Source organism: Myxocyprinus asiaticus, chromosome 31 (genome assembly GCF_019703515.2).
Source record: "Myxocyprinus asiaticus isolate MX2 ecotype Aquarium Trade chromosome 31, UBuf_Myxa_2, whole genome shotgun sequence".
In the NCBI taxonomy this organism is placed as follows: domain Eukaryota; kingdom Metazoa; phylum Chordata; class Actinopteri; order Cypriniformes; family Catostomidae; genus Myxocyprinus; species Myxocyprinus asiaticus.
The window spans coordinates 19,756,196-20,003,003 of record NC_059374.1 but is presented as its reverse complement, the minus strand read 5'-3'; the positions used below and the strand labels follow the sequence as shown (position 1 = coordinate 20,003,003).

The 246,808-nt window shown below is 38.1% G+C and overlaps 5 protein-coding genes across 7 annotated transcripts; 3 read left to right on the top strand and 2 right to left on the bottom strand.

Annotated features, from left to right (window-relative positions):
- The first annotated feature begins 2,084 nt into the window (after nt 1-2,084).
- LOC127422407 (coatomer subunit delta-like) lies at nt 2,085-12,294 on the top strand. Its single transcript, XM_051665898.1, has 10 exons — nt 2,085-2,280; nt 3,293-3,556; nt 3,689-3,868; nt 7,256-7,455; nt 7,527-7,691; nt 8,236-8,401; nt 8,860-9,007; nt 9,867-9,975; nt 10,073-10,277; nt 11,170-12,294. Exons 1-10 carry the CDS (start codon nt 2,278-2,280, stop codon nt 11,257-11,259), a joined length of 1,530 nt encoding a protein of 509 aa, XP_051521858.1. The 5' UTR covers nt 2,085-2,277; the 3' UTR covers nt 11,260-12,294.
- Nucleotides 12,295-18,797: 6,503 nt separating this feature from the next.
- LOC127422203 (pleckstrin homology-like domain family B member 1) lies at nt 18,798-141,209 on the top strand. Of its 3 annotated transcripts, none has more exons than XM_051665535.1 (23): nt 18,798-19,046; nt 37,550-37,648; nt 39,054-39,177; nt 40,796-40,966; nt 57,908-58,033; nt 64,504-65,972; nt 90,662-90,946; nt 92,384-92,530; nt 92,756-92,893; nt 94,124-94,183; nt 96,335-96,463; nt 99,156-99,311; nt 99,435-99,545; nt 103,790-103,879; nt 118,682-118,798; nt 118,986-119,088; nt 120,431-120,716; nt 124,059-124,149; nt 124,296-124,442; nt 133,944-134,163; nt 134,654-134,739; nt 134,950-134,979; nt 137,995-141,209. In XM_051665535.1, exons 2-23 carry the CDS (start codon nt 37,592-37,594, stop codon nt 138,133-138,135), a joined length of 4,284 nt encoding a protein of 1,427 aa, XP_051521495.1. In that variant the 5' UTR covers nt 18,798-19,046; nt 37,550-37,591; the 3' UTR covers nt 138,136-141,209. The 3 variants fall into 3 exon arrangements, with proteins under 3 accessions (XP_051521495.1, XP_051521494.1, XP_051521496.1); XM_051665534.1 differs by lacking the exon at nt 18,798-19,046 and adding an exon at nt 35,585-35,640; XM_051665536.1 differs by lacking the exons at nt 18,798-19,046; nt 37,550-37,648; nt 39,054-39,177; nt 40,796-40,966 and adding an exon at nt 41,937-42,194.
- A 6,355-nt stretch (nt 141,210-147,564) lies between these two features.
- Nucleotides 147,565-173,762, bottom strand: LOC127422639 (alpha-2-macroglobulin-like). The gene is made up of 36 exons (XM_051666389.1): nt 173,659-173,762; nt 171,562-171,745; nt 171,021-171,177; nt 170,789-170,841; nt 169,657-169,677; nt 169,352-169,520; nt 169,118-169,202; nt 168,880-169,006; nt 168,336-168,441; nt 168,144-168,253; nt 166,819-166,986; nt 166,435-166,650; nt 165,725-165,788; nt 165,455-165,600; nt 165,194-165,343; nt 163,096-163,272; nt 162,678-162,756; nt 162,459-162,597; nt 162,143-162,368; nt 161,866-161,992; nt 161,028-161,149; nt 160,706-160,757; nt 159,529-159,612; nt 159,242-159,418; nt 158,770-158,851; nt 157,712-157,868; nt 156,366-156,440; nt 156,077-156,239; nt 154,817-155,010; nt 152,894-153,109; nt 152,680-152,801; nt 151,150-151,240; nt 150,986-151,054; nt 148,330-148,435; nt 147,830-147,873; nt 147,565-147,687 (listed from the first exon to the last, which is right to left on the bottom strand). The coding sequence occupies exons 1-35, from the start codon at nt 173,727-173,729 to the stop codon at nt 147,833-147,835; spliced, it is 4,326 nt and encodes a 1,441-aa protein (XP_051522349.1). The 5' UTR covers nt 173,730-173,762; the 3' UTR covers nt 147,565-147,687; nt 147,830-147,832.
- Nucleotides 173,763-190,818: 17,056 nt separating this feature from the next.
- LOC127422645 (uncharacterized) lies at nt 190,819-195,284 on the top strand. The gene is made up of 4 exons (XM_051666395.1): nt 190,819-191,291; nt 192,141-192,369; nt 192,658-193,789; nt 193,960-195,284. Exons 3-4 carry the CDS (start codon nt 192,663-192,665, stop codon nt 194,144-194,146), a joined length of 1,314 nt encoding a protein of 437 aa, XP_051522355.1. The 5' UTR covers nt 190,819-191,291; nt 192,141-192,369; nt 192,658-192,662; the 3' UTR covers nt 194,147-195,284.
- An 8,803-nt stretch (nt 195,285-204,087) lies between these two features.
- On the bottom strand, nt 204,088-227,701 carry LOC127422643 (uncharacterized). Its single transcript, XM_051666393.1, has 11 exons — nt 227,391-227,701; nt 218,843-218,964; nt 218,732-218,753; nt 218,603-218,649; nt 217,890-218,506; nt 216,101-216,206; nt 215,870-216,016; nt 215,404-215,464; nt 206,036-206,199; nt 205,860-205,935; nt 204,088-205,707 (listed from the first exon to the last, which is right to left on the bottom strand). Exons 1-10 carry the CDS (start codon nt 227,620-227,622, stop codon nt 205,894-205,896), a joined length of 1,560 nt encoding a protein of 519 aa, XP_051522353.1. The 5' UTR covers nt 227,623-227,701; the 3' UTR covers nt 204,088-205,707; nt 205,860-205,893.
- Between the last annotated feature and the right edge of the window lie 19,107 nt (nt 227,702-246,808).

Genomic DNA, 246,808 nt, shown 5'->3' with positions numbered 1-246,808 from the left:
TTTAATACAATTTAATTAAAAAACTAAATATTTTAAGTTTCTTTAATTTAATTTCATTAATCATCACGCAATTCAGTTGTATGGAATTTTGTTATGAAATTGAAATGCTTAAATCTTAACAATAGGCAAAAATTGGGGGGGTGTTTGTTTTGATTATTGGGGGTTAGATTCCACTTGCAATCTACGCCCCTGACCAGAGGACTTATTGAGAGCTGATTGAAAGCGGATTACCAATCCTGCTGATTACTGCAGTCCCATCCATTTTAGGCCATAATACTGTCTTTCTGCCTGAGTCCCGTCCAGGGCACGAGGAGTGGAATCCATCCTGGCATGAGGGGATGTGGCCAGTTGACATGAAGGCTTCATTCAAAACCATTCAAACTTAGCCAGGCAAATCTTTTTCCAGGCTTGTGAGCAGAGGGGCATTAACACTATTCAGATACCAGTGTTGTATGATCTCAGAGAGAGTGAAGGGTGATTAATTAGTGTTTTGTTTGAATGAGCCAGTGGGGAACAGGGCAGCATAAAACACTTTACCTCATAACAGGAGAAGGATCAGTGGGAGACTGGGTAGGTAGCTGACACACGGTTTCAGGTTGGACATGTTGCAGATCCACTGTCAACTCCAACCACTCTGCTGTGATACAATGGACATTCCTATTTGACACACCATCCTATTGCCGGCACTTTTTCAGTATTTTGGAGAACACCTACCTGACAGTGAACTTTTTTCACCCTTCTACATCATGTTTTACTATCATCTTTATTTTTGGCACTTTCCATATTTGTGGGACAGTGGAATGTCAGAGGTAAGTAAACCTCCTTGCAAACTGTTCCCTCTATTTATATAGATCTATAGCATTTGCTTTAGCAACAAATTCCATAGTCTATAAAGTAAATAATTCAATAATATAGCCATAATGGATTTCGAAGAGGACTGTGTATGTGTTTAGTGTTTTTGCTAAATTTTCATTGCAAGACATTTTTCTGATCCACAGGTGTGAACAGATAGAGATCAACCTGGATGTGAAGCATTTCTCTCCAGAGGAACTGACAGTTATGGTCAATGATGATTATGTTGAGATTCGTGGAAAACATGATGTAAGACAGGTTACAAAACACATTTTATAAACATTTTCTCTTTTTTTGGGGGGGGGGGGGGGGGTTGCTTTTATGTTATTAATTAATCTGGGTATTTGTTAATAGCAGTTTTTTACAACAATATCAGATGTTTCAATATTAACTATTTATGTTTTATAAGGAGACCTAATTTATAGGTATTATTATGTACTTTGGTTGTTATCTACCTTTAAAGGGATATTTCACCTAAAAATTTAAATTCTCTCATCATTTACTCACCTTCATGCCATCCCTGATGTGTATGACTTTCTTTCTTCTGCTGAACACAAACGAAGATTTTTAGAAGAATATCTCAGCTCTGTAGGTCCATACAATGCAAGTGAATGGTGACCAGAACAGCAGATAAAGTCAGTTTAAAAGTAATCCAAATGACTCCAGTGGTTAAATCCATATCTTCTGAAGCGATATGATAGGTGTGGGTGTGAAACAGATCAAAATTTAAGTCATTTTTACTATATTTCTCTACTTTCACTTTCACATTCTTCTTCTTTTGTTTTTGGCAATTTGCATTCTTTGTGCATCGCCACCTGCTGGACAGGTAGGAGAATTTGTTGTAAAAAAAAAAAGGGACTTAAATATTGATAATCTGAACCACGTTTCTCACCCACACCTATCCTATTACTTCAGAAGGCATGGATTAAAGGACTGGAGTTTTATAGATTACTTTTATGCTGCCTGTTTGTGCTTTTTGGACCTTCAAAGTTCTGGTCACCATTCACTTGCATTGTATGGACCTACAGAGCTGAGATATTCTTCAAAAATATTTGTTTGTATTTACCAGAAGAAAGAAATATCATACACATCAGGGATTGCATGAGGGTGAGTAAATGATGAGAGAATTTTCATTTTGTTTGAACTATCCCTTTAAGGTTGTGCGGTTTGCAGGTTGTTCTCCACCGCTAGATGTCGTCATCTTCCCCCGCATCAGCTCTCATCTACCCCTGACACACCGCTACTTTTTCCGGTTGGACTCTGGAGACGTGGCTCTGTTTTTTCCAATATTACGAGTCAAGCTACATGCCACCGTTTGAACAGAACACAAGTCCCCATTCAGACATTTTTTGTTTTTGAAACAGCTGGACAGACAGTGTCCGTTACTGAGTCCACGGACAGATCATCTCGTGAAAAGGAACAGAAATGGTATGACTGTTTGTTTACTGTATTTAGCAGGACGGAGCTAGCAGCTAGCATTGCAGCTCACCAGTCATACAGTCTTAAACTATCAAAACTCTTTCTCTTTCAAGTGTCACTTTCAGAAAAGTGTCTCTTTCGTCTGCCATTGGTTTTAAGGAGTCATCGAAGTATAATAACATTGTAGCTAGATAGTTTTTGGTATCTGATACAGCTAGCCAGCTAATTAAAGTATCATCAGGAATAATTATAGTTAAATTAAATGTACTGTCGGTATTTGCATATCGAAAAAATTAACAAATTAATTTATTATTTTCCTTTTTAAATGTAGATAGTTTATATATTGACTGTATATACAGCTAGCAGGATTTGACAGTATAAATGTTAAATGTACTGTATAATGCATTGTAGTGGTATATTAGAGAAATTACACTAATTATGACTGTTACAAAGTGGTTGACAGCTTCATGTATTATTAAAGGCATACACTATAACGTGAACTGGGGGGGTTTGGTGTCAGTTTTACAGGTTACCAAGATTCTTTGAAGAATTACCATTACTTTTCCAGTCATTCCCAATTACTGGATAGGGATTTTTTTTTATTACATATTTTATTAAGATTGCATTAAAAAGGGCAATTTTCCTGTGTAAAAGAAAACAAAGTCAGGAAAGCACTTGAATATACATACTTTTTAGATGTTAGTGTTTTATTGAAACAGTGAATGGAATAATGCTTTACTATTTTGGAATGTTTTTCTCACATTTAAATGCATTTCTTAGTCAGCTTTAGATGATCAAGCAGCTGTTTGACAGACCCTTACTAATGCAAACAAAACATTTGTGATGTCTCCTTCACTCACTGTATTTTAATTGATTGTCATTTTTGTTGCCATGTCATTTTTGGGTTGTTGTCAACTATTCAGCAATTCTGATGCAAATTTAGTAAGATTACATATTTAAATGTGCATTGTTTGTATAGTTTTTAGTATCAGTAATACTCATATCAATCTAACTTTTGCAGGTGCTCTTGGCAGCAGCGGTGTGCACTAAGGCAGGCAAAGCCCTAGTGTCACGACAGTTCATAGAGATGACGCGAACCCGCGTTGAGGGCCTGCTGGCTGCTTTTCCCAAACTGATGAGCACAGGAAAAGAACACACTTTTGTGGAAACAGACAGTGTACGCTATGTCTACCAGCCCCTGGAAAAACTCTATATGGTTCTCATTACTACAAAAAACAGCAACATTCTGGAAGACTTGGAGACGTTACGGCTTTTCTCCCGAGTGGTAAAGCTTCTTTTTTTCTGTATAGTAAACTTTACATTACTTTTTAATTCCAGAATGTGTTGTAGCTCTCCAAACGTAATGCTGATGTATTCTGAATAAATGATGCGTCTCCGTCTGTCCTTGAATATTCAGATCCCTGAGTATTGCCGCGTGCTGGAGGAGGGGGAGATCTCAGAGCACTGTTTTGATCTCATATTTGCATTTGATGAGATCGTAGCGCTGGGCTACAGGGAGAACGTCAACCTGGCGCAGATTCGCACTTTTACTGAGATGGACTCTCATGAAGAGAAAGTCTTCAGGGCAGTCAGAGAGGTGAGATATTCCCTTTAGTTTGATGAAACATTTGATGCAATATTGCTCTATGCTTTAAAGGAATCATTCTCCCAAAAAAAATTATTATGTCATTATTTACTCCCCCTCATGTCATTCCAAACCTGTATGCTGTTCTGTTGAACACAAAAGAATTTTAAAGCAGCTCTTTTCCATACAATGACACCCCAAAAAGGTCTAAACTATAAAATTAGTCCATATCAGGGGTTTTCAAACTTTTTGATGACAAGGACTAGGGCTGGGCAAAAAATAGATTTTTCGATTATTTGATTGATTTATTTTTTATTTGGTCGATTCGATATAGATTCTCAAAAGCCATGGATCGATCATTTAATGTATGCAAGTCTCCACGACAAAGAGTGGAAATCATTCACATTTGAAACCAAATTTTGTGCTATGCAACTGAAAATGTATATATTTGGCAACTGACTGGTAAATGTTTAGATGTCACTCACCAGTGATTGTGTAGATTAGTGGTGGAGTATTCAGCAGTGAAATCCTTTTACTGTGTGTTGAGAGTAAAAGTTGTTCCGTGTAATGTGTGTCCAAAGATGAGAATCACGCAAAACAGTCAAAATAGTCTATACAAATCTGCATTGGGGGCCCAGAGATAGCCAAAGCAGTGGTGTCTGAGGGATCTTCTACCAAAATATTTTATAGAGTTTATCAATCAATTGCAGTTGGATATGAATGTTAAAAGATCATCTGTTCGTTTAGAAGCATAATGACAGCATATCATTTTTACATTCAAATTATTTTTAGATAGCAAGTATGGAGGCATAGAAGCCCTTGTGACTGAGGAATGATACTGTATGGGGGTTCAGGGGTATCCCTTGAGAGAGAGATGTTAAAGTCTGAATAGACCATTTTTATATTTTCATTAAAGGGAGAAAGACTAGGCTACAAACTAGTAATTTTATTGCCTTTTCATCCATGCCAGAGATGATCACATCTGATTCATTTCACAAAATTAGAACAGAAATCTATTTGTTTATTATTAAAGGCTCGTAACATGCTGATTAATAATGCTAAATTTAGAAAGACAAAACATTATGGTTTAAAAGCGCTCTGGAACCACATTAACTTATGCGGCGCCTCATTTCTACTCCCATGCGGGGAAAAGAGGCAACGTGTGCAGAGCGGGACAGGGCACAAATGAGGCGTGTTCGGTGCTAGAGAAAAATATTCAAGAATACAGTGCAGAATGATCAGATCTGGTGTACACAGCACCGTTGTTTTGTCACACTGCTCACTAGAGACGATGAGAGGGCGCAACTGTAATCATGATGTCTTGCGGTGTAGAATACTGGCATAGCCTAATCGTTAGCAAGGCAGCTGACGTTAGCAACTTCATACAGTCTGAGAAAGCAGAACTGCTTGCGTTTGTAGCGACACGCACCTAATCGTCTAGATGTAGAACACAGGCTATCAAAAATTACTCAAAAGTTTATCATCGATATCGTGGATTTTTTTAAACGAGATAAATATAGAGGTAATTTTATCGCCCAGCCCTATAATCAGGCATAGCACAGATGAGATAAAGCCGTTTGATTCTCTCTCATTAACATGCGCTAACTTAAAGACGCTGTGTACAAAAATGCAGAATTTCCATAAAGAGACAGTTCCGGTTTTTAGCACGTGTTCTACAAATCAGTATAAATACTTGTAAATTATGCTGTACAAATATGCAAATTAAACAATAAAAATGTAACAAAATATAATATATGCAATATAATATCATATTTATTGATTAAATACCTTTTTATATGTTGTACTTCTAAAATGTGTCCAAAATGATGAAAACTACTAAAATATAATTAGTAAAATTAATATTTTCTTAATGCACCTAGTTAAATGTTCCCGTTTATAATTAACAAATTTAACTGAAAGAGAATTTATTTAATATGTATGCAAAAGGGACATTATAACTGAAATATACCCATATGAATCGATATCAAATCGGAATCGAATTGAGAGCTTGTGAATCGGAATCGAATTGAGAGCTTGTGAATCGGAATCGAATTGAGAGCTTGTGAATCGGAATCGAATTGAGAGCTTGTGAATCGGAATCGAATTGAGAGCTGGAATTGAGAGCTTGTGAATCGGAATCGAATTGAGAGCTTGTGAATCGGAATCGAATTGAGAGCTTGTGAATCGGAATCGAATTGAGAGCTGGAATTGAGAGCTTGTGAATCGGAATCGAATTGAGAGCTTGTGAATCGGAATCGAATTGAGAGCTTGTGAATCGGAATCGAATTGAGAGCTTGTGAATCGGAATCGAATTGAGAGCTTGTGAATCGGAATCGAATTGAGAGCTGGAATTGAGAGCTTGTGAATCGGAATGAAATTGAGAGCTTGTGAATCGGAATCGAATTGAGAGCTTGTGAATCGGAATCGAATTGAGAGCTTGTGAATCGGAATCGAATTGAGAGCTTGTGAATCGGAATCGAATCGGGAAATCTTTATTGATACCCAGCCCTACCAAGGACCCACAGATATGATGATACCCTTGCAAAGGACCTCCTGTTTGAGAAAAATAGTAAACATGATATTATAAAGACATGTTGTTTGCAAAATTAAATAACTGGCTTTTTTTAGTGCCATTGTACTAAAGAAAAATTAATCATTAAAATTGTATATGCAAAACATTTACTTTTTATTAAGTTGACAGTGTGTCTATTATAGTAATGTAAGATGTTTTAACCTGAAGAGAAAATTTTTGAATATAATTCAAATGTATTTGTGTAGTTCTTTTCACAATAAATATTGTTTCAAAGCTGCTTTATAGAGAATAGTGAAGTACATTTCTTCCAATTAAGACATTTTTGTTCATTATATATGAATAATGTTTTGATCCCTTACTGTTTAAATAATGACTGTCAATAGAATAAAATAATTGCTATTAATCTCATGCTCTCAGAATGAAATGGTCATAATTTCAAATAATGTAGAAATGTTTGCTCTCCCCCTAACACACCTTTGCGGACCCCTGGGGGTTCCCGGACACAAGTTTGAAAACCCCTGGTCCAGATTACTCAAACTATATTCCAAGTCATCTGAAGCTGTACGATAGCTTCGTGTGAAAAACTGACTGAAATTTAAGTCATTATTCACTGATGCATTGGTGCTTTTATAATGCTTTTTTTGTCCTTTTTGGAGCTTGACAGATGTGTTCACTTTAAACTCTCATTGTATTTAAATTAGCTGTGTGACAGTTCTTTAACTTTCTCCTTTTGGGTTCCACGGGGAAAAAAATAACAGTATGCAGGTTTGGAATGACATGAGGGTGAGTAAATAAGGGCAGAATTTTCATTTTTAAAGTCTGAATCAAGCAAGTGCAGATTTTTTCTAAATCTTCCACTTCTTCAGACCCAAGAAAGAGAGGCAAAGGCTGAGATGAAACGGAAGGCCAAAGAGTTGCAGCGAGCAAGACAAGATGCCGAACGTTCAGGAAAGAAAGCACCAGGCTTTGGAGGTTTTGGAAACTCAGGAATGAGCAGTGTCACATCTTCCATCATCACAGATACAATTGAACAAGAGAAGCCTAAAATGGCACCTGCTCCAGTCAGGTATGAGCTTTAACTGCATCAAATCATCTGAACACATTAGCAGAAGTTAATCACTCTTGTGTTTCCTGTAGGCCCAGTGGTCCAAGTAAAGCACTTAAGCTGGGTGTTAAAGGAAAAGAGGTGGATAACTTTGTGGACAAACTGAAGTCTGAGGGAGAGCACATTGTCACATCCAGTGTAGGAAGGAAAGCAGCAGAGGCATCTAAAGTCCTTCAGCCTCCAGTGAATATAGAGAGGTATCACATGCTGTTTTTTTTAAGCATCTTTCACATCTTGCCCCCTTTATTTTATGTTACATGTTGGATTGCACAGCCTGTGGGGCTCTTAACATGTAATCAACTGTAATAGTTTATTTACATACTCCATAAATAATTATGAAATGTAATATTTCTAATAAAATATATAAGATAACCATGTGCAAAACTTAATTTGTCTTCACATTGTAATTGTATTATAGACTCAGTATTAAAGATAGTAAAAAAAAATATTACAGTATAGTATTAAAAAAAATAAATAAAAAAAAAAATGTATTTTTTGGTTTTGTTACAAAGATATTTATTTTACATGTTTTGTTGGACTGTGATCACTTTATTTAAAAATGGGCATATATATCCAAATCCCTTCCTAAAGGAAAAAAATATGTTGGAAAATTAGAAATATAAGAACTTTATTGCAATTTATCGTCTAATATCACTTGTCATGTAATAAACAGTTATGTGTATTTTCAGCTCATCCCTATTATTAATGGTAATTGTGACCTTTATTCCCTGTCTTCATCAGTGTACATCTGAGGGTGGAGGAGAAGATCTCTCTTACCTGTGGTCGGGATGGTGGGCTGCAGAACATTGAGGTTCTGGGTATGATCACTCTGACGGTTACAGATGAAAAATGTGGCCGCATTTTCATATTCGTCAACAACAATGACAAGAAAGAAGCCCAATTACAGGTGTGTGACACACTTAGGATCTGTATCATTATCAAAGGACAGTGCCTCAAAAATAATGTGCTGTTCAATAATCGATATATCGATATTTTATGACATGCCTAATTACAACATGAAACGGCAAGGTTTCAAGGCAAGGCAAGGTGACTGGTAGTTTTCACAACCCATGTTTACTGGGTTTTAATCAACTAGAAATTTGTGGAAAGATGTATTGTCAATGTCAGCTGAGCGATCAACTTGAATTGACCGTAATTCTATCCCTCAAAACCTTATTTTTGTTTGTCAAATTAAAAATTGCATTTACACCATCTAAGGTCTACATTACCAGAAATTCAAAAAAGCATTATTTTTATTATTTTATTTTTTTAGAAGAACAGTAATCTTGAATCATTTGTCTTGACCTTGTGTTCTTTTTTTAGAAGATCAGAAAATGCTGATATGTTGTTTTTTCTGTCCTTCAGACTCACCCTCATGTCGATAAGAAGTTGTTTACCACAGAATCCCTGATCGGTCTGAAAAATCAGGAGAAGTTCTTCCCTCTCAACACTGATCTGGGAGTTCTCAAGTGGAGATTACAGAGCACAGATGAGTCCCTTATTCCTTTAACCAGTGAGTCTTCTCTTACATCAACACTTTATATAGAACTAAATAAGATATTTAACACAAGGATTATGTGTAGCAACTAGGGATGCACCGATGTATCGGCTGCAGATATTTATTGGCCAATTATTGACCAAATTAAAACCATCGATATATCAGTAATAAGCATGAAAACACCAATATGAAAAACCGATAGTTTATTTATAATTTGTAACACTTTGTAAAAACTCCTTGGCACTTCTAAGAACATGTAATATTTAGTGCTGTCAGTCGTTTCCAATTTTTTTATTGCGATTAATCGCATTTTTTGTAGTTAAATCGCGATTAATCGCGGATTTTAAAAATGCTGAAATTTGACTCTAAATGTACTTCTTTTTCTGTTAAAATGCATGTATTTCCTTCTTAGGTAAGAAAATTACAAATTTGTAACAGTTTTATCTTTTTATCTTGTATGTACCTTTCACTATGGCTTTCTTTAAAATTCAGGCCTGTCATGTGTTCAGCAGATTCAGTGTTCAATGGAAATTATTTATTGTTAGAACAGCGAAAAAGCTTTTATACCTCTTTGTATTCCTAAGTAAAACAGTGATCTGATGACAAAATATTGGTATCTGTATCATTATCAGCCTATATTATTTTATATATATATATATATATATATATATATATATATATATATATATATATATATATATATATATATACTATTTTTTTTTTTTTTTTAAACCAGTATAGTATCTGCCAAAAATTTTCATATCGGTGCATCCCTGGTAGAAACACTTTCACGAAATATTAGTCTTATTTTTAGCTTAAATTCCACTCTGGACTTCAATTCCATTAATAGAAGTGTTGACTGTTGTTTCCTCAGTTAACTGCTGGCCATCAGAAAGTGGAAGTGGCTGTGACGTCAATATTGAGTATGAGCTTCAGGATGAGGCACTTGAGCTCAATGATGTTGTCATTACTATTCCTGTGCCGTAAGTGCCTATTCATATTCCGTGCAATCATTGTGTAAACAAGTTGTTTTTTACTATTTAATTTGAAAAATTGTTATATATACTTTGGATTATGCAGGTCAGGTGTAGGTGCTCCTGTGATTGGTGATCTGGACGGGCAGTATAACCATGATAGCAGGAAAAACATCCTTGAATGGTCGCTGCCTGTTATTGATGAGAAGAACAGGAGTGGCAGTCTGGAATTCAGTATAGCTGGCAAACCCAATGATTTCTTCCCAATCAATGTTTCTTTTGTCTCCAAACGCAACTTTTGTGACATTCAGGTAAGCTGGGCAATATTGTCAATGTTTCTTAATACAAACCAGCAATAATTTCATTATTATACAATAGACAGTGTTCCCACAGTCATGGAAAACGTGGAAATGTTACGGAAGTTGAAGATTGTGTTTTTAAGGCCTGGAAAAGTCATGGAAATCAGGAATATCTCAAGTCAAATCAATTTCTATAGTGATTATACATATTGGCTTGCAAGCCGAAATGATATCTGATTGGTGAGTGAATCGTGTTTTTAAAGGAATAGTTTACCCAGAAATGAAAATTCTCACATCATTTACTCATTCTCATGCCATCCCAAAACGAAGATTTTAGAAGAATATCTCAGCTCTGTAGGTCCTCACAATACAGGTGAATGGTGACCAAAATTTTGAAGGTCCAAAAGCACATAAAGGCAGCGTAAAAGTTATCCAAACGACTCCAGTGGTTAAATCCATATATTCAGAAGAGATATGATAGATGTGGGTGAGAAACAGATCAATATTTAAGACCTTTTTATAATCAATCTCCACTTTCAATTTCACTTCTTTAGTTTTTGCCGATTCGCATTCTTTGTGCATATCGCCACCTACTGGGCAGAGAGGAGAATGTATTGTAAAAAAGGACTTCTATTGGACTGTTTCTCACCCACACCTATCATATCGCTTTGCATGAGGGGGAGTAAATGATGAGAGAATTTTCATTTCACAAATCGGTCTAAATGATTCACTATCAAATCAGTCTGGTTAAAAAAATAAGATTTTAAAAAGATCTCTATTCAGTGATCACAAATGCCTGGAAAAGTCATGGAAATTCATTGTTCAAAAAGGATGGGAACCCTAAATAGAAACTAGTAAAAGTGAGAAAGAGCATGGCTTTATATCTGTTGTTCTGTTTCTGCAGGTAGGAAAGGTGACGCATGTAGAAGGAGGCAGTCCAGTCAAATTCTCCACTGAGACTTCATTTGTTGTGGACAAGTATGAGATCCTGTAAATGTTTCCAGGAGGAAGACCTGCCAGCAAGCTTAACAGTTCAAAGACTGTGCTGTACATTTAACAGAACTTTCAAAAACATCTTCTAAAGTAGGCTGCTGTATTTCTGTTTGTCTGGAAAAGGAAAATAGTCTGCCTTTGTATATACTGGTCTCTCAGCTGCCAGTACAGACACAGGAGAGTGAAATACAGCCCTGCACCTGAAGACATCAAGGGAAGATCAGTATCCAGCATACAGCAGATGTATAATAAGACCGAACCAATAAGAACCCTCATAACCCTTGAAAAATAAATAAATAAAAGAATTAGATGATTGCACACTTTGCTGCATGGATAAACCTTTTTATTTGTGACCTAATTGAGATTTGCACACACCAACGGATCAAAAAGTAAATGCTGGTTCTTTATGGAAACTTAAACAGACCTAACATTGTAGTACCAAATGAATGTGTGTGTCTTTGATGATTAAATCAGTTGTGTTCGTGCAATGCTCTTGTGCTGTACTACCTAAGAACTGACACTGCATTAAATGTGCAGCCCAAATTCAGATACCAAGATACCGAAATACCGATTACTAAAGTGCTCTGCTCTTCAGCTTTTATTTCATCATAAGTATCAATGTCAACTTTGAGCACAGACCTCCACAACAGCTATTTGCCTTTTAGTATTTTTTCCCTTTTGTTTTCTCTTCAGTTATGTTTATGTAATCATTTGTTTAAAGATATATAAATGGATCATTTTTCAGTTTTGTATGTAATGTTACAAATTTGTGTAAACATTTCATTGCAGTCTGTTCCTTTCCTCACATGTCTTGTTTGGATAAAATGGAAATTATATTCTCTCTGGCTTTCAGGATGTTGTTAAAAACTGATTTATTTTTAGTATTTCCATAAAGTAAAATACATTTATCAATGTCAACGCACACTAAAAGATTATTATATTAATAAAGATGGAATGCCAAGGCGAGGTTTACAACATTCCATTCTGCTGTAAGATACTTATAAATACCCTTTAATCAATAAAATAATAGATTTAAAAATAATTGCATTTTCTGAGCTCTTCCTGTCTTTTTAATATGAAGGGTTTCTGCAGCCTAGGACTTTGGGTTGCTGCATGGTGAGTATTTGGCCAGGTCTGTTTATACAGTTAGTGGTGCTTGTTAATCAAGCTTCATGATGAGAGATGTGCCATTGCTTTTCCAAGTGATAGGCATACAAGTGATGGAATGGTAAGAAAAATATAGCATACACTTAGTTGAAGGAGTATGTTTGCCAACTATGAACAGTGTTAGGTGAAATCTGATTGCGAAGTAATTAGTTACTGTAATCTAATTACTGTTTAAGTCAAAATGTAGTGTAATGCATCATATTTTAAATGCTTGTAATCAGATTACAGTTACTGACTTTTAATTAAGCGCATTACTTTTGAGTGCATTACTTTTACACATATTTCTAAAATTATTTTGTATACTTAAAAAGAATATTTGTTCGCATTATTGTGACAGGCGAAGGATGTGTACCCCCTAATGAGTCATGTAAGGAGGAAACTGAGTGTAGTGCTGTGTATGATTTGCATGCCAGTCGTGACAATGAAACACTGACATTATTTTTAATTACGTATAAAAACAAAAATCAGTAAAGCAATCTGATTACAGTTGTTAGAGAAGTAGTTAGTAATTTGTCGTGGATTACTTTTGGAGTAACTTACCCAACACTGCACGTGAATACGGGCCGCTTGAGCATATAGCTGCTTTAATATGGGACGCTTCGGCGATCAACCGGGGCGTCCCCTCTAGCATTTCGATGCTTAAAGTGGTCATGACACGAGGAATCAAATTTTCCTTGATCTTTTGGCATTTAAGAGGTCATTGTACTGTAAAAAACATACTGTAAGTTTCAGAACTCAAAACTTCTCACTGCAAAAAGAGCATTTGTTGAAACCAAGCTGCCAAAACGACTCGTTCTCTACTTCCTCTACTTTGTGATGTCACACTGTGAGATGTCAGCCTCCACAACAACATATCAATTTTTTTATTTTTTATTTTTTTATTGCTTTAACCAATATAACATGACCGTCAAACCAACTGAAAGCATAAGAAATAAACTAAAAGAAAAAAGAAAAAAAAAAAAACACAACATATAAATGCCTACTTCACTTTTATTCACTTCCGTAGCCTGCCCCGTAGTGGTGAGCAGTGAGATGGCAAGAAGAGAGCAGGTCAGTCAAGAGAAGAGAGCCAATCATAACAGTGGGCGTTTACTGTCAAGTCTTAAAGGAGAAGCAGCACCAAACCTGAGCGTTTCTGACAGAGAGTCAGAATAAGGGTGGAAAATGATCGTGTTTTACAAATATATGACTTATGCAAAAAACTTTCCTAATATTATAAATGAATCTCAAGGAGCATATTAAAATAATAATAATAATAAAAAAAAAAGCCTGTCATGACCCATTTAAATACAGGACAAAAGTATTGTGAATATCTCGTTGTTAACATAGTGTTGTTGCAAGATGATAAATTCAAGGCCTGCCCTTGATCAGTGGACTGGTAGTTTGTTTTGAGTTGATACAAGCATGTGAGGAATCCCAGCTAGGCAATGCAATGGCATTCAGAGTTGAAAATGCATTAGGAATGATTTAATAGAGGACATTCCTATCAATGAATCACTCCCCATAGGAAATAATGGGAAACTTATGAAGAGACCCTCTTTTCTGTCTCTGTCTGTCTTTCTTATTTTCTAGCAAAATTACATATTTAACTGGAGTGATTTCCTCACAGTTCTCTGTTCCTCAACAATACAATGCTCTGTCCTATTCTCCTCCTATCACGTCTCAAAGCACAAAGTAAATGTAGTTATACAGGCTTTATTTCAAATTGCATCAAAATGCTTGGTAAATGCTCAGTGGAAATCTGCAATTATTAAATATTTCTTTCCCCACACTCTATGGATTTAAAGGTACACTCATTCATTTTTTTTGTTAATGTCGTCTTGAACATACGGTGACATCTAGGGGCCTGGATGCAGCATAATTCAAACGCAACAGTTTTCAGTTACAAATGCCACTGTAGAAATTCACAATCAGTCACGGTCAGCCATGATTAATTTAATCTATGAGTGAAATTTTTCAATAATAGGGCAGTTACTAAGATTAAGCGAGTAGTATTTGGCTGGTTATGTGATCCTAAAATGGCCGCCCCCATGAGGCATCCCTGCCCCATGTAGAATAAAAGAGCTTTTATGAGGTTACTGATCTGACGAGAGCCTTTATCTCATGTGAGTGCTCATGATGTTATACATGTCTCAAAATTACTATTCATTTCTTTAGGACTAATTAAAAATTACAGAGTGCACGTTTAATGTGACAAATGCAACAGATATCTTATAATAAAAGATATAGGTACATATAAATAAAAAAATGTTGGGAGACACTGTTTTACTGAATGTGACATCAAACTCCATGCCACTGACCACTGCTAAGGGCAATATAATATGTGACCTACATCTATGAGGGATGATCTGTTTGTGAAACACAGTCTATCTGGTTGAATCTGACAGCTCTGTTTTATGTTTTCTCTAATCCACAGGGAAAGTTTTAGAGCAGGGCTGAGAAAGCAGATTTAACAGCTGATTTGTGAACTTGAAAGGACTGAAGGGTGTAGGCCGTACAAATGGGGACCATATCTCTGCTGACCCATTGTCCTCTATGATCATTAGCAATTGAGAAATAAGGAGGTGAAGTCTGGGGGGAGTTTTCAGAGGAGTGATGTGTGGCCAGCTATTGTGGTGGAGGGAGGAAGTTAGGTTGCTTATACACATGCCATGATTTGAATGGACAGTAGTTTTCACACTGTCACTGCAGTAAGTAACCAGTTGGCTCTCTCTAGAGAAGGGGTGTATCCTTATTTGGAGTTGAGGGAAAAGAGGAGGGGGTGTTAATGACCAGTCTCCTGGTCATAAAAGTGGATGGGTCTTTCATACGGATGAATGAACAAACTGATAAGTACTGAGCCAGGCTTTGTAAAAGGGTCACATGAAAGAGTGAGAAAGGGCAGGGAGTGTAGCATAGGCTACGAACTTACATGGTCACAAGGGATTTTGGTGTCTGTGACTGTCTAAGGTTCTTCTAAAACATCATTTTAATTATTTACAAAGGATTAAGAGTTTTTGGAGTCAATGATTTGTGAGTTTACTGGAAGTCAGTGATGTATAAGGCCTGGCGTCTCAGTGTATGAAGTAGACCGTTCATCCAGGTTGGCTTATGAGGAATACGACATGTGCTGAACGTTCTGGATCACTGTAAACAGAAAGCATCCACCAGTCTACACTCTGATATGATGCTTAAGAAGGTCCGATTTCAGGTAGGTTCCATCACAAAATCTGAAATCTAGACTACAACAGGGGTGTCAATAACTGAACATATACTTTATTATTTATGTATGATGTGATTTATGTGACGTATGGTGTGTTTTTCAGATTTTTTTGTACATACACTTGCTTCTAAATACTGAATTCATGGTTGATTCTAGATATAGTAGCCTTTTAAAATATTTGTTTTTATTAATTGCCATGTTTCAGTACTGTAGGTTCTATCTATCTATCTATCTATCTATCTATCTATCTATCTATCTATCTATCTATGTCTGTCTGTCTGTCTATCTATCTGTCTATCTGTTTTAACAGAGCACAACATATACCAGACAGATGGAAACTGGTTGGCAGGTTTTTAGGTCCTTAATAACTAAATAGCCACATTCCCTGAGAGGGCATCTGAGGGAAGTTTTCTCGCAGTAAATGTGAGAGTGAGAGTTAAATTCTTGCACACCTGTTATATCCCCCCAGCTGCCCTGCATTGTCCCCCCACCGCCAACAGGCATTTAACATTGCCTGAGAGACACACAAGAGGAAATTAGATGCATTCTGAGTGACCATGAGGAATTTCCTTAGGAGGACCCATCTAACAGAACAAACAGCACACTAGTGTTGTAGGAGCTAAGGGTCTTAGTAACAGCTCTATTTGACACTCATATGTAATATTAGGAACAGAAAAGAGAAATTGGCTGGCAAGGTCACAGGTCATTTTGGCCCAAATTCGATATTATTATGTTTATTTTCATAGGATTGCATAATTAATACCCAATGTCTGTCAAAGAAAATAAGTGGTGCTTACCAGATTCATGTAATGAGTTTTCTATTCTCTGGAAATAGGCCACGAGAGGGCACTGTTGTCATATCAATCACGGGGTTGTGGTTGTTGATACCCTTTGCATCGCTTTTGTTGAAATGTGTTAAATATTACACTCCCCCGAGGCAACGTGTATCATATGATTTCGGTTAGTCTTGTCAAATAAAAAACAAACTACAGTCTCAAATGGCAAGTGCCTGAGTAACAGAAATTTGCTTATTAGGCCTATTCAGTTCCACAAGCGCTTTGAGCTATTTCATAACAGTGAAGCTTAGTGCAGTTTTGTTTATCAAAGAGAACTTGCTTTTTGAATTGTACATTTGCTCTTATATTGTAAGATTTTCTTTTAAATGTCTACATTATGGCCATGTCTCTGGGTTACCTGATTCCTGACAGGCTGTCAAATTAAAAATGTGGCATGTGTAAACAGGGTTTAATTGGTCGTTTAATGTACATCAGTCTTTCTTGTGTCTATCAAGGGTGTTATTGAGCTCTAGGGAATAGCCTATATATTTCCTAACAACAACGGTGTTTCCCCAGGGACACACGGACTCTGGACAGACTGAGAGATCTGCTTTTGACCTCTCTTTCTAATTTTTCACCCGTGAAAATTATATGTCATTATTACTATGTTGTACTTATTATTAAGATTATCTAAGTAAAATTGCAGATGTTAAAATGTTCTTTCAGAGAATATCTTCAATTATTTTTCTTACCACATTTGCTTTTTTCCTTGATTTATTCATAAATGTAAGAAATTTTATAGGTGTTTACGCATATATATATATATATATATGCCAATGAGGGAAGAAAATGTATTTTTTAATTCATGGTATATTCTCTGAAAACAAGTCTTTTCTTAAGAAATATTTTGTTTTAAGTATGTTCCTTAAAGGTGTACTCAGTAATTTTTTTCTCATTAAAAAAAGTTTTACTAGTAATTTTGATACACATGTATAAAATCATGAACACACATGAGATGAAGACTCATATCAGTGACCTTATAAAAGCTGTTTTATTCTACATAGAGAGGGTCCCCTCATGGGGGCTGCCATGTTAGGATCACATGACCAGCCGAATACTACTTGAATAATCTCAGTAACCATCCTGTTATTCAACAGTTCTACTCATGGATTACATTTATCATGGCTGACTGTGAATAGTGAATTTCTACAATGGCATTGGTAAACGAAAACTATTGCTTTTGAATGATGCTGCATCCACGCCACTAGGTGTCAGTGTAAGACCAAGACGACATAAACACAAAAATTACCGAATGCACCTGTACTGAATGTTGTAAGCGATTTTAGGCATTCTCAAATTTCCACAAGCTGAGCCATTGGATTAGAAATGCCACCTCTTTCCAAAACCCCTCACTCCAAAGATACCAAACGAGCTTTATTGAGACCAACAACGTGCAGAAATGGATGTCAAAAACAACAGCAGCAAAATAGCACCCTCAGTTGACAACTGTTATGAACAACATGGCATTTAAATTAAATAAACCTCAATAATTCACTGCAACTACAGTACAATGAGAACGCGAAAAATTATTGGCAGGCAGAAAGCATCAGAGGCCATGGCCTGCGGACACATTTTTGTTTGCTGTTCACAGAGTCTAGAGCTGTCACAGAGACCGGTGAGATATCTCACGACACTTATTTCATTAATATCGTTCAGGAAGTATTTTTTGCATACCTTTCAATAAAAATCACTTACAGCACCTTGAATTGTCACTTAAAGTAACAAACAAATAAGACAGATAAGTAATTAATTCCCATTAATTCTGAGGCTTCAAGAGCCAGAAGACCACTCTATAACACTCAGCCTGCCCCTCCTATCAGAGAGGGCATGAATTATGCCTAGACTCAAATCAGAAAACCAAATAGTGAAGGAGAAAATATCAGACACAAATAGAGTTGTGACTTTTACAGTCTGTTTATATTAAAGACTTCAGCTGGATAAGTGTGGATATTTCTGCTGAAAAGAAGCACCTGATCCAACAAGGCAGCTTTTCCTGGTGTAGTGCCAGCAAGAGTCAGGACTGACACAGGACTATACAAACAGTGACAATAGCTGGGCTGACCTGAGGTCTCCACTGCTCTGGCAGCTTCCCAAGAAACCCTCAACAAGAGGAACCTCTCTGAGGTGGCAAGTGCCTTCTGCCCATCTGCAGAAAAGTGAGTTTTTGCTTTTCCTCATCCTCTGAACAGCCTTGAAATAGACTTACTTCTGCAGCAGGGGTCTCTGCAAGGTTACTGAACAAGTAAGGAATTCTCTGACTGAAAGAATGAGTGCCTTGTGTCAGGCTAGGAGTGGTTGACTGCACAGGAAAGCAGAAATAGTGAGAGAGGGGAAGAGACAAGGAGGCGATTTCTGTCCCTGTGCTTGGTATAGGAGAATCTGCTTTGAGACTGTGATGGTTGGGTGTGTGAACGTGTGCGAGGGAGAACCTCATAATTACTGGACTGTCTGCACCACACATAGCATCTCTGTACCATCCTCGCATTGGACTACATCCAACTTTTTAATGTTTTCTCTGTAAGGACAGGAGCCATGTGTTTGCCTACAGAGAGTCTTCTTTAGGTTGCCAGAAAGCTCTAACAGGTAAGGTCTCCTGTTGCTTGGTTTAGAATATTTTGGAGAAGGCTGACATGACTATAAAAGACTAACTCTCTGATTCATCATTGCATTCATGTGCACAACAGACATCTCTAATTGGTTACAATGCCAAATGTAGCAAAAAACAAACAAACATAGTAAATACAAAATTTAGAGATAGCTGGAGTTTACCCTAAAGGGAACTCTGTAATTGATTAACTAATTGCGGCAGCCATAACTGTAATCTTGATTCTTTTTTCAATTTATTGTGAAACCCTAATGTGCAAACTATTTTAATGCAGGGAATGGAATATGGGTTTTAGTGGGTTTCTGACTTTTGTCAGAATTTTTGTCTGTACTTTTAAAGAACATGTCCAGGTCACATTTCACCACAACCCATTTTCCACCTAAATTCTCATTATCCGTGTCTGAACATTTTAATTTGTAGTTTTTTTATTTAGTTTTTCCCATTATTATCATATATATATATATATATATATATATATATATATATATATATATATATATATATATATATATATCCTCATTACTGTAATAAAGCATTTTTTACTGTATTGCAGTTAAAAAAAATACTCCTCACAATGTTTTTTATTTTTTAAATAAAAATAAATCAAAGGCAGTACAAGAAATACTAAAATTATGTATAAATATTTATTTATACTTATACCTTATATACTGTATATCTCCCTGTATAGCACGCATTGTTCATTGATGGAATATCATTTGATTTTCTGACAAAATTGCTCTAACAACAAAAATAAAAACATTTTTGAAGAAAAAATGAGTGCATTTTTTATTTTTTTTGGGAAACATTGCCATATGGCAACTCTGTACCACAATGGAAAATCATCCAAAAACTAGTTTTTCTTAAAAATTGTCAATTTCTACTTGAATTAAATTAATATTTCTTTAATTACTGTACATATTTATAGACTTAGAACTCATACAAACTAAAACTGAGTGAATCATTGTCATGCATTCTTCAATAATGCAACAATTTTTACTGTCACTAAAGCCAGCTCATCCTCACTGTTGTCAATCTTTCCATAAAACATTGCCGTGTTTATTTTTGTCTGAAAAGGAGAAATTCAAATCATGATTGTGTTATTTATGATTAAATGCAATTATATTATAGTACACATTTCCAAATAAATGAATACATGCAATAATATAATTGATGCCACTATCTTTGAACATTTCCAGTGAGAAAATGCATTAGTGCAATTCCATTGTAGTACAGAGCTGCCATAAGACAACTGAGCAATTTTTCCAATCTGGTATAGCGTTGCCATATGGCAAGGTTCATATTTTCTCAATTTTCTGTAAAACTATGTTGGATAAAGTTGATCAGTTACCAACATTTAATTAACTAATCAAAGATGCAGCAAAATGATGTAGAAGAAACATACCAATAAGTGTTTAATAGAGCAGTTTGTGGAGCACTTCAGCAGGTGTTTTCTCCATAAGGGTGAACCCAGGAAAACAGTCTTGGATAAAAAATAAAAAAAATCTAATGTAATGTGGCTTAAAAACAGCATATTGTTGTTTATTTTAAAGACTGCCCTTTTATTTCCAACAATGCATTATGCTTAAGATTTTTCTGAAAGACGAGAAAGTGAATGAAAATAAATTGTTGCCATATGGCTACATATTAACGATAATAACAAAATAATACCACAATGAATATATATATATATATATTAATTATATTAATTTATTTTCTTTATTATTTTTGGGCGGAAAAATATCCTGGACCATGACAGGTTCATGTCATCCATGTTCTTGACAGATTTCGTGAGATTCTGGTCCAAATATCTGGTCCAGTCAAATCAGCTATCAAAACATATGTATTTAAAGAACATTGCCTTGTGTATTTCAAATATGAGATGATTAATCCGTGTGGAATGAAGCTGGAGAGAGTTCCTAAAAGTCTCACATTTCTTTGCCTTCCAGTTGTTTTGGCCAAATGCAAGCAAGTGAAATGAGCCGTGTCCTTGTTTTTATCAGAGCTGAAGACACAACAAGAACCAAGTGAGAATCTCAGAATAAAGTCCTATAGGCCTGTTACAAAGAGTGGTGTGAATTTCAATATGATCCAGGCAGGTTTCTGCTGATTTGATGCTGGTCTAGCTGGTGGACTAGCATGTCGATAGGAAAGAACCTTGAGGCGGATGGGCTACAACAGCAGAAGACCACATCAGGCACTTTGTTAGGACCGTAGTCCACAATTGTATAATTTGTTTTTATTTCTCCAAAGGAATTTTAAGAGAAAAATCTGAGACTAGGTTACTTTGGTATAACTGAGATCACAATTAAGCATCCCGACCTTTAAAAGAGCAACCTCTTCAACTCTGCGGACCTGCCGGCAGGTCCAAAAGGAGGCGCTATGTCACGAAAAAAGTTTACGCTTAAAATGTTTAAGTCTCTGGATACATAAGTCAGGCATATGTGGTATCATTTGAAAGCTAAGAATCTGAAATTTTCATACATAACCAACACTTTTGTTACATTAATGTTACATGAAATAACAAAATAAGGCCTGAAAACATCTGTGTCGCATATCAGTGCCACCAAGAGGTAAGGTGGTAGAAATATGAATATGAATATAAATGTCTTTCAAATAGCTCTTAAATAGACAAATCATATCAAAGAAGACAAAATCAAATGAAAGCTCTCATTCTTAGGAATGCAACTCTATAGTTTATTTTGTTGGGCTAATGATTTTCAAAAGAATCACAACATGAAATATGATTCCTGTAAGACATCAAATACAAATGTCTCTTTTATGCACAGATCACTGCTGCTGTAAGTTCCAAATAGTTACAAACTTTATATCTGCTCTTACCATAGGCAGTCTTCTAAAAAATTTGCCATTTTTTTACTTGTCTGTGAGCTTAGTTTTGTGAATAATCTAATGTTATATCATAGAGATAAAAAATATGTGGCCCAGCAGGAAAAGCATGCTAAACAAATCATCGGCAATATACTGTATGTTATCGGCTATTGATGATAAAATGTTATAACCCAACGCAAAGGGGAGGATCTCAGCTTTCCAATGACATCCAGACTGAGATTCTAGTCCACTCAGAGGCCGAGATATTAGATGAAACAATGAGGGTGATGCATGAACTGAAAATTATACTGAATGTCTATGGACGAGCACATCTGTGAGGGCTAAAATGCATTAGAGTGCCACCTACATTTCAGTGAAAGAAGATGATAGAGGAAAATTTCTTTTTTCTAGTACTTGCTGCCATCTAGTGGAATAAAATTAAGACATTTTGGAGGGAGATGGAGTAAACAGAGCCAGAATTACATGCTTACGAATTTAGGACAACATTTTTTTATTATTATTTATATTCATCATAAGATTGTCAAAATATATTATTTATGAATAATTGGAGTCTGAAAAATTAGATACATTTTTGGCAATTAGTCCAAAATATGTGTAAATGGTTTTAAATTTTAGTGTGAAAAATTGCAGGCAGCAGCCCACAAATGCCACAGAGTTGAAGAGGTGTTAAGCAGGTAATGTTTCCTCTGGATAGCTTTGCTGTGTACCAGTAAAACTTAGTTGGTAAAGCTGGTTGACCAAGGAAGTCTTGCTGGTTTAGCCAATTTAGAAGCCTGCTGGGGAAACCAGAATCCAATGCAGCACCCATAACACAACATGTGCTGGTGAGCTATGTTGGTTTTTCAGTAGAAACAGCCTTTCAGAGGCACCACACTGAAAGTGCCACGTTTGTAGCTCTTTCTCTCTCCTGTTTCCCCCACCCCAAACAGAGCAGCTCATTGACCAAGCAGAGCAGCTCACTGACCAAGCAGAGAAATGGAGGGAGGGTAAAGGGAGAGAATGGAGGCCTTTCTATGATCACTTTTGGGAACTTTGGAAGGTCAGGTGGTGAGTAAAAAATTCTCCACTGGTTTTGGTTATGATAATCAAGCCACTGTTTTCCAGGTCATTTGTGTTCCCAAAGAAATTAGAATGGGCTAAAATAAAATAATAAGGTCTGCCAATGACAAGTTTTCTATATGAACCTTTCAGAACACTGTGATATTGATGGAATTCATTGCTTGGAAGTTAAATACAGACATTCTTCTTTGTAATATTTATGCTAATGCAGGCATTACTATTACTATTGCTCATACATACTTAAGGTTTAAAAAATCTCTAACCCCAAGTATTAAACTTTGGTGTGTAACTCGCCCATTAACATTTATGACACGAAAAATACATAATGAATGTGCAGCTTATTGAAGAAAGAAGTGATTATTACTTTTCTAAGTGATCAGATTTATGATTTTCACCTAATGGATGATAAAACGAGCGAAACAATCACATAAATTTACATTGAAGAAGAGACCAGAGGAACATCTAGGAACCAGAATAATGTGACTTCAGGTTGGGCTCTTTTGATTTCGGCCAAGCAACCACAGAGCAACCACCCAGAACATCCTAGCAGCACTCTAACAACCACCTAACAACGTCCTAGCATTATTGCAGCAAATTTTGCACAGGGAAGGACCACTCACATTTTCTTCTGAAAATGTGAAAATCTAGTTTTGTCTGTAACTGTTATTGCGTTCGTGAGTGTGTGTGTCTGGCCTCACAGCAGCTGCAACATGCACTTCACACTGCCAACTGGCTCTGTTTTCCAAGTGGATCTCTCTGCCTCCTGCTTTCTCTTTCCTCTCTCTCTCTCTCTCTCTCTCTCTCTCTCTCTCTCTCTCTCTCTCTCTCTCTCTCTCTGTCTGAGATATCCTCCAGATACTTTAACACATTTTATTGAGCATCATTACTCACTGTTAACACTCCAGCGCTGTTCAGCATTGTCTGGAATGTAATTTGGGTCCAGTGCTTTGGGAATTGAAAGAGCTTTCTTGGTAATCATACAGGGGTCATCTTGCAAATTGTTGCTGGACAAATGCATTTGTTATCAGATCTGCATGATGTCAGGTCAGACATAGTCAGGATGGCTCCAGCTATGGTCAATAGCGGAGGCTGGAGGAGTTGTGTAGTGTGGGTAAGCAATGATGTCATCCATTTTGGTATCTCCTACACAACATCTACCTCATGTTTTTATACAAACAAGAGCAAAAAGGTGACTAATCATTAAGGGAATTTAGAAGACATACTAAGAAAAGTGTAAATTATTATTCAATAATTTTAACTCTGCTGAAAGACACTTTAAAACAGCCAAAGGTGGTTGGCTTTTGAAGGTGGTGTTACTTTTTAAAGAAATTTCTAACAGTAATTTTTGGTCTGACAGTAATTTTATGGTTGAGTTTTGTCTTGCACAATTCAAATGTTTTGCTTTGGCTAATCTTAAATACATTTTAAACAAGCACTAAAGGTTTTTGTAATGTATTCGATATATGTAAATACATTGGCATAGATTTTTGGGGGGTGATTTTTATCAACGCTGAAAATAATACCTTGCAGTTGCGTGACTGTGAGTCTGACATAATCAGACAAAAAACTGAAGTTCCCCCTCCGCTGTACGAGCTCATATCACCCAATTAGTGTCATGCAATCACCCTCTAGCGCCGAAGGCGGTGTCACATGTTACCTGTTAATTTTCTCAGCGCTGGCCAGGATGGGCCAATCACAGTCATTAATTATTACTGGATGAGGATTTTTAAAAATGCTTTTATAGATAATGCTGAGGCAGATTTCCATTCACATGTTTGAATCCTTGCAATTATCAGTTTTTATTAAACATAACTATCCAGTGTACAATGTCTCCAAAGGGATATAAAACGTTCTTAGATTTAAATGCGGATTAAATTCGGTTTTCAGAGCGTCAAGCGCCCCCTGCAGGAATAAAACTTTGTGTCTCACAAGACACAGTCAGTGGCTGACAACATTTGCAATTTTGGTCTGTAGGTTGAACTATGAAAACCCATTATAAATAGGGATGTCCCGATACTTATACTGGTATCGGTATCGGGTCCAATACAGCGCTCATGTACTGGTGCTCGTACTTGTAATAATGCTTCGATACCAAAAACCAATACCATCTGATGTACGAATGGCATTACATATACATTCAGCGCACAACTTAAAATCACGTTATGTCCTAGTGAGATTATTTAACCGCAAAAGCTGGGATTTAATGATAGAAATATACAGTTTTCATGAGCAGCGCTCTGCAAATGTGAGCACTTGTGAATGTGTGGAGACAGTGTTGTGCGACGCCATCTGCATGTTCCTTTTAAAGCTCCTCCTTGGCTCATACACGGAAACACCGTCATGAGCATCAAGCGCTCTGTTTGAAGCAGATGACAGCGAACAGAGCGGAAATTCACTTTGTAGCGCGAGGCACAAACAGAGGACAAACTTATTTAATTAAAAAGCAGCCTTTGCGGTTTAATAATCACTTTGAGTCACGTAGCGACCGGTTTCTTCTTCGGTGGCGCGACCAGTGCTTTTCTGGAGTGGGAAGCTCGTCATAACGTCAAAGCAGAGATCTTCTATACTTATATAAAACTCCAACTTGTTTTTACCATAGAAGAGAGCGTAATGGTCAACTAGCGTGTTACAACAGTAAGTCACAGTTTGTGGATACCATACAAATGAATGGGGAGAGCAGTAAACTGACACCTACCTGTCGCAAAATCGTCTGTCTTCTCTTACAAAACAGCAATTTTATCTTAGTAAACTCCACACATAGTTCACAATAAAATAATTTTGTGCAATACGTGTTGAAGATTTGCGGACAGGTGGTCAATTAATTAAATGATGAATTGTTTCCTCACAAAAGCAGTTTATTCAGCGTAATAAAGCATCTCCACCATAGACATCCGTTCAAAAAGAATGGCCTCTTGTCTCCTCACCAGTGTACCACCCATAGAATGTCTATGGGACTGCAGCGTTATGCTATTTCAGGCTAAGCTTGAAGGCACCGCTATATAAAAGGGTTCTGGTCAGAGCTAATTAGGCTGCTTTCCATTTCAAATGTGTATCCCCTTCCCTCGCAAACTTCACTCCGTCTCATGGACTCAGATATGGGGGGGGGCAGTGGTGGCTCAGCAGTTAAGGCTCTGGGTTACTGATCAGAAGGTCAGGGGTTCAAGCCCCAGCACCACCAAGATGCCACTGTTGGGCCCTTGAGCAAGGCCCCTGACCCTATCTGCTCCAGGGGCACCATATCATGGCTGACCCTGCACTCTGACCCCAGCCTAGCTGGGATATGTGAAAAAACAAGAATTTCACTGTATATGTATAACATGTGATAAATAAAGAAAATTATAATTAAATTATTATAATTATACTTGTGTGGAGGTGGGGTTTATGAAGTGTAATCTGCTGTCATGTCACTATCGAGTTGCACTGTGGGATATGGAGCTCCCTGAAGCGTATATCAGAATAGTCTCACTCCCTCTGTCAAAATCGAGGAGTTGAGGGTCTATCAACAGAAACTTACCTCGCTCACTGAACGGACTTCCAAAATGGTGATGGGGATACCCCCAAGGGGAAGTGCTTATGGGAGATAGCAAGAGGATGTTAAAAGTAAAGTGGAATTCTGCCTTAGTCATAACAACACAGAAACACTTCAAAATAAAAGCTCAATTTAATTTAAATAATAAAAAAAGGATGACAGAAATGTAACATTTACTGTTTTACTATTACTACTAATACAACTAATACAACAACCAATAATAATAATAATAATAATAATAAATCAATAGTAATTGTATTATATTTAAGCAATATTTTACATTTTACTTTATTTGACAAAATATAACTCCAATGCTGTATTTTAGATTGTGCTGTGAGGTTCTGAATAAAAGCACTTCATATGATAAAAATGATACAATATCATGTTGAAAATGAATTGTTCTTTCATTTGATTCAAGTTTTAATGAATTTATTTATTTAAACACCATTTTGATGATAAAATTGAAATAAAAAGTTGATATGCATTTCAGAAAAAACAAAACAGGTATCAGACCAAAAGAAAAGTATCGGTACTCGTACTCTGTACATGTATAAAACTATGAAAATCTTAACAAAGAGTGAAATACTGTAAACATAAACCATTTCAATATTTATTGTGTGAAAAATATTTCTATAAATTTTTCAAAAATGACAGCTGTTCCACGGATAACTTGTGGTGTAATTTCCTGCACACCAAACAATTTTGCCCCTAAAATTTTTTTTCTTTTTTTTTCTTCAAAAGTTAGTGTACTTGTTAACCAAGTTGACAAAAGTGTCAGGGAAGAGCATGCTTGAGATGAAATATGAGACAAGAGATGTTTGAAGAAAACAAAGAAAAAAATAAGGTAAATATCATTTGTGGGTAGATTATTTTAGGGAATTATAAGGTATATACTGTATGTGTGTGTGTGTGTGTGTGTGTGTGTGTGTGTGTGTGTGTGTGTGTGTGTGTGTGTATATATATATATACTGTACATCATAACTCCGACCACCCAGTCTGAGACAAAAAAAAGAGAAAGAAATGATCCGCCAATAGGGGTGGAGGAAGGAGGTAACTGCCGATATTTCCATTAGCCATAGATATTTCCAAAGCTGTTTCCTTTACTCCATGTCCACCTCCTCCCATTAACTAGCTCACAGCCCTCCTTCACAACTGAGAATATCTCTACCTCTCTTCTTTCATTAATCACCTTATACCGGCTTTGCTAGATATCAAGACTTCTATCCAGACACAAGTTTTTTTTTATTTTTTATGGTGCAGCTCATATGATGTCTGTTGATGAAGTGTGACGGGACAAGAAACTGAGTTAGGAGGAGGAGGGGGGTGAGTCTGAGACACTTGTTTCTGTTCACTTGTTTTTAATAGCACAGTGAAAGAGGGTGTGTTGATGTTTTGTAGTTTTCTGCCTTTGGAGGGCTTTGAGGCCGTGTGTGCAAGCCGCTTTCTGCCACTTTCCAGCTGAGGTGAAATTCCTAGCTTTAAGCTTCTCTTTTGTCTGTCATTTTTGGATAGAGATTAAAGAGGCGATTCAAGAAATTTTGGCAAAGTGTTGAGGGTCACACACTGAGGACATTGGCAAGGCCTCACACACCTGAGCGGGATGGCATGACACTGACTTGAACCTGGCATCATATTTTAGTCATGTGACTTTCTATTATCTCTGTCTCAAGAGGTACATATGATTTCTCATGCATATAAGATAAGAGGTGAAAACCAAGCGTTGTACTGGACTATATTGCATCAACATATTATATTACATACTAAGTTAGGATTGAGAAATTATTTTAACATTCAAAAAATTACACATATGATCATCCTTTTTTTATTGTTTGGCTCACATTACCAGGTGATCCACTTGCCTACATCAGCAGCATCATATAATGCCAAAATCATCAGGAGCTGCTGTGATAACATGAGCCTCACAGATATACTCTGGTTTTATAATTTCTCAATGCATTCTCTGAGATCCATCAGAAGAACACAGCTTAAATTCATTAAACTATTTGAACAGTTAGGCTCAAATCCTAACACTATACACTGAACAGGTCTCAGGGTAATGGTAGGCATGGTCTGCATGGGTGCTTGTGTGTCTATGAATTTGAAGTTTAGGTCCTGTGGTCCTTAGTAGAGGAGAGCCAGGCCCCTTCACCACTCCTGTGCAGGGATTAAACGCACTGAAAAGAGCTCTTTGTGTTGGCTGCGTTGGAATGCCTGTTGAGCTCAGTGTCTTTAGGAAACAAACAGCCAAAGTCAACGGAACGTTTGAGCAAGTGCCTGTTGGAATATTGTGTTTACTGTGAGCTCCTGCCCTGCTTAGACCCCTCAACATGGAGGGCCGGAGAAAAAGTGACTCACTCTCAATAGTATCCTTCAAGCCAGGAAATTATTAGTCAGGCTTGCTCTGCTCTGCACCAGTGATGCGTTATTTATGCCTGAAAAATTAACGTGCCCCCAAAAACCCACTACAAGCTAATAGTAAATGACTTTGAAGACTGTGTGCCTTTTGTGTGTTAGGTTGTGAAGCAAATCCTTACACATCAGTGAGTTCAACTGATCCTCATGTAAACTCTTTGAACTAATTTTGGTCATACCAAATTACTTCCCAAATGACTCAACTATAAGTACCATTCATAGGTTGATTTCCCTAAAAAATAGTAAGGCAGATGATATTTGCACCCTGTGTGTGTGTGTGTGAGTGTGTGTGTGTGTGTGTGTGTGTGTGTGTGTGTATGTGTGTGTGTGTGTGTGTGTGTGTGTGTGTGTGTTTTATTTAGTCCCACAGAAACCCTAAACCAACCCCTACCCCTAAACCTAAACCTAACCTACGAAAATTAAACATGATTTGTGGTAAAACCATAGAAACCACAAAATTAACCATTGTTACTACAGTCATGGTTATTACAATATTACTACAATAAAATTACTAAATACTAATTAAAACAATGGTTTATTGTATCAAAATCATGGTTTCCACAAATACAAAACAAAAAACATGCTTACTACTGTCATGGTTACTACAACATAACTATTGTAAAACAATGGTTTATTTCCGTTAGGGCTTAACCCTACCCATAATCAAAAGAACGATACAATCTAGAAATGACCAACAGCAATTTTGGCTCAACCAGTGGCATGAGTTTGAGGTGGAACTATCTGTTTAATGGACCAATGTCAGACAAAGGGTGTATTCGGAAAGCGTATGGTGCGTTCAAGTCTTCCTGGGAAGTTCGGACTTACAAGGTCAGAAATCGTAAATACTGTGTGATCCAAGTGATTTTACTCGGAAAGAACAGGTCGTTTTGCAATTTCATATTTCTCTCTTTTTCACTTACTAGCAAAGGCAGGAAGCTTTTTTAGCAACAATGCAACAAAATGAAGAGCAAAGCCATGCATTAGGTGTGTAATTAATGCTTTATCTACATATATTATCATTCTTGTGCAGCCCCATATAATGATGGGAAATGGAGTTTTGTTGCAAATGTTTGTCGCTGAATTAAACAGCTAAATTAGTCTCTTTTTTTCTGGCACGTTTTATCGTTATTCATCATTAACATTACAAAAAATGCATAAAAACAGAACTGCACAGTCAAAATTCTCAAATAAAACTGAATTATTACCAATAACAATTTGCTTCCTCCATGATTCTTAAATTGGCGTCCCCAACCGGTAAGTCGGGGCTCAAAGAAAATCCAGAGTTTCCCACTCGTAATTACAACTTTGTGGTGCAACCTTCATATGCGTTCAAATCCTACATACGTCATGACTTGAACGCACCATTATTTTTGCAATTCCATTTGGTGGCATTAATGGTGCAGAAATTACACACTTCAGCATTCAATTCCCTTGTAGTAAGAAGACATTGAAATTGTCATTTGGTGGCATGAAGGCATGTTTCTGCCTCTGTTTGAGAGTAGAAATGGAGAATGGCATGGCATTCTCTGGTTGCCACACTCTGGGCCTCATCCTTCAGGAAACAGTCTGTCCAATAGGAAGTCTACATATAGACTCAACAATCATCAGAGGCATCCTCTCCTGGTATCCTGTTTGTTTGTCATGTTTCCTCTCTACTGTTTAGAGTGAATTGATCTCCCTAATGCCCACTCATATGGTTGATGAAGGTGAATTATCAATAATGTTGATAAATATGTAAAGATTTATTAGATTCATTTTACAGTTTTTACAGAAATTGCTTGGAATCTGTGCTCACTTGTACTGAAACAAACAAAAAATAAATAAATAAATTTTAACCACTGCCCCCAGTGGCCGAAACTGGAAGTGTTTTTGAATGTATGCACACTTGTAAGCGGTTCTTTGTTTAGAGTATCGCCAGAAGCAAGTTTTTTGGTAGTAAATGATCGAATACAGTCAACAGGAATGCATATTTTATTAACCATATGCCAAAACCAAAACCCCAAACCTAACCATAAGTGCAGTAAAAAATATAATTTTATAAGGAAAATGCAACCTCCGATTCCGATTGTTTATGTGAAGCTGTGTCTCAGAGATTATCAGTAGCACCACAGGAAAAGGTGATCACTACTGAATTGATGATAAATGTCTAATGGGGGATTGCATTTGTCAATTATTTGGCAGACTGGGGTTAATTACAGCCTAGGGTACATTGAGAAACAACATGGTGATTTCCCGTATGATCATGTTGCTTTAATATAGCTGATCAAAAATCAGCACTTATAGCTTTATAGAAATCTTTCTACATTTTGTCTTGGGTATCTGAAATATTTAGGCCTCCAGAACCCTTTAAAAAAATCAGGCCCCATCTCCTCTGACCAGCTGTCAACTCTCTTTTGTCTCGCTTTCTCTTATTCATGTAGTAGAGGGTTATATATTTCACTGACGCTGACATGAGCGTGCATTTCTCAACACAATGGAGAGAGCAGCATACCAGAGATTCTACTCAGCACTATAAAACATCACACAATTCTAAATATGCATTGCAAAGGCACACGGCTCTAGATTCAGTAACAGATAAAACACTGGGGCTTGAAAGAAAGAAAAGACATGTTTGCTCTGTTTTCTGATTAAAAAAATATTATAGGCAGTCAATAGCCTATAGAAATATGGGCAAAGTATCATTAAGAGAAAAACTGTTTGCTTTTAAAATTAAATTAAATTAAATTAGTATGTTTTGACCTCTGGAAATTAAATGTTACATAATTTTAAAGTCTTAATTACAATGAGTGGGAGAATTGCTGCCCAGTGCCCACATGATTATATTTTAAGTCATATTCTTGAGCCTTGCCAATTTTCACATTCCTCTGTTGTAACATTTTTGTGGCAAGTTCTAAAAATGGAAGATGCTATTTAGTCGGCCACATCCATCACTGTGTTTGACCGTGGCCATAATCATACACTCACAGAAATGGCAGGATTTCTCATCTGTCCCTCAATTTCCTGTCTAGATATGTGTCTGTATGCTGCAGCGCACATGCTGACTGCTGCAGGGACTCATCTTGCACATGTGTGTTGTTTTCTTCAGTATCATTCTCTGAAGTTGGGCATCTCTGGAAATTAAACAAAGGCCTTAGGGATTGTGATCCCAGATGTCGTGCAAACTGTATGAGTTCAGCGACAGTGAACAGCTGATAAGAACAGAGCGAAGCCTGTGGTTATTGCTCAATGGTCCACATTATTCTATATGAAACTGGCAGCTGGTTATATAGCCACTTTTATAAAACATTTCCGGGTGAAGTATTATTGTAGAAAATAAATGTATCTAAATTTAAATGTAAATGTAAAAAATGTTTAATGTGGGGCCAAATAATGTATATACTGTATCTACTTTATTAGGCAATATAAATTGATGAAGCATGCTTGAGCTGTCAAACAAAGGCTTTTTAAGTCATAATGGCAGGTTTATTAATTATTTGGGAGTTTAATGTTACAAACTAAGTGATAATGGCTTAACTATTCCGATTACATTGCTAGTCATAATTAGTCAATATGACTGTATAACTACATATGTGGATGACACTTATGTAGTTATACAAGAATCAGACTGATCGCACTGTGAATCCGGCAAAAGGAGGTCGAAAGTTCCGCTGCTGAAATCGGACTATGCTTACCAAAATTAGAACCACTGCCCCCCAGTGGCAGACACTGGAAGTCCAGTTGAGGTGAAATGTCCAAAAGGTGGCTCCAAAAGCAGATTGTATTTTTAGTTGTACATGACATAATACAGTCAACAGGAATGCACATTTTATTAACCCTACCCCGTGCCCTGAACAAACCCTGACCCTAAACCTAACCATCAGTGGAGTAAAAATGTAATCTTAGAGCAAAAAATACCTCTGAATCATGCTCACCATTGTTAACGTGAATGCAGTTATTCGTCAGTATTGGATTGGTTTCAGGGTACTTCAATATTCGGAAGCAGCATGTCGATTTTTTTGTGTGATCATGTTGAAAGAATATACAGTAGTTGAACTTCTTCCTGTAGTTTGCTCCCAGCATCAGATACATTACTGTCCTTTCAAAACAGTCATTGATAACAGTGGGCAGAGTGAAGAATAGAACACAAAGGAAACTGTAATGAGCAGGTTTGTATGTATGTGGGTTTTGGAAAGAGGATCAGAGTAGGGTGCTCACCACCAGGTGGAAGTCTCTGAACAGGCAGCTGGCAGAAGAAGCTATAGTGGAAAAAAGTCTCCCTCTCTCCCTGTACATCCAGACTGAAACTGAATAATCCGCTGTTCCTCAAGGCAGGAAAATGAAAGCTGTTATTAGCCTACAACAGCAAGGACTCGCTCAGAGTGTCTTTGCCACATTTTTTTACTCTGTTATAAATGAATTACAATTTTCTTCTCCTTTAGCATTTCTTGAGTATACAGAAGATAATCTCAAGAGGAAATTCTTTCAATAAGCTCTAGCAAAATATGCATGACTAGATCACATGAGGAATTCTGTGTGGTGAAACATTTACATTTCAAACAGTACTATCATGTCTTTCCGTTCAGAGATTTACAGTAACTGTCGTGTCCTCTTTTCAGCTTACAGTACTTGTGTTGAAGAGCTGAATTTTGTGTCATCCACCTTTCAAGCTGATCCAATATCTCCTCTCTACACTCTATACTTAAAGGGACAGAACCCAAAAAAGTCATTATTTACTCACCTTCATGTCATTCCAAACCTGTATTAACATAAAAAGAGGAATTTTAGCAGAATGTTAAAGCTGCTTTTTTCCATTTAATGCAAGTTTATGGGGACCAGAGGCTGTCAGGCTCCAAAAAAAAAAAAAAAAGCCCCATAAAAATGGACCAGGGTCATATGCAATATTCCCATCTTCTGAAGTCATAAAATAGCTTTGGTTGAGTAACAGACTGAAACTGTTATTCACTAAGAATCTTGTTTTGAAAATCTTGCCTGCCAGCCATGAGCACCATTCACTATCTAACATGATCACATGGGAAATCCACACGTTGCTTCTGAATGTTCATGTATCCTGAAATCAGCCCCATTCTTTCGAATTATTGACAAGCACTATCTCCCATCAGACATTTTTTCATCAATTCAAATGTATTCAACTTTTCCTGCGGCACTACTTATTACGCGTATCAGCAACCTCAGAGACTTGGGTTCTGATCCCATGGACACCAAGAAGTAGTTGTGTTCATAAAAACAATTGTGAGCGTGATTTGGAGGTTGCATTTTCCCTCTAAGATTACATTGTTACACCACTGACAGATAAGGGTTGGGGTTTGGGTTAGGGCATAGAGTTCATAAAATATGGATTCCTGTTGACTTTATTACATTATTTACAACTAACAATAAGACTCGCTTTTGGTGCCACTCTGTGGTCATTTTACCTGGAAACTGTAGCTCACATGTTCCGATACGTTCAACAACAACTTCGGCCACTGGGGACAGATTTTGGGTGAACTATGGGCGTTTCTCAATGCATTCTCGTTCTTGCGTTCTTGTGAAAATCAGTCTTGCCTAACAACCTTGAAGGAGCCAACTAGGAAAACATGAGGACGTAAAACACATCTATGCGAGTTTTTAGATGTGCTGCGATATGTAGATTCAACAACCTCTTAACTATTTTCTTTTTTTGGAGGTGGGTGATGACGTCAAACAAGTCCACAAGAATAGAAGAATGCAAAAAGAATGGGCATTAAGAAACCGCCTATCCCTTTAAGCTTTAAGAAGACAAGTCAACCTAGCAATGTTGTTGAAAGAGTTCTCACTTTGCCATAAACACTTAAGATCTCCATGGATCTGAACATATGATTTGATTGTTTACTCAGTTTGATGTGGGCTACAGTTTGGAAAGAGTGAGCAGCTCTCATTCCCAGACCTACATACCTTCAACCAACCACATCTCACCGTCTTTTTCCATTGCACTCTTCAAGGATGGTGCAGGGCTCCGCATCCACATGAGAGTCTCCCACATGTGTGAGGGGAAGTCCATGCATGCTGAAGAGCAAACAATACAAGCCATTGTGCTTCTAATGAAAAAATATGCTGTTCTTCATGTTTTTGGGTCTGACAAAATGCAAGTTTGTGTTTGTATGTGTGCAATATCAAGCTGAATCCAACTGTGGAATCAAGCTCAGTACTGTATAAAGATATGAGTCATTGCCTCTTACAGTATATCATACAAACTGGGCTTTGATGAGTTAAAAAGCATGTGGCAATAACAGAGTTTTGGAGTCTGATCAAAACAATATTCACTCTGTCAGATCTTCTGTCTGTCTGCATCTCATAGTCTTTTCTTTGTAGGCATCCCAGATGACCCAAATACAGTTCCATAATTACTCAATAGTATTGGAGTTGTCTTTGCTTTATCTTGTTAAACTCTTTCACTGTAATTCCTTGTCTTTCTGTTTCTTTTATAGAGCTCTATCCTTTATTGACCAGTGCACCAACATCTGTTATCAGGTCTGTAGCTAACAAGCAGGAATGTAGGGTTTAGCTCAAAGCAGCATGTACAGACAGGTCTATGCTTTTCTGAATAGGAACAAGTAACATCTTTGCTCTAAAGATGTAGAGGGGCTATTGAGGCAGAAAATAACACATTTCCTCAGACATCAGGTACTTTGATGCAGTAGAACTTAGATATCACAACTATTCAGTCCTCAGAAATGGAGGCGTTGTGTTTGTTGGACAACTGGCAAAAGGTACATTTAAGCTATCTTTCAAATCTTAAACACTGCATTTGAGATATTTCTATTTTCATTTTTCTTGGTTGATACATGCTCTCTCTGCTTATTGTTAAAAAAATACATATATATTAATATTAAATAAAACCTCATTAGGATTTAATGTACAGGCAGTTTACTTTGTAGATCAGTCTTTTTGCTTTTTTTTTTTTTTTATTATGTGAGGGCATTTTTGTTCAGCTGAAGAGATGTAAAGTATAGCAAGAAAATTACCAGTGAGATTTGTTTGACTGATTTGATCGCCTGATTACCGCAAAGCAATTTAAATTCTTCAAACTCCAAAAATGGAACCAAAGTGTTTTTGCATCTAGGTGCTATCATTGGATCTCAAAGTGTAATTACAGTAATTACATCTGATTATGCAGTTATGGGTTTTGATTTCATTGAATTCATTTCATCATAAGCCAGTTATAGTCAAATGTGTAAAAGTTACATCACAAAATTCTGCTTGTGACTACATAGCCTACAGGTAATTGTACATATATAGCCATTTGGAGTGAATATATACACTCTGCTCTGGTTAAAGTCAAAGACAGGACATGTGAGTAAGAACAGAGGAATGTCAGGACAGGACGGTCTGTGTGCGTGTATGTGTCAGGTCTCAGAAGAGAGAGCAGCTTACAGTCGGTCAGAGTCAGCTTGAGTTAGGGCGTCGGGCCAGCAGGGTAAATCCATGTCATCTGTTTGCAAATGCCATTTCTGTGAGTACAAACTCTATTCATCAGGGCAGTGAGTCAGCTGAGGATGCAGACGGGGAATGCTGGAGGCCGAATGTCTCCCACTCGTGCTATTGTGTGTAGATATTTGACTGGCTTAGTTGTTATCTGCATTAAACGGGACACTAGTCATAGAAATTTACATTTTCAAGTCACACTTAAAAAATGTATGTCATTGCATTAGATAACAGTATTGAAACAAGTGGCATTTATACTAAAGAAAGATAGCATAAACACACTTCAAGCAAAACACTTTTTAAATTATAGACAAGAAACAATAGACACACTGTTCAAAGTTACAACAAAAATTAGCTATTTTTACACTTTCTGGTTGTCAAAATTAGTGGAACATGGTCATTGTACATGTGACGGAATACATGCGTGGTTTCTCTGAATTCGGCGACAGTAGGTCGAATTCAGTTCTTCGGCTGAAATCGGTCGGTCCTTACCTAAATTTGAACCACTGCCTAGTGGCGGAAGCCGGAAGTGTTGTTGAACGCATGGAGATGTGTGAGCTCCAGTTTCTGATTGAAATGTCCCACATAGTGGTGCCAAAAGTGAGTTGTTTTTAGTTGTAAATGATGTAATACAGTCAATAGGAATGCATATTTTATTAACCATACATCCTAACCCAAACCAAGGCCCTAAACCTAACCGTCAGTGGAGTATAAATGTAATGTTACATTGAAAATGCAACCTCAGAATCGCACTTACCATTGTTTATGTGAATGCAGTTACTTCCTGGTTTCCATGAGACCAATCAGTGTCTCTGAGGCTACTCGCACAACACGCTATCAGTAGTGCCACAGGAAAAGGTGAACACACTGGAACTGATACACGAAATTGTCTGATGGGATATGGTAACTTGGCAAAATGTCAAGTTGATGCCAAGGTATCGGAACATTTGGTTTCAAGCAACATGTCTATTTCCTGTTCCCATTGGAACAGTTGCATAAAAGAAATGGCAAAAATGGTTAAAAAAATAATCCATATGTTCTGAGAAATGTATCTCTAGCATCATTTGTTTGCAAATGCCTCAGTTTAATATTTTGTAAAATATCATATTACTTCCATACATTTTTGGGACGATTGTATATTTTTGAAGCTTTGTCATTTTATAAGATTTTCTCAAAACTTTTTTGTCTTCTAAGGACCCTTGTGTGTCAGATCGAGTAAGTGACAACGCGCTGGTCATGGATAGTTTGAACCGAAATCTTCCCGTTGGGCATCAGTCTCATCAAGTGCTGCAGGTGAGATCAAACAAACTTTATATACAGTAAAACCATGTGAAATACATTGTGGTTTTATTGACTTTGTACCTCTAAAAGTGACATACCATTTACTGGTATCATCCCCTCTGCAGTTTCATTTGATTTAATGTATGTTTTTTCTTTTACATGAAATGTGATACAATAAAAAAAAAAAAAACAATGCTCTCAAAGCAGCAATGCAATGCAAACTTTATGAAAAAGATACATGTTGAAAAAAAATCTCATATAGTTGTTTCATTATACAGATTTGTTACAATAAAGCTCTGACATATTTTTCTACAACTATTTTTTATTCTTTGATGGGTTTTGAAATCTTACCGAGTAACATTTAGAGCCTTTACTGTCCCAAGAATGAAGTTTGTGTTGTGAAATAGATATACATGTAAACAAAACTCAAACATGCAGCTCAAAGAGTCAGAAATGATCTTTTGTCTTAATTAATGTGCTCTACAGTTTGTATGACAGTGAGAGGGTAAAATCCCATATAATGGCAGCACCTTATATTCAGCAAGTGAGCTTTTGTCTGGCAGACTTTCTTCATGATAGGAGGTGACATGCAAAGTGTGAAACAAACCCTTGGGGCATAATTTCCATCATCACCTCCAGCTCCAAAAGGGCTGCAACATCTATGTGGATTTCTCCCTGTTGTAATGGTGTAATCTATGGCAGACATGTTGATGTTCTTTATACAAGACAATGATCATCTCTCACTCAGATCTGCCTCAACCGATTAGACTAATTACATCCTGCTAATCTTGTTTAAGCTGTCAGGAGTATCCTAAACCCAACCATATACCACAACCCTGAGGAGATAATATGATGTTCAGAAAGGTGAAGTGCTTGGCACTTACCTGGAAAGCAGCTGTAATTGTAAAAAAAAAAAAAAAAATTTTAAATAAATTAAGACCTATTCAAAATGATATTCAGTGCAAATTTACAATATCATCATGATCATGCCTTGAGCAGAATTTGCTTTCAAAATAAGTTGATGGATTTGGCTAATTTCAGTTTGAGAAGATGACGTCATTGCATTATAGCAGAATTAGAGGGTACATTCTTTCCCTCCTAGTCATTACCAGTTCACACTGTTACCATGACAACCTCCCCCTTGCTGAGCTTTCAAGTTTCCACTGAGGTCTACTCTCAAGATGTAACTGGGGGAAGACTACTCTTACTAGGGTAGAATAAGATAAACACACAACCACTTGCCTGGTGTTCAGAAAGTTCAATAATTTGGAACTTCTTATTAGAATGCAATACTAAATTATTGTAGCCAATTTTATCTGAAGTATGAGCTCACTATACATTCACAATGCATTTAAAAAGCAATTGTTTTGTATCAAAAAAGCAATGGTTCTCAGAACAGACAATGAAATTTACACAGAGCACTCCATTGGACTTGATTGAGACTGGGAAAGGGCTGAAGGTCCAAGCAGAACGTCCCCATTTGGTCAGTCTAGGAAGTGGCCGCCTCAGCACGGCCATCACCCTCTTGGCCCTGTCTGAAGGTAAGATACTGATACTCAATACAGTCGGCAATCCCACAACGTATGCAATGGCCTTTGAGGATTTACCATCAATAGATTGTGCAATCTCAGATAAATCTCCAGTGCTATCTTTAAAAACTGTGGAAATAATCTAATAATGCTATAGAGCACAACAGTCTGGATCCAGAAGTAAAAATCCTATTCATTTCCTTCATAGGGAGGTAGATTTTTAACAATAACTTTTGAGCTCACAGGTTGTTAATCGATGGTATATGCTTCTGTTGAAGCCATCAGTTCACGTTATTTCATCTTCAATTAAAAAATGGGATCACTACCCATGATCCTGAAGGGAAAAAAAATCCACCTTATCAGAGAATCACGGCAAACAAAGAGCGCCAAAAGAGCCCAGCAGCAAACGCCCACTTCCATGATGCACTGAGAATGATGCAATCAATTCGGTCTCCCTACACTCTCAAACTGCTAATAAATTTTTATATATCTGTATATTTTGCAGTTAAATCAAAATAGATCATTTCTATACTATAATCAACAACTTTAAATCAATACTTTTTGAAGTTCATTCCATCATTAAAGAAGGACATAGTCTTCTACCTTTATCTTTTTGTCCAATTTTTTTTTTTTTTTTTGCTTCAAATTAAAGTTTGTAATGACACGATTTTCATCAGAACTGGTTGGTTTGGTTCATGGCTTGAAACTATTTTATGAAGGATTTTATGTAATCCCTATGGAAGAAATGAATGGGGAAACAACTGCCAGAACAAAGATGGCTGAACAAGTGGACACGCACTGTTGTGCTCTATTGTGTGAGAAGAAACAAACCTTTATAATACAAATACTGTATACACACATGCTCCGACCCTCTGCATCATCCCTGTCTTTTGATTGAAAAGCTAATCATTCAACCCTGAGCCAGCATGGGGTCTTTAAAAACACCCTGTCTTAATTAGAAAAGCCCCCTCCTCCACAAACCTCCCACCACCTATCTCCACCAACCTACTTTCCCTGATACTCACCAGCCATTCATACCATCTGCCTGGTATTCTTTATAGACATACGGAATTCTCTTGCAGGCTTTGAGAAGTTTCCTTATGACAACTGGGGCACTGGAAAATAATTTTCCAGTACTTATTTATCAATTTACATTAGTTACTGTGTGCTGTATTGGTGTTATACATGTACTTATACTTACTTATATACTTGCTCATGAGCCTCAAGCTTTTATCTCATGCCTGATAAAAGATGAGGGTGGATGGGGCCAAAAGAGAAGGTGGCTCAGGAATGTGGTTCTCACTAGACAAAGAGTAGACAAACATCAGTGATTTAGTTTTAGTGTAAAATCTATATTTTAACATTAATAGGTATCCCATTTCAGTGGAAAATGAAAGATTATACCTGCTAATGTTCTTGGAAAATTATCTAAAACTATACTGAATATGTGAAAAAACTATATAAACTCTCCCTTCTACAAGTTTGCAATATGCCTTGTGAGAAAACAATTATTGGTGTTAATGGATTCTCTTCAAAAAATGAGTACTTTTTCAACCAGAATCTTAGCTGGGATGTGTTGTGTTAGCAAATAATCTTTGAGATCTGCATCCTGTGTGGGTTGTTTGTCTAGGCAAGACTACTCTGGGTCATGGAGCCATGGACATCAACATTCAGGGCCCAGGGATTGCAGCTCAACATTGCTTTATCGAGAACAAGGCTGGAGTCATCACTCTGCACCCCTGTGGAAACCAGTGTAGCATGGATGGACTTCCAATCACCAAGCCTGTTCGCTTGTCTCAAGGTACAGAACCTCATACCAAATGTATCAACTGAGCAACATTCTAATAGTTATTTTTACTCTAGTTTTTATTCATTTACAATTTTAGAATGCATGACCCAAAAAACATACACGAATGCATAAAGAAGGTCAAAATGACCATTTTTGGTTTTAAATGGATTTCTATGTATATGACAAAGCTTACCAACTTGCTAAAATGTGCTAGCTACCGAACTATTAGCTCTAGTAGTTTGCTAGCTAGCTGATTTAAAATATGAATATTAAGAAATATGAAAATGACCTTGGTGAGGGTCACAAACAAGATTTTTGAGACTTTCATGGAAGATCAAGGATATAAACATTTTTATTGATAAAATCTTCCATACATCAGATCCTTTGGGTCAACTGACCCCCTTTTTTGCACACTAGGGTAAAATCATTTTGGTTCACAGTGGACTGAACGATTTGAATCAAATAGTGCCAAGAATTTTAGTCCTTTTATGATTTCAGCATTCATAATCAGTATCAACTCCACCAAAATTCAAGCATGATTTTTAAGTGTAAAATCTATTTGCCATTTTTATGAAAAAGAATCAATGCCCCCATGCCAATAAATGAGCCCCTCCTCTGTCTTTTGTCTGAGGGTACAATTTGACTAAACAGGTTGGGGGGAGGGGTGTGTTTGGAGTAATCTTCATTGTAGGAGCTTCTTGTGTTTCACTATTGTCAAATACATTTTCTCAAACGTATTCAGTATAATGATCAAAATAATTGCTTATATTTATGTTAACAAGCATAACATAGCAATAAAATGCGGAAGGAATCTTAAACGTAATAGTTAAAACAAAAAACCCACTTGGCCCCATGACATGCAGAGACTGGAATCTCTGACTCGGGGTTGAGCAATTACACCTCCTCCTCCCCATCCTTTATCTGAGAGGGAAATTAGTTGCACCTCTGACGGGGAGACAGCTGTTCAACTTTGCCACCCTTCGCTAAGAAAGCGTGCAGGGGTTCACTAGTGGACACCTATAGCACTTTTTAAAGTTTCTGATTAATAAATTCGAGAAAGCATGTGGAATAATTGACGGATGCTTAATGGACAAAGGATTTACCGGGACAAAGCAAGCCGGTCTCCGTTCGCCTCAGATGTTATAATATCCCAATATAAAAACACGTGCTTTCCCATTTAAAGGGACAGTTACAATGTTGCCTACGGATGTGACGGGGAAGTTGACCTTTTGGATTTAAAGTAAGTGTGAGAGGATTGTATCAAAATCGAATTTGCAGACTTTTTGTTGGTTTTCGAAGAAATTATGTTGCATTATTAAAACTTGAGACGTGCAATTCAATTTAAGTCCCAGTCTCAGGGGTCGTTCACACTGAATGAATGCGTTCTTGCGCTAAAAATAAGCTAATGAAAGTGACTCGAGAAGCGTTTTTAACGTGATACAGTGTCTAAAAACACGGTGCAACGGTCAAATACGTCCGTCTAATCAAATGCTTGTTTATGACCATTTAAAAACAGCGCAAACGTAAGCAAAAAAGAGTTCGGTGTGAACGGCCCCTAATGTCTTTCAAATGGACAGAAACGTTAAAACGTCATGCGATATTCAAATTCCAATGTCAAAAGTTCAAATTCTAAATTTGTTTGAAATAGCTTCCTGGCGCGAATATTCAAAACAGATCTTTAAAGGCAACGCTGTTTTCAAACGAGCTCATACCATTTTTAATATTAGAACTAATGTTTATGTCATGGTTATAAAATAACCTAAATCATTATATTTTGTTGGTATATTGGACTGCAATTCTAACGACAAACAGTAGTCAAAACTCAGCGTTACACAAAGTGGCGGGAAGAAGTTAAGGTGCACAAATGAAAAACCCTATTGTTGAGACAAGATAAGCTTCATTAGATACAGATAAAATATAATCGTATCACAAAATGTTTATACAGAGGGAGCATAACTCATAAACCTTGGTCCAAATCTCACAGAGTGGTTTCACTTCCATGTTGGCAGGGGCATGAGTGTGTGTATAGTGTTACACTTCTATTCCTGGTCAATGTGACCCAATAGTGCTGCTAATCCTGTTTCTATGCAGCCCTTCCTCATTCTCCACACAGTGTTTGCTCAGTCTATCCGCACAGTGCTTTTATTTGACCAGAATGTATACTGACAGCTGTTGCTGGAATAGGCGAAGTAGAGATAAGGGGATTTTTCTTTATTCTACTTTAAATAGGCCTGTAACCATGTGCATACTTAACTTGGTTTACACAGTTTGTGTAGGGTAGGGTCATATCCAAACTGAATTTAGAACCACAAGAAGTTGGTGCTCTTGGAGTTAGAACTTTGAATTACTTTTTTGTTTCTTTGGATGGAAGTTACATTCTTACTCTGTGTATAACAGAATCATTATTTGCATGCACTTGTACTTGATTTTCTACTACACTCATAAGATATTGTGATCATTAAGAGTGACAGACTATTTTGCCTATCAGATTTCATATTTGTTTGTTTTTTAGAAATCTAAACATTTACATTTATGCATTTGGCAGACACTTTTATCCAAAGCGACTTACAGTGCCCTTATTACAGGGACAATCCCCTGGAGCAACCTGGAGTTAAGTGCCTTGCTCAAGGACACAGTGGTGGTGGCTGTGGGGATTGAACCAACAACTTCCTGCCTACCAGTTCAGTGCTTTAGTCCACTACACCACCACCACTCCTAAACAACATTTTAGCTGAAATATTGGCAAACTACGCTGCATCACTTGTGACTGAGAGTGACATGCTCTCTGGTATGTGTGGAATTGGGTAAAGGTTAGAATGAATTACTAGTTTGCTTTAGTCTTTAACCTTTCCAGGAGCAGTAAAACCTGATACCATGGCAACCGCTGTGTGTTCTTTTTGGCATCCATTTGTCTTGAAATTTTCTGTCTCCTCTCCACATCACTCTGTTTTCAGTTGGAATGCTTTGGGACTTATGACTCCATACTCCATGTTTGCCAACTTTACTGAGATCTAAATAAGTAATGTAATAATTATTGCAATGGGTTTGACACTGGTCCAGCGTTCTTCTTTTTGCTAATATTATATGAGGCAGATCTGTACGGCTTTATTTTCTGCGTTTTGGATGATTGATAAATGAAGTTAATAATTCTGTTGAAAATGGCCAAGCTTTATAACCCTCATTTCCAGCCCTTTTCATCCATTTGATATAACACATGTCACAATACAGAATTGCCTGTACACTTTGCTGTATTCTTAGAAGAAATGTTAACATTTGCCTTTGAACAGCTAATATTGAACACATTTGGACTATTTGTGTGTATTTGTGTATATGTGTATGTCTGTCAGAGTGAAACCCCATTCACAACCAATTTTGCTTCTTTAATGTTAAACATGACAGAGTGAAACAGGATATTAAATGAAAAAAATATTTTATCCATCGGGAATTAATTGAAATAAAGGAAAATTGAAGGTTCAATACAAGCTAAGCTCAGTCGACAGCATTTGTGGCATAATATTGATTACCACAAAAAATAATTTTGACTTGTCCCTCCTTTTTTTTTTTTTTTTTTTTTAAGAAAAGCAAAAATCTGTGTTCCAGTGTGGCACTTACAATGGAAGTGAATGGGGGCCAATCCGTAAATGTTAAAATACTCACTGTTTCAAAAGTATAGCCACAAGATGTGAACAATATGTTTGTTAACATGATCACTTACTAACCTTTTCTGTGTAAAGTTGTAGCCAATTTTACAACATTGTTGCCATGACGATGTAATGTCAACAAACACTAAAACGACTGTAAAAATTATGATTTAAACAACTTTGCAGCTCAAATAATACATGAGTTTTAACAGAAGATTTAATGTAAGTGCTTTTATAAATTTATAAGCTTCACATTTCTGCCTTTTAAACCCTCCAATAATTGGCCCCATTCACTTCTATTGTAAGTGCCCCACTGTAACTTAAATTTTGTTTTTGTTTTTTATAGAAAAGTAGGGATGAGTCTAAATAATTTTTTGTGGTAATCAACATTATGACACAACTGCTGTCAAATGATCTTAACTTGTATTGAACCCGGAATATTCCTTCAAGAAAAGTAGGCGTTCCATACCAGTATACGCAAGACCTGAAAGCAAATTTGCTAAAACAATGCCAAAATTGCTCTTTGGCTATTGGTTGACTTTATTCAGTAGCCGGCACAGCCTAAGTGACATTTCAGAGGAAGAGCAAGTTATTACATTTTATATAAAATATTACGAAGACAAAGACTAACAAATTATTTGGAACAACGTGCACAATAAGACCAGGAACATGCAAAAACAAAACAATAATAGGCTCAATTTTGAATTGCATTATGTTATGTCCTCAATTTGTTAGTTGCAAGGTGATTTTGAACTGAAGTATATTAGCACGGGTACACATGAACTTTCTTTAATGAATTTGATTTCTCAAAGTGCTGCTATGGCTGTTTTAGGGAAACAGTTTATCTGAGAGTGGTGGGGGAATCAATCTCTCTGATTAATGTCGGGGAGACGGACTGTGCATGGGGAACAGACACTTTCCTGCTGTGCTCTCCAGATTCACACGCCACTTTGTCATGTACCAGTGAGTTGTATCTTCTTGCAAATTACCTCATAAATGTGATTACAAAATGGCTCTTAGTCATGGTTTGCTGGGGATGTTGTCTATGACATGGAGAGGTTATTTAGGGTTGTTGCTTGTCAGAGCTAGCATGCAACACAGTTGTGTAAATGTGTCTGACTAATTTCAACAGAAATTAAAAAATTAGTCATCATTATTTTGTATACCTTTTGTAATATTTGTAAGGCATTCTTCTCTAAAATGCTCCAGATGTACAGCAGTGGTGTTGAAATTAGGGCTGAAATGGTTAGTTGACGTTATCGACAGCGTCGACAATAAAAAATTGTCAACAACAATTTTCGTTGTCGAATAGTTGTTTGATCTCATTTAAGGTAACATGAGATCATATTAAACTCTAATGGTGATGTGCGAGAGCAGCACTGCAGTTCGCGCCTGACTGAGGAGAGGAAGAAAACACAGCTCACAGTCCAGATGCACTCTGTAATATATGTCACTGTGCATTTCTTATCGTGAAGAAAATTGGCAATACGCAACTTTATTAATAAGAGACAGTTTTTCTTTTTTTTTTTTTTGTGAGTTAAAGATGGATTGAAGTGAACAGAAAGGTGAGAGAGGGTAGTCTTCGCCGCATTATCCACTGCAACATTAAGTTTTTGATTTGTTTTTGTTTTGGCTTGTTTTCTAATATAAATATCTAAAACTTCTTTAAAACAACATACATTTTCTTTAGCAGCTATACTGCAGAAGAAAAAATTGTTATCTGAGAATGTTGAATATAATATTAAAAATACAAATATTTTAAAATACCTAAAAATCCTTAAAAAAACATGCATTAACCTGAGAAGCAGCATATAAGATATTTAGACTTGTTTTTAGAGAATAGATCTTGAATAAAAGTATATTTAGTCTTTATTGCACTTGCAGAAGTATAACACTTGTATACAAAATACACATATTTAAGATTTAACATTCTCTTAAAGCAAGTCTAAATATCTTATATGTTGCTTCTCAAGTAAATGTATCTTGTTTTAAGGATTTTTAGACCATTTTAAATGGAAAACAAGACAAAAACACTTGATAACAATAGGATTTCTTTACTGAATTAGACTTAATAAAAATTATTTTTTCCCTCTTTAATTCAGTGAATGTCATTTAGAGGTATTTTTAAAAGATGATTTTGTCCTCTTTATTGTTAATAAGCATGTTTAATACAACCTATTAAGTCAGGGCACAAGCTGAATAATCAGTTTAGAGCTAATGATTAATCGTTGCAATAATCGCCAAATAATCGAATAATCATTCAATTAATCGATTATTAAAATAATTGTTAGTTGCAGCCCTAGTTGAAATAGCGAAATTGACGGTTATTGCTAAAATTTAAGTAAACAAAAAGGTACATGATCTGGTCATGATTCCTTAAAGGGATAGTTCACCCTTCACTCTTGTTGTTTCAAACCTGTTTGACTTTCTCTCTTCCCTGGAACAGAATGCAGGCAGAATGTTAGCGACTGACAGCCACAGTCACCATTCACTTTTTTTATTGTATGTAAAAAAGATGCAATGAAAGTGAATGTTGACTGAGACTAAAGGCCAAAGTATACTTTGGTTGTCCGCATTGCTGATCTCTCCGCGCACAGTGTGTGCTACCTGACAGCGCACTGCCCATATTTTCTCGAACCGTGGACACGGTCTATGTCTGTACACATCATAGGAGCATGCACCGGCCATTGACTGTTCTAAAAGAGTATCACAAAGCAGTTGTAGTGGGCATCGAATGTATTTGTATTAGTTCGTGGTCAGAAAAATATGCTTTGTAAGGCAACGTGGTTGGCCAGGCACGATCCGATCCGCAACGCATACCTGGGCCTTAATACTCTGCCTAACTTAAGAAAGTCATACAGGTATGAAAAACCTGAGGGTCAGTAAAAAATGAAGGAATTTTTCTATCCCTTTAACAATTCAGTACACTAAAAATTTAATGATAATGAAATTCGTTTAAATTTTATTCAATTAGAATCAATGAAATTCTTAGGGCTCTGCTCCTTTGAAAGATTTGGCATTGCAGGAGACTCCATTAAAATGAACCAATAAGGTGGTTTGTGAAATATAAATCTTCAGGAGGTAGTTTTAGACAGAATATTAAGTGTGCTCTTATGGGGTAGGAGAACCTCAGTGAAAGCAACATGATCACACATCCATACTGGCTGCGCTGGGCAGTGTCACATGGGGCTGAAATATATATATATATATATATAACTCATAACATCTCCTTGACTCCCACCAAAAATATCTGTGTTAGACGTATCCATCATGACTGGTAGAGTGTGGCTGTCTATAAACAGATACCAGGGAAAACAGTCCATGTTTAACTTTAGATTTTACCCTTATCACAAGATGGTTTAAACTCAGTACCCCCTTTAGAACAGAATTCATCTGTGTTCCTCAACAAAAATTTATCACACCAAAATAGATCAAATCTTTTTATTTCCAAGTGGAACATCTATGAATAACTGTGTAAATTGTTCAAATGAATATACAGACATCAAACCTTCTTTCAGCCTAAAACACCTTTAAAGATAAGTATAGGTTTCATGGAATATTGTAAAGTGGCGGCATTCATAAAAAGCAGACAGGACATCTAAAATGCATGACTGCAGGAGTGTAGATAGATACCCATCTCAGTAGGTGTGAATCATGGCTCATATATTTTTCTTCATGTCCCATCGTGTTGTCTGTGGTATACATTAGCGTCCATTGCTTCACCCCATTAATCTACTTCAGACTCTTTACTGAACATTGTGGCTAAATCTATCAACATTTGTGGCACTGTAGTGGCCAAAGTGAGGAATTCAGATGGGTTTAGACTGATTTTATGTGATATAGCGCAGATATGTCATTTCCTGCAAGCTACATCTCAATGTGTATGCATGTATCACATTAACTACGCTAATAATAATGTCCTTAGCAGCACATCATCACTTCATAGGAATGTTTAACTTCTTGTGGCACAGTTGGTATTAGTCTATCAATCTTTCCTGCATGCCAGGCACTGGCTGAGGCCTTTCCACTTCATGCCATGCATAAACAACAATATTAAATTTAATCTCACACCATTCCCTGCATAAGAAGTGTGTGTTTCTGTTAAATGATCCACTGAAGATTGCTCACTATATAACCCAACCACTTTCAGAGTTTTGCTCTGAATAATAGGTAAAATGCAACTGCACAACTCCTATATATGATATATATATATATATATATATATATATATATATATATATATATATATATATATATATATTTCACAATTCCTGACATTTAATTGTAGAAAACATTCCCTGTCTTAGGTCAGTTAGGATCACTACTTTATTTTAAGAATGTGAAATGTCAGAATAATAGTAGAGAGAATGATTTATTTCACATTTCTGTCTTTCATCACATTCCCAATGGGTCAGAAGTTTACATACACTTTGTTAGTATTTGGTAGCATTGCCTTTAAATTGTTTATCTTGGGTCAAACGTTTTGGGTAGCCTTCCACAAGCTTCTCACAATAAGTTGCTGGAATTTTGGCCCATTCCTCCAGATAGAACTAGTGTAACTGAGTCAGGTTTGAAGGCCTCCTTGCTCACACATGCTTTTTCAGTTCTGCCCACACATTTTCTAGTGGATTGAGGTCAGGGCTTTGTGATGGCCACTCCAATACCTTGACTTTGTTGTCCTTAAGCCATTTTGCCACAACTTTGGAGGTATGCTTGGGGTCATTGTGCATTTGGAAGACCCATTTGCGACCAAGCTTTAAATTCCTGGCTGATGTCTTGAGATGTTGCTTCAATATAACCACATAATATTCCTTCCTCATGATGCCATCTATTTTGTCAAGTACACCAGTCCCTCCTGCAGCAAAGCACCCCCACAACATGATGCTGCCACCCCCATGCTTCACGGTTTGGATGGTGTTCTTCGGCTTGCAAGCCTCACCCTTTTTCCTCCAAACATAACAATGGTCATTATGGTCAAACAGTTCAATTTTTGTTTCATCAGACCAGAGGACATTTCTCCAGAAAGTAAGATCTTTTTCCCCATGTGCACTTGCAAACTGTAGTCTGGCTTTTTTATGGTGGTTTTGGAGCAGCAGCTTCTTCCTTGCTGAGCAGCCTTTCAGGTTATGTCGATAAAGGACTGGTTTTACTGTGGATATAGATACTTGTCTACCTGTTTCTTCCAGCATCTTCACAAGGCCCTTTGCTGTTGTTCTGGGATTGATTTACACTTTTCACACCAAACTACGTTCATCTCTAGGAGACAGAATGTGTCTCCTTCCTGAGTGGTATGATGGCTGCGTGGTCCCATGGTATTTATACTTGCGTACTATTGTTTGTACAGATGAATGTGGTACCTTCAGGCATTTGGAAATTGCTCCCAAGGATGAACCAGACTTGTGGAGGTCCACAATTTTTATTCTGAGGTCTTGGCTGATTTCTTTTGATTTTTCCCATGATGTCAAGCAAAGAGGCACTGAGTTTGAAGGTAGGCCTTAAAATACATCCACAGGTACACCTCCAATTCAGTACACCTCCTATCAGAAGCTAATTGGCTAATTTCCTAAATGCTTGACATCATTTTCTGGAATTTTCGAAGCTGCTTAAAGGCACAGTTAACTTGGTGTATTTAAACTTCTGACCCACTGGAATTGTGATATAGTCAATTAAAAGTGAAAAATGACTTGCCAAAACTACAGGTGCATCTCAATAAATTAGAATGTCATGGAAAAGTTCATTTATTTCAGTAATTCAACTCAAATTGTGAAACTCATGTATTAAATAAATTCAATGCACACAGACTGAAGTAGTTTAAGTCTTTGGTTCTTTTAATTGCGATGATTTTGGCTCACATTTAACAAAAACCCACCAATTCACTATCTCAAAAAATTAGAATACATCATAAGACCAATAAAAAAAAAACATTTTTAGTGAATTGTTGGCCTTCTGGAAAGTATGTTCATTTACTGTATATGTACTCAATACTTGGTAGGGGCTCCTTTTGCTTTAATTACTGCCTCAATTCGGCGTGGCATGGAGGTGATCAGTTTGTGGCACTGCTGAGGTGGTATGGAAGCCCAGGTTTCTTTGAAAGTGGCCTTCAACTCATCTGCATTTTTTGGTCTCTTGTTTCTCATTTTCCTCTTGACAATACCCCATAGATTCTCTATGGAGTTCAGGTCTGGTGAGTTTGCTGGCCAGTCAAGCACACCAACACCATGGTCATTTAACCAACTTTTGGTGCTTTTGGCAGTGTGGGCAGGTGCCAAATCCTGCTGGAAAATGAAATCAGCATCTTTAAAAAGCTGGTCAGCAGAAGGAAGCATGAAGTGCTCCAAAATTTCTTGGTAAACGGGTGCAGTGACTTTGGTTTTCAAAAAACACAATGGACCAACACCAGCAGATGACATTGCACCCCAAATCATCACAGACTGTGGAAACTTAACACTGGACTTCAAGCAACTTGGGCTATGAGCTTCTCCACCCTTCCTCCAGACTCTAGGACCTTGGTTTCCAAATGAAATACAAATCTTGCTCTCATCTGAAAAGAGGACTTTGGACCACTGGGCAACAGTCCAGTTCTTCTTCTCCTTAGCCCAGGTAAGACGCCTCTGACGTTGTCTGTGGTTTAGGAGTGGCTTAACAAGAGGAATAAGACAACTGTAGCCAAATTCCTTGACACGTCTGTGTGTGGTGGCTCTTGATGCATTGACCCCAGCCTCAGTCCATTCCTTGTGAAGTTCACCCAAATTCTTGAATCGATTTTGCTTGACAATCCTCATAAGGCTGCGGTTCTCTCGGTTGGTTGTGCATCTGTTAACATGCTTGGATACAGCACTCTGTGAACAGCCAGCTTCTTTGGCAATGAATGTTTGTGGCTTACCCTCCTTGTGAAGGGTGTCAATGATTGTCTTCTGGACAACTGTCAGATCAGCAGTCTTCCCCATGATTGTGTAGCCTAGTGAACCAAACTGAGAGACCATTTTGAAGGCTCAGGAAACCTTTGCAGGTGTTTAGAGTTGATTAGCTGATTGGCATGTCACCATATTCTAATTTTTTGAGATAGTGAATTGGTGGGTTTTTGTTAAATGTGAGCCAAAATCATCACAATTAAAAGAACCAAAGACTTAAACTACTTCAGTCTGTGTGCATTGAATTTATTTAATACACGAGTTTCACAATTTGAGTTGAATTACTGAAATAAATGAACTTTTCCACGACATTCTAATTTATTGAGATGCACCTGTATAGTTTGTAAATATGAAATCTGTGGAGTGGTTAAAAAATTAGTTTTAATGACTTCAACCTAAGTGTATGTAAACTTCTGACTTCAACTGTGTGTGTGTGTGTGTGTGTGTGTGTGTGTGTGTGTGTGTGTGTGTGTGTGTGTATATATATATATATATATATATATATATATATATACACACACACTGGTGGCCAAACGTTTGGAATAATGTACAGCTTTTGTTGTTTTGGAAGGAAATTGGTATTTTATTTCACCATAGTGGCATTCATCTGATCACAAAGTATAGTCAGGACATTACTGATGTAAAAAAACAGCACCATCACTATTTGAAAAAAGTCATTTTTGATCAAATCTAGACAGGCCCCATTTCCAGCAGCCATCACTCCAACTCCTTATCCTTGAGTAATCATGCTAAATTGCTAATTTGGTTATAGAAAATCACTTGCCATAATATCAAACACAGTTGAAAGCTATTTGGTTCGTTAAATGAAGCTTAACATTGTCTTTGTGTTTGTTTCCCACAATATGCAATAGACTGGCATGTCTTAAGGTCAATATTAGGTCAAAAATGGCAAAAGAGAAACAGCTTTCTCTAGAAACTCGTCTGTCAATCATTGTATTGAGGAATGAAGGCTATACAATGCTTGAAATTGCCAAAAAACTGAATATTTCATACAAAGGTGTACACTAAAGTCTTCAAAGACAAAGGACAACTGACTCTAACAAGGACAGAAAGAGATGTGGAAGGCCAGATGTACAACTAAACAAGAGGATAAGTACATCAGAGATTCTAGTTTGAGAAATAGACGCCTCACATGTCCTCAGCTGACAGCTTCATTGAATTCTACCCACTCAACACCAATTTCATGTACAACAGTAAAGAGAAGACTCAGGGGTGCAGGCCTTATGGGAAGAATTGCAAAGAAAAAGCAACTTTTGAAACAGAAAAACAAAAAGTAAAGGTTAGAATGGGTGAAGGAACACAGACATTGGACAACAGATAATTGGAAAAGAGTGTTATGGATCTTAACCCCATTGAGCTTTTGTGGGATCAGCTAGACTGTAAGGTGCGAGAGAAGTGCCCGACAAGACAGCTACATCTATGGCAAGTGCTACAGGAAGTGTGGGGTGAAATGTCACCTGAGTATCCTCCACGTGTCATTGCTGCACGTGGAGGATTTTTTTATGAGAACTCTTTGAAGTAGTTTAAGTTGTAATAGTAATTTTTCACGTTAATAATGTCACATAATAGAATCACAATGTATTATGTGATTCTAACGTGGCAGCCCCCATGTGCGGACCCTCTCCATGTAGAATAAAAGAGCTTTTATAAGGTTACTGATATGACTGGAGTCTTCATTTTAATGTGAGTGGTCATTATTTCCTACATATATTGAAAACATACAAATCATGTCTTTAGGAGTTAAATTTTTTTATTGAGGAAAAAATTACTGAGTGCACCTTCAAGATTTTAAGTGTTAATAACTCAATCTATTGAGTACAAAATTGAGGCTATGATGAATACCCATAATGCCTTGCGCTTGGATTATTTAATTATGTTTTCTTGGTCAAAGGGAACATATAGGGGCATTTAAATAGTTGTTATTTGGATTCATAGAGGTTTTAGCTCTTTTGTAGTATTATTTATTATGTAGTATTTGTTTTGTTGCAAGTAGTTGTTTTGTGTGATGTCATCATTAGGATGATCTGTGTCCACTTTGCTCAAGTTGGACCCTGTTAACTCTATCTCAGTTCTCTTTGTTCATGTGCATCTGAAGTACAGGTGTCTATGCATTTCTGTGGTGAAAAGTTTATTTAATGATTGACCTAGAATCATTTATAATATTTAAGCGGTGTTATTGTATGACCTACATTTGAGTTCATTCAATTAAAATTATTAAGTAGAAACAACCACATACAAAAAACAAATCGGAGTTAAATCTACTTGCATCTAGTTGCCTTAAATAGTTAAGTTTGTTCTATATGATAACCAAGTTAATTGAACTTAATTACACAAGTTGTTACTCAATTCAAATGAGGAAATGAGTTTACTCAATCAATTGATTAAAGTCAACTTACAGTTGAAGTCAGAAGTTTACATACACATAGGTTGAAGTCATTAAAACTAATTTTTTAACCACTCCACAGATTTAATATTAGCAAACTATAGTGTTGGCACCTACAATCTACTTTGTGCATGACACGAGTAATTTTTCCAAAAATTGTTTACAGACAGATTGTTTCACCTTTAATTGACTTTATCACAATTCCAGTGGGTCAGAAGTTTGCATACACTAAATTAACTGTGCCTTTAAGCAGCTTGGGAAATTCCAGAAAATGATGTCAAGCCTTTAGACAATTAGCCAATTAGCTTCTGAGAGGAGGTGTACTGCATTGGAGGTGTACATGTTTATGTATTTTAAGGCCTACTTTTAAACTCAGTGCCTTTTTGCTTGACATCATGGGAAAATCAAAAGAAATCAGCCAGGACCTCAGAAAAAAAAATAAAAAAATAGTGCACCTCCACAAGTCTGGTTCATCCTTGGGAGCAATTTCCAAATGTCTGAAGGTACCACATTCATCTGTACAAACAATAGTACGCAAGTATAAACACCATGGGACCATGCAGCCATCATATCGCTCAGGAAGGAGACACATTCTGTCGCCTAGAGATGAATGTAGTTTAGTGCGAAAAGTGCAAATCAATCCCAAAACAACAGCAAAGGACCTTGAGAAGATGCTGGAGGAAACAGACATGTATCTTTATCCACAGTAAAATGAGTCATATATCAACATAACCCGAAAGGCTGCTCAGCAAGGAAGAGGCCAATGCTCCATAACCGACATAAAAAAGCCAGACTACAGTTTACAAGTGCACATGGGGACAAAGATCTTACTTTTTGGAGAAATTTCCTCTATGATGAAACAAAAATGGAACTTATTGGTTATAATGACCATCGTTATGTTTGGAGGAAAAAGGATGAGGCTTGCAAGCTGAACACCATCCCAACCATGAAGCATGGGGGTGGCAGCATCGTGTTGTGGGAGTGCTTTGCTGCTGGAGGGGCTGGTGCACTTCACAAAATAGATTGCATCATGAGGAAGGAAAATTATGTGGATATATTGAAGCAACATCTCAAGACATCAGCCAGGCAGTTGAAGATTAGTCACAAATGGGTCTTCCAAATGGACAATGACCCAAAGCATACCTCCAAAGTTGTGATAAAATGGCTTAAGGACAACAAAGTCAAGGTATTGGAGTAGCCATCGCAAAGCCCTGACCTCAATCTGATTTGTGGTCAGAGCTGAAAAAACATGTGTGAGCAAGGAGGCCAACAAACCTGACTTGGTTACACCAGTTCTGTCTGGAGGAATGGGCCAAAATACCAGCAACTTATTGTGAGAAGCTTGTGGAAGGCTACCCAAAACATTTGACCCAAGATAAACAATTTAAAGGCAATGCTACCAAATACTAACAAAGTGTATGTAAACCTCTGACCCAATGGAAATGTGATGAAAGCAATAAAAGCTGAAATAATTCATTCTCTCTACTATTATTGTGACATTTCACATTCTTAAAATAAAGTAGTGATCCTAACTGGCCTAAGACAGGCAATGTTTTCTACGATTAAATGTCAGGAATTGTGGAAAAACTGAGTTTGAATATATTTGGCTACGGTGTATGTAAACTTCTGACTTCAACTGTATTAGGGTTTTCAGTGTGGGTTTGTTATTTGGAGGTCTTGCCTGTTGTTAAATCATGATCAAGCTGGTCAGCAGCTCATGCTAATGCAGATAATTCAATTATTCTCTGTAAAATCTGGAACTAAAATATGATTTCAACAAGGCACAATAGACATCCATGTATAGGAAATAAAGTCTGGCTGTTGTGGTATACAGTACACCACAAACCTCAATATATACTGTTATTTAAAATGAAAGCAGTTTTTATGAGCAAGCATGTAAACACGGCTCAGTTTAGAATTACTTATAATCAGAATGCTATTACGTATGTTCATTGTGTATCTGTTCATTGTTTTGATGTCTTTGTGTCTTTGTCTAGCTGAATGTGCAAGCAACACATGTCAAGACTTGAGCAAATCTTTAGAGTCTTTTTAAGAATAACAACCACTACACTACAATCCCAATCCTTTTATTCAGTGACAAAATTAAAGAAAACATGTTTGATGCTTTAATAACGGTTTAATATACAATTTAGTTTACACAGTTGTTCAGAGAGTTCTCTGTGCTGGCTTTGTGTGCCCTAATCGTACTTTGTCCTGTCAGAACCTGAGAGGTAATCAAATGTTCTGCCTCCTTCTGCCTGGAACAAAAGGGCATCTGGCACTCTGCATTCATCACACATCTGCTCGGGCTGGAAAGGTTTCTGCGAGACCTTTACCTACCTTGAATAAATACTGTGTGATATGCTAGATTAGTTCAGGCCTCTGTGTATAGTGGGAGTATTTTTTTTTCAGTATAGATTTAGTGTTAAATTGATAGGAATTACCAGCAATGACATTACACACATGCACAGCACACAAGTGCCATTTCCTTTACGTCAACGTGAAACAGCATTTGAAATCCATTTTACCTCCATATCATGACATGTTTCCGATTAAAACAGGATGTTCAATGGGAAAAAAATGTTGGGCAGGACTTGATTTTGTCCATTGAGAAATTATTGGATAGTGAAAAGAGGTCTCTTTATGGCAGATGATTGGAGGGGAGAGGCTAAAAACCAAGATGACTTGTGCTGCGTTCGAGATTCGGAATAACAGAGTTGAAATTTCCCTCTTCAATACGTTCCAGTCAGTCACACGTCACGGTCACATGTCAAATACAGTATAATGATTTATTAAATTATTAATTAAATTAATCATTAAATCACAAAATAGATCAATAAGCATGCCCTGTATATTATTTTAGCACTAGTTTGCGTCCATTTTCATTTATTTATTTAAGCACAAGCTTTTTGTCTTTTCACTTTCAGGGTTATAATTATCGGCAAGTAACTCAATGTCAGTGATGGGGTGAATTCAAATAGGGTGGACTTTGATTCCATGTTGACTATATCAGGCACACAACAGGCCCTTTACACAACCAGTGTTTGGCTTGTTGTCTATTTTTCCCCTCACTCAGCAGGCCAGGAGTCTGAACCGACACCACAGTGTGAGATGTTCCTGCTTATTCATGAAAAACCCGGGCAAACATTCCTTTCCCCTCTCTGTACCTCTCACACTGCACGAAACCATTCTGAAACAGCCAGAATCCTGGTCATGAAAATTTGAAATGCTTTCTTTAAAGGGATAGTTGACCCAAAAATACAAATTCTCTCATCATTTACTCACCTTCATGCCATCACAGATGTGAATGACTTTCTTTCTTCTGCTGAACACAAACAAAGATTTTTAGATGAATATTTCAGCTCTCTAGGTCCATACAATGGAAATGAATAGTGTCCAGAACTTTAAAGGTGAAAAAAGCATATCAAGGCAGCATAAAAGTAATCCATACGACTCCACTGGTTTAATCCATGTTTTCAGAAGTTATATGATAGGTGTGGGTGAGAAATAGATCAATATTTAAGTCCTTTTTTACTTTAAATTCTTCTTTCTGCCCAGTAGGTGGCAAAATGCACGAAGCATGCGAATTGCCAAAAACAAAAGAAGACAGTGAATGTGGAGATTTATAGTAAAAAAGGACTTAAATATTGATCTGTTTCTTACCCACACCTATCATATTGCTTATGAAGATATGGATTTAACCACTGGAGTCATATGGATTACTTTTAAGCTGCCTTTAAATGCTTTTTGGCCTTCAAAGTTCTGGCCACCATTCACTTGCATTGTACAGAGCTACAGAGCTGAGATATTCGTTTAAAAATCTTTATTTGTGTTCAGCAGAAGAAAGAAAATCAATCACATCTAGGATGGCACAAGGGTGAGTAATTGATGCAAGAATTTTCATTTTTGGGTGAACTATCCCTTTTATGCTTATGTCAAGTATCATACATTTAATCAAGCATTCTCAGCCACATTAACAGTTTTGGTTTGTATGCAGGCTGTATGCTGTGTTTCGGCCAGTCCGCCTTCTTCCGCTTCAACCACCCTGAGGAAGCTTTCCGAATGAAAAGCATGTTGCCTGAGGGAGGACAGACAGCCAGTTTGAAAAACTGGACCCACACAGGTAATGCAATATCCCACAGGAGAACACACAGTGATTGTGGCATGAATTATCTAACGCTTACCTCAGTGCACCAAAGTGGCAGCGTCCTCAAAGGCTCTGTTGTATTGAAATAGTCTCTCATGTGGAAAATACATTAATGTAAATCCTCAATACCTATTTGTATTGTGATTTGAGAGCCAGCACACAGAGTACTTGACACCTCTGAACTGTCACTCACTCTATTGAATGAAAATGTTTTTCATGGATTATTTATAGTTATTAAAAGAACATTTAAAAAAAATTAAAAGAACCTTCAAATAGATCTTTTCCATACAGTGGCAGACCAAAGTGACCAGATCAAAGTGAGTGGGCTGGATATCAATAACATAATTTGTTTTCAAGTGTCTTGTAACCCAGCCTGATCTCATGAAAATTATGTGACTGTGGTGACATTTTCACAAAATGACATTACGTGGTTCAGTACATGTATGGTGGCAGTTCCAAGTTGAAATGTCTTCTGTGTGGTGCTAAAAGTGAATGAAATGTTCTTCCAAACTCTTAAGTTTTAAATCAACAAAACTGACCTTCCTACCCTAAACCTTAAACCAAAACCTAACTGATAGTGTCATAAAAAGCAAATGTGAGATTGCTGAAGCAACCACATAATTTTGTGGGGCTTTTATGACACTTTCATCTGATGTGTCAACTCGCATGCTCTTCTGGACTCGTACCCCGGTCCCTCGTGTTGCAAGTGCAATGCTTAGTTAATCAGTTGAGCTACCCTGCAGTTCGATCGTGCTTGAATAAGTTTGTAAATGTTGTTGGATATGTAATGCAAACGTTAAAATGTATTGCCTATAGTAAAAGTGTTTTGATGTCATAATATAGCATTGTGTGAGTAACAGGGCAAAATAAAAGTGTTTATATGAACTGATAATCTGCCCTTTTACTCTTTATTTGTGTGGAAGGAAATAAAAGTAATTGTTGCTGTGGCGCCTCTAGTGTTTATTTCAACATGAAACTGCTGTGATGCGTACAACGAGCAACATAAAAGTAATTTTGCAGAAATGTAAGTATAGTAATGTGAGTCTATGAGTCCAGACTGCCTAACCAAATGTCATGTCATAAAGCTTACACCATATATGACTTGAGAGCTGCAAATTGCAGCCGAGGTGGAGATTATCAGTGAATAATGACTTAAATTCCGGTCTGTTCATCTCACAAATCTAATGGTTTTAGAAGACTTGGTGTATGAATATGGTGTATGAGTCATATGGACTATCTTCTGGTGATTCATAGTGCTTTATTTGTCCATTTTGGAGCTTCACCGCTCGTGGTCACTATCGAGGACTGTCGAGTTTGAAACAGCATAAAGGTAAATAATGACAGAATTTTTGGGTAAACTCTTCATTTAAAACATCACCTATGTATCATGTTTTAAACACAAAAAACAATGTATGTTCTGCAAGCACTTCGTGAAATGAGCTCTGTGTCTCTTTTAAAATAAGTTATTGTGACAGAGCTGGTCCTAGAGGTTGTTGCCACATGGCTGAATGGTGCAGTCTGTTTCAGTGGCACATGTGCCGGCCTTCAGCTGGGCCTAACTGTGTTTCTGTTTCTAACTGTTGGCAACACAAGCTTGCCTGGATCCTGAATTGCACCATGCAACTTTTATGAGCAGCTTATTCCTATGGGTCTCTTGACAGAGTGCTCTACATCTTCCACTCCCACTCTCAGCACTAAACAGCAGCAAATGTTTAAACAGAGCATTTACAATATGTATTGGGCTGTTTTCCTGACTTTGCCTGCAATGTGGCAGAAAAGGACAAGTATAGTACATAAACACAGCTGGTGGAATGCGTTTCCCAAGTTTGTAATTAATTCTCTCTGCCTAAAAGAGGTTCTTATGGCAACAAGCATGCTTTCCCTCACTGCATATATTTGCATTTTTCTCCCTGTGTGTAAATTTTGTGTAAATTTCTGTGCATTTGTGTCTAAAATTATTGAGCTAAAATTTAGGAATTAAATAAATATATATTATGCATATAGGATTAGTCCCTTTGTTTCTTAATATATAAAAGCATTTGGGTCTGATTAGGCTGTCTATGTGCTTTTGGCATCTGATATTTGTTTACAGACTGTGGATTTAAAGAGGAAAAGACACATATATACACACACACACAGACTTTTTCTGTGCCTGAGATATTTCCTCATCCATCTTATTTCCAGTCCAGACAGCTTTGTTGGCCACAGTTTGCTTATTTAACGTTGAGGGATATATTTTACCAAATCTATGTTTATCTCACCACTAGGGCTGCAACTAACGATTATTTTGATAATCGATTACTCTACCGATTATTAGAACGATTATTCGACTGTTCAGTGTTTATTGCAACGATTAATCATTAGCTCTTAACCGATTATTCAGCTTGTGCCCTGACTTAAAAGGTTATATTAAATGTGCTTACTAACAATAAAGAGGACAAAATCATCTTTTAAAAATACCTCTAAATTACATTCACTGAATTAAAGGGAAAAATACTTTTTATTATGTTTAATTCAGTAAAAAAAATCCTATTGTTATCAAGTGTTTTTGTCTTGTTTTCCATTTTAAAATTGTCTAAAAATCCTTAAAACAAGATACATTTACTTGAGAAGCAACATATAAGATATTTTGTATATAAGTGTATTTTATTTCTCTTGGTTATACTTCTGCGAGTGCACTAAAGACAAAATATACTTGTATTCAAGATCTATTCTTTAAAAGCAAGTCTAAATATCTTATATGCTGCTTCTCAGGTTAATGCATCTTTTTTTTTAAAAGGATTTTTAGATATTTTAAAATATTTGTATTTTTAATATTATATTCAACATTCTCAGATAAAAAATTTTTCCTCTGCAGTATAGCTGCTAAAGAAAACATACGTTGTTTTAAAGGAGTTTTAGATAATTATATTGGAAAATAAGCCAAAACAAAAACAAATCAAAAATGTATTTTGTTGCAGTGGATAATGGGGCGAAGACTACCCTCTCTCACCTTTCTGTTCACTTCAATCCATCTTTAACTCACAAAAAAAAAAAAAAAAAAAAAAAAAACTGTCTCTTATTAATAAAGCTGTGTATTGCCAATTTTCTTCAGGACACGAAATGCACAGTGACACATATATTATGATTCAATAAGTCACGAGCCATCACGTTATAATCTAGCTGCATTAAGCGTGCGCGCTCGAGGGATGAGCATCCCCGCGACAGAGTGTGCATCAGCCGGGTGCAGTTACAATCTCTCCCCCTTAGATTGGGATATTCGCGCAACTCATAGAAGAGGCACTGACTGCACAGAGAAATGCCAGTTTCGGAGTTTGTAGTTATTTACATGATCTGCTTCCATATTATTTGAACTTTAATAAACACATTAAATATAACTGTATTTAAGATGTAACACCAGGGTGTTTCCTTTAAAGAGCTCCGGCTTCGCTCATTCCACAACGAGAGTGCTTCTGTATTTATTTATTTTGTATTTTTGTATAATTCCCTCATACTTTGCGATGTTTTCTTCCTCTCCTCAGTCAGGCACGAACTGCAGTGCCACTCTCGCGTGTCATCATTAGAGTTCAATGTTATCACGTTACATTAAATGAGATCAAACGACTATTCGACAACGAAAATTTTTGCCGACAATTTTTTATTGTTGATAATGTCGACTAATCGTTTCAGCCCTACTCACCATCCACCCTGGTCTCCTATCCCTCTCACTCTTACCCTCATATTCTCAAAATATCTGGCTGCGTAGTTCCCACACCAGACTGACAGTCTGCTGGATATTCTTGATAATATTACAATATTGCTCATAGCAGAGTTTCATATATAAACATGTAGTCTTTTATTGTTGCGTCATTGTGATGTAATGCAAAAAGATGTGCATTTTATGTTTTCACAGCTATATTAAATTATATTATATTATATTTTTTGAGTCACTTTTAGCCTTTTGAGATGTCTGTCAAAAAGTGGCCCAATTTATCTGAATTCATCCTGTTATATTATATTCTCTTAATTATCTTTTTATTATGTATAATTACCTAGTGAAAAATAACATCTAATAATTAGTCACCCTATTTTTTAATTAGCAGAAATATTTTGAGAACAAAAGTAGCATCGCTAAGGTCAAACCCACAGCTACCTCAAAGTAAATGATGAAAATGTGCACTATCGCTTTAAGAAAGCAGACCCCGCCCCGTGCAGCCAGCAGTCACATCAGCACCGTGGACAGGGGAGGGCGGGGGACTCAGCGGTGCTGTAGCGGCGCCAGGCGCACCGAGCCCGGCTGGAATTTCTCAACGGCGTTTTTCACTCTTGTCTGGGAACCGTGTGGCCGGTACTGCTGGCCTAGCTCAAGAACCGGAATGCAGGAGCCTTACATTTTAATCTGAGCTTTGTTATGGGTTATAAGACAAACAAAACGGCTTAGCGTTTTCACAAACGTGTCCTCAAATGTAAGTACTCATTATATATGTCAGATCGGTTTACGGACGAATTAAGCACATGCATCGTTTTTATAGTCCTTTTGTACGCGGCTTGTTATATTGACATGTATTATCTTGTCACATTTAAGCTTTAATGTACTGTCATTATCATCAATATAACACCATGTGAGTGATTTCTTTAAAAACAGTTTCTTTTTTCCGTCATCAACAGGATTTAAAGGGGTAATTGTGCCAGATGCATCGACAGCTGCTGTGACATATTTCTAAACCACGATGCCTATAAAATAATAATAAATAAAAACGCAAGGGAATGTAATGCATTATTTGTGAGGAGTTTGAGCAGAGAGCATGTCGCAATCAGGACAGAGAGATGTGGATTGACAAAAGGAAGAATGATCAAATTTGAATGTTGGGAAATCAATTCAGTGACTGACTGAAAGAGATTCAATGAGCCTTATACACATAACTTTACATGTGAACATTAAAATCAGTTGAATTGTTTATACATATAACCTATCCAAATAGTCTGGGATAGTGTTAACAACATTACATTTACATTTTATTCATTTGGAAGATGAACCTCTTCAGTATTACTCCATTTTAATCGAACCAGTTAATTTAGATTTTACACATGAAGCACATTTTTAGATGAACTTTTTTCAGTGTACAGTGCATTTGATCAGTTTGTGTATTCCCTGTGAATCAATCACATTGCTTTGGTGTTGCTACCACTATGATTCACCAGAATTATAATCTCATTTTATATCACACATTTATGTGTGAGGTACTGAAATGTACTTTGGTCAGATTGGAAGTCTGCTCAGCATGCAACAATAGATGTAGTTACAGTAAATACAATTAGACCTGTACTCATCACAATACTCACAGTTCACTATATCACAATAAAACATTGTATTGCAATATGTATAATGGGTATAATTGTGAGTATTCTGTAAATACACATTGTAGTAAACAATATATAGGCTACACATCACAATACAATCTACACATTACAATATTTAATCTATATTGTATTCAATAGAGTTATCACAAGGTGGGTACTATGTTAAATAAGATATCGGTGGTTTAGATAATGAACATCTTTGCCTACTCATTTTCAGCTGATGAACCAGTTAGGCCTACATTAGAGATGGTCAGTTGCCTGTGATTTAGCTGCATGGGTATATTTTCATTTGACATTTATCCTGTCAAACTGGCCGACTTTCACTCTGAGTTTCCATTTGGTAAACCACTATTTCTACTTGAGCATTCATCTTATATGGGTTTGGCAGCAGTGAAGTTGAGGTAGTTGAATGGGACTAATTGATTAAATTCATCTCTGCAGTGCCAAAAGAGCTGCAGGTACATGGTGTTATACTGAAGATAATCATTAGGGTTAGATGAGGTGAGGAAGCCAAATGCATCGACCTACTCTTAAGTGCCTTTCTTGTTATATCCATTCAAGTTGTAATCGCTAATCCGATATCTTTGACTGTTGCACATTTTTAAGATGCTGTGTCAAGTTTAAAAGAGCTTAAACTTTTGAAAACACGTTTTGAGACACCTGCATTCTGTTCCACTCATTGTGCTGCATCTAGCTTTTTTTTAACACAAGAACACAATAAGTCTGAACAGCCCCTAAAATGTCAATAAACTTTTTTTTTTTATAATCAACATCAAGATTTTAAGTTGAAGTGTGTATTTTACGTGTTGTGACTGGTCACAGTTTCTCTTAAGGTTTTCACCATTTAATGCTGCGTTCACTTGTTAATATTAAATGGTCTTGCAGTGTGACATGTGTTTTAAAAGTAAAAATATTACATGTAGGCTTTCAGGTAATATTGCCATAAAAGCTGCATGAATAATAATTATAAAAGAATTCGCAAAATGTTGTTTAGAAATAGTTTTAGAGTATAGCATGTCACACTGTAGGACATAGGAACTTCCCAAAAGTATTTCATGTCAACTACTTGTATGACACAGGCTTATGGTTGTTATTTGGTCCTTCAGATTCTGAGAACCTGGTCAATGAGAATCACTTGTCTGGAGCGCCAGAATCCCACCCAGTTTCCAACGAGAGAGTGCGTCCAGAGCACCGTGCCATTGTCAGTTCCATTGAGAAGGACCTTCAGGACATTATGGACTCGCTAGTCATGGATGATCCTCAACCATCTTCCTCTGAATCAAAGAAGCCCCCTGGTCAGCCCATCTCCAAGTCCCCTCTATCCCCCATGTTAAATGGAGGTGGCCGCTTCCTTCTCTCTCCTCCAACGAGCCCTGGTGCTATGTCTGTGGGCTCCAGTTACGAGAACACCTCCCCTCCTTTCTCACCTCTTTCATCCCCATCGGCTGCCAGCAGCGGCAGCTACACAAGTCTCTCGCCGAGTGGTTGTCAGGACCAGATTCACACGCTTCCTCCTGTTCCAGTGAGGTCCTCCAGCTACAATTACACCAGCCAGCCACCCATACCTCAGCCACGGACCATACTGCCCAATTATTCCAGTAGCAACAGTGGGTCAAAGGTGCCTGAGAGTCCCAGACTTCAGAGAAAGGCTCTTTTAGAAGCACCGCCAAGCCCAAAGCCAGCCCGTAGAGGATTGAACCATGACAACTCAGTGGCTAGAACCCCAGACAGCCCCATACAGACTCACATTCTGCCCTCTGTCTCCATCTCTACCACTCCAACTGATGCTCCATCTGTCAGTCGGGTGCAAGTTCCAGGTAGCCCCAGACTGACCCCCAAATTCTCCACTGCATCCCCAACTTCTTCACCCTCTAGTCCCAGAACTAAAGCTGCCATTGTCCTCCAGAAACGGCCCTCAAGTCCTTTCCGGGAGCAGCCTCAGCAAGACCATTCCTTGACGTCCAGCCCACTCTCACCACCCTCACGATCTTTTCAGCCCCCCTTGGACCCCATTGTACACATCATACAGGGTGGACCTCCACACCCGCGTGCTTTACAACCTCCAGAAAGCCCGCGGCTGGCCCGCAGGAACCTTGAAGGGAGCAGCATGAGGGAACTTCCTCCTCTCAGCCCCTCCATAGCTCGTAGGGGGGTTCCTGTGCTCCCTGGAGCTCTACCGGGAACCCTGCGTACCCCAGAGAGCCCATCACCAAGACTGGTCCCAGAGAGCCCCAGACTCAGACGGAAAGCGGGATCTCCTACAGAAGAACAGTTCAGTCCTCGTGTAATGCGCGCTCGCAGCCCATCGCCCACCTTGGATGGGCGGAAGGGCAGTTTTGGGAACTCGCTGTCTTCGGCCTTCAGTCTAGGCTCTCTGCCTGGATCATCACCTCGATCCAGTCCCAGGAGCCACAGGAAGATGTCAGCGGGTCACAAGGACATTCGAATTCCTCACCCGGGCATGAGGGACCGCAAAAACAGCATCACAGAGATTAGCGACAATGAGGATGACCTGCTGGAGTACCATCGGCGCCAGAGAGAAGAGCGACTTAGAGAACAGGAAATGGAGAGACTGGTGAGTAATGCGTCTCTTTTCCATACTGCGGGTGCCACATCATAGTACAAAGAATCATTCCATGGGATACTCCCTGTCTCTGTTTGTACATGTCATGTATGGTCCCGTCTCTACATGCCTTCTGATGATATGTAAATTGCATGTTTCTGCTGTTAATCATTTTACATTCTTCAGTGTTCGGTTGAAAGCTGAATATAATCATAAACTCACCTTAAAGAGGTAGTTCACCCAAAAATGAATATGCTGTCATCATTTACTCACCATTTGCTCCAAAACCATATGACTTTCTTTCTTAAGTCAAGTATACTTCGGTTTTCCGCATGCTGGTACATCTCATGCACAGTGCGTGTGATGCAAATTTCAGCATCACCACAGTACACGTAGTTTTTTTACATGCAGACAGTCCGTGTCTTTGTGCACCATGACCGCATAGCCTACAGCAGTAGTAGTGCGCAACTGCGCATTCGCTTGCGTTGAAAACATGTGCGTTCCCATTGTTCAGAAGAGTATACTTTGAAAGGCTGAGCACTTGACCATGTGCACAGTCACATTCACTTTCATTGTATCTTTTTCCCTACAATGAAAGTGATTGGTGACTAAGACTTCAATATTCTCCCTAACATCTCTTTTTGGATTGCTTGGAACACAGAAAGTCATACTGGTTTGGAACAGTATTAATTATATGCCACAGTCACACTTACTGTATATACTTGTGTTAAGTGCGTAATGCACACTTTTATTACGACCGTTCAAACAAATGTTTAAAACAAACATTTGACTGTATCGTATTGCCATGTACATATACTTGTGTTATATTTGCTGAAAATCCTGCATGTTACTAATTTAACATGATGGTATTTAAACGCTCCAAGAGTGCAAGCAATACTTCAAGTCATTTTTATTTGTATAGCGCTTTTCACAAGACACATCATTTCAAAGCAGCTTTACAGAAAATTATGCTTTAACTGAAAAAGCTGAAATATCTGTAATGTCTGAGAGTCATAATTGTGCGGTTTGATTATTGTAAATTATGCCTTTAACAAAAAAGTTGTTAATATTTGTATTTAGACCCCCATTGAGCAAGCTGGTGATCTCACCCAACAAAACCCATCTTCAGTCTGACTCATTATTAGATACTTTAATCCTGCTACCGACAGACGAGGCTGTTGTTTTTGGTATTCAGAGGCACAAGAAGAAAAACACTTAAGATCCCCAAAGTTGTTTATTAAAAAAGTGATACAAAGGCAAATATGCCACGATATATATTATATTAAAGATATAAGAACTCACGTAAGATCAAATACAAAGGCCAAACAATGCAGCAATATGTAAAAAATGATAAAGACAATCCACAACATGAGATAAGATAATTTTTTTAAAGGGGATGTAAGGCAGTGATGCAGCAATATCATTTACATGTTAAGAGAACCGATATGAGAATCTTTTTTTTTTTTTTTTTTTTTCAGTTTTTTAGGCATTTGATGCAAATGAAATAAACATCCTCACTGCTGGTTCAGGATTTCTTTCTCAAGTAACCTCACAGTTTAATATTGATGGTCAAAACAACTTTCTGTGCTTTAGTGGCACCTGTTGCTCTGGTTCTGGTAACTGCAACGGCTTCTGACATGTGATATAAAGCTTATATATTATTGGTCAGGGCATTTGTTCGCCGGGCGAAGAAAAAAAATCAACACACTCACCGTAAAAAAAAATGTTCGCTTTGTCGCCATGCGATTCGGCATGAATGTTCGCTCCAGGCGAGAATGGCTCATTAAGAATCTATTGTTTTGATTCAAAATGTTGATCGCGGCGAGAAATCACGCCAAACATTGGCGTTTGGTGTGCAAAGGCCTCAAGCACAAGTAGTTATGGTTTTGGTGAAAATGCAGAACATTTGAAGCATAGGGCATAGCTGACACACTGACTAATCCGCTGTCGTGCTGAGGCAGAGGGCTTTGATTTTGCCATGGCAACTCTATTGTTTGTTGTCTCTTTTACTGAGAGGTGGGAGGGAACAGTAGACATCTTGGTCCCAATTGCTGCCCAGAATGAAGCCACTGAGACAAAGGACTCTGTGAAGTTTTATGTGTTTGTCTGCTTCCCTTTTAATTACCCATTGTGGCTGTTTATTGGTCTTAGAAAAGGAGGTGATCTAATTGAACATACACAACGTAAACATTATGCTTCAATACTCCCAACAGAGAGTATGTGCAAGGTTGGTTATTCACGTAGCCATGTGCAGTTCGAGAGGTTTATACTTTAACTCTATGACTCCATAGTATACACATAATGTATGATATTTTTGTTTCAATTGGCTTTTTGTCAAAGACATGATCTGAAATAAAAGCCAAAAGAATGAGCTAAAATAAAGGCCAAATATATGAGCTCAACATGCCAATGACCTCATCTTGGCAAATGTTCTTTTTCCAAATGGCTTGTTCTGTACAAAATAAGACAAACAAGAAATGACCTTTGATTCATACCTTGTTCTGAAAGATGGAAATATTTGCAAAATGTTGAAGATATTAAAGAGAATTTTTCCCAAAACAATTATGTCATCATTTACTCACTCCCATGTTTTTACAGACCTGTATGACTTACTTTCTTCCTTGGAACACAAAATAAGATGTTAGGTGAGTGACAACCTTTGTAATCGTTAACTCTCATTGTTTTGAAAAAGATGCAATCAAAGTGAATGGTGACTAAGGCTAACGTTCTGCCTAACATGTTTCATTGAAGAAAGAAAGTCATGCAAGCTTGTTAAAACATGAGGGTAAATGGTGACAGAATTTTTTGGGTGAACTATTCCTTTAACTTATTTACAAGTGTGATGAGAGCTCAATGGAGAAAGTTCAAATGGTCTGTTGAATTTTGTTTGTAACTCTATGACTGTCAGTCGCTACATCAATTTTTATCAGAACATTATGCCTTTTGAATTTGCTTTTATGCAGTTATTTTGTCTGGTGTGTTCTCTGGTCCATCAACAAACAACCCTCATGTCTTCAAGCAGTTCTGCAGCATTCATCAAGCCAGTATGCATTTTAACACATCAGGTTTTGATGCATCTGATGTGCGCCTCAGCCACGTTTGGCTCATTTAACTGCCCTGTGGTTCCTGTGGAGTGGGAGCTGGAAGCTGTCTAGCATGACAAGCAGAAATGTGCTCCAGTATCTGAGTGGCAGGTTTTCATTTTTCCCTGGCAGCTGACTGTCACATGCAGGACAGGTCAGGACAGAGGGTCAGCACTGTGGTACAACATCACGTAACATGGCACAGCATTGAACACATGGCGGCTGTGGTAATTGGGGAGTGATGTTGTGGCTGACTGCAGTCTTGGGGCAAAATGTCCCTCTAAAGCATGGGTTGGGAACCTATGGCACACGAGCCACAAGTGGCTCTTTGTTAAAAATCAAGTAGCTCGCCAGGTGTCTCACCATTCACCAACACATGATCGTTTAAAACTTTCTGGAGATAATTTTCCTGCAGAAAGTGTGGGTACGATTGCAAAGCCACTGCAAAGTCAATGACACTGTTTTGATTTCCTTTCTCCCGAATTTGTCTTACAGCCTACTCCTGGTGAACAAGGTTTGAAATTAGCTGGGTTTCCATCCAAAATTTTTCACATTTTTTAAGCGCATTTCTAAAAATTAGACTTAAGAAAATATGAATTGTTGCACATTTCCATCCACTACGTTATCATGATGGAGCAGCTGAATGACCTTTCCCTGCTTTGGGGACAGTTTTATTTGCAAGATTGGAGTAAGTATCTCATATTATTAAATGCATTTACGAGACACCACAGAATAAGTGTAATATCTGATATAATGTAGGCTGAAATTGCTGCGATGCCCACACTCCGCCAGTCTCCGCATACCTGGGAGCGCCTGGTCTCAAAACTGTCCTGGCAGATTGTGAGGACCCACTTTATTGACCAGCTGTGGGTTAAACACTCCTGAATGACAAGCGCTATGCTCAAAGAATTGTGTGCTAAGGTTGGACCTTTTGGTGGGCTAGTCATATCAAGCTATTGCACACTCATAACGCATGCACGAATGTTCAAAACACGTCATCATTTTGCGAATAAACCATTTCCATCACCTTAATGCACAATTTAACTAATGCAAAACTCTAGAAAATCCACCTCCTCCTAGTGCATAAAATTTTAAGCGAATTTAGAAAGTTTATTCACATATCAAGTGTTTCCAATCAGGATTTCTTATGTGCAATTTAAAAATGTGCATAAAATAATTAGATGGAAACTCACCTATTAACAACCACCAAATGCAGATTTTTCATGCGCAGTGGCGGGTAATTTTGCTGATGTACCAGCCACTGTGGAGGGCAACCTGTAAGACTTCTCGGAGTGATATATGACAAGAAATTAGACACAAAGACACACGTTTGACAAAACGTGATTATATTTTGAAGAACAGATGAAAGAGAGGGTGCCGATGCGCATCTGATTTGATATGTGTGCGCAGTGAGCTCTGCTGTTCACGAGTGCAATGAAAGCGCTTCTCCAAGACACGCACATGCATAGAGTTCTGGGTCTCGTTTCCCAGTTACTATTGATCTTAGCGGTTAAGAGCATTTTCTACGTGCGATTTTACAAACGTTCGTTATTTTTTTATGTGCGCCCAGGGTGTGAAATAGCACCCGCCATCCTTCAAATGCAACGAGGCTGAATCCAGTTCGCAAGCTCCTCGTCCAAATGGAGGTATTTCATGTGCGAGTAATTTTGCTCATCTACCCGCAACAGGCGGGCGACCTGTAAGACGTCTCAGAGTGACGCATGAAATAAATACTTTGTGTCACAAAGACACACGCTTGAAGAAACTTTATTATATTTTATTATATAAGAACAGTCAAAAGAAAAGCCGTCATTGCTTGTGTCGTATTCATTTGTCTGAAAACTGTTTGCAAGAATAATGTTGTCTATGAGAATGCTGCAAATGATCTTCGATCATCTAAGTAGGTGCTGTGAGTTTTGCTTTATTTCCACGGAGCAGTTCACTCTGACGCATTGTGAACACAACTCTCCAGGTTTAGTAACATATATATATATATATATATATATATATATATATATACATATGTATTAAACAAAGATGAAAGTGATTAAATCATAAAATATTATGACACCTTGAACATAAATTGAGTTCTATTTTACTTTCTTTAGGCAGAATAATCTCTATTATCAAACAGCAATACAAACACATTCGATAAGAACACATATTTGGCAGCATTTTTTTGGGAACACATGGGAATTTATTGGGCTTATTTATTATGATTATTATTATCTTTACATTTATAATTGACTTTAGTTCTTAATTTGTAGGCTATTAGTAATTTGTCACCTGTTGCCGTTGACAGATACTTGCCTGATGGCAAATGGGGCCGTTGGAGACGGTAAATGTTTGGATTTGGGGAGGTGGTTATATATAAGATTTTTTGATCGCTTCATTATTTTAATTGCTTTTTAGTTTCGTTTAAAGTGCAATTTGAATTTAGAAATGTCTTTTGTTTGTTTTTCGTGTTTCTATAAATTACTAAAAATGTTAAAGCAAAATCAATAAAGCAAAAATATTCACTGACCCTCGGCAGGGAGGTTGACGATATAATCGGATATCGCAATGTTTTTTAAGGCGATTATCGTTAAAAAGTGAAGTGAACTTTTTCATAAACAATTGTAAAATGAAGTAATTTTATGGAGACCTGCACAAACATGTGTACTCAATTCCATATTACAACATGTTACATTGCAAAATATGTTTGTTTTTGAGTAGTCTATGTGCATAATAAACATTTTATTTTATTGAAAAATTTTGAAAATAGTACATTATTAGTTTGTGCTATGGCTCTTTCGAAAAAAATACGTAGCTCCTTGGTGAAAAAAGGTTCCCGACCCCTGCTCTGAAGCATCCCACACTCAGCAGTACACCTCTGCCAGGGGTTTAGTATGTGCCATTCAGCCTTAGAATCATATTACTATACCTTTAGTATAACCTACTATACATTTTGCAAAATTATTTTTCCATGGCTCATAGGTATCCTGGCAGTTTCCTGGTGATATGAGCACTAAAGGCCTTTAAACTATGACTTTTATTCCCTTTTATTCCCACAAATCATGAGTAAAAGGGCAGATAGTCAGTTCATAAACCCTTTCTTTTTGCCCTGTTCCTCACACAATGCTATCCTATGACCAGTGTTGGGTGTATCCGATTACAAAGTAATTAGTTACTGTAATCTAATAACTTGTAAGTCAACAAAGTAATGTAACTTATTTTTAAATTCTTATCAGATTGTAATCAGATTACAGTTACTGACTTTCAATTAAAATAATTACTTTTAAGTACATTATATGCGCTAAAGTAAGATGTACTGTATACATTTAAAATATAAATTCATATGTACGTCTGTTATAGTTTCTGTGACAGCTAAAGGGTGTCCGACAATGAACGATGAGTAAAAAATATCGATATTTTGAATTTGAGCTGAAATATTTTCTAGGAATAGTGATTTAGAAAGTAACTTAAAAGTAAAATTATTAGTAATTTGATTACTTTTTATGTTATGTAATCAGTAAAGTAGTCTGATAAAATGTTAGAGAAGTAATTTGTAGTGGATTACTTTTTTTGAGTAGCTTACCCAACATTGCCTATGACATGCAAGGTGATACATTTTAACAATTTCTTCAGCAATTGTTTTTTCATATCACGTTTGCTTTTATGACACTATTGGTTAGGTTTAGGTTTAGGGTAGGGAGGGAGGTTTTGTTCAATTAAAACTCGATAGAGCAGTAAACTTAGAATCCTCATCTTTTTGGGAGGACATTTACCTCGCTTTTAAGGCCAGTGAGGAAGAGCCAGTCTGGCCCTGTGGTGCATAATTTATCATCTCTAAACTGCCACAAGGCTCCAGAGGTACACATGGTTTCCTTAGATACAGCCTTGGCACACACACTTGGCATATGGCATCAGTCACTAGAAAACCGCTCTATCAGTCAGCTCGAGTGCCATACTGAAGCTAGCTCAGCTAAAGATGTCCTCATTTTTTTTTGAGTGAGAGCTTCCGTGATGACATCACATTTCCATTACTCTATAAAACGGACATTTGCTACATAGTGAAAGCAGAAATGGGTGAATACGTTCTGTTGTAGTGAGAAGTTTATTTACTGAGGAACAAATTGAAATGAAAATGCTATTATTCCAATAGGCATATCTAATAATAATAATAAAAATAAAAAAAAGATATGGGGAATATCTTGTGCTGTTTCAAGCTTTTTCCTGATTATTTCTGTCCAACCTTAATAGTTTTTGTGGCATATTTTTTCAGGGATTGTTTAGTGAATTTGTCACAATGAAATGCAGACTTTGCAAAGAGACCGGACATCACAAAATATATTGGACCTGATAGCAAACCTACAACCTGTGAATAAGTGTTGTTTCTCATTTCTCATTTTACAAGGACAAATATATAGAAGTCTGCAAGGCACACAAGCAAAAATAAATAAAATAATATAAAATTAATTAAATAAATAAATAAAGTTTATTTATTTAATTGTAAAGGTCAGAGAGATGGTGCAAATTGGACACACAAAAGTTTTTCTGCCAGAAACCTTGAATAACATTATCAATGAACCTCACCTGAAAATGGGATGTTCCATTTTAAAGGTCTGATATGGACTCATCCATCTTTATTGTGAGTTTGAAACAGCTTAGCCCAGTGGAAGCCATGGGTTGAGGTTTTTTGGTTCATCTGGGACCTGAGGGAGGAAGAGAGGACACAGTGTGGTACACAACCAAGTGTTTAGTCTAGGAACAGAACGCTGCTTATGGTTTATTAACAGCTACTTGTGTCATACCTGAGAACCAAGTCCACATTTGTGTTTACGTTCTTTGGGGCCATTTGACATTTCCTCACAACCTTATTAGGATTCGCAAATACTGTGCATTGTTTTAAGGAGTTATTGATGAACCAAGGTATAATTTAAATGCATTTTTGGACTCTGTATGTGTGATTTCCAGGATGCAGCAAGGTTGCTATGTTTCACATCTGCAAGTCCGTCTAGACATATATATATTTGTTTTTGTTTTTTGTTCCAAAAATGTAAGCTGTTTCTCCTCAAACTTCATGTGAAATTCTAGGTTCCCATCATGTTGGAGCTCAGCATGAACAGATGCATCTGGTACCATTGACTGGGTTTGTGGTGGTTTGCTGGATTTCATACAATTCCAATATGCAAGCAGATGTTTACACAGTTTTAAATGTCACTTCAACAACAGAAGTGTCAGCCTAGGAAGTTTACTGGAGAGCTTAATGCTACTGTGCTTGGTTTAGTCTGTATACCGTGTTTGAAAATGTTGGGATGTTGCTGCTTTTCACCCAGTGGGATTTTTGCAAACATGCTTTGAAATATGGAACTGGGAAGTCCTTTGTTTTATTTGTTATTCAGAATATGGAGGAAGATAACTGTAATATTTCATAGAATGCTTTTATTTTGTCATGTATGTGTGGATTTGCATATTGCACATTTTTACTAGGGTTGGGAATAGGGATGGCAATCGTAAGGAATTTTACAAGTCCGGTTCTGATTCTTTAATGGTTCCATTAATGATTCTTTCTTTTGAGGAAGAAATATTTGGAAAATAAATGCTATTTTTATTGCATTTACTGCCCTCAGCAGTCTGTTGCCAAATTATGAGATTATTTCAGATTTCAAGAGAGCAGATATAACAAATCAGAGATACATTTAATACAATTTTCTTGCGAAAGGCATATTTACACAGACTTTTAAATGACTTTTATAGGAGGTCATATTTAGGCCACATCTGCAATAATATAATTGAATTTGAAAATGCTCTTCATAACCGCATACTTTGGAAAAAGATGACTTTAGAAAACCGAAAAGGAAGTTTGAAAAATATGTCAAACGAAAGAGGATTATTGTGGATATTGTCTTAGCCAAAGATGTTTTCTGCGATTGTGATCACCGTGTAAATACGTGGCACATTTAAATGTCTATCTTTTTTACATTTATATGCCACTTTAGTTGGGGTTTCTGTTTAAAATGTCGAAGAGACAGAGCAGAACTTATTGAAGACAGTCTGGTTTTAGGCATTTAAACAATCTGGGCATGTGACAGTATTAAGAGTGGCTCCATGACCCCGTAACACATTTAGAGACAAAAAGGTCAAGAAGAGCAGGGGAGAGCCTCCGACACAGCAGGAGGTTCGAGAGGCTCCGAGAGAAGATGAGAGGAGCTGTATGTTTGTGTGTGTGTATGTGTGTCTTTTCAGACTAAGGAAAGACAGTGGAATGCAAAAGGCAAAGCTCATGTCTCCTGAACTATGATTGGTTGAAGTGTATTGGGAATGAATGGAAATGAGTAAGAGAACTAGATTGCAGCTCTTTCCCCTATTCCACTGCAATTGTGTTGTTGCTTAGAGTTGCTAACGTTTCACCACTCAAGTCTGCGTCCTCTTCCTACAACCCTTGTGCTGCTAAAGCTGGTACATGTACAGGAGATCTACAAACCTCTCTCAGAACCGGTCCACATTTCCACTTATTTGAAAACCTAACCATGATGGGGAATTCCAGCATTACAGATGTGACATTTGCAGTGAAAACTTCAAATGAAGCAGTGAAAACTTCAAATGTATCTTCTCAAATAAAGTAGTGATGTGCAAAACTACCAGTTTTCATAATCGGCGTGTTGGTCGGTTGTTTGAACTACTTGTCATCTAGACGGTGTTATGGATAATAATAATGCGTTATCAGATGCGTTTCAGAGGGATAAATGGACGCTTAGCGCAGCACTTCAACATGGTAACAAACGGATATTCAACAAATAAAAAGGCTAAATAACCATAACATCTTATTGCACAAAACTATCACAGTAAGAAAAGTACGAAGTAAGAAAGGCTACAATAAAGAACGGCACAAAACCGCTTATGCGCATCCTGAATGCAGAATAACGCGCTTCAATGTAAACGGAGAGCTTGGGAGTCTCAGGATGATCCTCGCTGTGCATTCAAATGTGCAGAACTACAAGATAATGATGCGGGTACACATCTAGTTCACGACATTGAGCAGTTTAAACCTTTTTTACTGCAACTACAGTACTGTGCAAAAGTCTTAGGCACATAAGATGCTTCACAAAAGCATTTGTCTTAAGATGGTTATTTATATTTTCAGCTTTAGTGTGTCTACAGGAAATATAAATGTTAGACTCCCAACCATTACTTTTGCAAATAGAAAAGATTAGAATAGAAGAACAGGGAGCCCTGCAACAGATGGCATGGCCCCCACAGAGCCCCCCACTGAACATCGTGTCAGTCTGAGATTGCATAAAGAGACAGAAGCAATTGAGACAGCCTAAATAGATAGAAGAACTGTGGTGAATTCTCCCAGAAGCTTGGAACATCCTATCTGCTAACAACCAAGAAAAACTGTGTCCAGGTGTACCTTGGAGAATTGGTGCTGTTTTTAAGGCAAAGGTGGTCACACCGAATATTGATTTAGCTTTGTTACGTTTACTGGACTTTGTATGACATTAAGTGATAAATGAAAACTATTCATGTCATTATTTTTGAAGATATCCTCACTATGCAACATTTTTCACAAGTGCCTAAAACTTTTGCACAGTACTGTATTTATTTAAGTAGTGTCAAACAGAATCAGCAAAATACTTTAATCTCTCCTTATCACCTCACAAATACAGGAACATTACTCATAGCAGAGGATTTAACATCCGAAATTGATCCATCTAGAAATGGATTGTTGATGCAGCGCTTTGATGGCTGTAACAGTAGCGGTACATAAATGGACTAAACCTAAAGCATTAAAGAGACAAAACGTCTTGCAGAGGTTTTTTTTTTTTGTTGTTGTTGTGCTGACTATTAATCATTTTTAAGCACAGAAAGTTATTATCATGCAAAAACACTCTCCAAGAAGTTGTGTCTCTCGATTAATTTGAGAATTGCATCTCCAATTAAAACCACCACCACTAAAAATATTAATATTAGTAGTCGACTCTAGTTGATTAGTTGTCCACCGTAGCACATCCCTAATATAAAGTATTAATTGCCATAATCATAAACTCCTTCAGATAGAGTCCAGTATAGGCAAGCTTTTTTAAATTATTATTATTTGTTTTACAGTTTAGATCAGGAAATTAACTTGCTTTATGAATGTGACACTGACGCAGGAGTTGGACATGAGTTTTTGGGAAACCACTCATTTTGTAAAATCTCTAATGTACAATCCAAAGAATGCTGACACTCCTAAGAATATGTAACGTTTAATTTTTATAAATCATTATTTTCACATTATTGAGGAAAAACTGTGTCAATGGAAAAGGGGTATCTGAGTGCTGTCTCTCAGTTGTTGCTCCATTTCACAGTCTAGAGAGCTTCCTGTTCTGCTGCTAATCTAATATTCAATTTGGACTTTTTCCCCTAATGGACACATTTGAGTGAGAAGTGTGCTTTGTCAAGATTCAAGACTCATACTCAGCAAAATACACTAGTAGCACAGCAGGGAGATTTGTAAACAGAGCGCTACTTCTGTTCAACGCTGTCATCTGGAAATTATGAAGTGCTTAACGGTTATTCTGCATTCCTATTGATTCAGTGGAAACCATCTATATTTTTCCATCTGGGTTTCAGCATGAATATCGTTTTTGGCTAAATTGTATTTTTCACATTTGCAGTGTTTCTCCATGTCAGATTGAAGTTTTCTCACACTCTGTTTAAGTTGAGTATGTTAACACACACCCACCCGAGCTATGTTGTTTAGTGAGCAGTGACCCTTGTTTGAGTGGGTTGCAATGTGTACTGTTTAGTCTTGTGACTGGGCCTCCCCTGTGTGTTTTAAAGACTTAAGAGACAAAACAACCAGCAACCAGCTGCCCACATCAATGAATTGCTGTGAAAATGAATTTGTATCTCATTTAGCAGAAACCAGCAGAGAAATTAACAGTGACAAATATGTAATGTGATCGTTTTATGTACCTACATCTGTTTACCCACCGGCACACACGCAATGAAAGAGAGAGAAAAGGTGTGTGTGTGTGTGTATTTGGAGGCGGAGTGACTGGGGGCTCTATTTGTTCATCTGTCTCAGCATGTGCATGTGTGTGTGAGTTCTGGAGAACTGCTCAGTGAGGAAATATCCTGAGAGAATCACAGGACACTGGTTTGAAAAATAGAGCTTCTTTTAACATGTCAAGATGAGGGTGAGTGATATTGGTTGGTTTTCATCTAAATTAAAACATTTTGTGCATATAAAAGCACATCATTACCATAGAGTTTGGTCACAAGCTGTGTTTGTTACACTTTTCAATATATCAACTACAGTGTGATGTTATATGTAAAAAATGTAGCTATGATTAAAGCAGTAGTTCATCCAAAATGCAAATTCAGCCATCATATCTTTCAAAACCTGCATAACATTCTTTCTGAGTTACTGTATTTAAAGCAAAATGTTCAAGTTGCTTTTTTCCATGCAGTTAAAGTACATGGTGACCACACATGTCAAGCAAGTTTTTCAGTGAATAATGACTTCATTTCAGTCTGTTCCTCACACAAATATATCATATGACTTCAGAAGACTTGGAATATAGCGCATGAGACATATAGACTACTTGCTTGATGCTTTTTTGTCCTTTTTGGAGCTTGAATGCCCTTGGTCCCCATCGACTTTCATTGTAGTGAAGAGAGCAGTGTGAACATTCTTCAAAACACCTTCTTTTGTGTTCTGCGAAAGAAAGGAAGTCACAAAGGTTTGGAGCAACTTGGGGGTTAGTAAATTATGACATAAATTTATTTTTTTGGGTGAACTGTCTCTAAGTCAAATGTGGGCTTGGAAGTACTGTGTATGTTGATGTTCTTATGGAAACTGAGCTTCAGGGATTATTACAGGTTCAGTACAAGTTAAAGGTGCTGTAATCAATTTTTTTCATGGAAAGGTATGCAAATAATTTTTCTACTCTCTGAAAGATATTAATGAAAAAATTGTCCTGAGTTATCTCACCGGTCTCTGTGGCAGCACAAGACTCTGTGAACAGCAAACAAAAATGTGTCCGCGGTCAATGACGCTTTCTGTCTGTCAATCATTTTGCGCGTTTTCATAGTATTGTAGTTGCAGCGAATTATTGAGGCAAAATGCATTTTTATGCCATGGTGTTCATAACATTTGTCAGTTGAGGGCACTATTTTGCAGCTGTTGTTTTTAACCATAATTTCTGCTCTCAATAAAACTCATTTTGGTATCTTTGGAGTTTGGGATTTTGGAAAGTGGGGGCGTGGCTAATCCAACGGCTCAGTCTCGTGAAATCGCTTAAATCACCTTTAAACTCAGTTGACGGCATTTGTGGCATAATGTTGATTACCACCAAAATTAATTTTGACTTGTTCCTTCTTTTCTTTAAAAAAGGAAAAATTAGGGAATTACAATGGAAAGTGAAGCTTATAATTTTATAAAAGCACTAGCATTAATAATTCTGTTAAATCTCATGTGTTATTTTAGCTGTAAAGTTTTTTGAAGACAGGTAAAGTCATTTTAGGGTTTTAGTGTTTACGGCATTAAGTTGTCATGGCAACAATGTTGTCAAATTGGATAAAACTTCACACAGAAAAAGTTAGCACAATTTTATCACAATCATGTTGTTCACTTTTTTTTTTTTTTATACTTTTGAAATGGTGGGTATTTTATTGTTTACGAATTGGCCCCATTCACTTCCATTGTAAGTGTCTCACTGGAACCCAGATTTTAGCTTTTTTTAAAGAAAACGAGGAACGAGTCAAAATATTGTGGTAATCAACATTATGGCACAAATGCTGTCGATTGTTCTTAACTTGTATTGAACCCGGAATATTCCTTCAAGTGAGCCCTTTTTAGTGCACAATTAAGCAACATAGTGCTTTAGAAGTGTTCAGGTAGCCCCAATTTTGATTGGAAACACTCATCAACTCTCAGCTATAAACTACAGGATCAGAGGCTCAGTAGAGCCCAGATGGAGCCAGATCAAATAATTACCGCTCTCTTTTGTGGTTCCTTGCATCCTCCATGGGTTTCAGACGCTGTTAAAACTCAGGGTGTGCCAGCATGTTTTTCAACTGTTTCCTTCCCTTGGGGGGACTGACTAATGACAACTACAGAAGACCCTTTAAACTTTTAAATGAGTGTTTTGCACATTGGGTCTGCTCTAGTCCCAGTCTAAACTGAGATTAAAAGTCTCCTTTAGAACTGAGCACTTCCCCCATTTTCCTAGTTAAGTTCTGAAAGGGAAAGTTCACCCAAAAATGAAAATTCTGTTATTATTTCTTTACCCTCATTTTGTTCCAGACCTATACGAAGGAGATGTTTGGCAGAATGACAGCCTCGGACACCATTCACTTTCATTGTATAGAAAATTGTAACCCTTTAAATGATGCTTAAGTATAAAACTTGGTACAGTTTTGCTGCTTGACAGCTTTTGATGACAAAAATGTCTCAACTGGGTGATATTGCCATTGGCTCTTAAAGGTGCACTCAGCGATTCCTAAGAAACACTTTTTTTTTTTTTTTTTTTTAATAAATTCTTTTTATTGATTCGTAGTCATATAACAAAGAAAAAACACAACATATATACACTGAATCAACATTTAACATTTAACCCCCACTATTACCCCTCCCCAATCACCAACCCCACCCTGACCCCCAACGAACCCCCCAGTGGTCACAAATAAGAATACACACACACACACACACACACAAAAAGAAAACAAAAAAAGAAAATATAATATATATATATATATATATATATATATATATATATATATATATATATATATATATATATATATATATATATATATATATATTAACTAAACTTCTCTCTCCACAGCCCCTTCCCGAGAGTCCCCCAAAAATGCTAAATAACTGCCCCATTTACTATCAAACAAATCCCAAAACCCCAGCCTTCTGCTTGACAACTCCTCGAAAGCTGCCACCCTCCCCATCTCCACACACCACTCCGGAAATGAGGGCACTCCATCTGACTTCCATCCCCTTAAAATAATCTGCCTGCCAATGATAATACTGGTCAGAACCAAATTTTGTATGTGTTTATCCCCCAAAATACTGAGTCTGGGGCAAAATAAATTTGGGTGCCCAAAACATCACATATCTCTGAATCTTCAACCAAAATTCTTGGATCTTAACACCCCCCCCAAAAAACATGGGTTGTGTCTCCATCTTCTGATTGGCATCGTCAGCAGGTGAGTGTGTCTTTAAGACCAAGCCTATACAATCTAGAGGGGGTCCAACAGAATTTATGTAAAATCTTGAATTGCATAAGGCGTACCTTTGCATCTCTAGATGCAGACTTGATGTTTTTTAGAATCCTAGCCCACACTCCCCCCTCCAATACCAAGTTTAAATCTTACTCCCATAATCTCTTGAGAAGTTAAAGCTCCATCCCCCTGACTCTGAATTAGCAGGGAGTAATAAACTGATGCCTCATGACCTTTTCCAAAAGCAGTAATCACCTCTTTAGGGGTGTGTGTGCTACTCCCAAAAACGGTACAGAGCAGATGGCGCAGCTGTAAATACCTATAGAACTAAGATCTGGGAATCCCAAAATGTTGAACCAAATTTTCAAAAGATCTCAACACTCCACTCTCATATAGGTCACCAAGTGTAGTAACTCCCCCCTCACAATCCACTCTGACCAGCAGAAAGGGGACTTATTAATACATAATTTAGGGGTCAGCCATATGCTTGAGGCAACATTTAAATAAATGTCTGAATTAAAGACTCTGGACACTTTTGTCTATACCGAGTGCAAATGCGAGGTAACGGGGTGTAACTTAACTTCTTCGATTAGTTTGATAGAAAGGCTTTGCAATGGCGAAATAGGGGCAAGAACTTCCTGTTCAATACAAAACCAGGGAGGGGCTCTCTCAGGTGGAAGCGACCAATGAGCCAAATGTCTGAGACCGAATGCATAATAATGAAACAAAATCTTGGGTAGGCCTAGCCCACCTTTGTCAATCGGCCTATGTAACTTATTAAAATGTAATCTAGGATGCTTACCATTGCAAATGAAGGACTTCACTATGCTATCAATTTGCTTGAAATAAGAGAGGGGGACATCTACAGGGAGAGATTGTAGCAGGTATTTACATTTTGGAATATAATTCACTTTATTAACATTAACCTTCACAATCATAAATAAATGTAATGAAGCCTACCTGCCCACATTTCTCGAAAACCTTTTTATTAAGGGGTCAAAATTAACTCTACTAAATCAGACAAATTTTCTGGGAATAAAATGCCCAAATACTTGCCCCTGGTTGGGCCACTGGAAGGTGCCCGGCTGAAAAGCCGTTACTGGGCAATACGCTGTCAGAGCCAAAGCTTCGGATTTAGACCAATTGACTCTGTATCCTCAGAACTTAGAAAAGGAATTAATAATTCTGTGGAGGCAAGGCATAGATCTAGTTGGGTCAGAGACAAATAATAAAATGTCATCTGCATAAAGAAAAAGCTTATGCACCATTCCTCCCATCACCACCCCTGGAAAATCATCTTCCCTTCTTATCGTGGCTGCTAATGGTTCCAGGGAAGAACAATAATGGGGAAAGAGGGCAACCCTGCCGAGTGCCCCTATTCGGAGTAAAATAATCTGAAATTAATCCATTTGTTTGTACCGCTGCTACCGAGTGTCTATAAAGTAACTTAATCCATCCAATAAAAGTATTCCTGAACCCATTTATTTCCAAAATCTTAAAAAGATAATCCCATTCTACCATATCAAACGCCTTTTCGGCATCAAGTGAGATGGCAGCGACCGGAGTCTGATCATTCGCCACTGACCACATGATATTGATGAAATGTCTAATGTTATCAGAAGAGCTGCGGTCCCGAATAAACCCCACATGATCTATATGTATAAGTGATGTCATAACTTTACTTAATCGGTTAGCCAGAATTTGTGACAATATTTTTACCTCTAGCTGGATCAGGGAAATTGTACAGTAACTTATACACTCGCTTGGATCTTTGTCCTTTTTAAGAATCAGACTGATCCAGATTTGTTTCATGGTTGGCGGAAGCTTTCCATTCTTTAATGATTCCATATAAACTTCTAACAAATTTTTAATCGTCAGTTTAGGGAGTTCTAATGGTTCCACAAAGTTTCTAATATCTTCATCAGTAGACGAAGACGTGGAGATATAGAGATCAAGATTCTTTAAAAGCAATATTAATATTAATGGCACCACCAGCAGATTTCACTGAGGGAATGGTAGAAAAAGACTCTCTCTGCTTTATATATCTAGCCAAAAGCTTCCCTGCTTTGTCCCCCGACTCAAAGTATGACTGACTGAGTTTCTTGCATTCCTTGAATCGATCACGTTTCTCTCTTGTTGAATTCGAGAAGTCTGGGAACAAGAAAATGTTGTGGTTCTTCCAAGAAAGCCTTCCTTTACTCTTTGCCTCGCGAGGTGGAACACTGTGAGCTCGCTCGATTTCCAGCTTATGGCCTGTTATGTCGAGCAGACTCGGAAAGAGCCCGTCCAGGAATTCCACCATATTCTGACCCTCTGCTCACTCAGGAATTCCAACAATTTGGATGTTATTCTGCCAGTTACAATTCTCCATATCTTCCAACTTTTCCCAGATGCGCTACAAGTCTGCCTTGGTTGCTAGAGGATTAGCAGCTAATTCCCTCTCCAATGACTCCAGATAATCGATCAGTTTCTCAACATCTGCCACTCTTGTAACCATCTCAGTGAATTTCGTCTCCATGGCAGTGATCGATCGACATATTACAGATAAGCTCCTCCAAGTCAGCAACGACCTTAGTCAGCATTGCCGACACGTTCATCAACTGTCACCGAATTTCCTTAACCTAACTGGCCAAATCGACTCCGGGGCTTGTGGCCTGCTGCTCGGGGGCATCAGCTTGAGCACATAAGTGCCTTTTAATGTCTCCAGAGCCTGAGGATTTTGAATTCTTTGACACATTGTCTTCCTAGAACAGTTAAGAATCAAGGTGTATCGAATCTCACCGGTTTATGACACAAAAAGTATTAAAACTAACAAAGTGCGCAGAGCTCGCTATTCACACGTCCGAACCTCGCATGGCGGCACGCGACTCCGAGAAACACTGTTGATATTCGAACTCAGCTGCCAAAACAAACACACCCCTCCTTTCAGTGCTCCTTTGGAAGCTCTGTCCCCCAAATTCATCCAGCTCCAGACACTCACAACTCTCCTGCTACTAAATCTAACATCACAACAACAGCATATATGGGTTCTGTGAAAAAATTTAGGTTACCCACCTATTGAGAAGAAAAAGAGCAACTTCTGCATCCGTCTTAAAGCCTTTTACCTCTCGGAGGTCTCTCCACTGCTGAAAACCCTCGCCGATGTTGACGCGGCTCCTAGCCCTCAATTTATCATAATCTTTCTCTTTTTTAGTTTGTATTCGTCTGACCTTTTTCTCTTGGTCTGTTTCTCAGCCATTTGTCCTCCTTGGAGTTTAGAAAGTTCACATCAGCCAGATTTGCCATCGCTCTTCTAGTGAATTTCCCTCTTGCTCTGCCCCCACCCCCCATCCTGTGCACGCGCTAGAACCACCCCCTGTTGCTGATTGGCTGGAGTAGTGTTGTGTGGATCGGTCCGATCCGCTTTGTTTTTGTCCCATTTACAGAACCAGGGCTGTGTATAAATACTAGATTTTTTTTCAGCCCACCCACAGAACGGACAGCTAGCAGACTGTGAGGAGATATTTGCAGAATTTGACAAAAAGTGTATTGGATTAGAATTACTGAGTGCACATTTAAGTGGAAATAATCAGATGTTACAGTATACAGCAATTACTGGGGCAAATTGTTGTAGACGAGAAACAATCTGTGAAATCACCTCTCAGTATTAGAAGGGTCTAGTGTTGTTTTGGTAGTTCAAGCCTGAGGAATGAAAGCATGGAGGCGTTTCGCAATTCAGACATGTAATTTTCTCAATGAGACATCCCTGTCAGGTGAAGACATGTTGCTGTGATTGAAAGTTGTCCAGAGTTTTTTTTTTTTTTTTTTTTTTTTTTTACTTTATTATAACTTTTGATACAGAAGCACCTCTCTGGCTGAAGTCATTTTTTGTTTGATGATTTTGTTTGACTTGTTTGAAAGGGCCATGGGAACAGTTAGAATGGAGTCTCCTTAGTCGTGTTTCTCCTGTCAGTTGGAATGCTATGATGCTGAATCAAGTAGGCTGCTGATTACAAGTTCAGTTAATTGAGGGTTTGGAGAATACTCATCACAGCACTCCATAGATCACTCTAAAGTTCAAACTCATTAAGTCTCCAGAGCACATCAAAGAGAGCAAATTAAACACGCTCGGATACCAGTGTGGCACTTTTTGTTTATCTTGCTTTTCTGGTGTGGATTTTATATCCCATGTTGGAACTGAATCATGTGTAATTATTTTACATCCTAGAGTAGAACAACCGGTGGTTTGTGGTGGAACTATATGGGGATTTGTAATACCATATTAAATGAATAAATCAATAAAACATTATATGGATCTGTGAAATTAATATTACCAAAACTGAACACTTACAAATTATTCAATTAGTTGTTTTAATTGGATAGATAGATAGATAGATAGATAGATAGAGTGCATTCAGAAAGTATGCAGACCCCTTAATTTTTTTTCACATTTTGTTATGTTGCAGCCTTATGCTAAAATGCTTTAAAAAAAAAAAAAAAAAATTCCACATCAGTCTACACTCCATACCCCATAATGACAAAGCAAAACCAGTTTTGATAACTTTCCAAATTTATTAAAAAGAAAAAACTGAAATATCACATTGACGTAAGTATTCAGAACCTTTGCTATGACACTTGAAATTTAGCTCAGGTGCATCCCGTTTCTCTGGATCATCTTTTAGATGTTTCTACACTTTAACTGGAGTCCACATGTGGCAAATTCAATTGATTGGACATAATTTGGAGAGGCACACACCTGTCTATATAAGGTCTCGCAGCTGAAAATATATATCAGAGCAAAAACCAAGCCATGAAGTCAAAGGAACTGCCTGCAGAGCTCAGAGACAGGATTGTGTCGAAGCACAGATCTGGGGAAGGCTACAAATAATTTCGGCTGCATTGAAGGTTCCCAAGAGCACAGTGGCCTCCATAATTCTTAAATGGAAGAAGTTTGGAACAACCAGGACTCTTCCTAGAGCTGGCCGCCTGGCCAAACTGAGCAATCAGGGGAGAAGGGCCTTGATAAGAGAGGTGACCAATAACCTGATGGTCACTCTGGTTGAGCTCCAGAGATCATGTGTGGAGATGGGAGAAACTTGCAGAAGGACAACCATCACTGCAACACTCCACCAATCTGGGCTTTATGGCAGAGCAGCCAGACAGAAGCCTCTCCTCAGTGCAAGACAGATGAAAAACCACCTAAAGGACTCTCAGACTGTGAGAAACAAGATTCTCTGGTCTGATGAAACAAAGATTGAACTGTCTGGCCTCAATTCCAAGCATCATGTCTGGAGAAAACAAGGCACCGCTCATCACCTGCGCAATATCATCCCAACGGTGAAGCATGGTGGTGGTATGCTGTTGGGGTGTTTTTCAGCAGCAGGGTCTGGGGGACTGGTCAGGGTTGAAGGAAAGCTGAACGCAGCAAAATACAGATATATCATTAATGAAAACCTGGTCCAGAGTGCTAAGAACCTCAGACTGAGCCGAAGGTTCACCTTCCAACAGGACAATGACCCTAAGCACACAGCCAAGACAACACAAGAGTGGCTTAGGGACAACTTTGTGAATGTCCTTAAGTGACCCAGCCAGAGCCCGGACTTGAACCCAATCGAACATCTCTGGAGAGACCTGAAAATGGTTGTCCACCGACGGTCCCCATCCAACCTGACAGAGCTTGAGAGGATCTGCAGAGGTTGAATGGCAGAAAATCCCCAAATCCAGGTGTGCAAAGCTTGTCACATCATACCCAAAAAGATTTGAGGCTGTAATCACTGCCAAAGGTGCTTCAACTAAGTAATGAGTTAAGGGTCTGAATATTATGTCAATGTGATATTTCAGTTTTGTTTTTTTTTAATACATTTGCAAAGTTATTAAAAATCTGGGTTTTGCTTTGTTGTTATGGGGTAAGGAGTGTAGATTGATGTGAAAAATAATAATTTAAAGCAATTTAGAAAAAGGCTGCAATGTAACAAAATGTGAAAAAATTAAGGGGTCTGAATACTTTCTGAATGCACTATAGATAGATAGACAGACAGACAGACAGACAGATAGACTGACAGACAGACATATTAGCTATTTTAATAGACTACCAGTATAACAAATGTTTTTCAGGTAATGCCTGTAACGATTTGTGGAATAGCTGCAAAATTTGCTAAGAGACAGTGGTTGAATTGATAAATAAGAGCTCATTGATAGCACACCAGCAACCCAGGCTGGATTTTTACATGCATTGCAACAGCAAAAGACAATACAATCCATTGTCACACATTTTTAAAGATTAACATATGATTTAAAAATTATGAAAGCTGTTTATTTCCATTTTGAGTTGCATACACGCTTTATTACTTATCGTAAAAGATCCTGCCAATCAGCAATGTCGGTGCCCCAGTCTGTAGCGAATGCCATGAAATGGTCAGAGGTCACACTGAGAATGTGTCTTTGAGGTGGGTTGACTGGTCTGTGGGGCCAGCTGTTAACCCATTCATACCCCCCAGGCAGACAAGGCAACCAGGCAACATGAGTCGTGTGTAGTTAGATAAATCTTTCAAAAACCTGTCAAGAACATGTCCAGGTCCTATTGCATTGTGGCATTATTTTTATTACAGTTAAACACATTTCCCAAAAGCAAAAAATTTAATTAATGTGAAATAATAAAAATAGATATGTTGTTTAAATTTTAAAGTATATGTACATCATAGTTGTATTTCTTGTACTGCCTTTAAATGCTTAATTAAATACAAAATTATATAATAGTGTGTATAACAGTAACTTTTTGGTAACACTTTATTTTACAGTGTCCATATTATACATATTACATGTATTGACTATAGTAAAAACAGTAAATGAAGCATAATTACAAGTAACTAACCCTAAACCTATAGTACACGTTGTTAATTAATATTACTCAGTACTTACTTATGTAATAACACAGTAACAAGGACAAAATAAAGTGTTACCAACTTTTTTATTGTAATACAGTAATGCAAAATTGTATAACAGTAATGAGAATCTAATGAGAATCAAGGGAAATGAGTAAAACGCCTGGACACATTACAGTAATGAAACTTTGGTGGGAAAAGTTGCTTTATTCTAATGAAAATAATGTCAGAATGCAAACATAATGGTCCTGAAGGTTTCATTTTCTTTGGGCATAACTTTTTTTCTTTTGAATTTGGGGACCCACTTTATATTAGATGTCTTTAACTACTCTGTACTTAAGTATTTGATACTAGGGCTGCAACTAATGATTATTTTGATAATTGACTAATCTAAAGATTATTAGAACGATTATACGACTATTCAGTGTTTATTGCAACGATTAATCATTTGCGCTTAATCAATTATTCAGCTTGTGCTTCAACTTAAAAGGTTATATTAAATGTGCTTACTAACAATAAAGAGGACAAAATCATCTTTTAAAAATACCTCTAAATGACATTCACTGAATTAAAGGGGGGAAAAAAAGATATTTTTTATTAAGTTTAATTCAGTAAAACAAATCACTGCAAAAAATCCTATTGTTATTATCAAGTGTTTTTATCTTGTTTTCCATTTAAAATAGTCTAAAAATCCTTAAAACAAGATACATTTACTTGAGAAGCGACATATAAGATATTTAGACTTGCTTTAAGAGAATGTATCTTAAATATAAGTATATTTTGTATATAAGTGTATTTTTTCACTTGGTTATACTTCTGCGAGTGCAGTAAAGACAAAATATACTTATATTTAAGATCTATTCTCTAAAAGCAAGTCTAAATATCTTATATGCTGCTTCTCAGGTTAATGCATCTTTTTTTTAAAGGATTTTTAGATATTTTAAAATATTTGAATTTATATTATATTATATTAAACATTCTCCGATAAAAAGGTTTTCTTCTGCAGTATAGCTGCTAAAGAAAACGTATGTTGTTTTAAAGGAGTTTTAGATATTTATATTGGAAAACAAGCCAAAACAAAAACAAATCAAAAACATATTATGTTGCAGTGGATAATGCGGTGAAGACTACCCTCTCTCACCTTTCTGTTCACTTCAATCCATCTTTAACTCTCAAAAAAATAAAACCTCTCTCTTATTAATAAAGCTGCGTATTGCCAATTTTCTTCACGATACGAAATGCACAGTGACACATATATTATGATTCAATAAGTCGCGAGTCATCACGTTATAACCTAGCTGCATTAAGCATGCGCGCTCGAGGGATGAGCATCCCCGCGACAGAGTGTGCATCAGCCGGGTGCAGTTACAATCTCTCCCCCTTAGATCGGGACATTCACGCAACTCTTAGAAGAGGTGCTGACCGCACAGAGAAATGACAGTTTCGGAGTTTGTAGTTATTTACATGATCTGCTTCCATATTATTTGAACTTTAATAAAGCTATAACGCATTAAATATAACTGTATTTAAGATGTAATGCCGAGGTGTTTCCTTTAAACACCCCGGCTTATTCCACAACAAGAGTGCTTCTGTATTTATTTATTTTGTATTTTTGTATAATTCCCTCATACTTTGCGATCTACATCACCTGAATCTGATTGGAAAGTTTAGAGTGCATCTGGACTGTGAGCTGTTTTCAACCTCTCCTCAGTCAGGCGCGAACTGCAGTGCTGCTCTCGCACGTTATCATTAGAGTTCAATGTGATCTCATGTTACGTTAAATGAGATCAAATGACTATTCGATGACGAAAATGTTTGTCAATTTTTTATTGTCGATGTTGTCGATAACGTCGACTGATCATTTCAGCCCTATTTGATACAAGGTACTTAATATGTACATGTGTGTTGTTGCATTGTACTCAAATTTAAAGTACCTGCATTTAAATACATTTGTAGTTACACTGTTAACTTTACCCCTAATCTTAAACCTAATCTTACCCCAACCCTTACCCTAAACCCTAACCCTAATCTAAACCCTAAACCTACCTGTACCTCAACCTCAGTAGCAGCAATTGTGAATCTTGTAAGAATTTTGCAGAACAACATAAAATTACAAAATAAGTACATTTGTATTGTATGTATTTTAATGTTAGTACATAGTAGTTAAAGACACCTAATATAAAGTGGGACAGAGTTTGGATTAAAATGTGACCCAGACATATTTCCATGACATTCATCCAATTGTTTCAGTGGTTAATGAGTAGCCTCCACGTCGGCTGTCAGGTAGGGCCTGCTCTGACAGGTGCTCTGTGCAGGGGTTGTGTTGCTTGAGTGTGCTGAATGCAAGGACCAAGATCTCTCACTTGAGGACAGCGACCTGATAAGAGTTGCTCCAGACAGCGGTGCTTCTGTTTATATCCTCTCCTTTCTCATCAGATTGGCATCAGCAGTGTGGTTTGTGCCGGAGGCTGGCGCAGAGGAGATTAGATAACATGAGGGCAGTTTTTACCACCCCTGACTTATCTAATGGTTCATCTCTATTTCATTTTAGGAACGACAGCGGCTGGAGACAATCTTGAACCTCTGTGCGGAGTATAACAAGGGTGACGGGCCGGCGGGTGATCTGGCCAGGATGGGCATCTCTGGGCTTGACTCAGGGGAGGGGCTTAATGTCAGACAACCTTCCATGGACAGTGTGAGCAGCACTTCCTTGAGGGTGGCACAGAGACATCGTGAGAGCCAAGAGGAGAACCTGAAGCAGGACTGCAATAGCACTGAGAGTGCACAGCAGGATAGACAGGCCCCAACAGTTCTGCTGAACGGACAGAATGGACAGGTGTGACTTCTTCTCCTTCTAGCTTGAGCAACATAGTGTTTGTCAAAAGTGTAGTTTTACGGTGTCTGTATCTGTGTTTTCAAATGCAAACAGTTTTCAACTTGTTCAACAACATTAATATGTTTTTCCTATCACATATTTGCATGTTTAGTAGTACGTAGTTAGTGTTCAGATGACAATGGGAATGCATTCCAGCATGTCAGTGGACTCCAATTTTAAACGCTTTTCTAAACTGTCGCCGAATAGCGTTCTTGAAGGGGCGAACAGCATCCAAGTCAGATGTCCCAATATACAAAGTTGACAATCAGGATGTATTCCATCAGGTCATCAACTCCAACTTGGAGTGCTTTTCTTAACTGTCATCGAATCATATTCTTAAAGGAGCCAATAGCATCCAGGTCAACATAACACTAGTATTTTGGTTCAATTTGAAGGCCACATTGTATAAATTGCAGGTTACCGTAGCATCTGTGCCATCTTTATCAGAGTAGCCTATGGAGTTGATACTATGCTATGCACATGTGCAATACAAATACATAGAATGCGTAAGATTGTTGTTAATACGTTGATTCGTTGCCTTGTTGAGCAGAGCAGCACAGTAAACAAACACCAGTTCTGGGGGCCTGGGTAGTGCAGCGAATAAAGACACTGACTACCACCCCTGGAGTCGCGATCGAATCCAGTGTGTGCTGAGTGACTCCAGCCAGGTCTCCTAAGCAACCAAATTGGCCCGGTTGCCTGGGAGGGTAGAGTCACATGGGGTAACCTCCTCGTGGTCGCTATAATGTGGTTCTCGCTCTCGGTGGGGTGCGTGGTGAGTTGTGCGTGGATGCCGCGGAGAATAGCGTGAAGCCTCCATACGCGCTATGTTTCTGCGGTAACACGCTAAACAAGCCACGTGATAAGATGCGCGGATTGACAGTCTCAGATGCAGAGGCAACTGAGATTCGTCCTCCGCCACCCGTATTGTGGCGAGTCACTACGCCACCACGAGGACTTAGAGCGCATTGGAAATTGAGCATTCCAAATTGGGGAGAAAAATTCTGAAGTGAATTCTTAAATGTGAGTCTGACAGAACATCACAGACTATATTTGAGCCACTGCGCCTTTTCAGTGCAGAGCCACCATGCTTCATACCCGTTGTTTATCCTACAGATATGTATAAATCACGCAGCGGTCGACTAGTCTTTCTATGCAACCCCTAGAACCTGAGACATATTTAGTGACCAGAATATCATCGAAATTTGGGGGTGAGGGTAAAGACTGACCTTTTGACCTGGGCCAGTAAGCAACCCCCCCAAAACAACCAACTATGCCGATGACATAACAATTTGCAATGCACTCAGAACACCATAGCAACGTTAAACAGTACCAAATCAGTGCTTGTTTCATAAGTTTCAAAGGGCCTTAAATTAACTGTATGTGAAATGTGTTTAGTCTGAGGACTCTCCAGGATCTGGCAGCATCAGCCGTCTGGAACTGGGCTACCTGGAAGAGGAGAGGGTTCAAGTGCTGGCAAAGGTAGATGAGCTTAAAGCTCGAATTACAGAACTGGAGCAGCAACTTCAGGAGTCCAAACAGGAGGTGAGCTGCTCACATAAACACACAACTGCACACAGACACACATAAGCATATATAATGTTCTGGAATAGAAAAGTAATTTCTCTGAAGGATATACAGGACGTCGTCTCCTAATTACATTGGCGGATAAGAGTTGGAAGAGACAGGAAGTGATGTGTAATGGAGCTCTTGGGCGTGTTTGCGTGGTCTGTGTGAGAACTGTTCTATCTGACGTGTTGATCTGGGCAGGTGGAGATGGAGAGAGCTCTGCTGCAAGGAGAGAGAGAGGCTGAGCTGGAGCAAATCGAGGCCGAGACGGAGATTATCAATCAGCTGCAGCACAAACTCAGTGAACTGGAGAGCACTTTCCAGAGAGAGAAAGACAAGGTAGGACACACACACATTTATATATTCATTCAAGTGTATACTGATCAGATGGTCCATTATACATGAAAACTGATCTTATATTATGCATGGCATGGTAAAGTTATAGTAATATTGTACATAATGGGCGACCAATATTGGTTCTTCTGTAACCGGTACTTATGCGTTATCTAGAGAGCAGGCCTGCCAGATATACGGTATATGCACAAATATACTGTATGTGTGCATAATGTAATACTTAAAACTTATTGCTAGCAAATGATATTCATTTAAGGAAATTTGCCAATGGCAGAATATAGGCAGATTAATCATTAGTAATAGACAGGGTTCCCACGGCCATGGAAAACCTGGAAATATCAGAATATATACAATATTAAAATATAAAATATAAAAAGTCATAAAGTTTCTATAGTGAACATACATTTTTCTAGTTATGCCCAGCTCTGAAATATTTTAGTGGTGTTCATTTACACTTTACAGTTTAATTTCTTCCATTTTGTGTATTTGCTATTGCAAAAAACAGCAGAACTATATGTAGATTATATTAATGACATACAGTATATAATTTTTTTATTATACAATTAAATGTGTATTATATTTACTGTATATTTTTTGTATATTTTTATCAGCTATCGGGCCTCCCTGATATCTTAATATCAGTATTGACATTGGCCTTTGAAAAAACCTTAATCGGTCGATCACTAATCAGTCTAGCTGACATATTGACCTTATTCACAGTAGCACCATCTTTAATTTTTGATGGGAATGACAACGAGGCTGTGAGTGATAGACTTACAGTTTCTTCAATGGGTTGTACCGTTATTTGAAGTATTTTGGATCGTTCCACTGATGAAACATTGAAAAAAACATCTTTTCAAGAAATTTCAGTAGAGAAAAAAATCCAGAATTATTGAGACTGTACTTCTATCCCTCACAGCCTTGTTTTCATTCATATCAAATATCAAATATTGCAATACTGTGAATAAGTATCATTTTTTAAATGATAAGCACAGATCATTGATCGCGCAGAATGCTATTGGCCCATATTCATACAAAATGAATGCTTATTCCCAAAATAGCACATTCATACATTCATTTTGCATTAAGATGTAAAAATGTTTCCATAATTGCGCACTGAAGAGTTTCCAGTCCCCTTCCGGAGTGTTGTGTGTTTAATACTGTTGAGCCACTTTGGACTGAACAGCCTTTTCTGGTCTCTGACATTCCTTAAAGGCATGCCATTCTGCACGATGGCCACTCAAGACCCATTCTGGTCTCTATTGCCATCCCCAGGTAAAAGAACAAACATACAAAAAAAAAGAGCAACAATGCTCATCCAAACTAGACATATCGCTTCCCATCACATCTGATCATTCTACACTCTAGAGGATCTGAAGATGATAGTCCAGTTTAAAGGCAATTCACTGGTTTAATTTTGGTAAGAAATAAAGAGTGAAAGGTTCTGTCTGTAATCAATTATTCATTCAAAAGAGGTGTTTTTTTTTCCTCACATTTTGTGGTGGTTCTCGTCAGGTCCTCTAAAAAGCTTGGCAACACTAACAAGCCTACATTAACCTCTAATATCCTCACTGCTTCACTCTGCACTCACAATCTCTCAGTTTCTCCTGCTCTCCCTTTTGGGTTCAAAACTGTTTAGCTTAGCACAAACTCAGGCTTGGGGATTAGTTTACTGACATTGAGGAACAATGTCTCCAGTGGTGCAAAACTCAGTAACTTTACAGTGGTTCTCTTTTTCCTGCACACTGAATTTCAACACATTCATATCCATCAGGTTCTGGGTTTCTCTGGGTGTTTTAGTCTTTTCTTACTATGTTGCTTAGTATTAGGCTATTGGACAGACATTTAAAGGAATTGTTCACCCAAAAATATAAATGATGTCATCTTTCCATTTACTTGTGAAACACAAAATGGAAATGTTAAAGAATGTGCTGTACGCCATTTTGATATTACAATGAATGGGGACTTGAACTTTTAAACTTCAAAAAAGGATGCAAAAGCACCATAAAAGTGTAATAGAAATGGTGTATATGACTTGTTTACTATTTTAAAAGTTTTCGGAATTCATATGATAGCTTTGTGTGAGGAACAGACCCAAATTTAAGTCATTGTTCACTGATAATCTACTTTTGTGATCTGTTCAACTTGAGAACTGCTACAACCGGATCATTGAGTCAGTGAGTTGAACGAATCATTCCGATTTTGTAACCCTATGCATCCAATTCATTGAAAGATCCTAGTCAAAATAATTGTTCGTTCACAGATTGGAAATCGCTACTTCTCTCATGAATTCTCACGAATGCACAAAGTGAAAAAATGCTTATTTCAGTGTGATTCTCACACAAATTACTTCAGAAGACTTGGAATATTGCGCACAAGTCTTATGGAATACTTTTTTGTTACTTTATGGTGCGTTTGCATGCTTTTGGAAGCTTAAAAGCTCCAGTCCCCATTCATTGTAATTGTAGAAGAAGGAAAGTCTGTTTCTGTTTCGCAGAAGAAATTCATATGGGTTTAAAGCAACACTGGTAAGTAAATAATGACAAGATGTTAATTTAAAATTCTTAAAATTATTAAAAGTATAAAGACAAAGGTTTATTTTAGATCGGTAAAGGGTAAAGCGATTTCTCTTTCTAGACCGGTTTGCAAGTTGTGTTTGGATGTAGCAGGGTTGTCCATTTGGATTTGATCTTTATTGATCAATTTGCATGCATCCAACCCATTTGCCCCATGGGGCTGGTTACCACCACGTTCATGTTACCAGTCAACAACTGCAGTAATTTAAACTAGATTGATTTTGACCACAAACACTGTGCAAACAAGAGAATTCCCCTATACATTTTTGATTTTTTACAGAATCTAGTTCCCTCTGCTGTGCTTTCATATACAGTATTGTAGCTGTTTTGTTGTTGTTGAAAGCACCTTATTTGTAGATGCTCTGAAAGTGCCCATAGATGACTTGAAAAGAACACAATGAATGATTGGAGAGCACTTTTATGCATTATGCATACAAAGTCTTAGAATCATCTGAAGACTAACTTTTGATTTTTGATGCATTAAGTATGATGCCACTGCAAATCTTTCATTTCACGATAAAAGAATCAAAACCTGCCAGCTTTAAACCAGCCAGCTATGCCAAAACAAACAAATTCCTCCATCCGATGTGGCATTATCTAACCTAAAATTAGCACATATTGGCAATAAATAATTACAGCTGAAGTCTTTGACCAAGAAATGCCTGAGAACAGCCCTGTCAAAGGCCTACAGTCCAGTTCCATTTAGTTTTTAGTGTTTTAGAGGGACAAGTCTTCATCCTTTTTGGCTCCACCCACTCTGTGGTGACCTCTAACCTTGGATGCTTCTGCATGGCATGGTTTTGAGCTGTGTGTTCTCTTTCTCTTCCCGGATGGTTTGTTTTCTTTCTAGGAGAGGGCTAATGTTGACAACGAGCGGGAAGCCCTGGAGAGGCTTCAGGATGGGTACAATGAGTTGACGAGCCAGCTTCATAACTGCCCTGAGTCTCTGAGGGAGCAGTTACAGGAACAACTCAAGAGGGTCAGTCACCATCAGGAATACAGCACTGGCCTCATACATGCCTGATCCAGAGTCACGTTCCCAATTAAGCTTTTTTGGGTTCTCTATGCACCAAACCCACAAGTCACCATGATGATCCCAGCAGAAATGTTATTCTCTGTTTATTATAAAACAGAATTTCTCCATGGAAATGTCTGGACAATCAGAAAAATAACAGATACCTTCTTTATATACATCTGACAAGTGTGCAAGGGTTTACTTCTGCTGGGAACTCCATGTTTCTTGTTCTCCAACACTTGTCTGTCTTAGTTTAGAGCACAGCAGAATATGGCAAAGGGCTATTTTGGGGGTATGGTGTTGGTCTGTGATTAAATGTTTGCATGTATTTATTTATTTTTTGTTTATGTTTTTCATATTTCTTATACATTGTTGAGATCTCTGGTGTGCTACTATCTAGTGCCAAGATGACAATAACATATAACATTGTACTAATCTATTAATGCAGACACTAACTTAGTACTAGTCTATCTTGTATTGTTTCTATATTCATCACTTCTCTCTCAACTTATCACAGATTTCTCTTTCCCAAAAGTTGTATTTCTATAAAAGTTGTATTTGTATTTTTAAGTGCAGTCTCTATAAGATTCTTATAGATTCTTAGAAAATTCTTATCCAGCAATCATAAACCCTGTATGTGGTGCAGAAAGGCTTTATTGCAATACAAACCATACCAAGAGGTAAGCAAAGCATACCTATAGTATGCACAGCATCTTTAAAGCGGTGTTTACAAAGTACTTTAAAGAAAACATATGAATACATATAAATGTCACATACGTAGAATAAAATAAATAGTAAAAATAAATTAAAATGCATAAAACACATAGAATAAATTTAAAAAAAAATAAGGAGAGAAGGCAATTAAAGTCCTTGTTAAAAATAATAATAAAATATCATCTTGATTTCTTTATTTTGATATGCATAGATAATGGAATGTCATGATGCAGTGATCTTTTTTCAGACAGAAATATCCCGATGGCTGCACAGAGAGGGAAGTGATGACGTGTGCTCTGAGCCTTCAAGCTCCTCAGTGTCACAAATGCTTTAATGAACACAGCAAGGGTTAGCTAGTGTCCTTGAGATCTGTATAGAAAGGATGACAAGGCTTCCCTGCATTATAAACAAATATTATGCTGGTTTTCATGAGAACAATGTATGATCTGAAAGTCTTTATCAGTCCTTTCCAGTTTTTCTATTCCAACTGGCTGTTTCAATCATATTTATATACATTGCTCTGGTCGCAGTTGGATATAATATGATAGATCTAGGAAAAGTCTTAAAGGGTTAGTTCATCCAAAAATGAAAATCCTCTCATGATTTACTCACCATTAAGCCATCCCAGATGTGTAAGACTTTCCTTCTTCAGCAGAACCGAAGTGAAGATTTTTATAAGCACATTTCAGTGCTTTTTGTCCATACAATGTAAGTAAATGGGTGCCATCAGGCATATTTAGGCAGCATAAAAGTAATCCACATGACTCCAGTCGATCAATTAATGTCTTCTGAAGCAAATCGATACATTTGTGTAAAAAAATTATTTGATAATTAAAACTTTATTAACTTTAAAAAAATAGCTTCCTTTCAGCAGTTGACGCATCTGTGACATAAGCGCAATGGCGTGTTTACACAAGAAGTCAGAAGCTCGTGCTTTGTATACAACAGAGGAATGAATGGCACGTGAGAGTTAGGTTATTTCAAACAGCAACCGGAGGCAATGATTTAAAATTAAAAACATTTTAATGATCAATTTGTTTCTTACACCAACCTATCGATTGCTTCAGAAGACATTAATTGATTGACTGGAGTTGTGTGGATTACTTTTATGCTGCCTAAATATGCCTTTTGGACCGTCAAACATCAGCAGACTGATGGCACCTGTATACTTGCATTGTATGGACAAAAAGCGCTGAAATGTGCTTATAGAAATCTTCACTTCAGTACTGCTGAAGAAGGAAAGTCATACACATCTGGGATGGCTTAAAGGTTAGTAAATCATGAGAAGATTTTCATTTTTGGGTGAATTAACCCTTTACGAGTGTTCGATTTCCATGCAGATCAATGTGCAGTGTTTTGGGTTCCTTTTTGTCCTTCTCTTTGCCCTCTTAAAGAGATAGTTCACCCCAACATGAATATAATGTCATCATTTATTCACCCTCATGTCGTCCAAATCTGTAAAGGAGAAGTTTAGTAGATTGTCTAAGCTGTTCTCTTCCACATAGGGTTGTCAAGCTCTAAAAAAAAAAACATCAAAAAGCACCATAAAAGTATCATAATAGTAGTCTATATGACTTGTTAGCCATATTTAAAATCCTCTGAAACCATTTGATAGGGTTGTGTGATGAACAGATGGAAATTTAAGTCGTTATTCACTGAAAATCTTGCTTGACAACTGTGGTCAACATTCATTTTCACTGTATTCAAAGAGGCAGCTTGGACATTTTGCTATTAGTAACTCACTTTCTGTTCTGCACAAGAAAGTCATATGGGTTTGGAAAGACATGATGGTGAGAAAATAATGACTGAATTTTCATTTTTGGGTGAACCTTCCCTTTAAGCTGTCTCAGCTTGGCTGCTGCAAAGCATGCTCAGTGCTGCTGTTTAAGTGATGCTTTGGCTGCTTGTTGACCCAAGGCTTGGTGTGTGTGTGTGTGTATAGGAAGCAGAGACTCTTGAGGCTGCAACTAAGCAGTTTGAGGACCTTGAGTTCCAGCAGTTAGAGAAGGAGAGCAGTCTAGAAGAAGAACGAGAGACAATCAGCCAGCAGCTGCTTCAGGACAGAGCACAGTACCAAGGCAGTGTGGCCAAAAGAAAGGTACATGAACACAATAGACAGCTGAATGTGATGTAACAAAGCATGAAACCACCAGTAGCTTTGTTTTAGTTTTGTTACAGATTTTTAAAGTGTTGATTCAATGTCTGAACTGTTCCTTTCCAGGAAAAGGTTGCAGCCCTGGAAAGCCAGGCCAGTCAGTATGGTATGCAAGCCGCTCAGGAGTGTGAGAGGCTAGCCAAAGACAGAAGTATCACCTTTCAGCTGCTACAGAAGGTACAGTCCAAGAACTTCCTCTATTAACTAATATTATTCTTTTTTACAAACTCCTCGTAGTAAAGGCAGATTTATACTTTTTCGTTGAACCTACACCTGTAGCCTCTATGTGGTGGCTTTCTGCCAGCACAGTAAAAAAAAGTTCATCTAAGATTGATATGGAGATTAGTAACATATTATTTATGATACATGTTTCCTGCCATGAAGAGAGAAATTAAATTAGGCATATACTGTATTATATACACAGTGCAGTGTATATTTTGCATACACAGCGAGCTGAAAGAAAAGCATCAAATTAATTAACAAGTACTCACTTGACACACTTGTGTCATTTTAAAGGTTAGAAGCTGGACTTTACAATGCATATGTAAGGAATAATTGACGACGGACCGTTGAATTATTGAAATATAATGTACTCATCAAGGCGGTAATGCTGTTACACCTCGGGTGTGCATTATTTTTGAATAATTCAACGAGCCGGAGTCAACTATTCCGCTTATATGACGCTTACCAAACCTCAAGACATTTTCAAGTTTTCGTCCCTAAAACATTCTTTAACAGTTAAGCTTGGGATCAATGGCATTTTCACGTATCGATAATAATAAGATTTTCCAGATGATTTTGGATATATATCGGGTTTGTTTCCGGAAAAAATAGGGCTGCGCGTTGCACAATAGTCTGTCTTTTCAAACATATTTCTCAACACAACTCTGGTAAAGTGTGAGAAGCAGGGTAAATTATAATGGGTTGCGCACCAGATGCATCTGGCAGACGAAATGGCACGTTCTTAAATTCGAAACAGTTATTTTCTATGATGGTACGAATGTGCACACAATGCGGGCTTGTCTACAGAGGCTGTTAAAAATTCTGCAGCGCCACGAAGCTCATCTCGCCTGGTTTTGGCATTTTTTTTGCCATTTTAATGCTTTAATGCTAATTAAATTGCATAATAAATGTTTTCATTTCTAATTTCTTCATTCAGTTTGCACAGTTACACCAGGTTCATACACTTAACCTGCAAACTCATCAACATAATTTTGTTAATTCTTGAAGTAAAAAAATCGCAATGTGTGTGTGATACCTGAGCCTGGTCAATGCCACGACCGGCTTCAGTAAATGTTGCTCCCTTGTGGTCTCCCAAAGCAATTATTTCAGACAACATTGAATGGAATGTTACTGGCAGTGAATTGAAAGCACTCAAATTAGGCTTTTCATTTAAATGTCTGCAGATGTTAATATATCAATGCCTCAAAAATGTATCAGTAAAATAATGTGCCGATCAATAATTGATATATCAATATTTTATGACATCCCTATTAACAATAGCCGCTTTTCCACCAACGGACAGAACAGTTCTCATCACTAAACCGAACTATTCCTTGCCGAAGCTGGTGCAGTTAAGGTTTCTTTTTCCACTGTTGTGCGGTGAAATCAGGAGAATGTACGGCACAGATTTGTCTGTTGGCGATGGCATGAGAGGTTAACATTGAAGCGAGTGCGCTATGGAGGATGATCGCAAATTCCAGTTCCCTATCTGTCACTTACTTGACGTTGTGTCGATGTAGTGACACTAGGGGTCACTCTTGGGAGCCCGAGACACCTCTGGTCTTTGATAAAAGGCCAATGAAAATTGGCAAGTGGTATTTGCATGCCACTCCCCCGGACATACGGGTATAAAAGGAGCTGGTATGTTACCACTCATTCAGATTTTCTCTTCGGAGCCGAACGGTCATGCTCATTGAGCTGAATTTCTACTGTTCATTCACCTCTGCTGGATCTGACGGCGCATTTCAGCGGTTTCTCCCTCCTCTGCACTGGTACACTGCAGATAACGCCCCTGGGCACTTCGGCAGAAAAAAGAGAGTATATTTTCTATATATTTGAGTTTATTTCTCTAAAAGAGTATATTTCTCTGAAAGAGCGGCACACACGGAACGTCTTTTTAAAGATGCGTCTTTTTAAAGATGCTTTTCCGATTGTGTGTTATTCCTGGTTGCGGTCATTATCTCTCAACTTCGGATGGTCATGATCGCTGTCTTTCATGTCTGGGCGCGACCCACACGGAGGCAGCGTTCGTGGATGGTTCATGTTCTCACTGCGAGAACATGACCATGGCAACGTTGCGGTCGCGGCTTGCTTTCGTAAGAAAGCAAGCCACCCCAGCAGCTCGCCGCCTCGGTCCTTCTACCTACGGGTATGAGGCCAGCGCGGCTAGCACTGGGGGCGATTTGGGGACTCCAATGGGATCGCAAGCACATGTTAGTTTGGACAGACAACACAGCAACGGTAGCATATGTCAACCGCCAAGGCGGTCTGCGCTCTCGTTGTATGTCACAACTCGCCCGCCATCTCCTCCTCTGGAGCCAGCAGCACTTCAAGTCGCTGCGAGCCACTCACATCACGGGCAACCTCAACACTACAGCGGACGTGCTGTCACAAAAGGTTACCCTCAGGGAAGAGTGGAGACTCCACCCTCAGGTGGTCCAGCTGATTTGGAGTCGATTCGGACAGGCACAGGTGCACCTGTTCTCCTCCCAAGAATCCTCCCACTGCCCACTCTGTTACGCCCTGACCGAGGCCCCCCTCGGCATAGACGTGCTGGCACACAGCTGGCCCCTTGGCCTGCGCAAATATGCGTTTCCCCCAGTGAGCCTACTTGCACAGACTCTGTGCAAGTTCAAGGAGGACGAGGAGCAGGTCGTCCTGGTAGCACCCTACTGGCCAACCCAGACATGGTTCTCGGACCTCACGATCCTCGCGACAGCCCCCCCGGCGAATTCACACACCATTGCACTTGTGTATATGGCTGTGTGACAATAAATGTGATTTGATTTGATTTGAATGGTTTATAATCGTGCCGTGCCGAACCCTGCTCAAGTGGAAATGCTACTGTATCCATTCCTTACCATCCTTACCATGAACCGTTCGGCCCGATGGTGGAAAAGTGGCTCTTATTTAAAAAAAATCTTGTCTGCCTCTTTCTTCTACGCTAGCTTTTATACTAGTTACACCACATTGAGAACTTGGCAGTGTGATACTGCAGAAATTGTTGACTTTTGTATGAAAAATGGCTTGCTATGCCCCTCATTTGTAAGTCGCTTTGAATAACAGTGTCTGTTAAATGACTAAATGTAAATGAAATGTTGTGAGTAGAATTACTTTCTTAATCCACGGATTTAGCATCTTGCTTTGATACAGCCCAAGTCTTCATTGGTAGTTCAAAAGCATCATTTGAGAACGGAGGCTTGGGCTGCTTTTAAAGGGGCCATGTCATAAGGAATACAATTTTTCTTGATATTTTGACATATAATAGGTCATTGTACTTTTAAAAACATGCTGTAAATTTCAGAACTCAAAACTTAATCTCCAGTCCGAAAAGATAATTTATTGTTTCTAATCTGCAAAAATGACCAGTTTTTAAATTGGCTACATTGTGACATCACAGTGCAGTGTCATTTGAATAGCCCCACCTCCACAACATATTTAATCATTGCGGTGAAATGATAGAGCGGCTGAGGTACTTCAACTCTGAATGTTGTACTATTGTTACTGTAGGACGCGTTTAACCAACGAAAAGATTAAGATGTCTGTCAAGGTCCCCAGATGTTCCTGGTTGTGGAAAAACTGCATCTCTAGCCTTCTGAAGGATCCCAGTGTTAGGAATGAGTGGCTTATTTAAATGTTCCTGAACGCGTCAAACATACAGTCAAAACATCAAACAAATCGGAAAGGTCTTGAGTAGAATACAACAAGCATATTGTTTCACTCACAGACCAAATAGGTAGAGAGTAAAAGCTGTGAAAGCACAGAGTTTATAAGTTGTAAAAAGTGGCTTTTTGTCACATTTTTGCTTATAACTTCATGAAACATAAGATGAACAATAATAATAAATGCTCCCGTTTAAAACCAGCCCAAAAACAATGTGATATGATACGTAGATCTGAAAATAATATTGGAGAAAATGCAACTCTACCTCAGATATTTTTTCTATCACTCTGGAGCAGGGTCTCTGGTTACAAAGCGGAACAGTCACAGCTGTTAGTTGAATTTATTAGTTACAATCACACGTAGTTACATTTTTGGAGAGGTGTGCTACAGGCTACGCAGTAACCACCGTACCTACGCAGAGCCTATGGCTTAGGTTCGATGCAGAAGTATAAACTGGCCTATCTCACTGGCTATGTTATTGCTTTGGCATAAGTTCATCTTTATGGTACCTGACTGATTTTGTATCTCTGTTTCAGGAAAAGGAGAGGTTGGCCAATCTGGAGAGGAGATACCAGAGCTTAACAGGTGGAAAGACTTTTCCAAAGAGCTCCATCACTATAAAGGAGGTAAGCTAAATTGTAATCACGTCCTTAATTGAATACGTTTTATATTATTTTACGATAAATAACTGCTAAATATCTGTTCCTCTGCTTAGAATAAGGATAAATGCTGTGTTTGCTAACATAGCACACCGTGTGGCTTCAATATGTTCTTGAGGTATTTCCATTTAGCCTAAACATTAAAATGAACTAATTTACTCTTAAATGATTGATATGCCTGGACCTCCATTATGTTTGTTTGTGCTCCCTAAGACATATTATCACTTGATTTGTTCAATCCAACTCCAACTCTGGAGTGGGGTTTTCTCGGACTAAGAAGGTTAATCCTAAGAGCTAGCTTTTTAGCCAGATGTTCCTGGCAGCATATGCTTATCGCGTGCCATCCCATAATAATTGGGTTAGCACAACAGGAAAAGAAATATTTTAGTCTCAGGATATTGTTTGACTTATAAACCTCCGCCCAGGATGTGCTTCACATCAGTGAGTCTGACCTATTCAATGATGACCACTCCCAGTCCTCCCCTTATCATGCTTCCTTATTCCACTTACATCCCACCATGCCTCAGGAGGTAACTGTACTAACCATTGATGCATGCAGCCTGACGCATCTAAAACTGCCAATGACTTTGCCTCAAAAGCCTCAAAAATCAGATTTGTGTTACATTATGTGAATGTGTCATACTTCCTGAGAATTTAGGGTTTAGGGTTAGTGTGGTGAGTCATAGTGATTAAAGATCAGAGCTCGCAACCAAAAGGTTGCTGGTTCGATCCCCACAAGGAACAATCAATGTACCATCATCGTGGTGCAAGGCACTTAAAGGGATAGTTCACCCAAAAATGAAAATGCTATCATTGACCATTGCTGTCTTTTTTCCATACAATGAAAATAAAGGTGACGGGATCATTCTGTCTTGTGTATGGAAGAAAATCAGCCAAACAGGTTTGGAACAACATGAAAGTTAGTAAATTATGACAGAATTCTCATTTTTGCTGAACTATCCCTTTAACCCAGATTCCAGTGTGATTCTCCCTTTAATATGTTGCTTTGGAAAAAGCTGTCTGCTAAATGACTACATACTTGTTAAGTTGTGTCTGTTGTGACCAGTGCATTTAGAAATAATTTTAACTGTGTTCTAATTCTTGCAAAAAAATAAAATAAAATAAAGAATTACATGGAGGCATTTTGTTGTTAGTTGAGCTGGGCAAACCATGCCTGTACGTACGAATTAGAATGAAAGATCTTTCAGGCTTGCACGTGAGTGAACTGACAGCTGAACTTTTGTCTTGCGTGAATGGGTTGACTCAGGAGTACTTGAAGCTGTCGGATGTTTATAAGATGTATGGGAGTGATTGCCATGACATCCAGCTCGCCAGCGCTTCCTCACTCTGCCTCTCGCTTGCCCTTGACCCGGGTGTAACTGCCCCTCGTGAGGTATCATAGCTGCTTATTTCTTTCAAACTCTTCTCCTTTCCTCATTCCTTTATTGCTGCTTGCTTTTGTGCTATAGTTGTAGTTATCTTATGCATTAGAGTCACTATGCATTATAGTCATACCAGTCAATATATACAGTAGATGCAGTACAGGATGATGTTAATGTATAGGGAAATTACTAAATTAGCAGCTGAATAGCTTTGTTGGATGAAGATATGTTGAAGTTAATACAGGGCTCAACTATATCTTTATTTCTGCTGGCCCAGCTTTCCCACCAAGATTTTCACTGGTTGCACCACAAAATTTATAAATTTTATTTTTAGCAACGTATTTTTATAAGAAAAATGTCTATATATATATATATATATATATATATATATATATATATATATATATATATACAGGTGCATCTCAATAAATTAGAATGTCGTGGAAAAGTTCATTTATTTCAGTAATTCAACTCAAATTGTGAAACTCGTGTATTAAATAAATTCAATGCACACAGACTGAAGTAGTTTAAGTCTTTGGTTCTTTTAATTGTGATGATTTTGGCTCACATTTAACAAAAACCCACCAATTCACTATCTCAAAAAATTAGAATACATCATAAGACCAATAAAAAAAACATTTTTAGTGAATTGTTGGCCTTCTGGAAAGTATGTTCATTTACTGTATATGTACTCAATACTTGGTAGGGGCTCCTTTTGCTTTAATTACTGCCTCAATTCGGCGTGGCATGGAGGTGATCAGTTTGTGGCACTGCTGAGGTGGTATGGAAGCCCAGGTTTCTTTGACAGTGGCCTTCAGCTCATCTGCATTTTTTGGTCTCTTGTTTCTCATTTTCCTCTTGACAATACCCCATAGATTCCTCTATGGGGTTCAGGTCTGGTGAGTTTGCTGGCCAGTCAAGCACACCAACACCATGGTCATTTAACCAACTTTTGGTGCTTTTGGCAGTGTGGGCAGGTGCCAAATCCTGCTGGAAAATGAAATCAGCATCTTTAAAAAGCTGGTCAGCAGAAGGAAGCCTGAAGTGCTCCAAAATTTCTTGGTAAACGGGTGCAGTGACTTTGGTTTTCAAAAAACACAATGGACCAACACCAGCAGATGACATTGCACCTCAAATCATCACAGACTGTGGAAACTTAACACTGGACTTCAAGCAACTTGGGCTATGAGCTTCTCCACCCTTCCTCCAGACTCTAGGACCTTGGTTTCCAAATGAAATACAAAACTTGCTCTCATCTGAAAAGAGGACTTTGGAACACTGGGCAACAGTCCAGTTCTTCTCCTTAGCCCAGGTAAGACGCCTCTGACGTTGTCTGTGGTTCAGGAGTGGCTTAACAAGAGGAATACAACAACTGTAGCCAAATTCCTTGACATGTCTGTGTGTGGTGGCTCTTGATGCCTTGACCCCAGCCTCAGTCCATTCCTTGTGAAGTTCACCCAAATTCTTGAATCGATTTTGCTTGACAATCATAAGGTTGAGGTTCTCTTGGTTGGTTGTGCATCTTTTTCTTCCACATTTTTTCCTTCCACTCAACTTTCTGTTAACATGCTTGGATACAGCACTCTGTGAACAGCCAGCTTCTTTGGCAATGAATGTTTGAGGCTTACCCTCCTTGTGAAGGGTGTCAATGATTGTCTTCTGGACAACTGTCAGATCAGCAGTCTTCCCCATGATTGTGTAGCCTAGTGAACCAAACTGAGAGACCATTTTGAAGGCTCAGGAAACCTTTGCAGGTGTTTTGAGTTGATTAGCTGATTGGCATGTCACCATATTCAAATTTTTTGAGATAGTGAATTGGTGGGTTTTTGTTAAATGTGAGCCAAAATCATCACAATTAAAAGAACCAAAGACTTAAACTACTTCAGTCTGTGTGCATTGAATTTATTTAATACACGAGTTTCACAATTTGAGTTGAATTACTGAAATAAATGAACTTTTCCACGACATTCTAATTTATTGAGATGCACCTGTATATTTGTATTTTTAAATAAACATTGTTTTCTTTCCTTTAAAAAATATTACAAATTTACACAAAAAAATAAATAAAAAAAAATACATTCTATAACTAAATATAAAAATAGCTGGAACAATATTAATAAATGTAATATTAGCTGGAAATTTTACAGCTATAATGTAACTATTGTGAGAGTATTGCAAGTCACACATTAAAATTGTAATTAAACCTCATCTGTGTTAGCTAGCTAAATAACATTATCATAGTGACATATTTACATAAGCAGAATTCACAAACACTGACCACGTTTACATGCACTTAAGAAAAGAGTTTATTCCAGGGTTTTTGTAGTAAGCAGCATCCTGATTTCTGATGGCGGTTTAACACACCCATTATTGTTCCTCAGAGACCTATACTTGGAAAATGTGGCTTATGTGGTCATGTAATCACATAAGTGCCATTCTTACAGGTTTTTTAAAAGTGCGCATGTGCGTGAACAGACCGAATAACAAACGTCATAGGATGGAGCCCAACAACAAGTCAATAAAGTGGAAAGAAAACAACATTTCTGGGAGTACAGTGGGAGAAGCACATACACTATAAACTATACCCATTTATACACACTAATGTAAAATATCGATGGTCCCTCACATTCGCGAATATACACTCATACATTAGGGTTCTGCTGCAGGTCGCGAAAGAAAGTTAAGGAAACAAACACAGCAATAACTCGGGAATATCTGGAAATAAAGCGAAGCAACGGGGAATAAAAGTAGTGAAATCTTCCTCAGATACCATGTTTGTTATTTACACAAGCATTGCCTGGAAATTACGTTGCTGTGGAGAAAGCTGCTTACAGACCGAGCCGCATGTATTAGGGAGTACGCCGCTTATACAGTGCATGTGAACAGTAACACTACTTTCTCACAATCAGCCTCTTTCTCGCAATAAGCCGCTTTCTGGTGTCCATGTAAACGTAGTCAGTAATGTTTTAAAACATCCAAATCTCACTCACATTGGCCATCCTTATTGTTGAGCCCTGTACTAAATTTGAAACCTCTGTGTATTGAAAATGTAAAGAAGATACCTTTCTTTACAGATGCTCAACCCTCCATAACCGTTTGTCTTCTCTTTCCTGCTCTGCTATTTCCCATTCTTTCCTTCCTGTCTGTGATTGCGTGTCACTCTGGCTGTAAAGGAGTATGTGACTGTGGGTCAGTTAAACCAGATCTATGGGATGCCGAAGGTGGAGTCTTCCCCTACCTCTCCTGCCCAATTACTACAGTCTTCTCTTGCAGACTCTGCCTTCTCCTGCCTCTCCTCCCCTCATGGCTCCTCCCACTCTCTTTCCTTTGAGGTGTGTCTCTTCTCCATGTTTTCCTCCACCTGTTCTTCCATAATGATGACCCCTTGTATGCCATTCTCATTCTCTATCATTAGCTGCGTTTACACTCTCGGGCCACTGCGAGCCAGGGCTATCAACTGGTCAGCTGGGGCCAATAGACTCGGTAGGACTTAGAGCAGCCCTGGTGCCCACATCACACACCCTGCCCATTTCACAAGCAAGAGAGAAGCTCAAGCTGAGGTATCAGACTCTGGAGACTAGCTAGCCCTCAAAATGAACATGGTGGAGACAGAAGCTGCCGTTTGTTTGCTTATTTTGGTCTTTGCTTGGTGGAAAGTGAGATCTGACTCACCGAAACTCCGCCTTTGACATTGACCCTGCCTCAATCCCTAGTTGGCCTTCTTTGGCCCAAGGGTAATGGGCAGGCCATCGGCACTGAGGAGGCAAGATGAAGCCCCAGTTGTGACAGTGGGAATGCAACTGGTCCTGGAACTCACTAGCATGCTCTCATTTGGCCCGATAGTGGAAACGCAGCTTTTGTATGGCAGATCTCATTTTAAACCTGTTTGCACTGTGACGACATCAGCTTTCCACTCAGTTTGAACGTAGTTTGCATATATCTAGACATTTAATAAACTTTAGTCAGAAAATGCCAAATTTATTTAGATGGAAATGATGGTATGAGGGATAGAAGTACTGTGCATCTGGTTGTCGATGATTGTCAAACATTGATCATTTCAGATGGACAAAGAAACGCCAACAAATGTGTTGTAAAAATAAGCTGTTGCCTAGAACATTAAATGGACAGTTTACCTAAAAATTTAAATTCTCATTTACTTTCTCATCATTCTTATCATTTACTCACCCTTGTGTTGTTCCAAAGGAACACAAATGGAAAAGTTTAGTGGAATGGTGCTATTTTAAATACAAAGACAGTGAATTTTAAAAAATGCACATAAAAAGTAACAATGTATTCACTCAACATGTTCCTCTCTAACAGAGCACTCATATCTCATTCACATGTCTGCACATTCAAACTTGGCACTTCAAGATTTTCTGCAAATAACGACATATATAATTTATATACGTAATCTAATTTAAAACATTAGTAGAGGAAAAGCTTGATTAGGTTCAGGGGGTTTCCATGCCATGAATATCTCTTCTGAGAGATTGATTCCCAAAAAGCATTTTTGGGAATTAACAAATCTTTCTATTGCTCATTAACTCTCTCTTTTCTTTCTCTCTCCTGCATCTCTCCTCCTCTCTGGCATTCCACTGCTCCTCCTCCTCTTTCCTGCTCGTGCTCTCTGTGCTGTGTGTTCGAAGCGTCAGTGGGAGTGGGGCAGGCCTCAGGCGGCCGCTCTAGATTTAGAGCGCTGGTATCAGGAGGTCATGTCAGCTGGAGATGCAAACCAGCTCTGCCCTCCTCCCCTTCCGGCTAAAGCTTTCTCAGCATGCAAGCCTATGCAGGTAACAGCCAGAGACCCGGCTTTCTCTCTCACCTTCTTGTACCCCTCCACACTTTCACATGTTCATCTTCATAGTCCTCTTTTATCTTGTTGCATCTAAACAAGGTTGTTTTTGTTGGTGTTTTGATGCCAGTACCAATTAATGTGTTTGTTTTGACTAGTCTCAAAGTTTTCTTTCCAACAGTCTGTCACTGAACTATTTCTCTGGAGAAAGAGCTGTAAAGGGCCTTTTGTTAAATGAAATACTGGCCATGCATGTACCAAGTGTTTCTTGTTAATGAATATACAAGGTGTTAAACTGTTAATATTTAAGACAAAAGGTGCTTTCATTTTCACAAATAAAGCTATGAATGCTGTTTAACCTTGGACTTTAAACTATGCAAACACAGTTTAAAGGAATAGTTGAATATTGTAATTTTCAAAAAGGACAGATTTTTTTTTTTTTTTTTTTTTTTTTTTTCGTCATAATTTACTCACCTCATATCACTGCAAACCCATATGATTTATTTTCTTTCATGGAACACAAAATATATATTTTATAGAATTTCTGAGCTGCTCTTTTCCATTGAAATGAAATGGAAAGAAATTGAAATTAAAAGATTTTCAAGCTCCCAACAGGACAAAAAAGTAGAGGTCGACCAATCTTTTTTTTTTTTTAATAGCTGATTCCGATATCCAGTGAGCAGGGTGGCCAATAGACGATATAATACCGATATATCTAACAATTTAATATAATAGTAAATTGCATGTACAAAAATTGTGTAATATCAGGGTTTACATATGATACATTCCTGATATTAAATAGGCTATTTTGAACAATCATCTAATCTAAAGCATTGCCATCACAACTGCATTATGTTCCACATATTTGTCCAGCAACTTTTAACGACCAACTGAACTTGATCTAAAATAAATTTTAGCGTCATAATGCAATTTACATTTTCTGAAGCTCAGCAAATGTGATCCGAGGTAAAGAGGGTTAGATTTAAAATATTTAAAAGTTTTAAAATGTTCAAAAGCTAGTTTTATGAAAGTGAACTCAGCATTGGACAAATAGTTCTGATAGTTTATAGTCTTGAAAAAAGTAGAAAATTCTGAGAATGTCATTCAGCTGACTTTTTTCATCTACAGAACAGGGTAAGGTTAATTTAAGTTTGTGTAAAGAAAAGGCAATTATATAGGCCTAACAATATTAGTTTTTCATTTGGTAATTTATTTTTGTAATTTAATGCTTTATTTGTTTGTTAATTTATTTTATTTAATACAGGGAATTTTGGGCATGCTGAGTGACTCCAGCCAGTTCTCCTAAGCAAACAAATTGGCCCAGTTGCTAGAGAGGGTAGAGTCACGTGGGGTAACCTCCTTGTGGTCGTGATTAGTGGTTCTCGCTCTCAATGGGGTGTGTGGTAAGTTGTGTGTGGATCGCGGAGAGTAGCATGAGCCTCCACATGCTGTGAGTCTCCGCGGTGTCATGCACAGCGAACCACGTGATAAGATGCACGGGTTGACTGTCTCAGAAGCGGAGGCAACTGAGACTTGTCCTCCCCCACTCCAGATTGAGGTGAGTAACCGCGCCACCACATGGACCTACTAAGTAGTGGGAATTGGGCATTCCAAATTGGGGAGAAAAAGGGGATCAAATTAAAAAAATAAAATAAATAAACAATAATTTTATAGAATTGAGTGTTCCAAAAAAGCACACTGATGCTTTTCTCCTAGTATTGTGTATTTATTGTTAATTTAAAACATCTTTGTGCACAGAAATTATGTTTTTTGTATTGTGGGCTAATTCCATGACTGCCGTCTATTATTTTGAATGGTGTGGAAAAGCAACTTTAATAAATAAACGGATGGCTACAGCGATTAAATTAATCACAAAGAGTGGCCATTCTTTTGTTCTCCTTGCACTTGTCGTTGACAGGTGCATGATACAAGATATTTGTGTTGGCACTCCTGGAAGTGTCATAAGGCAGATGTGTTTGCAGCATTGGATCTGTGCAGGTATGCTGTTAAGACCAATCCATAACAGTGCGAGTAATGCTTCACATACAATAAATTGGCTTTCAAGGATGTATTCCTTGTCGTCATGATTAACACAGGCTAACAATTGGGTTAAATTGTGTCATGTGACACTACAGTTATGCGTTAATGCCAATTTTCTTGACAAAAAGTGTTTCCAAACCAGTTTTTCGCGACATTTGAAGTGTCGACATAGAGTTTATGTGCTAGAGTTAAATGGAAAAATATTATGTCAACACTTGTGAAATTTTTGCAAAATGTTGGTTTCCATCAGCTATATTGGTAAACTTTTTGATGCGTTACACCTTTTGTTGCAAAAAAACCCTTGGATGGAAACGTTACTGAGTGCAGCAAGTCGCCTGGCAAGCCAACAGGCATGGTGGATATGAAGGATCAGCTTCTGTAAAAGAGGAAATCTCTGCTCTACTCATGTTAGAGTTAAAGACTGTCCTTGCTGACGAATTTGAGTTAAAAACGAGCTACAATCCGTTAAGATGGAGGTTGTTAACAGTATAGCGCTACTTCGCTTTGACCTGAACACGATGAAACGGACAGTGACAGATGTCTCAGCCTGACCGTATGTTCAGACGAGGTAATCAACATACAGTGTACTGTACGCAGGCTGGAGGCAGAGGTGGCTGGACTACGGGATAAATGCCTTGACATGGAGGGTCGAATGAGGAGGTCAAATATCATAATGTACCGGAGTGGGCTGGTTCAAGCTCTCCAGTCTCGAAGTTGCTCAGAGAAGCGTTCTGCATGGACAAAGACGTGATTGTTGACAGAACGCATCATGGTCTTCAACCAAAGAAACCCAATGGAAAACCCTGTGTTATTGTCGTGAAGTTACATTATTATCAGTACTGTGTCGAAATTCTCCATAAGGCCAGGCAGGTGGGTGGCACTTTGAAATATGGACAAACTACAATCTCTGTTTTTCCTGACTATCCCCTAAGTGTAGCCCGCACCAGATCCACATTCAACGAGGTGAAGAGATCGCCAAGGCATCTGCTACGGTGTTTTCCATCCTGCCAAGTTCCATATTACCTATAATGGTACTGAAAAAGACTTTCAGGACCCGGTGGAAGCGATGAACTATGTAAAGTCAAACATTATCCAAAATGACGGTACCCCATTCTAATGACGGTTAGTCGAACTGATGCTAGACAGGTAACGAATGGACTTTTGTATTATGGGTCTATTCCATTCTTAGGTGAGTGAATAACAATAAGATCTAGACCCATTTATAGATTGAAACCTAACGTGGACTCTCTCTCATTATAGTTTTATTATTTGCACAGTATATGTAATACTTTCGTTTTTCGTATGTATACCTGTTAAATCATTAGGTCAGTGTTATAAAAGAGTGCAGTTTTAAATTGGTTGTATGGTTACAGTAGAGCAGCCTGTCCTCCACTACAAGCACATATGTGTGGATGCTCATGTAAGGAGTTTGGGGGTCACCATGTTCTGATAGGTGACAAGGGGTGGGATGAAACTGCACTACAGTTTTCTTTAAGTTTTCTTTTTTTGGTTTATTTTATGAGTCTATTGAATGTATCTTAACACACAACCAGGAATATGGTTAAGAGACAAGTTTTGAATGGTTCTGCAAGTTGCCAGGTCAGTTTTGTCAGCTGGAAAGTAAAATCTCTAAATCATCCTGTTAGATGCAAAAATGTTCTCTCCCATTTCAACTAATTTAATGTAGGTATTGCTTTCCTTCAGGAAACCCATCTATGTACATTGGATCATTTCAGATTAAGAGGAGGGTGGGAAGGCAAATTATACCATTCCAATTTTCATAGCAAATCCAGAGGGATGGTAATCCTTATTAATAAGAACATCCCATTCATAATGTCAAAAGTTGAAACAGATTCATGAGGCAGGTATATTATAGTAGTTGGGAAGCTATATGATACACCAGTCATTCTGGCTAATGTGTATGCGCCTAACTGGGACGACCATGCATTTTTTTTTTTTACAAATTTTTCTCTCGTATACCAGATCTGAACACACATTACCTTGTTTTGGCAGGAGATTAATTGTACACTTGCACACTTAGATCGCAGCTCAACCAAATCTATTCTGTTATGTAATGCGGCTCGTACAATTGATTTATTTCTCACTACATATGGGATACTGGATTTTTGCCATTTCCGAAACCCTACATCCAGATGTTATTCTTTTTTTAAATTTTTTTTTTTAAATGTTCATAGGACTTATTCTCGCATAGATTACTTCTTTATTGGCAAAAACTTTATTCCACTAGTTAGCCAATGTGAATATCATGTGATAGTGATCTCAGATCATGCTCCCTTATCAATGTTATTACAAATACCAGTCTCACAAGCTAGTTATAGACCGTGGTGTTTAAACACTCTCTTGCTTGCAGATGAGTTTTCAGATGATTTTGTTAATTTTATTTCATTTGAAATAGCCATGTTTTTGCAGCACAATATGTCTCCAGGAATGTCCTCATCAACTGTATGGGAAGCCATGAAAGCATATCTGAGGGGACAGATTATATCATACTGTGCCAAAAAGAAAAAAGCTCAAGTTGCATGCCTTGAGAATTTACTAGTGATATAATACATTTAGATGCAGTACTGACTAGAGCTCCATCACCTGATTTATAAAAAACAAAACAACTGATGCTTTAAACTGAATTTAACCTTTTACAAACTAAGCAGGCTGAAAATCGAGTTAACAAAACACTTCACCGGATATACAAACATGGTGAAAATATTGGCTGGATTCTTGCACACCAATTACGACATAAATCCGCTGCATGCCCAGAACCTGACGGATTCCCAAGTGATTTTTTACAAAACTTGACAATGAGCTAGCTCCACTTTACTCTCCGTCTACAAAGAATCATTTACGTCTGGCTCATTACCTCCAAGTGACAGACAGTTTTATCTCTTATGCTCAGAAAAGATAAAAATCCTTCAGAATGTGGTTCGTTTCATCTCATTTCTCTCCTCAGTGTTGATAGCAAGTTGCTTGCTTATATGCTTGCTCTGAGGTTAGAAACGGCCCTTCCTTCTCTGGTATCGGATGATCAGACGGGATTCATTAAAAACAGGCAGTTATTTTTTAACATATGTCGGCTTTTTAATATTCTTTATAGTCGCACTTCATCCGATTCTCCAGAGATATTATCATCTTTAGATGCTGAAAAAGCTTTCGATCAGGTGGAGTAGGATTACCTTTTTTATACCCTGAAACAATTTGTCTTTGGTCAAAAATGTGTGTGTTGGATTGAGGTCCTGTACTCTTCACCTGTGGAGGCAGTCGCACTCAAATAGTAATCTGTCCTCCTTTTTTCCTCTGCAACTTGGTACTAGGCAAAGCTGCCCCTTGTCACCCCTTCTCTTTGCCTTGATAATAGAACCACTAGCAATAGCACTGCACAGTGAGATTGCTATTAAGGGCATATGGAAAGTTTCACTTTATGCTGACGATATTCTTGTATACCTGACTGATCCTTTAACAAGCTTACCAAGATTCCTTGACCTGCTGGATTCTTTAGTAGAATATCAGGATATAAAATTAATGTACAGAAAGTGAGCTTATGCCTATAAATTTAACAACCAAATTAGCAGTACTCCAATCTTGGATTTTGGATTTATTAGAGTTTGGATTACCAATAAATTTAAAGACCTCTACAATGCCAATTTTCTGCCACTCATAACCAGTTTAAAGGAAGATTTGGAACGCTGGGATCTATTGCCTTTATCATTGGGGGGAGAATAAATGTTATTAAAATGAATGTTATGCCTAGGTTTTTGTTTTATTTCAACGCATCCCAATTTTCTTAACTAAAACATTCTTTTTACAGATAGACAAACTTGTATCCAGCTTAATTTGGAATAAAAAAAATCCTAGGATAGGAAAGAAATACTACAGCGGCACCATCTCCATGGTGGGCTAGCTTTACCCAATTTTCAATATTATTATTGGGGCGCTAATATAAGGAACGTGTTGTATTGGGTGCATTGCTTCAATGATGAAATAACCCTAAGTGGCTGAAACTTGAAAATGCATCCTGTAGTCAAACCTCTTTACATGCGTTAGTCCTCTCTCTGAGCCCATCTCAAGGTATTCTGTAAATCCAGTTGTGAGACACTCTTTAAAAATTTGGATAGTTTAGATGAGCTTTCTCCATTAATGATTTATCAAAATATGCCCCTATAGTCGGAAATAACATGTTAATACCTTCTATTGCGGATGGTGCTTTTAAAATTTGGATTGAAAATGGGCTTAGTGCATATAAAGACCTTTATGTGGATGGTAAATTTGCATCTTTTAAATTTCTAATAACAAATTTTAATATCCCTCAATCACATTTTTTTTTTTTTTTTTTTTTAGATATCTACATCTTCTGAGTTTGTTAATCTTATTTTGCCTGCTTGCCATCATTACCACCTGACTCTCTCTTAGATAATTTATTAAAAATTCGACCCTGTTTTAAGGAGACAATTGGTATAGTGTACTCTCTTGTTAGTTCAGATAACCTGAAACCTCTGACCTCATTAAGACAACAGGGAGGAGAAACTTAACATTCAACTATCAGACGAGCTGTGGCAGGACATACTCAACAGAATACACTCATCTTCAGTGTGTCTGAGACATACAATTATTCAGTTCAAAATTGTTCATCGTCTGTATTGGTCTAAAGTAAAGTTGTCTAGAATTAAACCAGATGTAGAACAGAACCAGGCACTCTCTCGCATATGTTCTGGTCGTGTTCAAAATTATATGTTTTCTGGCAATCAATTTTTTCCTTTTTCTCAGAGGTTTTGGAATTGTGTGTTGAGCCTTCTCCCATTGTAGTGGTGTTCGGGGTTGTTCCTCAAGAAGTACACATAAGTAGCCCAGGTAAATAAATGACAGCTTTTGCAACTGCTGGCTAGATGTCTTGTTCTAATTAAATGGAAGGATAAATCCCCCACCTAACTTTAAACACTGGATCAATGGTCAAATTGCATCACCTGGCATTGGAACAAATTCGCTGCTCTACACAAGATAAGAGTACTCTTAAATTTCACACTATCTGGCAACCTGTACTTTAATTTATGGAAAGGATGGACTCTGATTCTTTGAATCTGTGAATTTTAGTGTTGCCCTCCTGTTTTTGTTTTGTTTGTGGTGTTTATTATTATTATTATTATTATTATTATTATTATTATTATTATTTTGTAGCTTATAATTTTTACGTGTTAAGTACACTTGTGTATTTGTATGTATATATCATGGGTGCAGTACTGGGGTTTGTCGAAGTGGGTTGTTTTTTCTGTATGTTTGTGTTATCTAAAAAGGCATGCATAAAAATATACTTTGAACAAAATGAGATATCCACATATTTGCAGATAATATATGATAGAATTTGTATTGCACACCGGCCTATTATTGTGGTGACACGGTGACACAGCTATTATTGTGGTAACAACAAAACGAACTGTAATTGGTCATTTACATCTCAGATGGCTCATTCACGTGAAAGCAGGTGATTCTTGGCACCGTTGCGGCTTGAGAAACTAATCGGCTGAAAGGGAACATTTATTGGCTAGTGCCGATAATTACAAAATTCAGATTATAGGCTGATTATTGGCTTCTGCGATATATCGGTCGACCGCAACAAAACAGCACCATAAAAGCACCAATAAAGTAGTCCATATGACTCATTTGCTGTATTTCAAGTCTTCTGAAGTTATATGATAACTTTGTGTGAGGAACAGACCAAAATTTAAGTTGATATTCATGCTGAATTATAACAGAATTGTCATTTTGTGGGGCAATATTCCTTGAAATTTTACAGTTAGCATTTATATTGATGTAAGCCATTAAGCTCAAGTTCACATTAGTAACATAAATTAAAGGGATAGTTCACCCAAAAATACAAAAAATATTCTCATTATTTACTCACCCTCATGCCATCCCAGATGTTTATGACTTTCTATCTTCTGCTGAACACAAACAAAGATTTTTAGAAGAATATTTCAGCTCTGTAGGTCCATACAATGCAAGTAAATTGTGACCAGACTTTTCTAGCTCCAAGGCTCACATTAAGGCAGCATAAAAGTAATCCATATGACTCCAGTGGTTAAATCTAAATCTTCAGAGGCGATATGATAGGTGTGGGTGAGAAACAGCTCAATATTCTTTACAATAAATCTCCACTTTCACTTTCATATTCTGAAATATCGATCTGTTTCTCACCCAAAGTGATTGCATATGTACATTAAACCACTGGAGTTGTATGGATTACTTTTATGTTGCCATATGTGATTTTTGGAGCTTCAAAGGTCTGATTACCATTCACTTGCATTGTATGGACCTACAAAGCTGAGAAATTCTTCTAAAAATCTTCATTTGTGTTCAGCAGAAGAAAGTCATACACATTTGGGATGACATGAAAGTGAGTAAACTGTCTTTTGATGAGAGAATTTTAATTTTTGGGTGAACTGTCCTTTAAAGAGCAGTACCAAATATAAAATAATCCCAGGTTCTTTAAAGAGCAACTTAATTTTATTCACGGTTTGGTGTGTTAATGTTCACATATCTGACCTGCAGGTGTACCGCTCCCGTCTAGACAGTGATACAAGCCAATCTTCATTGAGACCTAAAGTCACCGCTGGCCTGTCCCCCACATACACCACAGCTACACTCGGACGCAACACTTCTGCCAGGGTAAACACTGCATCCACTATCTGTTATGTTCCTGCCAGGGTAAATACTCTGTTACACCCCTGTCAGGATAAATAGTGCATTCATTCCACAGTTATCAGGATCTTTTGCATAAGTTAATTGAGTAATTTGGTCCCCTCCCTACTGTTAAATATGCTAGTGAAAATAATTGGTTGTTTTGTTTACCCAGAGTCCTCTGATGGTAGCCAACAGCACGGGGAGTCTCCCACGCAACCTGACAGCCACCCTGCAGGACATTGAGACCAAAAGGCAGCTGGCCCTTCAACAGAAAGGTAATGTGAAACACAGCACATTGACAGTTTGGAAAAGGCGACTGAGCTCTGTCCAGCTCTATTTAGTTGTCTTTTAGTGCTACTAGTCAACATAAAAAACTGATGTGACTACACCATCAAATTTCAGTGACACTGATGACATCATAAGTCTTCCTCCTGTGGTCCTTTCATTGTCATCTTGTGTTGCATTTTGTTTTGTGTCCCTTTGTACATCTTCCTCTATTGTTCCATGTCCTCAAACAGAATTCTTGCCCTCTGTGTTTGAGTTCTCCTCCAGCACGGACAGTCCCACAGGTATAACTTCATCATCCTCACCCCTCTCAGTTCTAATGCAACACTGGAGCTGACATGCCATGTTCAAGCTTTTCTATCTTCACTGAGAGGCATTCTTAAAACATTTGTTGAATGGGAGAAATGTGGATCATGATTACAATAACAGGGTTCCCACATTCATTGAAAACCTGGAAATATCAGGGAATTTTAAAATTGTGTTTTCCAGGCCTGGAAAATTCTAGGTCATGGAAATGAATAAAATCTTAGAAGTCATAAATATACTGTATGAATATACATTTTTCTAGTCATGGAAAAGTCATGGAAATTAAATGGTCAAAAAGGGTGGGAACCCTGGAATAATCATATCAGTGATCTTTTAGTTTCATATGGTTAATACACTTTAGCTACACTACCAGTAAAAAGTTTGGACACATTTGATGTCATAAAATTTTGTAAACATATTCTGCCTATGTAAGTATATCTTGCAAAAAAAAAATGTGGGAAAAGGATCTGCTGGACTGTATAGTGAAGGAAAAGCAGCCAACAATTGCCCAACATACATGGAAACTCCTTCAATACTGTTTAAAAAGGTGCAATCTAAGGGTAGCTGCTTTGAAGAACCTAAAACATAATTCCCATTCTTCCATTTGTTATTTCATAGTTCTTATGTATATTATCATAAGTTGTGTAAAATAGTAGTAATAAATAATAGTAGTTTTGTATATTAACTGGGATCTTGAATCAGGGGTATTGCTTGGGCTGTTTATTCAGCGCACATATGCATATTTTTATGTTTGTGTGAGGTATGAAAGAGCAAATTGTGAGTATATTGCGCCATCCTAAATGGATGTGCAGTCATTTTGGTTTCATGTACTGGAGCTCTATGAGGGTGGCATGTACTTGATGGTGGTAGTTCCTAATCCAGAAAGTCTTTTTGACTATTGTGAGAATGCGAATACAGTGTCATAGAGGGATACAGTTGAAATTGATAGTTAGCTTTTGGGACACTTTTTTATTCTCTGCATGTCTCATTTGTGTATTTGTCTGCCATGTGTTTTGTTTACATCAGGCCAGCAAGTTATCGAGGAGCAGCGGAGGCGTTTGGCCGAGCTGAAGCAGAAAGCTGCAGTGGAGGCGCAGTGCCAGTGGGAGGCGCTCCATGGCTCCCAGACGCAGCTCAACCATCCCTTCTCCTCCAATGCCGCCCCGGCTGTGCACCACTCCATTCTCCATCACACAGCACCCTCTGCTGGAGAACCAGCATATGACACCCTCAGTCTGGAGAGCTCGGACAGTATGGACACTAGCATCTCAACGGGAAACAACTCGGCCTGCTCCCCTGACAACATGTCCAGGTTCGACATTTCCATGTGCTTGTGTGAATCACTTTTCTCTGATCATTTAGCCAACAACTCTACTCCACATGCCCGTTTCAAGCAAAATGATCAACCATCTGTTTATTCACACTTACTGTGCCGTTTATTGCTTTATCACACCCACCTTCCTGTGAAAATAAAAAGAACGCATAAATGACATTTAGGCTTGAGGCTATAGCTTTGGTTGTTTCTGGATTAAACGGGTTGTCTTCAACGCTTCCACTGAACAGCGACAGGCAGTGCACAAATATGACTAATTAGGCTTGCAAAAATGTCAACATTTGAAAAGGTGTCTTCCATAAACACATGCCTGAGGTTTCACTGTTTGCTTATCCGCCCTTCCTTTACTAAGTTTACTTCCATATTTTTTATATTTCTGCACTGCATTCCATTATACTTACAATGGGGACCACATCGAAAATGTGGGATTCAAAATCTAATTTAAACCTGGAAATAAACAAGGGATTTTGAAAAATATAAAGCAAAGAATCATAATTACTTAAAATAAATGAGAAATATTTTAATTCTGCACTTTCTAGGTTTCTAGGTCACTAATTAAATTAGCAATATTTGTGACTTTAACATTGTTAATATTTTAATGAAAGGTTAGTTTTATTTTCTTCCATTGAAGCACACTCAAATCATGCTGAATAATAGGATCATCAGGTTTTGCATAAAACTTTTGAAATCCATTCCATCTTGAGTGCATGCTGTCAATTAAGCAAAAGAAGGACATTCCAAATTCTAAGAAATTCTTGAACATTTTTCACTCAAATTGTTTTGCTGATCTATATATATATATATATATATATATATATATATATATATATATATATATATATATATAATATATATATATATATATACATTAATCAGCCACAACATTAAAACCACCTGCCTAATATTGTGTAGGTCCCCCTCGTGCCGCCAAAACAGCACCAACCCGCATCTCAGAATAGCATTCTGAGATGATATTCTTCTCACCACAATTGTACAAAGGTGGCCACACCAAATATTGATTTAGCTTTTTTAAGTTTACTGGATTTGTATGATGTTAATTGATAAATGAAAACTATTTATGGCATTATTTTTGAAGACATCCTCACTATGCAACATTTTTCAAAAGTGCCTCAAATGTACTGTGCAGAAGTTTGAGGCACAGTTATGTATATATATATATATATAGTACTGTGCAGAAGTTTGAGGCACTTTTGAAAAATGTTGCATAGTGAGGATGTCTTCAAAAAATGCCATATATAGTTTTCATTTATCAGTTAACATCATACAAATCCAGTAAACATTAAAAAGCTAAATCAATATTTAGTGTGGCCACCTTTGCCTTTAAAACAGCACCAATTCTCCTAGGTACACCTGGACACAGTTTTTCTTGGTTGTTAGCAGATAGGATGTTCCAAGCTTCTGGGAGAATTCACCACAGTTCTTCTATCTATTTAGGCTGCCTCAATTGCTTCTGTCTCTTTATGTAATCTCAGACTGACACGATGTTCAGTGGGGGGCTCTGTGGGGGCCATGCCATCTGTTGCAGAGCGCCCTGTTCTATTCTAATCTTTTCTATTTGCAAAAGTAATGTTTGGGAGTCTAAAATGTATTTTTGCTATTGACACACTAAAGCTGAAGATATAAATAACCATCTTAAGACAAACGTTTTTGTGAAACATCTTAAGTGCCTACAACTTTTGCACAGTACTGTGTGTGTGTGTGTGTGTGTGTGTGTGTGTGTGTGTGTGTGTGTGTGTGTGTGTATATATATATGTGTGTGTGTGTAAAATAAATTTTTTTAATTCAAAGTTGTATATGTTAACATTAGTTAATGCACTATGAACTAACAATTAACTATTTTATTTTTATTTACTAGCATTAACAAAGATTAATAAATGCTGTAAAATATATTGTTCATTTTTAGTTCATGTTCCCTAATGCATTAAATTTAACGAATGGAACCTTATTGTAAAGTGTTTCCACATATATATATATATATATATATATATATATATATATATAATATAATATAATTTGTAATAAAAAATGATATTAAATTTAAAAAAATGCTAAATAGAAGCATTTTTTTCTTGTGGTCTCAAACCCCACTGTATGAACAAATGGTAATGAAGTACTGTACTCCACATCTACGACTTCATCAGACTCTGACCTTTACAAAATACTGATGAGTCAAAAGGAAAATATTTGTATGATTTTAACTGTGTAAAATTGGCAAAGCCTGAAATTAATTAGGTGTAAACACTGCAACTTGATACTGACATGTTGTCTTAAGTTACAAGTTTTGGTGTATCATGGGAGTAGTGTGTGAAAATGTTGTAAACAAAAGCCTGTGAAGTGCAGTGTGAGAATAATTGGTGAAGCTAGTGTATCTGGACACGGGCACAACAACTTTGTAAGACAGCCTTCAGCTGTTTCTCTCTCAGGAGAAAATGTGTTTACTCGAACAGTTTGTTTATGCTTTCTTTTCTATTTTTATTAAGCAATAACTACAGCAATGTCTGCGATTCTTCTCTAAAATAATGCATTAAGCGTTTTGCTTTTACTATGTTTATATTTGACTTATGCTTCATTTCTACGTCTCACTGCAAAGTTTCATGCTTGTATTTTCACACATGATGAAATATTTTGCAAAAAACTAGTCTCAGCACAACTGGTCTCCAGTACATTTAAATTCTTAATACAGGTCTAAATGGGATCCAAAATATTTTGTGATCTAATCTCTCAAAAATGTAATAAACCCTAATCAGACTATTTTATAAGAATGAAAATAACACTGATCAGAACTAAAATAACAATAGGCATACCGCTCGAAGTGTCACATTTGTGGTGAGATTAAAATGAGTATAGTATAAATATTTGGAAGCTACTGTTTGCTAACTTTTCTAGGTTTGTTTGTTTTGTTTGTATATATTATAAACATGCAGTAACACACTGACATAGTACGTGATGTATTTAGTCACAAAATTAGAGACCCTCCTTTTGACAGTCCAATCGCAGGTGCTCACAGTAGAACCATTTGACATGCATGTACATTTCTAAAACGAATGTTAATACTAGGTTTAAATGGCCTAAAGGAATGTATTATGCTTTTGCATTTACAATATTTATTGTCCTTATGTGCATGTCTCACTGCAAATTTTCATGCTTATATATGCTGTCCAGCTGTATTTTCTCACATGACAAGATATTTCGTAATCCACAAGTGTCAGTGATATTGGTCTTCAGTACATCATTGACCAAACAGATGACTCTGTATAGATAACGGAGACTTGATTTGATTTGTGTTAATGTGTTTGACAGTGCTAGTGGTATGGATGCTCTGAAGATTGAGGAGATGGAGAAAATGCTGAAGGAGGCCCACTTGGAGAAGGCTCGACTCATAGAGTCCAGAGTAAGTCAACGTTCTCACATGATCAGAATACCAATACACCAGTACCGGAATAAAATCAATACAACTTGTAAATGCAAAGTATCTTCATCTATCATGAATCCCAGCTGTGTCCAATCACCACTCCCCTTGCTGCCCCTGTTTGTCAGGAGCGAGAAACTCATACCCGTAAACTGATGCTGGACGAAGAGAGAAGGAGAAGGGAGGAGGCTGAGAAGAGACTGCAAGAGGAGACAACACATAGGCAGCAGCTCATAGAGAAGGAGGTGAAGATGAGGGCCAAAAACTTCTCTCAGGTGAGGAGTCGGAGCTCTCTGCTGTACTGGAACTCCATTCTTTTTTTATTGCCCTTCTTGATAAAATGTGCTATTTTCACATAATTTTCCTGCTCTGTCAAAGCTGCAGCGTATAATTTCTGTACTGCTAGAGTCATCAAACAGAATTGGAAAAATAATATTTGTTTTCCTCAACACTTCCCCTGTCTACCATTGGTCAAAAACAGAAACTACTTCCTCAAACTCACAAAATTGGTTGATACAATCCTGCTATGTAAGGTTGGTGAGGATGCAAACACGTGCCACAGAACCACAGTGTTTAAAAGTTTGGGGAAACAACATAAAACTGTCAGCACATATTAAAGGGACAGTTCACCCAAAATGTCATGGTTACTTGTGTAACCTCCGTTCCCTGATGGAGGGAATGAGATGTTGTGTCGATGTAGTGACACTAGGGGTCACTCTTGGGAGCCCGAGACACCTCTGGTCTTTGATAAAAGGCCAATGAAAATTGGCGAGTGGTATTTGCATGCCACTCCCCTGGACATACGGGTATAAAAGGAGCTGGTATGCAACCACTCATTCAGGTTTTATGCTGAGGAGCTGATATAAGGTCCGTCCATTTCAGCGGGTAGTTCAACGTTGTGGCAGGAGGGACAGAACGTCTCGTTCCCTCCATCTGGCAACGGAGGTTACACAAGTAACCATGACATTCCCTATCTGTCACTCACTTGACATTGTGTCGATGTAGTGACACTAGGGGTCCCTATACGAAACACCACAATTGGCTGAACTGTGTTAGTGAACTGGCGGTGTGTGGTGGGCAGACTACTGTGTGCCTCATAGCCAGCACACCAGGTCGACACGTAACCTCCCCCAACATAGTTATGAGTGTCGAACGGCCCTTTGGGGACAAGTCAACTACCCAAAAGATAGAGACAGGCTTAACCCAGTCATGGCCTCTTTTCCCCTTCTCTTTTCCACTCCCTAAAAAAGAAGGGGGATTATCCGACTGGGCTGCCAGGTCCCAAGGGGAAGACACCATGGAGACCACACCTCACCCAAAGGGGGGGGGTATTTAAGTGGAAAAATACGTCACATGGTCTTTCCGACCATGTGGAGAGTCTTCAAGGTAGATCCTACTCAACGGGGGAGGAGTTACTACAAACATGGAGACTGGGGCAGAGGGGCTCTGCCCTAGGAAGGCGCAGTTTGCCAACACGGAAACGAACTAGCGGAATATATATATCGCATGGGGTTAGCCTTACAGGGAACCGCCACATGCGGAGCACCTACCCCAGAACAGGACTCTTAGTTAGCACGTGTACTGGGCCGGCAGCAAGTCTCTCTGAAAACTCGACTGCCACAGGGCTCGGAGGAAGTCAACCAGGGAACAAAGTTTGTGAACACTACTGGGACTTAATGGCACACGTCTTCAGCTCAAAAGGAGGTGGAAGGTGCTATGTGCAAGCGATACACCCGGCCAGCTATCCCGGGCTTATCTGCTTGTGTTGCGTGCCACTACCTGGGATGAAACCAGTTCCACCCGGAGGTTGTAGAACCTTGCAAAGGTGTTGGGTGTTGCCCAGCTCGCTGCTCTGCAAATGTCTGTTAGAGAGGCACCTCTGGCCAGGGCCCAGGAGGCCGCTACACCCCTGGTAGAATGGGCTCATAGCCCCACCGGGGGCGGCATGTCCTGGGCGAGATATGCCATAGTTATGGCGTCAATGAGCCAGTGGGCGATCCTCTGCTTGGAGACAGTGCTTCCTTTCCGCTGTGCACCAAAGCAGACAAAAAGCTGCTCAAAGATTCTAAAGCTCTGCGTGCAATCCAAATAGATTGGTAAAGCACACACCGGACACAGCAACGACAGGGCTGGGTCTGCCTCCTCCTGGGGCAGCGCTTGCAGGTTCACCACCTGGTCCCTAAAAGGGGTGGTGGGAACCTTGGGCACATAGCCCAGTCGGGGGTCTCAGGATCACGTGAGTGTAACTCGGACCGAACTCCAGGCACGTTTCGCTGACAGAGAACGCTTGCAGGTCACCTACCCTCTTGATGGAAGTGAGCGCAGTCAGGAGGGCAGTCTTCAAGGAGAGTGCCTTAAGCTCGGCTGACTGCAAAGGCTCAAAGGGGGCTCTCTGTAGACCCTGAAGAACTACAGAGAGGTCCCATGAGGGAACGAGGCGCGGTCTGGAGGGATTCAGCCTCCTGCTGCCTCTTAGGAATCTGATGATCAGGTCGTGCTTCCCTAAGGACTTACCATCGACTGCGTCGTGGTGTGCTGCAATGGCGGCAACGTACACCTTCAAGGTGGAAGGGGACAGCCTCCCTTCCACCCTCTCCTGCAGGAAGGAAAGCACTGTGGTCCGGATCAGCCATCGCGATGGATTGGAAAGCATGAGCCACGCGTCCAAGTTCCGCGCAAGGGGGACCAAGGGGACAACGTCGTCGGACGTACCGGCAGGTGGGGCCTCGCGGTGGGGTGGAGCTCGAGGTGCCACACCACGTCGTGGCCGTGCTGAGTCTAGGGACATCGAAGCACTTACCTGGCTCCTTGTGACCACCCCCGGAACAGCCTGGGACGGGGGAGGAAGAGGCCTGTCCTCATAACCCATGGAGACTGCCACATTGGGGGCGGCTGTGTGCCACAGCTGGGCGCTCAGGGGCGGAAAGGCCACCACTGGAGCGCCAATCCTGCAAGAAAAAACCCGTGGATGGTAGTCGTGGTGACGACCATACACACCGGGTATGTGACCCAGGGAGGAAGGAAGCCACTCTTTTGCTGAACTGTTGGGTACCGCAGCCACTTGGGCATGCGGCGAAATCAAACAAAAAGGCAACAAAAGATTTTCCGCCCGGCCCTCGACCGGGGAATGGAGTGGTCTTTTTACCAGCTCCACGTGAGTGGGTTCTCTCGTCCCTGGGTCGCCCGTCTCAGGGGCACTTTGAGGACCTCTGTGGGTTCTTAGGCGCTGGCTGTGAGACGGGTGGCGTCTGCTTCCTGCGGTGGGCTCCACGCCAGGGCCGGGCCGAAGGGGCGGGCTGCGGCGGAGCCGGTGCAGTCACCGCAGGGGGATGCCCTTGGCGACGAGCAGACGGGGTGCAGGATCTTGAGCCACGCCAGGGCAGGATGTGCTGGATTGCCTTTGTCTGCTGCTTCACCGCCGAGAACAGCTGGGCAAAGTCCTCGACGGTGTCGCCGAATAGGCCTGCCTGGGAAATGGGGGCAGCAAGGAACCGTGTCTTGTCGGCCTCGCCCATCTCGACCAGGTTGAGCCAAAGGTGGCGCTCCTAGACCACTAGTGTGGCCATCATCCGCCTGAGAGACCGCGCCATGACTTTCATCGCTCTGAGAGCGAGGTCGGTCGCCGAGTGCAGTTCCTGCGTCAAATCTGGGGCAGAACTATCCTCGTGCAGTTCTTTCAACGCCTTGGCTTGGTGGACCTGCAGGACAGGAGCTTAGGGCGTCCGCGCCAGGTGGCGGCGCTCTGCGGGCATAGGTGCACCGTGAGCACCTTATCCACCGGGGGAATCGCCGTATAGCCCCTGGCCGCCCCGCCATCGAGGGTAGTGAGAGCGGGTGAACTGCGGAATCGGGCCCAGGCAGTAAAAGGTGCTTCCCACGACTTCGTCAGCTCTTCGTGCACTTCCGGGAAGAATGGCACTGGAGCACAGCGTGGCTGCTTTGAGCGGCGCCGTGAGCCCAGGAACCAATCATCAAGCCGCGAGGGTTCAGGGGAGAACGGAGGGTTCCACTCTAACCCGATGCTCGCGGCCGCCCGGGAAAGCATGTCCATCATTTCGGCATCGGCCTGTGACTGGGCAATCATTCCCTGAAGGGGGAAGCCCAGCTGAGGCTTCTGCGTCCGACTGGACAAGCCCGCTCTCCGGATGCTGCGCTCGAGAGCTCATCATCTTCGCGGGCTCCGAACAAGAAGCCAGACTCGCCATGAGACAAGCTGGCGAACTCATCCGGAAGCCCGATTGGGGCAGACAAGCGTGCTGGGGAATGGGAGGTCCGCGGGGGGTTACCCGGCAGAGACGATCCCATTGGGGTCCCCAAATCTCTTTCAGAAAATATACTCTCTTGTTTTTCTGCCGAAGCGCCCAGGGGCGTTCTCTGCAGTGCACCAGTGCAGAGGAGGGAGAAGCCGCTGAAATGCGCCATCAGATCCAGCAGAGGTGAATGAACAGTAGTATTCAGCTCAGTGAGCATGACCGTTTGGTGCCGAAGAGAAAATCTGAATGAGTGGTTGCATACCAGCTCCTTTTATACCCGTATGTCCGGGGGAGTGGCATGCAAATACCACTCAAAAATTTTCATTGGTCTTTTATCAAAGACCAGAGATGTCTCGGGCTCCCAAGAGTGACCCCTAGTGTCACTACATCGACACAATATTGAGTGAGTGACAGATAGGGAACTGAAAATTCTCTCATCATTTACTCACCCTCATATGAGTAAATCATACACATCTCAGATGTGTATGACTTTCTTTCTGCTGCTGAACACAAACAAAAGTTTTTAGAAGAATATCTCAGCTCTGTAGGTCCTTACAATGCAAGTAAATGGTGACCAGACCTTTCAAGTTTCAGAAATCACATAAATGCAGCATGAAAGTAATCATAAGACTCCAGTGGTTGAATCCATGACCTCAGAATGTGAAAGAAAGTTAAAGTGGAGATTTATAGTAAAAGAATGACTGAAATATTGATCTGCTTCTCACCCACACCTATCATATCACTTCTGAGGTCATGGATTCAACTTTCATGTATTTTAATATGGAAAAAAATAACCAACTTTAGCTGTAATGACATATTTGACCTGAAATCAGTGCAGCTATATATATATATATATATATATATATATATATATATATATATATATATATATATATATATATATATATATATATATATATATATATTTATGGCATTTGTTATTTGTACATTGACTCATGTTCTCAAGTAATACTTAAGAAAAGTAAAATTTGTAAAAAAGTAATAAAGAAAAAAGAAATGAGAAATCATTATACTGATTTAATGCTTTTGGAATTGCAATGAGAAGTAGGCTTGTAAATATAATTAGCTGTACAGTTATTTTCTTTAGGACTGTATGTTCATGTTTGATTATGGAGGGCTCGTTTAAGTTACTACAGTTATCCAGCTAAGAGAGGTGAGTGGATTTCTCATATCAATATTGTTTTTATATTAACAACAATAATAGACAGCGGTAGATCAACTAGGCTGGGTTTACACTGCAAGGCCTAATGCACAGATATATTTTGAGTCGGTACACTGTACTATTGATACTGCAGAAATTAACTACACGTATTGTTCTCTCATCTTTCACAGTTTATCAGATACAAAGGGACATTTAATGAATTATTTCATACTGAAATAAACTGTAAAAAGGGCATACATTCAGTTGTTGCCTTACAGTTATTTCTGCTTAATGTAACCCTTAAAAATTACTTTGGTTGGTGTAACCTTATGAACACAGGTTGATTCAGTCATATTAAATAGTAGTTTTGTCTTTGTGCTTAAGTTACCTGAAACATTTTTAGCAGTGTTAAAATACAAACTTTTAGATCTACACTGTAAAACATTTCAGTGTGAGTTTACAGTAAATTCCTGACTACTAGTTGCATGACTTTCAGAGTATATTTAACGGTAGTATTTATTTATAATTGCAGTTTATTATTAAGATAGAACTGTATACTGTGAATTTGTAGTGAATAGGGCCATGGAATGACTGGAATTTAGCAATGTTGGGTTGTAGGATCACAATTATTTAATGTATATTCTTAACCTGCAATCTTTGTTTATTGTCAGCATCGTTGAGTTTTGTATGTAGAGTGTTGATATCGATCCATGCCTGGTTGAAAAGTGAAATTAAAAGTTTTTAATAAATTAATCAAATTATTGCATACATCCCCTCATCATTGATTGTTTAAAATAACTACATTTCATTACTTTTAAATGCATGAAGTTGTGGTGGTTATATATTGTGACCAGACTTGAAGTCAATCACTAAACTGAGTTCCTCCATGCATTTCAAAGCAATATATTGTGTTCATAAACAATTGCACCAGTTGGAAGAAGTCAAAGTTCCCATTCAAAGGGAACACTAAACACCATAATGGTGACTTTAAATGAAACACTATTTTCCCACAATGAAGTGTTATATTATAATTTCTTTTTTTTTATTGTTTGTTGTGTTATGGCAGAAAATGACTTGGCCTGCATTGATTTTACAGTAAAATTATGAATACAGTATTTTATCGTAAGAAATTACTGTTAAATCTTGTAAAATCCTGGTAATTTTTTACAGTGTAAGCTTAGCCGGGCGATTCTCATTAAATATGTCAAGAAAATGTCCTGGTCCTTTTGTACTCTTAAAAAAAAAAAAAAAAAAAAAAAAAAAAAAAATTTATTTTGAAGCCTATTTTTAGGGAAGTTAAGACTTTTTTTATATTTGGGATTATTTTCATGAGAATTACAAAAATTTGAAATTCTCATTAGCACAATGTGAAAAAAAAAAAAATCATATATTATTTCCATTAAAAAGTAATTATACATTATTGTCATACTCACTTGATAGTGCCTTTAATTTTCGCTTATTTTAATTTTAAACATCATTGTGCAAAAGCATGTTTTTTACTGAAATACCCCCAAAAATTACTGTTACGATAATGAGAATCATCACCGAAAACAATAAAAATAGTAAAAGTAAAATATCCAAACACATTACAGCAAAGAGAATTAGGGGGTAGCGTGTCACAATGTAAAAACCAGAGGTGGGTAGTAATGCGCTACATTTACTCCGTTACATTTACTTGAGTAACTTTTTGGAAAAAAATGTACTTGTAGAGTATGTTTAAAAGTGGGTACTTTTTACTCTCACTCAAGTAAATTTCTAATGACATTTTTTTACTTTTACTTCTTTACAATGGGCGGCGTTCCTGTCGTTACATTACTGGGTTTAATTTTAGTTAATGTGTAATTTATTGAGAGATTATTGAATGGGACTTAATAATTTATAATAATAATTATATTTATTTATCACACAAATACATTTGCACATATACAGTGAAATTCTTTTTTTTCACATATCCCAGCTAAGCTGGGGTCAGAGCGCAGGGTCAGCCATGATACGGCACCCCTGGAGCAGATGGGGTCAAGGGCCTTGCTCAAGGGCCCAACGGTGGCATCGTGGTGGTGTTGGGGCTTGAACCCCTGACCATCTAGTCAGTAACCCAGAGCCTTAACCGCCAAGCCACCACTGCCCCGTTTTATGAGAACGGAAGTTCACACAGCTGCACATGCTGACACAGACTGTCACTCAAGTCATCAATGCTGCAGCATCAAACTCTTCAAAGTGAAACACTTTCTTTGCTCCGCACAGTGAAAAAAATAATAGTTTCGTCATGCAATGCCTTCTTTTAACACCAAGTCAAGCAGATATTTCAAGATTAAATTCTCAGCTTCAATTTAAGGCAGCACACTGAGGTAAGTTTTGGCTCTAATGCTAACGTGGGCTTTTCTGTGTAATGTGATGGTAATTTTCAGGGTGATAATGTAACTGGGCTCTTATGACATCAGTTTTAAGTGTAAATTTTTAAATCAGTGCAGCAATATATAAGTGCACTTTGTCCCGCGTCCCTTATGTCATGAGCAGTATTTACGCATTTACTGAAAACTATTGCAGCTACTTCAGGCGGATTAACTGTGAAGGAAGCAGTAAACTCCCAGCTCATACGTCTTCCCCGTGGTGGATTGTGGGCCATTAACCGTCGTTGAGTGCACATCAAATGTACACTTGAAATTAGAGTGGATTGTGGGTAATAATGAGTGAACAAAAGTAGGGAACGGGTGGCTCACTCAGAATTCAGACACTCCTACAAAATGGCGGACATTAGAAATAGTGCACTATATAGTGTGTAGAGGGCGGTTTCAGACGCAGCAAGTGTTCCACGACCAGAGTTGGTGCCTTACGCACTGCATTTAGAGAGCGGCGGTACTGCTGTACAGAACTAATGATCTAAATTCTTTTGACACTGAAAACTACACTGAAATAAGAATTCACACAGGAGTTTAAAAGCTATGAAATAGTGAAAGTAGGCATTAATAAAGCATAATCTTGCTTTGGTTTATATTTCAGCATTATATATAATGTCCTTGTAGGACATTTTCACGTTTTCACTGTAATAATTACTAGAAATGTTTCCAAACCTCTCATCTTATTGACAAATTCATCCAGATCTGACAAGAGCCCTTAAAGGGATAGTTCACCCAAAAATTACAATTCTCATTATTTACTCACCCTCATGCCACCCTAGATGTAAATGACTTTCTTTCTTCTGCTGAACTCAAATGAAGATTTTTAGAAGAATTTCTCAGCTCTGTAGGTCCATACAATGCAAGTGAATGGATGCCAACATTTTAAAGCTAAACAAATTCACATAAGTCAGCATAAAATTAATCCATAAGACTCCAGTGGTTAAATAAGTATCTTCAGAAGTGATGTGATGGGTGCAGGGAGAAGAATGTCTAGCAAAAAATGACAAATATTGATCTGTTTCTCACCCACACCCATCTTATCACTTCTGAAGATATGGATTTAACTATTGGAGTCTTATGGATTACTTTTATGCTGCCTTTATGTGCTTTTTGGAGCATAAAAATTTTGGCCTACAGAGCTGATATATTCTAAACATTTTAATTTGTGTTCTGCAGAAGAAAGGAAGTCATACACTTCTGGGATGGCATGAGGGTGAGTAAATGATGAGAGAATTTTCATTTTTGGGTGAACTATACCTTTAAAGTGACAGCTCAGCCATAATTTAATATTCTGTCATCATTTCCCTACCCTCATGTTGTTCCAAACCCTTGTGACCCTTTGTATTATGTGGAACTCAAAATATGTTAGACAGAATGTTAGGGACTGACAGTCTCATTCACCATTCACTTTCAAAATATGGAGAAGAAAAAAAAAAACACATTCACTGAAAGTAAATAGTGACCAAGGCTAACATTCTGTCTAATATCTCCTTATAGTGTTGCATGGAAGAAAGTAAGTCATACGGGTTTGGAACAACATGATGGTGAATGATGACAGAATTTCCACTAATAATAATAATAATTCTGTAATACTTGTTTAATGTATATTATGTAATGGAATATAGGGGAGTTAATGTCTATTATGTCATTTGTGAAAGTGTTACTCACTACTTGAGTACTTTTTTAATTGGATACTTTCTTACTCGTAATTATTTTTGTTAGTACTTTTACTTCTATTTGAGTAATTATTATTTTTTTTAAATAATTGTACTTTTACTTGAGTACAGTTTTTGGCTACTCTACCCACCTCTGGCAAAAACCCATGATGGTCTTAAATGTAGGCTTCATTTTTTTTATGCAAATTTTGATTTGGTTAGACCAGGACCTTTTCTTAACAGGTTTCATGAGAAAAGTTAATCACACAGGGTTTCATCAATGTGTCAATATTGTTTTGTTTCCCAGGCCCGTCCTATGACACGCTACCTGCCCATTCGCAAAGAGGAGTTTGACCTCCGTTCCCATATCGAGTCCTCAGGTCACAACGTGGACACATGCTACCAGGTCATTCTCACCGAAAAGATGTGCAAGGGCTATCTCATCAAGATGGGAGGCAAGATCAAATCCTGGAGGAAGCGCTGGTTCGTCTTTGATCGCCTTAAAAGGACGTTTTCTTACTACGCCGGTATGTCGCCCTTCTAACATCCTCCTAACTGTGCACTATGCAAATGTAGCTTTGCAAATGCGTTGTTACGCTTTTGTCCCCCCTGAGGTCGGGGAAAGGAACACGGGCAGAACAAAGAGTGGATTGTGGGTGAATCCAGCAGTAGGGGGATACGGATAATTAGTAATTCTTAAGCTCACAGTGGCTGCCATGATTTCCGATAGCCTCGGGTTAGCCAGGGGCATACAAATAACCAGAAGCCCGTGCGCATGCTATCTGATGGTGATGAAATCTGCTGCAATGCTAAAGAAATCGTGCTCATCACCCAGCCGTAGAGCTTGGCAAAGCATGAGCTCTCACTCTTTATTCCAACACAGACCACAAACGAAGGGGTTGCACCACAGTAACAAGGTCAAATCGGTGCTAACCAGATTATTATTCTCGAGGGGAGTCGGTGCTCATTTGTTTTTAAACTCTGTGTCAGCTTGACTGTCTCTATTCCTGTTCACAGATAAACACGAGAGCAAACTGAAAGGCGTCATCTACTTCCAGGCCATCGAAGAGGTTTACTATGATCATCTACGCAGTGCCACAAAGGTATGACCCCCTGTCAGCTGAAAGGCCCACGTATACGGAAAGCCAAGCTCAACTCACATTTCACACTGTTCTTCTGTTCTGTTCTCCTGCTGTACCATTTCATTTGATCTTTTTCTGTTTGCTTCTTTCTTCTTTTGTCTCTCTTATCTTATATTGTAACTCTGCTGTCAATTCTCCCCCACTCGTTTGCTTTGCCGACTGTGTTCACAGAAAGGATTTTTCAATCTGAATTTGACAAACGTATGTATCACTTCTCCATCCTGCATGTGCTTTGCCCTCTTTGGTTTGTTCAAAGGAAATTGGTCTAATACCTGCATATGTCACACACTTACTCTCGTATTCCTTTGAGAATAATTAACAAACCCAAGTTTGTATTGTTTTATTACACGGCTCTGTGGAATACTGAATTGTGATTGGTGAACTGTTCCATTCTGCGGTCATACATGTTTTGTATAATGACCTCTTACTAACTGTATATTTGACCACTACCATGATCAAATAATCATCTAATTTCAGAATGAAATAGTTTCAACTCAAATCAATATTTCATGTCCATTTACTTATTTATTTGGTAAGTAAATAGCCGTGTAATAAGCGGAATAATGTACGGTCATTATCGCAAAATGAAACCCTTAAGGATTATACAAGATCCCCCTGATCCTAATTACCCTGTCTGGGTTTATATTGGTAACTTACCCCTTACTTGAATAACTGTACTATTTGCACTTTTGCTGAGGCCAATTATAAAAGGGGATATTGTTTAGTTTCTTTATTGGTTTTCTTTTGCACAGTTGCCAGTGATGAAAATATAATGACATTTACAACCTACATCCATTTCCCTACAACATTTTTCTTAACTACTCCCACCTTTGTGTTTGTGGGTGTGTATGCTTGGGAGTGTACGTTGAGAATACTTAATGTCTATATAACCTAATGGCCCCATCGAAGAAGTTTTTCCAGGTATTTTATTGGTTGTCAGTTTCTTTTCATACAATGCTAAATGATAACCAACATTAACAGAAAGTTGTGTAGATAATCTGGATATAACATAGTTCAACATTAGAGAGTGTCAGAGTCCCCTTTGCATTGGATTTGTTTCCCCAGTGCATGTTTTAGCCTGAATGTCATATTGTTTGTAATTGTTTGTTTTAAATAATGAGCGTTTTGATGAGGATAACTAATTATCACATTTGAGCAAGCTTTTCTTGGCAGCTTCTCTGCATATGCAACAGTGTATCAAAATTAATGATCAATTATCATTAAAGGGATAGTTCACCCAAAAATGAAAATTATCTTATCATTTACTCACCCTCATGCCATCCCCGATGTGTATGACTTTCATTCTTATGCTGAACACAAACAAAGACTTTTAGAAGAATATTTCAGCTCTGTTGCTGCTTTGAAGCTCCAAAAATCACATAAAGGCAGCATAATAAGGCCCTTTCCCACTGCAGGTACTAAAGCCCATTTTAGATACTTTTTCCCAGGACTAGTACTTTTCACATATGTGTGTGTGTGTGTGTGTGTGTGTGTGTGTGTGACTTCATCGGGAGACATGCTTTGAGTTTTCATCACATCTGTACTGTTTGACTATACAGAAAATAAAGTGACATTTGGATTACTACATCAAATTTTTCCTGGGCTGACGGATATAAATAATCAGATGTTTATCTAGAGTGGGTAATTGAACTATATTATACACTAAACCGTCATGAAATCTTGTTTACACGAGGGAAGTATTGTGTGCCTGTTACTGTGTGGTAACTTGCATCAGGACCAATGTCAATGAGTGAGTATTTTAGTACTACGACGGCATTTTAGTGCCATGGGGAAAACATTTTAATTCTAAGATTTTGAGAATAAAGTCATAATATTTTGAAAATAGTCAAAAGTTCGGGAATAAAGTTGTAGCATTACGAGATTAAAGTTGTATTTTTTTGAGAATAAAGTCATAGCATTATGAGATTAAAGTCAGAATATTTAGATAATAAAGCGATAGAATGCAGAGCCAGCAGCTTCATCAATGCAAGAAATGGATGCGGATGATTTAGTTAAATCATACTTTAGGATTTAGCAACAAAGAAATCCTTTGTCATCTTTTGGCACATCAGCAGAAAGAACCAGACACACGTTCACACAGTCCTGCTCAGTGTGGCTGATAGTAATATAGTAATCCATATGACTCCAGTGGTTTATTATGTCTTCTGAAGCGATGAAATCACTTTGGGTGAGAAACAGATCAATATTTCAATCCTTTTTTATTATAAATCTCTACTTTCAGAATGTGAAAGTGAGTGGAAATATTGATCTGTTTCTCACCCACACCTATCATATAGCTTCTGAAGACATGGATTTAACCTGTTCAGTCTTATGGATTACTTTTATGCTGCCTTTATATGATTTTTGGAGCTTCAAAGGTCTGGTCACCATTGACTTGCATTGTATGGACCTACAGAGCTGAAATGTAAATAAATAAAAATCTTTGTTTGTGTTCAGCAGAAAAAAGAAAGTCATACACATCTGGGATGGCATGAGAGTGAGTTAATGATGAGAGAATTTTCATTTTTGGGTGAACTATCCCTTTAACAATTAAATTGATTTATCTTATTGACTTTCGATTAATCAGTTGAAACACAAACACAGTCAGGTAATCATCCAAGCAGTGTGTAAACAGGCATTCAAAGCCCTTAAAGGAATGTTCCAGGTTTAATACAAGATAAGCTCAATCGACACATTTGTGGCATAATGTTGATTACCACAACAAATAATACATTTAAAATCGTGGTTTTTAAAAAGTGCTGTTGAATGTATTGAAGCCGGACCCTTTAAAGGGATAGTTCACCCAAAAAATTCTGTCGTACTGTAATTTACACACTCATGTTGTTCCCAACCTGTCTTTGTCTTATGCTGAACACAAAAGGGTAAATATTTTTTCATACATGCAATACAATGGGAGTTGATGGTGACTATCTTTTAAAGCTCAAAAAAATAACATAAATGGTCCATGCTGCTTGTACGTCATATTCCAAGTTGGTTTTGGTGAGAAATAACTCAAAAATTCACCCATTTTTCAGTGAAAATCTTAAGGCCTGTTGCAACAGGTTAAAGTCATATGGGTTTGGAATGACATGAGGGTGAGTAAATCATGACAGAATTTTCATTTTTGGGTGAACTATTCCTTTAATGTCCTTAATGCCCAACTCCGTACTCTACAGGGGAATCGCTGCTGATCTGATTCTTTCTTTTCCAATCTAGAGTCCCAACCCCTCCCTGACATTCTGTGTGAAGACCCACGACAGACTTTACTACATGGTTGCGCCCTCTGCAGAGGCTATGAGAATATGGATGGATGTGATTGTGACAGGAGCGGAGGGCTACACGCAATTCATGAACTGAGATACAAAAAAATATTAATAATATAGCTGCTCGCTGACCTAGACGTCAAAAAGAAAACTGTTTGGCAGGGAGACTTCAAATGACCCAGACCTGTTATTCCCGATGAAAGACTCTATTTTGTTACTTCCTTTTTCTTCTTTTTCTGTTTCCTGAAGATGTTGTATATTCACTCAGCTGCGCAGACACACATCCTCCAGAGGCTTTCTATGTCTGCCTGGATTGACAAAGGGAGCTCTAGAAGATGAAAAGACCTTGTGAACCAAACCTGCAGGTGGTGGCTCACTTGCCATCTATGAAAATGCCTTTTTTGCCATCAGAAATCTTTTTCAGTTGCAGTTTATCTTGTGTGGACAGAAATATGTGTATTAGACTTTTATTTGTAATGTTTGTCCTGACGATTTCTCTTTTAACACATAATGGGGAAAATGCCAAATGACATCAAGCCATTCTGGATAGTATTTTGTTAAAATTATTTGATGGTATTGACTGATATAAAATGGCAAGAGGTGATGTTTTTAAATTACATTTATAAAAGTATTATATTAATATGAGACCATTTTAAGAGCTCTAGACCAGTGGTTCTCAACTGGTTTTGCTTCAGGACCCAGATTTTACATTGGACATAAAGTGGCGACCCAACACAGTTCCAAAATTGTTTATGGGTCGATGACGTGATGCTCATTTTTTGTCCAGATCTATTAAATTATTCAAAAATACATTAAAAATACAATTCTTACAAAACAATTACTTGAATACACCTCCTCCTTGATGAACATGTTTTCAGTTACTGAGTTCATTTTGATGTTTTCATGTGGTGTAACTGTCCAGAAATGGTTAAAAAGTCCCATTTAAAAGCTGAAATTCTTGAAAAAAATATATATTGGTACTGAAGAATAATATTTTATGATTTCTAAAAAAAAAAAAAAAGAAAGCTGTGAAACAATTTTATTTTAAAATGATACATTTTTCTAAAACTTTTGTCATGTGATGTAACCAACATGTAGGTTCATGTGACAAAAAAACAAAACAGACTGTTTGTGAAGTGGAATTTTTAGGGGCCAAGCACTGAAAGTGTGTAGGCACCTATTGTATTCGTTCAAGTTCTTATTCTTCTTCTTCTTCCACCATTAAAGTCTATGGCAGCCCATTGAACCGTACATTGTTATGAAATTTGGCACACAAATAGAGGAATTTACTCTAACTCCAATGCTGTAGCGCCACCAACTGTTCAAAGTTGCACTTATGTTTATGCTCATAACTTTTGAACCGTAAGACCTAGAATCAAAATTATACAAACAGAGTCGAATGCACACTATTGTTCCGCCATTTCGAATTTTCCAAAATAAATACTTTTTGGAACTCCTCCTAAACCGTAACTCCAAATTGCATGAAATTTGTTGTGTATCATCTAGGGACACTGGGGACAAAAATGTATTAAAAGCTTTATGATAGACCAAACAGTTCTCGAATAACACTTCAACGAATTTGACGGCAAGCATGCCAAAATGGTCATGAGGCTGTATCTTTGCCACACTTAGGTGTATTGATACCAAACTTGATATATGTCATAGCCATCATGATTTGAGGGTACCTGCACAGTTTTGGGACAGCACCACCTAGTGGTCATGAAATATGAAAAATAGCTATAATAATAATAAATAACTTCTGAATAGTTTGACCTAACATTATGAAGCTGGTCTCTTTAGATTACTTGGAGCATACCGAGTTGAATGATTGATGCATGCCAATTTTCCTATGTCGGCCATTTTGGGCATCTGCCATTTTGAATTTTGACGTAAAATGCTGTATTTTAAAAATTTCTTGCCGTACTTTTATGAAACTCGGTATGCATAATCGACACTATGTCCTGAGCGTACCTGTAAAGTTTTGGGCCAGCGCCACCTTGTGGTCAAAATGTATATTGAAATGTATAAAAATTATTATAATGTTTGATTATTTTTGCCTATTATCCTGTCACTGATTCCTTTGGTCATGCCGAAAACACTGATACCAAATTTCGGCCATACTTCCTGTCCGCCATTTTGACTTTTCATTGAAAACTTAATTTTTCGAACTCCTCCTGGGCCATTTGCACAAAAGTTTTTTTTTTTTTTTTTAATCATCTAGGGACACACAACAAAATGTTATCAAAAGCTTTTCTATAGACAAAACGATTTTCGAATAGCACCAACGAATTTGATGGCAAGTCACCAAAAAGCATCTGAGGCTGTATCTCTGCAACACTTTACTGTTTTTTCATTAAACTTTGAGTGTGTCATAATAACCACACCCTGACCTTACCATGCAAACTCGGTGACTGCGCCACCTATTGGTTAAAATTGTTTATTAATTGTATTTTAATTTGAGCAATTCTACCTATGTTTTTTTATGCTGCTTTTCTTCATAATAAATGATGTCCAGTGACACTTCCGTACGTTATATACATTGGAGTGCTTGGCCCTGCAATTGCTGCTTGCGTCTATATTTTATTAGTAGTATTATGTCATATCATTAAATATTAATATTTTGGCATTTTTATGAAAAGGAACATTTTGTTCAGGTCCCTGAGAAAACATGTTATTCTTTCCTGATATTTGTAAAACAATATATATTTTTACCTTGAAAAATATATTTGAAAATGTTTTTGAAATAAATGATTAAGTTCATTTCATATAAGGTGCAAGGAAAGTATTTTAATACCCTTTACTTGATGGTTACACCACATGACATTTTTAAAGTCATTAAATTATTATTATTATTATTATTTTAAATGCTATATATATATATATATATATATTTATTTATTTATTTTTCAAATATTTGTGAAACCAACTAACCAAAATGGACACAAATATTGTGTTTCTACAAACTCCACACAAGTTTTAAACTAGATTTTCAAAAGATTTCTCATTTTTATCACCTCAGATAACCTTATTTGCCAATGACGCTTATACTTACACAAATAGACAAAAATGTCCCTTAAATTTGCACAACATGCACATTGTGGATAATGTAGAGTTTGATATATATATATATATATATACACACACCGATCAGCCATAACATTAAATCCACCTGCCTAATATTGTGTAGGTCCCACTTGTGCCGCCAAAACAGTGCCAACCCGCATCTAAGAATAACATTCTAAGATGCTATTCTTCTCACCACAATTGTACAGAGTGGTTATTTGAGTTACCGTAGACTTTATCAGTTCAAACCAGTCTGGCCATTCTCTGTTGACCTCATCAACAAGTCATTTCCGTCCACAGAACTGCCCCTCACTGGATGTTTTTTTTTTGTTTTTGGCACCATTTGGAGGAAATTCGAAAGACTGTTGTGTGTGAAAATCTCAGGAGATCAGCAGTTACAGAAATACTGAAATAGGGCTGCCCCCTAATAGTCGACCAAACGTTAGTCGATGAGAAGAGTCTTGGTCGACCAAGTTTTGATTGGTCGGTTGGTCACAGAAAAATAAAAACTCCACAGGAAGTGGCAAAGTCACGCAGTCAGTGACGGACAGACATGATCGTTTACAAGGCTGGTCCATGTGGTAATTAATTATGTTGGGCTGGAAATCCAAAATGTGGGATAATTTTGAGAGGGTAAAGGATGACCCCAAGAAGGTGACATGCAAACTCTGCAGGCAAACGTTCGCCTATCATTCATCGACTTCAAACATGACTTATCATTTGAAACATGTAAGTAGCCTAACGTTAGCCACTTAACATGACCGATAAAATGATAAATATGCGCTATTAGGCTTATCAATTGTTTGTGGGGAAGCTAAATTAGGGCCTAGCTTACTGCATGTTTAACTTAATGTGAATTTCTCTCTATAAATTAACAAAATGTTCAGACAATGTCCTTGCTGGTTTTTCCGACACATTCAGAATCATTACCACTTTTGCCTGTGTCACTGCAGCTTGCTTCGTGCGTGTGCTTGTAAAACGTATATTTTAAAGGTTCATTATTACGGTTTAGTATTTCTCTGTAATGTAGAACCGTGTTTGCAGCCCTGGAACTCAAATATATATTTTTTGGGGGGCATCAGAAAATGGTTTGAGTAATTAAATTAATATCATAAACATGCGACAACTAGTCGATTAGGAAAATCTTTGGTCGGGAGCTCAAACCAGCCCATCTGGTACCAACAATCATGCCACTGTCCAAATCACTGAGATCACAATTTTTCCCCAATCTGATGGTTGATGTGAACATTAACTGAAGCTCCTTACCTGTATCTGCTTGATTTTATACACTGCACTGCTGCCACACTATTGGCTGATTAGATAATCAAATGGATGATTGTTGGTGCCAGATGGGCTGGTCTGAGTATTCCTGTAACTGCTGATCTGCTTGGATTTTCACACACTACAGTCTCTAGAATTTACTCCGAATGGTGCCAAAAACAAAAAACATCCAGTGAGGGGCAGTTCTGCGGATGGAATTGCCTTGTTGATGAGGTCAACAGAGAATGGCCAGACTGGTTCGAACTGACAAAGTCTACGGTAACTCAGATAACCGCTCTGTGCAACTGTGGTAGAAGAATATCATCACAGAATGCTATTCTGAGATGCGGGTTGGTGCTGTTTTGGTGGCACGAGGGGGACCTTCATAATATTGGGCAGGTGGTTTTAATGTTGTGGCTGATCGGTGTATATATATATATATGTATATACAGTACTGTGCAAACATTTTAAGAACTTGTGAAACATTTCGCATAATGGGGACGTCATACAAAGTCCAGTAAAAAAAAAAAAAAAGCTAAATCATAATTTGGTGTGATCACCTTTGCCTTCAAAACAGCACCAATTCTCCTATGTACACCTCGACACAGTTTTTCTTTGTTGTTAGTAGATAGGATGTTCCAAGCTTCTTGGAGAATTTGCCACAGTTCTTCTGTCTATTTAGGCTGTCTCAGTTGCTTCTGTCTTTTCATGTAATCCCAGTGCGGGCTCTGTGGGGGCCATGCCATCTGTAGCAGTGCTCCCTGTTCTTCTATTCTATTTAAAAAAGTAATGTTTGGGAGTATAAATGTATATTTCCTATTGACACACTAAAGCTGAAGATATAAATAACCACCTTAAGATTCTTATGTGCCTAAAACTTTTGCACAGTACTAATATATATATATATATATATATATATATATATATATATATATATATATATATATATATATATATATATATATATATAAGCATTTTTATGTCTTTGACCCTATCAGAACTGACCTGTGACACATTTTGGGGTCCCGACCAACCAGTTGAGAACCACTAGTTCTAGAAAAACTTCTGGTATCACTGAAACAAAGATTTAATTCACCAAAGCTCACCTACCAGCTCAGGAGTCATTATCTATTTATTGTTTATTGACATCACAGACTCCTGCTTAACTGTATCCCACTGTGTATATCTAAGTGTTGCCAGCAAATTCTATGAAATACAAAACCACATGCACGCATGCACACGTTCACAACACCATCTATTTGCCAAGTCCTGATAACTTGATCTTATGATTCGACTCCCAAGGGAGGCAGCCAACTCCAGTCACTGCCAGCCTACAAGAGCTTGAATTATTGCCAGAAACAGGATAAAAAGGAAATGTCATAATCATGCAAGTCATTCAGTGCCTTGATATTGACCTGTATTTGAAGTGTTACACTAGTGGAAAAAATGGCTGGAATCACAGTCTTATTCCATGTTACATATTGTGGGTTTTTATCATTTAAAGAGATTATTGTGAAAATTCAAAACATACATGTACTGTAATTAAAAAAAAAAACGGTGACCTGGATTATTCAGATCTTTCATATTGAGATGAAACCGCTTTAGTGCATAATTTAAAGAGATATTAAAATGTTTTAGTAGCTCTTCAACTATTAATGCTTTACAGGGAGGTATGTTATAGTTGCTAGTCTGCCTTGCCTTGTGTTAGGTTGGCAAAATCATTTTTATTTTTTTATGGTTAGTTATGTTACTGAGCAGCTATGACATTGTTAAAAAACCAGCATGATATGCTTTTTTCCAAAACCAAACTGTATGTTATATTCTAGGGTATATTCACACAAATAGGTGAAAACTGTTGAAAAACATTGGATATAAATACAGTAAGAGTTTTCATTATTTCAAATGTGTCTTTATGTCCACACAGGGGCGTAGATTCCAGGAGGATGGGGAGAGCCCCCCCCCCACAATGATCAAAACAAATCTATGCCCATGTGTCCACATTTCTAAATAAAACCTAAACAGTCTATTTACACACACAAACACACTTGTGTGAGTGCAGAGATCAGAGCAGAGGTCATAACCGAACTCGGACTGAAGATGTAAAAGGGCAAGTAACCCTCACTGTTGTAATTAAGACTGCAACAGCAGCAGATATCTTGCATCATAGCTACTGTGTTGTTGTAATGACACCAGACAATGGAGCAGCATGCTAAATTAAATAGCTACAGCAACAGACCATTAAGTACAATGAAAGAAAGTTTATAGATCAAGTTTATTTTGGCTTGACAACGCCTTGATTGAAACGTTTAATAAAGTTACCGTAGAAAAATCAAAGTTAAAAATATACACTCGACAATATTTAATGAGGAAGTGAACAGAAACAATGTTGGATTGTGAATGATAAAATGTAATTGTTAGAGACTGGTGCACAGAATATTAAATGCTTATATACTGAGTTGATATTTGTTAATATGCAAATTTTGTGTCTAAGAAGCTCAATAATTATTGCGTTCACATTGTATCCTGCTTGTTTAAATAATGTCTGCATCTTTTCAAACTCGTAATCTCATGTTTGAACCAGTCGGATGTCATGTAGTAAAAAAAAAACAAACAAACAAACAAACAAAAAAAAAAACTACCTCTGCATATTCCTGTTTGATATCTATATTCAATAAAAAGACATTTGCAACCAGAGAAAAAAACTAATTTTACTCAAAGGGACAGTTCACCCAAAAATGAAAATTCTCTCATCATTTACTCACACTCATGCCATCCCAGATGTGTATGACTTTATTTCTTCTGCTGAACACAAATGGAGATTTTTAGAAGAATATTTCAGCTCTGTAGGTCCATACAATGCAAGTAAATGGTGGCCAGAACTTAAAGGTCCAAAAAGCATATAAAGGAAGCATAAAAGAAATCCATAAGTACATGATAAGTGTGGGTGAGAAACAGATCAATATTTAAGTCCTTTTTACTATCAATCCAGACTTTCACATTCTTCATCTTTTGTATTTGGCGATTCGTATTCTTTGTGCATGTTGCCACCTTCTGGGCAGGGAGGAGAATTTATAGAAAAAAAAGGACTTAAATATTGATGTTTCTCACCCACACCTATCATATCACTTATGAAGATATGAGGTGTGTCCCAAACTGCACACTTCTGCACTATTCTATGCCATTTTGTAGTGTAAGTAGTGCGAGTAATATGTTAACCCCTAAAATGCAGCAAAAAGGGGGCCTGGGAAGCTCAGCAAGTAAAGACGCTGACAACCACACCTGGAGTCACAGTTTCGAATCCAGGGCATGCTGAGTGTCTCCAGTCAGACTTCCTAAGCAACCAACTGGCCCGGTTGCTAGGGTGGGTAGGGTCACATTGGGCGAACCTCCTTGTGGTCACTTGTGGTGGGGCACGTGGTGAGTTGTGTGTGGATGCTGCGGAGAATAGCATGAGTCACCACACGCACTAGGTCTCCGCAGTAACGCGCTCAACAAGCCATGTGATAAGATGCTCGGATTGACGGTCTCAGATGCAGAGGCAACTGCGATTCATCCTCTGCCACCTAGATTGAAGCAAGTCACTACGCCACCACGAGGACCTAGAGTGCATTGGGAATTGGGCATGCCAAATTGGAGAGAAAAGGGGAGAAAATAAAATGCAGCAAAAAGAAGTGTACATTAAGTACCCAGATGATGCACATTTTTAACTCTCAAAACAGAGTGTGGAATGTTGGACACTTCATGCACTCAATGGACATGGTGTGCCATACATAGCAGAAAGGGTGAGTTACTTGGCTGCACTGCTGGTCTGATAAAACAGTTGTAAATAATGAAGAATGTAGCAGCTAGCGAAACTTCAGTGAGTTGAATGCTTTACCATCACCCAAAGCTGTGTGAATATGCATGTTGTACAAGTGTTGAACTGAGGTTGGTTAACGCGCTAAAGCTAGCGGCAACACATCACATGCCCTTGAAACATCACTTCCATCAGCTGTTAAACAGCGAATGCTTCTGTGTAGTAAAAAAATTGTAAGTGTTCCATTAGGGACGATATTACTCTTTAAAAATTCATACACTACATGGCTGAGTGCACAGTATATTTTGTAAGTGTATAGTGTGTCATTTGGGACACAGCTATGGACTTAACCATTGGAGTCTTATGGTTTGCTTTTGTGCTGCCTTTATATGCTTTTTGGTGCTTCAAAGTTTTGGTCACCATTCACTTGCATTGTAAGGACCTACAGAGCTGAAATATTCTTTTAGAAATCTTCATTTGTGCTCAGCAGAAGAAATAAATTCATACACATCTGGGATGGCATGAGGGTGAGTAAATGATGAGAGAACTTTCTTTTTTGGGTGAACTATCCCTTTAAGGGGACCTTTAGCACTGTTGTGCCCTACATTTAACATTAATAAAATTTATTTTTAGATTTAGAATTGTATTTACATTTGCCATTTATGAGCAATTTCAACACAATGTATAAAAAAGTGAATCTTGAAACTTGCATTTTATATGCTTGTTAAATGTTAATTATGAAGTTGGACAGGCAGCAAGGAGGCTCTAAAAAAATCATTCAGTTCCCTTAGGAATTACAATTTTGGAAGTAAAAGAAGAGTGTTTCAGTTCAGTCTTTGAGCAATATGTAATCAATACATATTAAACTGTTTGAAGTATACTGTATACGTTAGTCTCTCTGAAGGGTGTTGCATGCTGATGTAATTTTTTTGGGATCGTTTACCAAAATTATTTGGTCATTCGTGGAACGCCATGAAACCGACACCACTGCAGTGGGCAGCAGTTGGAGTGTTTTCTCAATTAGCATTCTAATATTATATCCCTGAAGTCAACAGGCATATGAAAAGTTTAATTCTTGCTGCTAATAAGGGAGTATCAAACATCTAAGCAGTTTGACAGAGTTTGGTTTTGTGAGATTTTGATTTAAAAACTCAAGGGAGGAAACTGTGTACAAATATTGAGTGTTACAACAGCAAGAATAGTTTAAAAATAACTTCAATGTGTTGCCGATGAAATCTTGTTTAAAGCTTCAATAGAACAGTAGAATTGATCGAAATGTTATTTGGAGTGATAGAAAAAAGTCTTGAGTTCAATACATACAATACAATCCAGTCATTTTAAAACGTTATAATGAATTATACATAAGAAATTGCAAAATAAATAAGAACTACAGGACACAAATATTTCAGATGCAGAAATTGTCAAATTGTTTAATAGTGAATAAAGTGCATTTCTACAAACATTCATCTGTCATCTAAACAGCAGCAGGCACTCCATAAATAGTAACAGGCATTTTCAGGTCATCATCTAAAAAAGAATTAGTGATTAATAAAGCTTGTTAGAGGTTCAGTATGCATACAGACCACTTAAAATGTATGTATCTATTTAGGGCATTCAAATGTAAAATATACGAATGTAATTCAAAACTGTTAACAATCACTGTACTTACTATTTATGCACATGGAAAGGTGTATTCACTCACAGCCATTTCACCTAAGAGGAAGAGAAACACAATAGTTTCTTGTGCATTACATTGTTGAAAATTTAAATGATAAGATTAAATATAGGTTCGCAAAGAACAGTTATGTAACATTTTTATCATGATGTCTCTAGGTTTTACAAAAAGTGGATATCTTTAACATTAAAACTGGACATTTTTTAATTTTATCATTTTTATTAGTGGATGCGACACCATTTTGCTGGGTTGATAAATTCACACCTATTATATTTCCTTTCAAACTTTTCTGAGCACACAGTGATAAATATATTCAGTTTAATGAACAGAATAAAGCAATAAGTCAAGCAAGGCTGTACTTTACAGGCACAGAAAAGCGAAGCAGCAAACAGTGGGAAAAGTAATATGATAAAAGACACAAATGTTCAATAAACAGTTCAATTTATCATTAATAATAATCAGAATTAACATTTTTATAATAAACAAACACGTACTGGTCTTGTAGTAGTCATAGATTTTCACCACAGCTGGTTTCAGTTTTTTCACTGGTACGTCCTGCAGGAGCTGCAGGTTGAAGGACTTTGTCTCCGTGTTATTCATCTTAAAGAAAAAACCATTATAACATTACACCAGATACCAGTTACAGTTATTCTATGTACACATCAAAACATACTAATCCCTTTTATTGTCAAGTCAAAAATACAGTGGGGTTTAAAAGACGAATCCCACATTGAAAAACTGGAGTTCAAAATAAATTTTAAATCTGGAAATCAACCAAATTTTAGGATTTTTAAATATTTAAAACTAAGAAACGTTATGATAAAAATGTATACCATATTTAAGATTCTGCTCAATTTAAATCACTAATTGAATAAGAAAATTTGTGACACTGATCATGTTAACTATGTATAAAATCTCTGCTTCCACTGAAGCATACAAGAGGCTCATTCTTAAATCATGTTGTGATAAAATGATCATCAGGTTTTGCCAAAAATTGTGGAGTTCATGCCTCAAATGCATGCTGCTATTAAAGCAAAAGGGGGGCATACCAAACTAAGAAAATTCTGAAAATGTTATGCTGATAATATGTTATTTAAAAAAAATTAAAAGTGCAAACATGCAAATTAGAAACATTTTCACAAACGGACATTTCGGGTTCGATACAAGTTAAGCTCAATCAACAGCATTTGTGGCATAATATTGATTACCACAAAAATTCACTTTGACATAAAAAAAGCAAAAATCTGGGTTCCAGTGAGGCACTTACAATGGAAGTTAACGGAGGCCAATCCGTAAACATTAAAATACTCACTATTTCAAAAGTATGACCACAAGACATGAACAATATGCTTCTTAACATGATTTTAGTGTGATAAAATCACTTACAAACCATTTCTGTGTAAAGTTATAGACAATTTTACAAATTTGTTCCCATGACGATGTAATGTCAACAAAGCCTAAAACGACTATAAAAAATTAATTTAAACAACTTTACAGCTCAAATAAGCTGCCAGAATTAACAAGTTAACACATGCGATTCATTTAAAAAGTTTATCGCGTTGGGGGCCTGGGTAGTTCAGTGAGTATTGACACTGACTAGCAACGCTGGAGTCGCGAGTTTGAATCCAGGGTGTGCTGAGTGACCCCAGCCAGGTCTCCTAAGCAAACAAATTGGCCTGGTTGCTAGGGAGGGTAGAGTCACATGGGGTAACCTCATCATGGTTGTGATTAGTGGTTCTCACTCTCAATGGGGCACGTAGCAAGTTGTGCGTGGACTGCGGAGAGTAGCATGAGCCTCCACGAGCTGTGAGTCCCCGCGGTGTCATGCACAGCAAGCCACGTGATAAAATGCACGGGCAGACTATCTCAGAAGTGGAGGCAACTGAGACTTGTCCTCCGCCACCCGGATTGAGGTGAGTAACCACACCACCACGAGGACCTAGCAAGTAGTGGGAATTGGGCATGCCAAATTGGGGAGAAAAGGGGATAAAATAAAATAAAAATTTAACGAGTTAATTTTTCTTAATCGCATTTAACACATTTACCGTTAATAAAGCATAAACTGGTTGGAAGGGTGGAAACTTTGCAATGTGTCTGCCCGGAGTCATAACACTGACGCACACACAACAGTGATTCAGCATCAGTAATACAATGATGGAGAAAGGAACTGTTAATGCTATTTGTAGTACAAAACAAGCCCAGATGAGACTTGTGACAGAAATCAAGTATTTTTCAGCCTAGGTAAGTCGCATTTTAATTACCACAGAAGCACACCAAGTCTTAACTATCACGAAGATGTTTTTGTCTGCAAACGCTTTCATGTGGATTTGAAAGTGACAATTGACACTGAACGCAGCTTCATGATTGCTGTAGCAAAGCAGATCCACAACCACAATCTACTGGCAGATTAATATTGTGGAGGATGAGAGTTTAAGAGATTTAATGCCCATTGCAATGAAAATGCAACTTATGTGGGGACTAGTTCTTACAATTAGTCATCCTCCCACTTAGACTTTTGGAAGTGTTTAATGTTACTTGAATTGGTGCCATTTTAGTGCATTTCTGTCTTTATACTGTGGACGGCTTTGTTTGGAAAATGTTAATAAAACATTATATTGTTACATATTGTTTTGTTTTCTTTCCAAAGATGGAAATAAATGCATTGTGACAGGAAAGAAGTATACTCTATATAGTGTCAAATTTCAGCACTTTCAAAATCTGCGATTAATCGCGATTAACTACAAAAATTATGCGATTAATCGCAATTTCAGATATTAATAGACTGACAGCACTACAAATAATACATGTTTTAACAGAAGTAGTATTGTCAGTGCTTTTATACAATTATTAGCTTCAAATTGCTGCCTTTAAACCCTCCAAAGATTTGCCCCATTCACTTTCATTGCAAGTACCTAACTGTAATATTGATTTTTGTTTCTTTTTCTTTTTTTAAAGAAAAGGAGGGTCAAGTTGAAATGAATTTTTGTGGTAATCAACATTATGCCACAAATGCTGTTGATTGAGCTTAACTTGTATTGAAATGGGAATATTCCTTTAATTTGACTTTTGGACCCTCCTATTCTATAGTCATCCGTCTAAAAACAAAGCCTCAAACCCCTCAAGGTATGTGAATAAAACATTTACGCTTACTCTGTCCAAATAGATGAAGACATGTCCCTTGTCCAGATCCACACGTTTGATGGTTGGGTCTTGCTTCAGCTGTGGAGACAGAGGAACGAATGAAAATGAATCAAATGCTGTGTGAACAGCTTGAGATCAAAGGAAAGACCAGAAGCCCTTCAAGTGTCACTCACAGTCTGCAGAGACGTCTCATCCAGCTTAAATCCAGACAGCAGCTTGACATTAATGATCACCATGTTAGTCTCATCTCGTCTGCCGTTGTATCTGTCACACAACAGCAACAACAATCACACACATGGTTCACATACACTGATGAGCCAAACCATTATGACCACCAGCCTAATATGCTGTTGGTCCTCCACCTGCCGCCAAAACAGCACCGACCCGCTGATGCATAGACTCTACAATAACCCTGAAGCTGTCCTGTGGTATCTGGCATCAAGAAATTAGCAGATACTTCAACTCCTGTACATTGCGAGGTGGAGCCGCCGTGGATCAGACTTGTTGGTACAGCACATCCCACAGATGCTCAATCTGATTGAGATCTGGGGAATCTGAAGGCCAAGGCAACACCTTGAACTCTTCATCATGTTCCTCAAACCATTCCCGAACAATGTGTGCAGGGCGCATAATCCTGCTGAAAGAGGCCACTGCCATCAGGGAATACCACTGCCATGAAGGGGTGTACCTGGTCTGCATTGCCATCTTCTCACAGTGCATCCTGGTGCCATCACTTCCCCAGGTAAACGGCGCACATGAACACGGCTGTCCACGTGATGTAAAAATAAATGTGACTCATTGTACCAGGCGATCTTCTTTCACTGCTACAAGGTCCAGTTCTGACACTTGTGTGCCCATTGTAGGCACTTTTGATGGACGGCAGGGGTCATCATGGGCACTCTGAATGGTCTGCGACTACGCAGCCCCATATGCAACAGGGTGCAATGCACTGTGTGTTGTGATGCATTCCTTCTGTAACCATCATTAAAAATGTCTGTGACTTGTGCCACTGTAGACCTTCTGTCGGTTTGGACCAGACGGGATAGCCTTCCTGGCCCTCGTGCATCGATGAGCCTTGGGCGCCCAACACCCTGTCGTCAGTTTGTGGTTTGTCCCTCCTCGGACCACTGTCGGTAGGTACTCACCACTGCTGACCGGGAGCACCCCACAAGCCTTGCCATTTTTAGAGATGCTCTGACCCAGTCATGTGGCCACAACAATTTGGCCCTTGTCAAAGTCGCTCAGGTCTTTACTCCTGCAAATTTCTCCTGCATTCAACACGTTGACTACGAGAATTGATTGTTCGCTTACCATCTAATCTACCCAGACCTTGACATGTGGCCTTGTTAGGAGATGATCAACGTTATTTGCTTCACCTGTGAGAGGTCATAATGTTTTGGCTCATCAATGTATAGTTTATTATGTAGTCTGACAAAAAAATAAATTGTCTATTTGGCCAGGAAATGCTTTTTTATATTTTATTTTTTGGTAACACTTTATAGTACGGTTGTATACGGAAACTTTGTCACCAATTAAACTAATATATTTTTGCATAAATATAATTTATAAAGTGCATAATAATTTGTTGACAATTATTTTTAATAAGTTCGAAAATATAAGTTAGATAATATAATTACGCTCACGGGGACTATTTCCATTAATGAAGCCGTTAGTTTGTTTTCGCCAACAGCAGAGAGTCTCACCTGACAGTGATATTTAACATGAGATCTGCATTCTTTGTGTTGTTACAAACCCCAAACGCTTTTGCTTTGATGCTGAAGGCCGAAGTGTCAGGAGGAGGAGGGATATTGTAGTGCAAGGCAAACTGAGACACAAAACACAGAATGATATCATGAATGAAGGGACTTTTATCACTTTTATACACTTTAAAGCTGTTCATAACAAGAGCACACTAACCTGCACAAACACACAGCCCTTGCCTTCTGCTCTCAGCTTGTATTTGCCTGTAGGTTGCTGCAGCTGTTTCTCTTGGTAAAGCAGTCTGTTTTGCTGGTTCACAGTGAACTGGTATTTCTGCCCTGAGGGGGAGGTCACAGTGACAGCACTGGCTCCTTTTGGATTGTAGGTGGCAGCACTGTACATAGCTAAGGCCTGGAGGGCCACCACTGTATCCTATTCACAGCAAGAGAGGAAGCAACACCAACCACAGTAAATAAAACACATTATTTACATGGATTTATGAGTCATAACATCACATAGCATAGTGCAGTGTTTCCTAACTGGGGGCTTGTGAACCCATAGTGGTTCGTGATGGAACTGCAAGGTTTTTTTTTAGATTATGAGAAATGTGAAATTCTAATGCCGAATTAAATGTAATAAAAAATGATAATTTTTAAAAATGTATATCTATAAACTATACGTTATCAAAATAGAACACTTGAATGATCTTATCAAAATAACTGGATAAGTTGTTTTGATTATTTAATTAGTAGATGGATCAATGACGTGACACTATTTTTTTAAATTTATTTATTCAAAGACTACAGTGATGAACATGTTTTCAATTTCAGAGTCCAAAGTAATTTTGATATTTTTTCTAGGGCTTAAAATAAGAATTGTTGTATAACCAATGGAGAAAGTAAAAAAAAGAAAACAGAAAAAAAAAAAAAAACAACTGTGCAAAAATATTTTAAAATATCATATTTTAAAAACTTTGGTCCACCAAATAAAAGTCAGGTGGTGTAACCAACATGCAGGTAGCCATTCTGTTGTCATGTTGCAAAAAGTAACCACAAAAAAAAAACTAACATAAAACAGAGAGGACCCATTTAGACCTTCATGAATGTGTGTGCAAGTTTTTAGAAAAATGTCTTAATATTCATGGCTCAAAAATGATATTTATGATAAGATATTTATTAGAAAATATTCATTTTTATGAAATAATTTATAAAGTAATGTACACTCATGGGTATTCATGGAGCAAGGAAATAATTTTAATACCTTTTACTTCATGGTTACACCACAATCAATTTTTTTTTTTTTGTAGAAAATGCTATAAATGTTCTTAAAAAATTTGTGGAACCAATAAAAATTACATTTTTACGAACTTTAAACATTCGTTCCACACAACATTTTTCAAAGTACTCTCATTTTTATCATCTCGGACAACCTTATTTGTCAATGACCCAAATAACAACATTGTGAAAGTTGTGAAATTCATTACATTTATTGAGAGGTTAGCATTACTTAAAATCTCAGGGGGTACGTTAAAGGGATAGTTCACCCAAAAATTTAAATTCTCTCATCATTTACTCACCCTCATGCCATCCCAGATGTGAATTGCTTGCTTTGTCCTGCAGAACACAAACAAAGATTTTTAGAAAAATATTTCAGCTCCGAAGGTCCAAACAGTGCAAGTGAATGGTGACCAAAACTTTGAAACTCAAAAAAGCACAGAAAGGCAGCATGAAAGTAATCCATATGACTCCCTCTACGACTAAATATTGATCTGCTTCTCACCCACACTAATCATATCATTTCTGACAATATGGATTTAACCACTGGAGTAATATGGATTACTTTTATGCTGCCTTTATCTGCTTTTTGGACATTCAAAGTACTGGTCACCATTCACTTGCATTGTATGGACCTACAGAGCTGAAGTGTTTTTCTAAAAATCTTTGTTTGTGTTCAGCAAAAGAAAGAGAGTCATACACATCTGGGATGGCATGAGGGTGAGTAAATGATGAGAGAATTTTCGGGTTATAGGGGTTCAGCTGACAAAAAAAGTTTGGGAGGCCCGGTACAGTGTAAAACTCTAATATGTACAAAATGAGGAACAATAGAGAAAGAAGCATGATATAAATAACATAACTGTACCTGTGTAGACGAGAAACCACCATAGGCATTTTGCTGCTGGGCCAGCCAGTGCACAATACCAGCAGAGTAGCCCAGCCCAAACTTAGGCAGTGTGGGTCCAGAGAGCAGCGCCAGCAACACGTAGGCACTCATCTCAACCTCCAAAGAGCCTGGGCCTTGTGCACTGTTTGCCATAGTCCAGTACTGCCCAACCCCTAAAAATGACCATGGCGAGAAGACTGAAGCCATTAGACTGAGGAACAGTGATTGGTGATTTTATTTATTAGAAGCAGGGAGAAAATATATATCCCTATCTAGATAATAGGGATAACTAGTAAAGATGGCTAGTGGATCAAGTTCAACAACAGATCAACTAGAGAGTTTATCTTTCTTTTTTTAAAGCATTAATACTTTAGAAAGCATGTTAACAATATTGAGATAGTTACGGTGGTTTTAATTATTGTTAGTCCAACAGCACTAGGACGCTTTACTGTTTTGTATCATTCCGCATCACAGTATTCATGGCTTTCCAAATAGTGGTGGGGATTCTGATTTGTCATTCATTTTGATTTAATTCACAGATTCCGTTCAGTGACCATTTTTGGAGATTGCATATTTACTCCAGTAGGTGGTGACAAATGAATGTCTTATGTTATGAGTGAGCCATTTAATAGTTGACTGATTCATTCACCGCTGAAACAATCGAAGTAACCGAGAACAATTTGTGGAACTATTTTCACAGAAATGCCAAACTAACTGGCCAATTTTTGTATCCACAGTTTTCTTGACCAACCACTGGGCTCCGCCATAATGATTCTGATTGTCACGGTACTGTTTTCTGGTTCCGATCTCCATAAGAAGCATTGTAAAAACTAATGAAACGAGTGATCCATTTGAAGAACAATAACCATTTTAAGTGTTAGTCGGAGTAAAATTTTGTTCAGGCTCAACTTGGCAGTAATTGGCTGTCATCGCTTCATGCCATCTACCCACTCGGGTGAGGGGCTGTTAAAGGATGGTCATCTTGACTCTGTAAAGTATCGGCACTATGGAGCCACATGTTTGTTTTATTAGGCAATTTTTTACAAATTTAACACACTAAACATTACATTATCTGCTAAAAACATATGCTGATTCGATGCCAGTGAGCGGTCTCCAAAACGATTCTGTCATGAATTGAGTAACACGTCTGCATTTAGGAAAAAGGTGGATAAAAGCAATTACAGTTGTTCTTTTAGAATTTAGAATCTTTGTCTTATTTAAACAAAAGTTGAACAGAACCTTCTTTCTTGGCTCGCTTATCCAAGTTGGAGAGAAGTCTCTGCCTCATCTGTACATCCCCAGCAAGAGTGAATGTGTAGGAGAGCTGGGCAGTGAAGTATGTGTTGTTCAGGTTACTGGAAGCCTCCTTTAGACATACAAGGCTCTTCTTCACCATGGGATCCTTACAGAGGACATAAATGATTGGGTGAAATGGGTCTGTTTCCTTCATTAGTCGCAATGTATGTATTGAGTTACATTTTGATTTATCAGATAGTTTTATAAATTAGGACACATATAGAGGGCTTACAGATTTCTCGATGCCTAATTCCAGCAGTGCTGCTGTGATGTATGCAGTGAGAGTCACATCATCACTGACACCACCCTGTGAAAGAAAGAGAGCGAGCAGGGAAGAAAGACATTTAGATAAAAAAAGACAAGAGACACAGAAAGTGGAGAGTTAGAGGGGAGAGAGATACAATATAGTACACTGGAACATGAGCTACCTCTAGTCCTCAAAAATTGAAAAGGACTTGTGCCAGCGAGATTTAGGGGCATACTTCAGTTGCATCACATGAACACACACATTCTTGTTGTATAATACATTATTATCCAACACACAAGCATGTGCCCCCGTAGTTTTTTGAGCCAAGTTTATTTTAAAGGAATGTTCTGGGTTCAGTTCAAGTTAAGCTAAATTGACAGAATTTGTGGCATAATGTTGATTACCACAAAATTTATTTAGACTCGTTCCTCCTTTTCTTTAAAAAAAGCAAAAATTGAGGTTTCAGTGAGGCACTTACAATGAAAGTGAATGGGGCCAATTTTTGGAGGGTTTAAAGACAGAAATGTGAAGATTTTAATTTGATAAAAACACTTGCATTAATTCTTCTGTTAAAACTCATATTTTATTTGAGCTGTAAAGTTGTTTAAATTGTCATTTTTACAGCCATTTTAGGGTTTGTTTACATTACATCGTCATGGTAATGAAGTTGTAAAATTGGCTATAACTTTACACAGAAAAGGTTTGTAAGTGATTTTATCACACTAAAATCATGTTTACACGCATAATGTTTATGTCGTGTAGCTACACTTTAGAAACAGTGAGTATTTTAATGGTAAAAAATTGGCCCCATTCACTTCCATTGTAAGTGCTTTACTGTAACACAGTTTTTTTTTAAGAAAAGGAGGGACGAGTCGAAATGTATTTTTGTGGTAATCAACATTATGCCACAAATGCAGTTGATTGAGCTTAACTTGTATTGAACCCGGAATATTCCTTTAAATTGTATGTAAAAAAAAGTGTTTGTCTAAAACACTGTGGCAGAAATCACCCATTCACATGCCTAATTTGGTCAGTCCTATCAAGTCGCACCTTCCACTGATTCTTTTCTTTTCTTTTTTCTTTTTTTTTCCTTTGGTCATATCTTATCTCGCCAAGGGAAATAAATGAGTCAGGACTGCAATTTGCCCCCCCCAATACAAAAGAAAAGCCCTGCAGATACAAATGTTCAGTTCATCTGAGCTGTCAACATTTATCCAGTGAAACTCTGAGGGAGGCTGGTCAGAATATGCCAGATTCTCCTGTAGTGTTCTGTTCTTTGTGCAGGATGGGAGCTATGAGCCCTGCTGTCCTCTTCTCTTCCGTTTCCTCACCTTCATCTCATTGTTTAATTGTTTCCCCACTGATGTGAAGCAGCCGTTCTCCTGCTGCTGCTGACCAAGCCATTCTTTTGCCTGGCTGATGTATTTCTCATCTATAAATATATATTTCTTTGCCCCTCCGAAAGACTTCATCACGAATGCAGTTAACCTGAGGACACAAGCAAATGATATTGCTATCAGAAACTTAAATCAATACATGAATTATACTGTCAAATGCTCATTTTAGTCATAATTGTTTTTTTTTTGTTTGTTTTTTTTGCAACAAATGATCAGTGAAACCAGGTGCTTAACCTTCAGAAAACGTTGATAGTCAATGTCAGGAGTTCATATTAAATATTATATGAGCCATTCAATTTGTATTTTATATTTTGGTTTACAATATTTTTTTTTTTTTTGTAATTATCAAAATTTGGAAAATGACTAAACACAGTTTAGAACTCTGATCTGTGTGATATTGTTGTTTTAAAGCAATAAACAAAAAAAAAGGGGTAACAGGGCTCAAAATAAGAAGGTGATATAACTAAAATTCTGATCTGTGTGATTTTGTTATTTTCTAGCAATTAACATTAAATAAACAAACATCTATAAATAAAACAAAACATGTTTTTGGTTTTAAAAATTAGTAACAAATTCAAAACAGTTCACTACAATGAACTGGACACCAATTCAGCAGATTATGTCAAAATTGTGGCATTGTTGTATGATGTCCCCTATTTTAAGTGAGGGCATACAGACAGTTGATGTGCTTAAAACTAGCTACTTTTCATGCTAGGTTAATTTTACACAGTATATTATGTAAAATATCTAATAGTTCTCAAAACAAAAAACATAGGATTTGTACCTCTAATGCTTTCAAAAAGGAAATGGGACACCAAATTGTACCCTATTCAAGCATATTGTTATCTGTTTTTAATACAATACACTTGAGAATGATACTAGTGTCTAAATTCCATGTGAAACAGGTTTTCTCTAGCAGCCTATTCTGAAAACACCTTCTGACCGAAGTTCATTAAAAACTGAATGCTGTCATTATGACTCTTTCGGCTCACCATGTGTTTCCAGAAGCATCACGGTTCCCAAACGCGCTGTAAGATCCATCATCATGCTTGTATTGCAGCTCTCTCTGGTAGCCTGCAAATTAAGAAGGAAAATAAGCTTGTGATGTCTGATTATGTTTACATTTTTGTGTGTTTTACAAATGTGAGTAAAATTTCCCTATGCAAAATATGAATGAATGATAATAATGATTAACGCTAGTTTTTTAAGTGCAGTTTTGCCAATTTGAAATGTTAAATTTATTCAGAAAGGCGTTTATTACTAGGAAAAACATGCCTAGCATAGTAGGGCTGAAAAGGTAATTACAATCAAAATGTTTGACTGAAATGGTTTTGACCTCATTTCTGCCTGCCACAATGTAGCTGAAACTGCAAGATGCATTAAAATACACTAAGCACAGGACAACAATTTTCTGTTTCATGACAACACTATCATTACAGTTAAGTATAGCTGTCCACTCCTCACCAGTCTCCTGGAAGGTTTTGGCTCGGTCCTTAATCTCAGGAGTGAGCTGCCCACTGCTCTCCAGGTACTGAAGGATGTAAATGTTAGGGGCAAAAAGCAGCATGTTCTGCTCTCCGCAGCCATAAGGCATAGCCAGTAGATTAGCAAGGTTTTTCAAAGCACGACCCATCAGATCACCTATGGACCAAACATAAGTTACCAATCTGAGAGGGTGTATATTTATTGGTACATGGATTATATATTTTATATTATATAGCAAAGTGTACATAAAATGCATTAAAACTCACCTAGTACAGTAACAAAGCTTTTAGCAGAATCCTTCACGAAAACATTAGGTAGAGTGAGAGGGACCATTGTCTCCACTGGACGGTCTAATGAAATAGTAATAAAATGTCAGTCGCTTGTGTTGATCTGGTGACTTAAAATCTCAGCTTTGAAGAATTTCAGTATCTCAGTATTATATCGGTTAATTGGATATATCAATATTTGTAGAGACCCATATATATATATATATATATATATATATATATATATATATATATATATATATATATATATAAAATACAATAGAATAATTCAGATAATTTAAAGACATGACAATATTATTGATAGAATTGATTAGACCATACAAAAAGTGTATTTAGATGTCAATATAGTGTTTGTTTTATTTCCATTGCATTACATATAAGTCTACCACTGGCCTACAGTCTACGAGGATCCACTTTGTAGTAGAGTTCAATGCGTTCTTGCATCCATCTGCGTCATTGTTGGTCTATATACAGAACATATGCATCAGACTGACGCTTTTGGAGCGTCTCACAGTGGTCGCATCGCGTTTGACCAGTTTTCAATGTTTTGCACCATAAACACCACATTTTAGGTTGTGTACTAAGTAAATAAAGATTTAAACTTCGAAAAATGCATCTCAAGACCCCTGCATTCTGCTGTGCTCCGTCTAGCTGTCTTTGAACAGCTACAACTACAGTGGACGTCTATGGTGCAAGGCTTTCTAGAGGATTTAAAAGCTGACATTTGTAGCTTGTATTAAGCACTTTTATTTATTTATTTATTTTTCAGGTGTAACGTGGTCTAAATCGGCCTCAAACTTTGGAACTACTGTTCTAGGCGGATGGTTATGCATTACCGATGTAATTCCTCAGGGTGGGGTTTTCCTCTATGAAAACAAACCCTTCATGGTATCCTTATGCATCTCGTGCAAAAGTTGCAAGCTTCAAATGGTTGTGAAATTAGTGTTTCTATCTAGTATGTTTATTAGTCTATTTAACATTTATTCTGGATCAATGTAAACATCATTTTTGCTTATCAAGTTGACATTGTTTTGTGTGGTTATTGACAGCATATCACAGATACTGTTGTTACAGCTTCACTTGTATTGAATCAAGAACAATTATTGCATATTATTTTAACTATTGATAAAAAGGGACAAAACATCATGCCACTAACCTGTTAGGCAGATGAGTTCATTACGAGTGACTGACTGTTTAGTTCCCTCTGCCTGAAAAAAAGGGTAAAAGCAATCAGTGTTCATGTCAATTAGATTCACATTTTTTGAGGAGAAAAAAGATTTAAGGCAGAATGAGCCTCAGTCACTATTTACTTTCACTGTATGGAAAACAGATGCAATAAAAGTGAATAGTGACTGAGACTAATCATACTGCCTAACATCTCCTCTTGTGTTCCATGGAAGAAAGAAAGATACAGGTTTAGAACGAAAGAAGGGTGAGAAATAGTTTTTTGGGTGAACTATTCCATTAAGAGCGCTCACCTCCACCAGAAGTTTCTGCACCACAGTGTCAATTTTTCCTCTTTTTGGCACCGTCACTACCTCTTTGCCACACAGTTCCTTGGTCTTCACGGTCTCAGCGCGAACTGTGAAGTTCACTTCTCCTGTAACACACATACAAACCATTCACTCACAAGCCAGTACACAATCACCTACCACTGGGGAAATTTAATTTACAGAAGCAACATAGGACCTGTAGTAATTACCAAATCTGTTAAAAAACATTCCTATCTTAAAAGGAATAGTTCACCCAAATATGAAAATTATTCGAAAACCATTAATATTCATTTTGATTTCCCTCCACTGTACTTTTTATATCTCATGCGCACTTCTGCATTTTCAAACTTTCCATGTTGCAACCGTCAATGACGTCTGGTCACGTTACATCAATGATTTGAATGGATGCGGACAGCAGAAAGCAAGATTTTCTGAGAAACACAACTTAAATTTAGTTTTTTCATCAAATAAATCTATCATACGGCTTCAGAAGACTTGGAATATAGTGCACAAGATGTATGGACTACTTTAAAGGTGTTTTTATGTTATTTTTGGGGTCGAGAACCCACATCCCAATTATCTTTGATTATTTAGAAAAGAGCAGCCAGTACCTTTTTCAACATTTCTCCTTTTTTGCTCCACGGAAGTAAGAAAATCATACAGGTTTGGAACAACATGAGTTTGATCTGAATTTCCTTTTATGTGTAAACTTTTCCTGGATCAAACATTATTCTTTTCAACCAAACTGGAATTCAGAGTTAAAAATGCATTTCCATTTGTTTTGCTTGAATAGAAGTCAATATATTTAAAGTATTTGGCTTACCCAGGGCAGAGGGTGTAATAATCCATTGAAATGTTTTGCTCTCCCCAGCGCATACACACTGAGTGTAACGGCAACCTTCACAAGGCTGGGCAGAGAACTGATTTGAGTTTGCAAGGGTTACCTTCACCTTTAATAAAAGATACAGAGAACTTTAAAGTGGCAGCCTAAAGGAAACAACAACTACAGTAGAATTTCACTACAAATGTTTGCAAACAAGTAAATAATCACAGGGGACAAAATACATGTCATGGGTATACAGAAAATTAAAGGTGCTCACCATAATGCATTTAGAGAGGTAGTTGAATACAGAGGCTTTGAGAGTGAACTCTTCCCCGCGGATAACAGAATAAGGAAGGGTCAGGCTTACAAAGAAGGGCTGGAAGGCAGTGAGATTAATGCTTGGGGCAACTCCGAACCCAATAGGTGACGTACAGAAAGCCCCTGCTGCCCATTTAGTGATGGTGTCTGGGACAGTCTTAGCAATATCCACAGATCCTGACCTCCTGGTGAATGAGAAAAAAGTATATAACCATTCTGTATAATTACAAAGGACTGTAGATATACACAAATGCCATGGTTTAATTAGTACACACCCCACAGGGACAAGATCCCATATCCAAGTTTCTGGAAAGTATGTGCGAATGGTCTCAACAGGATTTTTCATATGTCTACTAACAAACATGTTTGAGTCTGGTTGAGCAGCGGCCATAGGTGCACCTTCATCCACTGGACCTGTTGCAGTTGATAGCTTGTAAATAAAACAAAGATAAACGAGAAATGTCCAAACCTGAAAAAAATATCAAGTTACTTACCTCTCATCGTCATCACCAAGGCATTACAAATAATAGGTTCTTTCACATCAGAGTTGGTAGCAATTTTGATTCCAACTCCCTAGGATAAAGCAAATATCATGTTTAAGGGAATGTTTGACTGAGATTAACATTCATTTTAACATTCATTTCATCTACAATGAAAGTGAATGGTGACTGAGGCTAACATTCTGCCTAACATCATCTTTTGTGTTCCACAGAAGAGAGAAAGTAATACAGTTTTGGAACAACATGTAGGTGAGTATATGATGACATAATTTTCATTTTTTGCGTAAACTATCCCTTTAAATGTGTCTTAGAACTGTCTTAGTACATAATGAGGCTCACACGAACCTACACTGGAAAAATACTGCAATAAGAAATGTGAGGTCTTGTGTGGGGTGGAAATATGATATCTTACTTTAAAGATGTTGTAGACATCAATGCTGCTGGTGTAGTAAGGGTAGAAGAAACGGGAGCGCTTGCGTCTTTCGGAAGGCAGTTCATCCCGAGAGAAGGGTGGGCAGGTGTAGGGCTCCATATCTTCAATCTCAAATGGGTAACCTGACAACGATTGGACTGGTAACATGTTGAAGACCTGGAGATTAATTACACATACATGTGAATATATTTATATCGAGGATTGACACTACAGTCTCCTAATAATCACTCAAAACATTATTAAAGGGATATGTCACCCAAAAATTCTCTCAACATTTATTCACTCTTATGTCTTTTGAAAACCGTATGACTTTCTTTCTTCAGTGGAACACAAAAGGAGTTATTAATAGCAGAATGTCGAAACAATTAAAGTGATGTGTGACCACAACTTTCAAGCAAGATTTCCAGTGAATTACAACTTAAGTCTTTATAGTGCACATGTTGGGGTGTAAATATTTGCATCGACAACAATTCGATTACGATTCTTTACCTAACGATTACGATGCATCGAGAAATCAGATCTAGAAAAATGTGATTACTTTTAGAACGATTTATAATTATTTCCAAAAATATGCAGAAAAAGGTTCAAAGTTTTTACTGAACGTTCAGCACAGACATGCACCAGATTTGAGCACTAGAGTCAAAGATGCATTTAGGATCAAGGAAGTTTGATTTATGTATGGCTACATATATAAACTGAAAAATAATACTAATGTTACATTACATGCATTATAGATCTGATATGAATAACGGATAACATGATGCAACATGACGATGCAAACAAACAAACAAACAGATGGTACGTAAAACGTGGAACAAGGGTCACAGATTTGCATATCATGTAACATTAACATTTATTGCACCAATTAGTAGCATTTAAGGCATACTTACACAGTATGTTGTACCTGCAAGTTCCCTATATATTTTCAATGGGAAAGGCGGCAGATTGGAGGCACCAGATTGTCAAGCATGCTCACGAGAATGTTTTATCTTTATTTAAAGAATATACAGAGTTCAATACAAGTTAAGCTCAATCGACAGCATTTGTGGCATAGTCTTGATTACCACAAAAATTAATTTTGACTCGTCCCTCCTTTTCTTTAAACAAGCAAATATTGAAGTTCCAGTGAGGCACTTATTATGGAAGAGAATGGGGCCAATTTGTGGAGGGTTTAAAGGCAGAAATGTGAAGCATATAATTTTATAAAAGCACTAACATTAATTCTTTTGTTAAAACTTGAGCTGCAAATTTGCTTAAGTTGTCATTTTTACAGTCATTTTTGGGTGCAAGTGTTTGCTGACATTACATCATCATGGGAACGAAGTTGTAATATTGGCTATAACTTTACACAGAAAAGGTCTTGTGGCTATACTTTTGAAACAGTGAGAATTTTAACGTTTACGAATTGGCCCCATTCACTGTCATTGTATGTTCCTCACTGTAATTTGTTGTGGTAATCAATACTGAGGACAGCCACAAATGCTGTTGACTGAGTTTAACTTGTATTGAACCCAGAATATTCCTTTAAGGTGCGCTTTTCCACCTTCAATCTAGCGTGCTCCTCTGTTGCAATAAGTCTTGTGTAATCTGAGATGGTATCTGTATCACATTAGGTATTAATATAATAATGATGATCGATTCTTAAATTCAGGAATTGAAATTTCTTGTCAGATCGATGCGTCACGATCAGATGCATTTTTACATGCATATGCACAATCCGTACAGACTTCTTTTATTTGATGCTTTCATGTATTTTTTATTAAATGTTTGTGCTTTTTGGAGCTTGAAAGCCCCTAGTCCCCATCCGCTTTCATAATGTGGTAGAAAGCAGCGTGAGCATTCTTAGAAACGTTTCCTTTTTTGTTCCACAGAAGAGAGAAAATCATAGTGGTTTAAAACAACATGAGGGTGAGCTACATTTTGACAGAATTTAAATTTGTGTGTTAATTATTCCTTTTAGCTGCTCCAAATTCTCCCGGTACAAAATGAAATGTTTTCAACAACATTTTTGCATCTCTCAAAATCTTCACTGAGATTATCTATTAGTTATCTGTCAGTTCAGTATCTTGTAACCTACAAAATCTGCATTAAGCTCGGCCTCTGGTTTCAACAGCAGCACACTCTGATCAATAGCCCGCACAGAGCACAGGGAACCAGGCTGAGCTTTCAGTTTAAGAGATGTCTTCTCTCCAGGTAGTGCCGTGGGAGATGAGAAATTTAAGTAGACCTGAAAAAGAACAAACACAATAATAATGAAAAATAACTGCATAAACTTGACCTTTTATTGAAGAAGGGCACACTAAATTTTAAAATGGGATTTCATGTGTGATTTTCTGACCTTGTTTGGCAGGCATTGCTGAATGGGGAAGTCCATACTGTCTGCTATAGCTTCTCCGCTGGGAAGAACCGTGTACACCACCACCTGGGCGATCGGAGACAGGGCTGCCGTCTGTTTTAATGAGAGTGTCAGATTTCCTCTGTTTTCTGTTATGAAAGAGAGAAAGAACATTTGTGAGAACAAACGTACAGAGACCACGAAAATACACCTGTACATTGTTTAACAGAATAGAACAAATTGTGAGTGCTTTGATTTAAATTAGTTTCGTACCTGTTCCGTTCTTCAGTTTCACAGACAGACGACCGTGTTGAGCTAAGCTGCCCTTGGATAAGACCTTGAACCCACAGGGTAAAACATTTCAAAATTACTTCTATTTATAAATGGCTACAGTTCAAAGCTCTTCAGCTTCAATGCATTACTATGTATATTTTCATACTGTATCTCATTTATAGTCATTTGTTTTCATTTTCATTCATCATTTATCATTACTAATTGGAAATATTTCTCATCTTTTGTTGTTGATGTCAAAGTCTGTGGATCCAATCAATCTCTACAGTATTTTGGTGCAAACTTATCTGTCACCTAGTAATATTGCTTATACAAATACTATATTTGGCCCAGTTTGTTCCATATGATTGGCTGGTAAATCACACTGTTTATGCATTGATAAAACTGTAAATTTTCCAACTCAGCCTATGTCATGTTAATCATTTAATGTATTGTTGGGCCTATGCAGTTGAGTTCCTGATAATATTAGTAAATTTCAATGTTTGATTTAAAGGAAATGTTTTGTTCATTTCAGTACAATAAACAATTTTGGTACTGTGTTAGGTGACCACTTGATGTTCAATGTAAAATAAGGGTCCTGAAGCAAAACTAGTTGAGAACCAATGCATTAAAGTATGACCAAAATGATTACAGTAACTGCTGTATTAAGAAAAAATGATGGACAACTATTAAACTATAAATATTAAACATACCATGTAGAAGAAATCCAAGGTTTTCTGACCCGGTTTTAGTGCATTGCCATGAATGATGTATCTGGCCAGCACAGGCGCATCAGTCTCACAGCTGAACTTGCCTGGAGCCTTCACCAACATCAGGAAACTGTTGCTTTTGGAGTAAAATGGCCTTAGTGAGAGATATTCCACTTGATAAGATCTGACAGACTGGCCTTCATCCTCCTTATGTTTGGCCTTAAAAAAAAAAAAAAAAAAACTGTGTAAATCTTCGTAATTAACATATGTATAACTTTGTTTGTTGTGTACATTGCTGAGCAATTTTCTTTAAAATTTCATAGCTCACTGAATTCTTTACATAAACACCATTTAAGATAAATAAAAAATAAAAAAGACACTACCAACCTGTAAAACAACAAGTAATTCTGACCAATCTGAATTGCTGAAGGAGAAGTGGGCAATTCCATTGCTGTCTGTTGTCACTGTCACATTCACACTTTTATAACCATAATTCGCATAGACATACACTTGTTGATTTTCCATCGGGCTGGACTGATAATCAGTGACCAGAACCTGTTTAAAAAAGGCACAATTGAAGACAACACGGATCAGCTTACAAACAAACAAGAAACACTTTCTGTACAGAATATGCCTATGATTTTCTTCAGGCAATCTAATCTTCTAAACTTACTTTGCTTAGTTTTGCATTGTATTCTTTTTATTTCTATGTATTCTCTTTTTTTGCATTTTATTAACTTATTGTTTTATTTCTGTATACTCTATATTATTCGTACTTTGTCTATTTTATTTATCTTCTTCCATATATATGTATATGAATGTCTTCTGTAAAGCACTTTGTAAACAATGTCCTTTAAAATATTTTATTTATTTACTTACAGTACCATTCTAGAAGTCATTAATGGAATAGTTTTCTGAAAAATCGAATATTCTGACAAATATCTCATCATTTACTCACCCTCATGCCATCCCAGATGTGTATGACTTTCTTTCTTCTGCTGAACACAAATGAAGATTTTTAGAAGAATATTTCAGCTCTGTAGGTCCATACAATGCAAGTCAACAGGGCACAAATCTCTGAAGCTCAATAAGCACATAAAGGCAGCATAAAAGTAATCCAAATGACTCCAGTGGTTAAATCCATATCTTCAGAAGTGATATGATAGGTTTGGGTGAGAAACAAATTTCATTTACTATAAATTATCCTCCCTGCCGCTTAGGTGGTTATATGCACGAAGAATGTGAATCGCCAAACACAAAATAACTTTTGTAGTGCTGTTTGAAGTGGGGTTTATAGTAAAGGGTTAGACTTAAAATTGATCTGATTCTCACTCACACCTATCATATTGCTTCTGAAGACATGGATTTAACCACTGATGTCATATGGATTACTTTTACGCTGGTTTTATGTGCTGTTTGAGCTTCAAAGTTTTGGATCCTGTGGACTTGCATTGTATTGACCAACAGAGCTGAAATACTCTTCTAAAAATCTTTGTTTGTGTTCAGCACAAGAAAGTAAGTCATACACATTTGGGATGACATGAGGGTGAGTAAATGATGACAGAATTTTCATTTTGAGGTGAAATATCCCTTTGATAAAACAGCTGTATATCAACATAATGAACTGTTAATAAAGGTGGTTGTAAATTCACTGTGCTACTTTTGCTCAGTTCACTCAATAAAATGATGGTCTCTGTTTGAAGTTACTATACCTTTCCATTAAAGTCAATGCCAGGCCTGTATGTCTCTGGTGTGTCTACAAAGGAAACTCTGACAACTTCATTGGTGAACGTAACCCTGGCAGTATCATCCAGAATTATCCCTGAAGGACCAAAATACCATGTTCTTTTATTTATTTGAAAACTATTGATGTGGACATCAACTGTTTTATTTCATAATCCTACCTGTTCCATACTCCTCCACTTTGGCATTCACTTGAAAAGATCCACTTGAAGTCAAGCCAAATTCTATCACATTTATCACCTGAGACCCACAGCCAGTCTCGTCAGTCTAAACAAGAGAACACATTTATTTTAACACACTAGCAAGTTTGACAAAAGTATCTATAGAAATGTTGTTTACTATGGAATTGCTCAATAATCAAAACAAGCAAGTACAACACCCCCAGAGATCAATGGAAACATGTCTCCAATCCCCCCCCACCCCAAATCTACACCCTTGGGTGTGATGAATACGTTTAATGGGACACTTACTGTAAGTTTAATCATCACTCAAATGTGTATACTCTTCCATTACTAAAACCATTACCTTAAAGTAAACTAATATGAAATTACATTTATCTAGCCATTTCGCTCGTATTTTAAAAACAACATCAATGTCAAATTAACAGAAAGTGTCTGTATTTATTTAAATTGTGCCATTATATACAAAGATATTTAGACAAACATGAAAATAAATTATAATTAGTGGGTGTAGGAAGTAACAAACCATCATGGAATATTTCCTGCATATGCTATTCATTTCAGGATTACGTCGCCGATACCAGTAAAAATCAGAGTTTTGTGCACACACTACAGCTTCCACAGACCCCAACACAGGCTTCCCATAAGTGTATCTACAGAAAGTGAAAAAGCAGGTCATTTATCAGGCTGATTATATCACTGAGACAGAGTTTCATGCCTCATTTATCTGCAAAGCCCTGTACACTAATTGTAATAATGCTTACTTTGCACAAATTTTCAGAGTGACCTCTTTGTCCAGGACTGTTATAACGGGTGGAAGATGGATGTTTACTTCATACTTTGGCAGAACTAAAAGAGATATGACAAATAAAATCCAGATCATTTCAATTCGACTATTGAAAACAAATCAGGACAAACCGTACACCTTGTAAGCTGATTTGTATTGGACTGACAAATGATTAAAAATGCAAAGTTCAAAACTGATTGCTAGTTCTGACCATATTCTTTAATTTCAAAGCTCTGTGATGTTTGTTGGTTCTTCTCATCCCAAGCAGTGATGGTGTAGTAACCCTGAGTGGATCCTGGGGTCATGGTGTGGGAGAGGTCCAGAATTCCACTGTTTGTGGACTGGTTCAACCACTGACCAATGCGATTGAAGTTAGGGTCCTGTAAACAGCAGTGGCACATAATAATAATAAAAAACCTACACTGGAATCAAACTTCAATAATAAAGACAATGCTACAAGTATTTTAAGTAAACCAACAAAGAGCTCATATCTGCTTGAATTATTTTACACCGTACCTGAAGCTCTACTGTTTGGAACTGCAAGAGAAAAAGAGAACAAAACTCTTTCAGTTAAGCCAAAAGAACAACGGTGTATTTTGTTTGCACTCTATTTACAGTAATATTCTCAGTGCTTGTAACATGCATTTTTTTTAACTGCAAATGCCGTATAGCCTTTTATTTGAATGCTCTGGATAAACAATACTCTGATTTTAAAACTCATTCTGATCACAGTTCACCATTACTTACAAAAGTGACTTACAATGCATTCAATCTGTACATCCTATCAGTTCATGTTTTTTTTATTTTTATATGGGGGTTCAGTCAACTTCGGGAACATTCATGTCCCAGGGGTTAATTTTTCCTTTTTGGTACACTAAGGTCTTATTAAAACTGAATTTGAAACTTTTATCGTGCCTTAATCATCTATTTTTAGTACTTTTCAATGCCTTTTATGTATAGGTTTTAATGTTAGCCTTGTCCCAGACCTTCAATATTAAACTATGACATTTAACTAAACATTTTCACCACACCAAACAATTTTGCCTCTAATAATTTTTTTCAAATGTTAGTGTACTTGTTAACCAAGTCAACAAATGTGTTAGTGAAAAGCATGCTTGAGATAAAATATGAGACATGTGATGTTTGAAAAAAAGAAAGAAAGAAAAAAATAGGTAAAGGTAAATATCAATTGTGAGCAGATTTGTATTGGCCGTCATTTCCAGTCAAGATGTCATTTTGCCAAATACACAAAACGTGTGAAAATGTATTTAATTGTGTGTATTTAGGATATATAAAATGTTAACTATGAAATTATCCTTAGCAGGACAAAGGAGGTGGTCATTTTATTTTAAAAACTTAAAAATGTAATTTTCATCCCCATAATTTCCACTATGGTATTCTATTAAACACAACAGTGAATTTGAAATATTGTGAAAATGATGTGATTGTGATGGGAATTGTCATGACTTACAGCAAAAATTTCAAAAATATATTTGAAATGAATGTACAAACAATGTTAGAAATTGTTAGTAGACAAATAATAATACAAATATTCAGAGTTTTAACAATATATACTGTATATTTTATTTTATTTATTTTTTTGCTATTTCTTAATTTTTTTCCTGGAAAAAAGTTAAAATAAATTTACCACTTGATTGTGAGGCAAGAAACTGGAATCCAAAGACACAATGCGAAATTTAACTGTGAAAAACAAAATGCGAGAGAGAACATTAGCATATGGGTAGTTGTGTATCACTTAAAGAGTATGCATGGTAATATTAATGAATGCTTAAGCTCAGGCTCAGATTTTGTAAATATTGTATGAAAGCATATTGACAAATGAAGCTCTCGAACAGTAGCTTGGAAAGACAAAGCATTACTTGTTTGTCCTGGCTTGTAGATAGGCTTGTCTGTTTGGATGATAATTAGCTTTATTGGAGGTGTGATGAGGATCAGAGTTGTTTTAAGTATGGACGTTGTTTTCCCTCGGATTGCAACTTTGACATTTGCAACAGAATCTGTAGTCACTACAGGAACCTGGAAGATCAAAAGCAAATCAACTCAAGCTCACCCATTAGTGTATAAGTGGACTATATGTGTGGAAATGTGTAGTACTTCATCAAGGCTGAACAATGAACAATTAAATAGTGAAAAGACACGTTTGGGAACTGAATAGTAAAATGCAATTATTATTTAAAGAAATAAATGTATTATTAATTTAGTAAATTATTTTATTTATATTTATTGAGTTCAGTGGAGTGTAGCTGACAGGCGTATTGGTCGGAGAATGACCACATATTATATCACATATATATTATATCCTTATATCACACAGCATTATCAGATACCCAAACATTTCTAAGTAGAATCAAATTACAATTTACTTTATTGATTCTATTGAGCTATATTTAGGATACTGACCTTAAAAGGGACACACTTGTAGAAATCATTTGTTATGGACTGCTGTTCTAAAATGGTCATGTTCCCATTGTCGGAAATCAAAGTTACCACTAAAGTAAGTGGCACTTTGGGGTCATGGATCTGTGCACACAGAGTCTCCGTACTGCCGCCCACAGCCTGGGAAGTGACTGTAACCAGGTATATGCTGAAAAAGACAAAGCACTAAGTAAATATCCAGATATATTCCTATATAATGCTGTTTGAGCCCAGGATTGTTTTGGGTGCTCAGTGACCAGTGTCTTGTGTGTGCTCTATTGAGGAAGGCGGACTGGCTCATGTGTTAAAGGCAACACATAATTTAGGCACCAACCAACTAATTTATAAATAACTAAATAAAGTTGTGCTCAAAAGTTTGCATACCCTGGCAGAAATTGTGAAACTTTGGCACTGATTTTGAAAATATGACTGATCATGCAAAAAAAAAAAAAAACTGTCTTTTATTTAAGGATAGTGATCATATGAAGCCATTTATTATCACATAGTTGTTTGGCTCCTTTTTAAATCATAATGATAACAGAAATCACGCAAATGGCCCTGATCAAAAGTTTACATACCCTTGAATGTTTGGCCTTGTTACAAACACACAAAGAGACACACACAGGTTTAAATGGCAATTAAAGGTTAATTTCCCACACCTGTGGCTTTTTAAATTGCAATTAGTGTCTGTGTATAAATAGTCAATGAGTTTGTTAGCTCTCACGTGGATGCATTGAGCAGGCTAGATACTGAGCCATGGGGAGCTGAAAAGAACTGTCAAAAGACCTGCATAACAAGGTAATGGAACTTTATAAAGATGGAAAAAGATATAAAAAGATATCCAAAGTCTTGAAAATGCCAGTCAGTACTGTTCAATCACTTATTAAGAAGTGGAAAATTCAGGGATCTCTTGATACCAAGGCAAGGTCAGGTAGACCAAGAAAGATTTCAGCCACAGCTGCCAGAAGAATTGTTCAGGATACAAAGAAAAACCCACAGGTAACCTCAGGAGAAATACAGGCTGCTCTGGAAAAAGACGGTGTGGTTGTTTCAAGGAGCACAATACGACGATACTTGAACAAAAATGAGCTGCATGGTCGAGTTGCCAGAAAGAAGCCAATGCCACAAAAAAGCCCGGTTACAATATGCCCGACAACACCTTGACACGCCTCACAGCTTCTGGCACACTGTAATTTGGAGTGACGAGACCAAAATAGAGCTTTATGGTCACAACCATAAGCGCTATGTTTGGAGAGGGGGTCAACAAGTATTGTGCTCCTTGAAACAACGACACCATCTTTTTCCAGAGCAGCCTGTATTTTTCCTGAGGTTACCTGTGGGTTTTTCTTTGTATCCCGAACAATTCTTCTGGCAGTTGTGGCTGAAAAAGTTCCATTACCTTGTTACGCAGGTCTTTTGACGGTACTTTTCTGCTCCACATGGCTCAGTATCTAGCCTGCTCAGTGCGTCCATGTGAGAGCTAGCAAACTCACTGACTATTTATACACAGACACTAATTGCAATTTAAAAGGCCACAGGTGTGGGAAATTAACCTTTAATTGCCATTTAAACCTGTGTGTGTCACCTTGTGTGTCTGTAATAGGGCCAAACATTCAAGGGTATGTAAACTTTTGATCAGGGCCATTTGGGTGATTTCTGTTATCATTATGATTTAAAAAGGAGCCAAACAACTATGTGATAATAAGTGGCTTCATATGATCACCATCCTTAAATAAAAGTCCGTTTTTTTGCATGATCAGTCATATTTTCAAAATCAATGCCAAAATTTCACAATTTCTGCCAGGGTATGCAAACTTTTGAGCACAACTGTATATATAAATGACTAAATAAATCTATTCATATATAAACAAATATCTAAGACTTGTTTTTTTTTTTTCTTTTTTTTTACTTCATCCATTGGTCCTTTGCACAATAAACAAGCATAAATATATAAATACTGTAATCAACATTTTTATGGATTTTATATAACTTAAATTTGTATATAACTTAAATATAAATAATATAGTTAATCATCGACAGTTATCCGCTATTTTTGAAGAGAATAATGATAATGATTCTTACGGGTCAGTTGCTCCACTGGTCAAACCACATTGCAATGCCAGCAGCATAAACATCTCCCAAAGCACTTGCATCCTGAGCTGCTTAGTCTGGCACTCACTTGTACAGAGAACTTGCCAGCTGATCTGGTGACAGAAGTGTGCAGTTTTATAGTACCAAGTGCCTCCACCCTGTCCCACCCACCAAGGGAAGAAAAAGTTGAGCAACTGGTGTGAGGACATGGATAAATTGGGTAAAACTGACACCTTACTTCCTTGTATGATATGTAAAAATGCAGTGGACAGTGACTCAAGCCATTGAAATAACAAGTTATATCAATTTAAGTCAACTTTGTGACAACTTTGTGACATGTTCTGTTTAAACAACTTTCCCTCTTAATTTGACACAACTTAAAAATATTAAGGCAGCACAAACACTTACCATTTTAAGTTTAAACAACAATATTTTTTTTACAGTGCATGCTTTATCTGACACTTGGATATTTTTTCCATTGCAAAACAATAGGGACCATTAAAAATGACCATTAAAATTAGAACTTGAGAGGTCAGGTTGTTAGGATAGTCTTCATGTACGCTAAGTGGGCAATAAATGAGAAGCAGTGTGGTTTAAATATAAATAAAAGACTAAATTGCCTGTTCGGTAACACTTTACAATAAAGCTTAATAGCTAAATAAGCATTAATTAAAGCAATAGCTAACATAAACTGGCAATGAACAATAGTTTTAGAGCAATTATCTATCTTGGTTAATGTTAATTTTAAATATGCAAATATTTTTTTTTTTTTTAATACATTAAAAGTTGTGGGGTATAATGGGGCTAAAGGCCCACTAAGGTAATGCACTTTTGAATAAAATGTAATCAAAACAACCATCCATTACTATTTCTTTTTACTTAAATTTACTTAAATTTACTACCACCAAAGCCTGAGGGCACAGCTTGCCCTCCCCCTCCCTCTGATCGAGCTCTTCAGCCGCTGCCACAACGCCAGGGCACACATTGTCCTTCTTCTGCTCTCGAACAACAAACAACTAATAACAGCTCTCAGTGATACTGTATGTATCGGGTCCCAGCTACGGTAGCAGTCATATTCAAAAATGTCCACAGAACAAGCGTAGCTTTTTTTTTCTACAATGTCTGTAGCTTTTTCTATATCTGCTCGACTAAGTGATAGAAAGACTAAGGCATTCTCAAGACGTTTGGCAAACCTGTCTAAACTGTTGCCTATTATGCGTCAATCCGAGATAGCTGTGGGGCCAAAAACAGATACTGTGAAGTTTGCACATTTAAACATCTGCTCACTTAAGAACAAATCATTTTTAGTCAATGACCTCATCACCACAAACAACCTGGATTTTATGTTTCTAAATGAAATTTGGTTAGATAACAGCTGCAGTGTAACAGTACTCAATGAATCAGCCGCTCCAAACTTTACTTTTATGAGTGTGTGTAGAGCTGTTAGGAGAAGTGGAGGATTAGCAGTGATATTTAAAGACATCCTTAAATGCAAGCAAGTGTCACTTGGTGATTACTTGACCTTTGAATAATTAAGTATTGTACTAAAAGGTGCTTCATGCATTCTATTTATAATTATTTATAGGCCTCCAAAATACTCCCCAGGCTTTGTTGATGATTTTACAGAACTGACATCAGCAACTTCCTTTGAGTTTGACTGTTTTGTTATTGCTGGGGATTTCAACATTCATATAGATAATCCTGAACACAACACTGCAAACTAACTCATAACAGTTTTAAAATCTTTTGATCTGATTCAGCATGTAGATGGAAACACTCTGGATCTGCTCATTAGTAAGGGTCTAAACATTTCATCCACTCTTATTAAGGATGCAGCACTATCTGACCATTTCTGTATTTTCCTTGAAATATTGATTTCTCCTGCCACTGAAGTTAGATCTCTGTCAAAAAGAGGTACATAAATGAGAATACTAGTGTGCAATTTATGAAGGCTGTATCTATGACACCAAGTGTATCCGCAGACTGTGTTGATGTTCTCCTCGTTAACTTTGACTCAAAAGTTAAAAATGTTTTTGGACGAATCTGGGCTGGTGCTCAGCATGCTTTTGTTTCAGAGATTTAAAACACTGCACCTTCACATTCCTCAATTTGGTGTATTGAAAAGTGTATCTCTTCAACAAAATAATGGGATAAATGGGATGTAAAAGGTTTTATTTAACAATCAACATGCAAACAACATGCAAACATCAGGAAATAATAACTCCCAAATTCTGAAAGGACATTTCACTACAAGGAAACTTTTCAAGCAAAAACCACCTGGATTCATTTTGTGAAAAAAGTCAAGCTCAACCATTTTGTAGAAGTCAAAATACTTTTCTCTTTAGTTTCATCAGTGTTACATGGAGTATGTTATATTTTGATTTTATGTTGTGTTTCTTGTTTTTTATCACTTATACACTAACTGAGAACTTTATTAGGAACACCTGTACACCTACATATTCAGGTGATTATCTAACCAGCCAATCGTCTGGCAGCAGTGCAATGCATAAAATCATTCAGATATGGGTCAGGAGCTTCAGTTAATGTTCACATCAGCCATCAGAATGGGGAAAAAAATGTGATCTCAGTGATTTGGACCGTGGCATGATTGTTGGTGCCAGATGGGCTGGTTTGAGTATTTCTGTAACTGCTGATCTCAAACAAAAGTTAAAAATGCTATTGATGGCATTGCTTCTGTGAAGGTCAGGAAAGTTACTGGAAGGCGTAAAGCACCATGGAGAAACACAACAGCAGTACAAAACATGAAAAGAAAATACTGGAAAACAGACCGAATGTGGCAGAAAACAAAACTTGAAGTCCATTATAACATTTATAAAGACAGCCTTCATGCTTTCAATATGGAAATAGGCACAGCTAGGCAGACTTTCTTCTCAAACATTATAAACACCAATATAAACAACACACACACTCTTTTTGCTACTGTAGAAAGACTAACTAACCCCCAACACAGGTTGCCTGTGAAATTCTCTCTGACAGCAAATGCAACGAGTTTGCATCTTTTTTCATGAAGAAGATCAATGATATAAGAATGGCGATCAGCTTGTCCTCATGTTGCGCTGTGGTCAGACAGCACCCACAACAAAAACTTCAGAAATTAGTTACTATGTCTGATTTTGAGGCAATGGATGGCAAAACCCTGGAAGAAATAGTACAGCATCATAAAACGTCAACCTGCTGTCTTGACACACTCCCTACTTCATTTTTCAAAAATGTGTTTAACTGTTTAGAAAAAGATCTGTTGGAAACAGTCAATGCCTCACTCCTTTCAGGCACATTTCCCTGAAAACTGCAGTTGTCAAGCCCCTTCTAAAAAAAGAGCAATCTGGATAACTCTATATTAAACAACTACAGACCAATCTCAAATCTTCCTTTCATAGGCAAGATAATTGAAAAGGTTGTTTTCAATCCACTGAACAAATTCTTAAACTCGAATGGCTACTTGGACAATTTCCAGTCTGGTTTCCAACCGCATCACAGCACAGAAACAGCGCTCATAAAGATACTTAATGATATTCGGCTAAATACTGATTCAGGCAAAATATCAGTGCTGGTATTACTAGATCTAGCTGAATTTGACACTGTTGACCTAGACAGACTGGACAACTGGGTAGGGCTCTCTGGTACGGTTCTCAGCTGGTTCATATCTTATCTAGATGGGAGGGGTTACTATGTGAAAATAGGGAACTATGAATCTGAGTAGACATCCATGACATGTGGAGTCTCACAAGGCTCAATTCTTGCACCGCTCCTGTTCAATCTGTATATACTCCCATTAGGCCAAATTATGAAAAATAACCAAATTGCATACCACAGCTATGCAGACGACACCCAGATTTACCTAGCCCTGTTGCCAAATGACTATAGCCCTATAGACTAACGGAGTCTGTGCACTGATGAAATTAACAGTTGGATGTGCCAAAACATCCTTCAGTTAAACAACGACAAGACAGAGGTCATTGTATTTGGCAACAAAGGTGAAATTCCCAAGGTGAACACATACCTTGACTCCAGTGTTCTTAAGACAAAAAAATCAAGTAAGGAATCTTGGTGTGATTTTGGAGTCAGATCTTAGTTTCAGTAGTCACATCAAATCAATAACTAAATCAGCCTACTATCATCTAAAAAATATTGTGAGAATTAGATGTTTTGTATCAATTCAAGACTTAGAGAAACTTGTTCATGCATTCATCACTAGTAGGGTGGATTACTGCAATGGACTTCTCACCGACCTTCCAAAAAAGACCATTAGACAGCTGCAGCTCATTCAAAATGCTGCTGCCAGGATTCTGACCCGAACCAAAAAATCTGAGCATATTACTCCAGTCCTTATGTCTTTACACTGGCTTCCAATTGCATTTAGAACTGATTTTAAAGTACTATTACTCATTTATAAATCACTCAATGGCCTAGGACCTAAATATATTGCAGATATGCTTGTTGAATATAAACCTAACAGACCTCTCATATCATTAGGATCAAGTCAGTTAGAAATACCAAGGGTTCACTCAAAACAAGGTGAGACTGCATTTAGCTATTATGCCACCCGCAGCTGGAACCAGCTTCCAGAAGAGGTCAGGTGTGCTCCAACAGTAGCCACATTCAATTCCAGACTGAAAACACATCTGTTCAGCTGTGCATTTATTCATTGACACTGTGCTGCACTTACTGATCGCACTGCATCATTATTTCTGTATTATTATTTTTTGTTTTTATTAATTTTAATAATTTTTTTATTTATCTTATTACTTTGTAGTCTTATTTCTTGTTGTTAATTGATTTTTAAATTATATGTATCTTATATTTTCTTTATCATTTTTATGAAAGTGCTTTGAATTGCCATTATGTATGAAATATGCTATATAAATAAACTTGCCTTGCCTTAAATGATGTTCTCCTTCAATATTCAATAAACAAAATAAAAATAATGTTTTTTTTTATCTTGTAACATTTTCAATGAGAGATGCCTTTAATCCCAAATTAACATTAATGTAATGTAATTTAATGCACGGTATTATGAATATGAACTAACAATGAACAATAGAAGGCAATTTTTAAAATGTAATATTAAACAAGATTGTTCATTGTTTGTATTTGATACCTAATTAATTAATTAATTGTAACTTGTAAAACCCTATTGTAAAGTTTTACCAAATACTCTTCTCAAATGTTCATATGTAGATTATGCAAATATTACTGTATAAGTTTTGCATTCAGTTACTTAAATAATTGTCATAGAGCTGCCCTCAGTCACAATTAATTACTGTAAGGTGTGGCTTTACGTGACTTGCACTGCAGTAAAACAACAGCAAACGAGTCATGGGGCAGGACAGCAAAACCGTTAAAAAGTGCATGAAATGTGCCGTTACATGTACTATTGTTTTGTTTTGTTTTCTTCTACAGACAATGCCAAACGTTTAAAAACCATGCTTTGAAAGATATTGGGACACATAATGCATGTCTTGATAAATATGGCATTTAATAGGCTAGTGTGTTTCAGAGCACAAAGGGTGTGGATTCTCACAGGTGTTTTTGGACAAATCTGGGATGGTGCTCAGCATACTTTTGTTTCAGAGATTTAAAACACTGCACCTTCACATTTCTCAATTTGGTGTTTTGAAAAGTGTATCTCTTCAACAAAATAATGGGATAAATGGGATGTAAATGGTTTTATTTAACAATCAACATGCAAACAACATGCAAACATCAGGAAATAATAACTCCCAACAAGGAAACTTTTCAAGCAAAAACCACCTGGATTCATTTTGTGAAAAAAAGTCAAGCTCATCCATTTTGTAGAAGTCAAAATACTTTTCTCTTTAGTTTCATCAGTGTTACATGGAGTATGTTATATTTTGATTTTATGTTGTGTTTCTTGTTTTTTATCACTTATACACTAACTGAGAACTTTATTAGGAACACCTGTACACCTGCTTATTCATGTGATTATCTAACCAGCCAATCGTCTGGCAGCAGTCCAATGCAAAAAATCATGCAGATATGGGTCAGGAGCTTCAGTTAATTTTCACATCAACCATCAGAATGGGAAAAAATGTGATCTCAGTGATTTGGACCGTGGCATGATTGTTGGTGCCAGATGGGCTGGTTTGAATATTTCTGTAACTGCTGATCTCCTGGGATTTTCACACAAAACAGTCTCTAGAATTTACTCAGAATGACTTGTTCGAGCTGACAGAAAGGCTACTGTAACTCAGATAACCACTCTGTACAATTGTAGTGAGCAGAATAGCATCTCAGAGTGCACAACATGCCAAACCTTGAGGTGGATGGGCTATAACAGCAGAAGACCACGTTGGGCACTTTATTTGGACCATACTGTTCCTAATAATGTGGTCAGCGAGTGTATACAGAACAGGTAAGACAACTTGGCAACATTGCTCAAAGCCTCCAAAAATTTTCAACGCAAGACCATAAACATTGGACTCCTCATTTCTTTAGATCTGACACACAACAACTCTTTATATCATACAGTGAGACCTCTTTGCCTCCTGACATGCCACCTGACATGCCTCCGTTATTAAGAATTTTGAATTTGACCATCAGATACAAGACAGAACAAAAGATGATTAATTCAAGATATAAAATGAAAATTTCAGGTTATTCGTCTCATCTGTTATTTAAGCAACCTGTATTTTTCTCAGTGGTGAGAGTCTCAGTTTATTTGTTTATCGCCATCAAAGTAATATAAAATATGTAAAGACAAAAACTAGAGCGATGTGCAGGAGGCATTTGAAACCAAAATCATAATAATAGTGTGAGGTAGCAAAATCGTAAAAAATCTAGTTGGCTCAATGGCTTCGCGGCATCCACACACAACTCACCATGTACCCCACTGAGAACAACATTTACATTTATGCATTTGGCAGATGCTTTTATCTAAAGTGACTTACAGTGCAATTATTACAGGGACAATCCCCCTGGAGCAACCTGCCTTGCTCAAGGACACAATGGTGATGGCTGTGGGGATTGAACCAGCAACCTTCTGATGACCAGTTATGTGCTTTAGCCCACTATGCCACATCATTGCCACAACATTTTAGTGACCACAAGGAGATTTCCCCATGTGACTCTACCCTCCCTAGCAACCGGGCCAATTTGGTTGCTTAGGAGACCTGGCTTGAGTCACTCAGTACGCCCTGGATTCGAACTCGTGACTCCAGGTGTGGTAGTCAACGCCTTTACTCGCTAAGCTACCCAGGCCCCCAATAATGATTTTTCTTACGTTTAACCCCTAACCCAAACCTAATTCTAACCATAAAGTCTAACCCTTACCCAAACCCTAAACCTAACTATGATTTTAATAGGAAAATAACTTTTTTTGTACCACGGAAGAAAAAGAAACATCTGGTTTGGAGGGATGCTATTACAGGTTATTGAAATACATCAGTCAATTGTATTGCATTAATAAATATGAAATGAGTAATCAAATTTGTTCACAGACATATTCCCGGAGTCTTCTTCTGATGTCCCATTTATATCAAAGTTGAACGACCTATAAGGTTAAACAGACCAAACCACAATAAACTTTGCACTGATTAATTCAGGTAATTTATGTAATCCTACTGTACTCGTTGAACTATTATTTAGTAAGACTCCGGGAATATGTCTATTTACCATCAGAAGCAAGGGCTTTTTCCCTGAATCGCCGTATTTGACTGAAGCTTGCACAAGAGTTAACTCTTAAACAAATTTATATTATATTGCTGTTTGAGCACTCTCTGTGGTTTGTGAAACGATAATATTTTAAATGTAAATCATTTTTGTTGTACATCCATTTTCTAGGATTTATTTGAGGCTATACAAATACAGGCCATTTATTCAAGCTTAATAGCACATTGAATGGGTGTGGTATTTAGTCATTCTCAAAAGATTCTTAAAGATTTGGCAAATAATGCATGCTGAAACACAAGTTCAGTAAGGCGTTGAAGAACAGTTCTTCATATAAATCTCTCAGGCTGTCAAACTGTTGAAAACTCAATTGTCAAACACACTCCTACATTACCTTTGTTTTGCAGTGTACACGCCTGAGAACTGTCAGAGACAAGCTCAAATCCTGATTTACCTTTATTTTCATTTTGCATGTCATATTGGTTAAGGCAAAATGGAGAGAATATTCTCCCCTCTTCGATAGTAAATTGTTCATAAAACTATACAGTTCCTCCTTTTTTTATAAACAAAAATAAAGCATTATTAAAATCTGTAAATCTATTCTTACACCTTTCTCAGGACTGTTTTTTACTTCCTGAGGAATATCAACATTTCCACTTTGACATTAATCGAAGATGATCACTAAAACGTGTAACTTTTTAAGAATATGTTTCACAGCTGTATCTTTTTGTGTCAACACCGTCATATTTGAATGAAAAAAACAAAAACAAAAAAACAAACTTTGTAATCAGGCAATATGAAAGTCATTCCTATTTTCATTTTTCACTAGCTATGAGTAGTTCGATAAGGCCACACAAGTTCTTGTGGTTTTTATACGGTTTATTATTATTATTATTATTATTATAGATCATTGTGCAAATATTTTCTGTCACAAACTTTATGCTTCAACTCAATACCCAAATTGATAGGATGAGATGACGTTGAAACAACAGGCGTATGTCGTCATAAACCAACACTGTCCTCACATTCACCTATTTCAGATGACCTAAAATATGTATATTTTTAAGTAAGTATTTTTACGAATACTAACAGGTCAAGTTCTTCATTTAAGATTAGAATCTTTAGCTTTAAGTAGATATATTTTAATGCATATTTTATCTCACTGCAGTACGTCAGTGTATTAGACTACTCATGACGATAGATCTAAAAAAAGGCGGAGGAAAAAAGCACCTCACAGTTTCTCCCAGATAGGCCTATGCTAGAAATTTGACCTGAGCACAAGCGTGATATTCCCAGTTATTTTGTGGAGTACTTACCTGAGCTTTAGATGTTGATATCAGGAAAGAAGTCATGAAGTTTTGTGATGTATACAGTATGTTACGGTTATTTCCTTTTGAAGTCACGCGTATCATGCAAAGTTTAAAGGCCTTGTTAGTGAGTTGTTCTAGTGGTGATTGACAGGTGAGTGGGTGGTGCTTTTCTGCTGTCAGGTGTTAAAGGAATAGTTCACCTAAAAAAATTCTTTCATCATTTACTCACCCTCATGCCATCCAAGATAATGTATGACTTTTTTTCTTCTGCAGAACAGAAACGAAGGTTTTAGAAGAATATTTCAGCTCTGTAGGTCCTTACAATGCAAGTAAACAGGGTTTAAAACTTTGATGTTCAAAAAGCACATAAATGCAGCATAAAAGTAACCCCTTCAGAAGCGATGTGATAGGTCTGGGTGAGAAACAAATCATTAATTAAGTCCTTTTTTACTTAGATTCTCCTCCCTGCCCAGTAGATGGCAATATGCACAAAGAAAGTGAATCACCAAAAACAAAAGAAGAACTCTTTAGAGAGAAGAGCGCTTAGATTTTTTTATTAAATAAAAGGACTTTAATATTGATCTGTTTATCACCCACACCTATCATATCACTTCTGAAGACATGAATTAAACCACTGGAGTTGTATGGATTAATTTCATGCTGCCTTTATGTGCTTTTTTGAGCTTCAATGTTTGGAACCTGTGGACTTGCAATTTATGGACCTACAAAGATGAGATATTCTTCTAAAAATCTTTGTTTGTGTTTAGCAGAAAGAAGTCATACACATCTGGAATGGCATGAAAATGATTAAATGATGAGAGAATTTTAATTTTTGGGTGAATTTTCCCTCCAAGAGATTTTCAGTTCCTAGTTTTGTTTTCACCACATTGCCAGGGGGAAAACAAGAAAACAAAACTAACAAACAAACAACAACAACAACAACAAAACAGCTAAAACCAGTCTTAAAGTTGAAGTATGTAATTTTGCACCACTAGAGCCACTAAACGGAATTGCAAAAATAAACATTTCTAAAACATCTTTCTGAATACGCCCCCCTTCTGTCGTTGATCGAACAAACAGATAGTCCCACCCCCAACTCAAGTCAAGTCAATGTCTCTCTTGAGATGGGTCGCTCAAAACAAACACAGGAATTTTCAAAGTGCCACAGAGACACAGTGTTGAAAGAAAATGAAATATATGACATAGAAAATGTATCTATTTATGGCTTACTTATGGCTGTCTCTGCATGTAAAGGAAGGGAAGGGGAAAGTATTTTAACAACAAAAAATTACATACTTAAGCTTTAAGTGGGTTGCTGGTTTTAGCTGATCACCCAGGCTGGTGAGTTGTCTGATTTTAGATTTTGAAGAGGTTTTGGGCACATTTTAGCTGGTCAGACTGGGAGAAAAGCTTAAACCAGCTAAGACAAGCCAATCAGCTTTTTTAATTTTTCACCAGGGTGGGTGAAGCACACATGAATATTCATGATTTTTCCCAACATGCTTGTGTTAGACCACACTTCTCAAATCTCATCACGTCTAATAGATTAATTCAAAAAGTGCACTCAGCAATTTTTACCTCTAATTAAATAAATAGTACTTTTGAAAATTCTGTTTAAAATTCGGTATACTCTGAGATGAAGACTCCAGACATTTCAGTAACCTTATAAAAGCTGTTTATTTTACATGGAGCTGGTTGCCATGTTGACATGTCAGGAATGATACTCACTACAGCTGTGTTCTTATTCGCAGGATCCTTACACAGTGTTCACTGCTCCCTACTCACTGAGCATGGTATATCATTTGAAGTTCACTTAACTTGAAACAAATAACACTTGTGTCACGCTGATTAAGGGTTTCAAGTATAAAGAGTCAGTATCAGAAATTAGCTTCTTTTTTTTTTTAAGTTAAGGGTCCGGTGTCAGAGTTCAGCCACTTATGTTGATTGTGTTTTGTTGTATTTGTGGCTGAGCTCTGACATTCTTGTTTAGTGCCTTGTCTAGTTTATGTGAAAGTGCATGGCTCATCCTTTTGGTACTGTCATGCATTCTCTTGTCTTGTTGGTTATTGGCACAAGTGCATTGCTCTTATGCTATCCTTGCGGCATGCACTTGTGTCAATTGTTCTGTGTTTGTTTCTCGCGATCTCAGGCGCAGCAGTTCTGCTGTCGCTGTCGCTGCCAGCGTTCACAGCCACGGAGGCTGTCGCTGCCAGTGTTCCCGGCCATGGAGGCCGTTCCCCAGTCGCTGCTAGTGTTCCCGGCCATGGAGGCCGTTCCCCAGTCACTGCCAGCATTCCCGGACACACTGAGGCCGTTCCCCAGTCGCTGCCAGCCTTCCTGTACCATGGAGGCCATTCCCTTGTTGCTGCCAGCGTTCCCTGCCATGGAGGCCATTCCCCAGTTGCTGCCAGCATTCCTGGACCACGGAGGAAGACGTTCCCGGCATGGAAGACGTTCCTCTGTCACTGCCAGCTTTCCCAGCCACAAAGGCTGTTCCCCAGTTGCTGCCAGCGTTCCTGGACCACGGAGGCCGTTCCCCTGTCGCTGCCAGCGTTCCCTGCCACGGAGGCCGTTCCTCAGTCGCTGCCAGCATTCCCTGCCATGGAAGCCATTCCTCTGTCGCTGCCAGCTTTCCCGGCCACAGAGGCCATTCCCCAGTCGATACTAGCTTTCCCGACCATGGCGGTTGCTTTCCCGTTCCCTGTGGTCATCGACGAGCCTGTCCAGTTCACTATGGTCATCGAGTCTGTCCAGTTCCCTGAGGCTGATGACGAGTCTGTTTAGTTCCCCGCTTTCGCTGACAAGCCCGTCCAGTTCCCTCTGGCCACTCCTGAACTCTCCCCAATGGTCATTACCTTGCCTGCCCTACTCCGTGTGTCTGTCCTGCCATCCCTGTTGAGGCCTGATCCCTGGCTGCCGGACTTTGACCCTCTTCAGAGACTTCCCCCTTGGTCACTTGACCCACTCCTGAAGCATCTTCCCTGGGCGCTTCGTCTGGACCTGACCTTTTAACTTCCACCTTGGCCACCGGACTCTGGCCTCATTCCAGATCCCCCGTCCTGTTTTCACCCTCCCTCCCACCCTTGGTTGGTCCCACCAGCTCTACCCTGCTCTGTCCTGCCGGCTCTGCCCTGCTTCGTCTTGCCAGCACCTCTCTGGCCTGTTCTGCCAGCCCCGTCCTGTTTTTCCCCTCCCTCACACCCTTGGTTGTTCCCGCCAGCTCCGCCCTGGTCTGTCCTGCCGGCTCTGCCCTGGTCTGTCCGGCCAGCTCCATCCTGGTTAGTTCTGATAGCTTTGCCCTGGTTGGTCTTGACAGCTCCTTTCTGGTCTGCCCCGCCAGATTCGTCCTGGTTCCCTGCCCTCCTTTCCCTATTTTCTGTCTGTTCTGTTCTGTGTTTGTGCTTGTTCTGTTGGTCTTGTGTCATATTTGGGGGGGGGGTGTTCAGCCACTTGTGTTGATTGTGTTTTGTTATCTTTGTGGCTGAGCTCTGACATTCTTGTTTAGTGTCTTGTCTAGTTTATGTGAGAGTGCATGGCTCGTCCTTTTGGCACTGTCATGCATTCTCTTGTCTTGTTGGTTATTGGCACGAGTGCATTGCTCTTATGTCATCCTTGCGGCATGCACTCGTGTCAATTGTTTTGTGTTTGTCTCTCACGACCTCGGGCGCACTTCACGTTGTGCTCGCGTTGCACGTCCAGGTTGCGATCCGTTGTCATGTTGTGCTGGGGTTCGGCTGCTTCGGTCTTGGTTGCCTGTTTATCTGTGGCGGAGCCTCGCACAAATGTTCCGTCTTGTCTGTCATTTGGCATGAGCACATGTTGCCGTTGTCTCTGTCAATATGCGCTCGTGTTATTCGGGTGTTGTGTCTGTGAGAGTGCGTGGCTTTGTTTAGTTTCCGTATTGCCATGTGTTTCTCAGGCTGTGTCTCGTTTGGAAGGCTGCGTCCTCCGGAGGTCGCATTTGTCCACCAAATGCGACCTTCTTTCACGGGAATTCAAAGGATGCATGAGGTGTATCCTTCGTGGCCACTCATAACCCACAATACTTTGCTTCAATGGAAATGTCTAAAAAACAATATGCCAATTTGCCCGTAAATATGATGTTCAAATGCAAGGAATGTTAATTCCCAAGTTGAATTACCGCAGTAGATGGGTGCAGAGTATATAATATGTATAATTATATTAATATATAATTAAAATAAAGTATTAGACTAAAAATACACCTGTAAAATCTATTTTCTTTTCTCTTTACATCATTATAACTCTCCTAAAATGTAACTCATACATTCCTTTCTAAAGGGACTTTGTTACCTTCTCACTCAAAGCACTCGTGCTTGTTAAAGAGTGGCGTGCTGTCATAGCAACCATGTTACGTTTCGTTTCCGTTTGTCCTACGAAGGTCGTCTCGTTTTAAACGAGGCTTGTTTAAAGGAGGACACTCGGCATACTGCAGCCTTAAAAGGATGCGTCCTACCCAGCATGCAGCCTTCCAAACGAGACAGCCTCAGTCTTGCGTTACGCCCCGCCTCCTCATCTCCTCATTATTAGTTTATTGGTTTCACCTGTTCCCCATTTTACCTGTTTGATTTCTCTCCCTTTATTAGCTCCTTTATTATGGAACCTTTTTGTAAAGTGTTACTTTTTAACTTCATGAGGGCATTTCTTTTCTAACTATATAAAAACACAGAATTCCATTTATTTATGTAAAAAAATGAAAGCCCATACTAAACTTAAAATGCCTAGTATAAACATTTGCTCCCACATTTTAAATATCTGGAGCATTTTTTCCCCCTTTATTTGTGCCATATTTGCCTGAAGGCCTGGTTACTTTCTGACTGTAAAAACACTTTTACAAGATCAAAACATCAGGTTAAAGCAAAATGAAATTTTAAATGGATTCTTACATTAACACACTCAAGTGTCCACTCACTGTGTCCTGTGTATTGGGATATTTGCCTCCAAAGTCCATATTTTTGACTCTTTCTATACAGCCATAATAGGCAAAGTAGGAAGGACCAAAGTCTTCAAACAATATTTGTAAAATGGGTTCTTCCAGTGGTAAATAAAAAAGTACACCAATTATTTAAAGGTCAACACATGGAAACATGTACATTATGTAAACTCTCTGGTGGTAACAGTCCATGGATGGCATTATTGTTCTTATGACTTGGTATTTATATATTATATTTGTACAGAACAAAACTATAATATTCTGTCCACACTAAATAAATTATCTGATCAAATAGAATAATTTACACACTGTATGCAGAATATCATTGTTTTGGGTGTGTATGTAGGAATTACATTGATGAGTGAAGTGTTTCGGTTTATAAACACCAGATTTTTTATAAAACCCTTCGAAATAATTCCTTTGAAAAATGGACCACCCTCCCAAAGTGGTTCTATACTGTAGTTTAGCTTTCAGTTCTCAAAATATCACAAACTGATTACTCAGCCTTGATGTATTCTCTCATTTAAATACTATTTTAAAATGAGAAAAATTATCATAATTTGCCACTAATTACAGTTGTAAGACTGGCACCTTAGCAACAGAATTCCTTACAACCCACGTGTGCATTTCTAATGTTACCCTAGATAGAACATAAAACATTAATGGGTGCAGGATTCTTTGCAAGCTGGTGATGAAATTATGGTGTAACCTTTATCAATGTACCAGACTCTTCATGGCAGCGAAGCAAGGATGGATATCACAAAACAGCGATTCTTACTGCAAATGTTGTAATGATGACAAATCACAAAGAATGAAATGAAAAAAAAAAAAAAAAAAATAGGGAAAGTCAGTAAAAAATAAAACGTAAAATTGTTTTCTTCTGACAATTCTGAAAGGCACTAGTTTGTAGTGGTGTGCCATTTGATAGATAGAGGGCACTCAGAATTTGGAGAATGACCTCATTCTTGCTCTGTGAATGCAAGATTGTCTTATAAAGTCTATGTATTTTACAATATACATACATCTTGAGCATGAGTATTTGAGACACAGTTATAAACTTTATCTAGAAAGGCCCAAATGAGTTGAAACACAATGTACTCTTTTATATGGGATTATAATAGGACAATTATATGTTTTAAATGTCTTGTGTAACATATGCATTGATCATCCAGTGCAATAAAAACAGATGTTGTTGAGGATCAAGAAACTGAAGACCCTGGGAACAGGAAGAGAAAAACACATTCAACACGATAGCAGTATTCACTTTGACTGTGGTAACAGAAAAAAAAGGTTGGTTCAATCAGACATGTGTCACGGTTTTAAGGTACTAAATGGAGTCAGAAATGTAAGATATGTGACCTAACAGTCAAAAAGTAATGCTTCTCGTACAATTAAACTTTGCAATTTGAATCCTACAGCATTCCTCACCATCCATTTAAAGTTCCTCTGAATTAAATTGATGTTAGAAAAAACACATCTACAGTATATTTCATAAATATAAAAATAGGGAAGACTGGGGCTTGTTGTCACACAGGAAATTTGTCACAAGTTCTTAAAACCCTGTTTTAAAAAACTTTTTTTCCCCCAATTCTTTCCTCCAAACAAAAATGTCAATATCATTAGATACATGCAAGGTAAACAAGCAAACACAATAAAAGCACACCAGTATACATTCAGGCAAGGGTCAAGTGTATTATAAAGGTCGTTTTTTACTGGATTGTATGTTCTCAGAACGATGGTATTTTTATGTGAGGTCAGGCATAGGCAACACACTCTTATGGGGTATAAGAGTGTCACAAGTTGTCACATGTGTTTTAAAGGAATAGTTCACATAAAAATGAAAACTCTCTTATCATTTACTCACCCTCGTGCCATTCCAGATGTGTATGACTTTCATTCTTCTACTGAACACAAAGATTTTTAGAATATCTCAGCTCTGTAGGTTCTTTCAATGCAAGTGAATGGTGACCAGAATTTTGAAGGTCCAAAATGCATATAAAGGCAGCATAAAAGTAATCGATAAGACTCCAGTGATTAAATCCATATCTTCAAAAGCAATATGATAGGTGTGGGTAAGGAACAGAAAACTGTTTAAGTCCTTTTTTACTATAAATCTCCACTTTCACATTCTTCTTCTTTTGTTTTTGGCGATTCACATTCTTCGTGCATATTGCCACCTACTGGGCAGGGAGGAGAATTTATAGTAAAAAAGGGATTAAATATTTACCTGTTTGTCATCCACACCTATCGTATGGCTTCAGAAAATATCTGGAGTCTTATGGATTACTTTAATGCTGCCTTTATGTTCTTTTGGGGGCTTCAAAATGTTGGTACCCATTCACTTACATTGTGAGGACCTACAGCGCTGAGATCAATTCTTTTAAAAATATTTGTGTTCAGCAGAAGAAAAAAAGTCATACACATCTGAGATGGCATGAGGGTGAGTAAATGATGAGAGAATATTCATTTTTGGGTGAACTATTCCTTTAAATACTATAATTGCATACAACATTTGTTGGCTAAAACAATGGTTTTACATTTTATACATATTTTATATGTTACCTTTGCAGTTTTACTGTGTCATGAATTGTTATGCATTTCATAATTATTTCATAGTTTACATTTTGCTGAAATGCCAATAATGTGCTGTTTAATGGCAAGTGGCTAATTTGACAATGTACCACATATAGTGTGACAACATGCCACAAAATGTCACTGATCTGCAGCCTATAATTTTTCTTGTGCAATAAGGGTTGAACAGTAGAGCGGAGGCTTTTAGACATGTGCATACAGAAATTGACTTTCAGATATATACAGAAATTTCACTTTCAAATAAAATATTCACTGGACTAAAAAGTGTGACTAGAAGCCCCGGTCTCCAGTATTACATTGTATTTTTTTTATTTTTTTTATTATGTTTCATATACTTTTTGCAAACTGTGTCAGTGGAAAAAAAGGACAAGTGGTATAAAAAATTTCCTCATCAAAAACAAGCAAATTGGTGTTTTTATAGAGTAAAGGGGCTGATTTTAATATTTCCTTTTAAAACAATGGTCGTAGCCAGCCTTAAAGATGGAACCTCATTATACATGTCCAAAGCATAAACGGATCAGGACAAATGCGGCAACAAAGTTTCAACTCGGGCAAGATTTCAGCAGGTCTGATGCAACAGGGCTGCAATAAAAGTTACATCTCCATAGTGTAATATAGTGTTCTTCCTCGTCGCATGCGGTTAAATAGTTCTTTCAAACGGTCTCGTGTTCTGTTCTACACTGTTATGGTATTATACAACTGGACCAAGCAGGATTTAACCAACAGAATTTACTTAATTTCTAAATGGCAAAAAAATAATAACTATATATCACTTATATGCAGCCAAAAATAATTAAATAAATAACGCGTAAAATCACAGTGCTCCATTTAGTGACGTGTTTCGAGGTGAAGTTCTGATTGAATTTGTGCTGTTTGGACTCTGTGCTGATGGGCGAGGCGGCGGATGAATACACGCTGATGTTAAACGGCTGATGTTTGCCTTGACGTGATTCTCCTCTGTTCTCCAAAACTTTTGAACGATTTATCGCGTAACCGATCAGCGTCGACATCAAATGACAAAGAGTGAGACAATGCTCTGCTAAACTGAAAACGTGAGCTCCTCCACTGCGGTTTACAACCCTCACAAGAGCTCCTCAGAGCAGCCATCAACTCAGCACAATGGAGTAAGTGTGTCAACTTTCATTCAGACTTTTAAATGAGCCGCAACTTCTTGTGTTCAAGTATTTCTTAGTTCCAGTAGAAAAGTAAAAGTAACATTTAGGGACGAGCTTGAATTGATCATGTCAGTTCCTATAGCTTTTTTATGAAGTGCAATTTTAAAATGGAGAAATGAACTAATTAACTGAGTTTGTTTTATGTATCATCTTATCTGGATTTGCTGGCTGTATCTAGATTGAATAGCTTTAAAAGTCAAAGTTAGTGCGTTTTGAAGCTCTGTTTAAATTGTGAAGTGTCTGGCATTATATCTAGGCACTTTGACCCTTATAAAATGGTTCTGAGTGAACATTTAAGAAGCAAAGAAACTTGTTTTGAATAAGTTTATATTTAATTGTCTAAAGTATACACCTGCATTTTGAATTTAAGCTGAATTCAAGCTTGAGTTTTGCCTCTCTTTCACATTTGGCACTGAACTTTACTAGAGGCATCATATTACATATGAATATTAAATTAACTACAGCAAAAGGTCACATTCATTAGATGTTTAGGTATTATTATTATTTTTTTTTATTATTTTTTTATGTAATTACACATTGGCTTGTTAAGCATTTACTTATCAGTTCAAGAATATGTTTTGAAGAACTATTTTATTTCATAATTTTCAATATTGCCTATGAATCTGTATGCGTCTTTTTCAGTAGGCAGCTAACAAAGTTGACATCTTTAATAATGTTATGGGAAATCTGTGGAATTTTAGTGGTTTTATATTGATATGCGCATTTTTATTGACACTTTGTAAGGTAATGTATTGAATTAACACATGCATTTAACATTGTTTTTATGTTTTCGTACAGGTTTCAGTTTTTCGCATCTCTTTCCGGTGTGAGGCGTTTCTTCGATTCTCGTGCATTGTGCGCAATTCACCATTTCAGCCAAAATAGAGAAAATCGTGGCAGCATAGATTATTCACAGGAAGACTCTCCTCATTTGCACAGCCGGATTAAAAGCTCCCTCTTTCCTACTGGCTAACGAAGGCCAATCATAGGCGAAGGGAGGAGTCTGAACAGACGTTGGACTAAATTGGTAAGCAGTACGACACTTTTATTTTGTCCGATTGTTGGTCGGAACGCACTGCAGCGTGTGTGTTAATGGCGTACAGTAAGTAAAGCAAATATTTTGGTAATCCACATCGTTACATCTCATTGTTGTTTTTAATTGTTAATTGTGTGTATTACTTTAGAGAAAAAAGAAACATATTTATCGATCAGTGTACGATTTGTGCATATCTTGTGGACAGGCTTGCAGTGTAAAAAATAGTGCTTCTCTGTGTTGATTTAAAGCCTTTATTTAATCCAATTTTTTTTTCAACAGATTGGATGACAAAAACTTTTGACGCTTACCCACACTCAACTTCCACGGAATCTTCTCCCGGTGCCTCTATCCCACCCTCACCCCTGGAGCATGACGTCCATATGCCCTCCGACTTGGAGGTAATGACCACTCTTCTTAAAGAAGAACTGGCGCAGCTGGAGGATTATTACCTATATGAATCGACACCCATGAAATTGGAAAAATGGCAAAAATGTGACAAAAGCCTACAAACTATGGCCACGCAGTCATATTATCAATTGCCCTGCCCTTCGTACAATGGAAACCAATCTGAAACAAATCCCAGGCTGGTTACCCTGGCAACTGGAGAGCTCGACCTGCGAGGCTTCTGTGGCGGCTCAATGGGTAGACCGAAAATGTCCAGACCTGGTCCTTATAGCTACATCCGGACGCACTGCAATAGCCAAAGAATAATGGCGAATGGATGTAAAGATGTTGAGGTCTTTGAGAAAGAAACATGGACTTTCAAAGGGACTCATTCAGGTTATGCAGAGTTGGCTTTTGACCAGTGCTCTGTTGATAAATCCTTTGGAAAGAACCATGCGAGCGCAAAGAAGGTTCGAGAATGTGCCATATTGTTGAAGGAAGAAGAAAAAAGTTTCACAGAAGATTTGTTTTACCGAGCAGAAATGATGAGAAGTTATGATGTTGGTGGGTCACCGGACACCCACCACAGGAGAGAGGGCCAGACCCATGGAATGAAGATGCTTAGCCATGAAGGGATTGCAATGCCAGTTTTGCAGTTCACTGACAATGAAAGCTGTCCGCCATTTAAACAATCCGAAGTAGCCGAGTGTTACTTTCATCAGATTACTGCCAATCTAGAGCCATATCATGGCTTCATGAATGAAATGGATCAGCCAATCAGAACTGGGGCTGTTGAACTCCAGAATAATGACTATTTGCACCATGAATGCCTTGGAGATCAAAGCTTTGAATGTCTGTCTGGAGACAGTGTCGGGTCCTCTTTTGAGTTGCCTGTCCAGAAACCAATACAGAGATCAAGAGAAAGTTCATGTGTGTTTAAACCTGATATTAAAGTAGGTTCCTTTGAGAGAAACCATGGAGAACGCAAGCAGAAGAAAAGAGACCAAAACAAGTCCGCTGCCCACAGGTATTGTAGCCATTTTTCTCATTTTGTCATTGCTGTTTAATGAGCACAGTTTGTCAGTGAGTTGTCTTTTAATGACAAACAGAAAGCATATTTACGTTTGAGTTCATACTGTATAAGCAGGAAAGGCTGAACAATGTTATTTTGTTCCACTATGGTTGAAAACACAACAGGTATCGTCAGCGTAAGAGGGCGGAGCAGGACTGTTTGGAGGAGGAGCTTCATGGTTTGGAAGGGCGGAACAGAGAACTTCGGGACAAAGCAGAATCTGTAGAGAGAGAAATTCAGTATGTGAAAGATCTCCTGATTGAAGTCTACAAGGCTCGCAGTCAGCGCTTAAAAGACGATTCCAGTGCCTAAACTGTCTCTTACCAGCATTGCAGCAGTAACTGCAACATATACAGGCTCTGACGGCATGTTTTTAATGCTCCAAATAATTAGTGAACCTCACAAAAAGAGCTCATGTATTAAAATGGTTTTGTTTATTCCAAAGCAAAAGCCGCATGGTTTTATGAAACTGGGAACAAGATATCTTTCTTAAAGCACTGTGATGATAGCTTGGTATTTAAAATTTCAGCATTGTATATGGAAAGCTGTCCATCAAGATTTTACTGAATTTCACATGGTATATTACTTCAACCATACTGGCTTGTTTTAGTGAACAAAATATGGGAGATACTCTGTACAGGATTGTTTCATTCTTTATCATGAAAGATTATGCTACTGAAGGTTGGAGTCAGTAGCACAACTTAATGAGAAACTGTAACAATGTAACGACATGGTCAGAATTCTTACTACTATTTCTTATAATGATACAAAGCACTGCTTTGTAAAATGCCATAATGTATTTGTCTCTCCCTTTTAATTTAATTTTCAGGAATTTTCTTACACTCCTTTATTTGTGAAATAGCTCATGTAATTATATTTAGAATACAGAAGACATAGTGCTTTGCAATGATATTTAAATTGCTTTAAAATATATTATAAACAACGGTTTAATAACACTTTTTTTTTTTTTTTTTTTTTTGCCTCAGGTATGGAATGCATGTCTAATACATTGAAAAGCATGTTGGGTTACAATTTACTGCATGACCCAAAATATGAAATGAATGCTTTTGTGCATTATGACAATATGTAAACATTTTTATTTTGCCTTTGGGCTATTTGTTTTACTATCATTGACATAGTGTTTTAAAAATATGTGCTTTTTTTTTTTTTTCATTTAAAATTATTGTATGTCATCAGTATGGGATGTAGATTGTTTTTTATGCAGGTCTGCGGAAAACAATCACTGTCATTTGCTGAAGGACTTTAAAATTCAAAACAATTTGAATGATTTCAACGTATTTGAACAGGTGCACATTACTACAGTAGTATACTGTGAAGTGTATACTTCTGAAAACAGAACAACGTAGCAAATTTAAATGCATATATTTCTGCAGGTTCTAATTTCATAATCTACCAACACTTGATTAATAAATACAAATTATATTGTGGAGTAATTCTTATTTTTGGTTGATTAATATGTCAATAAATGATTCTTAAATATTTTACAAATATTGTGATGAATCAATCATGATAGTACTTCATAATTAAAACAAATATTGCATTTTATTCGAAGCCATTTAAAAGGAAATCTTTTCATCGTTCATTATGAAATTCCAGTAGACTATAAAAATATCCTGATAAATCATCACAGCTGTTGAATATATATATATATATATATATATATATATATATATATATATATATATATAAAACATTTCAGCATCTATTTGAAATTAAAAGTTTTTTTTTATAAGATGCTTCATGAAATTATATTTGCCTGCGACCTGGTATTTGTGTTAGTGAAATGAAGCCAAACATGCTTGCTTTTAAGTCAAATTACTCTTCTAATGCACTACTGTGACCTAATCATTTTGATCTATTGTTTTTTGAAGAATTCAAAACAGAAAATCGACAATAATCATAAATGCTTGTTTTTAAACAAGTTATGGAGTCTTTATTGGCCGTTATAATTATGGTTTCACCATCATAAACAAATACCACCACTATACCTGTGCATAACTGTAATGATTGTTGTGTCCTCACGGTGGCATCAGAGGAACAGATGTGACGGTCACGGGAGGCAATAATCTTCCTTTTCTTTTTTAAGTGAGAAACCTGATGTAACCTTGGCAGTTTAATTCATTCAAGAACTTACAGTGTACATTTACATATGGTTTTCATTTTATTAAGATAAAATTGATAATTAAACACAGGGGAGACTGGGGCTAGCTGTCGCACGTTTTAATGCAGTGAATTATAATTTGTTGCAATTTTATGGACTTTTTTTTTTTATTTTTTATTTTTTTTAACCATGATTGCAAATGAAAAATATAGGGTACAACGGGACTAAAATTATCTTTTTTTTTTTTTTTTTTTTTTTTTTTTTTTGGTGGGGGGTGGAGTCACAAAGTTTATCAAGATTGAAGTAAAACATCAACTTTTTATTAAATATTGATGGAGCAACATAATCTGTTTATGTTTAAATTTATTTTATTTTTAAAGATGGGTTTACCCCACACACTCGAGGTAAAAGGCCCTCAGGGGGGTTATAGTGATATTGTGTAAATATAGGGACAGTAAAGTTATAGGGCAAAATGTATCAATTTAGGCAAACATTTTTGAGACATTTTTGTTAATAATAAAGATAATACTTATTAAAAAAAAAACTTCAGAAAGGGTTAACAATTTTCTGTAAATTTCAAACACATTTGGCATTTCATAACATCTCAAGTATTCTATATACAAATTAATCTCCATTGTGATTGTGATCAGTCAATGTGAGCTAACTTTGAATTCTTTTACATTTTTATAACAAATCTATTCACCCCACGTAAGAAAAACAATGTGTTTTATGGGGGCCTTTAGACCCTGCAACAGGGAGGCTTTTTTATTTATTTATTTACCCCAAATACTATTCTTTCACTTATTGGACAGATATTACAAACTTTTGATTTAATTACCTTCAACAAAACTGAAAATGACAAATAAGTCTTTCGTCTCAAAATACATTAAAAAATTTCAGTGATTCTCAAAAGCTACATAAATTTGCCACATTTAAAAAATTGTTAAATATTAGATTAAATTACCTCATAATCAAACTTTAGACTTGCATGCAAAGATCTCATAGATCAGGAAAAAATCTGCATTGTATAGGTGTTTAGGAATGTGCTGTGGTAGTTTTTGTGTTTTGGGAGAAAATAAAATTAAATGTGCCTTTTACCCCGCGGGGCCTTTAGTCCTGTCCTGTTGTGTTCACTGAACACAAATTGACCTTTTGTGATAACATGCCTCAGCAGCAGGGCATTTTGTTACACTTTTTGGTGTTGTCACAATTTAACCTGCCATTAAAGAGTCTATATAACCATTTTCAACAAAAATTAAAAACAAAAAAATGTAAAAGGTAAAATATAAAATTATAAAAACATTGTTTATACATTTATAACATTTTTAAATCGTGACAACTTGCCCCCACCTGACATTTATGAAAAATACACATGCCCTAAAAACATCAACCATTCGGTTCAAATGTACAAACTTGCCTAGATGTATAGTGTCGTTTTATATTGTGTTCACCAGTTTACCCAACACACACATTTTTGTAATTGGACTTTTGGCTCAAAACCTTATAGCTACTGAGATAGCGCTTGTCCAAATTCCCTATTTGACAACTATACACTGAAAAAAAAAGTTGATGTAAAAAAATGCACTTCATGTGGTAAATTATCTGGTTATATTCAAGCCAAAAATATTATTTAACATCACTGATACAACATGCATACACAAATGGTATGTTTTAAGGGTTAGATCAGGTAAAAATAGTTCCTTAAAGGAATATTCCGGGTTCAATACAAGTTAAGCTCAATTGACAATATTTGTGGCATAATATTGATTACCACAAAAAAAAAAAAAAAAAAGGTTACAGTGAGGCACTTACAATGGAAGTGAATGGGGCCAATTTTTGGAGGGTTTTAAGGCAGAAATGTGAAGTTTATAATTTTATAAAAGCACTTGTGTGAATTCTTCTGTTAAATCTCATGTGTTATTTGAGCTGTAAAGTTGTTAAAATCATATTTTTTATGTCATTTTAGGGTTTGTTGACATTACATCGTTATGGCAACAAAGTTGTATCTATTGACCTGTTTCATGTGACCTCACTGTATGACCGCGCCGCCATGTTTGTGACCAAAATTCAGTTTACCTTCAATGTGCTGCACTGTGGGATGCAGCAACAGTCGGCGAAATTTTTGTTTCTATTAATAAATGTTGATAAAGTGATACTGCTGTTTACTTGCCAGAACCAAAATATTCGTTTTCTTTCAATAAAGCTTTATCTTTTAAGTGACACGGCTTCATTTCGCCAAAGACAAGCAGCGATGAAGAGGAAGAACACGGATAATACACTTGTGGGTCTTTGCTCATTTATTCAGACATGTCAGTTATCTGTACACGTGCCAGTTATATATATATAACGTCATCGATTCGGATACAGTTAAACTTGAAATGCACATAGGCTATAGGATGATGTTTTTCATAACTATATAAAGGTGTGTCATAATTGTAACACATTGTAATAAATAAAAAAGCACAATAAATGTCAATATACAGTCCTACGTATTTAATGTGTATATAGCCTACTAAAGTTAGTTTTTCACAAATATGCTTCGGTTGCTTTATGCGTGCTCATGGGTTAAAAGCAGCTCTTACATTCATATAGACGGGATCATCACAGACTTTTTGTAATATTTTGATCAAATCAGAGCTGAAAACAACACAAAGACATTTGTAACTTCTGAATGAGAGATGTTTACGGTATTGTACTGGTAGACATGTATACTCGCCGGTCACACAATAGACTCGCCGGCGTACGGAGGTCAATCATGGAAATAATATACTATAATGACCGCGAAAGTCAAATTTGGCAGTATTTGAACTGACTTGAGATCTGAATACACCTTTCCTGTGACTTGGCATGGATCAAAAGCTATTTTGGGGGGGGGGTTCCTCTTTTTCACCGAATTTGGAATGCCCAATTCCCAGTGTGCTTTTAAGTCCTCGTGGTCGCGTAGTGATTCGCCTCAATCCGGGTGGCGGAGGATGAATCCCAGTTGCCTCCGTGTCTGAGACCATCGAACCCGCGCATCTTTTCACATGGCTTGTTGAGTGCGTTGCCACAGACATAGCACGTGTGGAGGCTTCACGCCATCCATCGCGGCATCCACGCTCAACACACCACGCGCCCCACCGAGAACTAACCACATTATAGCGACCATGAGGAGGTTACCCCATGTGACTCTACCCTCCCTAGCAACCGGGCCAATTTGGTTGCTTAGGAGACCTGGCTGGAATCACTCAGCAAACTAGCAAATTCCAGGGGTGGTAGCCAGCGTCTTTTACCACTGAGCTACCCAGGCCCCCCAAAAGCTATTTTTTGATGTTTTCCTTGATATTGCTTTACGGGTGTTTTTCCATTGACCGCCATTACTTTCTCCCGCTGATGGTCACAAATATGGCGGCTGCGGGAAAAAGTGACGTCACTGAAACAGGTCAATACTTTTGAAACAGTGAGTAATTAAACGTTTATGGATTGGCCCCATTCACTTCCATTGTAAGTGCCTCAATGTAACCCAGATTTAGATTTTTTTAAAGAAAAGGAAGGGACAGGTGAAAATGTATTTTTGTGGCAGTCAATATTATGCCACAAATGCTGTCGATTGAGCTTAACTTGTATTGAACCCTGAATATTCCTTTAAGGTAACAGTTACACGTTACCACTTTTCATAGCCTCAGTCTCATAGATTGTGCAACTTTGAACATTTACTAAATTAGCTAAACAAGAATACATTTGTTCAAATTTTTTAATAGCTTGTTTCCCACAAATAGTGGAAGAACATGGACTCACCATAATTTGTAAATATTTGATTACACAAGCAATCATGTGATTTGTTTTTTTCTTTCTTTCTGGAATGTCTTGACATACAGAATGAGTGGAAATAGAGAAAGCAGGTGTGATCCAGCTGTTGCACAACTCTTTCTCTATTTCCACTCATGAACACTCATTCATTCAGCCTTTAAATAGGCAGTGTGATGTGACTGCAAGTCTTTAAAGACACACTGCTGGGGAATACCTGAGTAAACAAGGATGTGCGTGAGAAGCTTAGAGACGTTAACATGTGGCCCTTGAGGCAAAGGTGCTGCACACATTTCACTCAGCAGTACTGTCAGTCTGTTTACCTTCTAGCTGATCTAGCTTAGAATTAAATGAGCAACTCAGCTTGACAAGAGAGATGGCATCACTTCAGACTGCCTTTACATGAGTATGCAAGGGGATTGTAATTGTTAGTAAAATACCTGTATGAATAGACAAACCCTTTATACATCATCCATCTTTCAATAGCAGGCTGCTTTACATGAGAACTGATTCTTATCTACCTCCAGTGTCATCAGTAGTAGTGACTTGCCATTCAAATATATGAAATCACTATTATAAACTAACATGCAAAATAATGCAGACAGCATGAGTTGAACATAAAAGCTTTATTATTTGTCCCACAGCCATGTAGATATATATGTAACAGGAAATGGATATGTCCACAACCATAGCAAAACGTTTTTTTTTTTTTGTTTTGTTTTGTTTACAGTATCTCTCTCAAACAGGGTTGAGCACAACAGAGAAACAAGATAATTACACTGGTATCTCATCTGTACAATCTGCCCTTCCAATGCCTCTGGCACAGAACTGCGTAAAATATGACTGATGGGAGTCCAAAACCACATAATTTAACTTTTATGAAAACTACACTTTCCCAGAGTAACGGAAAAATAGCACCCGATGCCAGTGGTACAAAGATCTGTTTTATATAACCACGATGAAGGATAACCACCATTGCCAAAACCAAGCCATAGTTTGCAAACACTTGTTTTAATAAAACACAGTCAGTCCACCTTCATCGAGATTTTGTGACCTTATACATAATAATCAGATGTGTTTGACACCTCATTTACTATGGCACAACAGATGCTTATATAGTAGTAATAACTGTAGCACTTAAAATGTCCTTATACTTTCAATAATTATTTCCAAGGAAAAGCTAACACTCGAATTTCCTAATTATCACCCAAATAAAACTGTTAGAACCTCTAAGCAGTATAACTGATTACGAACTGAAGACAAAAATAATCAAAATATTCTCTCTTCAGCAATGTCAAATAAGCAAATAAGCAAAAAATAACAAAAAGCTTTCAATCTTTTACTGTAATCAAGAGTCCAGAAATAGCTTAATGTTCAATAGAGTATCAGAAGGTCTAAATGTAAGGGTTTACACATTTCTGACCATTACAGTTATTTATCAAATCACAAAAGGTCAATTCCATTATTTATCAATACAGTAACTTTACCGAAAAAAAAAAGAAAAAAAAAAAGCTTAAACTGTAGATACTTGGTTTAAAAATACTACATGTTCAATATAAACCTATTACCCTTATGCTTATATACTGTATAAACAAATATATACATCTACACATCTATATTTCTAGTTTAAAGAAATTCAGCAAGATGTTCACAAATGAATATTTAACAAAATTACTTGTAGAAAAATAAATCTATACGTTAAATCTGATCCTCTTAACATGCACAGGTATCCAGTATATACACACCATTTTAGAAAAATACACAACAAATAATCAGTGTGCTCAAGCTGTCTTAGAATAAACTGTAAATTAAGGTCTAAATATGTCATATACATACACCTATTCCCATTTCCTATGCATGATATATGTTTACCCTCTCTATGCCTGTGTAACATTAACTTTGTTACATGCCCATTGCCTTAATTATGTAAAAATAGTGGAACAGAAATGAGAACAATCACAAAAAATCATATTTGGGATATTCTAAAGAATATTATTAACTATTACAAAAAAATATTGTGTGAAGCACCTTATATCCCCAATGCACAAAACAAATATGTTTCATTGTGTCTGAAAGGAAGGCACTATTAAGAGAAGATTAAATCAGGGTCACAGTCATGACTCATCATTATTACAAAATACAGGCAACATTAAGAAATATACATGCTACTAAACGTTAACAGTATTTGTAGAAGTTCATTAGAAGGTTTTTTTTTTTTTTTTTAAGATCTTCTCCCCAAGCACTACAAGCGTTATAAATAAATGCTTCTTTTTTATGTAACAAAAACGAGTAAACAAGTGCGACATTTCGGAATTCAACACAACTTGCAACTTTGCAAAAAAAAAAAAAGAAAAAAAAAAGGAGAATACCACCAGTACACACGTTTACTGTATATGTATTGTTGTAAATGCTATTACTATTAAAGGAATAGTTCACTCAAAAATGAAATTTCTCTCATAATTTACTCACCCTCATGCCTTTCTAAACCTGTATGACTTTCTCTTTTATGCAGACCACAAAAGGAGAACATTTAATGAATGTGCGTCTCCTCAATACAATGGCACTGACAGTGCCCAGAAGCAGCCCTTGAGGGAATTTTCCGTGGAGGCAAATATGTAAATCAGTACTGAAAGATCAAACCAATAAAAAGATTGCAGTGGATTTAAATTTCATGTTTTATTAGCCTTTATGTTTCTGCTGGTAGTTATTCTCCCATACACAGATGATCTCCTCTCTCTATTCTCCTCTCTATTTTTTTAAATAGTCTTGTTAACTTCCTATGTGTTATAATCTTTCCAATCACCAACCCAACACTTGTCTATATAGTACACAAGCGGAACAAATCACGCAGCACCATCTACAGACTACGATTAATACAAACATTTAGAAATGAATGGAGGGCTCAATTCCTAAGTACATCTACTCACCTAATACAGTACAGTATGTGTAGAGGAACTCTATCCTCCACTTCTTCATTGAGTCGAATTTATATACGATCCTGTCGTTTGGTCTTTTACGTGTTTTAAATCCTCCAATAATATTTATTTTATCAGTATTTTGGCAAATTTAGAAAGTTTCTCTACAAGCAACTACAAGCAGGCTTGATGATGCATTAAAAACCTTTTAAACTCTGCGGACCTGCCGGCGTGTCCAAAAGAGGGCGCCAAAAGTCAAGCATATGGAGTAACTTTTCATAGATAACCACGAATTCTGCATTTATGTTACACAAAATAACAAAATAAGGCCTGAAAACATTCACACTGCAAATCAGCGTCACCTAGAGGTCATTTGGTAGAAATATTAATATGAATATAAAAGTCTTTCAAATAGCACTTAAATAGACAAATTATATATTAAATGAAAGCTCTCATTCTAAGGAATGCAACTTATTTTGCTGCCCTAATACCACATTTTGAAAGATTTTCAAAAGAATCACAAAATGAAATATGATTTCTGTAAGACATCAAATACAAATGTCTCTTTTATGCGCCGATCACTGCTGTTGTAAGCCCCAAATAGCTAAAAACATTTTATCTTCTTTTCCCTTAGGCAGTTTTCTAAAAATGAGTCATTATTTTACTTGTCTGTGAGCTTGCTTGTGTGAATAATCCAATGTTATATCTTAGATGTCCAGAACAAAACATGCAGTCCAGCATGAATAGCATGATAAACAAATAATCAGAAATATATGTTATCGCCTATTGATGATAAAATGTTATACCCCAACGCAAATGGGGGGATCTCAGCTTTCTAATGACATCCAGACTGAGCTTCTAGTCCACTCAGAGGCCGAGATATTCTTGGAAGGTTAGAGAGGAAAAATTATTTATTCTAGTACTTGCTGCCATCTAGTGGAATAAAATAAGACTTTTGGAGGGAGATGGAGTGAACAGAACCAGAATTGCATGCTTACAAATCTCAGACAAAAAAAAAAAAAAAAAAAAAAACGATTTAATAAGATTGTAAACATATACTGTATAATATTAATTATGAATAATTTGAGTAATTTTCTTTTTTTATTAAGGGGGTTCTGAAAAATAAATATATACATTTAAAAAAAAAAGCCCACAAATGCCCCCGAGTTGAAGAGGCCATATGGAAGAAGGCAAATTTCATTTTGCCTCCATTTTGCCTTTTTTGGCCACATTTTTGATGGAAACGGATGATGTTGTGTCATTTTGACTATCCATATTTATTGGACAGTTTACTAATGACAGGAGGCTTTATGCTGTCAGCCTTCTCTGGAATTCATACTGATTCATACAGTGATTAAAACACCTGGGTAACTGTACACGAAAGAAAAAAAAAAATATATATATATATATATATATATATATATATATATATATATATATATATATATATATATTCATCAAAGGCATCTGAGTTAGTACATTTAGTAGGCAAATTGATTAAAACAACTGATTATTGGATCACTTTTGTTGTTACATTCATTTTGAATAAATTTTTGAGGAGGCTCAGCTTCCCTTGCCTCCTCTGATGAGCCGCCACTGACAGTGCCTCACTTTAAAGCTTAAAAAAGTACCCAAAAGTATAATTAAAAGTAGTCCATGCAACTTGTGCGTAATATTCCAAGGCTACTGAAGCCATATGATAGGTTTTGGTGAGACAACTCATTTTTACTGAACAAGTCATTGTTCAGTAAAAATCTTTACGTCCGTTGTGTGTTCATCAGAGAACTTGCATTGGTTTTAGCACTAAACAACAGAAGTTGTCGCATGCACATATGGGAACAAGCTTCCCTTAGCGCTCAACAGCGTGCAACAGAGCACGCAACAGACATCAAGATTTTCACAGAAAAATTAAGAGGTGAATTGAGATGAAGACTCCAGTCATATCAGCGACCTTATAAAAGCTGTTTATTCTACATGGAGGGGGTCCCCTCATGGGGGTGGCTATATTAGGATCACATAACCATCTGAATACTACTCACTTAATCTCAGTAACTGCCCTGTTATTGAAAACTTTCACTCATGAATTAAATGAATCATAGCTGACTGTGAGTAGTGATGGTTTACAATTGCATCGGTTACTGAAAACTATTGCATTTGAATGATGCAGCATCCAGGCCTCTAGGTGTCAGTGTAAGACCAAGGCAATTGTAATACTGACCACCACGACATAAATGAAAAATCCTGAATGTATCTTTAAAAAAAGGGTTGTTTCCACCGAAACCTATCATATGTCTTCTGAAGACTTGGAATATGATGCATGAGTTGTATGACTAATTTTTATGACAATTTCGGTCCTTTTTAAGCCTTTTTTTTTTTTTTTTTTTTTAATCACTATGAACTGCAATTGTATTACAAAACAATTGACTGGGATATTCATTAAAATTTCTCCTTTTGTGTTTCGCAAAAGTAACAAAATTAATATGGGTTTGGAATTACATGATGGTGAGTAAATGATGGCAAAATTTTCATTTTTGGGTGAACTCCATTTAAAAAGAAACATCTAGGTATACATAACCATGCCAGTGTCCTCAATATCAAAACTATTTGCTCTTGGAGCAAATAGAATCTAATGTGGTGTTTAACAGACTCATAGGTCATACCACATTATTTATTCCAAATTCTTAAGTATTTGCTACTCAACCGTAGCAAACAGTGGAAGTTTCACAGAAACCAGCTAACAGGCAACCATTGTGTTTTTGTGCAGTGATACACCATGCCTTACCCCTGAACACTGAACAAAACCTACGGTTGCATAATACATAGCTTTACCATGACATATACATATTATAAAAAACCCCAAAACAAAACAAAAATAACTGATTCCTAAAATAGATTTGTATATCTTGCTTTCAATGGTAGGTTAAAGCTTGTATTAACTCAAAAACATTTACCGTCAGTTAAAACAACTCTGCTTTGCTTGGCAGACAAATTACTTGCTAGAAGCAGCAGCTTAGGTAACCAAACCAACTGTAAGTCATGTTGTTGATAGCCTGAAAAACAGGACAAACAATTCAATAAAAACCAGTTGGAGAGCTATGGCTGAGCATCAGTTTTAACACTACTTCAAACACTCTATATACCTTATGGCGCATCAGTCATCATCTAAGATTTAAGACAAGAACACACACCTTGCACCTCATACCTCAATTTAATCTGACTGAAAGGAGGCTGCTTGTTCACATGTCTTCCACACCTCTTTTATTCGCATTGAGGTGCCCCTGATCGTACATGGGAAAAAAGAGATAATATCGACTCTTATTAAAGTGATTCATGTTAGGTCAGACATACCGCTGTGGCATGTTAATCTATCAATCTCACCAAAGCGTGTAAATGGCTCTCCATCTGAAGAAGGCACTCCAGTGTTTCCATCATCTGTTCCTTGCGAAGGGTATGCAGCCGGACCTGGCCTGCAGACCTGCATAGCTCCAGTTCTCGCACCGTGTGGTTAAGCGCTACTGCTGCACACTGCAGCGCACTGAGCCCTGCATAGAAAATACAAAAAATATGGTACAAATATTACATTAAAAGAATAGTTCACCCAAAATTTAAATTCTGTCATTATTTACTCAACCTCATGTCATTCTAAACCTGTATTCTGACTCTTTCTTCCATGAAACACAAATGGTGAATTGTCGATCTGGTGTGCTATATTCCAAATCTTCTGATGCCATTCAAGCCATGTGAGGAACAGACCGAAATGTAAGTCGTTATTCACTGATAATCATTCCCTCTAGTGGGCTGTTAACTTCTGCAACCGAGTCAATGAGTTAAATCAAGAATGGGATCAGTCTGATTCATAAACAAATCATTAACCATTTCGCACCTGAGTTTCTCCTGCACTGACGGATCATCCAGCGTGAGTTCTATGAGCGCTGTAATTAAAAAAAATCGTACCTAACACTTACATTAGATAAGATGCGATCGCAGGCGCGATTACCAGCTATGCGCACCACCATATTGTTTACATTGCAATGCAGCATGGGATTCTGAGTTCCTCAAGAACAGAAGGTTCTAAAAACCTAGCCTTTCCACTTTCCCAGCACTGGAAGTGGTTAGAATGAGTGACGGATGGAATGGGAGAAGGCTCGAGTAGACTGACTAGTTTTTGCATTCTTTGTTTGATGTCAGAAAACAAGACTGCATCGCTGCATCAAAACAGTGCGCTCCGATGGTAACAGCTTTAAACTTTTATTTAGTGATTGTTTGAATGTTTGTAATGTAAAAAATAAAGATACTGTGATGTTGAAAAGACTTTGAGCAGCTGGTTCATTATGACAACCGCTTCAGTCCCTCTTTGCTGGTGAACAGCAACACGAATGCAGATCGCACCAGTTTGATCGTATGCCTCTGAGCCCGGAATAGTGTAATCACACCGGTTTGATCGTATGTGCGAAAGGGATATGACTGGTTAAGTGAATTGGATCTGTCTTAAAAAAAAATATTTGTTCACGAATCAGACATCACTACTTCTATCATGAATGCACCATGGAAAGTTAGGGTGGATATGAAGATTTGTAGTGAATAACAACATAAATATCGATCTGTTCCTCGCACAAAGCTATACATTTTCTCCAGAAGACTTGGATTATAGCGCACAAGTTGTAAGGAGCACTTTAATGATACTTTTAAGTTGTTGTTTTTTTTAAGATTGACAGCCCAAGTCATCCTTTTACTTTTTAAAGAGAGGGAAATATTTTATAATATACATTTAGATTTAAAATAGTAAAATGAGAAGCCTCTTTCCCATTAGGGTTACAGTCTAAAACAAGACAAGTTAATGACTGATAATGTGAGATTCTTCTAGAATGTCTACAGCAGATGTGAAGCCACAGCCTTACAGTGGAAATGAATCATAAAGTGCCATTTTGTCCTTGCCAGTTTCATCTATGACCACAATATGAAAACAATCAAACTGACTTCTGTAGAAATGAACAAAGCAATAGATGGTTATATAATGCACAGTAGGGTTGCAACTGTATGAGATTTTCACGGTATGATAACCATCTCCGAAAATATCATGGTTTCACGGTTTCACGGTATATGGTATTGCACTATTATTATCGGTTAATTACATAGTTACAATGCGCCTTAATGGCGTGAAAACAGAAGGGCTTTTTTTTTTTGGTTGAACAAATGCTTTAATTGAAACTTGAAACAATCTTTTTTAATTGAAGTATGTGTAAAAAAATCTCCCTTTTGAAAATAAATAGAATAAGAAAGCTAACAGAATTATAATAATAAACCGAATTATAAACATGATAAAAAAATAACATGTTTTATAACTAAAGAATGTTAGTTTACATTTTAGCATAGCATGTTAAATTAACTACTAAATGAAAAATAACATCAGCTGTGTGAGCTTTTAAAGTAATGTCCTATGATTATTAACAATTAACATATACTGTATGTGCGCGACAGCGCAACCAGACTGCTCCTGTCTGTACCTTTAACTCAGTGGTTCTCAACTGGTTTTGCTTCAGGACCAGATTTTACATTGGAAATCAAGTCGTGACCCACCATAGTAAAAACATAACCTGTATTTAATGTATCCTGGGTCGCATTTCCTTTATGTTGCATAGTTTTGTTCATGGTTTTCAAGTACAAGGACATGCATCAAGTGACATTTATTTTTGTTGTTGACGTCAACAACAAAAGCTACAGGAAGTTTTCTCTCCCCCCTTTTTAAAAACTGAAGAGCATATTTACTTATATGAGCCCATTATTATCCCATTTGTTTCCTAATTTCAAACATAATTCAAACAGAACATACATATTACACAGGAGGAAAGGCTGCTCATTACCATGGTTAGGTCAGTGTAGCTAGTCTTAAATAATAGTAGTAATAATAACAAATTATATTATTTATTAACAAAATAAGTACTAGCTGCAACACATCTTGAAACTTTAACTACAACTGCCACTGTTGATATAAAATGAGGTCTAATAGATTCTACCTTTAGATTATTTCATATGAAACTATAACATTTTGTCAAAATATAACAGTTACTTTTACTCATGTAAAATCGTGAAACAATTTTGTAAAGGTGATGATGTGTAAGGATTATATTTTATTTTTTGCCGCATAGCACAGTGTTGGTCTTTTCCTCCTCAGTGCTGTTTGGCATGTCAGGGCTGCCTACTGTTTGAGAGGTTTGACTTGAGTTTCTCCGTAACACTTTAAACTAGAAAAGCCTCACTAGAATTGAAATTGGTCACATCAAGGGTCACGTGACACCATGCAAGAAGCAGACGTGTGAGCGACCAGCTCTGCGCACTTTGCTAAATTGTTGATTATTTTCATGTTATAATTTGGTGAAATTTGATACACCCAGTTACACATTTGCTCTTTGAGGTAAAACATGGCAAAGAAGTCAAAATCCTCGGGTTCTGGAGACATTAAAAGACACTTACGTGTTCAGGATGAAAGCCCCGACAGGACTACAGACCGGGGACTCGTTTTGGATGGCGCGGCGGGAGAGGAGATCCAGCATCAGTTGTCCAACATGTCGGTGATGTTGACGAAGGTTCTTGCTGACTTGGAGGATCTCGTTGTAATACGTTGATCGATTACGGCAATGGAAATAAAATTCTCTGAGATAGTTACAAGAGTGTCAGATGTTGAGAGACGAATCGATTTTCTGGAATCTTCGGAGAGGGAATTAACCGCTAATCCGCCCGCGACAAAAGTTGATTTGGAACATCTTCTTGAAAAGCTTGAAGATCTTGAGAATAGAAGCCGCAGGAATAACATTTGAATAGTTGGAATTCCTGAGCATGAGGAGGGCAGAGGTATGGTGAAATTTCTAGACAAGCTTTTCCCAAGTCTGCTCGACATAACAGGCCACAAGCTGGAAATCGAGCGAGCTCACAGAGTCCCTGCTCACAGATCTGCTGAGAGAGACAGGCCCCGATCGATTCTGGCCAGATTTCTGAGATCATCCGATAAAGATCTTGTGTTGCACCAGGCGAGGAGCAAAGGGAAGCTTTCTTGGAAGAACCATAATATTTTCTTGTTCCCGGACTTTGCGAACTCGACAAGAGAGAAACGCGATCGGTTCAAGGAATGCAAGAAACTCTTACGTCAGAAAGAGATCTCGTTTGCTCTAATGTTTCCGGCCAAACTGAGAATAGAAACGAAGGTCGGTCGCAAAGTATTTACATGTCCAAATCTGGCAATGTCTTTTATAGAATCATTGACTGAGTAAACTGTGTTGGCTCCGCTGAGCGGCTGGAGCCTGTTTTGTGAATAAAACCTTCCTTCAAAGAAACTTTTGCATTGATGAAAGATTACTTTCGCATTGAAGTTCCCAGACAGATTGAGAATAGACACTACGGATGACCGCAAAATATCTCCATGCTCACACAAAGGATGTCTTTTATAAAGTTGACAGATTGTGTAAGTCATGGAATATACGTTTATGCGGCCTCCGAGTGAATTGACTCGATCATCCGGGGAACCGGGATGCCGGTTTTGTTTCTTTTTGTATTGGTTCCGCCTAGCGGCTGGAGCTTGTTCTATTGAATAATACTCCTTTGGAACAGCTGTGGATTAATCTGTTCGTTCTTCAAACTTATTCCTCTTGCTGGCTGGAGTTTGTTTTGTTGAGTATTTTTATGGGACATTGGAATGATTACGTCATCCGCTGAACTCATAACAGCTGGCTCACTGAACATTCGTTTGACTGTCTGGGGAATCTGAACGGTTTTATATCAGCTGGAATTTATTTTGTGGGAGATCACATCCTTGAGACAGTTCTGTGAATGAATCTACACGTTCTTTGTGTTCATTCTTCCTATTGGCTGGGGTTTATTTTACAAAGTATTTTCTGTTATGTAATTTTGCCTCACAAATTTTTGAGGCAAAATTGAGCAATCCGATGGCAAAGTTGTCATGGGGGCTCGTGGGCGTTCATGGACCTTTTGAGTTTGTCGCCGGTTGGCGCTGTCGTGCGCGGAGTTAATGCGCATGTTTTTCTTTTTTCTGTTTGTTTTGTTTGGGGGGAAGTTCGAGGTTTAATTGTTTCACTAATGGGGAATGTGGTCTGTATAACTTTGTTTTTGACACACAATACATTTTTTCTAATATGTCAAAATGTCAAATGTTAATATGAGTGGATTGTCTCTCTCCACGTGGAATGTGAATGGGTTGGGGCACCCCATAAAAAGAAGGAAGGTTATTACTTTTCTTAAATGTAAGAAATATGATACAGTGTTTCTTCAAGAAACACATCTCTCCCCGCAGGAAGCTGAAAAATTTGGGAAGATATGGGGTGGACATGTTTTTTTTAGTGCTGGCTCAAGGAAGAGCAAAGGAGTCATTATACTGATTAATAAACATCTACAATTCAAATGTCTCAAACAGATTAAAGGTAAATTAGGGAGAGCCATTGTTGTTTTAGCTAAAATTCAAGGGCAAAGGTTGATTTTGGCTAATATTTACGCACCTAACGCTGATGATCAGGGCTTTTTTACAGATCTTGAAGGGATGTTGCAAGCCGCTGGCACCCCTCATGATATAATATTGGGAGGAGACTTTAATCTTTTGATGGACTCAGTCCTTGATCATAGTGAAGCAAAAGTGTGTAAACCCCCTAGAGCAACATTGACGCTTCACAGGATGTGTAAAAATCTTGGTCTTACAGATATTTGGAAACTTTTGAACCCATCCGGTAGGGACTATACATTTTTTTCATCAGTCCATAAGATTTATTCTAGAATAGATTTTTTTTTTGGTGTCCAAGTCCCTCATTTCATCTGTCGTTGATTGCTCAATTGGAAATATCTTAGTCTCAGATCATGCTCTGGTTAGTTTAGAGGTGTTGCCATATACAGAGAAAAAGAAATCATGTAGTTGGCGCCTTAATGTGTCCCTTTTGCAAAATCCTGATTTCCAACAAATGTTAAAGACTGAAATCAGTGTTTATATGGAGACCAACTGGTCCTTGGTATCCTCTGTGGGTGTGGCTTGGGAGGCACTTACGGGGGTTCTTAGGGGTCGGATCATACAGTATGCCTCATTCATTAAAAAATCCAAAGCACGAGAACTCGTGGAGTTGGAAGGAAATATTAAAAGTGCCGAGGCTGAGCTGAAGCGCCGTATGTCATCTGATGGCCTCAGAGAATTGACCCGATTGAAATATAGATATAATACTATTTTGTCACGGAAAGTGGAGTTTTGGTTATTCAGGGCAAGACAGTCATACTTTGAGTCGGGTGACAAAGCAGGAAAACTTTTGGCTAGATATATAAAGCAGAGAGAGTCTTTCTCTACCATTCCCTCAGTGAAATCTGCTGGTGGAGAAATATTTACCTTGGCCATTGATATTAATAATGCTTTTAAAGAATTCTATTTTGATCTCTATAGTTCCAGGTCTTCATCCACTGATGAAGATATTAGGAACTTTGTGGAACCATTAGATCTCCCTAAACTGACGACTGTGCAAAAAAACCCTCTCGATTCTGAGATAATCTTGGAGGAGCTTGATGAGGTAATTAAGGCCTTGCCTACAGGCAAGGCTCCGGGGCCTGACGGCTTTTTCCGAGTTTTTTAGATCCTATGCTACAGAACTGGCTCCACTATTGTTAAAAGTTTATACAGAATCATTAAAGAATGGAAAGCTTCCTCCAACCATGACGCAAGCCCAGATTAGTCTGATTCTAAAAAAGGACAAAGATCCAAGCAAGTGTAAAAGTTACCGCCCAATTTCCCTGATCCAGTTAGATGTAAAAATTTTGTCCAAAATTCTGGCTAATCAATTAAGTAAAGTTATGACATCACTTATACATATAGATCAGGTGGGGTTTATTCGAGGCCGTAGCTCTTCTGATAATATTAGGCGTCTCATCAATATCATGTGGTCAGTAGCGAATGATCAGTCTCCGGTCGCTACCATCTCTCTTGACGCCGAAAAGACGTTTGATATGGTAGAATGGGATTATCTTTTTAAGATTTTGGAAAGGTATGGGTTCGGGAGTACATTTATTGGTTGGATTAAATTACTTTATAGACACCTTGTAGCAGCGGTACAAACGAATGGGTTAATTTCAGATTATTTTACTCTGGATAGGGGCACCCGGCAGGGTTGCCCTCTTTCCCCATTATTGTTCTGTCTTTCCCTGGAACCATTAGCAGCCGCGATAAGGAAGGAGGATGATTTTCCAGGGGTGACGGCAGGAGGTGTGGGGCATAAGCTTCTGCTTTATGCAGATATTTTATTATTCGTCTCCGACCCTACTAGATCTATGCCTTGCCTCCACAGAATTATTAACTCCTTTTCCAAATTCTCAGGATACAAAGTCAATTGGTCTAAATCCGAAGCTTTGGCTTTGACAGCGTACTGTCCAGTAACGGCCTTCCAGCCGGGTGCCTTCCAATGACCCAAACAGGGCATTAAGTATTTGGGGATTTTAGCAAATTTGTCAGATTTAGTCAGAGTGAATTTTGATCCCTTAATAAAAAGGTTTTCGAATGATGTGGACAGGTGGGCTTCATTACACTTATCAATGATTGGGAAGGTTAATGTTATTAAAATGAATTGTATTCCAAAATTCAATTACTTATTGCAGTCTCTCCCTGTAGATGTCCCCCTCTCTTATTTCAAGCAATTTGATAGCATAGCGAAGTCCTTTATTTGGAATGGTAAACATCCCAGGTTAAATTTCAATAAGTTACATAGGCCGATTGACAAAGGTGGGATAGGCCTACCCAAGATTTTGTTTTATTATTATGCATTCAGTCTTAGACATTTGGCACATTGGTCACTTCCACCTGAGAGAGTTCCTCCCTGGTTTTGTATTGAAAAGGAAGTTCTTGCCCCTATCTCGCCACTGCAAAGCCTTTCGATTAAACTAGCCAGAGAGGTTAAGTCGCATCCCGTTATTTTGCATTTGCACTCGATATGGACAAAAGTGTCCAGAGTTTTTAATTCTGATATTTATTTAAATGTAGCCTCGAGCATATGGCTGAACCCTAAAATATGTATTAATAAGTCCCCTTTCTGTTGGTCAGATTGGGTTGTGAGGGAGGTTAATACACTTGGTGACCTATATGAGAGTGGAGTATTGAGATCTTTTGAATATTTGATTCAACATTTTGGGATTCCCAGATCTCAATTTTATAAGTATTTACAGCTGCGCCACCTACTCTGCTCTGTTTTTGGGAGTAGCATACACCCCCCCAGACCGGCAGATACTCTGGAAGTGGTGATTGCTGCTTTTGGGAAGGGTCATGAGGCATCAGTGTATTACTCCCTGTTAATTCAGAGTCTGGGGGACGGAGCTCTAAATTCTCTCAAAAGATTATGGGAGGAAGATTTAAACTTGTTATTGGAGGAGGGAGAGTGGGCTAGGATCCTAAAAAGCATCAGGTCTGCATCTAGAGATGCAAGGATCCGTCTGATGCAATTTAAGATTTTGCATCGGTTCTACTGGACCCCCTCTAGATTGTACAGGCTTGGTCTTAAAGACTCACCCACCTGCTGGCGATGCCAGTCAGAAGACGGGGACATAACCCATGTTTTTTGGGGTTGTATTAAGATTCAGGAATTTTGGTTGAGGATCCAGCATTTTGTGTGTGACGTACTGGACACTCAGTTTTCATTTTGCCCCAGACTTTGTATTTTGGGTGATGGAGGGGTCCTGAATATAGCAGATAAATGTATGAAAAGCTGGGTCCTTACCAGCGTGATGATTGGCAGACAGCTAATCGTTAGGGGTTGGAAGTCAACTGATGCACCCTCATTTCGTGAGTGGTGCACCGAGTTGGGTAAAGTGGCATCTTTCGAGGAGATGACTTCCAGACGGCTGGGGAACCTGTCGAGTTATGGCAGAAAATGGGGCAGTTATTTGTCTCATTTGGAGAGGTCCTAGTATGGGGCAGTGGAGGGAGACAATTGTTTTATTTTATTTTTTTATTATTATTATTATTTTTTCCCCTATATGTTGAACTTTGTCTTTTTTTAATGTACTATTTGTGTGTCTGTTTATATGTGGGTATTTAGTTATTTTATATTGTGCTGGCGGGGGGTGGGGGGTGGGGGGGTTATAAAGGGTTTTAAGTTGATTCCTAATGTATAATTTTGTGGTTACATTTATTTTTGTCTGTCTTGGAATCAATAAAAAATGTTAATAACAAAAGAAATTGGTCACATCAGTTTTGAGGTCTGTGCTCCGCAATATCGAGGGAAGCCTGGTTGTTGCACGCACGCACGAGAGAAGAGCAGATCATGATCCCGTGCTGGTTCCGTTACGCTTGTGCGAAAGTGCAGATGAGAAGCCTTTAGCTGATTGCGAGATTATCATTAAATCTGCCTCGGCAGTCCTAAATAGGCTATCACTTGGACGGCCACCGAAATATCTTCAATGGGAGAACCATGGCATTGTTCTTTCCCTGCTGTCCGCGAACAGACCTGCGGCCCACCAGTTGAGAAACACTGCTTTAACTCACACACACACTCACTTATGTCAGACCCCCTCGCTTCTCTCTGACATTTTCTCTGCTGCATGTGTGTGTGTGGGGCAAGTTGACGAGTCTGACAGGCAGTCGAGGAGGAAAGGAGATGCGCACGCGCAGGTGAGATTCTCCGTCAATTTTCATACCGTGATATACCATGAAACCGGTATACCACCGCAACCTCAATGCACAGTGCATTTACATTATTAGCTTAAAGACAAGAAAATTAACATACCGTTAGCATCTCTTTCCTCCAAATTAATAAATATCCCATTTCTCATGAAACCTTTTAGAACCTGTCAAAAGAGATTTATGAGTCAAACTGAGGCCCTGAATCACACCCCAAAAAATTTATAAAACATTCTGTCATAATTTTGTCACCCTCGTGTCATTCCCAACCCCTATGACTTTCTTTCCTCTATGGAACACAGAAGGAGGTGTTAGGCAGAATGTCAGCCTCAGTCACCATTCACTTTCATTGCATCTTTTTTCCATCCAATAAAAGTGAATGTCAGCAATTCAGCCTTACATCTACTTTTGTGTTTCACAGAAGAAAGAAGGTCATATGAGTTTGGAACAAAATGAGAGTAAGTAAATGATGAAATTATATATATTTTTGGAAGAACTATCCCTTTATGTTATTTTAAGGAAGCAAAGAAGTTCCTGTGTGCTAACAATACAGCACTACATAACAATTTTACCTCCAAGACTCTAATATATCCATTCTCTGCACTGAGATGGAGACATGTTTTCCCATATCGGTCCTTCTCATTGACATCTGCACCAAGTGACAGCAAGTCAGCCACCATGAAGTGTTGATTTCTCTGTGCAGCAAGATGAAGGGGAGTCTAGAAAACAAAACGGCACATGCAACATTTATATATGTTTGTTGAGTGAGAATATACGTGTGAATGCATGGGTGTGTTCGTCACCTTTCCCTCTGAATCTGTCATATCCAGTTTTGTCAAAGCTGCCATCCTTCTGGCAATAACATATACAAGAGCTCTCTTTCCATCCTCAACCATTCTGTGTAGGAGGCTGTGAAGAGAGAAAGCTTAGGGTAAATATGTTCCTGCAAATCATAGTCCTCACTTAACACTTTATTAGGAACACTATGGTCCTAATAAAGTGCCCGACGTGGTCTTCTGCTCTTGTAGCCCATCCGCCTCAAGGTTCGACATGTTGTGCATTCTGACTGAGATGATATTCTGCTCCCTACGATTGTTCAGTTATCTGAGTTACCGTAGCCTTTCTGTCAGCTCGAACCAGTCTGGCCATTCTCAGTTGACCTCTCTCATCAGCAAGGCATTTCTGTCCGCAGAACTGCCGCTCACTGGATGTTTATTGTTTTTGGCACCGTTCTGAGTGAACTCTAGAGACTGTTGTGTGTGAAAATTTCAGGAGATCATCAGTTACAGAAATACTCAAACCAGCCTGTCTGGCACCAACAATCATGCCACGTTCTAAATCAGTGAGATCAAATTTTTTCCCCCATTTTGATGGTTGATGTGAACATTAACTGAAGCTCCTGACCCGTAGCTGCATGATTGTGTGCATTGCACTGCTGACACTCTATTGGCTAATTAGATAATCGCATGAGCATGAATAAGAAGGGTTACAGGTGTTCCTAGTTACAGGTGTACTCAGTGAGTGTACGTTTACATGTGCCATTTTAATCGAGCTACACAGGGTTTTTGCGAAGTCAAGCTACAGCCTTCATCTGTCTGTCCAAGAATACATGACACAATGCGTAATAGAATAGTTGAAGGTATACCTTCAATATGATGTCTATAGGACATCAGAGTCGCTTTTCACTACTCTCTTTCGGAGCATTTGCACAATGCCAAGGCCAATTGTGATCTGATTAACATGTATACATGCTGGACGAAGCCAAGCTACATTATGGCATTATCTTGGTCTGTAAGTCATGGTATGATTTCAGTCGGACTAAAGCGTATACATGACATTTTAAAAAGGTGAATTATTGATTTAGTCTGACTGAAATTGAACTTTTAAAGTGCATGTAAATATACTGATTGTCCATGGCATGATCTTTTTTCAATGCAGTGGTATCACTTATTGTAAACAACCATGTTCAATGGGTGGAGTGCTGTTGGTGCATTGCACAGAAAGGTAAACTCTTCATATTTTAATGTGTGTGACAACACTGTCATCTGAACTGGTGTAGTCTTTCAGGATGTTGTCAGGTTTGTGTGTATAGGCATATCAATAACCATTGTTTCAGTCATTTCTACTGGTGAGAGAACTTGCCACAGCCTAAATGGTAGATCCACTGTGTCATCAATCTTTGTTGGTGCTGAAATGCCTCAAATTTCAACTGGGTTGCATTATGACACATTAATCTCTTTTCTTTGGTTCTGTGGTTGAGGACTTAATAATGTGGGTTGTCATAAAGTTGAGAGTGAAAAAATAATGCAGCTGCTTATTCAGTGTGACAACTGTGATGACAGGCCCTATTTCGTTATTTCTGTATTTCATAAAAAGTTTCAAATAATAAAGATGGCAATGCAAATGCGCACCCTTGCAATTCTTTGTACTTTCAAGATTGTGTTACGGAAACGGTGTGCATTTTGTTCATTTTTATATATTAGGGCCATCTTTTGAAGGATTACCCGTCATTATCTGCATGAAGAAACCATCTGCAATGGCTTGAACCCTTGAACGAGTTCTGGAAAAGTAAAACAATGTGTGACAACTCACATTCTTCCATTGTTGTCTATGGCAAGAAGCTCTTGATCAGGTATTTCCTTAAGCAGATTTTCTTCTCTTTGCATTTGTGCGCAGAAGAAGGCCATACTGCTCCACTCGTCTTGCTGAGAACTGCGCCATGGTTGATGGTTCATCTTATTTGGGGACACCTCCCAGGCTTCTGAGTTGGGACTGAAATGGAATGATTCTTGTGGAGAGGGCACATGGTATTCAGATGATTTGGCAGGAGAGTAAGTCATTCCATACTGATCTTCATACCTGTAGTCATCTGACTCAAAACTGCTATATTCGTCCTGATTCCCCAAGAAGACATCAGTACCCTGATGATAAGCTGGGGAGGGGTAGGATCTGCAAACAGAATGGACAGGGGAGTTCTCTGATGGTACCAAATAGCCTGGAGACAGAGGGAACTCATTCTCCTGACCATATATGGTCATGCAACTCTGTTGGGTTGCATCTTCACCCCAGAACTTTTCTCTATATTCTGAAAAGTATGAAGCTGAAAGACTTTTATTTGAAGATCTGAAAGATTGACAGGTCTTAAGATCCTCTTCCAGCACTTCAACTATAATTGCAAGCTCCTCCAGACTCTTTGTTTGCCGTTTCTTCTATAAAAGACACGAAAATGTGTCACAACCTGTCTATTTGCATTTGAAACAGTTTCATGTAAGCTAGCTATGCAACAGACTGAATATACCACTCACCAGGCATTTTTTCCAGTTTGCACCAGTGTTAACTCTTTTTTTATCCCCTGTGAGGCAATAAGACATTGCTAATTAAAAACAGAATGAACTTCAAAAGATTACTACCATTTTTACAGTGCTCACCCTTACCTATGGATGCCTTGGATTTTCCCTAAAGAAAAAGACAGCAGGACAATGATGTCAGACAATGAAAGTATGCCTCTGTACAGCTGTGAAAGTGTACACAACTAAAATTCCTACCTGCAGATCTTTGGGATCAATACCCTTGGCTATTCGTATATTTTTGAGCATATCCCGCACAGGCATTTTCACTCTGACACCAAGGTATTTTCTTTCAGATATGGACTTCTGTTTCTTTTGACCTAAGTGAGCATAGGCCTGTTAGTGAACCACCTGAAGGTTATCTATGAAACTGTACCCTTTAAAATTTCAGAACGTGAATAAAACTTTTTTTTTTAAATGTTGCACTTCAATGGTAATCAACTGTGATTAAATAACACACAAACATTGATTGAATTTCAGGCAAAACATTTATTTAAAATAGTTTTCTATCATATTATCTCATAAAATAGAATATATCATATTTATGCTCTATGGATCCTTTCTATACCGTACGTGTAAGTAAGCTTCATAGGAAACACATAGGTATAATAGGCTAGTACAAGTAGGTCTAATGACTTATATATTGAAAGGTGAAGTGTTTAATTTCTGCGTCTCAAGCAGCACCAAATGGAATTTGCAAAAATATTGTTTCATAAAAACAGGTTTCCTGAACACTACCTCTGTTTGCCATTGGACAAACAAACTGATATTCTCACTCCAAACTCTAATGGTTGAGCCAATGGTGCTCTGTCGGGCTAGTTGGGATACTCAAACAAATAGAGAAATATTTTAATAATGCTACAGTGTTTATGTTTTTCGAGAGAATTAGGCCATGTCCACACTAATCTTTTTCTCTAAGTTTTGGCCTTCCGTCCAAACTGCGATGGCGTTTTTGACAGCAAAAACTGAGCTTTCCGAAAAACATTCTCCCAAGTGGGTAAATTTGAAAATGACGTCTTTGTATTGTAGTGCTGACAGGGGAAACGGAGATAAAATTATGACGTATTTGTTGTCATGTGACGCAGTCATGTGATCCATTCAACCCAAAACAATCAAGATGGTGACCCATGTTATAGTGCCGCTGTTGTGTCTGATATTAGCTTTGATATCATTGTTAAAAAAAAAATGTTACTTTGTACAACCTTCACATTGCATTCCTTTAAAGGCGACAGGATGTTAACTCTTAACTTCTCTCCGGTGACGGAACACGAGGAAAATTGCATTTCACACCATACATGGAATGGCAATTTTTCGCATGTGCAGTAAGGGGATTTAAGAGTTTTCATACGTTTCAGTGTGGAGAGCATTTTGAAAATGAAAACGCCGCGCTTGGGTAGTGATACACTCAGTAGTAGCTATGTGATCGAGTATTTGCATCCAAGTTGTTATTATAGCCATTTTTCCATGCAATTTTGGAACTAATACCTGAACTAAAATCGTCATGGTTACTGGTGTAACCTCCGTTCCTTGATGGAGGGAAAGAGACGTTGGTGTCAATGTAGTGACACTAGGGGTCACTCTTGGGAGCCCGAGACACCTCTGGTCTTTGATAAAAGGCCAATGAAAATTGGCGAGTGGTATTTGCATGCCACTCCCCCGAACATACGGGTATAAAAGGAGCTGGTATGCAACCACTCATTCAGGTTTTACGCTGAGGAGCCGATATAAGGTCCGGCCATTTCAGCGGGTAGTTCAGCGTTGTGGCAGGAGGGACCAACGTCTCGTTCCCTCCATCAGGGAACGGAGGTTACACCAGTAACCATGACGTTCCCTATCTGTCACTCACTCGACGTTGGTGTCGATGTAGTGACACTAGGGGTCCCTATACAAAACACCACAAGGCTGAACTGTGTTACGTGAACTGGCGGTGTGTGGTGGGCAGACTTGCTGTGTGCCTCATAGCCAGCACACCAGGTCGACACGTAACCTCCCTCAACACAGTTATGAGTGTCGAACGGCCCTTTTTGGGGACAAGTCGACTACCCAGAGATAGAGACAGACTTAACCCAGTCGTGGCCTCTTTCCCCTCTCTTGCAGGAAGGAAAGCACTGATCTGACTGCGCATCTCTGGGGGTCTTCCCAACGGGAAGAACACCACTTAGCGAACAGACGCTACTTAAAGGCATACAGGCACCTCGTAGGGGGAGCCCTAGCCTGAGTGAACGTGTCTACCATCGCAGGTGGGAGACAGCTTAGGTCTTCCGCGTCCCGTCCAGGGGCCAGACATGGAGATTCCAGAGGTCTGGGCACGGGTGCCGGATGGTGCCCCTTCCCTGAGAAAGAAGGTCCTTCCTCAGGGGAATTTGCCCAGGGGGAGCTGTCGCGAGGAGCGTGAGGTCCGAGCACCACGTCTAGGCGGGCCAGTAGGGTGCTTACCAGGACGACCTTCTCCTCGTCCTCCCTGACCTTGCACAGGGTCTGTGCGAGCAGGCTCACTGGGGGAAAACGCATATTTGCGAATGCCAGGGGACCAGCTGTGTGCCAGAGCATCTATGCCGAGGAAGGCCTCGGTCAGTGCGTACCAGAGCGGGCATTGGGGAGGATTCTTGGGAGGCGAACAGGTGCACCTGTGCCTGTCGAATCGACTCCAAATCAGCTGGACCACCTGAAGGTGAAGTCTCCACTCTCCCTTGAGGGTAACCTGTTGTGACGGCGCGTCCGCCGAAGTGTTGAGGTTGCCCGGGATGTGAGTGGCTTGCAGCGACTTGGTGCTGCTGACTCCGTTGGAGGAGACGGCGGGCGAGTTGCGACATACAGCGGGAGTGCAGACCGCCTTGGCGGTTGACATATGCTACCGCTGCCATGCTGTCTGTCCGAACTAGCACGTGCTTGCCCTGGATCAACGGCCGGAACCTCTGCAGGGCGAGCAGAATTGCCAGTATCTCGAGACAGTTGATGTGCCAAAGCAGCTGCGGACCCATCCAGAGGCCGGCGGCTGCATGCCCGTTGCCAACAGCACCCAGCCCGTTTTGGAGGTGTCTGTCGTGACCACGATGCACCTGGAGACCAGTTCTAGGGGAACACCTGCTCGTAGAAATGAGAGGTCGGTCCAAGGGCTGAAAAGACGGTGACAGACCGACGTAATGGCCACGCGGTGTGTCCCGTGGCGCCATGCTCATCTCGGGACTCAAGTCTGGAGCCAGTGCTGAAGCAGCCTCATATGCGTCAACCCGAGCGGGGTGGCCACCGCCGAGGATGCCATATGCCCCAGGAGCCTCTGAAAAAGTTTCAGTGGAACCGCTGTTTTCTGTTTGAACGCCTTCAAACAGGCCAGCACCGACTGGGCATGCTCGTTCGTAAGGTGCGCCGTCAAGGAGACCGAGTCCAACTCCAAACCGAGAAAAGAGATGCTCTGAACCGGGAGGAGCTTGCTCTTTTCCCAGTTGACCCGAAGCCCTAGTTGGCTGAGGTGTGAGAGCACCAGGTCCCTGTGTGCGCATAACGCGTCTCGAGAGTGAGCTAAGATTAGCCAGTCGTCGAGATAGTTGAGAATGCAAATGCCCACCTCCCTTAACGGGGCAAGGGCAGCCTCTGCGATCTTCGTAAAGACGCGAGGAGACAGGGACAGGCCGAAAAGGAGGACTTCGTACTGATAAGCCTGACCCTCGAACGCGAACCGCAGGAAGGGTCTGTGTCGAGGAAGGATCAAGACGTGAAAGTACGCAACCTTCGGGTCTACCGCCGCGAACCAATCTTGATGCCGGACGCTCGCTAGAATGCGTCTTTGCGTCAGCATCTTGAATGGGAGTCTGTGTAAAGCCCGGTTCAGTACTCGCAGGTCCAAGATTGGCCGCAACCCACCGCCTTTTTTCGGTACAATGAAGTAGGGGCTGTAAAACCCTTTCTTCATCTCGGCTGGAGGGACAGGTTCTATCGCGTCTTTCTGTAGGAGGGTAGCGATCTCCGCGCAAAGTAGCAGTGTTTTCGTCTTTCACCAAGGTGAAGTGGACACCGCTGGACCTGGGCGGATGCCCGGCGAAGTGAATCGCACAGCCGAGTCGGACGGTCCGGACCAGCCCTCGTGACGGACTGGAAGGCGCAAGCCATGCATCCAAATTCCGTGCAAGGGGGACCAAAGGGACAACGTCATCGGATGTACCGGCAGGTGGGGCCTCGCGGCGGGGCAGAGCTCGAGGTGCCACACCACGTCGTGGCTGTGCTGAGTCCGAGGACATCGAAGCACCTACCTGGCTCCTTGTGACCACCCCCGGAACAGCCTGGGACGGGGAGGAAGAGGCCTGTCCTTGTGACCCGTGGAGACTGTCACATCGGGGGCGGATTTGTGCCACAGCTGGGTGCTCAGGGCGGGAGACTGTCGCTGGAGCGCCAACCTGCCAAATGGAGTGGTGGACGGTGGTCGTGATGCCAGCTGTACACACCGGATACGTGACCCAGGGAACAAGGAAACCACTCTTGCTGAGCTCTTGAGTACTGCAGCCACTTGGGCATGCAGCGCAATTAAATGCAAAAGGTAACAAAAAGATGAAGATCTGCTTACCAGCTCCAGAGCAGCGGGTTTCATTGTCCCTGGGTCGCTCGTCTCAAGGGCACTTTGAAGCCTTTCAAAGTTCTGGGCAGCCGCGAGACGGGTGGCGTCTGCTTCCTGCGGTGGGCTCCACGCCGGGGCCAGGCCGAAGGGGCGGGCTGCGGCGGAGCCTGTGCAGTCACCGCAGGGGGACACCCTTGGCGATGAGTAGATGGGGTACGGGATCTTGAGCCGCGCCGGGGCAGGATATGCCGGCTAGCATCCATCTACTGCTCTACCATCGAGAACTGCTGGGCAAAGTCCTCGACGGTGTCACCGAATAGGCCCGCCTGGGAAATGGGGGCAGCAAGGAATCGTGTCTTGTTGGCCTCACCCATCTTGACCAGGTTGAGCCAAAGGTGGCGCTCCTGGACCACTAGTGTGGCCATCGTCCACTCGAGAGACCGCACCGTGACCTCCGTCGCTCGGAGAGTGAGGTCGGTCACCGAGCGCAGTTCCTGCATCAATCCCGGGGCAGAACTATCCTCGTGTAATTCCTTTAGCGCCTTGGTGGACTTGCAGGAGAGCCATAGCGTGCAGGGCGGAGGCGGCTTGTCCAGCGGTACCGTAGGCCTTGGCCGTCAGAGACGACGTAAACCTACAGGCCTTGGACGGGGGCTTTGGGCACCCGCGCCAGGTAGCGGCTCTCTGCGGGCATAGGTGCACCGCGAGCACCTTCATCCACCGGGGGATTGCCGAATAACCCTTGGCCGCCCCACCATCGAGGGTAGTGAGAGCGGGGAAGCTGAAAAGATTGGGACCGGGCAGTAAAAAGTGCCTCCCGCGACCTTGTCAGCTCTTCATGCACTTCCGGGAAGAAAGGAATGGGGCGGGGCGTGGCTTTGAGTGGCGCCGCGAGCCCAGGAACCAATCACCGAGCCGCGAGGGTTCAGGGAAGAGCGGTGAAATCCACTCTAACTGACGCTTGCGGCTCCGCGTCAGCCTGTGATTGGGCGATCAACCCCGAAGGGAGGAGCCCAGCTGAGGCTTCCGACTGGACGAGCCCGCTCTCCGATGCTGCGCTCGAGAGCTCATCACTTTCGTGGGCTCCGAATAAGAGGTCGAACTCGCCGTGAGACGAGCCGGCGGACTCACCCGGAAGCCCGATCGGGGCATACGAGCGTGCTGGGGATTGGGAGGTCTGCGGGGGGATACCCGGCGGAGGCGGTCACATTGGGGTCCCCAAATCACCCCAAATCAGTGCTAGCCGCGCTGGCCTCAAACCCGTGGGTAAAAGGACCGAGGCGGGAGCCTCTGGAGTGGCTCGCTTTCTTACGAAGGCGAGCCGCGACCGCAACGTTGCCATGGACATGTTCTCGCAATGAGAACATGACCATCCATGAACGCTGTCTCCACGTGAGCAGTGCTCAGACACGAAAGACAGTGATCGTGACCGTTAGAAGGCGAGAGATAACGAGCACAACCAGGAATAACACACAATCGGAAAAGCATCTTTAAAAAGACGCGTCTTTAAAAAGACGTTCCGTGTGTGCGCTCTTTTAGAGAAATATATGCTCTTTTAGAGAAATATATACTCTTTTAGAGGGGAAAAAATGCTCTTTCAGAAAATATACTCTCTAGTTTTTCTGCCGAAGCGCCCAGGGGCATTCTCTGCAGTGCACCCGTGCAGAGGAGGGAGAAGCTGCTGAAATGCGCTGTCAGATCCAGCAGAGGTGAATAAACAGTAGTATTCAGCTCAATGAGCATGACTGTTCGGCTCCGAAGAGAAAATCTGAATGAGTGGTTGCATACCAGCTCCTTTTATACCCGTATGTTCGGGGGAGTGGCATGCAAATACCACTCGCCAATTTTCATTGGCCTTTTACCAAAGACCAGAGGTGTCTCGGGCTCCCAAGAGTGACCACTAGTGTCACTACATCGACACCAACGTTGAGTGAGTGACAGATAGGGAGCAGTTCATTGTGGAACTAAACCTGTTCCGATAAAATGCTTACATCGTTTTTCCACCTAGGACACAAAAAGCAAGAACTTTATTTAAATAAGTGTGTGACGCTGTTAAAACCACAATGCCTGAACTTAAGGCGACAACAACAGCCAAGTTGACTCACTTCAAAACAAAATCATTGTACGACTCTGTGGAAGATTTTGTGTTGTTTTTTATTGTCTTGTTGTGCAAAATTAACTTGGACAAGATGTGTTCGGAGATGGAAAACCACAGGACGGCAAGAGTATAGAAGAGCAGATGACTTTCCACTACCTTAATTTATAGTCACCTGCATTTATTTTTCATTACTTTTCATTATTATACTTATGCTTCCAATAAACAATGCCACTTGTAACTATTGAATATAAACGAGTGAACTACATACACAATAAGCAAGAAATGTCAATGGTGTTATTATGATGCTGTATTTTCTTGTAGTCTTGTTTCATTTTCTTTATTTTCAAACTACATTGTTTAATCGTAGTCATCAAAGCCTAACTTGACGAGACGATCAGATATTATTTCTCGTTTTTGGTTGACATCTTAAACTCAAGCTGATTTTTTTCTCTCTCCATAAATACGTAAAGGAAAGCACTACATCTGGAGCAGGTTTGGTTTAGATTTTAGTTCCATGTGGAACTAGTTCAAGTGGTGGAAAAATAGCATGACCTGAATTAGTTCCAGGAACTAAGAAAAGTTCCTGCAGTGGAAAAACGCCTTTAACTGGGTATTTTAGCACTGCTGAAAATCTGTACTGATCAGCACCCAGGACCCAAAATATTCGTTCTATAAAATAATGTTAGGTGACAAACTTGACCTGTAGTTTACAAGAACACCTTGCAATAGGGTAAACATCAAACTGACAGCCATCATTTTGGTCACAATTATGTTACAGTGCTCGATTACAGTGTAATTTGATTACTGTGTAATAATAATGAACTACATGTACTTAAAATGCAATTATTCTGTGGAACTGGTTGAAATTCCATTGTTATTGGTATTACTATTATTTAAGCAATAAATTATGAGAAGCCGTGGCATGTTGTTAATGTTGTCATGGCCAGTTTTGAGTAAGTTACTCAAAAAAGTATTCCACTACAAATTACTAACCACTTTTCTTAAATTGTAATCAGATTACTTTACTGATTACTTAGTGGTCAAAGTAATCACATTACTAATTACTTTTCTTTTAAGTTACTTTCCAAAACACTTTCCGCTCTATGAATTCCAAATAATGGGTGTTTCTCAATGTTAAGAATGCAGAGAATGGACTTGCATTCTTACGAAGACCAGTCTTGCCAAGCTACCTTGGAAGAATAAACTCAGAAGGACAGGAGGATGTAGAACACATCTATTGCAAGATTTGAGATCCTGTTATGGAATTAACCGTCCCAGCACATTTGATGCCAGTGAGAGAACTACAGGCATCATCACACCAGTGAGGTTTTACAGGACTAGTGACATGTTAAAAGAATAAAGTCTGTTGACACTTGTTTCCTCCATGTGTTTAATACTTTGTTAAAATGATGCCTCAATAAAACAACAAATGTTGACAGGAAATTATGACTTTCATTTGCTTACAGCAAGAAACTCTTGAGGGAAAACACAATGATAAATGTCCTTTGTCTGCCAACTCAGTAATGTACTTAAAAGTAAATTAATTTAAAGTCAGTAACTGTAAACTGCTTACAAGAATTTAAAATGTAATGTATTACACTATTTTTACTAAAAAAGTAATTAGATTACAGTAACTAATTACTTTGTAAATGTACACTCAAAAAATGTGTAAGCATTTAAAGGCATTTCAATAATAAAACTAAATTCCATCAAATTGAGTTGAGTATTTTCATTTTTTTGCTCAATTCAATTTCATTGAATTTTGTTATGAAATTAAAATGTGTAAATGTTAAAATTATTATTATTATTATTATTAATTATTATTATTATTATTAATGTTTTTTTTTTTTTTTTTTTTTTTTTTGAGTGTTTCATACAACACTGGTCACAGCTGTTCACTCTGACAGAAAACAGAAACAGAATTTTCACAAAAATAGCAATCAGTTTGGGGTAGTAACTCGGGAAGAAGTCCCAACTGTGCTTTATTTTGAAAATAAGCACGGCTATTAACCATTCAGCTTCTACGAACATAACTATCCTTTTTATAAAGCAACTTATAATACACATAGACACCGTTCAGAAGATATTTTAGTGCCCACCAGTTTGGATTGGTGACTCCGTGGCGCAGACGTTCTTCACATCTCTAACTTCTGCTTTCACGTCTGACGTGTTCTGCGTCGATATCGGTAGATTCGGTCCACTTACATTCAAGGCAGGCGGTCCCGGCAGCGGTGAACCGTCAAACGAATAATTGGAACATTCGGTATGTTTTGTTTTGCGTGATACCGGTAGCATTTCGCGTCCTGCGGCCCCTACCTGACTGCTTACCATGCTGTTGTCTGATCTTAACCCTGTTTCAGACTGTTATGATCACAAACACAAACTAGCCCGAGGAATAGTTAGAAATGGAAGACTGCTAGTTCTCAATCAGGTGTGTTAAAGATAAGGTGTGATGTAGCCTATATTTTGCATTATCTGACTTGAGAAGGCGGGACAGATGGCACACTTTGAATTCAAGAGCTGACCTGTTTTTCAACATGGAAGAACAGTGAACCCATGTGGAGGAAAGCAGTTCAATCGAAAATGAACTTTTTTAGGCTAATGGGAGAAAATTCAATAAAAGGTCCTAAGGAAAATCTCACTCAGTTCTGACAAATATAATATATATATTAATAAATATTATATATTAAACATATATTACACAATTATGCAGAAATGTAAGACAATGTTGACAAGACAATGTGTCTTGTTACCTTTTAACCATCTCAATCTACTTATAACAGCTAGAATTGGCCATATTTCAGTTTATAGCTGAATGCATCATTTCACCAATTAGTAGGGCACAACGGGGCTAAAGACACACCTTAAATGTTACAAGGTGTATCAAGACTGAAAAAAATAAATGTCTTTGAGTATTGACAGAGCAGCATAATTTGTGTAAAAAGAATAACAGAAGGTTGTTTTGATTAAAATATTGTTTTAAAGGTGACAAGTTACCCTTTTACCCCACACATGGGCCCCAAGGGGGTTAAAGAGATATCTTGTAAATATAGGGACAATTGTTATATGGTAAAATTTGTCCACTTACACAAATAGAGTAAGAGTGTTAAAACATACATTGGGGGTCTATGGTGACATCTGCTGGAAAATAAAAATAAAATTTACATGAAATAACAACTATGTTCAGTAGATGGCTTCAGTGCTCTATGCAGGGGCATAGATTCCAGGATTCCCCAATAATCAAAACAAGCAAGTACCCCCGATATTTATACCATGATTAATGGAAACATGTAAATGCTTCACGTTGCACCCCCCCAAATTTCAAGCCAAATCAACACCCTTGGCTCTATGCGTTGGCTGATTTCTATAAGCCTATCTAGTAACAAACAAAATTTCTAGATATTATCACATGTTATGCATTGGATATATATTTAGACATAATAAAAAAATTATTATTTTTCAAATTGTAGCATTTTTTTAAAACCACTTGTGTTGAAGTGTCAGATTTTGCAATGATGCTCCAATATGCTGTCAAACATGACCATGCTGCCATAGTCAAATCTAATTGTGTTACAAAGAAAAGTAATTATTTTGTTACCTGTCATTTATTTCAAACATCAAACATCAAAATTCCAGCATAAACTTCGACACACAGGGGTCAGACTCAGACTTCGACCCGTGTGGTATGTTTGGTATATACTGTATAGAGTCTACACTTGTGAGGGCCAAATGTCCTCATCAGTAATAATAAAAAAAAAGCTCTTCAATGGGTCAGATGATGTTGATCTTCAAATCCGGTGATGTGCACATGTTTGTGTGATGGTTTGGTTTATGTTTAGGGGAAGAGTTTGGAAATAGAAAATATCATTAGCCTGATATGAAATCAATGGAAGTCTCTGAGAGATCACTAATATAATCAAACAGCCCTGTATGTTTGGGCAACATGATCACTCGTGAAGTCGGCATGATGATTCCGATAGTTTCGATACCCTAGGATCGGCAACTGTTTGCCGACGTACTGACATGCAGCATTCTTATCAGACATGTTTGCAGTGGTTGCATCAGCTGCGTGGGAGACTAGGGTTCAAAGCCAAACAGTAACCATGTTTGAATAATCAATGACGAGCAGTGTTGGGTAAGTTACTTTCAAAAAGTAATCCACTACTGATTAGTAATTACTTCTGTAAAACTTCATGTGGAAAGTAATCAGATTACTAATTACTTTACTTTGACGTTACTTTCTAAAACCAATCAAACCTGCGAAATAAAAACAAATAGCTCTTTTAGTACTTTAATATTGACTGAAATATTAACAAAATTACAGCAATATGACAAAGACAGCAACTTGGCTAAAGAGATCCAATGTATTTCTAAAAATGCAACTTAACTTTCTTATCTCAAATATGCTGTAGTAGTATCTTCAGGTGTGTGTGTGTGTGTGTGTGTGTGTGTGTGCGTGTCTGCTATCTACAACCTTCTTAGCTGTGTGTGGCATGTTCAGTATGTGTACAGTAAGCTTGTTTACCTGTGTTTGTGCTGGTGTGAAAGACAGAAAAAGAATACTAATGAACTAGAAACATTTCTGAAAACCCATTTGCAGACAGCTTTGATAGTAAAACCATTGTGTATTTGAATGCTTTTTGTTTCTTTTCAGTGTGCATGTACAGGTTTGCTTGTGTGTTGCATCATGCATGTGTATGTGTGCATGTATGTCTATTTGTGTGTGTACATGTGCAGCATGTGTGTGTTTACACAACTTGACCCGAGAGTGGATTATTTCTACCTCCCTGCTTGTGCTCGGACTAACTGAGTATCCTTTATCATTTGCGCATCTGTAACACTATAGCATTGTGTTTGTGTTTTATTGTGTACAGTACATAAAGAACATAAAAGAGCCGTTTGCTTAGCAACGTCTTTTTCAAGACCCCAGTCTGTAAATGTTCCCACCTTGTGAGTGATATATACCTCTGTCAGACAGGAACGAGTTTTCCATATACACTCAAAACCGATCCCCTCTCCTCCCCCGGCAGCTGCAGAGGGACACATGAGGGAGGCGTGCGGATATTTGAGGAGGATTTGTTGGCGGCCCAGCCTTGCGTGCCTCAGCCAGGGCTCGCTGAGATTGTTTGTGATTGCATGAAAACTTGAAACATTTCACTTTCATTTTCAGTTTGAATAAACAACTACACTCCACTGTGTCCATAGTAATGCCGCTCACTTATCTGCCATCACCTTGATACGTGTCCTCTATATGCCATGGTGGTTTATTAGTGCGCATGCTCATTAGCTGACAGAGCAACACACATAAAAGTACCAACGTAGTAACGTAATACATATAAAAATTCATTCTACTTAATTAATATTATTGTCTTAGCAATAAATGTGTAATCCAATTAATGTAATTTTATTCATGTCTGTAACTGTAATTAGATTACTTTTTTTACAGTAACGTATTACATTACTGCGTTACCACAAAATGTAATCAGATTACAGTAACACTTTGTAATGCATTACACTCAACACTGATGATGAGCATGATTTGGAGGTTTCACTTTTCCCTCTAACATTACTTTTTTTACTCCACTAATGGTTAAGGTAAGGTTTGGGTTTAGGTTGGGGGATAGAATCTATAAATATATGCTTTTATCTTCATTGTATAATGTCATGTAAAGCTGAAAACATCTTGCTTCACTTCTAGCTTTTGGTGACCTCTGCTGGACATAAATGGAGCTCACACTTGTCCCTATGTGCTACAACACTTACCGCTTTGGCCATTGAGGGCAGTGTTTCGAAATTTACACTGATGTTGGACGAGAAGGCCTGGCTCGCAGTCTTCGCTCTAATTCATCCCAAAGGTGCTCTATCGGGTTGAGGTCAGGACTCTGTGCAGGCCAGTCAAGTTCTTCCACACCAAACTCGCTCATCCATGTCTTTATGGACCTTGCTTTGTGCACTGGTGCGCAGTCATGTTGGAACAGGAAGGGGCCATCCCCAAACTGTTCCCACAAAGTTGGGAGCATGGAATTTTCCAAAATCTCTTGGTATGCTGAAGCATTCAGAGTTCCTTTCACTGGAACTAAGGGGCCAAGTCCAGCTCCTGAAAAACAACCCCACACCATAATCCCCCCTCCACCAAACTTCACAGTTGGCACAATGCAGTCAGACAAGTACCGTTCTCCTGGCAACCGCCAAACCCAGACTCGTCCAGCAGATTGCCAGATGGAGAAGCGTGATTTGTCACTCCAGAGAACGCGTCTCCACTGCTCTAGAGTCCAGTGGCGGCGTGCTTTACACCACTGCATCCGACGCTTTGCATTGCACTTGGTGATGTATGGCTTGGATGCATCTGCTCGGCCATGGAAACCCATTCCATAAAGCTCTCTACGCACTGTTCTTGAGCTAATCTGAAGGCCACATGAACTTTGGAGGTCTGTAGCGATTGACTCTGCAGAAAGTTGGCGACCTTTGCGCACTATGCGCCTCAGCATCCGCCGACCCCGCTCTGTCATTTTACGTGGCCTACCACTTCGTGGCTGAGTTGCTATCATTCCCAATTGCTTCCACATTGTTATAATACCACTGACAGTTGACTGTGGAATATTTAGTAGCAAGGAAATTTCACGACTGGACTTGTTGCACAGGTGGCATCCTATCACAGTACCATGCTGGAATTCACTGAGCTCCTGAGAGCGGCCCATTCTTTCACAAATGTTTGTAGAAGCAGTCTGCATGCCTAGGTGCTTCATTTTATACACCTGTGGCCATGGAAGTGATTGGAACATCTGAATTCAATTATTTGGATGGGTGAGCGAATACTTTTGGCAATATAGTGTATATATATGACCACTTAGACTTATTGAATCAAGTCCAGATTTTTTTGTATGTGTGTGTTTAGATAGCAAGTGGAGGAAAAGCCACCAAGTTTTGTGTACTCAGATATAGGATACCATTTCTTTTAAGGAAACAAAATCAAACTGGGTAAAACATTACCCGAACACCACAAGAGGGTTTTGGGAGAAAATAAAATCAAAAGTGCCTTTTACTCGGGGAGGCCTTTAGCCCTGTTGTACCCTACAGTTAACAACTTTGCTGAGTAGGCTATTACCATAATTATGTTGGTTCATTCATTAATTTGATCAAAACTATGGTATTACATTATCAGTCACTATATCCTACAAAACTAAGAAAAGCAAAAATGTAAATATGCAGTTTTAAAAGAAAAATGACTGCACAATGTCCTGTCAGAAGAAACATACATTTTAAAATATACCTCTGTATAAGGTTTCACAGGTGTCTTCTTGTTTAGGAGGTAAGGAATTGACAATTTTTTCATATTTCATCTCCTTTGAATTTAACAAGGTCACACATGCTCTGGTGAGTTTTTTTTTTTTTTGTTTTTTTCACATTTATTTTTAGACAAAATACTTATTTATCGTTTTCAGATTTGTCCAAGGTGTTTGAATCAAAGGTTTTTAAATAACTGACCAATAAGTGAAAGGATGGTATTTGGGGCCCCATAAAACACCCATAAGTGGGGAAAATTTTTCAAAGTGGGCTCACACTGACTTATCCAATCACAATGGAGATTAATTTGTTTCAAAAATGCTTGATATTTCATAAAATGCCATATGTGTTTGAAATTAACAGGAAAAGGTTAACAATTTTCTGAAGTGGTTATTTTTAATAAGTATTATCTTAATTTGTTACTCAAAAAAGCATCTTGCTGTCTCAAAAATATTTGACTAAATTTACAAATTTTGCCATATAACAATTCACGAGTTCGTCTGCCCATGTAATCTGAGTGATAGAGGGTAAACATATGTGGCTTGCTGTTCGCAAAGGAAGGGCTCGAGGAAGAGGCTGGACTCGAGCGTTAAATTTACCCATGTGGAGTAAACTTGTGAACTGTGGTATAATTTCTAAATTAGACTTGCATCCTAGTTTTACAACTCGGAACCCACAGAGAGGTGGACGGCGTCCCGTCCCTCAGGAAATATAGTCTCAGCACTGATACATTCACCTAACTGTCTGTAGACTCAGGGTCTCGCATATCATGCTCATTTTGGTGCAGCAAATAACTCAGACAGACTCCAGTTTTCCCTTTTGTTTTGTTTAAAGGAATAATTCACTCAAAAATAAAAATTCTCTCATCATTTACACACCATCCCAGATGTGAATGACTTTCTTTCTTCTGCTGAAAACAAACAAAGATTTTTAGAAGAATATCTCAGCTCTGTAGTGATATTCAATGCAAATGAATGGTGACCAGAACTTTGAAGCTAAAAAAAAAAAGCACATAAAGGCAGTGTAAAAGTAATCCACACAACAGTGGTTAAATCCATGCCTTCAGAAGCAATGTGATAGTTGTGGGTGAGAAACAGATCAATTTTAAGTCCTTTTTTATTATAAATTCTCCTCCCTGCACAGTAAGTGGCGATATGCACGAATAATGCGAATCACTAAAAACAAAAGAAGAGCTCATCTTATGAAAGTGAAGAGACTGAAAGTGAAAGTGGAGATTTATAGTAAAAAAGGACTTAAATATTGATCTGTTTCTTACCCAAAACTATCGTATCTCTTCTGAAGATATAGATTAAACCACTGGAGCCATATGGATTACATTTATGCTTTTTGGAGCTTCAGTTTTGGACCCTGTTGACTTGCATTGTAAGGACCAACAGAGCAGAGATATTTTTCTAAATATCTTTGTTTGTGTTCTGCAGAAGAAAGAAAGTCATACACATCTGGGATGGCATCAGGGTGAGTAAATAATGAGAGAATTTTTATTTTAGTGTGAACTATCCCTTTAATAATTTACTGCTGGGTGGTCCCAAATGGTCAGAAGCAGCTGAGAGAGACTACACTCAACAAAGTTAAAATAGGTTATACATTACATTGCATGATCACTTCCCACAATACTTGTTTACTTCATTCTGATGGGATTAAAGCCTATTACTAAACAAAACTTCCCTTAAGCAGACAATATATTAAAAAAAAACAACAAAAAAAAAACCATTACTGGTGTTTCTTATTCATGACGCTAAAGGTCAGTGTTGCAAAGACTGATATGATTCTGGTATTAACTGGCTTTAATTCCCCATAAACAGAGACAGTCAAATGAAATCATCTCCATTCATAGATACCAAATCTCGGAACATCCTATTCTTAACATCCTATACTTTCTCATAAACAACTCTAGTTCAAGTACACTTATTCCAAAATTTCTATCACACAACCAATTCAGTAGCTAAACTTGATAATCAGTTTGTAACCATCCATGTATTCTTAATGCTCTTCTTAATAGAAACTGAATGTTAGATTTTCTAATATATATATTACATATATAATTTGACAGTACACATTGTATTTTTTAATTTTGTATAATTTTTGTACATATTGACACATATCCCAGGCAGCACACAAGAATCTTTGCATTATATTATTATTTTTTGTATGGGCAACGTTTTCAACACTAGATGGCAGTATTGCACTGCTTGGACGACAGAATAATTAATGTCTCACAGTATTGTGTCTTTTAAGTTTAAACCATACACACATTTATGACATAAAATGCACACAAAGTTTAGCACAGGATGCAGACTAAGTTAGGAGAGTCAATAAAATCAATGCTTTTTCCATTTCAATAACGCAAAGTAAAACTAAGTTTTTAACCTCTGAATCAGACAAAGAATATCTTTCAGTGTAAATAAATTGCTGTGATATAAGAAAGGTAACATGATTGACTGTTTTACAGTTCAGTTAGACATTAGCCTTGTGTTCAAGGTCATGACAAGGTGCTATTTAGAAAAATAATTAAAAGTCTATTTTGTTTTTAAATAACCATTTTTTTTACAATTCAAAATCATGGCAGCGGGGTTTACATTTTAAATTGATCCCCTAATGAAAATAATAAAGCATTTGATAAAGTAATAAAAAGTGGAATCATTTATTTGCTTTTTTAGAGTTGTAATGATGATGATGCAATATTTACAGAACACATTATTTTAAGATGGTAACAAGGTACATATAACTTAATACATATACACATAACTTGGAGACACAACTTCAGGCCTTTTTTTACAATACAATATGAAATGCCTTACAACACATTCTAAAAGTTGCCCTCAGCTATTTATTGTAATTTTTGACACAAATGTTATGCATGAACTTTGTATTGCATAATTTTACAACAAATGAATGTACTACACAGATTGGATTGTGTGATGCACTTTCCACTTATCACCAGTTAACCTAATCTTCTACCTATTCTGTGACACACTTTCCTCCTATACAGTATATTAAATAGCACACACGATGAACCACTGATAGTCATAATGATGCAGGCTAGATAGTAATTTTTCCCCTTTTGTCCTCTTTTTTTTCTGTTTTCTTCTTCCTCTTGCTACATCATTGGTCCAAAATTGGATTTATGAATGGATTTATGAAAAGTGACGTTAGAGCTACGATTAATCTTTTAATCTAGAGAGAAAATGGCACACATTGTTAGAATACTCATTGCCTTTAACTTTGATGTATTGATATGGGCAATACAAGCCCACACTTGCTGTTCACTGGCTGCAGTCATAGTCAGAAACTCCTGTGCTGCAACTTGACCTTAATATTACCTTGTGCAGAAAACATGCACTAAAACAAACTGTCATTTAAGGATGAACTCATTCAACTCCGGACTAAGATAACATGTCTCTTACCATGCTACCAGTGTTTTTTGCAATGCATATTTTCATCGTTTGTATAAAACTATCTAACATCAAGAATGTAACCACATAATGAAGATGCGTGCATATGGAATAACTTAAGAATGAACCATTGAAAAATCCGTGTTGGTCAACACCCAATCTGAATATTCAAGGGGTGAACATTTGCAGTAGATACTGTATGTGATCTATAGAAGACAATTGCTTTGATGCAAGTCTTCTTGGGCATGATACAAATTATGAGTATGTCTATATTTATTGAATGGAAATGCCCCCCACCCCCCTTTCAGCAGAGAGATAATAAGCTCAGTGGTTTGATTTATGAGATATAGAGTAGAAAAATAAATTTTTAACCAACTATTATATGTTGCGGGAATTCCGGGACAGTTCTTTGGAAGAATTTGGCCGCTCTTTTTGTTGAAAGCTGTTGTTTAACTAAGATAAGCTTAAAAAAAAAGCCTGGCAAGAGACCATTTGCTCTTGTTTATTCACAAAAGAGGAAGTATATCACAGTGTAGTTTTTTTTATTTTATTTTAAATTGTTTACTGTGAAGTTCATGTATCTAAAAGCATTAGCTTTCCAACACCATTGTTTATGTTAATGTTTATTTATAATATACTGCATAGATTTTTGGATTTACAGACATAACTAGAAGATATTATAAGCCTAGTTTGAAAATGACACGTTTTCCCCTCTTCTTGAGCTCTTGTGTGTTCTGTATGTGTGGAATAATTCATAGATAAAAGACATAAAGCATTTTTCAGTACCATATTAGCACTGCTGCAAAGAAGTTATCAGCTCAAAGATGCTTTCCCATGAACAAGTAAACACATAAATATCTCCATGTAGTTTGTTTTGCTGGAAAATCCATGTCAACAGAAAAAGTGCGAAGATATCTGTTTATTACATTTCATGCATCTATGATAATTTCTGAATTTTGAACAAAATTATTAAATGGTTTATCAGTATTTTTATAGAACTTGAGATGTTTGAACTGATGCATTATGAGCATTTACATGATGGATCATGCATACAAGGGAATGTTTTAGGCCTTGTTAATCATCTAAACGGCAAAATAAAAAGATTGCCCAACAAAAGAAAAAAAAAAAGAAAAAATATTGGAACAAATTAAGTCACCTGAATGTGTAATGAAGCATATCCGCTTAAAATATAACTAATTAATGTACATTGTGTACAAATTTTATGGGGCCCACCTCTGTCCTTTGCCCAACAATTAAGCTATCCCATATAGTGCATTGACCAGAGTGAATTATAGTGGGGCCCCCTTTGTCCCAGGGACCAGGACAATGTTCCCATTTGTAAATTGTAGCAGGCGCAGGTATTGTTGTATCAACATGATTTTGATTCAATTCTTATTTTCATTGACTTTCATAAAGATTATTGCTCAAGTACCCTTTCTTGCCAGATGCTTTCTTAACCTCTTCAGCAAATGATAATGTGATATTACTCTGAACATGGGGGTCTTAGGATCTTGCCCAATAGAAAACTGAGATGATTTAAATGAAACGTGTAATTAACTTTTGTCTTATACAATCGGCTTTCCTCTGAAAACTGCTTCTTAAGTGCCCAGCATGGGCGCCCATCACTAAAGAGCCTTCACTTCATACTATTGATATGATAATCTGGATGGAGACATTTTGATAAAACTAAGATGTGTTTCTGGGCTGAATCACTATATAGAATAGATCTAGTTGGGCTTGCAAAGAGTAGAACGTATGGTCTCATAATCATAATAAATCCTCCATGGGAAGGCATATTTTTTACATCACAATTTTCTAGTGTTTATTGGCTGTATGATAAGCACATAACTCCTTCCCATTAACCACTGAAAATCACTGTACTATATACAGTATATACAGCAGGGACGTGCCATCAATAAAAGCAAGGTAAGCAGTGCTTACCTAACAGAAGGGTGAAAAGACAATTGAAAATATGATATATTTAAATATAATTGTTAATATAAATTACTGTTTTCATTCAAATTCATCATCTTTCATCTCAGTTGAGCAGCACATACAGTTACTCATTTATTCGCTTAAAAATTCTTGACATATCTTAAAGATCATGGCACGTGCCTGATATACAGTATATGGATGAATATTTTATTTTTATCTAATTTTTGTTTTATGTTGACTTTCTGAAATCTACCCCTATGCATTTGAGAATTTTTGATCATTTGTCATTGGCTTTGTTTTTAAATATGACCCAAATAACTACATCAGTGTCATCCCATATTAGTTTAGGGTAGAGCCCAGGAGGATACTCAGGAAAGACTGGCTGCAGGAAAGTCTGCAAAGGGGTGGGCAGGATAGTTATCTTACCCACATGTCCTCATACAAGGAACACACTAACCAACTACGAGCATCATACAAGAAAAATAGCCCAATGGTCCTACGAGAGGCGAGACGGAAAATGGACCAATTTGGACGGATTCTACATACACAGCAAAAACGGCCATGGCTAATGAGCAAAGGATCCTTAGGAAATGCAGTTGTGGCTGGATAAGGGTAACAACTTCTAAGGTCTTCGGATTCATCAAGGAAGGATGAAATGTGGCGGGAACAGCCAGACACAACCTTGTGCTGCAGCAGCAGGTCAGACAAGAAGGATATAGAGCCCGGTTGAGCACCACAGCGCTACTGAATCCACTGTTGTGGATGGGCACCAAGAAGACCCTTACCGCCAGCAGGACAAGTCAAGCCCACGCAGTGAGCCGCAGGAGGAGATGAATGTCAACCCACAAACAAGACAGGGTAGGCAAGACAACGAGAAGGAACCAAGGAGAAGGAAGCTAATCAATTGGCCAAGATCTAATGATAAGGAAGCATGGAGCAGACTAGATCAGGACCTGAGCTCCACCTTGGAGAATGCACTTAGGGGAAGGGTGGAGGCCAAATTTATGAATATTGCATTGGCAGCTTTGGTGAAGCTTTAGTGAGGAAGAGTGGTCTAAAGGTGATAGGTAGGAGAAAGAAGGAAATACTCCAGCTGGTGAAAGAGCAGAGGCAGCTTCCCAAGTCATGGAAGAGGGCAGATGAGTGTGAGAAGGAGGGCTTGAAGGTATTGTTGAATGGTATAAGGGCTAGTCTAGCAGTCTTGATGAGGGCAGAGAGAATTTGACAGCAAAGAAAAAGAAAGGAGCATGAGAGGGTGAAGTTCATCATTCCAGAAATCTGATGGAAGAGAAGAGAAGAGGAAAGCTGGTGATGGCAAAGGAAGAACTAGAAGACCATATGAAACAGCAACTTGGTGATCCCCATAAACACAGCCTGCTCAGCAATCCAGGATATGCCCCAAGGCCAACAGAGACAGTACTGGATTTTGGTGTAGCTCCACCCAAGTTGAGTGAGATCAGGCAGGTGGTAGAAAGAGCCAGAGCAACTTTAGCCCCTGGTCCAAATGGGATACCGTATAGGCTGTATAAGAAGTGCCCCACAGTTCTGTTATGGAGACTTCTGAGAATTGCCTGAAAGAAGCAGTGCATATCCTTGGAGTGGCAAAGAGCAGTTGCCATCTTTATACCCTCGGAACAGGAATCCACCAACATTAGTCAATTTAGGATTCTTTTCGATGAAAAGAAAGAGGGCCTGGATAAGATAGACCATTGCCATCTCCCAGGCAAGTTCAAGGTCTGGTGTTACCAATTTACATTGTACCATCTCCTTATGTGGCCACTGAAAATGTGTGAGATTACTGCAGCAGCAGTGGCAAGGATGGACACCAAGGCCAACACTTACATCAGGAAGTGGCTGGGCTTGCCGAGTTGTCTTTCAGATGTAGCATTGTTTGGAAGAAATGTAATACAACTGCCACTAAAATCCATCACCCTAGTTTACAAGCCAGCAGAAGACCAGGCTGATTTAAGAGCTAAGATCATTGACAGACCAGGCTATAAGGGATGTTTAAGCCCAGGTCTGAACATGCTTGGAAGGCAGACAAGGTTGTAAACAGGGTGGTTTCAAGACTGAGATTGTTGGAAGAACCCAGTCAGGAAGAGCATGCCTTGGATGGGCGGTAGCTCCCAAACTGTGGTCAGCAGCCTCCAGAAAGCAGAGGAAATATCAAGGATGTCTAGGAGGACACTGGACAGTATGGAAGTGTTCATCTGACAGAGCTCTCAGGAGGGCTGACCTGAAAAAGGTACCCCAGGCCAGACTATGTTTTCTAATAAGATCCACCAATGACACCCTTCCAAATCCTGGAAATTTGTCTCTGTGGTATGGAAAAGAGGAGAGTTGTCCCCTCTGTGAGGCCCCAAGAACAAATCTGCAGCATATGTTGGAAGATGTCCCTGACCACTGCCCTACCACCAGGAGCTGTTCCAGGATTTATAGGACAAAACATCTATGATGGGTGGCTCCTGGCTGATGACCCCGTAGCAGGACTGAAGGCACTGGCGGATGTGCAGCAGGCAACAATGACCAGCAGGTTTAGACAGCTACCTGTGCACATGATTAGGATGAATTTGGAAGAATCTACACAGAATGAGAGATGATTAAGCTAATGTGTTCCACTTTTCCATTATTAACCCACTTAATATAAAAACACAATACTGATTGTCAAAACATCCAGAACAGACATTTCTGTCCACTTTAAGCTATGATTGAACTCATCTAATGGGATTAAAATATACACTACCAGTCAAAAGTTTGGACATGCTTGAATTAATTGATATTTCTGATGATCTTAAAAAACTGACCTAAAAGCTTATGCTAAAGTGCTTGAAGTTTGTTAGGGTGGAGGGTGGAGCCGGGTCGTGATTCTACACACCCGGCCCCTAATCAGGCTGATTAGCCCGAAAGGGATAAAGGCCGACTGGAGACGGCAGTGCGACAGAGAGAGAGTTACAGAAAGCTGTCCGACACCTGTGTTTGTTTGTCTTTTTGGTTCAGTTTCTCATTAAATATTATTTATATTGTCAAGCCAGTTCTCGCCTCCTCCTTTCCATTGGTGTGTTACACTAGTGCCGAAACCCGGGAAGGAGGAGGGATGCACCATAGTAGAGTCCTCGCCACTACCATCCACCCAAACGGAGCAGCTGCAGCCATCCGCGGGGGGATGGAATACCCCGGCCGCCTGAAAGCAGAGGAACAGCCGCCGACCATGAGGGGAGGAGGGGCCGACCACCTGGAGCGGTCAGGGCCACTACCAGGGCGGAGGAGACCCCTACCCACCGCTGAAATGCGGCAGGGTCTGAGACCTCCGACCGCAAGCGAAGAGGGAATCCTGGCCGCCCACCTGGAGCGGGAGAACCGCTGCCAGGGGCGGGGGAGACCCCTTCCATCCACCGAAAACACGGCGGGGCGTTCCGTCCGCCAGGGGCCGGAGGACTGCCTCCGATCCATCCGGGGAGGCACGGCTGTCATCCACCAGAGGATGGAGGAGTGGCCGAGGACCAGGCTATGGTGTATCGGAGAACCGGCAAGTACATTTTTTTACCGCCACTCCGTGTTGGCCTTTTCCCTCTCTTTTTACATTTTTTTGTTAATTTGGCACCATCGCCGTAACGGCGTGTAGGTGCCACATTTTTTTTTTGTTTCCCTCCCCTTGTCCCCTCCCCTGATCCAGGTAGACGGGGATGACCTGCCGGCAGATGGAGTGGAAGGCACGCCCCCCCCCCCAGGGAAAGGTGGGAGAACGGGGGAGGAATGCGGCAGGGCGATTAGCCTGAGAGGGATAAAGGCTGACTGGAGACGGCAGTGTGACAGAGAGAGAGAGTTACGGACAGCTGTCCGACACCTATGTGTGTTTGTCTTTTTGGTCCAGTTTCTCATTAAAAATTATTTATATTGTCAAGCCGGTTCTCACCTCCTCCTTTCCATTGGTGTGTTACACAATGTTACTTGTGCTCACATATTATTCTCTTTACAAAACAGTAAGATTTTCCTTTTTTTTTTCTTTTTTTTTTTTTTAACAAATGAGTTGGACCAAATAATGAAGAAAAAGCAGCCAACAAGTTCCCATGTATGCATGGGAGCACCTTCAATACTGTCTAAAAATCATCCCAGGTGTGGACACCTCATGAAGTTGGTTAAGAGTACCCGTGTGCAGAGCTGTAATCTAGACAAAGCATGGCTTCTTTGTGGAAGATAAAATATAAGATAAGCAATAGAAGGGTCTCTACTTAATAACCATACTTAAATTTGAGTTATTTAATAGTTTTAATCTTAAATGTGGACAGTTGCAGGCTAATAATAAATAATAAGATGGTGTTCCAAGCTTTTAAGTGGTAGTGTAGAGCTACAGTAGTGTCACACAATCACCCGGGTGAGCAATAATTTACCATGATTATTTCAGAGACATGTAAATGAAGATGAATATCTACCAATGATTGATAATGTTCTGTTAGCGATAAAGAGATGATTAACTTATAAAAAGTACAGTGAAGACACAAAGGTCAGTTAAGTCAAGTTCTGGCTGCAAGTTCTCCATTTTGAAGTTTGAGATATCTTTCCAGATAATTGGGAAGAAAAATGGAACAAAGAGAATATTTTGTGGATATTAAAAGATTCAATAATTTGTGCCTACTGAGCAATACTAAACTGCACCTTAATTAATACATTATTAAGGTATCCCTTTATGTGACATGGATTTTTGAAAATGGGTCTGAAACCACTAGGTATTAGTCAAAGATTTTGTCTTCTTAGCATTTTAACACTTTAGAATGAACACGTTTTGCTTGGTGATAGCTTGAGGTGTTGTACCTTGGAAACCAAGGAAGTAACCACATATTCAGGATTGGGGGGGACCAAATGTAATCATTTAATAATCAAACATGGAAAAAACCCATATCAGTAGACCACTATTATGAATATTTGGGGGGACATGTCCCCCTCAATGTTTATGGAGGTTATGGCCCTGCTGGAAAAGCTGTGACCAAATGTGGTTAAAAAACCTGTCCAACCATGATGTTAGGTGTTGAAAACAGCCGATAATCAGGACCGATTGTTTCCTGTCAAAAGGGGCCGGAAAAACTTAAGTGTGTAAAGTTACTTTGAATTGGGTGACAATGACAGCAGAGTTGCAGTTTGTAAGCCTTGCACTGCTAGAATTTCACCCTAACCTTTTTAAAAATAAATGGCTTGAAGGTGTCGTAATCATAGTTTTGTTCACACGACTCACAAAAATTCATTGTTACGCAACAGTAGAAACATGATATTGGCTCTACTCTTAAAATCTCTTGCTGGGTTTAAGCCGCTCATGTCAGGGAACTGATAATTTGATTTATTTGAAGCAACAGGAATTTGGTCCGGGGCAGCCTCGGGCCCCGCACTCTACTACTGCCCTCATCTTTTTTGTTCACTTTCTTTCTCCTCCCACCCACTCTCTCTTACTCTCCCTCATGCACTCATTCACAACCTCTCTCTTAATCTGTCAATGGTAGCAGTGAATCTACAGTGTGGCTGCAGATTAATCTTTTGACCTTTTTTCTTGGCTTAAAGGACTCTGGCTATTGTTGCATTATTTAGGTCTTGGAGTTTTTAGAAGGCTTTTAATACTTATTCTATTTATGTGTCATAGCTTTTAATGCAGCTTGAGCATGTGCAACTGCAAGCCCCTTTGTTTTGCAATACAAACAATAAGCCATATGAGACAGGTAATCAAAATTGTTTTTTTTTTTTTTTTTTTGATCTTCACAACAGGTCATGCCCATACTTGAGTTGACTTCAGTAAATATAAGATGCATTTGTCAGTCTCTGGGATAAGCTTTTGGTCCCCTGCCTGCATTCACCGACCGTAAGGGAGGGCGAAGCACGTAAGGCAGAAGCCATGTTTGGTGTCTGTCCCTTCATGCATCCGCTGTGTTGAGAGTTTGTTTATAGAGTGGCGGAGTGCTAGCGCAGGTTTGTTTGTTCAGCAGGTCCTTGCCTGCTCTGGCACTCTGAGAAGTGGCATGTACACACAGGCTGTAACTTTGCCTGGCACACACGCTACAATTTCATTGCGGCACTACAAAAAAGAACTCAGGTGAAACCAGATATGTTCATGTTTTTTACATAAATATGTTAAAGGCTCATGTTACAGTCTTTTTTTCTTTTCTTTTTTTCTTTAAAGGGTCCAATTAAAAATTTTTAACAGTGTTACTTAAGTTTTTCTACCTTCTCTACAGGAGACTCCTTTTGTCCTCCTTGGTTGTGAAATTGACACACAAAAAACAAACAAAAAAATGTGAATGATAGGAAATGATGGGATCTTGTTGTCACTTGTTACAGTGTTGGTTTCTTCAAATGTGTCTTTATATCTCTGTACTGTTGGTTTGCAATTTTAAAAAATAAAATCTGTTAAAAGTAGAACTGCTCAAAGCTTGACTAATTCACAAGTAATATTGCAAGGCTTCTGCACTTAAAGTGATAGTCCATCCAAAATTAAAATTCCATTAAATGTCATTACTTACTCACCCTACTGTTGTACCAAACCCATATGATTCCTTTTTTTAACAACAGATGAACAACAGATATTTTAGGGAAAACGTTAGCCTCAGTCACCATTCACTTTTTTTTTTTTTTTTTTACAATGAAAGTGAATGGTGACCAGTGTTGGGGAAGCTACTTTGAAACTGTTGCTTCCTAAGCTACAAGCTTCTCATAACTTAAGTTAAATTATTATATATTGAAGTTACAGTGAGGCACTTACAATGGAAGTGAATGAGGCATATTTTTGGAGGGTTTAAAGGCAGAAATGTGAAGCATTTGTATGCCACAAATGCTGTTTATAAAGCTTAACTTGTATTGAACCCTGGAATATTCCTTTAAGGTAACATTACCTTATGAAAATTAATCATAGTTTTTACTATACTAACCATAGTTTAACCAAGGTATTTGTAGTAAAACCATAGTAACTACAAAATTAACCATACAGTCATGGTTACTGCAATATTACTATAGTAAAACCATGGTTAATATATAGATACTACAGCATTGCTGGAGTAAAACCATGATTAATTGTATCAAAACCATGGTTTCTGCCCAAAAATCATGGTTACTACAGTCATGTTTACTACAGTCATGGTTACAACAATATTTCTATAGTAAAACCATGGCTAATTTTCATAAGGGTTAAACAAACAGGGTACAACATTAAATGTAACAAAGACGTATACTTAATATACACGAATAAATTAGAAAATACCCTTTTTATATAACTAAATCGACATTTTGTGGTAAAGAGCAGCAATTAACTAAATATTTCACTTCAAACAAAGCAGGCAAAGTCCCTTTAAGGCTGCACAGAGCTCAAGTGAATCAGTGAATCATTTATGCAAACTAGCTCAATTTAATGAACCTTATGAAAGAACTGTCTTACCACAATGAATCCCAAAGAAATATAAGGGAATTGTTATTACCGGTTCATTTACATGAACTGTCTGAAGGAACTGATTCACTTATGTAATTTTGGTTTTCCTCTACATGAGAGAGATTGTTTGATTACTCCCTCAGCTCCATTGCTGCATTCACAATCAAATGTGAAAAATGTCGCTTTTTGTGACGCTACACTGCAATGAAAAAAGTTAGTAGCATCACTACTTTCAGTTAACTATTCCCTTACACTGATGGTGACTGAGGTCATAAACCCAACAAAGTCATAAAATAAACGCTTTTCTTTGGAAATGTCTATTTAAGATGGATTGTTGTTTCCAAAATTCTTGCTTCATGTCATTATTTCCAACAAATGTGTTTTATCAGCCCATAGATCAGCTATATGTAACCACTCTGTCTTAAAGCAGAGGCTGTCACCTTCAACCCCACAGGTATTGTGATATTTAACCTCATAGCAAAACATATACACTACTGGTCAAAAGTTTTGAAACACTTACTCATTCTTTATTATAATTTTTTTTCTTCACATTTTAGAATAATAGTAAAGTCATCAAAACTATGGAATAACATAAATGGAACTATGGGAATTATGTTGTGACTAAACAAAATCCAAAATAAATCAAAACTGTGTTATATTTTAGCATCTTCAAAGTAGTCACCCTTTGCCTAGAATTTGCAGAAATGTACTCTTGACATTTTCTCAACCAACTTCTTGAGGTATCACCCTGGGATGCTTTTTAAACAGTATTGAAGGAGTTCCCATCTATGTTGGGCACTTATTGGCTGCATTTCTTTATTATTAGGTCCAAGTCATCAATTTCAAAAACTTTTTTTTTTTTTTAAATTAATTTTTAGTTTTATAATGAAATAAATTAATATGTTGGCACAATTATATTTTTGTCTACAAAACTAATTTCAAACATTTAAGCATACGCCTTCAGATCAAAAGATTTTCAAGATCATGAGAAACTTTCCAGTCGTGTTTCAAAACTTTTGACCGGTAGTATATAGGAGTGTATATGAGAGCGTTTGACAGAGAATTCTTTCCCCTTTGCCCTCTTCTTTACAGCAATGCTCCAGGTGAAAGATTAGAGAGGATAAGACTTGTTTAACCCTATTTCTTTACACTCAACCATCCTTGCCGAACCTAAACTTGTCAAAGTAACTTAACTTATAAATTAGGATGTTCAAGTAGCCTAAGGCAAAGCCGTAAAGTCGTTGTTTCATCTCTTCCTCTTTTCTGTAAGTACAATTTTATCAGAACTTTTCCAATAAACCCTGCTTAATATAATGATAAGGTGTGGATTTTAACAATAAATGGAACATTACAAATAGAAAAAAAAAAAAAAAAAACCTCAGCATTAAAAGATGTCCATAAAGAGGTTGCTGAGAAGGTTGTGAAGTGAGGAACAATATGTATGAAGGTCAAGACATTATTTCCTCATCCAAATGACCTTACTGGC

Bases quoted from the DNA above. Each gene is read 5' to 3' on its own strand.
- LOC127422203 (XM_051665534.1), top strand. From the start codon at position 35,605: ATGGAGGCGTTGTGTTTGTTGGACAACTGGCAAAAG. The intron at 65,973-90,661 runs GTGAGTAATGCG...ATTTCATTTTAG, and splicing joins AACAGGAAATGGAGAGACTG to GAACGACAGCGGCTGGAGAC. The intron at 119,089-120,430 runs GTAATGTGAAAC...TGTTTACATCAG, and splicing joins GCTGGCCCTTCAACAGAAAG to GCCAGCAAGTTATCGAGGAG.
- LOC127422645 (XM_051666395.1), top strand. From the start codon at position 192,663: ATGACAAAAACTTTTGACGCTTACCCACACTCAACTTCCACGGAATCT. The intron at 193,790-193,959 runs GTATTGTAGCCA...AAAACACAACAG, and splicing joins AACAAGTCCGCTGCCCACAG to GTATCGTCAGCGTAAGAGGG.
- LOC127422407 (XM_051665898.1), top strand. The intron at 7,456-7,526 runs GTATGAGCTTTA...TGTTTCCTGTAG, and splicing joins ATGGCACCTGCTCCAGTCAG to GCCCAGTGGTCCAAGTAAAG. The intron at 9,008-9,866 runs GTGAGTCTTCTC...TTGTTTCCTCAG, and splicing joins GTCCCTTATTCCTTTAACCA to TTAACTGCTGGCCATCAGAA.
- LOC127422639 (XM_051666389.1), bottom strand. From the start codon at position 173,729: ATGCAAGTGCTTTGGGAGATGTTTATGCTGCTGGCATTGCAATGTGGT. The intron at 169,007-169,117 runs GTAAGCATTATT...CACTTTCTGTAG, and splicing joins ACTCTGAAAATTTGTGCAAA to ATACACTTATGGGAAGCCTG. The intron at 165,344-165,454 runs GTCAGAAAATCA...GTTCTTTTTCAG, and splicing joins AGCAATGCCTGCCAAACAAG to GTCTACTTAAATTTCTCATC.
- LOC127422643 (XM_051666393.1), bottom strand. From the start codon at position 227,622: ATGGTAAGCAGTCAGGTAGGGGCCGCAGGACGCGAAATGCTACCGGTA. The intron at 216,017-216,100 runs GTGACGAACACA...TTTGTTTTCTAG, and splicing joins TGACAGATTCAGAGGGAAAG to ACTCCCCTTCATCTTGCTGC. The intron at 215,465-215,869 runs GTAAAATTGTTA...CTCTTTTGACAG, and splicing joins GATATATTAGAGTCTTGGAG to GTTCTAAAAGGTTTCATGAG.